Below are 288358 nucleotides of genomic sequence, written 5' to 3' on the forward strand. Positions count from 1 at the left end.
ATGATAAAAGTGTTAATATTCATGATATATAGGTACAGCAAAATTAAAAGATTTACTGATAGACCAGACTTGTAGAGAGATAAAGAAACCAAAGATCAAGTAAAGAACACTTACAGAAAATCAGGTTTATCCAGGGATTGAAAACAATCATTTCAATGGAATAGTTTAAGTGTGAGTTGCCATACTAGATAGGCATGAAAATGGATGCAGGTTAACTGGTTAGGATACAGGAGTAAGCAGGTTTCATGATTTCGGCCCAACAGAACATGAAGGAAGGGAGATAAAGAGATACAAATTGTCAAAAATTTTAAGCAACCAGGTGGATAGATTCCCAAGATAGACACTGAGATCATCAAGAAAGATGACAATTGTGGTAGAGAAAAGGACACAAGCCAGATGCTAGACACAATGGGGGTTGGAGACACTGTGAGAGAAGAAATGCTTGAAAAGAGCCTAGAGAGAGAGGAATACCATTAGTGAGAGAATGGCCTATGGTATAGTAAAGTTCTCAAGATGACAGGCTTTTCATGGGGAAGGAGAATTATCTGGGTGCCGCAACCAGGGCAAGGCTATACACACCCTTCCTCACCAGATGTACATGGGTTGTTGGTGAATGGATAATCCCACTAAAGAGGACTCCAAGTCCTCAGATTTCAGTCAGAGAAAGAAAGGAAGGTATGCAAAGAACATGGTGTTGGAGCATTTGCTGATAACAGAAGAGATTTCAAGGGCATAGTGGAGAGCAGTGGACACTGAAGTGTTAGAGCAGTGTGAGGATAAATCCATTTGATCAGGTATGAGCTGAAAGACTTTGAGGTTACATGATGCAAATTCAATCTTTATGTATCTACTTCTGTAGTGACTTCTGTCATTATGTTTTATTAGTTATTATTCACAAGGGAATTAATAGATTCAGGACTAATAGAAATTGTACATATATTCTCAAACTGAAGCACTTATGGGTCCAGGTTTAAACACAACTTATGTCAACCATAACAGTCTTTGAAAATATAAAATTATATTGACTGAGTAGAAGATGCTTTTGATGATGAAATGTCAACAGTGTCCCAGGTGTTTTCAGTTGTAATAGTTTATAGCTATAATCTGAATTTTTAAATTTTAGCAAGCTTTCTTCCATGTTAAATTTCAGAAATATTTATTCAAAAGAAAAAGCTAGCCTATAAACATGGCTATTGATTCCAATGAAAGAATTATTTTAGATAATCAGCTAACCTAGTTTTTTAGATAATTCACTCCAAGAGATTGAAGTTTCCTGTTAGTTAAAAATTACTGAGTGACCAAGTAGAAACTTTACATTAATTAATAAATTCCTTATCCAAATGTGTGATTGCTATTTTTAAAAGAATTTTTCAATATTAATGTGAAAATACAGCTTTATTACTTTTTGAAAAGAAATATGCTGACCTATGTATTTCAATGGTATGATGTTCTATTTCAAAGCCACAACCAATACAATATTTTAAAGTAATTAGCCTCCAATTAAATAAATTTAAATTTAAAATAAATAAATAAAATAATTTTTTAAAAATAAAATAAAATAAAAAAAGCCAAAACTCATACTTAAGTAAGTTTACCCATAACAGACACTGAAACCCCTAACCCCACCCATGGCTGGTGTGGTGAGATATCACACAAAGGAAATGCTCAAACTAACTTGAGGGAAAAAAAAAAGTATATTAATACACTGACTTGACACTTAATGGGGGAAAGCTATAATTGCAACTTTGAGTAGGAAACGAGCAAACAGAAAAAACAGGCTAAGGGAATAAAATAGAACATTACTATCTCATGAAATGTCTTAGAATTTGAGTAGAGAAAATGAAAATTTTAAAATGCAAAAATATTTCTATATAGCACAATTTCTGATTTTAAAAAACATACTTATTTTTCTAATATCTAGTTTATAGTATCTTTTAAAAGATAACTCTCAATAAAATAAATTTTTAAACAATTGATTTTCAGATTGGAAAAAAAGTAATATAAGAGAAAGACACTACGTGGTTTCATTACCATCTGTTTCCTGATTTGTATTTCCTCATTTCATTCTGAATATTCAGAATGTGATCATCTTTACATTAGACAACATTAAAGGCATTGCATCTTTTAAATATCAAAATAGATTACTGTGTGTATGTGTCTACATTTATCCTCCCATGTGTGTGATTGTGAGATTGTACATGATGGCAAAATGAGAACTGTGAGTCATGATAGTCTTCAAAGCCCCTGTGTGGTCTGGTGACACAGCACTCCCCTCTCTTATGTGCAATGGAGAATACAGACTCCTTCCTCTCAGAGCAGGGTATTGTTACCTTCAACGCCCTGCGTCTCCTGTAGAGAGTAGGCCCAGACCTTGAAAGGCCTCACTACAGCTGGACTCTGCAATCCTGAACCTTGCCTCTCACACACACGGAACAGGGTCACAGAGACCTGCAGCTTCAGCACTGCCTTTGAAGAAGCTCCTGGGCTGTGCAATGAGCTCCTGACAAGCTCTCACACCCCTAACTCAGTTCTAGCACTTGCAATTGCCTCACTAGGAGCCACCTCCAAGGCCATCAAGGCCTCTTATCATCATCTACCACAGGCACCTAAAGAAGCCAGACACCTATCCAGCTCACTCCTCACTATATGGATCTTTTGTCTAATCATTTTTAAGCTTTGTGTCATCTTTAAGCCATATTTTTTTTAATTGAAGTATAGTTAATTTGCACTTATGTTATTTTTCAAATATACAACTAAGTAATCCAGCAGCTCAAATAGATTAATACCAAAAAAACAAATGAGCCAATCAAAAAATGGAAAGAAAACCTAAACAGATATTTCTCCATAGACATAGAGATAGCTAATAAGCATATGAAAAGATACTTGACATCGCTCATTATTAGAGAAATGCAAATAAAAACTACAATGATATATCATCTCCATCAGTCATAATAATCATATCAAAAAATCTATGAATGATAAATACTTGAGAGGATGTGGAGAAAAGGGAACCCTCCTACAATGTTGGTGATAATATAAATTGGTGCAGCCACTATGGAGAACACTACGGAGGTTCCTTAAAAAGCTAAAAATAGAACTACCATGTTATTGTTGTTGCTGTTCAGTTGCCCAGTTATGTCTGACTCTGCAACCCCATGGACTGCAGCATGCCAAGCCTCCCTGTCCCTCACCATCTCTCAAAGTTTGCCCAAGTTCATGTCCATTGCATTGCTGATGCCACCCAGCTATCTCATCCTCTGATGCTCTCTTCTCCTTCTGCCCTCAATCTTTCTCAGCATCAGGGGCTTTTCCACTGACTCAGCTGTTCACATCAGATGACCAAAAAACACTGCAACTTCAGCCTCAGTGCTACCATATGACCCAGCAATCCCACTCCTGGGCATGTATCAGGAGAAAACCATCATTTGAAAAGATATATACACCCCAATCCCTTGTAGCTCAGTTGATAAAGAATCTGACTGAAATGAAGGAGACTTGGGTTCAGTTCCTGAGTTGGGAAGATCCCTTGAAGAAGGAAATGGCTACCCCCTCCAGTATTCTTGCCTGGGGAATCCTATGGAGAGAGGAACCTGGCAGGCTACAGTCCATGGGGTCACAAAAGTCGGACATGACTTAGTGACTCAATCTCCATCCACCTCAATGTTCATTGCACCACTATTTACAATAGCCAACACATGGAAGTAACCTAAATGCCCATTGACAGAGGAATGGATGAAGAAGATATTGCACATATATACAATGGAATATTATCAGTCATAAGAAAAATGAAATAATGCTATTTGCAACAACATGGATCTAAATCTTCATCTTAACTTTGCAGAGATTGCCACACATAGTAAGTCAAAGACAAACATCATATGATGTCATTTATATGTGCAATCTGAAAAATGATACAAAAGAACTTACTTATAAAACAGAAATAGACTCATAAACACTTTTTTTTTTTTTTTACATAATCTCACGTGATGGCTGCTCTCTCTCCCTCCCCACTCACATCAGTTGTGACTGTTAGCAGGTGTCCTCCTTGTCCTCCTGTGACTTGCAGATAGTGCCCCATCCTCCTCCTTAAACATCTCAATTATTTGAAGATGGTGCTACTCATATTTCTTCCTGTAGTATCCACAGCTAACCCTCCTGGGGATTCCCTCTCATTCTAGTTTTTCAGCATTTGACACCTGGACTATCATATATTTTTCTCTGATACAATCCCAGTTTTACTGAGTTATTTCAACACCTGCATAGTTCACTTATCAGAGGAGGAGACCATCTTTACTCAAGATCTAAATTTCATCTTAACTGTCCAAATTACTCCCACTGTAGTATTCTACATACCATCAGATCAAATCAGTTGCTCAGTCCTGTCTGACTCTTTGCGACCCCATGAATCGCAGCACGCCAGGCCTCCCTGTCCATCATCAACTCCCGGAGTTCACTGAGACTCACGTCCATCGAGTCAGTGATGCCATCCAGCCATCTCATCCTCTGTCGTCCCCTTCTCCTCTTGCCCCCAATCCCTCCCAGCATCAGAGTCTTTTCCGATGAGTCAACTCTCCATACCTAATGACATTCCCTCAACAATCCTAATTTTAAGCATCATGTGGTACTTCCATTGACAGACTCATTCACTTTTTCAGCTCAGTCCTTTTAGTATATTAAGTCAATTCTCAAACCCCACAATCCATTCACCTACCAACTCTTCAATATCTTCTGGTCCTTTCATATATTCACTTTGTTACTTACCTGAATTAGATGGCATGGTCCATTTCTAAACTGACTTGTTGCATATACCTTCAAATCACTCATCTTTTTCCCTCCATTATTGCAGCCTGATTAAGACCCAGCTGTAGTTTAATTCAACATACAAGCTATTTCATATGAGCATATGAGTAACTACACATGGTTTGAGCATGCTACAATTTACTGCAGATTGAACTCACTTAAATTCATTTCATTAACTCCAAGGATACATCTATTATTGCATCTAAGTAATATACTCTATTTCCCTCCCATTTATGTGTATAGCTATTTTACATCTTTTCATCTCACTTTAGTTCTTATTTTGGGAATAAAAGCAAATGGAAGATACTTTCCAAATGATTCAACACTACATATTGAAAACATTTAAACTGATAAAAATATTCTACTCTTCCTCCTATTATAATTAGCTCTCATCCTAGCTAAGCCAAGTCCTACTATATCCCATCCCATAAGTGATATATTTTAAACTTCCTTTAGCCTCCACTCCATTACAGGAAATGACCATTTCTTTCCTTCCATTCTGGGCATAGTCAATATTTTTTTTTCTCACCACTCTATCAAACTGTTATTTTTAGGGAAATCATCATTTTCAATTTCCTTTTGCAAAAATCAACTCATTTTTCTCTAAATATTTGTAGTGACCTATTTTAAGATATTCTAGCATTGACTTAGCATTCTTATAGTACTTTATAGTGTCCATGAGGATGTTTATGACCTCAATTCACTGACTCCTACTTTTTAATTTTATATTCCTATCATTTAATTACCTTTCCTGGTGGCTCAGAGGTTAAAGTGTCTGCCTGCAATTACCCTTAAATATAAGAGTGCCCAAGGTCTCAGTGTGAAAACCTCTCATTTCCCGATACAGACCAATATCAAGATAATTTCATTTAGTTTCCTGGTTTTAAATGGCATTACTATATTTCTGGCTTTGAGATATATATATAAGAAGCCCAGAGTCTCCTCTAGGATGGACACTGACACCCCTGAATTCCCACCTCACACTTATTCTTGCCTTCATTAGGCATCACAGCTAACACCCAAACTCCACCCTTCCCAATTATGCTTCTCTTTTTTCATATTTTCTCATTTTAGGAAATTATATTCCAACCTTGCAATGGAACATAAAGCTTAGAGTTACTTAAGCTTCTTTTTATCTCTTGATTCACATCCAGTCCTTTATCAAAATACTGAATCTTATTTAGAAAAGTACTCCAAATTAGGTACTTAAAACCCTTATCATATGTCTTCCTGGTAGCAATGGTAGTCACCACCATCTCTAGTCTGTATTATATAGTAGTTTCCTAGCAGGTGTCCTAATTTCTTGCCTTGGATCATTCAAGACTATCCCAGTCTAGGAAAATGAGTCAAAATGATTTCTCTAAGCAGCATCTACCTATTTGAATGTAAGTTTCTTCTGGGAAGGGCAAGATGTCTGTTTTACATTTCTCTTTTGTACTGCTATAGAAGAGATTTTCAGTATGAAGAGAAACTCGTAAAGTTTTTTTTTTTTTTTATAAATAACTTCTTTCATTTTCTGCAATTACTGTAGCTCATAAACTCATTTTATTTTAAAATTATTAACACTTTCAATCAAAACATCCCTGAGTAACTTCAAAGAATAATCAAAGTTGTGTTCCACATGTCCAGTGACTCCTAAATGTCAATTATTAGTATTTATTTTGATCATGGTGTGCAACATGCAGGATCTTACTTCTCTGACCAAGGATCAAATCCAAACTCACATTTCCTCCAGTGGAGGTATGCAGTTTCAACCACCAGACTAACAAGGAAGTCTTTTTCCACCCTGTACCACCTGTGTTCCACCGATCCCAATTTGTAGAAACCAGTAAAAATCAACTACTTTCTATTATGGGTTGTTTGTGGGCAATGTAGCTATTTGTTTTTCAGTAGCTAAGTCATGTCTGACTTTGTGACCCCACAGACTACAACATGCCAGGCTTTCATGTCCTTGACTATCTCATGGAATTTGCTCAAATTCATGTCTATTAAGTCAGTGATACTATCTAACCATCTCATCCTCTGCCACCAACTTCTCCCTTTGCCATCACTGTTTCCCAGCATCAGGATCTTTTCCAGTGAGTTGGTTCTTCACATTAGGAGCCCAAAGTACTGGAGCTTAAGCTTCAGGATCAGTCCTTCCAATGAATAATAAGGGTTGATTATTGTTGACTATTGTTGATTATTGATGTAATCCTTTGGATCCTTGTGGTCCAAAGGGGTCTCGAAAGTCTTCTCCAACATCACAGTTTAAAAGGATCAATTTTTCTGTGCTTAGCCTTCTTTATGGTCCAACTCTCACATCCGTTTATGACTGTTGAAAAAGTCATAGCTTGGACTATATGGGCCTTTGTTGGCAAAGTAATGTCTCTGCTTGTTAATAAATAGGCTGTTTAGGTTTGTCATAGATTTTCTTCCAAGGAACAAGTGTCTTTTAATTTCATGGTTGCAGTCACCATCTGCTGTGATTTGGGAGCCCAAGAAAATAAAATCTGTCACTGCTTTCACTTTTTGCCCTTCTGTTTGCCATGATCTTTGTTTTTTGAATGTTGAGCTTTAAGCCAGCTTTTTCACTCTCCTCTTTCACCCTCATCAAGAGGCTTTTTAGTTCCTCTTCACTTTCTACCATCTGGGTGATGTCATCTGCATATCTGAGGTTATTGCTGTTTCTCCTGAAAATCTTGATCCCAGCTTGTGATCCATGCAGCCCAGCATTTCTCATGATGTAGTCTGCATATAAGTTAAATAAGCAGAATGACAATACACAGTCTTGTCTCACTCCTTTCCCAAGTTTGAACCAGTCTGTTGTTCCAAGTCCGGTTCTGTTTCTTCTTGACCTGTATACAGGTTTTTCAGGAGACAGGTAAGGTGGTCTGTTATCCCCATCTTTTTAAGAATTTTCCACAGTTTGTTGTGATATACACAAAGACTTAGCATAGTCAATGAAGCAGATGTTTTTCTGGAATTCTCTTGCTTTCCCTATGATCCAACGAATGTTTCCCTAGTGAGTTAAATGGTAAATTATCTGCCTACAGTGCAGGAGATTTGGGTTAGATCCCTGGGTTAGGAAGATCTCCTGGAGAAGGGAATGGCTACCAAATCCAGTATTCTTGTCTGGAGAATCCCATGGACAGAGGAGCCTGGTGGGTTACAGTCCATGGAGTTGCAAAGAATTGGACAGGACCTACTGGATTTGACTAGATGCCAATGGAGAAGGCAATGGCACCCCACTCCAGTACTCTTGCCTGGAAAATCCCATGGGTGGAGGAGCCTGGTAGGCTGCAGACCATGGGGTCGCAAAGAGTCGGACATGACTGAGTGACTTCACTTTCACTTTTCCCTTTCATGCATTGGAGAAGGAAATGGCAACCCATTCCAGTGTTCTTGCCTGGAGAATCCCAGGGACGGGGGAGCCTGGTGGGCTGCCATCTATGGAGTTGCACAGAGTTGGACACGACTGAGGTGATGCAGCAGCAGCAGCAGCAGCAGCAGATGCCAAATAAATTCCTATAACTAAGTTTCTAATATCTTTCTCAGGGAGGTAGTTTTATTTTCTCTCTAATCTAACTATAAGAATTAAGACCTAGTCCATATATTCAAGTGGAAACTGATAGTGCTTCTTTCTTCATTTTAGTACTTTCCCAACCCCCTGATTTTAGCCCAGTTTCATTACAGAAGAGTAAAATCTTCAGTTAGATGTGTGAATAAAGTAGGGGAAAAGTGTGGGAAAGTTTTCTGTTTTAATGCTGTTTGAGCTCAGTTCAGCATCTCTGGAGAATTTTGTAGAAATGCACCCCAAACTTCCTGAATTGGAGTCTCTAGGGTCAGGGAAAAATATTTGTGTTTAAACAGTCCTTCAGGAGATTCCAATGGAGCTAAAGTCTGATACAACTAGTGTGAGAATTACTGTTCAGAAACACATTCTTTCTAAAATAGCAATGCTTAGATACATTTTTAATTAAAAGCATTCAAGTCAAAGGGCTTTTATTTTTCTTATTATTTTAAGCAATTCTCTTAATCTCCTTTAAGACAATGAAAATAGTTCTCAAGACTATTTTTTTCATTATTTTAACTTCATATTTTATTAGTTTACACTGATTCTATCACCATTACTTCATCTGTCAGAGTTAGCAACTTTATCAGTGATGAGATTGAGCGTGCGAGAATTTGGGGGCTGAAAACTGTTTTTTGTTCCCTACATTCTTATTTATTTCTGAGACCCTGGTTTTCATTCACCATTCAAATTAGACTGTGTTATTTCTGCCTTTTTGAAAAAGTTGTATTTTTACTCTCCTGTCACTTTTATTATATTCTGCCCTCATTTTAATCATTAGTCTAATTTAACCAAAGGGGCAGACAATATTTTTAGTTAAGTACAATTCAGGCCAAGTACAATATATATTGTGATCAGTGTAAATTTTAAAGAATGTAGGCTATCTACACAATTAGAATACATATAGGGGCTCATATTAAATTCATGACTAAGTTTATTTCAGTTATTACAACTAGTTACTTAGTGATCTGTTGCATCCAATGTAAGGAAACCCAATTTGAATTTCTGTAACATTCATCTTATCTAAATCATGATTTTCAAAGCATTTAACAACAAGCTCCATTATTTTAAAATTTTATACATTAATTAATACGATTCCAATAAACTGAAGAATGACAATGTCTCTAGCTATCTGGCTTTCCATTTGATGATAAAGTTTAAAACAGCTTCTAGACAATTAGACTAAGTATAATAATAGGTTAATAAAGCATTATGTTTTTGATAAAAAATAAACACATACAAATGCATATTTGCCTCTATTTATATGAAAGTGAAAGTGTTACTCAGTCGTGTCCTATTCTTTGCGACCCCAGAACTGTAACCTGCCAGACTTCTCTGTCCATGGGATTTCCCAAGCAAGAATACTGTAGTGGGTAGCCATTCCTTTCTCCAGGGGATCTTCCCAATCCAAAGATCAAACCCAGCTCTCCTGCACTGCAGATAGATTCTTTACCACCTGAGTCACCAGAGAAACCCATATTTATATAATGCTATTCATATTTTTAAAAGTTGATTACTTCTCTAAGTTGACTCATGAATATACTAGCCCTATAATTCTCAAAACTAGAAATTTAAATTGAAAAGTCAATCTTGTTAAAGGGATAATGGTTAGATTTATTGGTAAATTAATATAAGATTGAATTTATAGTCAAATTTGACTTGATGGATTGGATCTTTAAGATCTTCATATGATGATGAGGTTTCTCTTTACTATCTTTTGAAAATGTTGGATTTAGTGGACCAGATTAGCCAGCTGCTACTGTGGGGACCAGTTCCTAAAGCATGAACAACTTCCACAGCACATGCCTTCTGCAGTATGCAGAGCTGCTCAGCACCAGACTCTTCCAATACACGGCAGCCAGCAGCACATAGTGGCCAGCAGCTGCCCCTGGAAAATCCCTTAGGTGGTTTTGCTGCAGAGTGCCTCTGGTGAGACACTTTCTTGTGAGCAGCTCTCCTCAGCATGCCCAAGGGTGGATTTCTGGCAAATTCCAATGGGCTAGTGTGTGTGTGTGTGTGTGTGTGTGTGTGTGTGTGTATGCATACTCAGTCGCTTCAGTTGTGTCCGACTCTTTGGGCCCCTATAGACTGTAGCCCACCAGGCTCCTCTGTCCATGGAATTCTCCAGACAAGAATACTGGAGTGGGTTACTATGCTCTTCTCCAGGGCATCTTCCCCACCCAGAGATCAAACCCATATCTCCTGTGGCTCCTGCATTGCAGGATGATTCTTTACTGCTGAGCCACCAGGGGAGCCCCTCCACTGGTGTGGCATCACATGAATTCTCTTCCAAGTCAGCATGCTCTAACACCATCTAGATCTCAGCTTTGAGGGATGAGAGCTCTTCCTTGGGTATCTGTTTAAGCCCCAAAGATAGTGGTGCTTCTTATATCTGCTCTGCCCCCGTGTTCTTTAGAGTTACTTCTTACTACCAATCCCATTTTCATTCTAACAGGATTGGAGTAACAATTCTTTATATTAAACTTCCACTGTTCAAATTTAAAAAAAAAAAGAAAGAAAATGTCAAATTTTAACAGCTTAGTATGTTTTTGAAACTTTGCATTTAGATTCCTTTGATGAAAATATTGTCCACTGCATATCTGTAAATGTGCATACATCTGTGACCTGTGTGCAAGTTACTTTTCAATGTATTTTTAATGTTTTCCTGTATTATAGCTTTCAATTTCTACTTTTATGAATATTCTAAAATTGTTGAGCCTGTTTACTGCCTTTCAGTAATGCCCAACAGATCTCACTTTAAGCAGCCAAATAAAAGTCAAACAAGTGTGTGAAGACTACAAATTGTACTTCTTAATGTGGGAAAGTATCTATAAAGCTATTTAAAATGGTCTAATATAATAGACCCAGATAACAAGGTCATTTCTGTTATTTACAAATCAGTGACTTTTAGCAAGTCTTTAGTAAAGAACTGTTTCCTAAAACTTTAACCTAAACATCCTAAAGGAAAACTTTCATCTGAAGTCTATGGATTGGAAGAAGAGATAACAGGCCTATAATTTCAAAATACAATAGTAACATTGTATGTGCACAGAAGAAATAATACTGTAGGTACTTAAATTGTCTCTTCCATGTGTTTTGTGTGTGTGTGTGTGTGTGTGTGTGTGTATGTATGTATGTGTGTTCAGTGGCCAAGTCATGTCTGGCTCTTTGGAATTCTATGGACTGTGGCATGCCACACCTCCTTGTCCCTCACCATCTCCCAGAGTTTGACCAAGTTCATGTCCATCGAATCAGTGATGACATCCACCCATCTCATGCTCTCTCATACCTGTCTCCTACTGCCTTCAATCTTTCCCAACATCAGGGTCTTTTCCAGGGTGTCGACTATTCTCATCAGTATCAGTCCTTCCAATGACTCTTCAAGGTTGATTTCCTCTAGAAGTGACTTGTTTGATATCATTGCTGCCCAAGAGACTCTGAGGAGACTTCTTGGCACTCTGCCTTGAAGGCATCAATTATTTGGCACTCTCCCTTCTTTATCATCAAAATTTCACATCCTTAAATGACTATTGGAAACATTACAGCCTTGACTATACAGACCTTTGTCAGCAAAGTAATGTCTTTGTTTTGTAATACACTGTCTATTTTTGTCAGAGATTTCCTGCCAAGAAGCTGTTGTCTTCTAATTTCATGGCTTCAGTCACCATCTGCAGTGAAATCTGACACAGCTTCCACCTTTTCCCCTTCTATTTGCCATGAAGTAATGGGATAGGATGCCATGATCTTAGTTTTTTCAATATTGAGTTTTAAATTGGTTTTTGCACTCTCTTCTTTGAGGCTCTTTAGTTCCTCTTCGTTTTCTGCCATTAGAATAGTATCATCTTCATATCTTAGGTTGCTGATATTTCTCCTAGCAATCTTGATTGTAAGCTTGCAACTCATCTGGCCCGGCATTTCATGTGATGTGCTCTTCATGTAAGTTAAATAAACATGGTGACAATATACAGCCTTGTGGTACTTCTATATCAATTTTGAACCAGTCAGTTATTCCATATAAGATTCTAACTGTTGCTTCTTGACAAGCACACAGGTTTCTCAGTAGACAGGTAAGACGGTCTTGTATTCCCATCTCTTTAAGAGTTTTCCGCTGTTTGTCATGATCCACAGAGTCAAAGATTTTAGCATAGTCAATGAAACAGAAGTACATGTTTTGTTTTGTTTTGTTTTCTGGAATTCCCTTGTTTTTTCTATGACACAGAAAATGTTGGCAATTTGACTTCTGTTTCCTCTGCCTTTTTTAAACCCAGCTTGAACATCTGGAAGTTATTAGTTCACATACTGCTAAAGCCTAGCCAGAAGAATTCTGAGCGTAATTTTACTAGCATGGGAGATGAGTGAAAATATCCGGTAGTTTGAACATGCTTTAATACTGCTTTCCTTGGGAATTGGGATGAATATTGACTTTTCCAGTCCTGTGACCACTTTTGGGTTTTTCAAATCTGTGGGCATATTGAGTGCAAAACTTTAATAGCAACATCTTTTAAGATTTTAAATAGCTCTGATAGGATTCCATCACTTCCACTAGCTTTATTGGCAGGAGTGCTTCCTAAAGCCCACTTGACTTCACAGTGCAGAATGTCTGACTCTGGGTGAGTGACTACACCATTTTAATTATCCAGGTCATTAAGATCTTTTTTGTACAGTTTTTCCTGTGTATTCTTGCCATCTCTTCTTGACGTCTTCTGCTTCTATTAGGTCTTTGCTGTTTCTATCCTTTGTTGTGCCCATCTTTGCATGAAATATTCTTTTGATATCTCCAATTTTCTTGAAGAGATCTCTAGTCTTTCCTTTTCTGTTGTTTTCTTCTATTTATTTGCATTGTTCATTGAAGAAAGCCTGCTTGTCTGTTTGCTATTCTCTGGAACTCTGCATTCTGTTGGGTATATATTTCACTTTCTCCCTTCGTTTTTACTTCTCTTCTTTCCTCAGCTGTTTGTAAAACCTCCTCAGAAAACCACTTTTGCCTTCTTGCATTTCCTTTTCTTTGTGATGGTTCTGTTCACTACCTCATATACAATATAATAAACCTCTGTCCATAGTTCTTGAAGCACTCTGTTTATTAGATCTAATCCCTTGAATCTGTTCATCACCTCAACTGTATAATCATAATTTGTTGTTGTTGTTGTTGCTGTTTTTCATCGTACCAGACTGGACAAGTGGTTTTACTGCTTCTTTAGTTTAAGCCTGAATTTTTATATAACCAGCTGATGATCTGAGCCACAGTCAACCCCATATCTTGTTTTTGCTGATGATATACAGCTTCTCCAATTTTAGCTATAAAGAATGTAATCCATCTGATTTCAATATTGACCATTTGGTGATGTTCATGTATAACAGCATGTCTTGTGCTGTCAAGAAAGGGTATTTTCTATGGCCGATGTGTTCTCTTGGCATAATTCTGTGCTCCAAGGCCAAACTTCCTTGTTACTCCATGTATTTCTTGACTTCCTACTTTTGCATTTCAATCCACTATGATGAAAAGGACATCTTTTGTTTTGATGTTAGTCCTAGGAGGTATTGTAGGTCTTCACAAAATTGATCAGCTTCAGCTTCTTCATTATAAGTGGTTGAGGTGTAGACTTGGATTACTGTGATGCTGACTAGTTTTCCTTGGAAATGAAGGAACATTCTGTCATTTTTGAGGTTCCAAGTACTGCATTTAGGACTCTTTTGAATATGACGGCTACTCCATTTCTTCTATGGAATTCTTGTTCACAGTAGTACATATAATGATCATCTGAATTAAATTCACTTATTTCTGTTCATTTTAGTTCACCAATTCCTAAGATGTCAATGTTTATTTTTGTCATCTCCTGCTTGACCACGTCCAATTTACCTTGATTCATAGAGCTAACATTCCAGGTTCCTACGCAATACTGTTCTTTACAGCATCAGATTTTACTTTCATCACTGGACATATCCACTAATATTCATCTATCCCCAAACCCTTATTATAAAACAAAATAGACATTTTTGACTTATGTCAAAATAATGGTTCAGAATTTCTCATTTATTTAAAACCAATTCCACAACAATTTAAAAACACATTAAGAGTTTTCTACTTTAATTGGAAATATTATAAGCCACTAAAATGTTAAGCTTAAAACATAACATTGTTTTATTTTTGTCAACAGGATTTAAAATTCATATATTTTTGTTTAAAAGTTCAGTTCAGTCACACAGTCGTGTCTGACTCTTTACAGCCCCATGGACTGCAGCATGCCAGGCCTCCCTGTACATCACCAACTCCTGGAGTTTACTCAAACTCATGTCCATTCTGTCAGTGATGCCATCCAACCATCTCATCTTCTGTCATCCCCTTCTCCCCCCACCTTCAATCTTTCCCAGCATCTAATTATTAATTATACATGCAATCAAAATCTTTTCTCATATTTCATCCTTATGGCATTAGTCTTGCAAGGAAAAGACTCCTGTGGTGTCTGAAGTTGCTTATGAAATTTGCTTGTAGCTATTGGTGAACACATACACATATAAAAGAAAATTGAAAATTATTTTTTTTAAATTGTATATATCTCAAATATAATGAAAGGATTCTTAAGTGGGGAGTAGAGTGGTGGACATTATTTTCATAAGTATGTAACAGAAGTTCTCAGTGCACCGATGTAGAAGATCCTATTTCCCAAAATACCCCAACATTATTTTCTATGTCACATACTCTTCTTACTATCTTATTTCAAAATTTTCCTAATTGAGGGTTGGGGCCTATAATTCCCCATTGAGTGTAAGCAAGCTACAACTATGGGGAAACAATGCTCTGTGGCTTTTAAGATTAGGTTTAAAAAGGCCATACAGTGTCTAGTTGTCTGAGGATGGTGAGAACCCAGCCATCATGCTAGGATAAAGCCAAGCCATACAGAGGAGTTATATTTATGGTTCTGGCTGATAGTTCTGGCTGAGGGCCTACTGAACAGCCAGGATCAACCACTGCACGTGTGGATAAGGCAGTTCTTAAGATATGAATATGAATTCATATTATTAATTCATATATGAATTTTACCAAAATGAAGTTAGTCATTTGTGGGAACTCCTAAATCACTTTCTGGTCTTAATTGAATATTAAATTGAAATGTTAAAATATATACAACAATATAAAATAACCAAATAATGAAGAAAATATTTTTAAATAACTAAAAATGAAAGCACAATGTTCATAGGGAGGATTCTGTCAGAATAATATAAAATGAAACTGACTTGTGTTTTTGAGGTTGTGGTTTATATTTAAAATGGGAAAAATGAACAAATCCAAGTTAAGTAGATTTTCTGATGTTCTTGAGTTTAAAAATTACAATACATTAATTAGAAATTTATTCATACTCTTCAAACAGTTTAGTAATGTTGAAATATATTTTAAAACCATTTCTTTGTTTGTTAGATTCATATTTATCTTTATAATATCAATGCATTGAGTACCATTCTGACATGGCTTTGTTCAACACTTGTTGACATCAGTTTCACAGTTTTGACTGAGGAATCCTTTTGGGCATTCCCAGATGCATGCTGAGTTTTAATTTTGACTAATTGCTCCTTTCCAACAAGACTGAGAAATACAAAATTCCAGTGACTTCTCACAGAATAGACTTTAAAAGATCACACACACACATACAGAAATAAAGAAACTATGAACATAGACATGTAGCAAAACTTAACAAAGAAAGTCTCTAGAGTTCACAAAATCTTCTTAAACACATTTATCATTATATAATTTATGCCTCATAGAATTCAGGCATTGCAAATAGATAATCCAATAACTTTAGCAAGTGTATACAGCTTTTGAGTCACCAGCAGGATCCTATTTTAGCTCATCTCCATTACCAAAACAGAGCTCTTTGTCTCCAACTCCAATTCCAGCCTCAGGCAACCATTAACCTGTCTCTACACATTCAATTTCTGCAACCATAGAAATAGAATGCTACTGTATATTGTCATTTGTGATTGGTTTCTTTTGCTTAGAATACAGTTTTTGAGGACTTTTCATGCATATATCAGCTCCAATACTTTGGCCATCTGATGTGAAGAGCCGACTCATTGGAAAAGACGCTGATGCTGGAAAAGATTGAGAGCAAGAGAAGAAGGGGACGACAGAGGTTGAGATGGTTGGACGGAATCATTGACTCAATGGACATGAGTTTGAGCAAACTTTGGGAGAGAGTGAAGGGAAGTCTGGTGTGCTGCAGTTCATGGAATCACCAAGAGAGTAGAGCACAACTGAGTGACTGAGCAACAATAGCATTATTCATTCAGAAGTTGGCAAACATTTGGGTTGTTTCCACTTTTAACATTTTTATTGAGATACAACTGACATAACATTATATTAGTCTCAGTTGTATAACATCATGATTCAGTATATGTATATATTGTGAGAGGATCACCACTGTAAGTCTAGTTAACATTCATCACTACACACAGTCACTGCTTTTTATTTTATATTTTTTCTCATGATGAGAACATTTAAGATCTATTCTCTTAGCAACTAACTTTTATGAGTTACTAATACATTCATGATTATTTGGGTGGATACATATATTTTTCATAGCTCTTGCATAGATATCTAGCAGTGAAATTGCTGATTTATATTGCAATTGTGGCTCAGCTGGTAAAGAATCCACCTGCAGTGTGAGAGACCTGGGCTCTAGCCCTGGGTTGGGAAGATGCCCTAGAGAAGAGAACGGCTACCAACTCCAGCATTCTGGCTTGGGGTAATGCCATAGACTGTATAGTCCATGGGGTCGCAAAGAGTTAGACATGACTGTGTGACTTTCACTTTCATTGTAATTTTATAAGTAACTTAAAAAAAAATTCTCAAATAGTACTGCAACGTAGATGTGCCATTTTACCTTAACACCAGCAATGTACGGAATTCCTATTGCTTCACATTCTTACCAACATTTAATACTGTCCGTTTTCTTACACCTATTCTAGTGGATGTGAAATAGTATCTCAATTCAATGTGTATTGCCATGAGAATAAAGATTTTGAATATTTTCTCATTTATTAGTCATTTGTATATATTTTATAATGACATTTCTCTTCATACATGTATAGCTTTTAAATTGTGCTATGAGTTTTCTTATTGAGTAGTGAGTACTCTTTTCATATTCTGAATACAGTTCTGTTATTATATGTGTGACTTGCAAATATGCTTTTCTTCTCTTGCATTGAGTTTTCATAAAAGTGAAAGTGTTAGTCTGTTAGTCACTAGGTCATGTCCCACACTTTGCAACCCCATGGACTGTAGCCTGCCAGGATCTTCACTGCATGGGATTTTCCAGGCAAGAATATTGGAGTGGGTTGCCATTACCTTCTCCAGTGGATCTTCCCTACCCAGGGACCCAATGCTGTTCTCCCTCATCACATGAAGAATATTTAAGTCTGAGCTATATACTCACATGCCGAGTGCTGTAGGTGCATCCATGTAGACCCCACAGACTTTTCTTATTCTCATTTAACAACTTTTGGATATGAAAAATTAAATCTAAATTAACATTTTTTCTTTCATTTTATTAAGTCCAATTTGCAACTTTTCTTTTATATATAATGGTTTTGTTATTATATCTAAACACTTTATCTAACCAATAGTGTAAAGATTTTTTTTCTTATGATTTATCAGAACTTTTTATCATTTTAACACATAATTTTGAGCTAAATTTCATTGAGTCTTCTTTTTGCATTAAGTTGATATAAGGACATAATCTATATATATGAAAAATGTGTTATTTAATATATATGTATCAATATGATGCATTACATGTTGGTATAATAGTCGAGATTTTTTAAACTATTCTTTTTGTATTTAATTGTTTTTTTCACTAATGTGAAAAATCAATTGATCATAAACATCAGTTGACTTCTGTCAATATAGAGTTCTCATTCTTTCTCACAAGCCTATGTAAATTTTGGTAGTCAGCAAACTTTGTCTTTTCTTTTTTTTTTCAATCCTGTATAAAGTTTCCTATAAGCTAGTCAATTTCTTCAGAAAATCTTGCTGGACTATTGACAGGGATGGCAATGAATCAATATTCTAAACTGGGAATAATTACCATCTCAACAATATGAAATTCCAATCAATGAATTCACAATATCTCGCTATTTGTTTAGATATTCTTTCTTTTCTTTTCCAATGTTATATCATTTTCAGTTAAATTCTTCCATTTATTTAGTTAAATTTATATGTAATTATTTTATCATGTTAATACTATTAGAAAATATTTTTTTTTACTTTTATATTCAAAATTTTGTTGGTGGTATGTTAAAATACAATTAATATTTGCATTTTGTCTTGTATCCTTGAAACTTTATAAACTCAGTCACTAGTCCGGTAGTTCTTTTCTGCATTTCTTAAGGATTTCTATATATGAGCTTATGACATCTGTTAATAAAGGTAGTTGTACTTCTTACTTTTCAATCTGTGTGTTTTTCATATTTCTTTTCTCTCTATCCAAGCCTGGAGAATCCTGTTCAACCTTGACGAGATAGTGAAAGTGGCTATCCCTGTCGTGTTCTTGTTCTAGAGGGAAAATATGCCAGTATCACTTCATTCAGTTCAGTTCAGTTCAGTCGCTCAGTCGTGTCCGAGTCTTTGCGACCCCATGAATCGCAGCACACCAGGCCTCCCTGTCCATCACCAACTCCCGGAGTTCACTCAGACTCATGTTGCTACCTACACAATGTTCTCAGATGTTTTATATTAGATTGAGAGAATTTTGTTCTCTTTCTAAGCTATTTTAGAGTTTTTATAATGAATGTGTGTTGGATTTTATTGATGGTTTTTGCCCTGGTTTTGTGTGGTTTGTTCTTCATTCTAGTGATACGGTGTATTACATTCATACTTTTTAGATGTTAAATCAGTTTTGCATTCCTGGAAAAAAAAAAAATTCCACTTTGTAATTTTTCCACTTTGTAACAAAAAACATGCTTTTTATGTTGTGCTCATATTTTGTTGAGGGTTTTCAGTGTATATTCCATAATGAATCTTTGTATTGTGTTTTTGCCTGCCATTTGTATAAGGGTAGTTCAGTTCAGTTCAGTTGCTCAGTCGTGTCCGACTCTTTGCAACCCCATGAATCACAACACACCAGGCCTCCCTGTCCATAACCAACTCCCAGAGTTCACTCAAACTCATGTCCATCGAGTCGGTGATGCCATCCAGCCATCTCATCCTCTGTCATCCCCTTCTCCTCCTGCCCCCAATCCCTCCCAGCATCAGAGTCTTTTCCAATGAGTCAACTCTTTGCATGAGGTGGCCGAAGTACTGGAGTTTCAGCTTCAGCATTCATTCCTTCCAAAGAACACCCAGGACTGATATCCTTTTGAATGGACTGGTTGGACCTCCTTGCAGTCCAAAGTACTCTCAAGAGTCTTCTTCAACACAACAGTTCAAAAGCAGCGATTCTTCAGCATTCAGCTTTCTTCACAGTACAACTCTCATATCCATACATGACCACTGGAAAAACCATAGACTTGAGTAGACAGACCTTTGTTGGCAAAGTAATGTCTCTGCTTTTGTATATGCTATCTAGGTTTGTCATAACTTTCCTTCCAAAGAGTAAGCGTCTTTTAATTTCATGGCTGCAATCACCATCTGCAGTGATTTTGGAGCTCTCCACCACCGCCAAAAAAAAAAGTCAGCCACTGTTTCCCCATCTATTTCCCATGAAGTGATAAGACCAGGTGTCATGATCTTAGTTTTCTGAAAGTTGAGCTTTAAGGCAACTTTTTCACTCTGCTCCTTCACTTTCATCAAGAAGCTTTTTAGTCCCTCTTCACTTTCTGCCATAAGGGTGGTGTCATCTGCATGTCTGAGGTTATTGATATTTTTCCCAGCAATCTCGATTCCAGCCTGTACTTCTTCCAGCCCAGCATTTCTCATGATGTACTCTGCATAGAAGTTAAATAAGCTGGGAGACATTATATAGGCTTGACATACTCCTTTTCCTATTTGGAACGAGTCTGTTGTTCCATGTCCAGTTCTAACTGTTGCTTCCTGACCTGCATATAGGTTTCTCAAGAGGCAGGTCAGGTAGTCTGGTATTCCCATCTCTTTCAGAATTTTCCACAGTTTATTGTGATCCACACAGTCAAAGGCTTTGGCGTAGTCAATAAAGCAGAAATATATTTTTTTCTGGAATTCTCTTGCTTTTTCCATGATCCAGAGGATGTTGGCAATTTGACCTCTTGTTCCTCTGCCTTTTCTAAAACCAGCTTGAACAACAGGAAGTTCACAGTTCATGTATTGCTGAAGCCTGGCTTGGAGGATTTTGAGCATTACTCTACTAGTGTGTGAGATGAGTGCAATTGTGCGGTATTTTGAGCATTCTTTGGCATTGCCTCTCTTTGGAATTGGAATGAAAACTGATCTTTTCCAGTCCTGTGGCCACTGCTGAGTTTTCCAAATTTGCTGGCATATTGAGTGCAGCAGTTACAGCATCATCTTTCAGGGTTTGAAATAGCTTAATTGGAATTCCATCACCTTCACTAGCTTTGTTCGTAGTGATGCTTTCTAAGGCCCAGTTGACTTCACATTCCAGCATGTCTGGCTCTAGGTGAGTGATCATACCATCGTGATTATCTTGGTCATGAAGATCTTTTTTGTACAGTTCTTCTGTGTATTCTTACCACCTCTTCTTGCCTCATAACATGTGTTCAAAAGTCTCCCTTTCTCTTCTACTTTTTGTACATTTTGAAAGGATTTTTATTAACTATTTGGCAAGTTGGCATCCATTTTCTATTTCCTCTTGAGACAATTTTAGTAATTTACATCTTTCCAAATTCACCCATTTCATTTAAATAGTCTAATTTCTTGGCCTCATGGTGCTCATAGTATCTCCTTATAATGCTTTTAATTTTTAATCATAATTATTTATGTCTCCATGTTAAATTATGATTTTGTTAATATTTGCCTTACCTTGTTTATTTCTTGGTCAGTCCAGCTGAAGCCACGTCAGTTTTATTTTTCTAAAAAGAAAAAAAGTGTTTTTTCCCCATCATTTTTTTCTTATCAGTTTTAATGATTTTTGCATAAATCTTATTGTTTCACTATTTTGTGTGTTTTAGGTTCAGTTGCTCTTCTTTCTCCAGTTATTTAAAGTAGAAACTTTAATATTGATTTAAGATTATTTTTTCTTTTTTAATGTAGGGATTTAGAATGATAGATGTCCTTGCAAACATTTACCTGTACTTTGCAAAATTTCATGTGCTGTGTATATCTGTATTCAATTTTAGTTTCTTCTTGACTCAGGTTATTTTATAAATATGTTTTATTTCCAAATATTTAGAGTTTTCTCATAATTTTTTTTGGTAGTCAACTTCTTTTTTAATTCAGTTAAGATCGGAGTGTGTATATCATATGATTTTTTTCCTTCAGATTTATTTTTACTGGTTTTGTGTCCACAATAATTTATATTGTGTATTGTCCATGATCATGTTTATATTGTATAATGGCTATCAATAGCAGAGTTGTGTCTGCATACTGGACATTGGATGCAACATGAGTGAGCACTCCCTAAAGCCTGTGCCTTAGGAAAGGCAACTGCCTTCCTCTAGTGCCTACCCTAAGATCATGCAAAAAGAACAAATAATGTAGCCATGGTAAGGCCCAAGTCTGGCAGTTTAACTGTAAATTTCATGAAACTGGATAAACAAACACCTGTTTCATTGCAAAGTTGAGATGCCTTTGTTGGATTCCTTGTGGCACATTATTATTAAGCACCTCCTAGTGGCAATAACGGAGAAGGCAATGGCAACCCACTCCAGTACTCTTGCCTGGAAAATCCCATGGACAGAGGAGTCTGGTAGGCTGCAATCCATGGGGTCGCTAAGAGTCAGGCATGACTGAGTAACTTTACTTTCACTTTTCACTTTCATGAATTGGAGAAGGAAATGGCAACCCACTCCAGTATTCTTGCCTGGAGAATCCCAGGGACAGAGGAGCCTAGTAGGCTGCCTTCTATGGGGTCGCACAGAGTTGGACATGGCTGAAGTGGTGTAGCAGTAGCAGTGGCAATAAAAGGTACCTGCAGTACTGGCCTGACATCCTTTGCCATAACTGTTTAACCTGGTATTTCAAAAGCAAAAATTATTCTTTTATTTCCTATTGGGTAATGGGTAATGAATGAGTCTTTAGATAATTCACACTTGCTTGGAAGAGATGAATAGAGAAACATTTGAAGTCCTATTAAAAAGGACATAACTTGTCTCCAGAAATTTTCTACTGAAATTTTAAAAATTAATACTTCAAGTTCTCAACTTTGTCAACCAGATATTATATAACCCAAGGCCAACAATTATATAACATATTCATTGAAAAAAAATTTTTTATAAAATCCATTAATTATTATGTGAACAAGAGTATCAAGAAACAGCCACAAAAAGTTGTTATTTAGCAACAGTATAGAAACCAAAAGAAAAAAAAAAAAAGGCAACCAAAGCAAAACCTCACTTAGAAGATATGATATCAATTAATTGATCATTGATTTGAAGTTTGAATTCTGTGCTCAACTCTGAAATATAAAGGCATAAAGCAGCATAAAATGCTGAATGACCACACTATTGACATTATTATAATAAAATAACTCAATTTCTAATTTCAGGGCAGTAGTACCTGAGTAATTATTTTGATTGCAAGAACAAGAATGAATATAAATTCCTCGATGTTGTAATGTATGAACATATTATCTTATTAATAATTATAAGGAATGACAGATGATTACATTTAAGACATCAATTTTAATTAACATTATGGTAAGATTTTGTTTGAATGATACTCCCTCTTATGTGTGTATTTTAGAAAATCTTTAAGACAAACTTAGAATTTATAAAATGTCATTATTATCTAGTTTTATAATTGAATTTTAACTTAAAAAACTAAGTTTACCAGATGTTAAGCAACTTACAACATGTCACACAGTCACTTAGTTAATGGTGGATAAGTAATAAAAATGGATGCATTCTACCTAACCCTATTATACTTAACCACAATATACACCTACTAGATTAGTTCTGTAAATACAGATAAAGGGCATGAAGGCACAGAACCAAAAGTGGCCAGAAGTGTTGAGGAGGGAGTCAACCAGATTATCAGCTGAAATCTCACTAGAAACAGCCACGATTTGGGAGTCAATGTGGTGGAGACAGTAAGTCAAACTATTATTCCAAAGGTTTCCTATAATCTAAAGCCATCTTCACCTGCTGTATGTGCTCTAGCCAATGAGATTCCAGCAGAAATTCGAGGTATTCAGTTCAGGTCAAAGCCTTTCCATCTCTCACCTTTCCTGTATGGGCCACCTGGAAGCCATGTGTGCCAGCTGGTACACCTAAAATGTTTCATGAGGTTGAATCCCTGAGTCTCTACTTGGAAAAATTTATCAAGAGATGGGAATATCAGACCACCTGACCTGACTCTTGAGAAATCTGTATGCAGGTCAGGAAGCAACAGTTAGAACTGGACATGGAACAACAGACTGGCTCCAAATAGGAAAAGGAGTATGTCAAGGCTGTATATTGTCACCCTGCTTATTTAACTTCTATGCAGAGTACATCATGAGAAATGCTGGGCTGGAAGAAGCACAAGCTGGAATCAAGATTGCCAGGAGAAATATCAATAACCTCAGATATGCAGACGACACCACCCTTATGGCAGAAAATGAAGAAAAACTTACAGAGCCTTTTGATGAAAGTGAAAGAGCAGAGTGAAAAAGTTGGCTTAAAGCTCAACATTCAAAAAACTAAGATCATGGCTTTTGATCCCATCACTTCATGGCAAATAGATGGGGAAAAAGTGGAAAAAGTGGCTGACTTTATTTTTTGGGATCTTGAAAGGACTTGAGATACATGCTTATTCAACTGCTATAGCAGAAAAGGTTGGAAAACAGAGTTTGTAGAATATTTCAGTTGCTATTTACTGCTTTTGGTAATATGGTAAATACATTAAAAAGATAGATATACTATAGATTGTCTGCACATAAGTATAATAATAGATATATTGAAAATATTGGGGACCACTATTAAGAAAAAAAATAAACTATGACTATTTATGGGCACGCATTGTTAGAGCCTAGAATAAATGGGTTCTCTTTCTGTTTCTTCAATGTATTAAAGTGTTTTCATGAGTTTCCATGTGAAAATAAACCCCTTTAAATCTAACTATGGAGCATTAAAAAAAACCTGTTCAATGAAAAAAAAATTTTTGGAGGGTAGATGCAAAAGCAGGTGATGTATATTTTCATTTTAGATTGATGAAAATATACATATAACCATGCACATATAACACACATAACCAAAATAATTTAAACTAGGATATTAAGAAGAAATCCTATTAAATTAATCTAAAGTATATTTTATTTAATGCCAATGATAAGGGGTTTCTAAAAGCAAACTAGTTTCTGCTATTCTAATAAGGTGCATATATCCAAAAAAATCACAATATGTGGAAGATCGTTTTATACTGCTATGCTTTATTATTACTTCATTAAGTTCCTTTGGTCAATCCTCTAATGAAGTGTTGAAAATTTCTAAAGTAACTCTGGAGAAAATAATGCACAGCAGTTAGTTGAACATTTTATTCACGTTAATTCATTTTAGTCTACTTTCATGCAAGAATAAAGCTATTATACTCTAAGGATAGGCAACACAAAGACATAACTAAATAGAAGAATAATTTTCCTTTCATTCTTATGGGAAGCAAAAGAAATGCTTGCTAGGAGCTCTGCTCAAGAACAAGAAAAGTGAAATAAACAGTAAATAAGAGAACTGAAGAAAGATAGCTAACTTGTTGACTTATGTTTGATTACAGCTTTAAAACTTTGTCACAGGGAAGGATTGCTTGAAAATAAGAAAGGATATTTGATGCAAACATTTAATATTCATACATGTTGAAAGTCTATTGAAAGATGATATTTAAGTGTTTCAGATAAATATAAAATAGATTTAAGTTATTCACTTTATGCATGCTTTAAAAATACCATTTAAATACTCTTTTTCTCATGTTATTAACTCAGTTTCAACCATGTATTGCATGACATTTTAAGAGTTATTAGCCTTGTTAAATTCCTGAAATGTGCCTCTCACTACTCTGAACTTCTACTCAAATCCCCACAACAAGGATTGAACCCACAACAATGAGCTGAATCTTTAACATTTTCCTTTATAGCAAGTATCTGTATTATTTTGCTCTAAAAATCTAGAAAGTAATTATTTTACACTTTGAGGTCTATGACATTTCTTGAAACACGGTACTTCTGTTTCATGGAAAAAGCTATATGTAAATGCCTGAGAATGGTTGTGTTCTTTGCTTGAATTTCCTTGATAAAAACAGACAGTTTTTAAAATACACTTTATTAGTTATTATTATAGAAATTTTGTGATACAAACATTGCCATTATGCTTATTTATTATAGACTAAATGTTTATGCCCCCAACATTCAAATTTATATGCTGATACCTTACCCTAATGGGCTTCCCAGGTGGTACAGTGATGAATCCACCTGCCAATGCAGGACACTCAGGAGATATGAATTTGATGCCTGGGTAGAGAAGATGTCCTGGAGGAAGAAATGACAGCCCATGGACAGCGGAGCCTGGTGGGCTCCATAGGATCCCCATAGCTTCACAAAAAGTCAGACACAACTGAGCACACACACACACAATGCTACCTTAACGTGATACTATTAAGAGGTAGGGTCTTGGAACGCAATTGGGATTAGATGTGCTCATGACAACGGAGACCTCAAGAGTGTGGTTAGTGATTTATAAAATTCACAGAGAATTTTATTCCTCTCTCTGTTGTGCACCATGTGAGGATATCAAGAAGAGTTGGCAGTCTGCAAACTGGAAGAGGACCTTCACCAGAACTCACCATGTCCATACACTGATCTTGGACTTTCAGTCTCCAGAACTGTGAGAAATAAATTCCTGTTGTGTTTAACTACCCAGTCTATGGTATTTTTGTTAGAGCAGGCTGAACTGACTGAGGCATCCATTATTGGTGAGGTAACTGAGGCACAGGGAAGGTAGTCAGTAAATACACCTATTCCTGTGTCATTCATCAGAAACTGAGTAGTGTCTTTAGGAAGCACAAAGTGCAAGACTGCATTAGAGAAGGACACAAAGATACATGAGTCATGCCAAGAACAAAATAAGTCACACAGGAACAAAGGGATGAGTGCTAAGTCACTTCAGTCATGTCTGCCTCTTTGTGAAAATGTGAACTGTAGCCCACCAGGCTCCTCTGTTCATTGGAATTCTCTAGGCAAGAATATTGGGGTAGGCTGCTATTCCCTTCTCCAGGGTAGCATCCCAACCCAGGGATCAAACCCACATTTCTGATATCTCCTGAATTGGCAGATGGATTCTTTACCACTAGTGCTACCTGGGAAGCCCTTAAAATAAATAGTCTCCCAATCCAACTAGTCCATTGTGAAGGAGATCAGCCCTGGGATTTCTTTGGAGGGAATGATGCTGAAGTTGAAACTCCAGTACTTTGGCCACCTCATGCGAAGAGTTGACTCATTGGAAAAGACTCTGATGCTGGGAGGGATTGTGGGCAGGAGGAGAAGGGGATGACAGAGGATGAGATGGCTGGATGGCATCACTGACTCGATGGATCTGAGTCTGAGTGAACTCCAGGAGTTGGTGATGGACAGGGAGGCCTGGTGTGCTGTGATTCATGGGATCGCAAAGAGTCGTACACAACTGAGTGACTGAACTGAACTGAATTTTCAACTTTGAAGTAGCAGGAAATAGAAATTAGGATGGTGTCTAAAATGCTGTGTTAGTGTGTGTGGAGACTGTTGTTGTTGTTGAGTCTCGATGTCATGCCTGTTTGTGACCCCATGGACTATTGTCCACGAGGCTCCTCTGTCCATGGAATTTTCCAGGCAAGAATACTGGAATGGGTTGCTATTTCCTTCTCCAGGGAATCTTCCCGAACCTTAAAGGTTCAAACAGGAATCTGTTTAATCTCTGAACTCACCTCAACATGCAAATCCCAGATACATGATACTGGTTGCTTAGGGCTCGTGCACTGGGATGACCCAGAGGGATGGTATGGGGAGGGAGGAGGGAGGGGGGTTCAGGATGGAGAACACGTGTATACCTGTTGTGGATTCATGTTGATGTATGGCAAAACCAATACAATATTGTAAAGTAATTAACCTCCAAATAAAATAAATAAATTTATATAAAAAAAAACTTACACATTTCTCAAAGAAACTGATAAAACAGAGAAGTAAAATCACAGTTGTGAAAAGTCACTATTTCAAAAGAAGACTTGAAAAATAGGGTGATTTATTCACCCTTATATGGAGCAGAGATACTGCTAGAAGGAGAATGCAATAAAAATCTACAATTTATGATTCATAGATCAAAATTAGTTGTTTTAAAAAATTAAAAATTAAAGCCAATCTTTTAGTAATTCTTATCAAGAACTGGTATCTCCTGCATTGGCAATTAAATTGGTTACCACTGAGGTACCTGAGAAGCTGTGTAGAGGGTGTGCATGCACACATGCTGAGTCACTTCAGTTGTGTCCAACTCTTTGTGACCCTGTAGACCATAACCCACCAGGCTTCTCTGTCCATAGGATTCTCTAGACAGGAATATTGCAGTGAGTTGCCATGTCCTCCTCCTGGGGATCTTACCAACCTCGGTTTCAAACTTGCTTCTTAGAACCCAAATCATATTCTGTATTTGTTGTCCAGGCACTAAGTCTTGTCTGAATCTTTGCAGGCCCATTTGTTGTTCAGTCATTCAGTCATGTCCAAATCTTTGCAATCCCTTGGACTGGAACATGCCTGGCTTCCCTGTCCTTCACTGTCTCCTGTAGCTTGCTCAAACTCATATCAATTGAGCCAATGGTGCCATCCAGCCATTTTGTATTCTGTCATCTGCTTTTCCTTCTGCCTTCAAACTTCCCAGCATCAGGGTTTTTTCTAATGAATTGACTCTTTGTGTCAGGTAACCAATGTATTGGAACTTCAGCTTCAGGATCAGTCCTTCTGGTGAATATTCAGGATTGATTTCCTTTAAGATGGTCTGGTTTGATATCCTTGCTCAAACTCATGTCCAGTGAATTGTTGATGCCATCCAACCATCCCATCCTCTGTTTCCCACTTCTGCCCCCTGCCCTCAATCTTTCCCAGAAACAGAATTTAGGTGTGCATTGAAAAGAGGGACATAGTTCATATGTTCTAGTGTGCAGTCTTAGGTTTGGATGCAGCAGACTAAGTACTATACACCAGCCAAAGTTTTTACTTAATATGTGCAAGTTTTCTTAGTAAAGAAATTGTATTTCTAGTTAGAGAACTACTTTCTTATTATTATTATAAATTTATTTATTTTAATTGGAGGCTAACTACTTTTGAGCAGCACCAAGTTGACACTAACAAAAAGAAAAGGGAAAACAATCTGCCATTTATTCTAAAACTGTCAACCTCAAGCTCACAATGTGGATCTTCAATTAGATAGGAAAGTAAAGCCTCTACATATCTATTTTCACTTTCCTGTTTAATCAAAGCCTTAAATTTTCGAACAGGGATCTGCTTAATTTCTGAAAGTACCTCAATATGCAAATCCCAAACAAACTTACATGTTTCTCAAAGAAACTGAGAAAACAGAGAAATTAAATCACAGTTGTGAAAAATCAGTATTTCAGAAGAATACTTGAAAAATAAAATAGGGTGATTTCTTCACCCTTTTATGGAGCAGATATGCTGCTAAAAGGAGAATAGAATAAAAATCTGCAATTCCTGATTTACAACTAAAAAATGAGATTTTTTTCAAAAATAAAAGTTAAACTCAATCTTTTCATAATTCTTATTAAGTGAGAGAATAGATCTGCTTGAGATTAAGGGCATTGAAATGGTGATTTATATATGCATATTTGATTATATGCAATGAAAGTATTATGAAGTATAATAAAACAACAATTTTATGCTAGGAAAAACTAAAAAATAATGTACCAAAATTATCACAGATAAATGCAGAATGGATGAATATACTAATACATAAAGTCACTCAGCCATGTCTGAAACTTTGTGACCCCAAGTACTATACAGTCCATCAAATTCTCCAGGACAGAACACTGGAGTGAGGAGCCATTCCTTTCTCCAGGGGATCTTCCCAACCTAGGGATCAAACCCAGATTTCCCACATTGCAGGCAGGTTCTTTACCAGTGGAGCCACCAGGGAAGCAAATATACTAATAAAATAACATAAATATAAAGAAAAAGCATAACTATAAAAATAGTTATATAATTATCTAAAAGTACACATATCCTGAATTTTCTGAATTTTTGAAGTCTGTGAAAATTGCAAAATAAGATTCATTATGCCATAGAACAACCACATTCAAAGAAAAAAAAAGTCATATGACAATTGAACTTTTCTAGTAGCCACTTTAAAAAATATAACAAAATAAATGAAATTAGTTTTAATAATAGTTTATCCCTATAGATCCCAAGTACAATTATTTCAATCATCACTAATATAAGATACTATTAACATTATATTTTAAATTTTTATATGAGCTTTGTAGTTAAATTGAGAAACATGTCTTTTGCACTTATCACAGTTAAGTGGCTGGTTGGCTCTGTCTGGATAGCACATTTCTGGAGCACAGAAAATAATATGAATGTTCCAGTTTCATTTCAGAAAATTATTCTGAAATTGAAGGCAAATAGCCTATGTCGCATCCAGTTCCATGCTTAAGGATGAAAGGCTTTTGAATGAAATACGATAAATTAAACTACATTATTACTGAAAAGTAGTAATAAAACATAATCAAGTTAGGTCTATTTAAGATTAAAATTCTGCTTCAATGACTACACTAAAGCATTGGACTGTGTGGGTCACAAAAAACTGTAAAAAAAATTCTTAAAGAAATGGGACTACCAGATCACCTTACCTGTCTTCTGAGAAATCTGTATGCAGGCCAGGAAACAACAATTAGAATTGGATATGAAAGAATGGAGCGGTTCAAAATTCGGGAAGGAGTATCTCAGGCTGTATATTGTCATCTTGCTTATTTAACACCCTGCAAAACACTAAACTGGATGAAGCACAAGCTGGAATAAAGTTTGCTGGGAGAAATATCAATAGCATTATATATGCAAATAACACCACCCTTACGGCAGAAACCTAAGAGGAACTAATGAGCCTCTTGAAGAAGGTGAAAGATGAGAGCGAAACAGCTGGCTTAAAACTCAACATTCAAAAAATTAAGAACATGGCATGTGGTCCCATTACTTCATAGCAAATAGATGGGAAACAATGGAAACAGTGATAGAACTTTTTTTCTTGGGCTTCAAAATCACTGTGCATGGTAACTGCTGCTGCTGCCGCTGCTGCTACTAAGTCACTTCAGTTGTGTCCAACTCTGTGTGACCCATAGAGGGCAGCCCACCAGGCTCCGCCGTCCCTGGCCAAGAAATAAAAAGACACTTGGTCCTTGGAAGAAAAGCTATGACCAACCTAGATAGCATATTAAAAAGCAGAGGCATCACTTTGCTGACAAAGCAAAGTGTTCCTCTAGTCAAAGTGGTGATACTAATGATAAAGAACCTGCCTGCCAATGCAGGAGACATAAGAAACTCAGGTCTGATTCTTGGGTTAGGATGATCCCCTGGAGGAGGACATGGCAACCCACTCCAATATTCTTGTCTGGAGAATTGCATGGACAGAGGAGACTGGCAGGCTACAGTTCATAGGGTAGAAAGAGTTGGACATGACTGGAAGGACTTAGCCCATATCACATGATTTTTCCAGTACTCATGTATGGATGTGAGAGTTAGACATAACAAAGGCTGAGCACCGAAGAATTGATGCTTCTGAACTGTGGTGCTAGAGAAGACTCTTGAGTGTCCCTTGAATAGCAAGGTGAGCCAATCAGTGAGTCCTAAAGGAAATCAATACTGAATATTCACTGGAAGGACTGATGCTGAAGCTGAAGCTCCAATATTTTGACCACCTGATATGAAGTGCTGACTCACTGGAAAAAACTCTGATGTTGGCAAAGATTGAAGGCAAGAAGAGAAGGGGATGACAGAGGATGAAATGGTTGGATGGCATCACTGATTCAATAGACATGAGTTTGAGAAAACTCTGGGAGACTGTGACACACAGGGAAGCCTGGTATGCTGCAGTTCATGTGGTTGCAAAGAATCGGACATGACTAAGTGACTGAACAATAACAATGAATATAATGTCACACCAATAGAATTAGGATCCTGTAAATTTGAGGGACAATAAACTTAAATGGTTCTAAAATGGTCATCTCAAAATTTTTGATGAAGTAATTTTATATTTACATGCACACAGTCACACACAGGAACACACAGACACAATTTCCTAACCCCTATCTCCTATTCCATATCTTGTAAAAATAAGCATCAATCCAATCGGTTTGTTTATTTAAATGTGAAAGGTAGAGCAATAAAATATCTGAAAAGTAAGATATTTTTTGCATGATGATGCAAATCATTAAAATTTCTTTAAGAAGAACATCTATTAATTGAAAGACATTAGAGATTGAAAACTAAATAAGAGAATGGAACAAAACATTTCTAACATTTATAACCACCAAATGCTGAGTATATCAGAAACTCCTAATGAATAAAAATATACAAAGAATATATGTGTATTCATATATTATGCTTATACTGTAAAAACTCTCTATATACATAGAACAACTCAATAATAAAGGAAAAAGGACAAATAGTTTCTTTACAATGATATATCAAATTACCAACTATTATTAGTAAAAAGAAATAAAATCTAAACCAGTAATGAAATTCTATTATGTACATGCCAGAGGGAGTGTTACAAAAATGGGTTACATGCAGAGTGATGTTTGTTCGTAGACTATATGTGTGTGTGTGTGTGTGTGTTGTAGTAGTAGTAGATATACATGTATATACACTTATATGAATATAAAATATATATATATATATATATATATATATATATATATATGGCATGTCAGATCTTAATTCCTCAATCAGGGACCAAACCTGTGCCCCGTGAAGTGGAAGTCGATTCTTAACCACTTGATCACCAGGGAAGTCCCTATATATTATTATAAAGGATTGATAAGAGACAGTGCAGGAACATTTATAACAGAATCATTCATAAGTCTCAAACTATAAATGGTCTAAATGATGACCATCCTCATTAGAATAGATATATAATTGCATTCTGTTTATACAGTTAAAACACTCGGTCATACATTTATCTAAACTGTCACAAACAACATGAAGAAACAGAAGAGAGAATGTAATGCAAAAGGCTAAACAGAAGAGAGAACGTAGTGCAAAACCACATGCATATAAGGATCAAATGAAAGGAAACAAAGCTAAAGTATAAAAATTCAGGAGAGTGTTTGTCTTTGGGAGTTGAGGGTGGGGAATAATTAGTAAAAGGGGCATGAACACACGTCCTGGATTGCTGGGAATGTTTTCTTTCTTTATCTATGTCCTAGTTATGTGGGACTTTAGATATTTTGTGAGACCTTAGTCTGTGTAACATTAAATACAATTTGAAAATATGTACACTGAAAGCATGCACAAAATTAAAAGGAAAATAAATGATTAAAAATAACTTTCATTATGTGTGACAGGAAGATGTTCTTCCTTGTTTCTAGTTTGCTTGTGTCACTGGTAATAAAATGTTAGTCGAGCTCAAAATCACCTGGAGGTTTGTGCAAACATTGCTGGGCCTTGTTTCCAAAGCGTGTGATTCAGTGTGTCTGCATTTGGTGTCCAAAATTGACATTTTTTTGTTTCCAATTACTCCCCAGGTAATGCTGATGATTCTCATGCTGGACTGCACATTGTAAAGCATTGGTGTTGCTACTGTCTTTGAAATAAACTTTCCTCCATCCTTAGTCACCTAACTGAATCACCCTTGTGGGATCTTCTCAACCCAGGGATTGAACCCTGGTCTCCCACATTGGCGGGCAGATTTTTACCATCTGAGCTACTTGGGAAGCCCTGCATTCATCCAGACCCAGTTTAACATGAATTAGGTTTCCCTTGCCCTTTATATGACCCCCACCTCCTATGTTCCATAGTACTTTCCTTGGAGATTTATCTATCCATTTTATTTTTGCATCTAGATTTTTAATTTCTCCATGATATAGCAACAAACCTGTTGAGGTCCTTTAATGGACTGAAACCTGGTGGTCCGGAGTCAACTGATAAGAAAGTAAAGGAGAGAGAAAGAAGCTGATATTACTTGGTTTATGCAGAAAGCCAATAAAGCATGGGGCTTGTTCTGTTCACAAAGGCCTCAGGTGCCCTGTCAATGGGGTGAAGGTGGAGAGGATCTTAGAAGCCCGGGCAGGAAAATGAACTCAGAGAGCCTCTGTGCTCCAGGGGATGAGCCTGAAAAAGAGAGAGAGAGAGAGAGAGAGAGAGACAGAGACAGAGAGAGCGAGAAAGAGAAAGACACGGGGACCTGAGCTCTGATGGAGCAAAGGTGTTTTAATGAACATGGTGTGGGCATATATACTGTTTTACAAGGTAGTTATTCTCAGCAAAGATAAAGATTAAAATTCCAGACTTACAAAACATAGGTGATCCGTATTAAAGAGAGAGAGAGAGAGTTGTAAACAATCACTTTTACTGTATGGTTCACAAGAAGGAAGAGGGTACTTATCACTGTATAGAAAAACTAATGAGGGAAATGCCTTGATTCCTCAGCCTCTGGGAGAGGCTTGCCTCTCCTCTTAATTCCTGAGTATTCAGGAATTAATAAGAAACAGAGAATTCCTGACAGATCCAAAACAGCACACAGGAAGCCTTCTGTTAAATGCTTCCTGACACATATCTTAGTGTTTATTTTCTTTTTTTTTTTTTTCCTTTAGTGTTTATTTTAATCTCAAAAATGATTCTTGCTTTGTCTATTGAATAAGTAAATCTCATTGATTTCATAATTTTATTTGTGGCTTAAATTTTTTCTTTTGGGTTCTTGGGCTTCTTGTCTTCAGTTCTATCCTTTTCAGTCAAATGTTGTCTTCAGTTCTATCTTTTTCAGTCAAATGTATACTCAGATTTCTTAGGAACCCCTTCCTCCTCTCTCCTTAATATGTAGTGAATTGATGATACTTGTCCCTAGCAACTTTCTGCCTTACTCAGATGGAGATTGCAAAGGGTTTTTTACTATATATAAAATCCTGCCCTGGCAGAGGGCGCTATTTCTCTCAATAAATTGCCAGGAAATTAACAATCCATTCCTTCCCTTTCATTAGCCCCCCAGCAATCATATTTGCATTTTTCTTTTCTCCTTTTTTCATCTAATCTTGCTCTTAAGATTCCTCTCAATATCTCAAATTATATATATTTTTTCTTTATTCTAGCTTTTATTGGGCTTCCCTGGTGGTCATTGGTAAATAATCTACATGACAATGCAAGATCAGATCAGATCGGATCAGATCAGTCACTCAGTCGTGTCCGACTCTTCGCGATCCCATGAATCGCAGCACGCCAGCCCTCCCTGTCCATCACCAACTCCCAGAGTTCACTCAGACTCATGTCCATTGAGTCAGTGATGCCATCCACCATCTCATCCTCTGTCGTCCCCTTCTCCTCCTGCCCCCAATCCCTCCCAGCATCAGAGTCTTTTCCAATGAGTCAACTCTTCGCGTGAGGTGGCCAAAGTACTGGAGTTTCAGCTTTAGCATCATTCCTTCCAAAGAAATCCCAGGGCTTATCTTCTTCAGAATGGACTGGTTGGATCTCCTTGCAGTCCAAGGGACTCTCAAGAGTCTTCTCCAACACCACAGTTCAAAAGCATCAGTTCTTCGGCGCTCAGCCTTCTTCACAGTCCAACTCTCACATCCATACATGATCACAGGAAAAACCATAGCCTTGACTAGACGAACCTTTGTTGGCAAAGCAATGTCTCTGCTTTTGAATATGCTATCTAGGTTGGTCATAACTTTCCTTTCAAGGAGTAATTTCTTTTAATTTCATGGCTGCAGTCACCATCTGTAGTGATTTTGGAGCCCAGAAAAATAAAGTCTGACACTGTTTCCACTGTTTCCCCATCTATTTCCCATGAAGTGATGGGACTGGATGCCATGATACATGTGTTCAATCACTGGGTTGGGAAGAACCTCTGGAGAAGGAAATGGCAACCCACTCTAGTATTCTTGCCTGGGAAATCCCATGGACAGAGGAGACTGGTGAGCTAAGTCCATGGGGTCTCAAAAGTGTTGGAAGCTACTTATTGACTAACAAAGCTAGCCTTTGCACTATAGCATTTCCATAGAAAATAACTAATTATACTGTATTCTTTATCCTATACTTTCAGAACCAATGCCTCCTTTGCCATGTCCTTTCCCATCTTCTTTCTGGGCCACCAAAACCTGTTTTTAGTATATACTATTATATAAACACAGTCATCCTCTTGCACTTGAAAAATATTATGCTTTCTATGTTTAATGAAAAGTCTTTGCTTTATGTGTATATACATATATTATATATGTTTATGGATCAGTATATAATTACATTTTTAGAGGAGAAACACTAAGGAATATATCTCAGCTTTATAAATGCTTTGCAATTTTGTTTCTATCACAGAAGTATTCAGATATTTTGGTATTCAGATGATGTGTTATATATTAATTTGGCTGTGTATAGGTAATGGGTCTATCACATTTTTATGAATATTGCAGAAAGGTCTTCAGTTCCACTTACATTTAGAAGGTATTATCAATAAGGGGAAGGGACACTTTGTCTGCCTTTCCAACTTTGAATGCTTATAAACTCCTCTACATTTTCTGCTCAAATATAATTCATTCCAGGAAGATAAGCCATAAATAAAGTTATCATTTTTTCCTTTGGTTTCTCTATATCTAAGAATGTTTTTCCTAAATGTTTATAACTAACAAAAATGAATGGCTAATGTCATTAAATGTGCATTTCAGTTACAAAGCTCTTTCTGACCAGTTGTCTTGGTCAGTTGCAAAGTCTTTAGTTGAATACATTTGTTTGATTAGTAAGATATCTTTTCTTGTTATATTTTGTTTCAAAAAGATAGGAAGCCACTCTTTTTATGACTTATGACTAAAAAGATCACATTTAAAAACAAAACAAAAATTAAATTACAAACTAATTATGCCCTATATATGTTCTCTATAAGCACTGAGAACAAGTTACATACATTTACAAATAAAATTTTGAAATATGGCTTAAGGTTCAAAACTGTGTCCTCTGTATTGAAACAATAACTAAAATTTACTCATATTAAGGAATACCAAAAATCAAGAGAACCATGAGAGCAAAGAGACTGAGTAGGTAATTTAAGTGTTTATTTTTCTGTAACTGTTGAGGGTAATATTTCTGCCTTATAACAGAAGATAGCTCACTACAAGTCTATGTGATTTAGACAGGAACAAAAGTTAGTGTTAAAATCAATGTGGTTTGCTTTGATTTCTTCTCATGTGGCTTTCCTTTTTCCATAAAAAAAGTTTTTTTAAATGAACAGAGGCCAAAAAATTTTTATAAAATACCAGTATTTTGCTTTTTATAAAATGCTAGCTTCGATGGACAGGTGTTTGCAGTTCTTAGTTAGGGACTGTACTTTTACTTCTTTTTCAGTCTTCACCAAAATCTATTCATGGATATGGCCGGTCATCACAGCAACAATTGGAACACTTGAGGCTTTAAGACAATACAGTTTTCTTTGTGGAATACTGATGGCAGAGATGTAAGGTACTTATTTAATAGCTGTATTTACAAAACCAATTGCATACAAACTAGAGATTATAATACATAAATGTTTAGATAAATTAAACAGAAGTCCCATTATTATTATTACTATTGCTATTTTAACTTTTCCCTCATATTAAAATGCATTGCTGTTTATTTGACTGGTTACTAGATAAAATACAGAAATAACCTTGCATTTGGTGACTCACCTATAGACGTGGGCTTTCCAGGTGGCACTAGTGGTATAGAACCCACCTGCAAATACAGGGACATAAGAAATGTGAGCCCTGTCCTTGAGTCGGGAAGATTCCCTGGAGTAGAGCATAGAAACCCACCAGTATCCTTGCCTGGACCCCATGGGCAGAGGAGTCTGGCGGGCTTCAGTCCATAGGGCTGCAAAAACTTGGATATGACTGAAGTGATTTAACATGCACACATGCATGCATAGAAGTAAATCTATAGTTAAATAAATTATATTATATTTTTAACATTAAAATGACATGCAAAAAAAAAAAATGATTGCCCAAATGTGGATCATTGAAGAAGAAAATGGATACCTACTTCAGTATTTTTGTCTGAACTATTTCAAGGACAGAGGAGCCTGACATGCTACAGTCCATGGAACAGCAAAGAGTCAGACACGACTAAGCAACTAAGACTAATGTGGATCACAGGCAATACAATGAAATGCCTGTAGATAGAACAGGTCAACTCTTCCATGCTATACTCATGGAGACATGTTTCAGTGAGAAGACTAGTCTGTTGTCACCTCTAGTTCTCATTCCTTTTCTTAATTTTTAATGATATCCATCCTAACAGGCCTAAGGTAGTATCTCACTGTGGTTTTGATTTGGATTCCCCTAATGACTAGAGACATTGAGCATCTTTTTTATTCATGTGTTAGTTATGTGCATGTCTTAACTTGGGAATCCCAGGTGGCTCAGTGGTAAAAAATCAACCTGTCAATGAAAGAGACACAAGACACATAGTTTCTATCTCTGAGCCAGGAAGATACCTTGGATTATAAAATGTCAACTCACTTCAGTATTCTTGACTTGAAAATTCCATGGACAGGGAAGCATGGTAGGCTACAGTGCATAGGATCACAAAGAGTGGGACATGACTGAGACATGACTGAATGGCTGAGCACCCATGCATGGATTTCTTCTTTGGAGAAATATCAGTTCAGGTCCTTTGCTCACCTTTTCACTGGATTATTATTTTTTGACTATGAACTGTAGAAGGTTTTATATATATGTGTATATATATATATATATGTATACACACATATATACACACACACACACACACATATATATATATATATATATATATATATATATATATATATGGGTCTGCAGATAATCTCTCCCATTCCATAGCTTGCCTTTTCATTTCACTGATGGTTACCTTTTGTGTGAAGCTTTTCAGTGCATATAGTTCACTTGTATAGTTTTGCTTTTGTTGTCTCCACTTTTTAAATTGTCCTATTTCTGTCACTATCAAAACTGATTTTATGAAGGAATTGCAGGAAGCAAGGAAAATATAATAAATAACTTGGAATTTCTTCATCATATATAATTCTTTTTTTTGGTTTTATTTATTTGTTATTATTTTTACTTTACAATATTATATTGGTTTAGAAAGACAGTAACGATAACCCTGTATGTGAGAGAGAAAAAGAGACACAGATGTATAGAACAGTCTTTTGAACTCTGTGGGAGAGGGAGAGGGTGGGATGATTTGGGAGAATGGCATTGAAACATGTATAATATCATTTAAGAAAGAAATCACCAGTCCAGGTTCAATGCATCATATATACTTCTATAATATATTTTTAGAAACATGCAAAAATTTAGAGTACATATTATAATGCAACAATTTGTTTTAGGAGTTTAAGTATAAATTAATGTTTTAAGTCTTTTCTTACTAATTTATGTAATTTAATATAAAATCTAATTATTAATTTTTATTAATTATATATATTGAAAGTTCTACTTGGTGACTTTGTTTAAATTTTGGTGTTTTAGTTATTAGAAGTGTTTAATATTAATCTAGTCAAGTTCAGTTCAGTTGCTCAGTCATGTCCAACTCTTTGTGACCCCATGGACTGCAGTATTCCAGGCTTCTCTGTCCATCACCAACTCCTGGAGCTTACTCAAACTCAAGTATATCAATGTTTTCTTCCAGGTTTAATATCTTGAATGTGAATGTTATTTTTGTGTATGTGCTTGTGTTTTTGTTTGTGTGTTAGAAAAAGTATTCACCATAGTGAAATCATAATCTTCTGCTCTATTTTTAAATTTTGGCTTCTTTTTCCTCTTTAAATGGTGTGGGGACAACCTGTGTTCTGATGCTACCTTTGTAATGGATCTCGACATCTACTAGGTCATGTGAACCCATTTCTCATTGGGGAGCATCACAGCCATCACCTGGCTGACCAAAGTTTGCAATCATCTTATCAAATTTCTTGGTATAGTCCTTTGGGATATTGATTCAAATTACACTGAAATTATAGATCAAATTGACAATTAAGATAGTCTCCTTGTTCATAAATATGCTATATCTCTTAATATATTCAGACTGTTTAACTGCTTTAAGATGTAGATATTCTTGCCTGCCTTGTATGTCTAATTGTAGATTTGTTCCATATTTAATATATATATATATATATATTTTGCTCATATAACAAAACATTTATTAATTGTATGTTCTAACAACACATTAACAGTGTATAGAATAATACTGACTGATACATAATAAGATTATAGCATCTTCCCTTACTCTTACAGAGTAAACTACTTTATCCAATTTATATTTTTTATATTTTTAGGTTTGTTTGTATTCATCATGCAAAATACACCTTCTTGATTCTTACATACTTCTTGTGGTGTCTTATCCTGTATTCCTGAGTATATATTCTGAAAGCCCTTATTTAAAGGTGGAATGATCTTTCTTATTTTTTTTTCATTTTTCTGATAATGTCTCCCTCCCTCTCTTATTCTTTTTTTTTTAAAGATAGATTTTCAGAGTAAACAATTCTGAATTTGGAGTAATTTTCTCTCATCACACTGATAATCTTATCCCACAGTCTTCTAGCTTTCACTCTTACAGTTGAAATGACAGATGTCATACAAATTTCTTTATGTCTTCTATTATTACCAGATCCTCTTTCCTTCCTTTTCTTTTGAATTTATCTGCTATACTTCCTTTGTACTTGAAAAGGCACAAGGATCTGAGTCAAACTTGGATATATCTCAGTTGTGTTATTTATAGTTAACCTTAGATAATTCCTTTCATGGGAACAATAAACAAAACTGCTATTGAACTTTCATCTATTATAAGGATTATTGCAGATATTTTCACTTAAATATCATATATATGTCTATATATATATATGAATTATTATACATACCATAAGTGAATTAATTAACTTCAATCAGTAAAAATTTCAAAACTGAGGTTTTTTTTTTTTTCCTTTTAATATTTGTCTTGCAAAGGAACGATACCAATGAAGGGAAATTGTGTATTCATCACTCTCCATACACCAAATATTATATTTTTCTTTTAGAAACATGGCTAAATATATAGATTAGCCTCCTTATATATTCCCCACAAATCTACATAATTCACTATTTTCAAACTACATAGAGTTTGAAAAATTGAGATTTCATTAATATGAGAATGGAAAATATGACAATCACAAATTTCATGAGAATTATTGCAAAGAAATCAAAAGTAGCTTTGTGGGACTTTTTGTGGTAATCATTTCACAATAAATACATGCATTGATTCATTATGCCGTGCAGCTGAAACTAATATAATTTTGTATGTTAATTAACTCCAAAAATGTATTAAAAGAACAAGCAAAAGCAGTGTGATTGAAAGAAATTTGCTATAAACTTCCTATAAAAAAAAGGATCTGAATTCATACCCAGTTGAATGCAGAATTCCAGAGAATAGCACAGAGAGATAAAAAAAAAAAAAAAAAAACTTTCTTAAGTGAGCAATACAAAGAAACAGGCGATAACAATATAATGGGAAAGACTAGAGATCTGTTCAAGAAATTAGGAGATAGCAATGGATAGGTCAATTAATTGATAAAGAATCCACCTGCAATGCAGGACACCCCAGTTCGATTTTGGGTTGGTAATATCTGCTGGTGAAGGGATAGACTAACCAATTCAGTATTTCTGGACTTCCCTTGTGATTCAGCTGGTAAAGAATCTGCCCACAATTTGGGAGACCTGGGTTCAATCCCTGGGTGGGGAAGATAAGCCTTTCCTGGAGAAAGGAAAGGCTACCTATTCCAGTATTCTGGCCTGGAGAATTCCATGGACTATATAGTCCATGGGGTTGCAAATTGTCGGACATGACTGAGTAACTTTCAAGGGAATATTTCATGCAAAGATAGGAACAATAAAGGGCAGAAATGGCAGGGACCTAATAGAAGCACAAGAGATGAAGATGAGGTAGAAAAACACACAGAAAACTAAATTAAAAACAAATGATTTTATCATCTATATAATCACGATGGTGTGGTCACTCACCTAGAGCCAGACATTGTGGAGCATGAAGACAAAAGGACCTTAAAAACATCACTATGAACAAGGATGGTGGAGGTGATGAAATTTCAGCTATTTTACATCCTAAAAGATGATGCTATTAAAGTGCTATACTCAATATGACAAAGAATTGGAAAACTCAACAATAGCCATAGTACTGGAAAAGGTCAGTTTTCATTTCAATCACAAAGAAGTGCAATGCCAAAGAATATTCAAACTACTGTACAATTGCACTCATTTCACAAGCTAGCAAGGTAATGCTCAAAATCCTTCAAGCTAGGCTTAAACAGTATATGAACCAAGACCTTTCAGAGAGGTAAAAGCTGGATTTAGAAAAGGCAAAGAAAACAAAGATCAAAATCCAAACCTCCATTGGGTCATAGAAAACCAATATGTATGGCTGAGACCTTCACTATTCACCTGAATCTATCACAACATTGTTAATTTGCTATGCTGCTGCTGCTAAATCGCTTCAGTCGTGTCCGACTCTGTGTGACCCCATAGATGGCAGCCTACCAGGCTCCCTGTCAATACAAAATGGCTGTGGTGTAAAAAATAATAATAATAAAAAATATTTATAAAAAAGCGGGCAGGAGGAGAAGGAGATGACAGAGGAAGAGATGGATGGCATCACTGACTCGATGGACGTGAGTCTGAGTGAACTCCAGGAGTTGGTGATGTACAGGGAGGCCTGGCGTGCTGAGATTCATGGGGTCGCAGAGAGTCGAACACGACTGAGCAACTGATCTGATCTGATCTGATATAAAAGTCTATTTCTTCTTCATTGAATATGCTAGAGCCTTTGACTGTGTTCAGTTCAGTTGCTTAATTGTGTGCAATGCTTTGGGACCCCATGGACTGAGGCATGCCAGGCTTCTCTGTCCATCACCAACTCCTGGAACTTGCTCAGACTCATTTCCATCGAGTCAATGATGTCGTCCATCTCTTCCTCTGTCATCACTTTCTCCTCCTGCCTTCAATCTGTCTCAAAATCAGGTTCTTTTCTAGTCAGTGAGCTCTTTGCATCAGGTGGTCAAAGTATTGGAGATTCAGCTTCAGGATCAGTCATTCCAAGATATATTCAGGACTGAATTCTTTTATGATTGACTGGTTTGGTCTCCTTGCAGTCCAAGGGAATCTCAAGAGTCTCTTCCAACACCACAGTTCAAGAGCATCAATTCTTCAGCTCTTTTTAAGATCCAAAACTCACATCCATACATGACTACTGGAAAAACTATAGCTTTGACTAGATGGCCTTTTATTGGCAAAGTAATATCTCTGCTTTTTAATATGCTGTCCAGGTTGGTCATAGTTTTTCTTTCAAGGAGCAGACATCTTTAAATTTAAATCACTGCACCATCTGCAGTGATTTTGGAATCAAAAAAAAATAAAGCCTGTCACTGTTTCTGTGGTTTCCCCATCTATTTGCCATTGAAGTGATGGGATTGGATGCCATGATCATAGTTTTTTGAATGTTCAGTTTTAAACCAGCTTTTTCACTCTCCTCTTTCACATTCATCAAAAGGCTATTTATTCCCCTTTTTGCTTTCTGCCATTAACATGGTGTCCTCTACATATCTGAGGTTGTTGGTGTTTCTGCCAGTAATCATGATTCTAGCTTGTGCTTCATCCAGCCTGGTTTTTGTATGACATACTCTGCATATACATTAAATAAGCAGGGTGACAATATACAGCCTTGACCTTCTCCTTTCCCAATTCTCAAATCAGTCAATTGTTCCATGTACAGCTCTAACCGTTCCTTCTTGACCTGCATACAGGTTTCTCAAGAGACTGGTAAGGTAGTCTGATATTCCCATTTCTTTAAGAATTGTCCATGGATTTTTGTGATCCATACAGCCAAAGGCTTTAGTGTAGTCAAGGAAACATAAGTAGATGTTTCTCTGGAATTCTTTTGCTCTTTCTATGATCCAACAGATGTTGGCAATTTGATCTCTGGTTCCTCTGCCTTTTCTAAATCTGGCTTGAATATCTGGAAATTCTCAGTTCATGAACTACTGAAGCCTAGCTTGGAGAATTTTGAGGATTATTTTGGTAGTGTGTGATGTGAGTGTAATTTGACTGTGCAGATTAAAACAAATTGTGGAAAATTCTTAAAATGAGGGTAATACCAGGCCACCTTACCTGCCTCCTGAAGAACTGGTATGCAGGTCAAGAAGCAATGGTTAGAACTATAGATGGAACAATGGACTGGTTCATACTTTGAAAGGAGTGCATCAGGGCTGCTTATTGTCACCCTGTTTATTTAACTTATATGCAGATTACATTATGAAAAATGTCTGGCTGTGTGAATCACAAGCAGGAATCAAGATTGCTGGGAGAAATATCAACCTCAGATATGGAGATGATACACTTTAATGACAGAAAGTGAAGAGGAAGTAAAGAGCCTCTTGCTTCAAAAAACAAAAATCATGGCATCCAGTCTCATTACTTCGTGGCAGATAAATGGGGAAAAAAGGATACAGTGACAGATTTTAATTTCTTGTGCTTCAAAATCACTGCAACCATGAATTTAAAAGATGCTTAGTACTTGGAAGAAAAGGTAGGACAAACCTCACTTCAGTTCCATCACTCAGTCGTGTCTGACTCTTTGTGACCCCGTGGAGTGCAGCACACCAGGCTTCCATGTCCATCAACAAATCCCAGAGCTTACTCAAACTCATGTCCACTGAGTCTGTGATGGCATCCAACCAACTCATCCTCTGTCGTCCCCTTTTCCTCCTGCCTTCAATCTTTCCCAGTATCAGGGCCTTTTCAATGAGTTAGTTCATTGCAACAGGTGGCCAAACTATTGGAGCTTCAGTTTCAGCATCAGTCCTTCCAGTGATATTCAGGACCGATTTCCTTTAGGATTGACTGGTTTGATTTCCTTGCATTCCAAGGAACTCTCAAGAGTCTTCTGCTGCTGTTAAGTCACTTCAGTCGTGTCTGACTCTGTGTGAACCCATAGAAGGCAGCCCACTAGGCTCCTCTGTCCCTAGGATTCTCCAGGCAAGAGTACTGGAGTGGGTTGCCATTGCCTTCTCCGAAAGAGTCTTCTACAACACCACAATTAAGAAGCATCAATTCTTTGGTGCTCAGCTTTCTTGGTAATACAACTCTCACATCCATACATGACTAATGGAAAAAAACATAGCTTTGACTAGATGGACTTTGTTGGCAAAGTAATGTCTTAGTTTTTTAATATGCTGTCTAGCTTGGTCATACCTTTCCTTCCAAGGAGCAAGTGCCTTTTAATTTAATGGCTGCAGTCACTATCTGCAGTGATTTTGGACACCTCTCCAAAAAAGTAAAAATAAAATAAAATAAAGTCTCTCACTGTTTCCATTCTTTCCCCATCTATTTGCCATGAAGAGATAAGAGTATGAGCAGTACTTTTCCCCATGAAGAGTATGAAAAGGCAAAAAGATAGGACACTGAAAGATGAACTCCCCAGGTCGGTAGGTGATCAGTATGCTACTGGAGATCAGTGGAGAAATAACTCCAGAAAGAATGAAGGGATGGAGTCAAAGCAAAAACAACACCCAGTAGTGGATGTGACTGGTGATGGAAGCAAGATATGATGATATAAAGAGCAGTATTGCATAGGAACCTGGAATGTTAGGTCCATGAATCAAGGCAAACTGCAAGTGGTCAAGAAGGAGATGACAAGAGTGAACATCGACATTCTAGGAATCAGTGAATTTAAAAAGGACTGGATTGGATAATTTAACTCAGATGACCATTATATATAGTATTGTGAGCAAGAATCCCTTAGAAGAAATGGAGTAGCCATCATAGTCAACAAAAGAGTTCTAAATTCAGTACTTGGATGCAATCTCAAAAATGACAGAAGGATCTCTGTTTGTTTCCAAGGCAAACTATTCAATATCTCAGTAATCCAAGTTTATGCCCCTACCAGTAATGATGAAAAAGCTGAAGTTGAACGGTTCTATGAAGACCTACAAGACCTTCTAAATCTAACACCCAAAAAAAGATGTACTTTTCATTGTAGGGGACTGGAATGCAAAAGTAGGAAGTCAAGAAACACCTAAAGTAACAGGCAAATTTGGCTTTGGAGTACAGAATGAAGCAGGGCAAAGTCTAGTAGAGTTCTGCCAAGAGAATGCACTGGTCATAGCAAATACCTTCTTCCAACAACACAAGAGAAGACTATACACACAGACATCACTAGATGGTCAACACCGAAATCAGATTGATTATAGTATTTGCAGCCAAAGATGGAGAAGCTCTATACAGTCAGCAAAAATAAGATGGGGAGCTGACTGTGGCTCAGATCATGAACTCCTTATTGCCAAATTCAGACTGAAATTGTAAAAGTAGGGAAAACCTCTAGACTATTCAAATATGACCTAAATCAAATCCCTAATGATTATACAGTGAAAGTGAGAAATAGATTTAAGGGACTACATCTGATAGACAGATTGCCTCATGAAGTATGGACAGATATTTCTGACATTATACAGGAGAAAAGGAGCAAGAATCCCAAGAAAAAGAAATGCAAAAAAGCAAAATGGCAAATCTAGAAATTTGGACTAAGGTTGGAGATCAGTTACATTTGCTTTATACTTTGCATGGGCCATAAAAGGTTCCTGTAGATGCTTTTTCTCGTGGAATATGATTAGGGACGTTTTGGACCCTTGGCATGAGGCTGTTAGACAACCTGTGGGAGAGGCTGCAGCGGTGAATGGTGGGTCTCCGCCTTTTGCATAGATTATGTTTTCTGCCACTGATGAAGAATAGGAGGGAGACCGTGCTCCACCTCCTGAGGAAGGAGAGGGCTTGCAGGACACTGCGGCCGAGTGTCCTAGTGAGCCCCCTCCCCCTCTATGCAAACCTTTAAAAATTTATTCACCACTTTCTGATTTAAGGCAATCGCTGCCACCTCCGTCTGCTCCTTCCGAGGCCCAAATGTTCCCCACTTTACCCCAAAGCCTCCCAAAACATTGCCTGAGGCTGAGGAGGATGAAGACTTTTCTGAAACAAAGGAGCTTTTGAGGCAGACGTGTGAACAATATGTAGAGCGTGCTCCTTGCAATAAACCCCCTCAGGGAGGCTCACCCAGGCTAGAAGGGAGGCAGAACAACAGGGACACTTGAAATTTTCTATGGTCTTTCCAGTAGCCTTTATCAAAATGGAAGGAAATGACGAGGAAGAAGGAATATGGGAACCAATCCCATATAAGCTCCTGAAAGAACTTAAACAAGCCTGTCATGATTATGGGTCTACCTCCCCCTATACACTCACTCTACTAGATGCCTTAGCTGGAAGATGGATGACGCCGTATGATTGGAGAGCAGTTGCAAGGGCTTGTCTTCCTGGAGGAGAGTACCTCCTGTGGTTGGCAGAGTATTATAAGTTGGCTAGACTGCAGTCAGCGGAAAACAAAACCTCTAGTGACGCAAAGCTCAGGGCAATGGGATCTGCGACATTAAGAGGAGATGAAGAATACGAATCTAACATAGCCCAAGCAAGGTTGTCTAAAGCAGCACTTAATCAGATTATGTCCACAGGTGTCTTGGCATGGAAATCTCTGGCCCCTTCCAATGGAAAATTATCTACTCTGAGTAATATCAAACAGGGACCAGATGAGAAATATGAAGATTTTGTGGCCAGATTGAAAACTGCTGTAAAGAGAACAATTAAGAGTACTGAGCCAGCAGAGATAGTTCTTAAACGATTGGCTTATGAGAATGCTAAATCTATACAGACCTGTCAGGAAGTAGGAACTTCCTTTATGCAGGGGGTAGACTTAACCGCCTCTTTGAGGGGAGAAACGGCTGTACAAGTAATTCAGGGAATGAGAAAAAATGTTAATCGTAATAGAAACGATTTTACAAATAAAAGGTGTTTCTCTTGTGGCCAAATGGGGCATTTTTGCCTGCAATGTCCTGCCAAGCAGGGACAACAGGCTGTGCCAATACAGACTAATACCAACCCCCCAAAGGCACTTTGCCCCCAATGCCAGAAAGGGTATCATTGGGCAAAAGACTGCAGATCTGAATTTCATAAGGATGGGACTATGCTCACCCCCCAAGTACAGAAAAGTAATTTTTCCCAGTTTCAGGGAAACGGGCAGCAGGGGCAGCCCCAGCCCCAGACAACAATAGGGGCAGTTGTGTTGAATCCCTTTATTCCCTTTGTCCCATCTCAGAACTCTTCAGAGCAACCCCAGGTAGTGAGGACTGGACCTCAGTTCCACCACTGCAACAATATAAACCCCCGACATACTGGTTACTCCAAATCCAACAGGAATGGCTGGTGCCCTGCCTGAGGGCATTGTACTACCTGTGCTAGGGCATAGCTCGCTTTCCCCTCAAGGAATTTCGGTGATGCCTGGTATAGTGGATTCTGATTATACTGGGGAAATTAAAGTTTTGATCTCCCCACCTACTAAAACTGTGCAAACTAATAAAGGTAAAAGAATAGCACAGCTTTTGCTTTTACCTTATTATCAGACAGGAAAAACTTTGACTTCTCAAGCTAGGGGCCCCAGAGGATTTGGATCTAGTGATCTAGCTTTTTGGGTACAGGAAATAACAGCTTCTAGACCTTTAAAAGATCTTTTAATTCAAGGAAATAAAATGTCAGGGCTGTTAGATACTGGTGCAGATATCTCTTGCCTTGCTGGAAAAGATTGGTCCTTATCCTGGCTGACACGCTTGACCAGTGCCTGCTTGGTAGGAATAGGGTCAGTGCCCTCAGTTGCTAAGAGCTCAGAAATTTTGACATGGTCAGATGGGAAGTGGGCATAAGGCACCTTTTGTCCATATGTGGTTCCTTCACTACCCTTTTCTTTATGGGGGAGAGACATATTATCTCAGATGGGAATGCTTTTATATAGCCCAGATGAAAAGGTTACTAATCAAATGTGGCAAATGAGGTATAATCCTGATAAGGAGCTTGGTCAAGATCAGCAGGGAATTGTTTCTCCATTAAAGGTGGTTCCTAACAAGGATAGAGAAAGTTTGGGATATTCAAATTTATACTAGAGGCTGTTCCTCCTGCTGCCGACCCTATTACCTGGACATCTGATGATCTGGTATGGGTGGAGCAATGGCCCTTAACAGCTGAAAAGTTACAGGCATCTGAGGGTTTAGTTATGGAACAACTGACAGCCGGCCACATAGAGCCTTCAAATAGCCCCTGGAATATTCCTGTTTTTGTTATTAAGAAAAAATCAGGAAAATGGAGAGTGTTACAAGATTTGAGAGCTATAAACACAACTATGGAAGACATGGGGGCCTTCCAGATGGGCCTCCCTTCCCCAGTGTCTGTGCCTTTTCAGTATAATGTGATAGTTATAGATCTACAGGATTATTTCATTACCATTCCCCTGGCTGTCCAGGATTGTAAACGGTTTGCTTTCAGTCTCCCTTCAGCTAATTTTAAACAACCCTATCAGATCAGATCAGATCAGATCAGATCAGTCGCTCAGTCGTGTCCGACTCTTTGCGACCCCATGAATCGCAGCACGCCAGCCCTCCCTGTCCATCACCAACTCCCGGAGTTCACCCAGACTCACATCCATCGAGTCAGTGATACCATCCAGCCATCTCATCCTCTGTCGTCCCCTTCTCGTCTTGCCCCTAATCCCTCCCAGCATCAGAGTCTTTTCCAATGAGTCAACTCTTCGCATGAGGTGGCCAAAGTACTGGAGTTTCAGCTTCAGCATCATTCCTTCCAAAGAAATCCCAGGGCTGATCTCCTTCAGAATGGACTGGATGGATCTCCTTGCTGGATCTCTCAAGAGTCTTCTCTAACACCACAGTTCAAAAGCATCAATTCTTGGTGCTGAGCCTTCTTCACAGTCCAACTCTCACATCAATACATGACCACAGGAAAAACCATAGCCTTGACTAGACAACCTTTGTTGGCAAAGTAATGTCTCTGCTTTTGAATATGCTATCTAGGTTGGTCATAACCTTCCTTCCAAGGAGTAAGCGTCTTTTAATTTCATGGCTGCAGTCAGGTTTCAATGGAAGGTTTTGCCTCAGGGAATGAAAAATAGACAGCCCCCCATTGTGTCAGAAATTTGTAAACCAAGCTGTGCAAAATGTTAGAGGAAAGTATAAAGATCTATATTTGATACATTATATGGATGATATTTTGGAAGCTCATAAGGACAGAGCCTTGTTGCAACAAATCTTATCTGAATTGATTGAGGCCTTGGAAGACTGGGGTTTAAAGATAGCTCCAGATAAGATCCAAGTAAATCCTCCTTTTTCTTATTTAGGGAGAGTATTAAACAACCATACCATGAGTCATGCCCCTTTGCAGCTGCAGAGAGATCGTTTACTAACTTTAAATAATTTCCAGAAATTATTAGAAGATATTAATTGGATATGCCCACATTTAAAACTGACTACTGCAGATTTAAAGCCTCTGTTTGATTGCTTAAAAGGCGATCCTGATCCCAGTTCTAAGAGAAAATTGACTAGTGAGGCAGAGCCGGCTCTTGTTAAAGTGGATGAGGCTTTGAATGATCGGTTAATTAGGATTAATATTACCAGAGGATGGGATTTAATTTTTCTTACCACAGAGCATACACCTACAGGACGCTTGTGGCAAGAAGGCCCATTGGAATGGCTCCATCTACCAGTGACTCCAAGAAAAATAGTTTTATCTTATCCCATCTTGATGGCACAATTAATTATAAAAGGTAGAAAAAGAAGTGTGGAACTTTTTGAAAAAAAAAAAAGTAACAAATATAGTGATTCCATTCAATAAGAATCAACTGCAATTTCTTTTACAAAATAGTTATGATTGGCAAGTGGCCTTGATAGATTTCAGTGGTCAAATTTTGTTTCGTTTGCCCTCAAGCCCCCTTTTGCATTTTTTAAAAACACATCCAGTGATTTTTCCAAAGAAATTTTCTGTTCAACCTTTGGAAGGTGCAATTTTCAGTTTCACAGATGGCTCCTCTAATGGTAAAGCAGTCACAGTTATTAATGGAAAATCTCATGTTCAGATAACTGAAGAGACATCTGCCCAGAGGGCTGAGTTACGACCAGTTATTTGGGCTTTTCAACATTTAAGAGACCACACCTTCAATCTTCTGACTGACTCCCGATATATTGTAGGGTTATTTCCTGATATTGAGAATGGTAATATTCCAGGAAACAAAACTACCATCTTCTCCTTGTTATCTGATTTTCAGAAGGAGATTAAACATAGAGATAAGAAATATTTTGTGGGACATATTAGCACCCATTCTGGCTTGCCTGGCCCTTTGCATAAAGGAAATGCTTTGGCAGATGCATTAACTAAAATAATTGCTTTAAAGTTACAAGAAAAGATTGACAAGGCCAAAAATTCTCACAAAATTCATCATCAACTTGCAGCTGGTTTAAGGTATGAATTTCATATCCCTAGGGAAGCAGCTAGACAAATAGTTAAGTTATGTCCAAATTGTCCAACATTTAATCCATCTCCACCTTTAGGAGTTAATCCCCGAGGCCTTAGGCCTAATGCTCTCTGGCAAATGGACGTAAGTCATATCCCGCCTTTGGAAAACTATCCTTTGTGCATGTTACCGTAGATACGTTTTCTCAGGATATCATAGCCTGTGCTACATTGGGTGAAACAGCAAGAGATGTAATTCAGCACTTGTTTCAATGCTTTTCCCAAATAGAACTCCCCAAACAGATAAAAACATAATGCCCCAGCTTATACTGCTGCTTTTAAGAGATTTTTGTCAACAATTTTCCATAGTACATTCAACAGGAATACCTTATAATCCCCAAGGTCAAGCCATAGTGGGAAGTGTGCACCAAACTTTAAACAATCAGATAGCTAAATTAAGGCAGGGAGAATTTAAGTATTCTTCTCCACATCATGTTTTACACCATGCTTTGTTTGTAATTAATCATTTAAACGTGGACACACAGGGGCAGACTGCAATGATGAGACACTGGGCGCCTGAAGGGGCTAGGACTTGGCCCATGGTTAAGTGGAAAGACTTTGCAGGAGAATGGAGAGGGCCAGATGTGTTGCTAACTTGTGGGAGAGGGTATGCTTGTGTGTTTCTACAGGATTCCACTTCTCCTGTTTGGATTCCTGACAGACTGATTCGACACCTCCAGTCCCATGAGACCTCCAGGATCACAAAGACCCCGGGGTCACTGAAATCTCTGGGATCCTGGAGCCCAGGACCAAGGAAAGATGGGGAGACCAGAAGCTCGTCAAGTCCAGACCTGAGGAAGCCAAGGAAAAGACAAAGGACGAGTGACTTCACCTGAGGCTTCACCGCTAGTACATTGCTTCAGGCACCTGGCTCTTCAGGAGAGACAAGCTGATCAAGTTCAACTATATTTTGCTCCACCTCATCGTCATCATCGTACTCAAGCAACCACCTCCAGCATGATACCAACTTGGGGCCAGCTAAAACATCTCACTCAGCGGGCTGAAGAATTAATAGAAAGGGGCAGATATGAGGCCACTCCTATGGTAATGTTTGTGGCTATGCTTGCTGTGTTGGCTTGTCAGCCGAGGCCCTTCAGTGCAGAAAAAGTTCATTGGGCCTATTTGCCTAATCCACCTTCTTTCCAGTCTGTTGATTGGATGAATGAGCCCATTCGTGTTTTTGTTAATGATACTCATCTTTTGGGCAGGGTTTCCATCTATCCTTCCATCTATCTTCCAGCACTCCCTTCAATTTTTCAGGCGTTTCCGTTTATCCACCTATTTGCTTTGTCATACTTTCCTCTTTACAAGGATCAGCTCCGGTTTTGAATGGATTCGTTAGCACTTCCTTGAAAGGCATGCTTACTGATTCTCGACAAAGCAATGGCAAGAGAGACTTTTGGTCTTTACAACTGCTGATGCCAGGGGCGCAAGAAAGACTATTTGATGCCTTAAAAAAGGCAGCTCCTTATTTAAAGGACTATCTGAGCTGTGCACTCCCCACTTCAGAATCTAATGAACAAGGACTACAGGCCTGGGAAAACATAAGCAGAATTTCTGGCTTTCCTCGTTGGAAAGAATGCATGTACACCATAAAATTATCTATTCCCATTGCTGCCACCAGACATTTTCTGACCAGATGGGGGTATCCCTATCTTTTGAATCAATGATGTGGCTTTATTTATGTAGAACCTTATAGATCCACATGGAATAATTCATTTCTCACTATGCCTTTAGTAATTACTAGGTGGCATGCTAATGGATGGGTTCCTCCTTTAGTGAGCTTTGGTGGAACAGGTCCCATGTAGCCTGAGTTATGGAAAGCATTGGCTGCTATGGCACCTGTGATTTTACATAGACCTTTAAATGAACAAAGATATATTGTACGGGCCTGTGTACATTCTCCCTATGCCTTTTTGTTGGCCAGAAATCTGAGTGATTTGGAAGTTTCTGAAGGAGAAACTGTTTACAATGTTATATGTGTGAATTGTTTTATATCAAACTGTGTTGATGGGAATAATTACAATAATTATAAGGCTGTGATGACTGTAAAGCAACCACCATATTTGATGGTTCCTGTAAAATTAGAGGGACAATGGTTTGATGATTATGCATTGAAAGTTTTATATGAATGTAGTGGCTTAATTTCTCAACCTAAGAGATTCATTGCAGCTCTGGTTGTGGGAATAACTGCTTTGATTACCATAATTGCATCAGTCACGGTTTCCGCTGTTGCCCTGTCAAAAGAAGTGCGTATGGCCTCATTTGTTGATCAGATCAGATCAGATCAGATCAGTCGCTCAGTCGTGTCCGACTCTTGGTGACCCCATGAATCGCAGCGCTGTCCAAAAATGTCTCCTAGCTCTTACTACACAGGAAATTATAGATAAGAAAATAGAAAATGAGGTCAATGCTTTAGAAGAAGCAGTTCTGCTTATGGGGCAAGAAATTACAAACTTAAAAATTAAATTGTCTTTAAGGTGCCATGCTGAATTTAAATGGATGTGTGTTACCCCTCTACAAGTGAATGAGTCCATGCACTCTTGGGAACACATCAGGAATCATATTTTAGGCGTCTGGAATCATTCAGATATTAGTATTGATATTTCTAAGTTACATGAGGATATTCAGAATATGAAGCAGGTGGAGTCTGACTTTTCCTCTCAATGGCTTTCTAATTACATCTTTGAAAATCTGGAGGGGTATCTTTCCCATGGATCCTTTTCTACAATAATGATTAATGTGGCCATGTGCTTATGCCTGTTAGTTCTGATTTGTGTAATAGCCCCATGCCTTTTCAGAATACTCAACCAAAGTGTTTCTGCTCTATCTACTGAGTTTCATACCTATGCTCTAAAAAATTAAAAAGGGGGAGATGTTGGGAGCCACGTTAGGCATTACTGAAAAAATGGAGGCACAGCCCCAACTCCCTCTCCTTGTCCTGCAGGCACGGACCTGGGATGAAAGAGTTAGGCGTTATGATTCTGACTTGTTCTTTCCTCTCCGCAGCTGAGTTGACTGAAAAGAATATTAAGGTGCTTACTGTTCTTGAGAGGAGCATGAGAAGGCACAAAGCCTTCTGCAGCTGTGCTCAGAAAATAATTCATAAAGTTAATCATTGACATTTGTTCAAGGACTTGATGAGGACATAGGCTGCAGATTGAGGCCATGGGAGGGATTGCTATCTGAAGCCTATTTGTGAGGAAAGTGTTTATGGCAAAGGAGTTTGCTGAATTTAGGGCTTCAGTTCAGTTCAGTTCAGTTCAGTTGCTCAGTCGTGTCCAACTCTTCGAAACCCCATGAATCGCAGCACGTCAGGCCTCCCTGTCCATCACCAACTCCTGGAGTTCACTCAGACTCAATAATTAAAATAGTTAGAAGCTAAAGATTTATGGAATGTTGTAAAGTTAGCATATTTTACTATAGCTTATAGAGGTTAGGAATTTTAGAGATACTATAGCTAGAAGGCTTTTTAAGAGATAGTGAGCTCAGGATGTTAGGGACAAACAGGATTTAGAAAGATAAGAAATAAACTGAGGAATGTAGCATGAGTTACAATGTAATCACAAGTTAACTATAGGACACATAAGAGGAAGTAGATAATAGATGGTAAAGCTGATTCCCAGAGAATCGCTGAAGCAGGAACTCTGTTTGAAGAGCAACAGTGATTTATGAAGATAATAAATCTGGGTGAGGGGGAACTGAAAATGTCAAACCTCTGACCTAATGCTTTTGTAAAAGTATAAAAGAAAATCTTAAACTTTAAATAAATAGGCAATCCAAGAAAACTGAGAGGCTGTCTTGTTACTTGCCGACACCATTCCTCCCTTCAGGTTGAATACCTGGCTGCTGGAGCTGAACTCTGGCAATGGCTGTCTGGGGAGGCCTTACAATAGCTGTGAAAAGAAGAGAAGCAAAAAGCAAAGGATAAAAGGAGAGATATACCCATTTTAAATGGTGAGTTCCAAAGAATAGCAGGGAGAGAGAGGAAAACCTTCCTCAGGGATCAGTGCAAAAAAAATCGAGGAAAACAATAGAATGGGAAAGACTAGAGATCTCTTCAAGAAAATTAGAGATACCAAGGGAACATTTCATGCAAAGATGGGCTCAATAAAGGACAGAAATGATATGGACCGAACAGAAGCAGAAGATATTAAGAAGAGGTGGCAAGAATGCACAGAAGAACTGTACAAAAAAGATCTTCATGACCCAGATAATCACAATGGTGTGATCACTCACCTAGAGCCAGACATCCTGGAATGTGAAGTCAAGTGGGACTTAGGAAGCATCACTACAAACAAAGCTCGTGGAGGTGATGGAATTCCAGTTAAGCTATTTCAAATACTAAAAGATGATGCTGTGAAAGTGTTGGCACTCAGAACGCCAGCAACTTTGGAAAACTCAGCAGTGGCCATAGGACTGGAAAAGTTCCAATCCCTTTTCCAGTTTTCATTCCAATCCTTATGAAAGGCAATTCCAAAGAATGCTCTAACTACCACACATTTGCACTCATCTCACACTGTAGTAAAGTAATGCTCAAAATTTTCCAAGACAGGCTTCAAGAATATGTGAACTGTGAACTTCCAGATGTTCAGGCTGGTTTTAGAAAAGGTAGAGGAACCAGAGATCAAATTGTCAACATCTGCTGCATCATAGAAAAAGCAAGAGAGTTCCAGAAATATGTTTATTTCTGCTTTATTCACTATGTCAAAGCCTTTGACTGTGTGGATCACAATAAACTGTAGAAAATTCTGAAAGACATGGGAATACCAGACCACTAGACATGTCTCTTGAAAAATCTGTATGCAGGTCAGGAAGCAACAGTTAGAACTGGACATGGAACAACAACAGACTGGTTCCAAATAGGAAAAGAAGTATGTTAAGGCTGTTTATTGTCACCGTGCTTATTTAACTTATATGCAGAGTACATCCTGAGAAACATTGGGCTGGATGAAGCACAAGCTGGAATCATGATTGCCGGGAGAGAGAACAATAATCTTAGATATGCAGATGACACCACCCTTATGGCAGAAAGTGAAGAACTAAAGAGCCACTTGATGAAAGTGAAAGAGGAGAATGAAAAATTTAAGCTAAAGCTCAATATTCAGAAAACAAAGATCATGGCATCCAGTCCCATCACTTCATCACAAATGGATGGAAAAACAGTGGAAACAGAGGAAGACTTCATATTTGGGGGCTCCAAAATCACTGCAGATGGTAATTGCAGCCATGAAATTAAAAGATGCTTACTTCTTGGGTGACAAGTTATGACCAACGTATCAGTTCAGTTCAGTCATTCAGTCGTGTCTGACTCTTTGTGACCCCATGAATCGCAGCACGCCAGGCCTCGCTGTCCATCACCAACTCCCGGAGTTCACTCAGACTCACGCCCATCGAGTCAGTGATGCCATCCAGTCATCTCATCCTCTGTCATCCCCTTCTCCTCCCCAATCCCTCCCAACATCAGAGTCTTTTCCAATGAGTCAACCCTTCGCATGAGGTGGCCAAAGTACTAGAGTTTCAGCTTCAGCATCATTCCCTCCAAAGAAATCCCAGGGCTGATCTTCAGAATGGACTGGTTGGATCTCCTTGCAGTCCAAGGGACTCTCAAGAGTCTTCTCCAACACCACAGTTCAAAAGCATCAATTCTTCAGTGCTCAGCCTTCTTCACAGTCCAACTATCACATCCATACATGACCACAGGAAAAACCATAGCCTTGACTAGATGGACCTTTGTTGGCAAAATAATGTCTCTGATTTTGAATATGCTATCTAGGTTGGTCACAACTTTCCTTCCAAGGAGTAAGCGTCTTTTAATTTCATGGCTGCTGTTACCATCTGCAGTGATTTTGGAGCCCCTAAAAATAAAGTCTGACACTGTTTCCACTGTTTCCCCATCTATTCCTCATGACGTGATGGGACCAGATGCCATGATCTTTGTTTTCTGAATGTTGAGCTTTAAGCCAACTTTTTCACTCTCCACTTTCACTTTCATCAAGAGGCTTTTTAGTTCCTCTTCACTTTCTGCCATAAGGGTGGTGTCATCTGCATATCTGAGGTTATTGATATTTCTCCTGGCAATGTTGATTCCAGCTTATGTTTCTTCCAGTCCAGTGTTTCTCATGATGTACTCTGCATATAAGTTAAATAAGTAGGTTGACAATATACAGCCTCGATGTACTCCTTTTCCTATTTGGAACCAGTCAGTTGCAGATATGTGACTTTGCCAACAAAGGTCCATCTAGTCAAGGCTATGCTTTTTGCAGTAGTCATATATGGATGTTAGAGTTGGACTATAAAGTTGAACATGAAGAATTGATGCTTTTAAACTATGATGTTGTAGAAGATTGTTGAGAGTCCCTTTGACTGCAAGGAGATCCAACTAGTCCATCCTAAAGGAAATCAGTCCTGAATATTCATTGGAAGGACTGATGTTAAAGTAAAACTCCAATACTTTGGCCCCCTGAAGTGAAGAACTGACTCATTTGAAAAGACCCTGATGCTGGGAAAGATTGAAGGCGGGATGAGAAGGGAACAACAGATGACGAGATGGTTGGATGGCATCACTGACTCAATGGACATGAGTTTGAGTAAACTACAGGAGTTGGTGATGGACAGGGAGGCCTAGCGTGCTACAGTCCATGGGGTTGCAAAGATTTGGAAACAACTGAGGGACTGAACTGAACTGATGACACCAGATGCCATGATCTTAGTTTACTGAATGTTGAGTTTTAAGCCAACTTTTTCACTCTCTTTCACTTTCAAGAAGAGGCTCTTTAGTTCTTCACTTTCTGCCATAAAGTTTGAGTCATCTGCATATCTGAGGTTATTGATATTTCTCCCAGCGATCTTCATTCCAGCTTGTGCTTCATCTAGCTTGGCATTTTGCATGATGCACCCTAAATATAAGTTAAATAAAGAGGTAACAATATACAGCCTTTGTGTACTCCTTTCCGGACTTGGAACCAGTATGTTGTTCCACGTCCTTTTCTAACTGCTGCTACTTGACCTGCATACACGCTTTTCAGAAGATGGGTATGGTGGTCTGTTATTTCCATCTTTAAGAATTTTCGACAGTTTGTTGTGACCCATACAGTCAAAGGCTTTTACATATTCAATAAAGCAAATTAGATGTTTCTCTGGAACTCTTTTGTTTGTTCAGTGATCACACGGATGTTGACAATTTGATCTCTGGTTCCTCTGCCTTTTCTAAATCCAGCTTGAATATCTGGAAATTCATGGTTCACATACTGTTAAAACCTGTCTTGAAGGATTTTGAGCATTACTTTACTAGCGTATGAGATGAATTGTGTGATGATTTGAACATTCTTTGGCATTGCCTTTCTTTGGAATTTGAATGAAAACTGACGTTTTCCAGTCCTATGGCCACTTCTGAATTTTCCAAATTTGCTGGCATATGAAGTGCAGCACTTTCACAGCATCAGCTTTTAGGATTTAAAATAGCTAAACTGGAATTCCATCACCTCCACTAGCTTTTTCATAGTGATTCTTCCTAAGACCCACTTGACTTCACATTCCAGGATATCTGGGTCTAGGCGAGTGATCATGACTTTTCAGGACCAATTTCCTTTAGGATTAACTGGTTTGATCTCCTTGCAGTCTTGCAGTCCTAGGGACTCTCAAGAGTATTCTCCAACACCATAGTTCAAAACCATCAATTTTTTTGAAGGGATACATTGCTTATATTTTATTTTGTTATTCTTGTAGATTTTTATATTACTCCCTCATCTTCAACACATTTGCGTGTCTTCTTACATCGTTAAAATGTATGTGTTAGCAGTCTCCTTTCTTCAGGCTTCAAAACCAGACCTCCTCTTGCTTCTGCCGTCTGCCCACTGATTGGCAAGTTTGGTCCACAGGCTTGTGCTGTTATCCCCTTAATAGGGATTTTGATTGGTGTTGTGGTGACCAAAATCTGCCCTGGACATTGAGTGGGGCCTCCCTTTTGTTCTGTGATTGTTGTTTCCCTGTCAGGGCAGAGTCTGCTCCCTATCTTTTGGTGTAGAGACTCTGGATTTGTTTCTGAGCTATGTTTCTGATCTGAAGTGCAAGGTAGGCAAGATTAGAGTACTCCCACTGGGACAGAAGCCACTGAATATATCTCTTCTGAAGTTGTTCACCTGTGAGTGTTTTCTGTTGTATCCCCTTTCATCCACTGTGCAGGCTCACGAAGTATAATGTTGTTGGCACTTCTCTTGGCCCCACCTTAACTGTGGGTATGCCAGTATTCGGTTCTGGTGACCCTTATGTGTTGTTTTCACTCAGCCACCAGTTCAGGCCACTGAGGGCAAGTCCCAGGACTTCATTAGACTTGTAATAGTTGTTGTGCACCTATGTGAGCTATAGAGGTAGCCTCTAAGACCAGGCCCATCTCGGCTACAAAAGCACTTGTCTTCTCAGATATTTCACAAGTACTGAATTTAGGAAGCCATCAGTGGAGGTGTAATTCTGCAGTTTGCAGAGCCATGAGGAGAGATATCACCCCTTCTTCCTTACTCAGATGGCTGCTGGGGCTCAGCTGTGGTTTCAGCCATTCCCCTGGGCAGATTTCCTATTCATGGAAGCCATCTATGCCCTCCTTGGATGGCAGGGTCAGTCCTGGGGACCACTGTCAGAATTGCTTGTGACTAAATTTGACCACTCCCACCCATGTCAGCACGGGTGAGGCTTGGCATCTGCCTGTAGTTCTAGAAGAGGTGATCAGAGGTGCTCTGGAGCCCAAGATGGTGGTGGTGACTTGCACCCATCCCCAGAGCTCATATACTTGATGTCTGTTGTCTGGGGAACGTTCACAGGGATAGAAGATATTATGATGGTCCTCTTATCACACACTTTTTAATAATGGTGCCTCACCTGCTTGGTGGGCCCAGGCTTCTTCCTAGAAAACCCTCAGGAATTACATCCTCATTTGCTTGGACCCAACTTCTTCAGGCAGTTTCAGCATCTGATTCTGGTCCTCTTCCTGGGTCAGGGCTTTGGAGTTAAGCTTTAGCACCCTACACCCACCCTCATCTACAGAGGAAGGTCTCAGGTTAAAGAAGGCAGGGTGGCAGTGCCAACCCACTGTGCTGACTACTCTCCATTTTGCCTTCCACAGATCAGTTTCTGCTTTCTCCATTTAAGCTTTGAAGCTCCCCCTCTGTCCAGTCTAATTTCTCTGTCAGTGAAGAGCTTTCTGAAGGTGCAGGAAACTTTCCTCTTTCACAGCTCCCTCCCCAGTGTGCACGCCCTGTCCTAATTCCTTCTTTTTCTTTTTCCTCTTATTCTACCTGGTTACATGGAGGCTTTCTTTTCTCTCAGGTTTCTGAGGTCTTCTGCTGACACTCAGTACCTGTTCTGTGTAAATCATTCCACTTGTAGATGTATTTTCAATGTTTCTGTGGAAGGTGGTGAACTCTGCTTCCTACCCCTCTACCATTTTGATCACTACCCCTAAAGATTGGCATTTATATGATAACATCATTGATAATAGCAAAATCAAAGAAATGAAGGTATAAATGTTAGAATAGCTAAATAAATATATTGACATAATAGAACATTAAGTAGCCATTAAGTATTAAAATTAAAACAAACACTTGCATAGTGTTCATTATGTGTCAGCCACAGCTACATGTGTACATAAAAATCTACATTCATTTAAATCTCAAATTTTTTCAACAAAGGAGTCATTGTCATCAAGCTCATTTTCTAGAAACACTGAGGTTAAATAACTACTCAAGGACATAGGTAGACCTGGACTGTATGGAAAATTCATTTCCCTTTCTCCCTGTCCTCCTTCTTTACCTGTTATGAGGCAAGATGGTGAACTGACTATCTCATAGACACAAAATCATTCTTTGCCTTAAACTCCACCCCTTCTTGTAGGCCTTCATTGACATGAACACAGTTATACACAATACAGAAAGTCTTGCATCATTATTGCAAACTCAGAATCACTGAAGCATTTTGGTAAATATAATGCAAGTGGGAAGGAATTGCTGTAAAGATATCTAAACCTGTCAAATCCATCAGAGACACCTTACTGCATTTCTAATAAATTCCCCTCCTGAGGCAACAAGATGGAATTATGGACTATAAATAAAGAATGCTCTGACACAGACTTCTGGCAACTGTTAATTGGGAGAGAAATGACCGGAAGCCAGAGAATTGGTGTGCATGCAGGGCATGCTGATTGGAATCCACTTTGAACAGTCACCAGAACTCAACACAGTAGATGGCAGCATATACGGCCAGTTTTGTTTTGTTTTGTTTTGTTTTTACACTTCTACTGGGTTAACAAAGTTAAAAATAAAAATCCAATGATGCAGGGTTACTTGGTGGATTTTTCAGCTGCAAGGGAAATGAAGCTGTGCATGGTTGGATGGCATCAGAGACTCAATGGACATGAGTTTGAGCAAACTCCAAGAGATAGTGAAAAACAGGGAAGCCTCACATGCTGCAGTGCATGAGGTCACAGACAGTCAAATAAGACTTAGTGACTAAAAAACAATAGAGAGATAGCTACTGAAATCTGATCTTTACCACAGTAGTTCCAATGTCCATAAAGATACATATCAGATAATAAAATATATTCTCTAAGATGGTAACTTCCCTGACCACAGACTCACTCCTCAATCTGCTAATTTACTTCTGAATAAATTACAGACATAATTTATTTAGTTTGCAACCTAAAAAGACAATACAGACCCTTGAATAAGGGAAGCCAAAGGAAATAATTGGCATTCTCATGATGAATACCAAGGGGAAAGAATTCTGAGTTCCCAGAAAATAGGTAAAAATACTTTGTAGCTGAGGAAAAACATCCTGGAAAATACATGAAGAAAATACCACTTGATAGACAAACAAAAAATAATTTTAATGATTGCATGAAAATATTAGTTGATATTTTATAATAATATTTTGGAAGAGTTCTATCATGTGTACATGGATTGCTGCTTTGATCCTGTGCTGTGTCAAGTGGTAGTATTACAATTATTATAAATTAGGAAATTGAAACATAAGGAAGTTATTTACTTAAATTGGCACGGCTATAAATTATTAAACAGCCTCGTGTCAGACACAGGGATCCACCTGTATGTCCTGTGTTTAACCAGAGATCTTACTACTTTTTGTCTTGCACCTCCTCCAAGTTACTGACTTAGCTTTTGCTGCTCAGAGTCAAAATTCTTGAATTTTCTACCTCCATTGCCTCTACTCTGGATTTTTTTTCTGCAATTCCAGCTGCAAACAAGATCACTAACAATCATCATACTGAAGAATCCAATGACTTGTTCAGTATTTTTGAAATTGACTTACCAGAAAGCAACAATTAAAGTGTGGATTGCTCCTTATTTTGTTAATTGTGAACAATTAACATGAGCTGTACTATATGAAATGTTTTATACATTCAATGCAATATTATTCAGTACATGCACTGTGTTTTATAACAAACCATTATAATTTATTCATCTTGAAAAATTGAAATTTTATAGACTTTGGTGAAAAACTATTTTAAGCTCTCTGCAGAATTTGGAAGCCATGCTTCTACACTCTGTTTCTTTGAATTTGACAATTTTAGATATTTCACATAAGTGGAATCATGCAATATGTGTCATTCTGTGACTGGTTTATTTTACTTAGCATAATTTCTTCTAGTTTCATCTGCATTCCTATATACGGAAGGATTTCCTTCTTTTCAAAAGTTGAATAATATTCCACTAAATGTGTATACCATATTTTCTGTATCCATCTATTCGGCAATGGGGATTTAGGCCAAAATCCATATCTTTATGGAAAAATTTCCATATCTTTATTTTTGTGAACCACCTTTGGGATCCTGTGTTAATTATTTTGGCAATAGGCTGAGAAGTAGGACTGCTAGATCATTTAGTTGTTCTATTTTTAATATTTTGAGGGTTCTCCATACTATGTTCTATTACAGCTGTGCCATTTTACATTCTCGTCAACAATGTACACGTTTTCCAATTTCTCCATATTCTCTCCAACACTCTAATCTTCTGTTCCTTTAACAATAGCCATCCTAATAAGTGTGGTGTGATATCTCACTCTTTTGATCTGCATTTTTTTGAAATTGAACACTTTTTCAAATATCTCTTAGCTTCTTTGGGAAAATGTCTACTCAAGAATTTTGTTCACTTTTCAGTTGAAGTATGTATTTATTTTCTCTACTGAGTTACAGAAGTTCTTTACATATTATGTATATAAACACCTTATTAGATATATTGTTAGCAAATATATTCTCTCATCCCATAGGCTGACTTTCAATTTCATTGATTATTTCTGCAGATACTTTTAGTTTAATCTATTTTTACTTGTCTATAATTGGGTTTGTTCCCTGTGTTTTGGTGTTATATCTAGGGAGTATTTGCCAAGACCAATGTCAAAAAGGTACTTCTGTTTTCTTCCAGGAGACTTATAGATTTAAGTCTTATGTTTAAGGCTTTATTCCATTTTAAGTTGATTTTTGAATATTATATAAGGGCCCAGTTTTGTTATTTTTAATGTGGAGATCTAGTTTTCCCAATACCCATTGTTGAGGAGACTATACTTCCCTCATTATGTATTTTTTGTTCCCTTGTTGAAGTTTAGTTGACTGCATATATGTGGGTTTATTTTGAGTTTCTCTATTTTTTCCCATTTATCTATAACCTTAAGCTAATACTTTAGTTTTGGTTACTGTAGTTTCACAATGCATTTGGAAATCAAGAAATGTGATGCCTCCAGCTTTGAACTCTGTTGATATTTCCTTGGCTTTTCAGAATTATTTTGTGGTTTGGTATATATTTTGGGCTGTCTTTAAATATCTGTAAAAACTATCAATGTGATTTTGGTGGGGATTACACTGAATATATAAGTTTCTTCAGTTCGTATGGATATTTTAATATATTAAGTCTTCCAGTACATGAATACGCAGTTCTATATCCTTTAACTTCTTTCTTCAGTTTTCAAGATGCAAATATTTCACCTCTTTGGTTAAGTTTATTTCTAAGTATTTCACTATTTTTGATGCTATTTTAAATAAGATGATTTGTTTAGTTTCCTTCTCAGAAACTTAATTGTCTGGCATAGTAACAGCTTTTTGCATATTAATGACATAGTTTATAACTTTACTGAATTAATTTATTTATTGTAACACATTTTTTGTGGGAAATTTTCTACACATAAAATCATGCTGTCTGAAAACAAGGATATATTTATTCCTTTCCAATTTGGAACCCTACTTATTTTTCTTCTCCAATCTTTCGGCTAGAACTTCTAGCATTATGTTGCATAACAGGTGAGAGGGGGCATTTTTTATGTTATTATTGATTTTTGAGTAGCTTTTACTTTTCTTCACTGAACATGTTAAGTTTGGGCTTGACATATATCCTTTAGCATATTGAGATATATCCCTTGTATACCTATTTTATTAAGAGTTTGTATGATAAAAGAGTGTTGAATTAAGCAAATACTTTTCTTTTGCAGCTATTGAGATAATCATGGGTTTTTATCCTTCATTCTATTGATATTAATATTGTATATCACTTGAATTGATTTGTATTTGTTGAATCAAGCTTGCATCAAAGGATAAATCACACTTGACTATGATGTACTATTCTGTTGAATTTCATTGACTAGATTTTGCTGAAAACTTCTGCATATATTTTCATCAGAAATATTGCAATATCCTTTACTTGTAGTATCTTTGCCTGTCTTTTGTATATGGATAATACTGCCCTTTTGTAATGGGTTGGGAACTGTTCCTTCCTCTTCAACTTTCTGAAGGAGTTTGCAAAATCTTGGTAATAATTCTTTAAATATTTGATAGGATTAACCAGTGAAGCCATATGGACCTAGGATTTCTTTGTTTGGAGGAGTTTTTTTTTAGTACTTATTCAATCTCTACTAGCTATTACTTTGTTTAGAACTTCTACTTCTTCATGATTCAGTCATTTTGGTTATATGTTTCTATAAATTAAGCCATTAATTTAAGGTTATCCAGCTTTTCACTCCTATGATATCAGCTGTAGTGTTTTCTCTTTCTAATTTTGCTTGCCTTCTGTATTTTTTATTGGTCTAACTAAGATTGGCCAATTTTATCTTTTAGAAAACCAATTCTCATTTTAATTTTTCACTATCTTTCTTTTGTTCATTTTTGCTCTAATTTTTTCTTTCTTTCCTTTCATATTTTTGGCATAATTTATTCTTCTACTTCAATGAGACAAAAAGTCAGATTATTTATGATTTTTTTTACATTTTTGACATATTACCAATATAATCTTCCCTTTTAGTGGTGTCTCTGATATATCCCATAAGTTTCAATATGTTGTGCTTTCATTTTCAAATTTCTCAAGACATTTTTTTATTTTCCTTTAATTTTTTTTCTCTGATCCATTGGTTGATCAGGAGCATGATGCTTTAGTATTGACATATTTGTGACTTTTTTTTTTTTTAAATTAAGACTTGTTTTGTGACCTAATATGAGATCCCTCCTGGGAAAAGATCTATTTGTTCTTGGGAGAATAATGTGTGTATCCCTGTTTTAAGGTGGAAAGCTCTGTATATATCTTAAATTAATAGGCCCATTTGTGATGTGACATTGTTAAAGACCACTGTTTCCTTATTGATTTTCTATCTGGTTTTCTATGTATTTTTGAAAGTGGGGTCTTGAAGTATCTTAATATTATATCCCCGTTCATTTTTTTCCTTCAGCTTTATCAGCTTGCCTTACATATTTAGGTGCTCTGATGTCTGATTGTCCTCCTGAATTGTAATTTCCATCATTATGCAATGTCTTCCTGTGTCTCTTGTAACAAGTTTTTACTTAAAGTCTATTTTGTCTGATATAAGTAATGTTATTCTTACTCTCTTGTTTAATTTTAGTATGAAATGTCTTTTTTCCATCTCTTTGCTTTCAGCCTGTGTGTTTATTTAAATCTAAAATAGTTCAGTTCAGTCACTCAGTCGTGTCTGACTCTTTGAGATTCCATGGACTGAAGCATGCCAGGCTTCCCTGTCTCTTGTAAATAGCATATTTACTATTAGCTTTATTTTTAGTGATTCAATCATTCAATTTATTTGATTCAGTTCAGTTCAGTCGCTCAGTCATGTCCAACTCTTTGCGACCCCATGAAGAGCAGCATGCCAGGCCTCCCTGTCCATCACCAATTCCTGGAGTCTACCCAAACTCATGTCCATCGAGTCAGTGATGCCATCTAACCATCTCATCCTCTGTCATCTCCTTCTCCTCCTGCCCCCAATCCCTCCTAGCATCAGAGTCTTTTCCAATGAGTCAACTCTTCGCATGAGGTGGTCAAAGTACTGGAGTTTCAACTTCAGCATCATTCCTTCCAAAGAACACCCAGGACTGATCTCCTTCAGAATGGACTGGTTGGATCTCCTTGCAGTCCAAGGGACTCTCAAGAGTCTTCTCCAACACCACAGTTCAAAAGCATCAATTCTTCGGCACTCAGCTTTCTTCACGGTCCAACTCTCACATCCATACATGACCACTGGAAAAACCATAGCCTTGACTAGACAGACCTTTGTTGGCAAAGTAATGTCTAATGTCTCTGCTTTTGAATATGCTATCTAGGTTGGTCATAAGAAGCTCAATTTATATGCATTTTGTGTATCCTTTCTGTCTGGCTACCATGAAGCTTTCCTTAACATCATCTAGATATAACAGTCTATACCTATGCCTTTCAAGCTGTATAGTAAAATTAAAAGAAGTTTACACACATCAATATTATAGTAGTCTGTATTTGTCTATATATTTACCTTTATCAGTACTTTCATGTTTTTTATGCCTTTTTTTTTTTTTTTTTTTCGCTATTTACCAACTTAAAATTCCGTTTAGTTTTCTTTAAAGCAGTTCTAGGGGTGATGAACTCCCTCAGCTTTTGTCTAATTTTTTTTTTTTTTCCTGTTCTTCATTTTTAGAGGTCAGTTTTCCCAGATACTATTCTTCATTCACAGTTTTTTTTTTTCCCCCTTTTAGTTTTTTGAGTATATCATTTCACCTTCTTCCAGCCTACAAGATTTGTGCTAAGAAATGCATTGATAGTCTTATGTGAACCTCCTTTGTGCATGGTAAAAGATTTTTCTCTTGTTTTCAAAATTCACTCTTTGACTTTTGACAATTTGGTTATAACGTATCTCAGTGTAGATTTCTGTGTTGTTTTTGCAGCCCTTTGGGCTTATGAATCTGGTGTCTGGTTCCTTTCCCAAATTTAGAGAGTTTAGGGCCACTAATTTTTTTTTTAAACCTCTTGCACTTCTGGGACCCCCTTAGTGTGTATGTCTATTCATTTGAGGTTTTTCATAAGCCCCTTAGTTTTACTTTACTCATTTCATTCTGTTTTTCTTTTTGCTCTATGACTGAATAATTTCAAATCAATGTGTTCAAATTTCATGATTCCTTCCTCTGTTCAACTAAGTCAAATACTGAAGCTCTTTATTGATTGTATTCAATTCCAGAATTTAGGTATTCATTAATGTTTATACCTTCTACCTCTTTGCTTATAGTCTCATTTTCATCTACCATTTTTCTGATTTTGCTTAATTGTGCATTTTTTTTAAAGTTTCTCTAAGCTTCTTGAAGATGCTTATTTTGAATTACTTTTCAGGCAATTCATGAATCTTCATTTTTTTTTTTTTTTGGTTGTGTTTTATTCCCTTTTTCTGCATGTCAATATAAGAAACATGTCTTATCTACATATTTGTAGAAGCGACACTTCTCCCAGTCCTTATAAATAGGCTTTGACAGGAAATAGACTTCACCAATTACTCCAGCTAGAGATTCTGGCAAACTCTTAATCTTTTTTTTTTTTTTTTTTTTTTTAATGAATATGCATGCTGTACTCCAGTATTCTTGCCTGGAGGATGAACGGATAGAGGCCTGACAGGCTATAATTCAGTTTATGGGGTCACAAAGAATTGGACAAGACTGAGCAACTAACATACAGATGCTCCACTTGTCTCCCTCCTTTTAGGGTTATGAGCCTTCCTCCATTTTTGTGGAGCTGCAGTGACTATAGTAAGCACCACCACTGTTCCTGAGGAGAGTTTGTTGTAAGGGAAAGGTCATAGGATGAAGGCTCCATTAGAAGTCAAGGGCTAAAGTGATCTCTATGGTGTTGAGCTGTGCCAACTTGACAGAGGTGATCCAATAGGTAAAGTGAAATAGTGTTTCTTTCATGTTCCATTTGGTTGTTATCAGTTTTGAGCTCATCAGCATACTACAACCTGTTAACTTGACTTTGGAGGTCTCATAACACTATTTTCATCCATATGTTGCTTTTAAAACAGTGTTTTTATTGAGGGACAAGGGCTGGGACTTTCCATTCTGCCATCTCTCTGAGGTCACTCCCCAAGTCCTATGTTTTAAACACTCCTTCACCTTAACTTCCTAAATTCACTGTCTAGCTCTTACACTATTCCTTCTCAGCACCTTAATATCAGTATCTCAATGTCCCATACTTCATTTTCACTTTAATTTTTGTTACCCCTCCATATTCTGTGATAAAAACAGTTTTATCCTACTTAAGTTTACTCCTTGAGTGATACTACCATATCCTAGGAAGGCAGCAGCTAATATGCATATGATAATTATGACAAAAGATGAATAATATATTTTTATGATATTGACTACAGTGTTTCTCTTCTGAGTAGATTTTTCTTCAATTATTTCAAAATTCTTATATTTTTTGAATATATTCAGTCATTAAAAATGACAATAATGTATTATTGGTGGAAATATTCTCAAGTGGTAAGAAAAAAAAAATTGATCAGGCTCTTTTCTTGACTACATGCTGATTGATAAATAAATATTATTGTAATATCAGGATTAGATTATATCCAAATACTCATTAATATGGTCATTTTTATGAAATATGAAGTCAAAGTTAGCTTGGAAACATTGAACTAGTAATTTCAATAATAGTGCCTAACTTTCTAACTTTCAAATGCATGAAGAAACAACTACAAAATTGAATATATTTCAAACATTTTATGAACTTGTCTAAATTTTCAAAGTGCAGATAAAAGCCATTCTTAATGTTTACACTTAACAATATTAACCTAATATCTCTGGTAGTTGTTTTCATTGTATTTTTTTAAAATGTGGAATACAGTAAAGAAAAAGCCCTCAGCAGATTCCTTCTGAAAAACAAGAAAACATCCAATAATTATGGCGTACTCCAAATCCACTTAATTAAAATCTTTAGCTCTATGAAACTAAGCAGATAAGTATTACTCAGATTTGTAAAGGGAACTTTAAAGGAATATTGCAGCATTTTCATGGTTAATAGTAAGCTTTTCATAAGACAGTATCGATATAACAATTTCATGAGTAGGCTTTTTTCCCCTGAGTTAGTTATTAATATCCAAAGCATGACATTTTTTTGTGCCAGGTGCTTTTCTAGGCACTGGAGATAGAAAAATGAATAAAACAGATAAACTTATTCCTTCCATAAGGACTGATTTTTTTTTCCATGGATTGAAGAAAATAATAAATACATACAGAAATACTTATTATTATTACAATCTACATCAAGTTAATTGGTGACAGTGAGGGAAAATAAGCAAAAGAAAGGATAAAGTGTGTTCAGGTCGGGCCACACAGTTTATTTTAAAATAATATGCTCAGGAAATGCCACTCTGCATATCAACAAGGTGACAATAAGAATACAAATTCATAAGAGAAGTGTTGAAATGAGAGGTGAGGTTGAAGGCAGGGGCCAGGCCACTTAGGACGTCATCAGACATCCTTAGGGCTAGGGTTATAGCAGCTGCTAAGCAGAAGGGCTTAGCAGACTAACATGATCTGACTCACGTGTAAAGAGAATCATTCTTGTTGCTGTTGAAGGTGAAGGCAGAGAAAGAGTGATTCATTAGAAGAACACGTCTGTAAAAAAAAATGATGGCAAGAAAACAGTAACAATGCTAGTGAGAAGTGGTCGGATTTTAACTGTATTTTGTTGGCAGGCGCAACAGGATTTTCAGAGGGATACAGTTCAAACAGAAGAGGGAAGTCAAGGATAACTGCAAGGCTTTTTTTTTTTTTTTTGCTTAAACTAACTAGAAGAATGTACTGGTGATAATTAATGTAGGAGTTGGGAAAGGACTGCACGATGCTTGGGGACGTGTTGAATTTAGGACATGACATGCTGATGGGCATTCGAGGAGACATATCAAGTTGGCAGTGAGATACTAAAGTTTGGGGTGCATTGGAAAATCTGGATATTAACATTTTCTTTATAGGCAATTCTTTTTAGTGCTATGAAATTGTGACTTAGAGGATGTTTGAGGTTGGAATCCCAGAAATAATTAAATCATGTCCAAATTCATTATAATAGAGATGAAAATAGTAACAGCTAGTCTGGGTCAGTAACTGTGAAACATCTTAAAATGTGGGTCAGCCTACGGGCTCTTAGGGATAGATTTATTAAATTTTCTAAAGACAAGAAAATAGAACTATTTCAAAAGTTGTTAATGAGATCATGACTTTATAAGGGTATTTTCTAATAAAAACTAGTACCAGAGGGAACTTCAAAATGACTTCTAAATTTTGAATACACACTTAGTTTCTACTTAAAATAGATTTGGTTTTGTCTCTTCAATTTACTTCATTTACTTTTAATCCTTGCTTTGGCCCAGAGGAAACTATTATGAGTTGAAGTGACATGCTTTGTTTTAATTTGACAATGAAACTTGAAATATGAATTACAGTTCATCTTCAGATCATTCTGATAACTTACACAGACTTCTATTTCCTACAGTTTTAGACACATGTCCTCTTGAAAGTCAAGACTTTCAATGTAAATCCAGCTGATCTAATCATCAGTTCAGTTATTCCTCTATAAACCTGCCCTTTTGACTGAATAGCTCTTGAGTAGAAAATAAATAGGGCCAAGTGGTTAGGGAGTAGCATGGAGGATTAAATGACAAGACTCCTTGGGAGCTAAGCTTTGCTAAAGTTGTTGGGCCTTCTTGAGAACAAGAACCATTATCCATAGGAAGCAGGAAGCATTGTGTATTATTTGTAGAAAGGGTAATGTTAAAAATAAAATAAAACATTTATAATGACTGCTTTCCAAAATTTGTGTACATTTTATATAACGTAAAGTAGCTTAAAGGTAAAGAATCCACCTGCAAGTTCAGGAGACACAGGAGACACGAGTTCAATCCCTGGGTTGGGAGTACCCCCTGGAGGAGGAAACAGCAATGCACTCCAGTATTCTTGCCTGGTGAATCCCATGAACAGAAGAGCCTGACAGCGTTACAGCCCATGGAATCACAAAGGCTAAGACTATGTAAAGAAGCAAGCTGTCTTAAGAAGCAAAGTGTCGTGTACCACTTTAGAGAGGCTGTGTGATGCAGCCTGAATCTGTCCCCTCCTCCTCCTTTTGCTGGACAATGCACAACATGTGCTACTGCTTACTTCATCTGAAATCTCCCATTTTACAGTGGAAACTATATCAATGTTTTAAGAGTTTATTTATAGTCTTATTTCTCTGTGAAGAGCTACTTACCTTATTCCAATCAAAATCTTCTTTTTATTTTCTGAACTATTATTACTCAATTATCTCTAGCTTTCAAGTCATGCTTAATATTTATAGTACACATGCTTCTTAAGGGATAAAAGGCTAATATTCTGCAATGTTTGTTTTTTTCATTGTTGCTGAGTCGGGTTGAATAATGAATGAATGAATACATTGGCATCACATATGAACCTGAGGTCCCTAAATTTTATGTTTAGGTAGCTGAGGTTTTCTCCCTTATTTAAGGGAAAGAAATCAAAGACAAATTATTTCATTGGCTGAGTATGCCACAGAGCTATAAAGCAAGAAAAATTATCAATATTCCTGAAATTTTGCCTATACAATAAAATGCTACTCTTGTGCTACAGTAAATAGAAATACAAATGTAATCATCTTTATTTATGAAAGTAAAGGTTTAATGATATTTAAAGGTAGTTTTGATAAGTCAAAGATTGTAATGCTTTATATTTTAGTATTTGTTCTTTCTTAGATTTATTTTCACTGCTTCCCTAAGTTTGGCTTTATATATCTGAGTACAAAGTATTTATTATTTAAAAGGAGAAATCCTTTATTATAGGCTTCCTAGGCGGCTGAGTGGTAAAGAATTCTCCTCCCAATGTGAAAGATGCAGATTGATCCCAGGGTCAGGAAGATCCCCTGGAAAATGAAATAAGGCTTCCCTGGTGGCTCAGCTGGCAAAGAATCTGTCTGCAATGTAGGCAATTGAAGGAATTGACCCTGGTTCAATTCCTGAATTGGGAAGATCCCCTGGAGAAGGGATAGGCTACCCACTCCAGTATTCTTGGTCTTCCCTGTTGGTTCAGTTGATAAATAATTTGCCTGCAATTAGGGAGACCTGATTTTGATCCATAGGTTGGGAAAATTCCATGGAGAAGGACATGGAAACCCACTCCAGTATTCTTGTCTGGAGAACCCCCTTGGACAGAAGAGCCTGGCAGGCTACAGTTCATGAGGTCACAGAGTTGGACATGACTGAATGGCTAACCATAGCACACAGCAACCCACTCCAGTATTCTTGCCTGGGAATTCCAATTGACAGAGGAGCCTGGAGGGCTGCAGTCCATGGGGTTGCAAAAGAGTTGCAGACAACTGAGTACCTTTGGATCCCTTATCATAGGCTAAAGATCAGGAAATTTTAAGTCAACAATTATGTAAACATTTTCACAGTTGTTGGTAAAATGACTAAGAAGTGTAGAAGAAGGGAGAGATTAGATTCTTACTGAATGGAAAACTGGATAAACAGAATATAGAGCCATTGTATACTATTTCTCATAACTGATGTGTATCTACAATTCTATAGTAAAAATATTAATTAAAATTTTCACACTAACTATAGAATTTTATTTTAAAAAGATTCCTTTATATCTAAGAATATAAGAACAGTCTAGTAGCAAACCAGTTACTAATATAATTTGTCATGTTAGTAGAATAAAGAAACAAAATCACAGAAATATTCAATTCAGGAAGGAAAAAAAAGATGCTTAATAAAATTCCACAAACTATTGATATAAAATATCAGAACATTAGGAAAGAAAGGGAGATTTCTAAATCTGATGATGGTTATTTACTAACAACCAACGTCATGTCTTGTTTAATGGTGAAGCATTACAAACATTTTCTTTAAAAATCCAGAGCAAGAGAAGGAAGATTGTAATCTCTGCATCAATTCAACTGCATCCTGAGGGACTCAGACAGAACAATATGATGAGGAAAAAAAAAACAAAGAGAACAAATGATGTTATTATTGTTTATTCAGTCCTTCCCAGCAGTTTTCGTCTCAGAGGATACACAAATTGATAAAAGATTCAGATCAACATCTTGCTCAATTGTAATCTATTTGTGACCCTGTGGCGTTCCACTGCTACTGGAGGGAAACCCTGTGCATGCATGTGCTAATTTGCTTCAGTTGTGTCTGACTGTGCCATTCTATGGACTGAAGTCTGTCAGGCTTCTCTGTCCATGGGATTCTCCAAGCAAGAACAGTGAAGTGGGTCGCTGGTGCCCTCCTCCAGAGGATCTTCCTGACCCAGCAATCAAACTGGTGTCTAACATATCATAAATGTGCTTTGAAAAAGACAGTATTTTGGAAGAAAGTGTTCAGCAAGTTTGCCAAATAAAATATCAATATAAAAACAGATATATTATTAATGCAATTTTAACAAACAATTTTGGGGGAAAAATGTTCAAGACTTTTGTGGCAAAATTGTAAAATCTTTCTTACAGGTTAAAATGTTATTTAAATAAATTCAGAAGTATATATGGATATAATACTTAATATTTTATAGAAATTATTCTCCCAAAATCAATCTATAAATTTGATGAAGTTCTAATAAAAAAAAAAAAAAAACCCTACAAATTGATGCTCAAAGGCAGAATCAAGAACAGCCAACTTTGTATCAAACAAGAAGGGAGGCAGATCTTATCAGATATTTAGTTATATACTTTATAAATCTGTAGTAATTAAGAGAGTATAGTATTGAAGGTCGGTTGCTTAAAAGGTCAAGACAGAATAGAAAGCCCATTTATAAGAAGACAATGTAACACTTGTTTTCCTTTTTCTCTTCTTCATCTATATTACATTAAAATATTTTGAAGTGTAAAATTAAATCATTTTTGAGGATGTTTTTGTTCAATTTATACACTCCTGCTGTTTCACTAAAGTAGCATTTAATAGGAAAAAAAATAGTAAACTACTATCCTGATAACTTCAATTATGAATATTCTGAGTGTCATCAATTACTTATAGGGGTAAAATAGGAAAATATTGAATAGTGTTATGTATTGATGATATGGGCTTTAAGCTGTTTTGTGTTAGGTCATTCTCAATGCATGCATAAACATTAAACTCAGATGACAGTTGAAGGATGTAGAGGAAATATAATTTATTAAGTTTGAATTTGTTCATAGATGGTTTCTTTTATCTTGATTACCACAAGCACAATGTGAAGTTGACAAGAAAATAGACTATTTTAAATTGGTTATTGTATGACATTTAAGTATAAACTTTATTTAATCTGTAAAAGAGTATATTAACATGCTACTGTAGTTGATAGATTAAAGAGCAGTTAATGTATGCTTTTATAAGATAATTCAATGAGATTTCTTTCCTGAAAAGTCACATGAACAGAAGAGCCTGCTGGGCTGCAGTCCCTGAGGTTGCAAAAATTGGGACATGACTGAGCACACACCACACACACACACACCACACACACACACATACCCTCTTAACAAAATATAATATAGTATTAGTAGCTATAGCTACTGTGTTTTATAGTAGATCTCTAGAAGTTATCTTTCTTGAATAATTGGCTTAAAATTCATCATTCATAAAACTAAGATCATGGCATCCAGTCGCATCACATCATGGCAAATAAATGGGGAAATATTAGAAACAGTGGCAGATTTTATTTTGGGGGACTCAAAAATCACTGTGGACAGTGACTGCAGCCATGAAATTAAAAGAGGCTTGCTCATGGAAGGAAAGCTATGACAAATCTAGATAGCTTATTAAAAAGCAGAGACATCACATTCCTGACAAAGGTCCATCTAGTCAAGGATATGGTCTTTCCAGTAGTCATGTGTGGATGTCAGTTGGGCCATAAGAAGGCTGAGTTCTGAAGAATAGATGCTTTAAAACTGTGATGCTGGACAAAATTCTTGAGAGTCACTTGGACTGCAAGAATATCAAACCAGTCCATCTTAAAGGAAATCAACCCTGAATATTTACTTAAAAGACTGTTATTGAAGCTGAAACTCCAATATTTTGGCCATCTGATGTGAAGAGTCAACTAACTGGAAAAGACTCTGATGCTGGAAAAGATTGAGGGCAGGAAAAGGGGGGCAACATGATGAAATGGTTAGATAGCATCACTAACTTATTGGGCATGAATTTAAACAAACTCTGTGAGATAGTGAAAAAAAAAGAAGCCTGACATGCTGCAGTCCATGGAGTTGCTAAGAGTTGGACATGACTTAAGGACTGAACAACCACGGAGGGATCTCTATCTCTAAAGTGCCACCATATATTGTAGCTATCAGCAGTTTGTTAACCAGAAGAAAAAAGAGGCGGGTGTTTCAGGCACAAGGAACAGCATTGTGAAAATTAAAAAGCAATAGTATTTTTAGAATAATAATGAGCCATTCAATATGAATAAAGCACCTAGTTGCTTGTAAAATTCAAAGGAAAGAATGAATGATTACAGAAAAGCTTAAAATAAGAATGAGATTACAGTTCCAGTGGTCTTTTAAGCAATTGCTCAGATTTGCATTTCACTCTATGTAAGTTATTCCTAACAGTCCTCAGTGGAACGGAGTGTTCTGTGGAAACAGATTTTCAAGTGAAATAGGATTGAAATAAATTTTGCCAGATTCAATACCATATTGCTAGTGTAACCCATCTTGGAGTTAATCCATGGTAGCATTTAACACATCCTAGTATATAAACAACTTGGGAGCCCTTCAGTGAAGAAAAAAAAAAGATTTTTACATATAATTTTCTCAGTTCATTCGCTCAGTCATGTCCAACTCTTTGCAATCCCATGCCAGGCTTCCCTGTCCATCATCAGCTCCTAGAGCCTACTCAGGAAATGAAAAATTCTCCAGTTGGAATGCTTATTATGTATAATATCAAGAAGAATTCCATGTTATAAAGTTAGGCACATACGATTTATAGGATGTGCATTCTTATGATATCTGTTACTTTATGGCTCAAGTATGATTTTCCCTGTAATGAACCTCCTCCACAAACATCTTCATCAAGCTTATACATAAAGCTATAAACTCTGCTTGTCCTCACATTATAACTGGAAGCAGTTTGAAATATGTCATAAAGTGTCTTTTAAAAATGTCTTCTTTAACAGGGGTCCCCAAACTCTGGGATTTAATGCCTGATGATATGATATTAATATAAATAAAGTCCATAGCAAATGTAATGCTTTTAAATCATCCCCAAACCATCTCCAACCATCTAGTCCATGGAAAAGTTGTCTTCCATAAAACCATTCCCTGGTGCCAAAAACGTTGGGTACCACATATAGGATTTTATATTTTGTCTTTATTTCACTGGGAAGAAAACTGCCTAAGGAACATTTTGCATTCATCTATGCAGCCCAGTGTGTAGGAAAGTATTTAAATATCATAGGAACTAAACAGAAACTTTTGAAGGAATGACAATATTCATTAATAAACTCACTAACAACTTGGTTTCTCACATTTTCTGAGCCAAGCAGCAACAATAAAAGTGTCCTTTATTGATTGTATTTTGAAACATACTATTTGTATTTGTTAGTGTCAATGCTTAATACTTACATAGCATAACATGAATATCATAATTTATCTATTGCCAGTTACTTCTATTCAGCATTTTTTAAACTAAAATATAGTTGATTTAAAATGTTTTCTTACTATCTGGTGATATTAAAATAATTATAGTTGTATATCCTCAGATTCTTTTCCATTTTATTTCTAGATAGCGAATAGTTCCCTGTGCTATAAAGTGGGAATTGTTGTTTATTCATTTTATATGTAGTAGCTTATATCTACTAACCCCAAAGTACTAATTTATCCCTTGTTCTATATCTATTACAGTTTTGTAAATAAGTTCACTTTAGCAGAAGTTAGATTCCACATATAATTAATGTCATATATTTGGCTTTCTCTGTCTGACTCACTTCAGTTAGTATGATAATATCTATATTGATCTTGCCACACTTCTCATTATTTTTTTAAGACTGAGTAATATTTATTTATATTTGTGTGTGTGTATATATATATATATATATATATATATATATATCACATTTTCTTTATCCATTCATCTGTTTTTGTACATTTAGGTAGCTGCCATGTCTTGGCTATTGAAAATAGCTTCAGCAGGTTTTTTTTTTTTTTTTTTTAATCATCTTCAACATTCACATTTTTGTAAGGAACTTAAGTTTTATACATTTTGACACTATAATGAATATGTATATAATTCTATTTTAGAAAGTCCATGAACCAAGTTTTCTAAGTCTCTCAAATTCCTATTTGAAAATACACTCTGATAAAATCATATTGAAAGAACCATGAGTCCCATGAAATGGCATCACAAAACCTTTCCAAGATTTACAAAAATGAGCTAAAGAAATCCAGTGTTTCAAGCATTCTCTGTGCTGGCATACAGCTGCAGATCACAACTTTGTACATTATAGTACTCTTCACATGTTTTCAAAGATTAAATTTCTATAATTATAATGCATTATATTCTGAGAAGCAATGTTTCATTTTCTTGTGCACTAGTCACTTCAGTCATGTAGGACTCTGTGCAACCCAACGAACTGTAACTTGGCTCTTCTATCCATGGGAGTCTCTTGGCAAGAATACTGGAGTGGGTTGCCATGCTCTTCTCCAGGGGATCTTCCTGACTCAGGGATCAAATCCTTGATTCTTATGTCTCTTGAATTGGCAAGCAGTGTTCTTTGCCACTAGTGCCACTTGGGAAGCACATATCATTTTCTTAACACCATTTAAATGTGGTGTCTGTGAAATAAGGTAAAGTTAGTAAAATCAATTAAAAAAAAAAAAAACTGTAAAACTAGAGGGAAATAAACAGGCATCAAGCCAAAAATCTTTTGTTGTAAAGAAATGTGTCCTAAGACCTGGAAAATTAAATGGTTCCCTGGTGGCTTAGATGGTAAAGCGTCTGTCTACAAAGCAGGAGACCCAGTTTCAGTCCCTGGGTCAGGAAGATATCCTAGCGAAGGCAATGGCAACTCACTCCACTATTTTTACCTGGAAAATCCCATGGATGGAGGAGACTGGTAGACTATAGTCCATGGGGTCGCAAAGAGTCGGACACGACTGAGTGACTTCACTTTCACTTTTGCTAGAGCATTCAGGAATTGTTGTCATCCAGTCACTCAGTCATGTTCAACTCTATGAAACTCCATGAACAACAGCAAGCCAGTCTTCCCTGTCCTTCACCATCTCGCGGAGGTTGCTCAAACTCATGTCCATAGAGTCAGTGAAGGCATCCAATCATCTCATTCTCTGTCATCCCCTTCTCCTCCTGCCTTCAATCTTTCCCAGAATCAGGGACTTTTCTAATGAGTTGGCTGTTTGCATAAGCTTGCCAAAGTATGGAACTCCAACTTCAGTATCAGTCTTTCCAAAGAAAATTCAGGATTGATTTCCATTAGGATTGACTGGTTTGATCTCCTTGCAGTTCATGAGATTCTCAAGGGTTTTCTCCAACATCACAGTTCAAAAGTATCAATTCCTCAGTGCTCAGCTTTCTTTATGGTCCAACTCTCATCCATACATGACTGTTGGAAAATCACAGCTTTGACTAGCCTTTGTCAGCAAAGTAATGTCTCTGCTTTTTTAATATGCTGTGTAGGTTGGTCATAGCTTTTCTTCCAAGAAGCTGATGTCTTTTAATTTCATGGCTGTAGTCACCATCTGCAGATTTTTGAGCTGAAAAAAATAAAGCCTGTCACTGTTTCCATTTTTTTCCCCATCTACTTGCCATGAAGTGATGGGGCCAGAATCCATGATTTTTGTTTTTTGGATGTTGAGTTTTAAGCCAGCATTTTCACTCTCCTCTCATCTTCATAAAGAGGCTCTTTAGTTCTTCTTTGCTTTATGTCATAAGGATGATAACATCTGTATGTCTGAGTTTACTGATATTTCCCACTGCAATCTTGATTTCAGCTTGTCCTTCTTGAGGCCTGGCATTTCTCATGATGAAATCTGCATACAATTTAAATAAACAGGGTGACAATATACAGCCTTGATGTACTCCTTTCCCAATTTGGAAGCAGTCCATTGTTCCATGCCCAGTTGCTTCTTGACCAGCATGCAAGTTTTTCAGGAGGCAGATAAGGTAATCTGATATCCCCATCTCTTTAAGAATTTTCCACTTTCTGTTGTGATCCACACAGTCAAAGACTTTAAAATAATCAACAAGGCAGGACTACTGTTCCCTTTCTTCTGTTCAAGCATACCTGGGAGCAGCCTAGCAAGGTCACTGCACAGGTGACACATACTGCTGTTAAATTTGCTTGCTTGAAAACCTATCCAAAATTTCCTCAGATAAGTGTTCACTGAGATATTTCTTTTGTTATATGACATGATACACATTAAAAAAATATGTATTTTGAAAATATTTTACTTTGTTTTATATTTATCACGTATTACATAGATCTTAAAATATTTATTTAAAAAAGTCTTATATTGAAGTATATTAATTAACAATGTTGTGTTAGTTTCAGGTGTACAGCAATATGTTTTAGTTGTACATATACATGCTTCTATTATTTTTCAAGTTATTTTCCCATTTAGGTTATTACAGAATGTTCAGCAAAATTCCTTTCAAATGCTACTCTTTTGTAACTGAAATACCCTAGCTGCGTTTATTATGTCTGATAAGAATTTTAAACTTTTTTTTTTTAATTTTTGCTTGTTCATCAGTTAGATAGAATGTTGTTCTCATAAGACCATCAGGGATACAAACTCTCCTGTTTGCCACTATATTTCTGTTACCAGTGCTGAGATAAATGTGATAGGAACTCAGTGCATACCAACAAAATGAATGAATGGATGACTAGTAATTTATATACACATTGTGATAATTTGCAGACATAAATCTTTTTTTTCTTAAAACTATTAATAGCATTGTGTTTTCTTCTTAATCCTACAAAACTCTAATTTGCCCAATTGTTATAGTCCATTTTTATGGACCTACTAACTCAGCATTTCTCAGGGTGAATCTTGAAACACTTGGGACACTGGTCTGTATCTAACCATCTATACCTTCCTGTTCATGGTCAGATCATTCAGATTACACTGATTACACTAAATTAATGTAGTGCACCTGCAGATTACCCTAAATCAGCAGTTCTACTGATTTAGACTACAAGGTTGGGAATAAAGGGGTACAGAATTTTGAAAAAAAAATTCTGATTCATTCTAAAGATTGAGAACCCACGTTTTTTTGTTTTGTTTTGTTTTGTTTTAGTTCACCCATGATGGAGTTATTTATGATTTTACGTTGATATAAATTATTGTTTGCATTAATTCTGAAAATAAGAATAATTATGTTTCTTAGTACAAATAATATTAACATAAGTGAAAGTTAAATGGCAAAGTTTGAAGTTAGTTTTCAAGTTAGTGCCTGGAAATTTTCTCCTCACATTCATAGGATAAGATATTTCTAGTAGTTAATCTAAGCTACAGGGAATAAGTAACAATAGCAATAGCGATTATAGCTTTTAAAATATTCATTAAAGGATAGTTCAAAGGTTAAAAGTAAGAGGTACTGTGACTGGGCTTAAAACTTAAAGAAGGCAGCTTTTTGAGAACATCACTAATTCTATGAATATAACAGAACATTGCTATTCAAGCCCTTTTCTTTAGATGTATATATTCCTATCATACATTTGTGTCATCATGATTCAATATGTTCTTCATATAGCTTTTCTGTTGATTTCAGATCCCACTTTTAAAGTTTATTTAGAATAAATCTTCCTATCTTTATTATTATTATTATTTATTTTATTTTATTTTTTTTTTACTAACGATGCCAGAATAGAAGGTCATGAGCTCATCTTCTCCTGGAGAACACCAAAATCGCAACTAGCTGCTGAACAACCATCGACAGGGGAATGTTGAATCCCATCAAAAAATGGTACCTTGTGACCAAGGGCAGAGAAGAAACCTGAACAAGATGGTAGGAGGGGCAAAAGCACATTTTAAGTAAACCTTATACCTGTTGGAGACACTCAGAGGGTGCAAACAAAACCTTTTGTGCACAAGGACCCAAGGAAAGGAGCAGTGACACCCACAAGAGTCTGATCCAGACCTGCCTTTGAGTGTTTGAGTGTCTCCTGTGGAGACACAGGTCAGCAGTAGCCTGCTGTGGGGACAGGGTTTCTGGCTGCAGAAACCTGGAAGGCAAAGTGTGTAGTATAGTCCTCTTGGAGGAGGTCACCATTAGCCCCACCACTGAGCCACCAAGCAGACCACCTTGAAACAGGTGGAAGCAGAACACCTGGAAAACAATTATACCAAAGAAATTCTTGCACTGTTGCTAAAGTTCTAGAGCCCAAAACAGATTTACCAATTTGAAACCTGGCAAAAAACTGAGAATTCCCAGGGAACTCGATTTTGAAGGCTACTGGAATTTGATTACAGAAATTCCACAGGACTTAGAAACAGACTCTTGGAGGGCACAAACCAAACCGTGTATGTTCCAAGACCCAGGAGAAAGGAGCAGGGACCCCATAGGAGACTGAGCCAGACTTGCCTGAGTATCCAGGAGTCTCAAGAGGAAGTATGGGTCAACAGTGGCCTGCTGTGGGTTCAGGGGCACCAAATACAACAGTACTGGGAACCACACTGGGATGGCATCAGTTCTTTTGAAGGAAGTCTCCATTACTACCATTATCCCTACCATAGTTTGGCCTTGGGCCAAAACACAGGGAGGAAACATAGCTGCAGCTATCAGCAAAAAACTGGACTAAATATTTACTTTGCAAGGCCCTACCCACTAGAATGAGACCCAGTTTCCCCCCAGCTAGTCACTCTCATCAGGAAGCTTCCACAAGCCTCTTGTCCTCATCCATCAGAGGGCAGAGAGAATGAAAACCACAATTATATAAAACTAAGCAAACTGATCATATGGATCAGAGCCTTGTCGAAGACAATGAAACTCTGAGCCATGGCCTGTAGGGCCATCCAAGAGGGACAAGTCATGGTGATGAGTTCTGATAAAACCTGGTCCACTGGAGAAGGGAATGGCAAACCACTTCAGCATTCTTGCCTCAAGAAACCCATGAACAGTATGAAATGGTATATCAGTTCAGTTCAGTCGCTCCCCGTCCATCACCAACTCCCAGAGTTCACTCAGATTCCCATCCATCGAGTCAGTGATGTCATCCAGCCATCTCATCCTCTGTCATTCCCTTCTCCTCCTGACCCCAATACCTCCCAGCATGAGAGTTGTTTCCAATGAGTCAACTCTTCGCATGAGGTGGCCAAAGTATTGGAGTTTCAGCTTTAGCATCATTCCTTCCAAAGAAATCCCAGGGCTGATCTCCTTCAGAATGGACTGGTTGGATCTCCTTGCAGTCCAATGGACTCTCAAGAGTCTTCTCCAACACCACAGTTCAAAAACATCAATTCTTTGGCACTCAGCATTCTTCACAGTCCAATTCTCACGTCCATACATGACCACAGGAAAAACCTTAGCCTTGACTAGACGGACCTTTGTTGGCAAAGTAATGTCTCTGCTTTTGAATATGCTATCTAGGTTGGTCATAACTTTCCTTCTAAGGAGTAAGCGTCTTTTAATTTCATGGCTGCAGTCACCATCTGCAGTGATTTTGGAGCCCCCAAAAATAAAGTCTGACACAGTTTCCACTGTTTCCCCATCTATTTCCCATGAAATGATGGGACTGGATCCCATGATCTTCGTTTTTTGAATGTTGAGCTTTAGGCCAACTTTTTCACTCTCCACTTTCACTTTCATCAAGAAGCTTTTTAGTTCCTCTTCACTTTCTGCCATATGGGTGGTGTCATCTGCATATCTGAGGTTATTGATATTTCTCCCGGCAACCTTGATTCTAGCTTGTGTTCCTTCCAGTCCAGCATTTCTCATGATGTACTCTGCGTATAAGTTAAATAAGCAGCATGACAATATACAGCCTTGACATACTCCTTTTCCTATTTGGAACTAGTCTGTTGTTCCATGTCCAGTTCTAACTGTTGCTTCCTTACCTGCATACAGATTTCTCAAGAGGCAGGTCAGGTGATCTGGTATTCTCTTCTCTTGAAGAATTTTCTGCAGTTTATTGTGATCCACAGAGTCAAAGGCTTTGGCATAGTCAATAAAGCAGAAATAGATGTTTTTCTGTAACTCCCTTGCTTTTTCAAGAATCCAGAGGATGTTGGCAATTTGATCTCTGGTTCCTCTGCCTTTTCTCAAACCAGCTTGAGCATCAGGAAGTTCACGGTTCACGTATTGCTGAAGCCTGGCTTGGAGAATTTTGAGCAGTACTTTACTAGCACGTGAGATGAGTGCAATTGTGTGGTAGTTTGAGCATTGTTTGGCATTGCCTTTCTTTGGGATTGGAATGAAAACTGACCTTTTCCAGTCCTGTGTCCCCTGCTGAGTTTTCCAAATTTGCTGGTGTGATCACTGACCTAGAGCCAGACTTCCTGGAATGTGAAGTCAAGTGGGCCTTAGAAAGCATCACTAAGAACAAAGCTAGTGGAGGTGATGGAATTCCAGTTGAGTTATTTCAAATCCTGAAAGATGATGCTGTGAAAGTGCTGCACTCAATATGCCAGCAAATTTGGAAATGGCATATATATGACACTAAAAGATGAATTCCCCAGATGGGTATTTTCCCAATATATTACTGGAGAAGAGCAGAGAAATAGCTCCGAAAGAATGAAAAGTCTGGGCAAAAGCAGAAACAAAAACCAGTTGCAGATGTGTGTGGTGGTGAAAGTAAAGTCCGATGCTGTAAAGAACAATATTGCACAGTAACATGGAATGTTAGGTCCATGAATCAAGATAAACTGGAAATGGTCAAACAAGAGATGGCAAGAGTGAACATTTACATTGTAAGAATCAGTGAACTAAAATGTATCAATGGTGAGCTTAATTCAGATGATCACTACATCTACTAATGTGGGCAAAAATCCCTTAGAAGAAATGTGGTAACTCTAATAGTCAGCAAAGGAGTTTGAAATGCAGTACTTGTGTGCAATCTCAAAAACAACAGAAAGAGCCCTGTAGGTTCAAACAATTCAATATCACAGAAATCCAAGTCTACACCCCAACCACTAATGCTGAAGAAGCTTATGTTGACTGGTTTATGATGATCTACAAGACTTTCTAGAACTATGCCCCAAAAAGATGTACTTTTCATCATAGGGTACTAGGATTCAAAAGTTGGAAGTCAAGATATACCTTAAGTAACAGTCAAGTTTGGCATTGGAGTACAAAATGAAGCAGGGCAAAGGCTAACAGAGTTTTGCCAAGAGAACACACTGATCATAGCAAACACCCTCTTCCAACAACATAAGAGACCACTCTATATAAGGACATCACCAGATGGTCAATACTGAAATCAGATTGATTATATTTTTTGCAGCAGAAGCTTTATACAGGCTGGATGAAGCTCAAGCTGGAAACAAGATTTCTGGGAGAAATATTAATAATATCAGGTATGCAGTTGACACCACTCTTATGGAAGAAAGCAAAGAGGAATTAAAGAGCCTCTTGATGAAGATGAAAGAGGAGAGTGAAAAAGCTCACTTAAAAGTCAACATTCAGAAAATGAAGTTCAGGGCATCAGGTCCCATCACTCAATGCAAATAGATGGGAAAACAGTGGAAACAGTGACAGACTATATTTCCTGGGGCTCCCAAATCACCACAGATGGTGACTGCAGCCATGAAATTAAAAGATTCTTGTTCCTTGGAAGAAAAGCTATGACCAATCTGGAAAGTTTGTTAAAAAACAGAGACATTACTTTGCCAACAGAGTCCATCTATTCAAAGCTATGGTTTGTCCAGTAGTCATGTATGGATGTGAGAATTGAGCCATAAAGAAAGCTGAATGCAGAAGAATTGATACTTTTGAACTGCGTGTTGGAGAAGATTCTTGAGAGTCCCTTGAACTGCAAGGAGATCCAACCAGTCAATCCTAAAGGAAATCAGTCCTGAATATTCACTGGAAGGACTGATGCTGAAGTTGAAGCTCCAATCCTTTGGCCACCTGATGCAAAGAGCTGACTCATTATAAAAGACCCTGAATATGGTAAAGATTGAAGTCTGGAGAAAAAGGGAACAATAGAGGGTGAGATGGCTGGATAGCATCAGAGTTTGAGTAAGCTCTGGGAGATTGTGAAGGACAGGGAAGCCTGGTGTGGTACAGTCCATGGGTTCACAAAAATTTGGACACTGAACGATGACCTTAAATTTTGGCTTTGTGCATTTAAAAGGCATTATCTAGTTTTGATTTTAAATAGTATAGGATGTGTCTCAGAATAAAGTCATCTAGTTTGAGGATAATTTAACTGATATTTTCATTCCTCCTCCTTCACAAGAAGGTATATTTTGAGAAAAGAACACACACAAGCGAAGTTTATTTTGCCACAGCTACTCACAAGAAGACAGCAGGATACTATGGAGTTTAGTGGAATAGACAGTTTCCAGAGAGGCTGAATTTCAACAACTCTCAGACACAAAAAACTACCTCTGGGCTTCCTTGATGGTCATGTGGTGAAGATTCTGCACTTCTGATGCAGGGGGCTTGGATTGGATAATCCTTCATGCCACATGGTGTACCCCTTCTGCTCACTCTCCAAAAAAACTAAAAAGCTACTTGACTTTGAGCACATTGCCATTTATGATGAGTTTGTTTTTCAATCTATAAGAAAGAGAATAATAGTAGCGTCATAGTAATATTTAAGAAGAAGGCAATGGCAACCTACTCCAGTACTCTTGCCTGGAGAATTCCATGGATGGAGGAGCCTGGTAGGCTGTGGCCCATGGGGTTGCACGGAGTTGGACAAGACTGAGCGACTTCAATTTGACTTTTCAGTCTCATACATTGGAGAAGGAAATGGCAACCTACTCCATTGTTCCTGCCTGGGGAATCCCAGGGACAGCAGAGCCTGGTGGGCTGTCTTCTATGGGGTTGCACAGAGTTGGACACGATTGAAAGGACTTAGCAGCAGCAGCAGTAATGTTTGATGCACATATTTCAAGAAGCACACATCTGACTGTTTCTGATATTAAAAGTAACATTTGACATGGTATAATGGAAATCTCGGAGAAGGCAATGGCACCCCACTCCAGTACTCTTGCCTGGAAAATCCCATGGATGGAGGAGCCTGGAAGGCTGCAGTCCATGGGGTCGCTGAGGGTCAGACATGACTGAGCGACTTCACTTTCACTTTTCACTTTCATGTGTTGGAGAAGGAAATGGCAACCCACTCCAGTGTTCTTTCCAGGAGAATCCCAGGAACGGGGCATCCTGGTGGGCTGCCGTCTATGGGGTCGCACAGAGTCGGACACAACTGAAGTGACTCAGCAGCAATGGAAATCTTAAAAAATACCCCCTGCATATTGAGGAACATATTCTGGTAAGCCTGGGATTTTCTATGTGAGGAATTTCTACTCTAGTCAAGGTTAATATTTTAGCATAAATATTATTAGTTGCAAACATAAAGCTTTTTGCTACTGAACCTATCAGAACATTTTTCACATTCCATTTGTTGCATAAATAATTGATACCATATAAAAGTATTAAAGAATATAAACTATTTGGTCATTGAGACGCTAGAAGCAGGATTGATATATATTGGGTTGACCAAAATGTTCCTTCAAGTTTTTCCATAACATTTTATAGAAAACCCAAGTGGATTTTTGCCCCACCCAATATGTGTATTCCTCTTTTTATCAATAATATGTTGAATTATCTCTTTCTTTTCCTGCCTTCTCTGATGTGTTTCCTGTCTACACTTAGGCCTTATCTTATTTTTGCGCTTAACAACTCAAATATCCACATATGTTGTGGATATCACTTGTCTATTAGTCTGACCAAGGACCTCAAGAAAAAATCAGATTTAGCAATTGAAAATGAATTGAATTTCTGCCAAGTTCATAAATTAAAACTGTCTTTCAAAATGCTTGGTTATATTTTGTTGCTTATGTTTTGTTAATTATTTGTGTTTAAGTTTATTTGACTTTTCCTAATTTAAGAATCTAGGGATCTATTTATAGCTATCCATCATGTTTTAATATATCTCATAACCTTTGGAAGGTGGAAAATGATCAATTTCATTAATTTTATGTACTGCTGCTTTTGCAGCTAAGTCGCTTCAGTAGTGTCCGACTATGTACGACCCCATAGAAGGCAGCCCACCAGGCTCCCCAGTACCTGGGATTATCCAGGCAAGAACACTTAAGTGGGTTACCATTTCCTTTTCCAATGCATGAAAGTGAAAGTGAAGTCTCTCAGTCGTGTCCGACTCTTAGCGACCCCATGGACTACAGCCCACCAGGCTCCTCGGTCCATGGGATTTTCCAGACAATATTACTGGAGTGGGTTGCCATTGCCTCCTCTGAATTTTATGTACTAATCATATGAAAAATATCTAAGGTTTGCTTTCCATTAACCCATAGTTTAATAAAAAAAGTTACGGATGTAAAATAATATTCATTTATTACATATAACTCTAGAGATCCTAATAATTTTATAAAGAGGAGAAAAAAATATTATAAATATACCTGCATCACTCATTATTTACAATACCATAAAATTCAATTTGCCTATTAATTTTATTTTTTTAACTTGCTAAGTTGTAAGCTCTTATTTTCATTAAATGCTTTTCTTCTTGGTATGAATTTAGACTCATTTAAAGTGATTTATGATTAAGAAACATTTTTAGTTGCATTGTGTGTGTGTGCTCAGTCATGTCCAACTGTTTGCAATTCTATGGACTATAGTCCCCCACGCCTGAGGAGGCCAGTGGCTGGGAGGAGCTACCCCATGCCCCCATGCCCGAGGCCAGGGATGGCGGCCGGGAGGACCAACCCCACATCCAAGGAGCAGTGGCTGCTAGGGCACAGGAGGGACTAGAGGAGATATTCCACGTTGAAGGTCAGGAAGGGCAGTGTAGAAGAGATACCCCTCGACCAAGGTAAGGAGCAGCGGCTGCACTTTGCTAGAGCAGCCGTGAAGAGATACCCCACGCCGAAGGTAAGAGATCCCAAGTAAGACGGTAGGTGTTGCAAGAGGGCATCAGAGGGCAGACACACTGAAACCATACTCATAGGAAACTAGTCAATCTAATCACATTAGGACCACAGCCTTGTCTAACTCAACAAAACTAAGCCATGCCCCTGGGGCAACCCAAGATGAGTGGGTCATGGTGGAGAGATCTGACAGAATGTGGTTCACTAGAGAAGGGAATGGCAAACCACTTCAGTATTCGTGCCTTGAGAACCCCATGAACAGTATGAAAAGGCAAACAGATAGAATACTGAAAGAGGAACTCCCCAAGTCAGTAGGTGCCCACTATGCTACTGGAGATCAGTGGAGAAATAACTCCAGAAAGAATGAAGGGATGGAGCCAAAGCAAAAACAATGCCCAGCTGTGGGTGTGACTGGTAATAGAAGCAAGGTCCGATGCTGTAAAGAGCAATATTGCATAGGAACCTGGAATGCCAGGTCCAGGAATCAAGGCAAATTGAAAGTGGCCAAACAAGAGATGGCAAAAGTGAATGTCGACATTTTAGGAATCAGCAAACTAAAATGGACTGGAATGGGTGAATTTAACTCAGATGACCATTATATCTACTTCTGCAGACAGGAATCCCTCAGAAGAAATGGAGTAGCCATCATGGTCAACAAAAGAGTCTGAAATTCAGTAATTGGATGCAATCTCAAAAACGACAGAATAATCTCTGTTCGTTTCCAAGGCAAACCATTCACTATCATAGTAATCCAAGTCTATGCCCCAACCAGCAATGCTGAAGAAGCTGAAGTTGAACGGTTCTATGAAGACCTACAAGACCTTTTAGAACTAACACCCAAAAAAGATATCCTTTTCATTATAGGGGACTGGAATGCAAAAGTAGGAAGTCAAGAAACACCTGGAGTAACAGGCGAATTTGGCCTTGGAATATGGAATGAAGCAGGGCAAAGACTAATAGAGTTTTGCCAAGAAAATGCACTGGTAATAGCAAACACCCTCTTCCAACAACACAAGAGAAGACTCTATACATGGACATCACCAGATGGTCTACACTGAAATCAGATTGATTTTGTTCTTTGCAGCCAAAGATGGAGAAGCTCTATACATTCAAAAAAAAAAAAAAAGACCGAGAGCTGACTGTGGCTCAGATCATGAACTCCTTATTACCAAATTCAGACTTAAATTGAAGAAAGTAGGGAAAACCACTTGACCATTCAGGTATGACCTAAATCAAATCCCTTATGATTATACAGTGGAATTGAGAAATAGATTTAAGGGCCTAGATCTGATAGATAGAGTGCCTGATGAACTATGGAATGAGTTTTGTGACATTGTACAGGAGACAGGGATCAAGACCATTCCCATGGAAAAGACATGCAAAAAAGTGAAACGGCTGTCTGGAGAGGCCTTACAAATAGCTGTGAAAAGAAGAGAAGTGAAAAACAAAGGAGAAAAGGAAAGATCTAAGCATCTGAATGCAGAGTTCCAAAGAAAAGCAAGAAGAGATAAGAAAGCCTTCTTCAGCGATCAATGCAAAGACATAGAGGAAAACAACAGAATGGGAAACACTAGAGATCTCGTCAAGAAAATTAGAGATACCAAGGGAACATTTCATGCAAAGATGGACTCGATAAAGGACAGAAATGGGACGGACCTGACAGAAGCAGAAGAAATTAAGAAGAGGTGACAAGAATACACAGAAGAACTGTAAAAAAAAGATCTTCATGACACAGATAATCACGATGGTGTGATCACTGACCTAGAGCCAGACATCCTGGACTGTGAAGACAAGTGGGCCTTAGAAAGCAAAACTACGAACAAAGCTAGTGGAGGTGATGGAATTCGAGTTAAGCTATTCCAAATCCTGAAAGATGATGCTGTGAAAGTGCTGCACTCAATATGCCAGCAAATTTGGAAAACTCAGCATGGCCACAGGACTGGAAAAGGTCAGTTTTCATTCCAATCCCAAAGAAAGGCAATGCCAAAGAATGCTCAAACTACTTCACAATTGCACTCATCTCACATGCTAGTAAAGTAATGCTCAAAATTCTCCAAGCCAGGCTTCAGCAATACGTGAACCGTGAACTTCCTGATGTTCAAGCTGGTTTGAGAAAAGGCAGAGAAACCAGAGATCAAATTGCCAACACCCGCTGGATCATGTAAAAAACAAGAGAGTTCCAGAAAAGCATCTATTTCTGCTTGATTGACTATGCCAAAGCCTTTGACTGTGTGGATCACAATAAACTGCAGAAAATTCTGAAAGAGATCGGAATACCAGACCACCTGACCTGCCTCTTGAGAAATCTGTACGCAGGTCAGGAAGAAACAGTTAGAACTGGACATGGAACAACAGAGTGGTTCCAAATAGGAAAAGGACTACATCAAGGCTGTATATTGTCACCATGCTTATTTAACTTCTATGCAGAGTACATCATGAGATACGCTGGGCTGGAAGGAACACGAGCTGGAATCAAGATTGCCGGGAGAAATATCAATAACCTCAGATATGCAGATGACACCACCCTTATGGCAGAAAGTGAAGAGGAATTAAAAAGCCTCTTGATGAAAGTGAAAGTGGAGAGTGAAAAAGTTGGCTTAAAGCTCAACATTCAGAAAATGAAGATCATGGCATCCAGTCCCATCATTTCATGGGAAATAGATGGGGAAACAGTGGAAACAGTATCTGACTTTATTGTAGGGGGCTCCAAATTCACTGCAAATTGTGGCTGGAGACATGCAATTAAAAGATGCTTCCTCCTTGGAAGGAAAGTTATGACCAACCTAGACAGCATATTCAAAAGCAGAGACATTATTTTGCCAACAAAGGTCCGTCTAGTCAAGGCTACGGTTTTTCCTGTGGTCATGTATGGATGTGAGAGTTGGACTGTGAAGAATGCTGAGTGCCGAAGAATTGATGCTTTTGAACTGTGGTGTTGGAGAAGACTCTTGAGAGTCCTTTGGACTGCAAGGAGATCCAACCAGTCCATTCTGAAGGAGATCAGCCCTGGGATTTCTTTGGAAGGAATGATGCGAAAGCTGAAACTCCCGTACTTTGGCCACCTCATGCGAAGAGTTGACTCATTGGAAAAGCCTGATGCTGGGAGCGATTGGGGTGAGGAGGAGAAGGGGAGGACAGAGGATGAGATGGCTGGATGGCATCACTGACTGGATGGGCGTGAGTCTGAGTGAACTCCGGGAGTTGGTGATGGACAGGGAGGCCTGGAGTACTGCAATTCATTGGATCTCAAAGAGTCGGAAATGACAGAGCGACTCTACTGAACTGAATTGAACCCATAATTTTTAGCATCCTAACTGAACTGAACCCATAATTTAGGGGGAATTAAAATTTGACCCCAAAGTTGTAGAGTTTGAAAATCTTCAGACAGTATAAAAAACATAGTTTTAACCTGCAACAATTTTGAATCAGTCATGAAGCTCTTTCTCTTGTTATTCCAAGCAATTAACTGACCAATTAATCACCTGATTTATCACACGGATATCAAATTTATTCTTCCTCTTTTTTAAAAAATGTGTTAAGATACATGAAATAACTTGTAAACACTGGAAGGAAAACATTTAGATCAACATTTTAGAAGAATAGTAATAAACTTTAGTCAAGTTATTAATTTTTTATCAAAATATCTTTCAAGTATTATGCCTATTTAACACTTCTTTAAGTAAACTTTCATCTCTTAGTTTGTTTAAAGTACACTGACTTCAAGAAGAAAATTGTCAGAATCAAAAACATTTCCTAGAGGTCTGAATGCTTGAATACACACACACACACACACACACACACACACACACACACACACACATACTTTTATTTGGAACCCTCCTCTGTTTTCATGACTTTTATTCATTGCTGTGTAGACAGAGTTAAACTCAATATAATGCAGAGAGGTGTGTTAGCTGTTAGCTTCATGGTGATTAATGGCAAGACAAGGTATCAGGCATCAAAGAGTTGAAAAGCTATTAACTTAAGAGAAAGCTGAAAATCCAAGAGGGGAATAAGTCACATTAACAAAAGGCAATGGAAAAGCAAGACATTGCTCTTTATTGCATTTTGATATATTCCTGAATCCATGCAAAATTTTCAAAAGACATTTTATACTAGTGTTCAATCCAGATCAGTTCAGTCACTCAGTCATTTCTGACTCTTTTTAAACCCTTGGACTGCAGCACACCAGGACTCCCTGTCCATCACCGACTGCTGAAGCTTTCTCAAACTCATGTCCATCCAATCGGTGATGCCATCCAACAATGTCATTCTCTGTCATCCCCTTCTCCTCTTGCCGTCAATCTTTCCCAGCCTCAGGGGCTTTTCCAATGAGTCAGCAATTTGCATCAGGTGGCCAAAGTATTGGAGCTTCAGCATCAGTCCTTCTAATGAACATACAGGACTGATTTCCTTTAGGATGGACTGGTTGGATCTCCTTGCATGCTAAGGGACTCTCAAGAGTCTTCTCCAACACCACAGTTCAAAAACATCAATTCTTCAGCACTCAGTTTTCTTTATGGTCCAACTCTCACATCCATTTATGACTACTGGAAAAACCATAGCTTTGACAAGATGGACCTTTCTTGGCAAAATAATGTCTCTGTTTTTTGAAATGCTGTCTAGGTTGGTTGTAGCTTTTCTCCCAAGGAGCAAGTTTTTTTTTAATATCATGGCTGCATTCACCATTTGCTGTGATTTTGGAGCCCCAGGAAATAAAGTCTGTCATGATTTCCATTGTTTCCCCATTTATTTGCCACTAAGTGATGGGACCAAATACCGTGATTTTCATTTTTTGAAGGTTGAGTTTTAAGCCAGCTTTTTCACGCTCCTCTTTCACTTTCAGCAAAAGGCTCTTTAGTTTTTCTTTCCTTTCTGACATAAGAGTGGGGTTATCTGCATATCTGAAGTTATTGATATTTCTCCTGGCAATCTTGACTCTTGCCTGTGTTTCATCCCGCCCAACATTTCACATGATGTAATCTGCATATAAGTTAAATAAACAGGGTGACAACATACAGCCTTGATATACACATTTCCCAATTTGGAACCAATATGTTGTTCCATCTTCAGTTCTAAAGGTTACTTCTTGACCTGCATACAGATGTCTCAGGAGGCAGTTAAGGTGGTCTGGTATTTTTGTATCTTAAAGAATGTTTCAGTTTTTGTAAGCCATACAGTCAAAGGCTTTGGTGTAGTAAATAAATCAGATGTACATGTTTTTCTGGAATTCCTTTGCTTTTTGTATGATCCAACGGATATTGGCAATTTGATGTCTGGTTCCTCTGCCTTTTCTAAATCCAGTTTGAATACCTGTAAGTTCTCAGTTCATGTACTGTTGAAGGCTGACTTGGATAATTTTGAGCATTACTTTGCTAGCACGTGAGATGAGTGCAACTGTGTTGTAGTTTGAACATTCTTTGGAATTGCCTTCTGTTGGGACTGGAATGAACACTGAACATTTTTGTTACAAGATGCTTGAATAGAAGGACTTGCACTCATATTCTCCTTTGAGAATTTCAAAATTGCAACTTGCTGCTGAAAAACCATCAACAGGAGAATGTTGGATCCCACCAAAAAAAGATGCCCCACATCCATGGCAAAGAAAAAGTCTGAACATAACAGTAGGGGGCAAAACCATGTTTAGAATCAAACCTTACACTCACCAGAGACACTCAGAGGGCTCAAACCAAACCTTCTATACACCAGGATCCAGAGACCTGACAGAGACTGAGCCAGACCTGCCTTTGAGTATTTGAGTGTCTCCTGAGGAGGCGTGGGTCATCAGTGACCTGCCATGGGGACAAGTGCTCTGGCTGCATCAGACCTGGGTCATACACTGTGTGTCATAAGCCCTCTTAGAGGAGGTCATCACTGGCCCCACCACAGAGCGACCAAGCAAATGACCCACAAACTGCAGAGTAATTATACCAAAGAAATTCTCACACTGTTAAGAAAGTTCTAGGATCCACAACAGATTTTCCAATCTGGGGATTTGACAAAGATACTGAGAACTTTGACTTTGGAGGCCAGTAGGATTTGATTACAGAATTTCCACAGTACTGGTGAAACAGACACTTGGAAGACATAAATAAAACTTTTGCAGACCAGAAGCCAGAAGAAAGTACAGTGTTCCCACGAGAGATTAAGCCACACTTTCCTGTGAGTGTCCAGGAGTCTCCAGGGGAGGTGTGGGTTCACAGTGGCCTACTGAAGGGACAGGGGCCCTGAATAGAACAGTGCATGCACAAGTCTTCTTAAAGGATGTCTGCTATAACCTTTATTACTCCTACCATAGCTTGACCTCAGACCAAACAACAGGGAGGGAACACAGTTCCACCCATCAACAGAAAATTGGATTAAAGATTTACTGAGCATGGCCCCGCCCATCAGAACAAGACCCAGTTTCCCCCACAGTCACTCTTTTCCCATCAGGAAGTTTCCATAAGCCTTTTATCCTTATCCTTCAGAGGGCAGACAGAATGAAAAACACAATCACAGAAAACTAATCAAATTGATCACATGGACCACAGCCTTGTCTAACTCCATGAAACTATGAGCCATGCCATGTAGGGCCATCCAAGATGAATAGGTCATAGTGAAGAGTTCTGATAAAACATGGTCCACTAGGGAAGGGAATGGCAAACCACTTCATATTCTTGCCTTGAGAACCCCATGAACAGCATGAAAAGTAGTGTTCATGTGGTCTAAATCTAAACTTGCCCATACAGTAGAACAAGAAACAAATGTATCATTACAGAAAAATAAAAGAATATATATATATAGTAAACAAATTCTGTATATATTTGAATACAGAAAAATGCAAGAACTTAGTTTTTCAAGATTTATATGTTTCAAAAATTTAAACTTTAGAAGAAAAGCCTGATAAAAAAAGACATACACAAAATTCTATGTATAAGCCTCAAATAATATTTGTTACTAGTTATTAACTCGATGATCCTGTAATTGTCCTAGGTCATTAAATAATATAACCTATATCAATCCTTACAGCATATTCACTAGGTACATGTTTGTTTTATGTTGTGAACACTTTATGAATTTTGTACATTGAAATTTCAAAACAAGCAGTTTTTTGAAAGTTGCACAAAAGTTTCATCACAGTTTAAATCAGTAGTGTTATTTATTGGCCTGATTTCAATATTGTAGTGTCTCAGGGAATAGGGAGACCCAGGGAAAGAGGGGGGAATTGTTGGGGACAGCCTGTGGGTGGAACAGTCAAGACACAGACAAGCATTATCTATTGAGTTCTCCCTCTTATATGGGTATGGCTCGTGGTGCCCTAAAACTACAGCAGTAATATCAAAGATTACTGATAAGAGATCATCATAGAAAATATGATAATATTGAAAAAATTTGAAATATGGTGTTAACTACCAAAATATTACACAGAGACACAAGGTAAGCACATGCTTTTGCAACAATAATGCTAATACACTTGTTTGATCTAGGGTTGCCACATGCCTTTAATTTAAAAAAAATTAAAAAAAAAAGAAAGAAGGCAGTATTTGTGAGTTGCAATAAACAAAATATAATAAAGCAAAGCATGATTGTAATGAAACATGATGGACACATGGAACATTTTGCTAATAAAACAACAAGTGGATTGAAATTGGAAAAAGTGAGTTTGTTATCTAGCTTCATGATGACAGAGAGTGGGGGAAGAGAAAAGCACTTCAGGAAGGGAAAATGGCATACTAACTCCCACGTTAAAGGAAATAGCATGTTCATTTTGTCTGGGCTGTAAAGTTTGTGAATCAATGGCAGAGTTAAGCTTACAAATGTGTGGTCAGGTCAGATGTTCCATGAAGTTCCCTTTAGCAGAGGCATTACTGGCTTATTGCACAATTCTTTGTTGTTGATGACAATTTTGGAGGAGGACCTTTAACATCACTGGTCTCCATCAATTAAATTCCAGAAGCTAGTCCTTGTAACAGGGCAAACCAATCTCTTTCCCTACCTGCCCACACCTTTCCAGATGCATCTTATGAGAACTGTAATCCCCCATAGCTACACACCCCATGTCACTGAGGGCTGCTGTAGAGTGTTGAGGCAGTTGGATAATATTCAATGGAAAATGAGGATAAAGATTTTAGGTGACAAAACTGACCATGGATCACATCACACTTCATGTTTGCACTGTACTTTATAATACTGAAAGAAAATTACACATTTATGTGATGTTGTTTGGTTGCTCAGTCAAGTCTGACTCTGTAACCCCATGGTCTATAGTACACCAGGCTTCCCTGTCCTTCACTCTCTCTCAAAATTTGCTCAAACTCATGTCCATTGAGTTGGTGTTGCCATCCAACCATCTCATCCTAATAGTTTAAATTGTAAAAATAAAACAAATCATCCCTAAGGTGTGAAATGTTTTATCAATATTCATTGAGAATCCAGTCCTAGGATATGCTGGTTTTCAGTTTGTGACAGCTCAGCACTGACTCATCGCTGTTTCATTGACATGAGTCTGTGTCAAGGCACCTATTTATTTTATTAACACTTCTTCTTCATGATCCTCAAAGATAAATGTGACAGGTTATTTTATTCATCTACACTCATATATACATACATACACACTCATACACTCACACACACAAATATAGCTTTGAAGAATATAATTCTAATTATTGTAGTGATTTTTGGGAAGTTTTCTTACTAATTTGGCAGTTGCAATTGCAATATTTTTAGTTACCACATTATAACAACAAATAACAACTTAAGCCCTGGGGAGAATAAAAATGGTCAAAACAAAGTTGTCTGCATTTCAGCCAAATTATTTAATACAATTATGTTCTGTCCACAACATATAATTACATAATCTGCTCCATGATCATCATGTTTGTATCTTCCATATTGTGACATGTGAATGTGTGCACAGTTCTTAAGGTGTATTATCAGCAATGGAACTATGATTACATCAGGTAGGCAGGTTAGAAAATCTGCTCCTGTTTTTCCTTCAGTATCTGGTAAAAAGGGTTTTATTTCCCTGACTATCTGAAGAAGAGCAAATCTGACTTATTGCTACTCTCTCCACTCTGCCATTTCTATTTCTCATCAGCATGTGACTGGAAATCATATAGTATATTATCTGGAACCAATAGAGCAAGACTTGAGAGTTAGAAACAAAGATTCTGATTAAATGTTAGGTTTCACCTTAGGAAACTAACACTCACATTAGTATGCACCAGTTAATGTGTTCCCAGTGCATTTGCTTCCCATCATAAGCTATGTCCTAAGAACAAAAATAACCTCTTCCAATAGATTCTTAGGACCATCTGCTCCACTTTGCCTTATGAGACTTCCGTTGTTTGCTTTTACTAAAGCATGGTTTCAACAATGTTCTCCGTGATCTATTGTCTTCCTGCTGTCTAGTCTGGCTTTCTTCCTATAAGGAAATTGAGAATTGTCTCCAGCTCCCTACAGCTTGAAAGTCAAAGTGATAGCCAATTATGTGACTTTAGCCTTATGGGAGCATATGGAATTTGTGGAGAATTTTTTTTAATTAAAATCTTTGAGCTGTTAACTCATAAAAGAAAATAATTCTTACGGGATTTTTCTGAAATGTTTATAGTCAAAAATACATTCATTTTAGCAACGTTCTCAAACTATATTTTTGAATTGTCACGTATACAATTTAACACAAGAAAGAAACTGAAAATAAAGTTGGTATTACCTATTGTCTACAGGTATTAACAATTGAAAATGGAAAACTACTAGTAGCTGATTTGAATTTCATTCTCTTCAGATTCAACTGTGAGGTAAAACGATGAGAAATAAAACTTGGCTAAATCAAACAAACAGAAAACATTTTCAGAATCTTGTTTGAAAGCAAAGTCAAGAAAAACAAGGTTTTCAAAAAAACAGATTCTGTGTATTCCTTTTCTTCCTCTCCTCAGAACAAGTCTTTTCTTCCTCAGTTCTCTCTTCCCTCATTTCCTGTCCTTCCATTCTTCCCTTTTCTGCTTTGAAGTAATTTTCTTTCTTAGTTAGCCAACTCAACTTTTTATCTTCCTTGTTTTCTTACAACCTTTCTGGGACCTTTTCCTCATTTTAGATGATAATTAGCACTTGGTAATTGAAATTTTAAAAGCTGAGTATTATAAGCACATTAGCACATCACAGATTTCTGTGATCATAGGCAGAATTCAAAATAGTTTAGTGTATAAAATAGAAGATGCTAAGGACTCTGCTGTATTTTGAGGAAAGTGTGCAAAACAGAATATGGGTCTACACTTTATGCTTATTTTATATTCACAATGCATGTCTAATTCTGCCATTCTTACACAGTTTGAAAACAAACCCAGCTTTCATTGGTTTCTGGCTAGTGTGACTACTGCTGTCAGAATCCTGGCCTCGCAGCTCCTTCAAAGGCACCACAGATATTAGAATTTTTATTCCAGATTCCTCTGTCTTTGCTCCATAGTTATTTATAGAAAATTAAATAGGACTAAGTATAAAAACAGCCCTAAATCTAGGGGGAACAATAGGTCATTCTTAGGAAGCCGTATTTCACGTAACATTTTTTTTTCCAGTAAAATTACATTTATAAAATATGACTGATATATGTGGAAAGCAAGAGGGAAGGAAGGAAGTGCACAGGAAAGAGAGGTGGAGCATCACTTAGTGGGCAGACCTTTCTGCTGACCCTGTGATGCATGCAGCAAGAGATGTACCATCAGAGTGATGCTACCTGGAGTGGGACGGGCTAGACCTTCCTGCTCCTTCATCTAGCAGCAGTATGTGTCTGTTCTGGAAAGGGGAATGATCTTGTGGAGGCAACTCCTGAACTGTGGCAATAAGACCCTCCAAGAGGAATGTGGGCTCTGGGTGCTACATCTGCACACTCAGACCCCAAAAGTACCTCACATTTCTGGACTTCTGCTAAAGAATTTTTTTTTTTAAACATGACATTGTCTTAGTTCATCATTGTTATGAAAATTGTTGATATACTCAAATGTACAGTACTATGCTGTTTTCTGTTTTATTCAAAATATACTTGGGCCTCACTATAAGTGTTTTTCCTGGGTCAGTTACTGTTGTATATACCTGAATTCTGTTGTAATTTTATTTTGAATGTGTTTGCTTCCCCTTCTTTTGGAAATGCTTATAAATATAACTACTAGCAAAAGTAGTTTTTATTATTTATTTTTGGGTGTTTTCTATATTAACTTAAAAAATAAACACAGATGAGTGGTATACTCATCTCTAAGTATGGGGGATAAGAAAACTTCCAATTTTGATGCAAACTAAAGAAAGATAGTAGAAGAAGCTAATATTTGTAGTATTTACTAGCAGCACAATTTAAATATTTGAGAATAAATCATAGAATGTATTTACTTTGTTTACATACACACCACACACAAACATTTTAACTATGTTTTAATAACATTTAAAATAATTTAAATACTTATTACTTCAACCAAATTGGTTAATCTGCACCCCCAGTAATAATTCAGATATCTCTTTTGCAATATTTAATAATTTTCTTCCACAATAAATGATTAATGAATATTTGAATAATTTACCACAGTCTTTAGAATTATAGAAATATACAAAGTTGTCATATTTTTACCTCAGAAATCCTATTTTTGTCATTAGCTTAAAAAATGTGTTCATGTACAGTAAACAAAGGTTCAGTTCAGTTCAGTTCAGTTGCTCAGTCGTGTCCGACTCTTTGCAACCCCATGAATCGCAGCACACCAGGCCTCCCTGTCCATCACCATCTCCTGGAGTTCACTCAAATTCACGTCCATAGAGTCAGTGATGCCATCCAGCCATCTCATCCTCTGTCGTCCCCTTCTCCTCCTGCCCCCAATTCCTCCCAGCATCAGAGTCTTTTCCAATGAGTCAACTCTTTGCATGAGGTGGCCAAAGTATTGGAGTTTCAGATTTAGCCTCATTCCTTCCAAAAAACACCTAGGGCTGATCTCCTTTAGAACAGACTGGTTGGAAAGTTTTAGCAAACATATAATTGTTTGAGTGTTAAAGCTACTGTGGGTTTTTTAATTCCTGCCTCCACAGTGAGAAAATTCTCCTAATTAGCACTGCTTCCAAAATGTAGTTACTGACCTCTATCTTTTCCTTTTTTTAAGTGCCTATTTTAACATTTTCACTTTCATAAAGAGTGACGATTCCAAATTAATTTGTATGTTAGTTAAAATTCACCCAAAGTTGTGCTATCAATGAACAATTTATTTATAACTGTACACTTTAAATGATTTTACATTCTTGCTCTGTTACATATTTAACAGGAAAATGAATATATTTTCTTAATTTGAAGAAAATATTTAAACATTTTTTAAAGATTTGCATATAGATACATTGGAATCCTTAATAAGATATAGTAAAAATAAAGAGGATATGTCACAAATTGATAATGATGATATCTAGTAAGTATAAAAGGAATGTTAACTCATTAACAACAACTATAAACAAACAGCAGAGTGTTAGAAACTCTTCCAATAATAAGACTATCACATTCTAAAATGTAAGAAATATGTTTATCATTTTCATTATAAAGCAATAGTTTTATTATTACCTAATGAAAAAATATTTCAAAGAACAGAAGGACAGAAAAGATGACTTTTTACTAAATTATTCTAAATTAAATAAGGTGCTCTAATATTGAGCCAACTTTATCTGCTTGAAATAATTAAGCTTGTTGGTGTATATCAGATTTGTTTATTGAAGTCACTAAGGTAAGATTAACTACATTATAGCTTGTAATGTATTGCCTCACTCAAGATAATAATATGTAATTAGTTGAATTAACTGGGTTTTCCAGTCTGTATTCCTAATGTTAAAGATGCTGCATAATTGTAACTGGCATCTGTCTACAGTCAAAATGCCATTTGGAAGATTAGCAGAATTCTAGTGGAATTAGTGGACAATGGCCCAGACTGAGGGCTGAAATGAAGTGTTGCAGTGATGAGCTTTCTGTGGATTATCCAGTGTCAGGGAATTATATGTTTCAAAAAAGAAATAGCATTCAAGTCAATGATATGTGGACATGGCCATATGATAAATCATTATGAGTGTTTCTGTTAGATACTTAGACCCATATGAGTAATCAGGGATCTAAAAATTAATAACCATTTGTTAACATATCAACAAACCTTAATAATGGCAATCCGAAAAGGAACCTTTGAAATAAAAATTTGAAGAATGTCCAGTCACAGACAAGAACCACAGATCTCTAAACATAAATTAAGCTGTGAGGTGGAAGGAAATCTTAATAGTTATACTAACTGAGATAGATGGGCAAATAGTGGCTGACTTAATTTTTTCAGCTCCAAGATCACTGCAGATGGTGATTGCAGCCATGATGTTAAAAGATGCTTACTCCTTGGAAGGAAAGCTATGACCAACCTAGACAGCATATTAAAAAGCAGAGACATTACTTTGTTAACAAAGGTTCGTCTAGTCAAGGCTATGGTTTTTCCAGTGGTCATGTATCGATGTGAGAGTTGGCCTGAGCACAGAAGAATTGATGCTTTTGAACTGTGGTATTGGAGAAGACTCTTGAGAGTCCCTTGGACTGCAAGGAAATCCAACCAGTCCATCCTAAGGGAAATCGGTCCTGGGTGTTCATTGGAAGGACTGATGTTGAAACTGAAACTCCAGTATTTTGGCCACCTGATCAAAGATCTGACTCATTTGAAAAGACCCTGATGTTGGGAAAGATTGAAGGCAAGAGAAGTGGATGACAGAGGATGAGATGGTTGTTGGCATCACTGACTCAATGGACAATACTTTGGGTAGACTCCGGTAGTTGGTGATGGACAGGGAGGCCTGGCGTGCTGCGGTTCACAGGGTCGCAAAGAGTCAGACACGACTGAGCAACTGAACTGAACTGACCTGAACTGAGATAGGTTATATGCACATTTATATTTATTTTCAGGTACATAGTGTAACTGCAGTCTGCTCCCATATAAACTAACAAAGTGAATAACAAATTTTCAAAGACATATGTGTGGGGAAAAAATCTGTATTCGATTTCACCTTCACACATAGTGTGTATTTAGATATTCTAGCAAACTACACTACCAATATCACTGTTTCTAGAGTAACTGACCAGGAAGTTTACACAGACTTTTGCATTATATCCCCAAATCTATGAAGAATATCAGTATTCTCATTTTGTGAATGTAGAAACTTAGGTAGATCTTGTCTTAGAACTCAAGTGTTTTTGATTTCAAAACTGCTGTGACATTTGTTTATTTTTCCACTATTTCTGGTTCTCCCGAGCACATGAGGATAGATACTGAAACTTTTTTACCTCCTGGAGGTTACATATAGTTTGTGATTGGTTTCAGCAAAAAAAAAAAAAATTGCATAGATGAGATCTATGTTACCTAAGGATGAAAGCAGTTAATTGCTAGTAGAAGCCTCCAGGCACTCTTTCAGTGTAACAGCAAACTTGGTTTATATGGAAATGCCAGGCTGCACTGTCTCACCTTGGTGGTTGCCTTGGACTGTCAGCTAAGCTTGTCGTTGTGTTTTTATGAGTAGAATACGTTTTTCTTTCTCGAAGTCATTGAAGTTGTTCATTTGGTTACCCTGGCCTAACATCTTATTCTGATGAATTAAAAAAAGAAAAAAAAATTCACATTTACATTGACATGTGTGTTACAATGGCAGTGAACCAAGTTGAAAGTTATGGTAGAAAACTAACATTTCACCTACAAATTTAACTTAAGCATATTTATATATTTCTAATTGGAACTAGGTTTGCCCAACTTTGGGAAATATTCTGAAATATCAGTCAAGACATTGTGGAAATAATCAAAGCATCTATCTCAGCAAGTTCAAAGGGAACTCATCACTTCACTCTACCCTCAACCTTGGAGCAATCATCATCAAATCATCACAGTGGGAAACCTTGGAGCAATCCTTCTCTTTAACCCTTCTGCATCCTCACCTTGAGAACAAACTACACAGTAAATGGTGCTGATTCTTAGCATCATGATTACAATACATCTTACTTGTATTATGGCCACCTTCCCATTGGCAATGCTAGCTCAGGACTGTATTTTGAGATTTTAATAATCAGTTTTACTGTGACCTGCCAAACTTTGTTAATTAAAATAAAATTCAAATCTGATCATGCAGAAAATATGTCCTCAGTACCAGTTATGGCATCCATGAACTTTTCTACCATGCATCTTTTTGTCTTCTCTAACACCAACCTGTGAATTGGTCTAGGGCAGAGACCATGGATTTATCTTTTCACCTCAATTCTCAACCTACCCTTCTCTCCCACCCAAACTTCCCACTCTTGTCCTCTACTTGGTCACCGGCCTAACCCCAATGAACATTCTTGGGAATCCTGGCTGGCAAATGAAAGCAATAAGATTAAAAAAAAAAAAAAAAAACTTAAAAATAGACTAATTGATGCTGATCTGAATAAGGCACCCCCACAAATGATTCCAGATCTCTTTGAATAATCTTCCAATTCCCATGTATCACTCCAAAACTGAAGAGATGTCATGTGTGCTTGTTAAAAGAACTGCTCAGAAATGAGATTTCTGTTAAGTCCAAGGTTTGCATAAATTTGAGTTATCCCCAGTATAACCTGTAATTTTACACTTGTCCACAAAACACACGTTTTTATTTTATATGATTTTTGAAAATAGTTTGGGTAGATAAAGAATATTATTTTTATTACCCATTATAAATATAGTTTGCCAGGCACTGATGCTGAATTGAAGTTTCAAGTTAAAATCTATTGCCAGAGCTATTTTAAATCTAAATATCATCTAAAATGTGTACTTACTCATATTTCCTTAAATATGTATATAAATTAAAACTGTAATAATAGAGAAATTTGTCAAGTCATATCTCTATAATGAGAAGAATTTACTTGCAAAAATAATCTAAACTAAAAAATTTAAAAATAAAGAAACAAAATTTTAAGAGAGCTGATATTTGAGAAGATATGTCTGTAAAAATTGCCTTCCTATATTTTTCTATTAAAAAAAATCAGAGGAAAATTCTTTCTGCTATGATAGAATTATAGACAGTTGTCCAGACCTAATAAAACAATTCTTGCTAAATGAACTTTGCCAAAATTAATTGATCAAGACTATACTTACCGGTTTGAAAAGCCATTTGTAACAGCATATGAAACAGTGAGAAATGTGCTGAGTGCATATGTCACAGAGATGGGGGATTGAAAATTAATATTTTCACTTACTAGAAAAGATGAAGTAGTTGACATTCTTACGACTTTTTTCTTTTTTAATCTTGGTGCTGTTGTTCAGTCACTCAGTCATGTCTGACTCTTTGCGACCCCATGGACTGCAGCACACCAGACTTCCTTGTCCTTCACCATCTCCCGGAATTGGCTCAAACTTATGTCTATTGAATTGCTGATGCCATCCAATCGTCTCATCCTCTGTAATCCCCTTCTGCTCCTGCTTTCAATCTTTCCCAGCATCAGGGTGTTTTCCAATGAGTTGGCTCTTCGTATCAGGTGGCAAAGTATTGGAGCTTCAGTTTCAGCATCAGTCCTTCCAATGACTATTTGGGGTTGATTTCCTTTAGAATTGACTGGTCTGATCTTCTTGCTGTCCAAGGGACTTTCAGGAGTCTTCTCCAGCACCACAGTTTGAAGGCATCAGTTCTTCGGTGCTCAGCCTTTTTTTATTGTCCAGCTCTCACATTTGTACGTGACTACTGGAAAAAAGCTTCCTGGTGGCTCAGACGGTAAAGCGTCTACCTGCAGTGCAGGAGACCTGGGTTCGATTCCTGGGTTGGGAAGATCCCCTGGAGAAGGAAATGGCAATCTACTCCAGCACTATTGCCTGGAAAATCCCATGGATGGAGGAGCATGATAGGCTACAGTCCATGGGGTCACAAAGAGTCGGACACGACTGAGCGACTTCACTTTCACTTTCCCTTTCACTGGAAAAAACATAACTTTGACTATATGGACCTTTGTTTGCAAAGTAATATCTCTAATTTGAATATGCTGTGTAGGTTTGTTATAACTTTTCTTCCAAGGAGCAAGTGTCTTTTAATTTCATGGCTGCAATCACCATCTGCAGTGATTTGGAGCTCAAGAAAATAAAATCTGTCACTGTTGCTATTTTATTTTGTATTGAGTTATAGCAAAGTAACAATGTTGTGATAGTTTCAGGTGAAATGCAAAAAGACTCAGCCATACATGTACATTTATCCATTCTTTGTTAAACTTCCCTCCTAAGCAGGCTTCAGCATAACATTGAGCAGAGTTCCATGTGCTATACAGTAGGTCCTGGACGTCCATCCATATTAATTACAATAGTGTGTACATGCCCATCCCAAACTCCCTAACAATCCCTTCCTCCCATCCTGCCCCCTGGCAAACATAAGCTCATGTTTATGTTTCTGTTTTGTAAGTTTATTGTATAATTTCATTTTAGATTCCACAAATAAGAGATGCCATATGTTATTTCTCCTTCTCTGTCTGACTTCATTCACTATGACACTCTCTAGTTCCATTCATGTTGCTACAAATGGCAGTATTTGATTCTTGCTTGTGGTTGAGTAATATTCCATTGTAAATACAGACCATATCTTCTTTATCCATTCCTCTCTCAATGAACATTTAGGTTGCTTTCATATTGTGGCTATTGTAAATAGTGCTGCAATGAATGTTGGGGTACACGTAGCCACTCAAATCATGCTTTTCTCTGGATATATGCCAAGGAGTAGAATTTCAAAATCATATGATACCTCCCTTTTGGTTTTTAAGAAATCTCTATACTGTTCTCCATAGCGACTGTACCAATTTACATTCCCACCAACAGTGGAGGCTTCCTTTCTCTCCACACACTTTCCAACATTTATTATTTGTAGATTTTTTGATAATAGCAATTCTGGCTGGTGTGAGATCTTTCATGGTAGTTTTGATTTGCATTTCTCTAATAATTAGTGATGTGAATATCTTTTCATGTGCCACTGACCATTTATATGTATTCTTCAAAGAATGTCTATCTAGGTTTTCTGCCCTTTTTTTTTTTTTTTTTGAGTGGATTGTTTCTTTTTTCCTTTTGATGCTGTTAAGCAATTGCTTGTAAATTTTTGAGACTAATTCCTAATTGGTCAAATCATTTGCAAATATTTTCTCCCAGTGGGTTGTCTTTTCATTTTATTGATGGTTTCCTTTGCTGTGCAAAAGCTTTTGAGTTCAAATAGGTCCCATTTTTTATTTTTTATTTCATTTCCATTATTCTGGGAGACAGATCAAAAGAGATTTACATCAGACAGTGTTCCGCCTATATATTCCTCTAGGTGTTTCATAGTATCCAGTCTCATATTTAGGTCTTTAATCCATTTCGAGCTTATGTTTGTGTATGGAATTAAAGAATGATCTAATTTCATCTTTTTTTTTTTTTTTTAACATGTAGCTGTGCAGTATTCCTACCACCATATCTTGAAGAGACTGTCTTTGCAGCGTTGAGTACACAAGACTTCTTTGTCTTGGATTAATTGTCCATAGGTGCATGGACTTATTTCTGGGTTTTCTATTCTGTTCCACTGATCTATATTTCTGTTTTTGTGCTAGTACTCTACAATTTTGATGACTGTAGCTTTGTAGTATAGTCTAAAGTCAGGGAGTCTGATTCCTCCAGCTCCACTTTTCTTTCTTAGATTGTTTTGGCTATTCAGGGTCTTTTGTGTCTGCATACAAAATTTGGAATTTTTTATTCCAGTTCTGTGAAAAATGTCATTGGTAATTTAATAAGAATTGCATTTGAATATGTAGATTGCCTTGGGTAGTAGAGTCATTTTGACAATGTTGATTTATCCAATCTAGCAACATGGTATCTTTCCATCTGTTGATGTCTTCTTTGATTTTTTTCATCAGCAACTTATAGTTTTCATTGTACAGGTTTTTCTTTTGTCTCTTTAGGTAGGTTTATCCCTAGGTATTTTACTATTTTTGATGCAACAATAAATGGAATTGCTTCTTGAATTTTTCTCTTTGATATTTTCTGGTTAGTGTATAAAAATGCAATATATTTCTGTGTATTAATTTTGTAAGCTGCAACTTTAACAAATCCATTGATGTGTTCTAGTAGTTTTCTGGTAGCACCTTTAGTAGAACTGTGGTGGTAGAGAAGGGTATTTAGAATCCCTTGGACTGCAAGGAGATCCAACTAGTCATTCCTAAAGGAAATTAGTCCAGAGTATTCACTGTAAGGACTGATGCTGAAGCTAAAACTCCAATACTTTGATCACCTGATGTGAAGAACTGACTCCTTGGGAAAGACCCTGATACTGGGAAAGATTGAAGGCAGGAGGATAAAGGGATGACAGAGGATGGGATGGTTGAATGGTATCACCAATCGATGGACATGAGTTTGAGCAATCTCTGGGAGTTAGTGATGGACAGGGAAGCCTGGTGTGCTGCAGTCCAGGGAGTTGCAGAGTCAGACACGACTGAGTAACTAAACTGAACTGATGTATAGTATCATGTCATCCTTTAACAATGACAGTTTAGCTTCTTCTTTTCCAGTTTGGATTCTCTTTATTCTTTTCCTTCTTTGATTGCTATAACTAGAACTTCCAAAACAATGTTTAGTAAAAGCAGTGAGAGTGGATATGATTTTCTTGTTCCTGATCTTGGAATGCTTTCAACTTTTTACCATTGAGTATGATGCTAGCTGTAGTTTTGTCATATGTGGCTTTTATTATGTTGAAGTAAGGTTATTGTATGCCCACTTTCTGGAGAGTTTGTTTAAAAAAAATTGGTGCTAAATTTTGTCAAAAGCTGTTTCTGCATCTACTGAGATAATCATATGTCTCTAATTCTTCAGTTTGTTGATGTGGTTTTTTCAGTAGTCATGTATGGATGTGAGAGTTGGACTATTAGAGAAAGCTGAGTGCCAAAGAATTGATGCTTTTGAACTGCGGTGTTGGAGAAGACTCTTAAGAGTCCCTTGGACTGCAGGAGATCCAACGAGTCCATCCTTAAGGAGATCAATCTTGAGTGTTCATTGAAAGAACTGATGTTGAAGCTGAAACTCCGATACTTTGGCCACCTGATGTGAATAGCTGACTCATTTGAAAAGACCTGGATGCTGGGAAAGACTGAAGTCAAGAGGAGAAGGGGATGACAGAGGATGAGATGGTTGGATGGCATCACCAATTCAATGGACATCCATTTGGGTACACTCCAGGAGTTGGTGATGGACAGGGAGGCCTGGTGTGCTCTGGTCCATGGGGTCACGATGAGTCAGACACGACTGAGTGACTGAACTGAACTGAACTTGTTGATGTGGTATGTCACATATATGTTTGCTGATTTGTAGATGTTGAAAAATCCTTGTATCCATGGGATAAATCTCACTTGATCATGCAGACTGCTAGATTTTGTTGAGGATTTTTGCATCTATGTTCATCAGTGATCACTCAGTTCAGTCAGTCATTTCAGTCACTCAGTCGTGTCCGAGGCTTTGCAACCCCATGAATCGCACCATGCCAGGCCTTCCTGTCCATCACCAACTCCTGGAGTTTACTCAAACTCATGTCCATCGAGGCGGTGATGTCATACAACCATCTCATCCTCTGTCATCCCCTTCTCCTTTGAACCCAATCCCTCACAGCATCAGGATCTTTTCAAATGAGTCAACACTTCGCATGAGGTGGCCAAAGTATTGGAGTTTCAGCTTTAGCATCAGTCATTCCAATGAACACCCAGGACTGATCTCCTTTAGAATGGATTAGTTGGATCTCCTTGTAGTCCAAGAGTCTTATCAAACACCACAGTTCAAAAGCATCAATTATTTGGCGCTCAACTTTCTTCATGGTCCAACTCTCACACCCATACATGACCACAGGAAAAACCATAGCCTTGACCAGACAGATCTTTGTTGGCAAAGTAATGTCTCTGCTTTTCAATATGCTATCTAGGTTGGTCATAACTTTCCTTCCAAGGAGTAAGCGTCTTTTAATTTCATGGCTGCAATCACCATCTGCAGTGATTTTGGAGCCCAGAAAAATAAAGTCTGACACTGTTTCCACTGTTTCCCCATCTATTTCCCATGAAGTGATAGGACCAGATGCCATGATCTTCGTTTTCTGAATGTTGAGCTTTAAGCCAACTTTTTCACTCTCCTCTTTGACTTTCATCAAGAGGCTTTTTAGTTCCTCTTCACTTTCTGCCATAAGGGTGGTGTCATCTGCATATCTGAGGTTATTGATATTTCTCCCAGCAATCTTGATTCCAGCTTGTGCTTCTTCCAGCCTAGCGTTTCTCATGATGTACTCTACAAAGAAGTTAAATAAGCAGGGTGACAATATACAGCCTTGATGTATTCCTTTTCCTATTTGGAACCAGTCTGTTGTTCCATGTCCAGTTCTAACTGTTGCTTCCTGACCTGCATACAAGTTTCTCAAGAGGCAGGTCAGATGGTCTGATATTTCCATCTCTCTCAGAATTTTCCACAGTTTATTGTGACACACACAATCAAAGGCTTTTGTATAGTCAATAAAGCAGATATAGATATTTTTCTAGAACTGTCTTGCTTTTTCAATAATCCAGCAGATGTTGGCAATTTTATCTCTGGTTCCTCTATGTTTTCGAACACCAGCTTGAACATCTGGAAGTTCACGGTTCATGTATGGCTGAAGCCTGGCTTGGAGAATTTTGAGCATTACTTTACTAGCGTGTGAGATGACTGCAATAGTGTGGTAGTTTGAGCATTCTTTGGCATTGCCTTTCTTTGGGATTGGAATGAAAACTGACCTTTTCCAGTTCTGTGGCCATGCTGAGTTTTCCAAATTTGCTGGCATATGAGTGCAGCACTTTCACAGCATCACCTTTCAGGATTTAGAATAGCTCAACTGGAATTCCATCACCTCTACTAGCTTTGTTCATAGTGATGCTTTCTAAGGCCCACTTGACTTCACATTCCAGGATGTCTGGCTCTAGGTGAGTGATCACACCATCTTGATTATCTGGGTCATGAAGATCTTTTTTTTTGTACAGTTCTTCTGTGTATTCTTGCCACCTCTTCTTAATATCTTCTGCTTCTGTTAGATCCATACCATTTCTGTCCTTTATTGAGACCGTATTTGCATAAAATATTCCCTTGGTATCTCTAATTTTCTTGAAGAGATCTCTAGTCTTTCCTGTTTTGTTGTTTTCTCTATGTCTTTGCATTGATTGCTGAGGAAGGCTTTCTTATCTCTCCTTGCTATTCTTTGGAACTCTGTATTCATATGCTTATATTTTTCCTTTTCTCCTTTGCTTTTCATTCTCTTCTTTTCACAGCTATTTGTAAGGCTTCTTCAAACAATCATTTTCCTTGTGCATTTCTTTTCCATGGGGATGGTCTTGATCCCTGTCTCCTGTACAATGTCACAAACCTCCATCCATAGTTCATCAGGCACTCTATCTATCAGATCTAGGCCCTTAAATCTATTTCTCACTTCTTCTGTATAATCATAAGGGATTTGGTTTAGGTCATACCTGAATGGTCTAGTTGGTTTTCCCTGCTTTCTTCAATTTAAGTCTGAATTTGGCAATAAGGAGTTCGTGATCTGAGCCAGTCAGTGCCCGGTCTTGTTTATGCTGACTGTATAGAACTTCTCCATCTTTGGCTGCAAAGAATATAATCAATCTGATTTTGGTGTTGATCATGTGGTGATATCCATGTGTAGAGTCTTCCCTTGTGTTGTTGGAAGAGTGTGTTTGCTATGACCAGTGCATTCTCTTGGCAACACTCTATTAGCCTTTGCCCTGCTTCATTCCATATTCCAAATTTGCCTGTTACTCCAGGTGTTTCTTGACTTCCTACTTTTGCTTTCCAGTCCCCTATAATTAAAATTACATCTTTTTTAAGTGTTAGTTCTAAAAGGTCTTGTAGATCTTTATAGAACCATTCAACTTCAGGTTCTTCAGCGTTACTGGTTGGGGTATAGGCTTGGATTACCGTGATATTGAATGGTTTGCCTTGGAAATGAACAGAGATCATTCTGTCGTTTCTGAGACTGCATCCAAGTACTGCATTTTGGACTCTTTTGTTGGCCATGATGGCTACTCCATTTCTTCTAAGGGATTCCTGAATGCAGTAGTACATATAATGGTCATCAGAGTTAAATTCACCCATTCCAGTCCATTTTAGTTTGCTGATTCCCAGAATGTCAATGTTCACTCTTGCCATCTCCTGTTTGGCCACTTCCAATTTGCCTTGATTCATGGACCTAACTAACATTCCAGGTTCGTATGCAATATTGCTCTTTACAGCATTGAAACTTGCTTCTATCACTGGTCACATCCACAACTGGGCATTTTTCTTGCTTTGGCTCCACCTCTTCATTCTTTCTGAAGTTATTTCTCCACTGATTTCCAGTAGCATATTGGGCACTTACCAACCTGGGGAGATCCTCTTTCAGTATCCTATCATTTTTCCTTTTCATACTGTTCATAGTGTTCTCAAGGCAAGAATACTGAATTGGATTGCCATTCCCTTCTCCAGTGGACCACATTCTGTGTGACCTCTCCACCATGACCCTCCCTTCTTGGCTGGCCCCACTTGGCATAGCTTAGTTTCATTGAGTTAGACAAGGCTGTGGTCCATGTGATCAACTTGGTTAGTTTTCTGTGGTTTCATTTCATTGTGTCTGCCCTCTGTTGCCCTCTTACAACACCTACTGTCTTACTTGGGTTTCTCTGATACTGGCATGTAATTGTCTCTCAATCTCTCTCTCTCTTTCTCTCTCTCTTTTTTTTTTTTTGTTGTTGTTGCGTTTTTGTCTGGTTTTGGTATCAGGGCAATGGTGGCCTTATAAAATGATTTTGGAAGCTTTTCTTCCTCTGCAACTTTTTGCAACAGTTTCAGAAGAATAAACATTAACTCTTCTCTTAATGATTGGTAAAGTTTGCCTGTTAAGATGTCAGATCCTGGGCTTTTGTTTTTGTAAGGTTTTAATTACAGTTTCAATGTTAGTGCTTCTTATTGTTCTGTTCATATTTTCTATGTCTTTCTAGTTTGGTCTTATGAGAGTGTCCCTTTCTAAGAATTTATGAATTTCTTCCAGGTTGTCCATTTATTGGCATACAGCTGGTCATAATAATCTCTAATAATCCTTGTTATTTCTGTTGAGTCAGTTGTAACTTTTCATTTTTTTTATTTCTAATTTTATTTATTTGAGTCCTCTCCTTTTTTTTTTTTTTAAGGCTAAGTAAAGGTCTATTAATTTTGTTTATCTTTTTTTAAAAAACAGCTTTTAATTTCATTGATCTTTGCAATTGCTTTCTTTGTCTGAATGCCACTTATTTCTGCTCTGATCTTTATGATCTCCTTCCTTCAACTAACATTAGATTTTGTTTGTTCTTTCTCTAGTTGTTTTGGATGTAAGATTGGGCTGTTTACTGGAGGTTGTTCTTGTTCTTTGAGAAAAAGATTGTAGTGTTATAAACTTACCTCTTAGAGCTGCTTTTGCTGCATCCCATATGTTTTGGACTGTTGTGTCTTCATTTTTGTTTGTCTCTAGGTAATTTTTTTTTAATTTATTCTGTAATCTACTGGTAGTTTAATAGCATGTTGCTTAGTCTCCATATTTTTGTATGTATTAGAGTTTTTTTTTTTTTTAAATTGCAACTTATTTCTAATGTCATAGTGTTATGATCAGATAAGATGTTTGGTATGATTCCAATTTTCCTAAATATACTAAGGCTTATACATTGTGACACAGCATGTAGTCAGTTCAGGAGAATATTCGAAGTGCACTTAAGAAGAATGTGTAGTCTGCAGCTTTTGGATGGAATGCTCTAAAAATATCAGTTAAGTTCAACTCATCTAATGTGTCATTTAAGGCCTCAGTTTTCTTATTACTTTCTGTCTGGATGATATGTCCATTGATGAAAATGGTGTGTTAAATTCCACCATGAAGTTGTGTCAGTTTCTCCCTTTATGGTTTTTAGTATTTGACTTACATATTGAAGTGTTCCTAAGTTGGGTGCATATACATTTATAATTATATCTTCTTGTATTGAACCTCAACCATTTTCTAGTGTCCTTCTTTGTCTTTTATAATAGTAAACATTTGGACTATTTTGTCTGATATGAGTATTGTAACTTGAGCTTTCTTTTGATTTCCATTTGAGTGGAATACTTTCTCCCATCCCCTTACTTTCAGTCTGTGAGTGTCCCTAGGTCAGAGGTGAGCCTCTTGTAGACGGCATATATACGGATTTTGTTTTTTGTATCTACCCAGCTAGTCTGTGACTTGGTTGGTGCATTTAGTCCATTTACATTTAAGATAATTATCAATATGTAAGATCCTATTACAATGATCTTAATTGATTTGGGTTTATTTACTCTAGGTCTTTTCCTTCTCCTACGTTTCCTGCCTAGAGAAGTCCCTTTAGCATTTGTTGTAAAGCTGGTTTATTGGTGATGAACTCTCTTAACTTTCACTTGTCTGGAAAGCTTTTTGTTTCTCCATCAAATCTGAATGATAGTCTTGCTGGGTATTCATGGTTGTAGATTTTTCTCATTCATCACATTGAATATATTATGCCATTCCCTTCTGGTTTGTAGAGTTTCTGTGAGAAATCAGCTGATAATCTTATGGTAGTTCTCTTGTATGTTGTTTGCCTTTTTTCTCTTGTTGCTTTTAATCTTATATCTTTATCTGTATTTTTTGTCAGTTTGATTACTATGTGTCTGGTGTGTTCCTCCTTTGGTTAATCCTTCCTGGGACTCTCTGTGTTTCCTGAACTTGTTTGATTATTTCCTTTCCCATGTTAGGGAAGCTTTCAGCTCTTATCTCTTCAGATATTTTCTTGGATCCTTTCTCTCTCTCTTCTCCTTCTGGGACCCCTATAATGTGAAAGTTGGTGTGTTTAATGCTGTCCCAGATGTCTCTTAGGCTGCCTTCATTTCCTTTAATTCCTTTTTTCTCTATTATGTTTTGCTGCAGTGGTTTCCACCGTTATGTCTTCTAAGTCTCTTATCTGTCCTTCTGCCTCAGTTATTCCATTATTGATTCTTTCTAGTGTATTGTTCATCTCTGTTTATTTGTTCTTTAGTTCCTCTAGGTATTTGGTAAATATTTCTTGCATCTTCTTCATTCATTTTCTGAGATCCCAGATCATCTTTACTATGGTTATTCTGAATTCTTCTTCTTGGAGGTTGCCTATCTTCACTTCATTTAATTGCTTTTCTGCGTTCCTTCACCTGGGTCACAATCCTATGTTTGTTTGTTTTCCCTTTTGATTAGCTTTTTCTCATTGTGTTTTTCATTCTGGAGGCTGCAGGATTTTAGTTCTTATTTCTTTTGTCTGTCCTCAGGTGGATGAGACTAAGAGGCTTGGGCAAGCTTCCTGATGGGAGGGACTGGTTATAGAGAAAACTTGGTCTTGTTCTCTTGTTCAGTAAATTTGTAATATAATTGTCTGCTGACAGATGGGGCTACATTCCCTCCTTGTTTTTGGCCTGAGGAGACTCAGTCTTGGAGTCTACAGGATCTAAAGGCTATTGATGACCCCTAAGAGGGCTTATGCCAAGGGATACCTCCCAGGATGTCTGCTGTCTGTGCCCCTATCCCTGCACTGAGCCAGTGTTAACTCACACCTCTGTAAGTGACCCTCTAAAACTCACAGGTAGTTCTGGCTCAGTCTTCTGTGGAGTCATTGCTCATTTTCTGTGGGTCCTGGTGTGCACAAGGTTTTGTTTGTGCCCTCCAAGGCTGGAGTCTCTATTTCTCCCAGTCCTTTGGAAGTCCTGTAATCCAATCCTGCTGGACTTCAAAGTCAGAGTTCTTAGGGATTCCATGCCCCTTTGCCAGATATCCAGACTGGGAAGCCTAATCCAGAGTTTATAACCTTTAGAACTTCTTTGATATTACTGTTCTCCAGATTATGGATCACCCACCCAACAGTTATGGGATTTGATTTCATCATGATTGCATCCCTCCTACCATTTCATTGTGGCTTCTTTTTGGCCCTTTGGTGTAGGTATCTTTTTTTGTGAGTTTCAGCATCCTCCTGTTGATGGTTGCTAAACAGGTAGTTGTGATTGTGATGCTTTCAGAGAAGAAAAGTGCATGCCCTTCTATTCTACCACATTGAAACAATCTCCTTAGTGATGTTTTAAGGACCAGTGATATTAATTCAAAGTAATCACTCTCATTATCTTTATGTTATCTTGCATTGGGGGGCAAGTTGAATTTAGAGAACTTAATTATTTACATGTGAAACAAAATGACTTAAGAAGCAGTTATAGTAGCTTTCAGCATCAATATTAAAAGCAATGTAAATTATTAAGATAAGGATGTATATAATATTCAGTTCAGTTCAGTCGCTCAGTCATGTCCGACTCTTCACGACCCCATGAATTGCAGCACGCCAGGCCTCCCTGTCCATCACTACTTCCCGGAGTTCACTCAGGATCACGTCCATCGAGTCAGCGATGCCATCCAGCCATCTCATGCTCTGTCGTCCCCTTCTCCTCCTGCCCCCAATCCCTCCCAGCATCAGAGTCTTTTCCAATGAGTCAACTCTTCGCATGAGGTGGCCAAAGTACTGGAGTTTCAGCTTTAGCATCATTGCTTCCAAAGAAATCCCAGGGCTGATCTCCTTCAGAATGGACTGGTTGGATCTCCTTGCAGTCCAAGGGACTCTCAAGAGTCTTCTCCAACACCACAGTTCAAAAGCATCAACTCTTCGGCGCTCAGCCTTTTTCACAGTCCAACTCTCACATCCATACATGACCACAGGAAAAACCATAGCCTTGACGAGACGGACCTTTGTTGGCAAAGTAATGTCTCTGCTTTTGAATATGCTATCTAGGTTGGTCATAACTTTCCTTCCAAGGAGTAAGCGTCTTTTAATTTCATGGCTGCTGTCACCATCTGCAGTGATATTGGAGCCCCCCAAAATAAAGTCTGACACTGTTTCCACTGTTTCCCCATCTATTTACCATGAAGTGATGGGACCGGATCCCATGATCTTTGTTTTCTGAATGTTGAGCTTTAAGCCAACTTTTTCACTCTCCTCTTTCACTTTCATCAAGAGGAGTTCCTCTTCACTTTCTGCCATAAGGGTGGTGTCATCTGCATATTTGAGGTTATTGATATTTCTCCCAGCAATCTTGATTCCAGCTTGTGTTTCTTCCAGTCCAGTGTTTCTCATGATGTACTCGGCATAGAAGTTAAATAAGCAGGGTAACAATATATGGCCTTGACGTACTCCTTTTCCTATTTGGAACCAGTCTGTTGTTCCATGTCCAGTTCTAACTGTTGCTTCCTGACCTACATACAGATTTCTCAAGAGGCAGGTCAGATGGTCTGATATTCCCATCTCTTTCAGAATTTTCCACAGTTTATTGTAATCTACACAGTCAAAGGCATTGGCGTAGTCAATAAAGGAGAAATAGATGTTTCTCTGGAACTCTCTTGATTTTTCCATGATCCAGAGGATGTTGGCAATTTGATCTCTGGTTTCTCTGCCTTTTCTAAAACCAGCTTGAAAATGAGAAGGTCACGTATTGCTGAAGCCTGGCTTGGAGAATTTTGAGCATTACTTTACTAGCATGTGAGATGACATAATCAAATATACTAAACCTTTAAATTTAATGTAAAGGAATAAGAAAGTGAAATACTATTATACAGCTTTTTCAAATATGATAGGTAAGAAGTGCCTGACACAGGGTGGATGGTTAATAAATATTTGTTAAATGAACGAGGAATAAAAAGCCCTCATTTTATACTCTCAAAGATTTCAAGATCTCAAAGATCTTTATACATATACAGCTTGATTTTTAAGAAAACTATGAAGTAGTCAAATAAAAAATGATAATAATCTTATAGTTATTATTTATCAATAGTATAATAAATTTCTCATTTCTAGGGAGTAGTCAGCCAGTTACCTCTCCCTTAAATTCTTCCTCAGTGGTATTCCAAAAAGGAAACAAAGGAAAGAGGAAAGAATGAAGGAAAAAGGAAAGAAAAGAATGAAGGAAGGGAGGAAGAAGGAAGGAAGACAGAAAAGAAATCCAGTTAGTCAGAAAGAGAAAAGAAAATACCCATGGACTATTGTGTCTACTAAACTTCAAGCTCATCAAATGTTACTTCCCTAGAGATAAACACATCTTTGCAAATTAAGATCTAACTTAAATCCACAAAAGAAAGCAATAGACAAAGACTTATAAGTACAAAACATACATAAGTACTTGTTATAATACAAACTGTTACAATTTTTTAAATGCTGAATTAAAATATGAATGTCATCATACCTACAAAGATATTAAAGCCTCTAGGTCTTTCATCTTGATTTTTGCTTTTCCACTGTTTGTGTACTATATGGTACAGAAAGTGAGGAAAATTCTCTACAATTTTGATACTGATTATCTCATCTCCCCAGTCCTGGAAATGTGTGCACTATCACCAGGTCATTTGGAAATACTTACAGTGTTAATAGGAAAAAGGAGATTAAATACCTATTATCTTGATTTACTCAGAGTATGGCGACCCATATCCAAAACCTGGTTTCAGTGTACCAAGATTTTCCTTTGGCCACTTCTTTATCAAGTGCACAAAAATGTATTTTGGTGATATTTAGTGATGTTTTGGCCTGAATAAGCAATGCATTACTCAAATGACACAAGGGTTATCAAATTAATTTATAATATATATCAATAGATACACACACGCACACAAACACACATACATAATGACTTCCAAATCCTTAAACTATACCATTAAATCGACAAACTTTTCCATTAACACAATACAGTCATTATTTATCAAACTATCAATAATACTGTCTTCAAATATGAGAACCAAATTGTATTTCTATATCAAACATTAAGAGAGAAGTTACCAAAAAAACATTTTCATTTTTTTATCTTCAACTTTTACTTTCTCAAACATTAGTAAAATGTTACATTTTTCTACAGAAGGTATATTGCATGAGTCATATGATTGATTGAATCATACCATGTACTGGAACATTAGAGCTCTGTTTCCTTCTGTCAGCCAAACTTGGTTCCTGTACATTAATTCTTCACAGCAAGCTGGGACAATTAGCTCAAAAGCCCACCAGTGCCAAACTTTATTTTTTTAACACATCCAGGAACACATCCAATTGCTTTTCATGTATCCCCAATAACTTAGCAAATTAGAGCCTCCCTGAATTACACACATAGCAATGCTGTACCTGGCATTTGCTAACCACAGATAAGATGTACCTGACTACAAAAGACCCCAACTCCAAGTGGCTGCCCTTTGTAGTTCCATACCTTGGAGACTGCCAGGTGTGCTGCTGAGGGACATTAGCCAATTTTGTGAGGGCTCTCCCGACATTTGCTGTTCCCCAGGAGACTTTCACCCTCTTTGCTCTCTGGATGATGACTCTGAGTTCTTGCCTCTAAGAAAAAAAAAAAAAAACCTGATGTAAGGGAAGACTCTTCTCACTTGTAATATTAATCTAACCCACATAAAACTCTATGTTCCTACCACCTAGTGATCCTGTTTTTTTTTGATTAGCCATAATATTTTTGAACTCACCACCCCTTCTAAAGTTTCAAAGCATTTAAAAAAATAAATAAATCTGACTTTTAAGATATCTGAACTACAATGAGTTATCACTGCTCCCTTATTAAAATGGCTGAAAGGAAAAAAAGAAATAAATAAAGGCAAATTACAACATGTGTGTTATTGGAAATGCAAAATAACAAGTACTCATACATTATTGGTTGGAAGCAGGAATACAGAATAGGCACTTTGGAAAACAGTTTAGTACATACTTATAAAGTTAAACATGCACAACTATATAACATAGCAATGTTATTCTTAAGTATTTAGCTTAGGGAAGGAAATTTTTATTTTTCACAAATAATAAAATAATAAAAAATGAAATGAATTTTGATTACTCTAGAGATTGGAACGTAAGTTCGATATGTGAATGTGTATGGAAGCTTTATCCATAATCATAAAAATGCAAATAACTCAGATGTCCTTAAATGAATGGATACATAAACTTTGGTATATCTATATAATTGAATGCTGTTGTTGTTTAGTCATTGAGTTGTGTCTGACTCTTTTGCAATGGGCTGTAGATTTCCCAGGTAAGAATACTGGAGTGGGTTGGATTGCTATTTTCTTCTCTGTGTTATCTTCCCAATCCATAGATTGAATCCACATAACCTGCTTTGGAAGGTGGATTCTTACCACATGGATACAGCTCAGCAATAATAAAGGAATGTGAACTCTGACTTCATGCAGTAATTGGAGAGATCTCTAAGATAGCTGAGGGAAAGAACCCAGTCTCTAAAGCATATGTAATGCATGATTCTCTTGACAATACAGACTATAATGACAAAGAATTGATCAGTGGTTGACAGGGCCCAGGATGGGAAGAAATGTAACTAAAAAGGAATAGCCCAAAAGAGGTCTGGGGGTTGATGTATCCTAATTGCAGTTGTTAATACACAAGTCTATGTTTTTGTTGTTGTTGTTGTTTAGTTGCTAAGTGGTGTACAATTCTTGCTACCTCATGGACTGTAGTTTACCATGCTCCTTTGGCCATGGAATGTCTCAGATAAGAATACTGGAGGGTGTTGCCATTTCTTTCTCCAAGGGATCTTCCTGACTCAGGGATCAAATCTGTTTATCCTCCATTAGCAGGTGTATTCTTTACTGCTGAGTCACCAAGGAAGCCCATAAAAATCTATGATGTGTTAAAATTCATAGAAATGAAAAGCACATCTAACAAATTTTACTGTATACTACTTCAAAATAACAACTAAAAGATATTTGAATGAATAAGGATGGAAAGTAGTAGTATTAAATTATATATATATATAATATATATTTTATCCTTGAATTGTGTATTTTCCTACTCCTTTATAGAAACAAGGACTTCCCTGGTAGTTCAGAAGGTAAAGGATCCCCCCTTAAGAGGGGAATGGCAACCCACTCCAGTATTCTTCCCTGGAGAATTGGATGGACAAACCATGTGGTCCCAAAGAGTTGGACGCAACTGAATAGTAGCACTCTTACTTTTATATAGAAACAACTTCTGCATAAGTCAGCTGTTGAAATAACCCATTATTATCATCATCATTGTATTTTATTTCATGCTATTTACCTTAAGTTTTATAACAGTTTTTATGTTTATAATTTAATGTAGTCTCTCACTGAAATTAAAACTATTATCTCACAAGACATTTTAAATCATAGTTTGTATGGCTTACATTTTAAACTATGCATGCTTCTCTATTATTATTATCATATGCTGCAAATAAGTCAAATTTTAAAATAGGTATACTTTCTGATCTCATTATTAATAGTAAATTTTGCTGAAAGTTTTTATGATCCAATAAAGCTTTTTCTTGATTTACAAATGTTCAAAACAATATTTTTTCATGGAAAATTTTATTGTCCTCTGAATTACAATAAGATTCCCTACTTTTGCCTCAGCACTACTGCATTCCACTTTCATCACAGTAGTCAGAATCAACCTTCTGAACATCAGACCATGTTTCTCTTCTCAAAACGCTTCAAGGGCTCCCTAGGTCAGGGTCAAAATCAAAGTGCTTCAGATGTGCTCTGAGATTCTGACTCATTTACTTATAGCTTATGTTTCTATTTGTATCCACGAGAATGTAATATCTATAGGAGCAGAAATATTGATCTGTTTTATTTACTATCTTCAAGTGCTTGAAATAGTACTTAGCAAGCAGGTAGCCAGGAAATACTTGCTCAATAAAGGAGGAAAATAGAGATACTCATTTGTGCATAAGACTTTTCTATGGGATATAAACTAAAATTGGTTATTATCATACATAGAGTAAAACAGTTTACAAAATTAATTTGCTTTCTTTAAAAATGTGTCAAAATATTCCCAAAAAACTGTGATTAAATATCAGTTAAGCTCAGTTCAATCACTAAATTGTGTCCAACTCTTTGTGACCACATGGACTGCAGCAAGTCAGACTACCCTGTCCATCACCAACTCCCGGGGCTTGCTCAAACTCATGTCCATCGAGTCGGTTATGCCATCCAACCATCTCATCCTTTGTCGTCCACTTTCCTCCTGCCTTCCATCTTTCCCAATATCAGGATCTTTTCCAATGAGTCATTTCTGTGCACCAGAGGAGCAAAATATTGGTTTCCATTTCAGCATCAGTCCTTCCAATGAATATTCAGGAATGATTTCCTTTAGAATTGACTGGTTTGATCACCTTGCAATCCAAGAGTCTCTAAAGTGTCTTCTCCAACAGCACAATTAAAAAGCATCAATTCTTCCGTGCTCAGGTTTCTTTATAGTCCAACTCTCACATCCATACATGACTATTGGAAAAATCATAGTTTTGACTAGATGGACATTTGTTGGCAAAGTATGTGTCTGCTTTTTAATACACTGTCTAGGTTGGTTATAGCTTTTATTCCAAGGAGCAAGCATCTTTTAATTTCATGGTTGCAGTCACCATCTGCAGTAATTTTGGAGCCCCCCAAAATAAAGTCTGTCATTCACTATTTCCATTGTTTCCCCATCTATTTGCCATGAAGTGATAGGAACATGTGCCATGATCTTTCTTTTTTTTTTTAATGCTGAGTTTTAAGCCAGCTTTTTTACTCTACTTTTTATCAAGAGGCTTTTCATCAAGAGGCTCTTTAGTTCTTCTTTGCTTTCTGCCATAAGGGTGAAAGATTTGCTATTCTGTCATCAGTCTATCTGAGGTTATTTATATATCTCCCAGCAATTTGATTCCAGCTTATGCTTCATCTAGGCCAGCATTTCACATGATGTATTCTGCATATAAGTTAATAAGCAGGATGATAATATACAGCCTTGGTGTACTCCTTTCCTGATTTGGAACCAATCTGTTGTTCCATGTCCAGTTCTAACTTTGCTTCTTGACCTGCATACAGATTCCTCAGGATGCAGGTAAAGTTGTCTGGTGTTCTCATGTCTTGAAATATTTTCCAGAGTTTTTAGTGATCCACATAGTCAAAGGCTTTGGTGTAATCAATAAAACAGAAGTAAATGTTTTTCTAGAACTTTTTGGCTTTTTTGATGATCCAAATGATGTTGGCAATTTTTTTTAAATTTTATTTTATTTTCAAACTTTACATAATTGTATTAGTTTTGCCAAATATCAAAATGAATCCATCACAGGTATACATGTGTTCCCCATCCTGAACCCTCCTCCCTCCTCCCTCTCCATACCCTCCCTCTGGGTCGTCCCAGTGCACTAGCCCCAAGCATCCAGTATTGTGCATCGAACCTGGACTGGCATCTCATTTCTTACATGATATTTTACATGTTTCAATGCCATTCTCCCAAATCTTCCCACCCTCTCCCTCTCCCACAGAGTCCATAAGACTGTTCTATACATCAGTGTCTCTTTTGCTGTCTCGTACACAGGGTTATTGTTACCATCTTTCTAAATTCCATATATATGCGTTAGTATACTGTATTGATGTTTTTCCTTCTGGCTTACTTCACTCTGTATAATAGGCTCCAGTTTCATCCACCTCATTAGAACTGATTCAAATGAATTCTTTTTAATGGCTGAGTAATACTGCATTGTGTATATGTACCACAGCTTTCTTATCCATTCATCTGCTGATGGACATCTAGGTTGCTTCCATGTCCTGGCTATTATAAACAGTGCTGCGATGAACATTGGGGTACACGTGTCTCTTTCCCTTCTGGTTTCCTCAGTGTGTATGCCCAGCAGTGGGATTGCTGGATCATAAGGCCATTCTATTTCCAGTTTTTTAAGGAATCTCCACACTGTTCTCCATAGTGACTGTGCTAGTTTGCATTTCCACCAACAGTGTAAGAGGGTTCCCTTTTCTCCACACCCTCTCCAGCATTTATTATTTGTAGACTTTTGGATCATAGCCATTCTGACTGGTGTGAAATGGTACATCATAGTGGTTTTGATTTGCATTTCTCTGATAATGAGTGATGTTGAGCATCTTTTCATGTGTTTGTTAGCCATCTGTATGTCTTCTTTGGAGAAATGTCTATTTAGTTCTTTGGCCCATTTTTTGATTGGGTCATTTACTTTTCTGGAGTTGAGCTGTAAAAGTTGCTTGTATATTTTTGAGATTAGTTGTTTGTCAGTTGCTTCATTTGCCATTATTTTCTCCCATTCTGAAGGCTGTCTTTTCACCTTGCTAGTAGTTTCCTTTGATGTGCAGAAGCTTTTAAGGTTAATTAGGTCCCATTTGTTTATTTTTTGCTTTTATTTCCAATATTCTTGGAGGTGGGTCATAGAGGATCCTGCTGCGATGTATGTCAGAGAGTGTTTTGCCTAGGTACTCCTCTAGGAGTTTTATAGTTTCTGGTCTTACATTGAGATCTTTAATCCATTTTGAGTTTATTTTTGTGTATGGTGTTAGAAAGTGGTCTAGTTTCATTCTTCTACAAGTGGTTGACCAGATTTCCCAGCACCACTTGTTAAAGAGATTGTCTTTAATCCATTGTATATTCTTGCCTCCTTTGTCAAAGATAAGGTGTCCATATGTGCGTGGATTTATCTCTGGGCTTTCTATTTGGTTCCATTGATCTATATTTTTGTCTTTGTGCCAGTACCATACTGTCTTGATAACTGTGTCTTTGTAGTAGAGCCTGAAGTCAAGTAGGTTGATTCCTCCAGTTCCATTCTTCTTTCTCAAGATCGCTTTGGCTATTCAAGGTTTTTTATATTTCCATACAAATTGTGAAAGTATTTGTTCTAGCTCTGTGAAGAATACTGTTGGTAGCTTGATAGGGATTGCATTGAATCTATAAATTGCTTTGGGTAGTATACTCATTTTCACTATATTGATTCTTCCAATCCATGAACATGGTATATTTCTCCATCTATTAGTGTCTTCTTTGATTTCTTTCACCAGTGTTTTATAGTTTTCTATATACAGGTCTTTAGTTTCTTTAGGTAGATATATTCCTAAGTATTTTATTCTTTCCGTTGCAATGGTGAATGGAATTGTTTCCTTAATTTCTCTTTCTGTTTTCTCATTATTAGTGTATAGGAATGCAAGGGATTTCTGTGTGTTGATTTTATATCCTGCAACTTTACTATAGTCATTGATTAGTTCTAGTATTTTTCTGGTGGAGTCTTAAGGGTTTTCTATGTAGAGGATCATGTCGTCTTCAAATAGTGAGAGTTTTACTTCTTCTTTTCCAATTTGGATTCCTTTTATTTCTTTTTCTGCTCTGATTGCTGTGGCCAAAACTTCCAAAACTATGTTGAATAGTAATGGTGAAAGTGGGCACCCTTGTCTTGTTCCTGACTTTAGAGGAAATGCTTTCAGTTTTTCACCATTGAGGATAATGTTTGCTGTGGGCTTGTCATATATAGCTTTTATTATGTTGAGGTATGTTCGTTCTATTCCTGCTTTCTGGAGAGTTTTTATCATAAATGGGTGTTTAATTTTGTCAAAGGCTTTCTCTGCATCTATTGAGATAATCATATGGTTTTTATTTTTCAATTTGTTAATGTGGTGTATTACATTGATTGATTTGCGGATATTGAAGAATCCTTGCATCCCTGGGATAAAGCCCACTTGGTCATGGTGTATGATCTTTTTAATGTGTTGTTGGATTCTGATTGCTAGAATTTTGTTAAGGATTTTTGCATCTATGTTCACCAGTGATATTGGCCTGTAGTTTTCTTTTTTTGTGGGATCTTTGTCAGGTTTTGGTATTAGGGTGATGGTGGCCTCATAAAATGAGTTTGGAAGTTTACCTTCCTCTGCAATTTTCTGGAAGAGTTTGAGCAGGATAGGTGTTAGCTCTTCTCTAAATTTTTCGTAGAATTCAGCTGTGAAGCTGTCTGGACCTGGGCTTTTGTTTGCTGGAAGATTTTTGATTACAGTTTCAATTTCCGTGCTTGTGATGGGTCTGTTAAGATTTTCTATTTCTTCCTGGTCGAGTTTTGGAAAGTTGTACTTTTCTAAGAATTTGTCCATTTCTTCCATGTTGTCCATTTTATTGGCATATAATTGTTGATAGTAGTCTTTTATGATCCTTTGTATTTCTGTGTTGTCTGTTGTGATCTCTCCATTTTCATTTCTAATTTTATTGATTTGATTTTTCTCCCTTTGTTTCTTGATGAGTCTGGCTAATGGTTTGTCAATTTTATTTATCCTTTCAAAGAACTAGCTTTTGGTTTTGTTGATTTTTGCTAGGTCTCTTTTGTTTCTTTTGCGTTTATTTCCGCTCTAATTTTTAAGATTTCTTTCCTTCTGCTAACCCTGGGGTTCTTCATTTCTTCCTTTTCTAGTTGCTTTAGGTGTAGAGTTAGGTTATTTATTTAACTTTTTTCTTGTTTCTTGAGGTGTGCCTGTATTGCTATGAACTTTCCCCTTAGGACTGCTTTTACCGTGTCCCACGGGTTTTGGGTTGTTGTGTTTTCATTTTCATTCGTTTCTATGCAAATTTTGATTTCTTTTTTGATTTCTTCTGTGATTTGTTGGTTATTCAGCAGCATGTTGTTCAGCCTCCGTATGTTGGAATTTTTAATAGTTTTTCTCCTGTAATTGATATCTAATCTTACTGCATTGTGGTCAGAAAAGATGCTTGGAATGATTTCTATTTTTTTGAATTTACCAAGGCTAGCTTTATAGCCCAGGATGTGATCTATCCTGGAGAAGGTTCCATGTGCGCTTGAGAAAAAGGTGAAATTCATTGTTTTGGGATGAAATGTCCTATAGATATCAATTAGGTCTAACTGGTCTATTGTATCATTTAAAGTCTGTGTTTCCTTGTTAATTTTCTGTTTAGTTGATCTATCCATAGGTGTGAGTGGGGTATTAAAGTCTCCCACTATTATTGTGTTATTGTTAATTTCTCCTTTCATACTTGTTAGCATTTGTCTTACATACTGCAGTGCTCCCGTGTTGGGTGCATATATATTTATAATTGTTATGTCTTCTTGGATTGATCCTTTGATCATTATGTATTGACCTTCTTTGTCTCTTTTCACAGCCTTTGTTTTAAAGTCTATTTTATCTGATATGAGTATTACTACTCCTGCTTTCTTTTGGTCCCTATTTGCATGGAAAATCTTTTTCCAGCCCTTCACTTTCAGTCTGTATGTGTCCCCTGTTTTGAGGTGGGTCTCTTGTAGACAACATATGTAGGGGTCTTGTTTTTGTATCCATTCAGCCAGTCTTTGTCTTTTGGTTGGGGCATTCAACCCATTTACATTTAAGGTAATTACTGATAAGTATGATCCCGTTGCCATTTACTTTATTGTTTTGGGTTCGAACTTATACACCATTTTTGTGTTTCCTGTCTAGAGAATATCCTTTAGTATTTGTTGGAGAGCTGGTTTGGTGGTGCAGAATTCTCTCAGCTTTTGCTTGTCTGAAAAGCTTTTGATTTCTCCTTCATACTTGAATGAAATCCTTGCTGGGTACAATAATCTGGGCTGTAAGTTATTTTCTTTCATCATTTTAAGTATGTCTTGCCATTCCCTCCTGGCTTGAAGAGTTTCTATTGAAAGATCAGCTGTTATCCTTATGGGAATTCCCTTGTGTGTTATTTGTTGTTTTTCCCTTGCTGCTTTTAATATTTGTTCTTTGTGTTTGATCTTTGTTAATTTGATTAATATGTGTCTTGGGGTGTTTCGCCTTGGGTTTATCCTGTTTGGGATTCTCTGGGTTTCTTGGATTTGGGTGATTATTTCCTTCCGCATTTTAGGGAAGTTTTCAACTATTATCTCCTCAAGTATTTTCTCATGGTCTTTCTTTTTGTCTTCTTCTTCTGGAACCCCTATGATTCGAATGTTGTAGCGTTTAATATTGTCCTGGAGGTCTCTGAGATTGTCCTCATTTCTTTTAATTCGTTTTTCTTTTATCCTCTCTGATTCATTTATTTCTACCATTCTATCTTCTAATTCACTAATCCTATCTTCTGCCTCTGTTATTCTACTATTTGTTGCCTCCAGAGTGTTTTTAATTTCATTTATTGCATTTTTCATTATATATTGACTCTTTTTTATTTCTTCTAGGTCCTTGTTAAACCTTTCTTGCATCTTCTCAATCCTTGTCTCCAGGCTATTTATCTATGATTCCATTTTAGTTTCAAGATTTTGGATCAATTTCACTATCATTATTCGGAATTCTTTATCAGGTAGATTCCCTATCTCTTCCTCTTTTGTTTGGTTTGGTGGGCATTTATCCTGTTCCTTTATCTGCTGGGTATTCCTCTGTCTCTTCATCTTGTTTAAATTGCTGATTTCGGGGTGTCCTTTCTGTATTCTGGCAGTTTGTGGAGTTCTCTTTATTGTGGCTTTTCCTCGCTGTGTGTGGGTTTGTACAGGTGGCTTGTCAAGGTTTCCTGGTTAGGGAAGCTTGTGTCGGTGTTCTGGTGGGTGGAGCTGTATTTCTTCTCTCTGGAGTGCAATGAAATGTCCAGTAATGAGTTATGAGATGTCTATGGTTTTGGGGTGACTTTGGGCAGCTTATATCTTGAAGCTCAGGGCTGTGCTCCTTTGTTGCTGGAGAATTTGCTTGGTATGTCTTGCCCTGGAACTTGTTGGCCCTTGTGTGGTGCTTGGTTTCAGTGTCAGTATGGAGGCATTTGATAAGCTCCTGTCAATTAATGTTCCTTGGAGTCAGGAGTTCCCTGGAGTCAGGGTTTGGACTTAAGCCTCCTGCTTCCAGTTATCGGTCTTATTTTTACAGTAGTTTCAAAACTTCTCCTTCTATACAGCACCATTGATAAAACATCTACGTTAAAGATGAAAAGTTTCTCTACTGTGAGGGTCACTCAGAGAGGTTCACAGCATTACATGGAGAAGAGAAGAGGGAGGAGGGAGTTAGAGGTGACCCAAATGAGATGAGGTGGAATCAATAGTGGAGAGAGTGGGCTAGCCAGTAGTCACTTCCTTATGTGCACTCCACAACTGGACCACTCAGAGATGTTCACAGAGTTATACAGAGAAGAGAAGAAGAAGGAAGGAGACAGAGGTGGCCAGAGGGATAAAAGGGGGGAATGAAAAGGAAGGAGACAGATCCAGCCAGTAATCAGTTCCCAAGTGTTCTCCACCGTCTGGAACACACATAAACTCACAGAGTTGGGTAGAGTATAGAGGGGTTAGGGAGGAGACACAGGCGACCTGGTGGAGAAAAAGGAGAGTCCAAAGGGAGAGAGAGCAGTCAAGCCAGTAATCTCACTCTCTAGTGAAAAATGGGTCCTGAAGATTGGGTTCTTAAAGGTACAAAATTGGTAACAAATACCAAAAAGCATAAAATAAAAATCTAGAGTAGAGTTTGGAATTTCAAAAATTCGATGTTAAAGAAAAGAAGAAGGAAAAGAAAGAGAGAAAAAAGGAGCAAAGTAAAACAAACAAGGTCGTGAAAATTATAAAGAAAATACAGGTACAAAATTGATAACTAATACCAAAAAGGAAAAATTAAAAATCTAGAGTACAGTTTGGAATTTCAAAAATACAATGTTAAAAAAAGGAAGAAGAAACATAAAGAGAGAAAACAAACAAACAAACAAAACAAACAATGTCGCAAAAATTATAAAGAAAATACAGGTACAAAATTAATATTAAATACCAAAAAACATAAATTAAAAATCTAGAGTAGAGTTTGGAATTTCAGATATACAATGTTATATAAAAGAAGAAGAGAAAGAAACAGAAAAAAAAAGTCACAGAAATTATAAAAAAACCTGTAGGTACAAAATTGATAACATATACCAAAAAAGCTAAAATTAAAAAACTAGAGTAGAGTTTGGAATTTCAAAAATACAATGTTAAAAAAAGAAGAGAAAAAAAAAAAGGTCAAAAGTATAAAAATATATATATATATATACATATATATATATATATATATATATATATATATGAAGTTTGCTGAAGAAAGAAAAAAATAGGGTCTTTTGTTTTTGCAAAGTAATAGGTTATAAAAGTGAAAATTAAAGGAACAATAGACGACTTAAAATTTTTTTTTAATTAAAAAAAAGAAAGAAAGAATGATCGTAAAAATAGTAAAAATATATCTAGGACTTTCTCTGGTTTTGTGAGTATTGTGGGTTCAGTTCATTTTTGGCTAGTTCCTTGGTCCGACTTATATTTCTCAAGATCTATAGTCCACTTCCTATGTAGTCCGTAGTAACCACGGGGTTTTAATCTATTGCCTGTAGCTTCCAAGGCGTTTCCCTCTGTTATAACTTCTTCTGTTTGCTGGTCTCTTCAGTGTCTGGCTTCTGCCCTGACACAAAGGGGACGGTGGGGGAAACTTTTTTTTTTTCTTTTTTAGGCTCACTTGTTCAGTCGCGCTGTGGGGAGGGAGGGAGGGATGCTGCAAACAAATAACACTGGAGTGCTCTCGCAGTGCCTCAGCCACACTGGGTCTGCCCCCGCTCATGGTGCGTGTAGCCTCCCTGCCTACACTGCTCGGGCTCTAGGTTGTTCCACCGGGAACAATCCGAGGCCGGCCCTGGGCTGCATGCACCTCCCAGGTCCAAGCCGCTCGGGTCCAGGCACTCGGGTAGTCCTCAGAGATGCAGACTCAGTTGGGCCTGCGTTTTGTGCTCTTCCCAGGTCCGAGCAGCTCTGGTGATGAGGTGTTTGGCAAGCGCCAATGCTGCGACTTATCGCCTCCCCACCACTCGGTTATCTGGGTGTAAAACCGGCGCACCTTCTCAGGCAGATGTTGACCGTCCAGACCCCCAAGAAGTTTTTGTTAGCAAAGAAGCCTGCTTACTGTTTTATAGATAATGTCTCTCTGGGGCTGCGATTGCCCCCTTCTGGCTCTGGCTGCCTGTCACCAGAGGGGGAAGGTCCACAGCCGGCTATCTCTGTTCAGTCCTTTGTTCCGTGCGCGGGCCTGGTGGTGTCTTAGGTTGGGGCTGGCTTTTCACGTGGTAGATATCCCACAGTCTGGTTTGCTAGCCCAAATTATTTCGCTCAGATAGTGCTCAGGGTATTCAGGCCAGATTCTTACTCTAAGCGATGCAGCCGGCGCCGCGCCTCCCTGCCCAGCCCCCGCTTGCTAATGGCGTGTGCAGGCGTCTGCGCTGCTTCTCCGCTGGGGGAGTTACCATAGGGCTTGCAATCTGCGAGTTTTAATTGTTTATTTTTTCTCCCTGTTATGTTGCCCTCTGTGCTTCCAAAGCTCAGCACAGATTCATCAGTGAGAAAGTTTCCTGGTATTTGGAAACTTCTCTCTTTTTAAGACTCCCTTCCCGGGATGGAACTCCGTCCCTCCCTCTTTTGTCTCTTTTTTTGTCTTTTATATTTTTTCCTACCTCCTTTCGAAGAGTTGGGTTGCTTTTCTGGGTGCCTGATGTCCTCTGCCGGCATTCAGAAGTTGTTTTTTGGAATTTACTCGGCGTTTAAATGCTCTTTTGATGAATTTGTGGGGGAGAAAGTGTTCTCCCCGTCCTACTCTTCCGCCATCTTGGCTCCTCCCCCTGATGTTGGCAATTTGATCTCTAGTTCCTCTGTCTATCCTTAATCCAGCTTGAACATCTGGAAGTGCACAGTTCATGTACTTCTGAAGCCTGTCTTGGAGAATTTTGAGCATTACTTTACTAGCATGTGAGATGAGTGCAATTATGCAGTTAGTCTGAGTATTCTTTGGCATTGCCTTCCTTTGGTATTGGAATGAAAACTGACCTTTTCCAGTCCTGTGTCCACAGCTGAGTTTTCCAAATTTGCTAGCATATTGAGTGCAGCACTTTCATGGCATCATCTTTTAGGACTTGAAATAACTCAACTGGAATTCTATCCATTCCACTAGTTTTGTTTGTAGTGATGCTTCATAAGGGCCACTTGACTTCACATTCCAGGATCTGGCTCTAGGTGAATGATCACACCAACAGGATTATCTGGGTCATGAAGATCTTTTTTTTTTGTACAGTTGTTCTGTGTATTCTTGTCATGTCTTCTTAATATCTTCTGCTTCTTTTAAGTCCATACAATTTCCGTCCTTTATTATGTCAATTTTTGCATTAAATATTCCCTTGGTATCTCTAATTTTCTTGAAGAGATCTCTAGTCTTTCCCATTCTACTGTTTTCCTCTATTTCTTTGCAGTGATCACTGATCACTGAGGAAGGCTTTCTTATCTCTCCTTGGTATTCTCTAGAACTCTGCACTCAAATGGGTATCTTTCCTTTTCTCCTTTGCCTTTAAATTATCTTCTTTTCTGAGCTATTTGTAAGACCTATTCAGACAACCATTTTGTCTTTTTCATTTCTTTTTCTTGGGGACGGTCTTGATCACCTTCTCCTGTACAATGTCATGAACCTCTGTCCGTTGTTCTTTGAGTACTTTGTCTTTCAGATCTAATCCCTTGAATCTATTTGTCCCATCCACTGTATAATCATAAGGGATTTGAATTAGGTCATAACTGAAAGATCTAGTTGGTTTCCCTACTGTCTTCAATTTGCATCTGAATTTTGCATTAAGGAGTTCATGATCTGAGCCAAGATCCCGGTCTTGTTTCTGCTGACTGTATAGAGCTTCTCCATCTTTGGCTACAAAGAATATAATCACTCTGGTTATGTCCATGTGTAAGGTCTTGTCTTAACTTTCTGGAACAGGGTGTTTTCTATGACCTGTGCATTCTGTTGGCAACACTCTGTTAAACTCTGACCTGCTCCGTTTTGTACTCCAAAGCCAAAAATGCCTGTTACTCCAGGTATCTCTTGAATTCCTACTTTTGCATTCAAGTCCCCTGTAATAAAAAGGACATGTTTTGGGGATATTAGTTCTAGAAGATTTTGTAGGACTTCATAGAGCCATTCAATTTCAGCTTCCTCAGTGTTACTGTTTGGGACATAGATTTGGATTCCTGTGATATTGAATGGTTTACCTTGGAAATTAATAGAGATCATTCTGTGGGTTTTGAAATTGCATCCAATTACTGTATTTTGGACTCCTTTGTTGACTATGATGACTACTCTGTTTCTTCTAAGGGATTCTTACCCACAGTAGTAGATGAATGGTATCTGAGTTAAATTCACCCATTGCAGTCCATTTTAGTTCACTGATTCCTAAAATGTCAATGTTCACTCTTGCCATCTCCTATTTGACCACTTCCAATTGCCTTGATTCATGGACCTAACATTCCAGGTATGCAATATTGTTCTTTACAGCATCAGACTTTACTTCCATCACCAGTTCCATCCACAACTTGGTGCTTTTTTTTGTTTTGTCTTTGTCTCTTCATTCTTTCTGGAGTTATATCTCCACAGATCTCCTGTAGCATATTGGTCACCTATCAGCCTGGTGAGTTCATCTTTCTGTATACTGTATTTTAGCTTTTTAATGCAGTTCATGGGGTTCTCAAGGCAAGAATACTGAAGTCTCTTGCTATTCCCTTCTCCAGTGGATCACATTTTGTCAGAACTTTCCACCGTGACCCGTCCCTCTTGGGTGGCCCTACACAGCATGGCTCATAGTTTCATTGTGTTAGACAAGGCTGTGGTCCATATGCTCAGCCTGCTTAATTTTCTGTGATTTTGATTTTCATTCTGCCTGCCCTCTAACGGATAAGGATAAGAGGCTTATGGAAGCTTCCTGATGGGAGAAAAGACTGAGGGGGAAACTAGGTCTTGTTCTGATGAGTGGAACCAAGGTCACTAAACATTTAATCCAATTTTCTGTTGATGCTATGTTCACTCCCTGTTGTTTGACCTGAGGCCAAACTATGGTGGAGGTAATGAAGCTAATGGCAACCTCCTTCAAAATGTCCCATGGATTCACTGCTGCACTCAATGCCCCCAACCCTGCAGCAGGCCACCTTTGACCCATACCTTCATTAGAAATTCCTGGATACTCATGGGCAAATCTGGATCAGTCCTTTGTGGGGTCACTGCTTCTTTTTCTTGGGTCCTGGTGCACACAAAGTTCTGTTTGTCCCCTCCAAGAGTCTGTTTCCCCAGTCCTGTGTAAGTTCTGAAGACTTTATGGTGGGGTTAATGGTGACCTACTCCAAGAGACTTCCCTCATAGCTGTTAGTAAATCATCTGCCTGCAATGCAGGAAGCTCAGGTTCAATTCCTTGGTTGGGAAGATCCCCCCAGAGAAGGAAATGGCAACCCCATCCAGTATTCTTGCCTGGAGAATCACATGAACAGAGGAGCCTGGCAGGCTGCAGTCCACGGGATCACAAGAGTCGGGCATGACTTAGCAACTAAACCACCACCACTATCTCCAAGAAGACTTATGCCATACCCAGGTCTGCTTCACCCAGTACCTTCGCAGGAGACACTCAAACACAGTTCTGGCTCAGTCTCTGGGGGTAGGGGGTGGCGGTGGGGTCTCTGGGTCCTGGTGCATATAAAGTTTATTTAAGCCCTCTGAGGTTTTCTGGCGAGTAAGGGGTTTGATTCTAAACACAATTTTTCTCCCGCTATGGTCTTACTTACATCTTTGGCTGCAAAGAATATAATCAATCTGATTTCAGTGTTGACCATCTGGTGATGTCCATGTGTAGAGTATTCTCTTGTGTTGTTGGAAGAGGGTGTTTGCTACGACCAGTGCATTTTCTTGGCAAAACTCTATTAGTCTTTGCCCTGCTTCATTCCATATTCCAAGGCTAAAGGCAGGCACACTGAAAGCACACTCACAGAAAACTACTCAATGTAATCACACTAGGACCACAGCCTTATCTAACTCAATGAAACTAAGCCATGCCCCTGGGGCAACCCAAGATGGGCGGGTCATGGTGGAGAGATCTGACAGAATGTGGTCCACTGAGGAAAGGAATGGCAAACCACTTCAGTATTCGTGCCTTGAGAACCCCATGAACAGTATGAAAAGGCAAACAGATAGAATACTGAAAGAGGAACTCCCCAAGTCAGTAGGTGCCCACTATGCTACTGGAGATCAGTGGAGAAATAACTCCAGAAAGAATGAAGGGATGTAGCCAAAGCAAAAACAATACCCAGCTGTGAATGTGACTGGTTATAGAGGCAAGGTCTGAGGCTGTAAAAAGCAACATTGCATAGGAACCTGGAATGTCAGGTGCCGGGAGCCAGCGTAAGGAACTCTGCCCATGGCAAAGGTCATGAGGAAGGAGGCTCGGCATACGCAAAGGCAGGATCGAGCCTCAGGAATCTCCCTGGAAATTCTCGGAAGCTGGGGGTAGAAAGCATCTACCCCCAAAACCAGAGTCTGCCTACTTTCTGCTTTGTGCTCGCACCTACACCTCTGACTTTACAGGGGACTGTCCCCCACTACCTCTCTCTGAAAAAGAGTTAACTTACAGCTCCAGTTAATAAAGTTCCTGGGTATGATAGTGTTTCAACCTACAAACTCCTTTGGAAGTCCTCTAGCCTGCCTGAATAGGTTTTTCCGGCCACATGTGATTGCTCAGAGCCTCCCAACTGTGAGAGGCATGAGATGTTCTAAACTGTCTAAACACATATTCCTTTGAGCAGTTAAAAGATTGATTAGAAATTGTATTGGTGAAGGGTTTTTCACTTGATGGGCCAATGTTTGCTGCTAAGTCTCCATATCCCTTACCTGCTGTGTCCCTGGCAGTGTATTGATTAATATAATTGGTGTAAGTAGTAGCTTTAATGTTTGTAACCTTGGACCTTTGAGTTAATTTTTTTTTTTTTTCTTGTTATAGCCCACCATACCATTGCCCTGTAGGAATGTAACTTTATCTAATGCTTTTGGAGGGTGGTGCTTGACTAATCACCTTTAGAGAAAAATAAGTTTTCTGAAGAAAGGGTCTTAAAATGTTAACAGGCCTCTGGGCCAGAAGATGATGAAAATCACCTAAACTTTTCCATATGATAAGTTTTCAGGAAGAAAGCCTGGTTTACTGCATGACTCTACCCTTTCCCCATTATCCTCTGTGCATAACTTAAGGTATAAAAACTATTTTGGAAAATAAAGTGCAGGCCTTGTTCACCAAAACTTGGTCTCCCCATTTCGTTATTTCACTCACCTTCTGGCCTCTTTTCTCTACTAAATTTTCTCACTGAGCTATCCTTTTTCTATTACTCTTTATATCTTTAATTAACATTTAATAAGCTGTTGTTTCCTGATTGCTGAAGTCGTCTCCCCTTTGAATTCCCTGGATCCACTGGGGCTGGACCCTGGCAGTCAGGTCCATGAATCAAGGCAAATTGGAAGTGGTCAAACAAGAGATAGCAAGAGTGAATGTAGACAGTCTAGGAATCAGAGAACTAAAATGGACTGGAATGGGTGACTTTAACTCAGATGACCATTATATCTACTACTGCGGGCAGGAATCCCTCAGAAGAAATGGAGTAGCCATCATGGTCAACAAAAGAGTGAAATTCAGTACTTGGATGCAATCTCAAAAACGACAGAATGATCTCTGTTCGTTCCCAAAGCAAACCATTCAACATCATAGTAATCCAAGTCTATGCCCCAACCAGCAATGCTGAAGAAGCTGAACAGTTCTATGAAGACCTACAAGACCTTTTAGAACTAACACCCAAAAAAGATGTCCTTTTCATTATAGGGGACTGGAATGCAAAAGTAGGAAGTCAAGAAACACCTGGAGTAACAGGCACATTTGGCCTTGGAATACGGAATGAAGCAGGGCAAAGACTAATACAGTTTTGCCAGAAAATGCCCTGGTCATAGCAAACACCCTCTTCCAAGAACACAGGAGAAGACTATACACATGGACGTCACCAGATGGTCAACACCGAAATCAGATTGATTAAATTTTTGCAGCCAAAGATGGAGAAGCTCTATACAGTCAACAAAAATAAGACCAGAAGCTGACTGTGGCTCAGATCATGAACTCCTTATTACCAAATTCAGACTTAAATTGAAGAAAGTAGGGAAAACCACTAGACCATTCAGGTGTGACCTAAATCAAGTCCCTTATGATTATACAGTGGAAGTGAGAAATAGATTTAAGGGTCTAGATCTGATAGATAGAGTGCCTGATGAACTATGGAATGAGGTTCGTGACATTGAACAGGAGACAGGGATCAAGACCATCCCCATGGAAAAGAAATGCAAAAAATCAAAATGGCTATCTGGGGAGGCCTTACAAATAGCTGTGAAAAGAAGAGAAGTGAAAAGCAAAGGAGAAAAGGAAGGATATAAGCATCTGAATGCAAAGTTCCAAAGAATATCAAGAAGAGATAAGAAAGCCTTCCTCAGTGATCAATGCAAAGAAATAGAGGGAAATAACAGAATGGGAAACACTAGGGATCTCTTCAAGAAAATCAGAAATACGAAGGGAACATTGCATGCAAAGTGGGGCTTGATAAAGGACAGAAATGGTATGGACCTAACAGAAGCAGAAGATATTAAGAAGAGGTGGCAAGAATACACAGTAGAACTGTACAAAAAAGATCTTCAGGATCACACAATGGTGTGATCACTGACCTAGAGCCAGACATCCTGGAATGTAAAGTCAAGTGGGCCTTAGAAAGCATCACTATGAACAAAGCTAGTGGAAGTGATGGAATTCCAGTTGAGCTATTTCAAATCCTGAAAGATGATGCTGTGAAAGTGCTGCACTGAAAATGCCAGCAAATTTGGAAAACTCAGCAGTGGCCACAGGACTGGAAAAGGTCAATTTTCATTCCAATCCCAAAGAAAGGCAATGCCAAAGAATGTTCAAACTACTGCACAGTTTCACTCATCTCACATGCTAGTAAAGTAATGCTCAAAATTTTCCAAGCCAGGCTTCAGCAATACGTGAACCGTGAACTTCCTCATGTTCAAGCTGGTTTTAGAAAAGGCAGAGGAAACAGAGATCAAATTGCCAATAACCTCTGGATCATGGAAAAGGTAAGAGAGCTCCAGAAAAACATCTATTTTTGCTTTATTGACTATGCCAAAGCCTTTGACTGTGTGGATAGCAATAAACTGTGGAAAATTCTGAAAGAGATCGAAATACCAGACCACCTGACCTGCCTCTTGAGAAATCTGTATGCAAGTCAGGAAGCAACAGTTAGAACTGGACATGGAACAACAGACAGGTTCCAAATAGGAAAAGGAGTACATCAAGGCTGTGTATTGTCACCCTGCTTATTTAAATTCTATGCCAAGTACATCATGAGAAACGCTGGACTGGAAGAAACACAAGCTGGAATCAAGATTGCTGGAAGAAACATCAATAACCTCAGATATGCAGATGACACCACCCTGATGGCAGAAAGTGAAGAGGAACTAAAAAGCCTCTCGACGAAAGTGAAAGAGGAGAGTGAAAAAGTTGGCTTAAAGCTCAACATTCAGAAAATGAAGATCATGGCATCCGGTCCCATCACTTCATGGGAAATATATGGGGAAACAGTGGAAACAGTGTCTGACTTTATTTTTTGGGGCTCCAAAATCACTGCAGATGGTGATTGCAACCATGAAATTAAAAGACGCTTACTCCTTGGAAGGAAAGTTATGACCAACCTACATAGCATATTGAAAAGCAGAGACATTACTTTGCCAACAAAGGTCCATCTAGTCAAGGCTATGGTTTTTCTTGTCGTCATGTATGGATGTGAGAGTTGGACTGTGAAGAAGGCTGAGTGCTGAAGAATTGATGCTTTTGAACTGTGGTGTAGGTGAAGACTCCTGAGAGTCCCTTGGACTGCAAGGAGAGCCAACCAGTCCATTCTGAAGGAGATCAGCCCTGGGATTTCTTTGGAAGGAATGATGCTGAAGCTGAAACTCCCGTAATTTGGCCACCTCATGCGAAGAGTTGACTGATTGGAAAATCCTCATGCAGGGAGGGTTTGGCGGCAGGAGGAGAAGGGGACGACAGAGGATGAGATGGCTGGATGGCATCACTGACTCAATGGACGTGAATCTGAGTGAACTCCTGGAGTTGGTGATGGATAGGGAAGCCTGGCGTGCTGCAATTCATGGGGTTGTGAAGAGTCGGACACATTTAGCGTCTGAACCGAGCTGAACTGAACTGATGGTCTTATTGGGGCTTCTCCTTTGCCCTTTAGTGTGGGGCATCCTTTTTTTGGTGGGATCCAACATTCTCTTGCCTGGAAAATCCCATGGACAGAGGAACCTGATAGGCTGCAGTCCATGGGGTCGCACAGATTCGGATACAAATGAAGCGACTTAGCAGCAACAACATTCTCCAGTCGATTGTTGTTTAGCAGCGAGTTGTAATTTTGGTGTTCTCACATGAAATGATCAGCCCATGTCCTTCTACTCGACTGTCTCTCACAGTTGTAGTGATTAAATATCAAAAATAAAAAATAAAGTTAAAAAAAAATCTAAAGGATGAATGTGTTTGAAATATTGGAATATACTTAAAATTACCTCTAAGTGTATAATGTGTTTTTAAAATCTTAGTTTCCATGAAACCATGTTATTTCTTTCATTTTTATCCTTGAAAAAAATAGATTTTTTTCAAGTATCAGTTACATTTTCAACTTTTATAGCCTATTGGATTTTCATCAGTTCAGTTCTGTTGCTCAGTCATGTCCAACTCTTTGTGACCCCATGAACTGCAGCACGCCAGGACACCCTGTCGATTGATTACTAACTCCTGGAATTCACTCAAACTCATATCCATCAAGTCGGTGATGCCATCCAGCCATCTCATCCTCTGTCGTCCCCTTCTCCTTGTTCCCCCAATCCCTTCCAGGATCAGAGTCTTTTCCAATGAGTCAACTCTTCTCATGAGGTGGCCAAAGTACTGGAGTTTCAGCTTTAGCATCATTCCTTCCAAAGAAAACCCAGGAATGATCTCCTTTAGAATGGACTGGTTGGATCTCCTTGCAGTCCAAGGGATTCTCAAGAGTCTTCTCCAACACCACAGTTAAAAGCATCAATTATTTGGAGTTCGGCTTTCTTCACAGTCCAACTCTCACATTCATACATGACAACTGAAAAAACCATAGCCTTGACTAGATGGACCTTTGTTGGCAAAGTAATGTCTTTGCTTTTGAATAAGCTATCTAGGTTGGTCATAACTTTCCTTCCAAGGAGTAAGCGTCTTTTAATTTCATGGCTGCAGTCACCATCTGCAGTGATTTTGGAGCCCCCAAAAATAAAGTCTGACACTGTTTCTACTGTTTTCCTGTCTATTTCCCATGAAGTGATGAGACCAGATCCCATGATCTTCGTTTTCTGAATGTTGAGCTTTAAGCCAACTTTTTCACTCTCCACTTTCACTGTCATCAAGATGCTTTTTAGTTCCTCTTCACATTCTGCTTAAGGGTGGTATCATCTGCATATCTGAGGTTATTGATATTTCTCCCAGCAATCTTGATTCCAGATTGTGTTTCTTCCAGCCCATCATTTCTCATGATGTACTCTACATATAAGTTAAATAAACAGGGTGACAATATACAGCCTTGATGTACTCCTTTTCCTATTTGAAACCAGTCTGTTGTTCCTTGTCCAGTTCTAACTGTTGCTTCCTGACCTGCCTATAGTTTTCTCAAGAGGCAGGTCAAGTGGTCTGGTATTCCCATTTCTTTCAGAATTTTCCACAGTTTATTGTGATCCACACAGTCAAAGGCTTTGACATAGTCAATAAGGCAAAAATATATTTTTTTGGGGGGGAACTATTTTGCTTTATTGAGGATCCAGTGGATGTTGGCAACATGATCTCTGGTTCCTCTGCCTTTTCTAAAACCAGCTTGAACATCCGGAAGTTCAAGGTTCACTTATTGCTTAACCCTGGCTTAGAGAATTTTGAGCATTACTTTACTAGCGTGTGAGATGAGTGCAATTGATTTTCAGAAATTTATATAAATTGAAATGCAGCATAACTACACAAGTCAACTCCCCTTCAGTACACATCTCACTCAAAAGTGCATATATGCATTCATTTTAATTGAAATTTAGACACACATCCATGAATACTGACGCTTTGGATATATGTCACCAAAAAGAGTATTTTATACAGATTGTTGGGATTAGATAAAATATTACAGAGGATAGATTTCTAAAAATGTTTTCCTTGACTATATAATTTATGTAATATTTAATTTTATGGGCTACAAGACAGCAAATTGTATTGTCTGGCTTAAAGGATATCTTAGTTGTAACCAATTGTAAAATATTTCCAAATTGTTGTCAAATGTACCTGTGAAAATTGAAAATAAGACATAGTACAACTATATCCCAAGCCTGAATTTCTACAAACAACAAGGCTAATAAAACAGGAATAAATACAATTTGTCTTTATATCACATGAAAGAAGGCAGGGAGTCACAGATTTCTAGCTGTTAACATCTAAACTATCAGTCCAAAGTATATACTTGTTTGTTATATTTTAATATATCAGATGCTCAATCCCTTCCTTTCCCCAATCTTATTTTATTGATTCATAAACAACAACTCCCTAACATACTTTATGTAGTACCCTTCTCCAGGGTATCCTCCTGACACATGTCTTCCCTGGTGTTGCAAGTGGTAAGGAAACTGCCTGCAATGCGGGAAACCCAAGTTTGATCCCTGGCTCAGGAAGATCCTGTAGAGAACGGAAGGACTACCCACTCCAGTATTCTTGCCTGGAGAATTCCATGGACAGAGGAGTCTGGGGGGCTACACTTCATGGGATCACAAAGAGTCAGACACCACTGAGAGACCAGCACTTTCACTCCAGGAGATATGTAGAGACTTCAGAAAACTGGGAACTAAATGAAGAAAAAGACACACCACAAGAAGCAGTAACACTCACTAAACTTTATTAGATGGTGCTTGGCAGGGCTGCCTAGGAGGAAATCCTTCAAGTAAGGAGACCATACAGAGGCTTAAGGAAAGAGGCCAAGGTACAGAAGAGATGCAAGGTAAGGGAACTCTTGGAGAAAAGAGGGATTAGAGAGGGGGCTTGCTTTTCTAAGTGATGTCACTCAGTAGCACCATGATGTCACTCACGAGCACCTTTGGGTCAGAGAGCTCTGAAGACATATTGCCTTGGAGTTTTATAATTCTAAGGCCCTAACATTTCAATGGCCTGAAAATACTGGATATAATTTCTCAGGTTATAGATAGGTATATTTTAAGTGGCTAATAATCAGCTCATTTCAGATATATATATATATATATATATATATATATATATTGCTTTATTCAAATATTTTCCCATTTATTTATTTATACATTTTCAAGGTCTTTATCTTTTGAGTGTGTCCCTTATAAACAGCATATATCTTGGGTTTTTCTTTCTTTTTTTTTTTAAATACAATATGATGATAGCTGAAGAGTTTAGTTCATTTATATTATTGTGATTACTTACATTGTTGACTTTCCTGTCTTATTTGGGGCTTATTACTTACCCTTTTCATATCCTCTTGTTTCTAAAATAATTGGAATGGGAAAACTTCTGCTTGACCCCAACAAGATTTTTAGTAAACAGGTCTTGCTGCTGCTGCTAAGTCACTTCAGTCGTGTTCAACTCTGAGCGACCCAATGGACTGCACCCTACCAGGCTCCTCCATCCATGGGATTTTCCAGGCAAGAGCACAGGAGTGGGGTGCCATTGCCTTCTACAAAACAGGTCTTAGGCTGCAGTAAAAACATAAATAAGTTAGGGACCAATCCACACAGACATATTTTCCCTATCTATACAATAAAATATAAGAATTGTAAGGGATGTGTTAGTGTTATAATTATTTGCAGAGAAATTAAATTATTTATCCGAAGAAAATACATAGAATGGGCAGATTTAACACTCAATTAATGTAAGTTGAACAAGATTCAGTTCAGTTCAGTTCAGTCGCTCAGTCGTGTCAGACTCTTTGTGACCCCATGAATCACAGCACGCCATGCCTCCCTGACCATCACCAACTCCTGGAGTTCACTCAAACTCACGTCCATCGAGTCAGTGATGCCATCCACCCATCTCATCTTCTGTTGTCCCCTTCTCCTCCTGACCCCAGTCCCTCCCAGCATCAGAGTCTTTACCAATGAGTCATCTCTTTGCATAAGATGGCCAAAGTACTGGAGTTTCAGCTTTCGCATCATTCCTTCCAAAGAAACCCCAGGACTGATCTCCTTCAGAATGGACTGGTTGGATCTCCTTGCAGTCCAAGGGACTCTCAAGAGTCTTCTCCAACACCACAGTTCAAAAGCATCAGTTCTTCGGCGCTCAGCATTCTTCACAGTCCAACTCTCACATCCATACATGACCACAGGAAAAACCATAGCCTTGACTAGACGGACCTTTGTTGGCAAAGTAATGTCTCTGCTTTTGAATTTGAATACGCTATCTAGGTTGTCATAACTTTCCTTCCAAGGAGTAAGCGTCTTTTAATTTCATGGCTGCAGTCACCATCTGCAGTGATTTTCAGCCCCCCAAAATAAAATCTGACACTGTTTCCACTGTTTCCCTATCTATTTCCCATGAAGTGATGGGACCGGTTGCCATGATCTTCGTTTTCTGAATGTTGAACTTTAAGCCAACTTTTTCAGTCTCCACTTTCACTGTCATCAAAAGGCTTTTTAGTTCCTCTTCACTTTCTGCCATCAGGGTGGTGTCATCTGCATATCTGAGGTTGTTGATATTTCTCTGGATTAGAGGATACAAAATAAACATACACCATTCAGTCCATTCAGTGAAATTTCCTTACAAAAATGCTAACAAATTATAAAATATATTCAGAAATAAGGTATACCCTAAAGTAACAAAAATTATCTGACACATGACTAGTTTAAAAATATGCACAGATGTAAACATACAAGCTCCACATGATAAAAACTATAATAAAAGTATGAATAAATTTGAACAAATGAAGAAATATTCCACTTTATCAAACATCATGAATTAACACAACTTCTGTTCTCTACAAATTACTAATTTGGGTAACATAAAATTACATATTTTTGAAACTCTTTAAGTTATTTCAAAATATATAGTGATGTATAAAGATAAAGAAATGGGTAAATTATCATTAGAAAATAATAATAATATGTGGGGATAATTGTCCAAACAGAATTAAAATAAGCTACAAAATATGCAGTAGTAGAAATTGATGGATTGAGCATAGATTAATGAAAGGTGCCATGGGCAATGCCAACATGAGCTATATAGTTACCATATCTAAAAGTTAGAAGGGATTGTTAAACCTACATTGTTAATGTTATTCTTGAAAGCAAGTCACATTACTGGAACTTTGGGAACCTATACTTGCCCATGCCTCTCCCCCTAGTCTCCAGCAAGAAGCTCAGTGACTTTCTGTTGAATTTACACCAGAGAGGAAATAAAGGTGGATGAGGAAAGTATTAATAAAACCTGAGTCTGCTTGTGACATTTTAACCTTATAAGGGTCAGCTAGGAAGTAGTGTTTTCAAAAGCTTAAACAGTAAATCTTGGAAGAGACCTCCTCTCCTCCTGAACTCAACTCCCCCTAAAGCCCAGTTCCCTTATTAAATTTATGATTAATCTCACTATCCAAAGCTTTCTTTTCCCTCTGCCCTCTATCCTCTACTGAATACTAATTAACCAGAGTCAGTGGGATAAACTTGCTACTATAGATACCATGATTAATATTCAAACTCAGATTGCTTCTCCTGGGCAAGATAAACTCCCACATCTTTAGCCATGGGCCAGTTTTCCAGAGATTCTTAAACCAGAGACATTCTGACTCCAGGAACTACAATTAAGAAATGTCATAAAATGATGGTTAATCCCCACCTCTTTGTTCTTCCCCTCTGAAAGTCACCTAACTCAGAGAGCTAGTAAAAGTGGACCTGGGGCTTGTGCCCTACTCCCTAGCTTGATGCCTGTAATAACCCTATACTTTACTGCTGAGTTAAGGGACTTTCAAAGGGAAAGAACAAAATGGCTTTCTTGGGCAAGAATGAGGGAAGTTTTTCTATTTATAATTCAAGGTCCTACCTTAGTTAACCACCCAACTGGGCTAGCTAATGGATTTAGTTCAGGAAGTTTCTGTGCACTAAGGAAGAAGTCTAAGAGTGACATAGCATGATTTACAGGTTTTTAGGGTCATTTATTTTCCTGATGCCTAATCTGATTTTGCTTTTGAAAAGATGAATGTAACCATCACTCTTTGTTTAACTCCCTTATATTCCAGTTCCTCTTAAATTCTGAAAAGAACAAGAGAAAACATACACATCCATATACACATGATTACAATGTAGAGTAGGGGTTTCTCCAGTGGTTCAGTGGTAAAGAATCCTCTTGCAATGCAGGAGATGCAGGAGCTGTGGTTTCAATCCCTGGTTCTGGAAGATCCCCTGGAGAAGGAAATGGCAACCCACTCCAGTATTCTTGCCTGGAAAACCCTATGGACACAGGAGCCTGGTGGGCTACAGTCCATGGGGTTGCAAAGAGTCAGACACACCTTTGCAACTAAACTATCACCACTACAATGTAGAGTAATCCCCACTGGAACACTGGAGAGGGAGATTTTCAAAAGAACACTTTCAGTGTTCTCAGTGCTTGTCAAGTTGCAAGGAAAACAAACCACATTTCTTCCTTACAAAAATGCCTCATCCAGATCCCTGCAGCTCATCTTTAATGTCATTCACAGCTGTCAAAGCAATAGGACTATTCATGACATGGCATCAGGGATATTTTAGTATTTTAATATATTTGATATTGAATATCTGTGCTTTATTTGGAGACACAAAGCTATACGATTAATCATGGATACCTCTCTTTACTTCTATGATCAAATTTGTTTTTCTCTGAAAAAGAAGAAACAAAATAAAAAATCAGATTATCTTCTAGGGTGCCAGGTAGTTGTTCAGTCACTAAGTCATTTCTGACTCTTTCCAACCTCATGGACTGCAGCACGCCAGGCCTTCCTGTCACTCACCATCTCCTGGAGTTCACCCAATTTCATGTCCATTGAAAGTGATGCTATCCAACCATCTCATCCAGATAGTGTGTGTGTGTGTGTGTGTGTGGAGAGAAAGAGAGAGAGAGATGGTTGTTGTCCAGTCACCCAATTACCCAGTCATGTCTGACTCTTTTTGACCCCATGGACTGTAGCACAGCAGGCCTCCCTGTCCCTCAACATCTCCCCGGGATTGCCCAGGTTCATATTCATTGCATCGGTGAGGGCGTCCAGCCATCTCACCCTCTGAAACCCTCTTCTCCTTCTGCCCTCAATCTTTCCCAGGATCAGGGACTTTTCCACAGAGTCATCTGTTCACATCAAATGACCATAATACTGGAGCTTCAGCTACAGCATCAGTCCTTCCAGTGAATATTCAGGGTTGATCTCCCTTAACATTGACTGTTTTGATGTCTTTGCTGACCAAGGGATTTTCAGGCATCTTCTTCAGCACCACAGTTTGAAGGCATCAATTCTTTGGCATTCTGCCTTCTTTGTGGTCCAGCTTTCACAACCCTTCATGACCACTGGGAAGACCATAGCCCTGGCTATATGGGCCTTTGTCAGCAGAGTAATGGCTCTGCTTTTCAACATACTGTCTAGGTTTATCATTGCTTTCCTGCCAAGAAGCAATCATCTTCTGATTTCATGGCTGCAGTCACACTCCACAGTGATTTTGGAGCCCTAAAAGAGGCTCTACTGTCACTAATTTCACCCTTTCCCCTTCTACTTGCCATTCAGTATTGCAGCTGGATAGCATGAGCTTAGATTTTTTTTTTTAATATTTACTCTTAAGTGGCTCTTTCATTCATATATATATATATATATATATATATATGGACTTCCTTGTGGCTCAGATGGTAAAGCATCTGCTCACAATGTGGGAGACCTGGGTTTGATCCCTGGGTTAGGAAGATCCCCTGGAGGGGGTATTGAAATCCATGTCAATTTTCTTGTCTGGAGAATCCCCATGAAGAGGAGACTGGCAAGATTGGGGTCCCCCTATAGTCCATGGGGTCTCAGAGTTGGTCATGACTGAGTGACTGAGCACACACAAACACACACACATATATGTGTGCCATTAGATTTACACTTCAGATAATTATTTTCAGAGTAAGAATGTGATATTCACTCTATGAAAATATATTGTCTATCTAAAATTCAAATTTAACTTTACTTTTCTATTTTTATTTACTAAATCTGCCAACACTAATATTATATTCAAATTATGTAGGTCAATGAACTCCATTATTCATGATATTGAAAGCAATAGGTACCAAAATCTTTTGCTCACTCAACTAAATTGTATTAAAATGTATTAAAATAGTATAAAAATATAATACATGGTATTAAGCTGTATTGAAATAATAATAATTTAAGACATAGAAAATCTAATAGCTTTTTATTTCAGTGTAATTTTTCCTCACAAAATGTGAAAATGTGCCTAAAATATGTCTAATAACTGTAAATATTATAGGCATATATAATTTTCCACTTTACTTTTCAAAACACTTAAGAACAAGTGTATCCTTGTAGATATTGTCATAAAATATTTTAGGTCAGTGAATCTAAGAAAAATTGGATTAAAAGATCAAAGTATGAAAAATACACTCCTTTCCAAATTAACAGTCACATGTCCTTCCTGGGAAATTAGAATGTTATTCTTCCTTTTAAAATAATTCTTCTTATTTTTTATTTCTTTAAAATATTGGCTTTTTATTTCTCAAGTGGAAGCATGTTTTTCCTTAATACTTGTGAACACAATTAAACATAAGAAGAACAAAATATTTGAAATAATTCTGAGGAATTCAAACTTCAACAAATTGCTCACTATCCTTAAAGAACTTTCTTACTCAGCTATACATAGCCATCTCTTTTGCCAAGCATCTGTTAAGGAAATGATGTAAGTACATTTTGAAAGATATTAAATCTCTAGCTTTAGCCTAAGTTTAGAAATTGCCAGATTGCACTGACTTAAAATTCTATCAAAGAAAAATGCACAAGCTTCTTCCATGTGACATTAAAATTTTGCTTGTGATTTTTAAAATGATATGTATTAGAGACTGGATGCATAATAAAACTTTTCTCAGGAAATGGGTGTTTATAGATGACTTTGTGATGATACCATCTTCCCTTAAGTGTACCTGTTTTAAAAATCAGTGATAAGCAGCAGAAGGGTCTATGCAGAGGCTTAAATGCTATCTCCACTAAGCACAAAGGAGAAAAATCACTAGTATCATTAATCTTTAAAACCCTTACATCTCCCAATAGCTAGCTTCACTTCTGAGACATTTTTAAACTCATAAAAGTTGTCTGAGTTCTCTGTTTTTCTAACAAATGTAACAGGAGGCATGATGGGGACTATAATGTAGCAATGCTTTGAGAATTACATGTAAATAGTTGATAAAATATAGTTACTATAGTACCCAAGATAAAGTAAATAAAATTAATAGCTAACATTTTACTACTATTTAATATACATAAATTTAAAGTATTAGATTGACTTTAAAAATGTTAAAGCTTGATGTTTTGATGCAAACTATTTAATCTCCAAGCACATTCTAATATTTGTTTGCATTAAAAGCTAAATTCCTTTAAATATTAAAACCATTTTTTGTTAAAATTTTGTTTGCTAATCCAGAGACACACAAACCATTCAAAATTGCAAAGCAATCAAAGAGAGTGAATCACAAAACTCTATTAATAGTATTTGGAATATCATCCACAGGAATGTTAGAGGTACAAAGTATGCTGTCAAGAAGGAAAATTGTTCAGTTCAGTTCAGTCATTCAGTTGTGTCCAACACTTTTGCAACACCATGGACTGTAGCACCCCAGGCTTCCCTGTCCATCACCAACTCTGGGAGGTTACTTAAACTCATGTCATTTGAGTTGGTAATGCCATCCAACCAAATCTCATCCCTCGTCGTTCCTTCACCTCCTACCTTAAATCTTTCTCAGCATCAAGGTCTTTTCAAATGAGTCACTTCACATCAGGTGGCCAAAGTATTGGTTCCAGCCAAAATATGCAGTAGTAGAAATTGATGGATTGAGCATAGATTAATGAAAGGTGCCTATGGGCAATGCCAACATGAGCTATATAGTTACCATATCTAAAAGTTAGAAGGGATTGTTAAACCTACATTGTTAATGTTATTCTTGAAAGCAAGTCACATTACTGGAACTTTGGGAACCTATACTTGCCCATGCCTCTCCCCTAGTCTCCAGCAAGAAGCTCAGTGACTTTCTGTTGAATTTACACCAGAGAGGAAATAAAGGTGGATGAGGAAAGTATTAATAAAACCTGAGTCTGCTTGTGACATTTTAACCTTATATGGGTCAGCTAGGAAGTAGTGTTTTCAAAAGCTTAAACAGTAAATCTTGGAAGAGACCTCCTCTCCTCCTGAACTCAACTCCCTAAAGCCCAGTTCCTTATTAAATTTATGATTAATCTCACTATCCAAAGCTTTCTTTTCCCTCTGCCCTCTATCCTCTACTGAATACTAATTAACCAGAGTCAGTGGGATAAACTTGCTACTATAGATACCATGATTAATATTCAAACTCAGATTGCTTCTCCTGGGCAAGATAAACTCCCACATCTTTAGCCATGGGCCAGTTTTCCAGAGATTCTTAAACCAGAGACATTCTGACTCCAGGAACTACAATTAAGAAATGTCATAAAATGATGGTTAATCCCCACCTCTTTGTTCTTCCCCTCTGAAAGTCACCTAACTCAGAGAGCTAGTAAAAGTGGACCTGGGGCTTGTGCCCTACTCCCTAGCTTGATGCCTGTAATAACCCTATACTTTACTGCTGAGTTAAGGGACTTTCAAAGGGAAAGAACAAAATGGCTTTCTTTGGGCAAGAATGAGGGAAGTTTTTCTATTTATAATTCAAGGTCCTACCTTAGTTAACCACCCAACTGGGCTAGCTAATGGATTTAGTTCAGGAAGTTTCTGTGCACTAAGGAAGAAGTCTAAGAGTGACATAGCATGATTTACAGGTTTTTAAGGTCATTTATTTTCCTGATGCCTAATCTGATTTTGCTTTTGAAAAGATGAATGTAACCATCACTCTTTTGTTTAACTCCCTTATATTCCAGTTCCTCTTAAATTCTGAAAAGAACAAGAGAAAACATACACATCCATATACACATGATTACAATGTAGAGTAGGGGGTTTCTCCAGTGGTTCAGTGGTAAAGAATCCTCTTGCAATGCAGGAGATGCAGGAGCTGTGGTTTCAATCCTGGTTCTGGAAGATCCCTGAGAAGGAAATGGCAACCCACTCCAGTATTCTTGCCTGGAAAACCCTATGGACACAGGAGCCTGGTGGGCTACAGTCCATGGGGTTGCAAAGAGTCAGACACACCTTTGCAACTAAACTATCACCACTACAATGTAGAGTAATCCCCACTGGAACACTGGAGAGGGAGATTTTCAAAAGAACACTTTCAGTGTTCTCAGTGCTTGTCAAGTTGCAAGGAAAACAAACCACATTTCTTCCTTACAAAAATGCCTCATCCAGATCCCTGCAGCTCATCTTTAATGTCATTCACAGCTGTCAAAGCAATAGGACTATTCATGACATGGCATCAGGATATTTTAGTATTTTAATATATTTGATATTGAATATCTGTGCTTTATTTGGAGACACAAAGCTATACGATTAATCATGGATACCTCTCTTTACTTCTATGATCAAATTTGTTTTTCTCTGAAAAAGAAGAAACAAAATAAAAAATCAGATTATCTTCTAGGTGCCAGGTAGTTGTTCAGTCACTAAGTCATTTCTGACTCTTTCCAACCTCATGGACTGCAGCACGCCAGGCCTTCCTGTCACTCACCATCTCCTGGAGTTCACCCAATTTCATGTCCATTGAAAGTGATGCTATCCAACCATCTCATCCAGATAGTGTGTGTGTGTGTGTGTGTGTGGAGAGAAAGAGAGAGAGAGATGGTTGTTGTCCAGTCACCCAATTACCCAGTCATGTCTGACTCTTTTTGACCCCATGGACTGTAGCACAGCAGGCCCCTGTCCTCAACATCTCCCCGGGATTGCCCAGGTTCATATTCATTGCATCGGTGAGGGCGTCCAGCCATCTCACCCTCTGAAACCCTCTTCTCCTTCTGCCCTCAATCTTTCCCAGGATCAGGGACTTTTCCACAGAGTCATCTGTTCACATCAAATGACCATAATACTGGAGCTTCAGCTACAGCATCAGTCCTTCCAGTGAATATTCAGGGTTGATCTCCCTTAACATTGACTGTTTTGATGTCTTTGCTGACCAAGGGATTTTCAGGCATCTTCTTCAGCACCACAGTTTGAAGGCATCAATTCTTTGGCATTCTGCCTTCTTTGTGGTCCAGCTTTCACAACCCTTCATGACCACTGGGAAGACCATAGCCCTGGCTATATGGGCCTTTGTCAGCAGAGTAATGGCTCTGCTTTTCAACATACTGTCTAGGTTTATCATTGCTTTCCTGCCAAGAAGCAATCATCTTCTGATTTCATGGCTGCAGTCACACTCCACAGTGATTTTGGAGCCCTAAAAGAGGCTCTACTGTCACTAATTTCACCCTTTCCCCTTCTACTTGCCATTCAGTATTGCAGCTGGATAGCATGAGCTTAGATTTTTTTTTTTTTAATATTTACTCTTAAGTGGCCTCTTTCATTCATATATATATATATATATATATATATGGACTTCCTTTGTGGCTCAGATGGTAAAGCATCTGCTCACAATGTGGGAGACCTGGGTTTGATCCCTGGGTTAGGAAGATCCCCTGGAGGGGGTATTGAAATCCATGTCAATTTTCTTGTCTGGAGAATCCCCATGAAGAGGAGACTGGCAAGATTGGGGTCCCCCTATAGTCCATGGGGTCTCAGAGTTGGTCATGACTGAGTGACTGAGCACACACAAAACACACACATATATGTGTGCCATTAGATTTACACTTCAGATAATTATTTTCAGAGTAAGAATGTGATATTCACTCTATGAAAATATATTGTCTATCTAAAATTCAAATTTAACTTTACTTTTCTATTTTTATTTACTAAATCTGCCAACACTAATATTATATTCAAATTATGTAGGTCAATGAACTCCATTATTCATGATATTGAAAGCAATAGGTACCAAAAATCTTTTGCTCACTCAACTAAATTGTATTAAAATGTATTAAAATAGTATAAAAATATAATACATGGTATTAAGCTGTATTGAAATAATAATAATTTAAGACATAGAAAATCTAATAGCTTTTTATTTCAGTGTAATTTTTCCTCACAAAATGTGAAAATGTGCCTAAAATATGTCTAATAACTGTAAATATTATAGGCATATATAATTTTCCACTTTACTTTTCAAAACACTTAAGAACAAGTGTATCCTTGTAGATATTGTCATAAAATATTTTAGGTCAGTGAATCTAAGAAAAATTGGATTAAAAGATCAAAGTATGAAAAATACACTCCTTTCCAAATTAACAGTCACATGTCCTTCCTGGGAAATTAGAATGTTATTCTTCCTTTTAAAATAATTCTTCTTATTTTTATTTCTTTAAAATATTGGCTTTTTTTTATTTCTCAAGTGGAAGCATGTTTTTCCTTAATACTTGTGAACACAATTAAACATAAGAAGAACAAAATATTTGAAATAATTCTGAGGAATTCAAACTTCAACAAATTGCTCACTATCCTTAAAGAACTTTCTTACTCAGCTATACATAGCCATCTCTTTTGCCAAGCATCTGTTAAGGAAATGATGTAAGTACATTTTGAAAGATATTAAATCTCTAGCTTTAGCCTAAGTTTAGAAATTGCCAGATTGCACTGACTTAAAATTCTATCAAAGAAAAATGCACAAGCTTCTTCCATGTGACATTAAAATTTTGCTTGTGGATTTTTAAAATGATATGTATTAGAGACTGGATGCATAATAAAACTTTCTCAGGAAATGGGTGTTTATAGATGACTTTGTGATGATACCATCTTCCCTTAAGTGTACCTGTTTTAAAAATCAGTGATAAGCAGCAGAAGGGTCTATGCAGAGGCTTAAATGCTATCTCCACTAAGCACAAAGGAGAAAAATCACTAGTATCATTAATCTTTAAAACCCTTACATCTCCCAATAGCTAGCTTCACTTCTGAGACATTTTTAAACTCATAAAAGTTGTCTGAGTTCTCTGTTTCTCTAACAAATGTAACAGGAGGCATGATGGGGACTATAATGTAGCAATGCTTTGAGAATTACATGTAAATAGTTGATAAAATATAGTTACTATAGTACCCAAGATAAAGTAAATAAAATTAATAGCTAACATTTTACTACTATTTAATATACATAAATTTAAAGTATTAGATTGACTTTAAAAATGTTAAAGCTTGATGTTTTGATGCAAACTATTTAATCTCCAAGCACATTCTAATATTTGTTTGCATTAAAAGCTAAATTCCTTTAAATATTAAAACCATTTTTTTGTTAAAATTTTGTTTGCTAATCCAGAGACACACAAACCATTCAAAATTGCAAAGCAATCAAAGAGAGTGAATCACAAAACTCTATTAATAGTATTTGGAATATCATCCACAGGAATGTTAGAGGTACAAAGTATGCTGTCAAGAAGGAAAATTGTTCAGTTCAGTTCAGTCATTCAGTTGTGTCCAACACTTTGCAACACCATGGACTGTAGCACCCCAGGCTTCCCTGTCCATCACCAACTCTGGGAGGTTACTTAAACTCATGTCATTTGAGTTGGTAATGCCATCCAACCAAATCTCATCCCTCGTCGTTCCCTTCACCTCCTACCTTAAATCTTTCTCAGCATCAAGGTCTTTTCAAATGAGTCACTTCACATCAGGTGGCCAAAGTATTGGTTCCAGCTTCACCATCAGTCCTTCCAATGAATATTCAGGAATGATTTCCTTTAGAATGGACTGGTGGGATCTCCTTGAAGTCCAAGGGACTCTCAAGAGTCTTCTCCAACACCCTAGTTCAAAAGAATCAATTCTTCAGCACTCAGCTTTCTTTATAGTCCAACTCTCACATCCATACATGACTACTGGAAAAACCATAGCTTTGACTAGATGAACCTTTGTTGGCAAAGCAATGTCTCTGCTTTTTAATATACTGTCTAGGTTGGTCACAAGCTTTTCTTCCAAGAAGTAAGAGTGTTTTAATTTCATAGCTATAGTCATCATCTGCAGTGATTTTGGAGCCCCAAAAATAAAGTCTGTCACTGTTTCCTTTTTTTCCCCATCTATTTGCCATGAAGTGATGAGAATGAATTCCATAATCTTAGATTTCTGAATGTTGAGTTTTAGGCAACTTTTTCACTTTCCCCTTTTACTTTCATCAAGAGGCTCTTTAATTTTTCTTTGCTTTCTGCCGTAAGGGTGGTGCCATCAGCGTATCTGAGGTTATTGATATATCTCCTGACAATTTGATTCCAGCTTGTGCTTCATCCAGCTCCACATTTCACATGATGTACTCTGCATATAAGTTAAATAAGCAGGGTGACAGTATACAGCCTTGGCATACTCCATTCCCAAATTGGAACCAGTCTGTTTCATGTCCAGCTCTAACCTTTGCTTCTTGACCTGCATACAGATTCCTCAGAAGGCAGGTAAAGTGGTCTGGTGCTCCCATCTCTTGAAGAATTTTCTACAGATTGTTGTGATCCACATAGTCAAAGACTTTAGCGTAATCAAAAAGCAGAATTAAACGTTTTTCTGGAACTCTCTGGCCTTTTTGATGATCCAGAGGATGTTGGCGATTTGATGTCTGGTTCCTCTACCTTTCTTAAATCCAGTTTGAACATTTGGAAGTTCACAGTACACGTACTGTTGAAGCCTTACTTGGAGAATTTTGAGCACAATTTGCTAGTATGTGAGATGAGTCCAGTTGTGTGCTAGTTGGAATATTCTTTGACATTGCCTTTTTTGGGGATTGGAATGCAAACTTACCTTTTCCAGTTTTGTGGCCAGTGCTGAGTTTTCCAAAATTGCTGGCATATTGACTGCAGCACTTTAATAGCATCATATTTTAGGACTTGAAATAGCTCAAATGGAATTCCATCACCTCCACTAGCTTTGTTTGTAGTGATGTTTTCTAAAGCCCACCTGACTTTGCATTCCAGGATGTCTGGCTCTAGGTGAGTGATCACACCATCATGGTAATCTGGGTCATGAAGATCTTTTTTGTATAGTTCTTCCATATATATTTTGCCACCTCTTCTTTCGTTAGTTCCATACCATTTCTGTCCTCGATTGTGCCCACTAATCATTAAATACCACTAATCATTAAGGATTTTCTAATTACAACCAAAATAAGATTTGACCTCACATCTGTCAGGATGGCTATTATCCAAAAAGATACCAGATGTGGAGAAAAGGGAATTCTTATACACTGTTGGTGGAAATGTATATTGATGCAGCCAACATGGAAAACAGTACTGAGATCCCTCAGTATTTTGCTCAAAAATAAAATCCCAGATTTGGATGATACTTAAAAGAAGTAGAGTGCTAATCTGGACCTGGAATACAATTTTCCTTTTTCTTTTTTTTTCTTTTTCAAAGCTGGATATAATTTAGGTGTAGTAAACATAACCACCCTAAAAGAATACAATTATATTTGTAAGATCCACGTTTTCTTTTGAAAGGCAGCATGCTGTGATTATCACAAAAGAGATAATGTATAAATATTTTACAAATTGTATTTCCATACTTAAGAAGAACACATGCTATCATTAAAATTCCAGAAACACATTCTTATGAGAAAGTTTGCAGAACACATTTTTACTTAAAGCACATCCTACAAACTCAAGAATTTTAATGAGATTTTTGAATAATATGCCTTGAATTGTTTTGAATAACACTTTGTTGATCATGAATTACATTTTGGTCATGGTGGAGAGTTCTGACAAAACATGGTCCAATGGAGAAGGGAATGTCAAACCACTTCAGTATTCTTGCCTTGAGAACCTCATGAACAGTATGAAAGACAAAAAAAAAAAAAAAAAAATGACACCAAAAGATGAATTCCTAGATCAGTAGGTGACCAATAGGCTACTGGAGATCAGTGGAGAAATAACTTCAGAAAGATTGAAGAGAAGGGGTCAAAGCAAAAACAATACCCATGTGTAGATGTGACTGGTGATGGAAGTGAAGTCCAATGCTGTAAAAACAATATTGCCTAGGAACCAGGAATGTTAGGTCCACGAATCAAGGTAAAATGGAAGTGGTCAAACAGGAGAAGGTAAGAGTGAACATTGACATTTTAGAAATCAGTGAATTAACATAGACTTGAATGCGAAAATTTAATTCAGATGACCTTTATATCTACTACTGTGGGCTACTATTACTACATTATATCTACTCCATTAGAAGAAATGGAGTAGCCATCATAGTCAATAAATGAGTCCAAAATGCAGTACTTATGTGTAATCTCAAAAATGACAGAATGCTCTCTGTTAATTTCCAAGGCAAACCATTCAATGTAACAGTAATCCAAGTCTATGCTCCAACCACTTGTGGCAAAGACACTGAAGTTGAACAGTTCTATGAAGACCTATAAGACATCCTGGAATTAAAAATTAAAAAAATCATTTTCTTCATAGACGACTGGCATGTAAATGTAGGAAGTCAAGAGATACCTAGAGTAACAGGCAAGTTTGGCTTTGGAGTACAAAATGAAGCAGGGCAAAGGCTAACAGAGTTTTGCCAAGAGAATGCACTGGTCATAGCAAACACCATCTTCCAACAACATAAAAGCAGACTATACACATGGACATCACTAGATGGTCAATAACAAAATCAGATTGATTCTATTCTTTTCAGCCGAAGATGGAGAAGCTCTATACAGTCAACAAAAATAAGACTGGGAGCTAACTGTGGCTCAGATCATGAACTCCTTTTTGCCAAATTCAGAATTAAATTGAAGAAAGTAGGGAAAACCTACTTGGGTCATTCAGGTATGACCTAACTCAAATCCCTTACAATTATACAAAAGAAGTGACACATAGATTCAAGGGATTAGATATGATAGACAGAGTGCTTGAAGAATTATGGACAGAGGTTTGTCACATTGTACGGGAGAAAGTGATCAAGACCATCCCAAAGAAAAAGAAATGCAAAAAGGCAAAACAGTTGTCTGAAGAGGCCTTAAAAATAGCTCAGAAAAGAAGAGAAGATAAAGGCATTGGAGAAAAGGAAAGCTATACCCATTTGAAATTAGAGTTCCAAAGAAGAGCAAGGAGAGATAAGAAAGCCTTCCTCAGTGATCAACGCAAAGCAATAGAGAAAAACAGTAGAATGGTAAATAATAAAGATCTCTTCAAGAAAGTTGGTGATACCAAGGGAACATTTCATGCAAAGATGGCCAAATAAAGACTGAGACGTTATGGACGTAACAGAAGCACAAGATATTAAGAAGAGGTGACAAGAATACACAGAAGAACTATACAAAAAAGATCTTAATGACCCAGATAAACACGATGGGGTGATCACTCACTTAGAGCCAGACATCCTGGAGTCTGAAGTCAAGTGAGCCTTAGGAAGCATCACTATGAACAAAGTTAGTGGAGGTGATGGAATTCCAGCTGAGCTATTTCAAGTCCTAAAAATGATGCTGTGAAAGTGCTGCACTGAATACACCAGCAAATTTTAAAAACTCAGCAGTGGCCACAGGACTGGAAAAGATCAATTTTCATTCCAATCCCAAAGAAGGCAACACCAAGGGATGTTAAAACTATATCATAATTGCACTCATTCCAGAAGCTAACAAAATAATGCTCAAAATTCTCCAAGCTAGGATTCAAAGGTGTGTGAATGGAGAACTTCCAGATGTTCAAGCTGGATGTAGAAAAGGAAGACCAATCAGAGATCAAGTTTCCAACATCTGTTCAATCATACAAAAAGCAAAAGAGTTCCTGTAAAACATATACTACTGCTTTATTGACTATGCCATAGCCTTTGACTGTGTGGGTCACAAGACTATAGAAAATCCTTAAAGGCATGGGAAATCCAAACCATCTTACCTGCCTCCTGAGAAATCTGTATGCAGACTAAGAAGCAAGAGTTAGGGCAGAGGATCAACAAAAGACAGTTGAAGTTCATTACTGTCATTTTCTTCCACCATCCTCACAGGATATTGGGAGGACCAAAAACTGACTTAAGAATTTACTCTTGAGGGGGAACAAGATGGTGGAGAAGTATGCGGATGTGAAGTACATTTCTCTCCATGGTTACATGAGGAATATACCTTCAGACACAGAAGTGCCTGGAGAGCACCATCTGAGAGGGAACAGGAGTACTTGACCAGCGGAAATGAATGAATAGGACCATGCAAAACTCGGTAGGATGAAGGAACTAGGAGGGAAAAAAAAAAAAAAAAGAAGTATTAGAGTATTAGTAGGATTGGAACTGTCCTCAGCAGGTTGGGGAACTGAAGCAGGGATCCAAGCTCCAGACTGGGGCAACTGTATGAGTCAGAGGAGAAACATTTAAGGCTAAGAGTGAAACAACTGATCAGTGGCAACCTAAATGGAATGAGAATCAGACAGTCCTTGCTGCAGCCATAAATACCCTGGACAGGGATGCAGGTCCCCTGGAAGATGCAGCAGCTGGGAGCTGGAGTTTAGGGATCATGGAGCAATCTCAGGGCAAGAATTGCTGTTGACTGTGGAGAAACAGATTGAGGGGATGTGAGGGAGGAGATTATGATGGGAAATGCCTGTGGAGGAAAGCAGGGCAGCCATGGAAGCAAGGTAATGCTGCTGAGTCACATGTAGGGGGTGGAGCCATCACCATAGCCTTTCTCTCCCCACCAACCAGCATCAGCAGCTGAAACAATAGAGAGGCTGACCCATCACACACCTGAGGCACTGAACTACAGAGTAGACCCCAGCCAGGGGACCCCTCTATGTGCCTGATGTGCCAAACAACAGAGAGAGACCCCAGGCAAGGGATTCCTCTAAGTGCCTGAATGGTCAGAGCTACAAAGACTGGCCAAAGAAGCCTTCTGATCGCCAGCTACAAGAGCCTTAAAAAAAGACTCCGATAGGGCCATAACTCCTGTGGTGGAGGCAGTCCGTGTCCCTGCACACTTGGCGCCACTAGCATCCCCACAAGCCAAGTAGCTGTGCCACCTTCGTGCTCAACTCTCACTGGGACAGAATTGCCACAGACAAAAAAAACTCTTGCATCTATGCATGCAGGGCCACTTCAGTCATTTTCAACGCTTTGAGAGCCTGTAAGCTGTGGCCTTCCAGGCTTCTCTTTCAGGGAGGTTCTCCAGGCAAGAATACTGGAGTGTATTGGCCAATACTAGTTACCATACACTTCTAGAGCTCTACATTTCCTGCCACCTTAAGCAGCCAACTCCTCTGAGAATCAGACTGCCAGAAACCCTGCAACCCAAGCAGCTGCACTACCTCCACACCTGGCCCTCACAGGGGCAAACCCAAGCCCTCCAGGGAAACCTCAGGAGTAAACTCCAGTGGACAACCAACATGTAGAGGTATAAATAAAATCACAATTGAAATACAGGGGCAGTGTGGCTAAGGAAGAAGACCCAAAACCTTCCCACCTGCTGTATAAGCTGCAGATTAAATCCACATGATCAACTAGGCAGACTCTGTGTCTATGGAATATAAAAGGACACTGAGAGCTCCCACAAAAGAAAACACACTAGCTCTGATAGCTGTGGATACTGGAGACAAGAACACACAGGAGTAGGACCAGATTAGAATCTGAGCTTCCCCCACAGCAGGTCCAGAGTTCAGCACAGTGTTGGAGGGCCTCCTAGGGAGGTGTGGTGGACTGTGACAACCAGCGAGGGAAAAGACTCTGACAGCAGTGACCCAAGATAAACATTTATTATTCTTTGTTTTGACTTGTTTTGTAGATTCTTTTGGATTTTTTTTTTCACTCTTTCCACGACCACCACCCCTCATTGTAGTTGTTGATTTTATTGGCATTATGAAATTGAATTAAGCTTTTGAGCTTTTTTTCAATTTTTTCCTCTCAGTCACATATTTTGCAGTTGTTATATACCTCTGCATCTATGTTGGGCTTTTACAGTTCTGTGGAGTTTTCCTTTTTTTTTTATTCTTTTGTTTCTTCTTTTTTTCCCCATTCTTTTCCTCCTTTTTTCTTTTCTCTTTTTATAATTTTAATTTTTAATTTTTAGACCTTTTTTTTTTTTTTTTTTACACTTAGTCCTTAATTTGTCTTTCCTACTATTCTTTTCTCCTTGCAGTTAATTATTAATGTATATAAGTCTTCTTAACCTACCTTTATTTAACTTTGCATATCTATTCTTTCTTTCCTTTTCTCTCAACATATTTGTTAGTTTTGTTTTCGTTATTCTATTCCCCACTTGGCACCTTGCTTCAGTTTTGTTTTCCAGTTTGTGCTTTGGTAGGATTTTTTTTTTAACTAGTAAATATAACTTTTGATTTCCTTTAGTTTGCCAGGTCAATCTACTGTACTTTATTTTTGTTGGACTGTTTTGACTTTGCCTATAGGTGTATATGTATATGTGTATATTCCATTATTTTAATTATCATTTGCCTGATTTTGTAACTGCCATTTGGGGTACCTCTTTGGTTTCCCATTTTTGGGTATTTTTTTAATCTCACTTAAGGTCATAACAAACCACTTGTGAAATCTTCATTCCTGACCAGAGATCAAGTCCTGAGCCTTTGGAGTGGGAGCACTGACTCCAAGATCCTAGAGATGGTGAACCCTAGGGAGTATTAAATAGTGAGAACTCACAAAAAGGAAATCACCTGAATGCAAGACCTGGCATCACCCAATCACCAGTGGCACCTTGTGCATGAGGCTTCATCTAAACACCAAACAAAACAAAAATACAAACCCAATCATCTGCAAACATGATTAACGCCTCACTCAGCCTTGCCCATCAGAGGAAAAACAAACAAAAACTCAGCACAAATCTCACTGTATACGAAGCTTACACAAACCACTGGACTGAACTTAGGAGGGCAGAAACCACTCAGCACAAATCTCACTCTATTCGAAGCTTACACAAACCACTGGACTGAACTTAGGAGGGCAGAAACCAAAAGGAAGAAAGAATTCAACATTGAAGTCTGGGAAAAGGAGACCTCAAACACAATAAGTTAAAAAAATACTAATAAAAAGGCAGATAAATACTACAGAAATAAAAGAACAAATTAGAAACACAGAAGTTCAAATAAATGAAGAAGAAATAGGCAAACTACCTGAAAAAGAATTCAGAATAATAATATTAAAGATGATCAAGCATTCAAAACAAAATGGGGAAAATGCAAGAATCAATTAACAAAGACCTAGAAGAATGAAAGAATAAACATACAGTGACAAACAACACAATTCTTGAAATTAAAATATTCTAGAAGGAATCACTAAAATGTTACCTGAAGCTGAAGAACGAATCAGTGAGCTGGAAGATGATATGATGGAAATAACTTCTGAAGAGCAGAATAAAATAAAAAGAATGAAAAAAACTGGGGATAGCCTCAGAGACCTCTGGGACAATATCAAATGCAGCACATACAAGTTATAGGGATCCCAGAAGAAGAAGAGAAAATGAAAGGGTGTGAGAACATTTTTGAAGAGAGTATAGTTGAAAATTTCTCCAACGTGGAAAAGAAAATAGTCAATCAAGTCCAAGAGTCACAACGAGGCACAGGATAAACCCAAGGAGAAACATGCCAAGACACATATTAATCAAACAAAGAGTAAACACAACAAAAAAGATATTAAAAGCAGCAAAGGAAAAGCAACAATTAACATCCAAGGGAAACCCCATATGTTTAACAGCTGATCTTTCAGTAGATACTCTGCAGGGCAGAAGGAAATGGCAGACTATAGTTAAAGTACTGGAAGGGAAAAACCTACAGCCAAGATCACTGTATCCAGCAAGGATCTTATTCAAAACTGATGGAGAAATAAAAAGCTTTTCAGACAAGCAAAAGTTAAGAGAATTCAGTACCATCAAACCAGCTTTACAAGAAATGTAAAGGGACTTATATAGTCAAGAAATAGAAGAGAAGAAAAGAGATCTAAAAGTCAACCCCAAACAATTAAAAAACTGGAAATAAGAACATATATTTCAATAATTATTTTAAATATAAACGGATTAAATGCTCCAATCAAAAGACACAGACTGGCTGAATGAATACAAAAACAAGACCCATATATATGCTATCTATAAGAAATCCATATCAGACCTAAAGACACATATATACTGAAAGTGAGAGGATGGGAGAATACACTCCATGCAAATAGAAAGCAGAAGAAGGTAGAAGTAGCAACCCTCATGTCATACAAAATAGACCTAAAATAAAGAAAATTACAAGAGATAAGGAAGGACACTACATAATGATGAACGGATCAATCCAAGAGGAAAACATAGCAATTGTAAATATTTAGGCACCCAACATAGAAGAACCTCAATATATAAGAAAAGCAGTAACATACATAAAAGGAGAAATTGACAGTAACACAATAATAGTAGGACTTTAACACCCACTCACACCAATGGGCAGATCATCAAAACAAAACTAGTAAGGAAACATGTCTTAAATGATACATTAGATGAAATGGATCTCATTGATTTCTTCAGGACATTCCAACCAAATGCAAAAGAATATACCTTCTTCTCAAGTGCTCATGGGACATTCTCCAGCATACACCACATCCTGAGTCACAAATCAAACCACATCTTGGGTCACAAATCAAGCCAGTAAATTTAATAAAATTGAAATTGTATCAAGTAGCTTCTCCGACCACAACACTATGAGACTAGATATCAATTACAAGGAAAAAAAAAGTAAGAAACAAACACATGGAGATTAAACAACACATTCCTAAATAACCAATAGGTTACTGAAAAAAATAAAAAGGGGAAAAAATTCTAGAAACAAATGACAAGTGAAAACATGACAACTCAAAACCTATTGGATGAAGCAAAAGCAGTTCTCAGAGGGATATTTCTAGCAATGCAATCCTACCTCAAGAAACAAGAGAAATACTAATAAACAACTTAACTTTACATGTAAAATAACTGGGAAAAGTAGAACATAAAATAAATAAATAAATAAAATTAGTAAAAGGAAAAAAAGCCATAAAGATCCAAGCAGAAGTAAATGAAAAAGAATTGAAAGAAACAATAGTAAAGATTAGTAAAACTAAAACCTGGTTCTTTGAGAACATAAACAAAATTGACAAACGTTTAGATAGACTCATCAAGAAAAAGAGAAAGAAGAATCAAATCAACAAAATTAGAAATGAAAAAGGTGAGGTTACAACAGATAATGCAGAAATACAAAGGATCATAAGAGACTATTATGAACAACTATATGACAATAAAATGGACAACTTAGAAGAAATGGAGAGAGTCTTAGAAATGTTCAATCTTCCAAGTCTGAACCAGGAAGAAATAGAAATTATGAACAACTCAATTTCAAGCACTGAAATTGAAGTTCTGACAAAATATCTCCCCAAAAGCAAAAGCCCAGGACCAGATGGCTTCACAGGAGAATTCTATCAAATATTTAGAAAACAGCTAATGCCTATCCTTTTAAAAGTCTTTCAAAAAATTGCAGAGAAAGGAATGCTTCCAAACTCATTTTATAAGGCCACCATCATCCTGATACCAAAACCAGACAAAAACAACACACAAAAAAAGAAAACTACAGACCAGTATCACTGAGGAACATAGATGCAAAAATCCTCAACAAAATTTTAGCAAACGAAATTCACAGAGACATCAAAAATCTCATACATCATGATAAAGTTGAGTTTATTCTAGGGATGCAAGGATTCTTCAATATACACAAATCAATCAATGTGATACACCATATTAACAACTTGAAAGATTTTAAAAAATCTGATATTAATAGATGCAGAAAAATCCTTTGAAAAAATTCAGCACCCATTTATGATTAAAACTCTTCACAAAATGAGAATAGTAGGAAGCTAACTCAACATAGTAAAGACCATGTATGATAAGCCTACAAAAAACATTATTCTCGATGGTGAAAAACTAAAAGCGTTCCCCCTGAGATCAGAAAAAAGAAAATGGTGTTCACTTTCACCACTATTATTCAGCATAGTTCAGGAATTCCTTACTACAACAATCAGAGATGAAAAAGAAATAAAAGGAATCCAGATCAGAAAATAAGAAGTAAAGCTCTCATTGTGTTCAAATGCATGATACTGTACATAGAAACCCTAAAGATAGTACCAGAAAATTACTAGAGCTAATCAGTGAATTTAACAAAGTTGCAGGATACAAAATCAATACACAGAATCACTTGTATTTCTATATACTAACAATGGAAAATCAGAACGACAAATTAAGGAATCAATCCCATTCACCATTGCAACAAAAATAATTAATATCTAGGAATAAACTTACCTAAGGGGACAAAAGAACTGTCCACAGAAAATTATAAGACACTAGTGAAAGAAATCAATGATGACATAAACATAGGAGAGATATTCCACGTTACTAGGTAAGAAGAATCAATATTATAAAAATGATTATACTACCAAATGCAGTCTACAGATTTAATGTGATCCCTATTAGATTACCAATGACATTTTTCACATAACTAGATCAAAAAATTTCATAATTCAAATGGAAACACAAAAGACCCTGAATAGCCAAAGCAGTCTTGAGAAAGGAAAATAGAGCTGGAGGAATCAACCTTCCTGACATCAGATTATACTACAAACCTACAGTCATCAAGGTAGTATGGTACTGGCACAAAAATAGGTTTATAGACCAATGGAACAAGATAGAAAGCCCCAAAATAAACCCATGCACCTATGCATACCTTATTTTTAATAAAGGAGGCAAGAATATAAAATGGGGCAAAGACAGCCTTGTCAATAAATGGTGCTGGGAAAACTGGACAGCTACATGTAAAAGAATGAAATAAGAACACTTCCTAACACCATACACAAAGATAAATTCAAAATTAATTAAAGACCTAAATGAAAGACCAGAAACTATAAAACTCTTAGATGAAAACATAGGCAGAACATTCAATAACATAAAGCAAAGTAAGATCCTCTGTGATCCATCACATAGAATAATGGAAATAAAAATGAAGGTAAAGAAACGGGACCTGATTAAACTTAAAAGCTTTTGCACAGCAAAGGAAACTATAAGCAAGGTGAATAGACAACTCTGAGAGTGGGAGAAAGGAGTAGCAAATGAAATGACTGACAAAGGATTAATTTCCAAATTATACAAGCAGCTCATAAAACTCAATACCAGAAAAAACAAATAACCCAGTCAAAAAGTGGGGAAAATACCTAAACAGACCTTTCTCTAAACAAGTCATACAGATGACTAACAAACACATGAAAAGATACTGAATATCACTTATTATTAAAGAAATGCAAATCAAAACTACAATGAAATATCATCTCACACTAGTCAGAATGTCCATCACCAAAAAGTCTACAAAGAATAAATGCTGGAAAGGGTGTAGAGCAAAGGGACAGCTTTTACACTATTGTGGGAATGTAAATTATTACAGCCACTGTGGAAGACAGTATGGAGTTTCCTTAAAAAAACTAAGAATAAAACCACCATATGACTCAGCAAACCCACTCCTAGGCATATACCCTGAGGAAACCAAAAATGAAAAATACACATGTATCCCAGTTTTCATTGCAACACTATTTACAATAGCTAGAACATGGAAGCAACCCAGATGTTCTTCAAGAGATGAATGGATAAAGAAGTTGTGGTACATAGACACAATGGAATATTACTCAGAGATAAAAATTAATACATTTGAGTTAGTTTTAATGAGGTGGATGGACCTAGAACCTATTATACATAGTGAAGCAAATCAGAAAGAGAAAGATAAATACTATATCCTAATGCATATATACAAAATCTAGAAAAAGTGATACTGAAGAATTTATTTACAGGGCAGCAATGGAGAAACAGACATAAAAAATAGACTTATGGACATGGGGAGAGGGGAGGAGAAGATGAGATGTATGAAAAGAATAACATGGAAACTTACAGTACCATATGTAGAATAGATAGCCAATGGGAATTTGTTGTAGGGTTCAGGAAACTCAAAGAGGGGCTCTGCATCAACCTAGAGGGGTGGGATGAGGAGGGAGATGGGAGGGAGATTCAAAAGAGAGGCGATATATATATACCTATGGATGATTCATGTTGAGGTTTGACAGAAAACAACAAAAATGTGTAAAGCAATTATCCTTGAATTAAAAAAAAAAGTAAATTAAAAAAAAAAAAAAGAAGCAAGAGTTATTACTGTTTTGAAATTGGGAAAGGACTGTTTTGGAATTGGGAACAGTGGACTGTTTTGAAATTGGGAAAGGAGTATGTTAAGGCTGTATATTGTCACCCTGCTTATTTAACATATGCAGAGAACATCCTGTGAAATGCTGAGCTGGATGTATCACAAGTTAGAATTAAGATTGTCAGGAGAAATATCAATAATCTCAGATATGCAGATGAGACCACCCTTATGATAGAAAGCAAAGAGGAACTGAAGAGGCTCTTGATTATAGTGAAAGAGGAGAGTGAAAAACCTGGCTTAAAAGTCAACCTTCAGAAAACTAAGATCACGGCATCTGGTCTCATCACTTCATGGCAAATAGATGGTGAAATAATGGAAATAGTGAGAGAATATTTTCTTAGGCTCCAAAATCACTGCAGATAGTGACTACAGCCATGAAATTAAAAGACACTTGCTGCTTGGAAGAAAAGCTATGACCAACCTAGACAGCATATTAAAAATCAGAGGCATCACTTTGCCAACAAAGGTCCGTCTAGTCAAAACCATAGTTTTTCCGGTAGTCATATGTGGATGTGAGAGTTGGAGCATAAAGAAAGCTAAGCACTGAAGAACTGATGTTTTTGAATTGTAGTGTTGGAGAAGACTTGGAAAAAAGTTTGCAAGAAGACCAAACCTGTCAATCCTTAAGGAAATCAGTCCTGTATTGGAAGGACTAATGCTGAAGCTGAAGCTCGGATACTTTGGCCATCTCATGCAAAGAACTGACTCACTGGAACAGACCCTGATGCTGGGAAAGATTGAGGGCAGTGGAAGAAGGGGACGACAGAGGATGAAATGGTTGGATGGCATCACCAAGTCAATGGACATGAGTTTTAGCAAGCTTCTGGAGTTGGTGATGGGCAGGGAAGCCTGGCGTGCTGCAGTCCATGGGGTCGCAGAGTCGGACATGACTGAGCAACTGAACTGAGCTGACACCACTCATATATATAGCTCATAAAGAAGAAAAGCTTCTAAAAAAGAAAGCAGGTCAGTCTTGAGATAAATGCTGAATTTGAAGATTACACATGTATTTATACACCCTATAGAAGACTAGCATTCCCTCCACCAGTGGTTGGTAGCTTTGAAAAGGAGCAGAGAAAACATATGATCTGAATACAACAATATGCATGATAGGATATAGTAGATGTGTAACACCTGGGTTTTTATAGCTATGGAAGACAAAAAAGAAAAAAAAAGAAAAACATCTCACAGTGGAAACTAGCAATGTTCTAATAATGCCTTCTAGGTCCTAGGATTTTATATACTAGTTCTCACTCACACTTCAAAGCAACACTTTTTGTTTTCAACTACTGCACATGAAGAAACAAAAGTTCAGAAAAGTTAATTTTCCTGGTCTAGATTAATAAACAACAGATATGGAATAATTTCCAAAATCTAGAACTCAAAAAAACTATTTTTCTATTGAAACAAATAGCATCCACAGTGGGAAAAAAATAACTTAGACTCTAATACACAAATGTAGAATCATTTAAAAAGTGAAAGAATCAGAAGAAAAGTTTAGTATTACAGGATGGTGACAAGTTTTTGGCAACTTTGTGGGTGTGAGTTACTATAGCAAACATTTTGTTCTTCCTTGGAGCTGAAGAAGTAAAATAAAAATGAAGAGCTTAACATAGAGATAATAAAATTTGCTTGGGAAAGAAACATTAGAAACTAGGTTCTGGATCCATCAATTAATGATGAATAGCCAAGAAAACAATAAATTATAATGCTAACAGCAGAAGCACATTTAATGTGAGGTGGCATGAAGCTCAAAGAATGATTTTGTAAGATATGTCTAAAGCAATAAACAGTTGTCTGGTAAATGCAGTCTTTGGCTGGAAAGAAGATATAATGGCTTCATGCTGCGCATTCTGCGGTGGTTCAGTTCAGTTCAGTTCAGTCACTCAATCGTGTCTGACTCTTTGCGACCCCATGAATTGCAGCACACCAGGCCTCCCTGTCCATCACCAACTTCCAGAGTTCACTGAGACTCACGTGCATCGAGTCAGTGATGCCATCCAGCCATCTCATCCTCTGTCATCCCCTTCTCCTCTTCCCCCCAATCCCTCCCAGCATCAGAGTCTTTTCCAACTCTTTGCATGAGGTGGCCAAAGTACTAGAGTTTCAGCTTCAGCATCATTCTTTCCAAAGAAATCCCAGGGCTGATCTCCTTCAGAATAGACTGGTTGGATCTCCTTGCAGTCCAAGGGACTCTCAAGAGTCTTCTCCAACACCACAGTTCAAAAGCATCAATTCTTCAGCGCTCAGCCTTCTTCACAGTCCAAATCTAACATCCATACATGACCACAGGGAAAACTATAGCCTTGACTAGACGAACCTTTGTTGGCAAAATAATGTCTCTGCTTTTGAAAATGCTATCTAGGTTGGTCATAACTTTCCTTCCAAGGAGTAAACGTCTTTTAATTTCATGGCTGCAGTCACCATCTGCAGTGATTTTGGAGCCCAAAAAAATAAAGTCTGACACTGTTTCCACTGAATGTTCTCTGAATGTTGAGCTTTAAGCCAACTTTTCACTCTCCACTTTCACTTTCATCAAGAGGCTTTTGAGTTACTCTTCACTTTCTGCCACAAGGGTGGTGTCATCTGCATATCTGAGGTTATTCTGTGGTGGAGTGAGTGCCTTTTTATGTAGTGGGATGCAGAAGAGGAAGTCAGAGAAATACCTAGGTTTCACAGAATAAAAGAGAAAAAAAGTGTTCTGTTACTTCAAAAATGGCCACAACAATTTTTCCAACTGAACATGATCTTTAAGAACTTTCTCTATCCCTTCAGCTTGATTCAGCTTTTATAATATACATACACAAAGAATGTAGAGAGAATTATTTTATGTAACTTCTAAGGCTATGTCATAGGAGGTGATAAGGTTCATCCTTTTATCTGGAAGCTTGTCATGGAATCCTGGTATCATATTTTGAATGTTAATGACATTTGCAGATGGTAAGAGGTTACATATAAGTATTCCATTCAACAGCACATCTAAGATCACAGCTAAGAGCCAGTATCTTCTGTAAAATTCTAGCTATAAACTGTAAGCCATCTTCAGATGATTCTGGCATGCAGCCTGAGTCACTCCAAATGACAATTACCAGAGTAAAAACAAAATAAAACTGCTGATTCATGAACAAAAATAAATATTGTTATTGGTTAAAGCTACTAACTTTAGGATTATTTTGTTATACAGTAATAGATAGCCAGTAACAGTCCTGTAAGGCAACTAAAGATGTAAGAACATACGAATTAAAAGAGCAGAAAGGTCTGAAGGGAAAAATAGAGGAGGAAAATTTTTAAAAGGGACAAGGGCTCCTAATAACATTAAAAAAAAAAAAAAAAGAGAGAGAAAGAGGCTTCTATTTTGTCTGAGAATGAGAAGATATAGATCAAAGACAGCAGGAAGGAAATACACTTTAATTTTTTTATAAAATTTTATTAACATTTAAAACAAATGTTGCTGAGAAATCGAAAATCTATCATGGAAGAAGTAATCAACTCCCAGTCAGGTTCTGTCTACCAAACTGTCCAGTATATATTAAATATTTAGTGATTATTGTGTTTCTTTCCTCAAAGGGTAGCTGTGAGCATTGAGTGCCATGAGCACAGGTAAACACTGCTACTGCTGCTGCTAAGTCACTTCAGTTGTGTCCGACTCTGTGCGACCCTATAGACGGCGGCCCACCAGGCTCCCCCATCCCTGGGATTCTCCAGGCAAGAACACTGGAGTGGGTTGCCATTTCCTTCTCCAATGCATGAAAGGGAAAAGTGAAAGTGAAGTCACTCAGTCATGTCCGACTCTTCAAGACCCCATGGTCTGCAGCCTACCAGGCTCCTCTGTCCATGGGATTTTCCAGGCAAGAGTACTGCAGTGGGGTGCCATTGCCTTCTCCAACAGGTAAATACTAAAAACTTCAAAACACTAGACAGATGCAGTAAGAAGTTCTTGGATTTTGGTTATAAAACAACTGCTATCAAGAGAGATTAAAAAGCTTCTTTCTTTGATATTAATCAATACTTGTCATCTTCTATGTTTCCACCATTGGTCTATCAAACTTTTATGAGGGGTAAAATAGTTTCATTTGGGAATAATTTTATATTTAACTGATATATATAGCCAGAGAGTGAAACTTCTATGAGCAAATGCTGATAAGAATGCAGCAATATTTTTATGTTAACATCTAAGTTTTGCTCAGAATTTAACTGGATTTTTAAGTTATTGTTTTATCTCACCTCAAATTTAGATTTATAACATTTAGTTCATGCTCACACACAAACACACACACACACACCTCTGTATTATCATCTCTTGGTAAAATAATTTAATTTATTCAAGTATTGTGTCCTTAGCTCAGAAAATAACAAATAATTATAGCACATTATTGACCTGGTCATATGATTTCAGAAGGCAAAGAGTGATGTTTGTTCTGTAGTCCTCACCATCACAAAAGAAATTCTTCATTTTACAAGTATAATGCCTATTAAAAAATAATGAATTAAGAGACATTGTTTTCTGGGGGAAAATATTAAGATTGCACTCATGTAGGAGCTGTTGCTTTCCAAGTAGATGTGGTAGATTTAAAAAAGCTTCAGTTCCTGGCAATCATGCACCTGAAGTGAAACCTCAGTCCCTGAGCAACAAATGGTGGGCTCATGTGCCTTAATGCATGCTATTTCTATTCTGTTAGAAAACAGGATAAAGTCTATGAAAAGTGCTCCCTAAAAGATCTAAGCTGTAGTATATCTAGGATGTCAACTATAGCCATGAAAGTTGGTTATAAACAGGGACAGAGACAGACACTGCTGGAGTCAAATTTGATGTAGAAGTGATAGAAAATACTTTCTTTCCAAAATTACCCAGTTGATAGCTCATTAAAATGTGCATTTTAATTTATTGTCTCATACTCTTTTTAAAGTTTCTCTTTAGCTTGATGAAGAATTCCACTGAATGGATGCATAATTTGGTATCAAAATTTATTATTTGCAAATATTTGTTTTTAATCAATCACAGAGCATTTCTAAAACTGCTCTGGAATCTGGCAAGCATGAAGTGCATAGAACTGTTAGCCTGGGCATAATGAAGACTGTGCATAAAGTGGAATTTTTGATAATTGAAATAAAATCAGCATACTAAAAAAGATCAAGCATGACCATATCTATTAAAAGCAATGTTTGTAACAATACTTTAGAAATTCTTACACTGGGATTTAGAGGCAGTATCTGAAACTGTAATATTATTGAGCATGAAAGACAAAATATGATAACAAAATTATCTATAGATTAAAGGTAAATAATTTGGTAAGTTTCACTTTCTAGATTTTCATTTTCAAGATTTTTCACTAGCTAAAAACCGAAGTAATGTGCTCAAAAATGTTACTGTATATAAAAATAGATTTATAGCTTTTCCCCATAAAACACATTTTAAAATCCCAAGGTGGAGTGATTAGAGAGCTTCTCACTGGATTGCTGTAAATTGTCACACCTGTTTACTGTTTACAAAGGATTAGGACATGCAGACTTCAACAGAATTCAAGAACTCATTAAAACAACAACAACAAAAACAAAAAAAAAAAACTTGCACTGTACCAGCAGACATTACTTAATAGATGAAAAACATCAGTCATTTTCAGGTAGTCATAAATTTATTTTTATCAGTTAAACTGACAAATCAGAAGTGGAAAATTTATCACAATTACATAGACAGTGTTATTGCAATGTATATAACATCTGACACTAATGATAGCCAATTCAGTATTCTACAAAGGGAGGCACTGGTGCATTCAATATTACAATGCTAACAGTAGCTACGATATGTTTTTTTTTTTTTCACTTTAGAAGTAAACACACATGTGTGAAATAAACATTTTGAGCCAAAGATAAGCAAATATTCACATTATCTAAGTGACTGTTTGTAGCAAGAGCACACCTTTCTTTTTTAAGAAATGATGTTATTTCTTTCAATATTCCTTTTGGGGTCCTAATAAAACATGTAGAGAAAACTGTGTTCCTTTCCTTTCTATATACAGTAACAAAAGTGTACAATACTCAATTATAACCTGTCACTCCAGTTTGAAAATAAAGGTTGCTTCATACCTATCCTCAAGTACATTTGTCTGAAGAAAATCATAATACTTTGGAATTTCTTTAAGATTACAAACAACCATCTGTCTTTCACTTTCTAGATTATGAAACATTTACTTAATACCTTCTATTTGCTATAAGATGGGCCTATAATATGACTAGATCATGGGCTGCACTGCCAAGAAAGAAAATCAATAAATCAGTAGAAGGAGTAAAGGAAGTAATTTATGGAGAAATAAGGGGAAAAAAGGAAGATTTCATTATAAAAAAAAATGTGAGTAGCAGCAGAGAATTGTGTATATGTATGACTTCTTCATAATGTAACCACTAGAGCTATTAGATTAGAGCTTTTGAGTTGGTATAGAGAAATATTGAAAAATAAGTTTATAAAACTAGGTAGAAGACAATTGTATAAATACTCAAATGCTGGGGGAAAATCAGACTGGATTTAACTGCATTAGTAAAATAGAAAAAAAAAAAAAAACTGAATAAAGAATTGCTATGCCAAACAACAGACAAACTAACAACAGCTAAAATTAATTGACTGCTTATTACGAGTCTACCATTTTATTAAGTAGTTAACATGGACTTCCTGGTGTCTCAGATGGTAAAGAATCTGCCTGCAATGCAGGAGACCTAGGTTTTTTACCTGGGGCAGGAAAATCCCCTGGAGAAGAGAATGGCTACTCACTTCAGTATTCCTCCCTGGAGAATCCCATAGAACAGAGGAGCTTGGCAGGCTACAGTCCATGGGGTTCCAAAGAGTCTGACATGACTGAGTGACTAACAACAACAAAATAGCAGGGACTATTTCATTTAATTCAAGACAAACCCGTGAGATGAGTATTGATAATTATCAAAATGTTCCAGATCAACAATTAAAATTCGAAGAGCTTAAATATTATCTTAAAAGTCAAAGAGGAAGGGAGTTGTAGACATGGTCTTGGAACAAAGGGTGCTTAAGTCTAATGGCTATGCTCTATTAACCACACCTAGGCTGCATTTCGGGGAAGGAAATGGCAACCCACTCCAGTATTCTTGCCTGGAGAATCCCAGGGATGGGGGAGCCTGGTGGGCTGCCACCTATGGGGTCTCATAGAGTCAGACACGACTGAAGTGACTTAGCAGCAGCAGCAGGCTGCATTTCTGATCTCATTCATTATACACAGCAAGCAGAAACTGTGCTAAATTTTCCTCATTTTGTAGATGAAGTAACCAAAAATTAAATAGCTAAAATTTGTAATTCATTGCTCTAGAATCTAATGATCAGTTTTACATATTTTTCAAGTCCATCTCTCTGATATTTAATATTAATAAGAATTTAATTATAGAGTCTTTTGAGAAAGAAAATCACATTTTTTTACATATACACATGAAAAACACATTTTTAGAAGTATATTTAGAAAATTTAATTGGTTGTAGTAAGCAAAATTATTTGGACAGGACATAATATATTTATCATAACTCCTCAATTATATTTTGCTATGAGTTCAGCTTCTTGACAGTGCTCCATTTACAAAAGCTGGCTCATTTATAGTTGTAAATTTCATTTAGAAATAGCTAAAATGATGTATGAAGTGAAGTGGATCACACTGATGAAAATTGAACTATATTCCTAATTATATCTCAGTTCAGTTCAGTTCAGTTGCTCAGTGGTGTTCGACTCTTTGTGACCCCATGAATAGCAGCATGCCAGGCCTCCCTGTCCATCACCATCTCCCGGAGTTCACTCAAACTCACGTCCATTGAGTCGGTGATGCCATCCAGCCATCTAATCCTCTGTCGTCCCCTCTTCCTCCTGCCCCCAATCCCTTCCAACATCAGAGTCTTTTCCAAAGAGTCAACACTTCACATGAGGTGGCCAAAGTATTGGAATTTCAGCTTTAGCATCATTCCTTCCAAAGAACACCCAGACCTGATCTCCTTTAGAATAGACTAGTTGGATCTCCTTGCAGTCCAAGGGACTCTCAAGAGTCTTCTCCACCACCACAGTTCAAAAGCATCAATTCTTTGGCAGTCAGCTTTCTTCACAATCCAACTCTCACATCCATACATGAACACTGGAAAAACCATAGCCTTGACTAGACGGACCTTTGTTGGCAAAGTAATGTCTCTGCTTTTCAATATGCTATCTAGGTTAGTCATTTATCTACTTGATGGTTAAAATGACATGTATGTACCTGAAGGCCCTTGATTAAGGTCCCTGAAAAGTTACCTGCTTCATCATAAAGAGAGAAGAATTTTAGAGATTAAGAAACCTAACAAAACAAAACAAAAACATAAAAGCAAGAGCGCAGGGGGAAAATATTGACACTTGTAATTGTGGTACTACTGGAAGAGTTTTGTTTTATTATTATTATTGGCTCACAGAAAGCTGTAAAACTGAAAAACAAAATCACTGAAGCAAAAGGTATGCAAAGATCTTGAAGAGTAAATAAAATAACAGAATTAAAAAGCAACAGTACCCTAATATACAAATATACATATATGTGAGTGTATTTCTGTGTGCTTGTCTCTGTGCTTAGTTGGTCAATCATGTCCAACTCTTTGATACCCCATGGACTGTAGCATACTAGGTTCCTCTGTCCATGGGACTTTTCAGGCATGAATACAGGAATAGGTAGCCAGTCTCTTCCCCAGGGGATCTTCCCACCCAGAGATCAAACCTGGGTCTCCTCCATTGCAGGCAGATTTTTATCCTCTGAGCCACCATGGAACTGACTGTGACTGAGATCATGAACTCCTTATTGCCAAACTGAGACATAAGATGAAGAAATTAGGGAAAACCAATTGATCATTCAGGTATAACCTAAATCAAATCACTTACGATTATACAGTGGAAGTGGCAAATAGACTCAAGGGATTAGATCTGATAGAGCACCTGAAGAACTATGGACGGAGGTTCATGACACTGTACAGGAGGCAGTGATCAAGGCCATCCTCAAGAAAAGCAAATGCAAAAGGGCAAAATGGTTGTCTGAGGAGGCCATACAGATAGCTAAGAAAAGAAGCCAAAAGCAAAGGAGAAAAGGAAAGATATACCCATTTGAATTCAGTGTTCCAAAGAATAGAAAGGAGAAATAAGAAAGCCTTCCTCAGTGATCAATGCAAAGAAATAGAGGAAAACAATAGAATGGGAAATACTAGAGATCTCTTTAAGAAAATTAGAGATATCAAATGAAAATATCATGCAACACTGGACACCATAAAGGACAGAAATTGCATGGACCTAAACAATACACCAGCAAATTTGGAAAACTCAGCAGTGGCCATAGGACTGGAAAAGGTCAGTTTTCATTCCAGTCCTAAAGAAAGGCAATGCCAAAGAATGCTCAAACTCCTGCACAATTGCACTCATCTCACATCTGTAAAGTTATGCTCAAAATTCTCCAAGCCAGGCTTCAGCAATACGTGAACTGTGAACTTCCTGATGTTCAAGCTGGTTTTAGAAAAGGCAGAGGAACCAGAGACCAAACTGCCAACATCTGCTGGATCATTGAAAAAGCAAGAGAGTTCCAGAAAAACATCTATTTCTGCTTTATTGACTATGCCAAAGCCTTTGACTGTGTGGATCACAATGAACTGTGGAAATTTCTGAAAGAGATGGGAATACCAGACCACCTGACCTGCCGCTTGAGAAAGCTATATGCAGGTCAGGAAGCAACAGTTAGAACTGGACATGGAACAAAAGACTGGTTCCAAATAGGAAAAGGAGTATGTCAAGGCTGTATAATGTCACCCTGATTATTTAACTTCTATGTAGAGTACATCATGAGAAATGCTGGGCTGGAAGAAACACAAGCTGGAATCAAGACTGCTGGGAGAAATATCAATAACCTCAGATATGCAGATGACACCACCCTTATGGCAGAAAGTGAAGAGGAACTAAAAAGCCTCTTGATGAGAGTGAAAGAGGAGAGTGATAAAGTTGGCTTAAAGCTCAACATTCAGAAAACGAAGATCATGGTATCTGGTCCCATCACTTCATGGGAAATAGATGGGGAAACAGTGGAAACAGTGTCAGACTTTATTTTTGGGGGCTCCAAAATCACTGCAGATGGTGATTGCAGCCATGAAATTAAAAGACGCTTACTCCTTGGAAGGAAAGTTATGACCAACCTAGATAGCATATTCAAAAGCAGAGACATTATTTTGCCAACAAAGGTCCGTCTAGTCAAGGCTATGGTTTCTCCAGTGTTCATGTATGGATGTGAGAGTTGACCTGTGAAGAAAGCTGACTGCCAAAGAATTGATGCTTTTGAACTGTGGTGTTGGAGTAGACTCTTGAGAGTCCCTTGGACTGCAAGGAGATCCAACTAGTCTATTCTAAAGGAGATCAGCCCTGGGTGTTCTTTGGAAGGAATGATGCTGAAGCTGAAACTCCAGTACTTTGGCCACCTCATGCGAAGAGTTGACCCATTGGAAAAGACTCTGATGCTGGGAGGGATTAGGACAAGAGGAAAAGGGGACAACAGAGGATGACACGGCTGGATGGCATCACCGACTCGATGGACGTGAGTTTGAGTGAACTCCGGGAGATGGTGATGGACAGGGAGGCCTGGCGTGCTGCGATTCATGGGGTCGCAAAGAGTCGGACACGACTGAGTGACTGAACTGAACCGAACTGAATAGAAGCAGAAGATATTAAGAAGAGGTGGCAAGAATACATAAAAGAACTACACAAAAATATTTTCATGTCCCAGATAATCACGATGGTTCAATCGACTACCTAGAGCTGCTGCTGCTGCTAAGTCGCTTCAGTTATGTCCGACTCTGTGTGACCCCATAGACAGAGGCCCACCAGATTCCCTCATCCCTCGGATTCTCCATGCAAGAACACTGGAGGGGGTTGCCATTTCCTTCTCCAATGCGGGAAAGTGAAAAGTGAAAGGGAAGTCGTTCAGTCGTGTCTGACTCTTCGCGACCCCATGGACTGCAACCCACCAGGCTCCTCCATCCATGGGGTTTTCCAGGCAAGAGTACTGGAGTGGGGTGCCAAGACATCCTGGAATGTGAAACAAAGTTGTCCTTAGAAAGCATCACTATGAACAAAACCAATGGAAGTGATGGAATTCCAGTTTAAGTATTTCAAATCCTTAAAGATGTTGTTGTGAAATGCTGCACTCCCTATGCCAGAAAATTTGGAAAACTCAGCACTTGCCACAGGACTGGAAAAGGTTAGCTTTCTTTCAAATCCCAAAGAAAGGCAGTGCCAAGAATGTTCAAACTACTGCACATTTACACTCACTTCACATGATAGCAAAGAGATGCTCAAAATTCTCCAAGCCAGGCTTCAACAGTACATGTACCAAGAACTTCCAGATGTTCAAGCTGGATTTACATAAAGCAGAGGAACCTGACATCAAATTGCCAATACCTGCTGGATCATCAAAAGAGCAAGAATGTTTCAGAAAAACATCTGATTACTTACTACACCAAAACCTTTGACTGTGTGGATCACAACAAACTGTTTAAAATTCTTCAAGAGATGGGAATACCAGACCACCATACCTGCCTAGTGAGAAACCTGTATGCAGGTCAAGAAGCAACAGTTAGAACCGGACATGGAACAACAGACTGGTTCCAAATTGGGAAAGGAGTATGCCAAGGCTGTATATTGTCATCCTGCTTATTTAACTTATATGTAGAGTACATCATGTGAAATGCTGGGCTGGATGAAGCATAAGCAGGATGAAAGATTGCCAGGGGAAACACCAATAACCTCAGATGACACCACCGTTATGGCAGAAAGCAAAGAAGAACTAAAGACCCTCTTGATGAAAGTGAAAGAGGAGAGTGAAACAGTTAGCTTAAAAGTCAATACTCAGAAAACTAATATCATGACATCTGGTCCTGTCACTGCATGCCAAATAGATGGATAAACAGTGGAAACAATGCAAGAGAAAGTGAAGGTGAAGTCGCTCAGTCATGTCCCTACTTTTTGCAACCCTAGTGGAAACTGTGTCAGACTTTATTTTTGGGGGCTCCAAAATTATTGCAGATGGTGACTGAAGCCATGAAATCAAAAGATGCTTGCTCCTTTTAAGAAAAGCTATGACCAAATTAAATAGCATATTAAAAAGGAGACACATGTTTTGCTGACAAAGGTCTCTCTAGTCAAAGCTATGGTTTTTCCAGTAGTCATGTACAGATGTGAAAGTAGGACTATAAAGAAAGCTGAGTGCCAAAGAATTTATTCTTTTGCACTGTGGTGTTGGAAAAGACTCTTAAGAATCCCTTGGACTGCAAGGAGATCAAATCAGTCAATCCTCAAGGAAATCAGTCTTTAATATTCATTGGAAGGACCCATACTGAAGGTGAAATTCCAATACTTTGGCCACTTTATGTGAAGAACTGACTCATTGGAAAAGATCCTGATGCTGGAAAAGATTGAAGCCAGATGGAAAAGGGGATGACAGAGGATAAGATGGTTGAATGGCATCACTGAGTCGCTGGATGTGAATTTGAGCAAGTTCCTGGAGTTAGTGAAGGACAGGAAGCCAAGGTGCTGCAACCCAGGGGACGGTAAAAAGTCAGATACGACTGAGCGGCTGAACTGCACTGAGTCACCAAGAAACATAATAAATACATACATGTACATCTCAACAGGAATTAATCTGAAGAGCAGAGAAAAGAATGATTGAATTAAATGAACACAGCCAGAGTGAAAAGTAGGATAATACAGTGTCTGTCATATGTGCAATTATAGAAGGAAAGGAGATTTTGGCAATAAACATAATTTGAAATAATGGCTTAGAACTTTACAAACATGATGAAATCATTAACTTACAAATACGAAAAGCTTGGCAATCTCAAGGTAGAACAAATATAATAACTGTAAGCAGAGTACATTCAATATTGAAAATATTATATTATTAAATTATCAAGATGGTAAAAAAAAAAGGCATACATAAAAGAAAAAAAAATAGTGCAAATGATAACTGACATTTTTGAGAAACACTGAATGCCAATGTACAGGATTGACAAGTCAATGAAAACATGAGTACATTAAACCCAAAATAAGTAAAATAAGAAGAAATGAGAAAAATAGAAAATGATAGAATAAATTAATGAAGCCAATGTTTGGTACATTGAAAAGATCAACCGTATTTTAAAAATCTATGAATTTGATAAAAGAAAAATACAAATTATCAACATAGGCATTACTTCTGATTCCACAAATATTAAAAGAGCAATAAGATAATATTATGAACATTATGATCCAAACCCAACAAGCAATATGAAAAACTTCATTGAATAGCACAACCAACAAGGACTGGAAAATATTAATATGGCTGCATCTATTAAAAATAATTTAATTTTATACAAAATTTTCTAATAAATATGCTATGTGTTAAGTGATTTCATAAATGAGTGATATTACACATTTAGGCAGGCAAATAATAGCAAATGTATACATCAATTCAAACTGCAAGGTCCAACTTAACAATTATATTTCAAAGTTAAGGAATACTAGAAAATTATTCAGGTCAATACCCAACACGAATATAACAGAAATATAATAGAAAAAAAAAAGCTTATTAAAAAGTATTACCAACCGATTGTAGAGGATATAAAAAAAAAAATCATGTCCAAGTGAGATCATAGTCATGGACTGCAACGTTGGTTGCATATGAAAATCTGTAATTCATAAATTAACTGCAGTTGTTACAAAATCACAAAATCAATTGAGACATCATAAAATCATCTCAGTATGTGCAAGAAAAACATTTGACAAAATGTATTATCCAATCCTTATAAAAATTATCAACAATCTATAGAGTGAGGCTCTTTATTTGACATTTGTCTATGTAAAACATACAGTTAACATTAGACAATGATGAAATAGTAAATATTTTTAACAGCAAGACAAACAGGATACCCCCTTTGTTATTAAACACTATATCAGAGGGTCTAGCTAAGGCAATGAAATGAAATCAAAGGGTATAATATTAGAAAGGGATATAAAGATAACTTTATTTTCAGATAATAAAATTATTTAGATAGAAAATCCTAAGGAATCTGGGGGAATAACTGGAGATAATAAATGCATGAAGCACAAGCTGAAATCAAGGTTGCCAGGATAAATGGTAGTAAATTCAGATATGCAGATGACATCACCCTTAAGGCAGAAAGTGAAGAGGAACTAAAGAGGAACTAAACCTCTTGATGAAGGTAAAAGAGGAGATAAAAAAAAGCTGGCTTAAAACTAAACATTCAAAAACAGAAGAATTATACAAAAGAAATCTTAATGAACTAGATAACCTGAATGGTGTGATCACTCATCCAGGGCCAGACATCCTGAGTGTGAAGCCAAGTGGATCTTAGGAAGAATCACTACGAACAAAGTAGAGGTGATGGAATTCCAGCAGAGCTATATTAAATCCTAAAATATGATGCTGTTAAAATACTGCACTCAACATGCCAGTAAATTTGGAAAACTCAGCAGTGGTCACAGGACTGGAAAAGGTCAGTTTTCATTCCAATCCCAAAGAAAGGCAATGCCAAAGAATGTTCAAAGTACCACAAAATTTCATTTATTTCACATGCTAGCAAAGTGATACTCAATATTTTCCAAGTTTGGCTACAATAGTACATGAACCGAGAACTTCCAGATGTTCAACCTGGATTTAGAAAAGACAGAGGAACCAGAGATCAAATCTCCAACATCCATTGGATCATAGGAAAAGCAAGACAGTTCCAGAAAACACATCTACTGCTTCATTGACAATGCTAAATTTTTTGACTTTGTGGATCACAGCAAACTTTGGAAAATTCTTAAAGAGTTTGGAACACCAGATCTTACCTGACTCCTGAGAAAGCTGTACACAGGTCAAGAATCAACAGTTAGAACTGGACATGGAACAACGAACTAGCTCAAAATTAGGAAAGGAGTACATCAAGGCTGTATATTGTCATCCCTCTTATTTAGCTTATATGCAGAGTACATCATGTGAAATGCCAGGCCAGATGAAGCAAAAGCTGGAATCAAGATTGCCAAGAGAAATACCAATTACCTCAGTAAGCAGATGACACCATCCTTACAGAAGAAAGTGAAGAGCAACTGAGGAGCCTCTTGATGAAAGTGAAAGAGGAGAGTGAAAAAGCTGGCTTAAAACTCAGCATTAAAAAAGACTAAGATCATGGCATCTGGTCCCATCACTTCATGGAAAATAGATGGAGGAACAATGGAAAGAGTGACAGTGTTTTCTTAGACTCCAAAATCATTGCATATGGTGACTGCAGCCATGAAACCAAAAGAGGTTTGTTCCTTGGAAGAAAAACTCTGACCAAAAAAAAAAAGAAAAGAAAAGAAAAAACTCTGACCAACCTAGAACATATTAAAAATCAGAAACATTACTTTGCTTACAAATGTCCATTTGATCAAAGGTATGTGTTTTGCAGTAGTCATTTATGGAATGAGAGTTGGATCATAAAGAAAGATGAGCACCAAAGGACTGATGTTTTTGAACTGCCATATTGGAGAATACTCTAAAGAGTACCTTGGAATGAAAGATCAAGCCAGTTAATCCTAAAGGAAATCAGTCCTGAATATTCACTGGAAGGACTGATGCTGAAGTTGAAGTTCCAATATTTTGGCCACTTGATTGGAAGAGATGACTCATTAGAAATATCCCTGATGCTGGAAAGATTAAAGATGGGGACTATAGAGGAAGAGATGGTTGGATGGCATCACTGACTCAATGGACATGAGTTTGAGCATTTCTGGGAGATGTTGAAGGACAGAGAAGCCTGGCTTGCTGCAGTGCATGGGGTTGCAAATAGTCAGACAGGCCTGAGCTACTGAACAACAACAACATGTTTCAGAAGTTTAACCAAATTTATGCTTATTGAGAATTCAAACCCTTTTATTTGTAATCAATTTATACTTGCATTTTTTAACACAAAAATTAAAAAGAAGTCATGATCATCCTGATATCACATAATTATTAATAATTAACACTCATTAAATGAATAATATATACCACATACTTAGTTAACACACAAATTATCCTGAGACAATTTTCAGTGGAATGAGGAGCTCCTGTATGCATTGTTTGGCCAATCAGTCAAAAGGGAATTTATCTCAATGGAAGGACAAAAAAAAAAAAAAAACAGTAAGACAAAGAAGCTTCATCAGGCTGGAGTGGGGTAGCAAAGGAAAGTCTTTGGGTTAGCAACTGGATACAGAACCTTTAGTTATTTTAGTATTATATTATTGTGGATTATGCTGTGCTTAGAAGAACATGTCATCATCAGTGCCAATAATGATCACAGTGATTAGAGAATTTAAAAAAAAGTTACTACACAGTAAGGTTTTACAATGTAAATAGCAATCCAAATTACATAAAAGCCTTTCTAGTCAACAACTCAGAAAATAATAAGCATCATTAAGAGTGTAACTTGTCCAACTATTTGCCATAACTTTACCTCTCAGTTGTATGAATACTAAGCCATAGAGTTGATTGTGCCTGTAATGTGCCTATTGGGTCAAGTAACATGATTATTTATCTACTATACTGAACAAATTACACTTACGAGAGTAGGGCTAGTTCAATTCTCTCCTTGGCAGGGAGTTAGAGACAGGGTGGAATGGACTGAGATTAGTTTTCCAGCCTTTATCAGAATTAAGTTGCAAAATAGGATTAAAGTTCAATTTTGAAAATGAAAATAATTATATCTGATTTACCTCCTGCTAGCTTTCCTTTAAATGGACAAAATATTATTCTCATTCTACCCACTGGTAGAGATTTTGAAAATGAGGTAATTTTCTTTACCTTGGAAAATGTTCTGCCTCCCTCTGCTTGAAACTTCTAATGAAATGTTCTTAGTAATCTTCACTAATCAGATTGGTTATCTCTTAGAATGATACCTGTGGTTATCATGTCCTGAAAAATAATTATTTTTCCAGTGAAATGCCATGGCTTCCAAAAATTATTAATCTCGGCTATAGAGATCACAGCATGGCTTCCAAACAAACCTTCTTGAATCCCGAATCTAAAACTATTATTTGCAGCTGTAACTTAATCCTAAACCAAGACTGAGAGCTTATTCTCTGACAATCACTTGTTCCGACATCAAACAACTTTTGAAAAGTTTTGAAAATCAGGAACTGACCATAAGAATTTTAATACTTCCATTATTTAATAATGATACTTATTAGTTTTTTTTAGATAAACATTATGAAGTTATAAAATCAGGGAAAATAATTTTATAATAGATAAATATAAATCTTGTATAACATTTTCAAACTGAGAAAAGCAGAATTACAATGAAGAGTACATCTCATTTAATTTCACATTGAATTTTTACTTCTTAATTTCATTTTTATAGTGTTTGAAGTTATATAGTTTTACCTCATGGCTAATTATTATTTTCATACTCTTTCACAATATTGAGGTGTCTTAAAAATCACGATTTTTTTTCAAAAGTCTCACTAGTTTTAAAATAGGATTGTACTTATTTCTTTGCTGTCTTGATTTAAAATTGCATTAGATTTAAATGATTAAACTGCTCCCCTCATCATAGCTATAATATTCTAAAATATATTAACTCCAAAATTTTCAGTCTTCAGCGAAACTTAAGAGCAGTGAAATTTTGACACAAAGGATAATTTCTGTAATGCATGCATGCATGCTAAGTTGCTTCAGTTTAGTTCAGTTCAGTCGCTCAGTCGTGTCTGACTCTGCAACCCCATGAATTGCAGCACACCAGGCCTCACTGTCCGTCACCAACTCCTGGAGTTCACCCAAACTCATGCGCATCAAGTCCGTGATGCCATCCAGCCATCTCATCCTCTGTCATCCCCTTCTCCTACTGCCCCCATTCCCTTCCAGCTTCAGAGTCTTTTCCAATGAGTCAACTCTTCACATGAGGTGGCCAAAGTATTGGAGTTTCAACCTCAGCATCAGTCCTTCAAATGAACACCCAGGACTGGTCTCCTTTAGGATGGACTGGTTGGGTCTCCTTGCAGTCCAAGGGACTCTCAAGAGTCTTCTCCAACACCACAGTTCAAAAGCATCAATTCTTCAGCGCTCAGCTTTCTTCACAGTCCAACTCTGACATCCACACATGACCACTGGAAAAACCATAGCCTTGACTAGACAGACCTCTGTTTTTGAATATGCTATCTAGGTTGGTCATAACTTTCCTTCCAAGGAGTAAGCATCTTTTAATTTCAGTCATGTCAAATTCTTTGCAATCCTATGGACTGTACCCCACTAGACTCTTCTGTCCAGGGGATTCTTCAGACAAGAATACTGCAGTGGATTATCATGCCCTCTTGCAGCGAATCTTCCTAAACTAGGGATCAAACTTGAGTCTCATGTCTTCTGCATTGGTAGACTGGTTCTTTACCATTAGAACAACTTGGGACACCAATTTATGTAATAAGAATTGATTCATAAGTCATTGGAAATATAAAATTTATAACTTTTAATATAACTCTTTGGAACACTATAATCTCATTTTTTGTAAATTCTGCATCATATATCAAATAATATGTTTTAGTATGCAAAGATAAAAAAGAGTATATGTTTACACATAAAAGATTATACAAAGTCCCAAAAGACTTTTGAAGAAATTCATTAGGAAAGCATGTATAACTGAAAAGAGAGGTGGATGGATAGATAGATACATATGTGCATGCATAACACATACATTATAACTTAAAAGGGTGATATTTTCTGTACATTTTTGGCTAAGACTAGAAGTCACTGAATAATACAAAATATTCCAAAATGTTATGGTTATTAGGTCTTCTAAGAGAGTCACAGGTCATTTTGGCCATAATAACACAATGTTCATTGAGTATCATCATCATTGCACAGTAGCTCAGTCATATCCAGCACTCTGTGACCCCATGAACTGCAGCATGCCAGGCTTCCCTGTCCTTCCCCATGAGCTTTCTCAAACCAATGTCCATTGAATCAGTGATGCCATCCAACTATCTCGGGCTCTGTCATCCCCTTCTACTCCTGTCTTCAATCATTTCCAGCATCAGAGTCTTTTCTAACGAGTAGGCTCTTCCAATCAGATGGCCAAAGTATTTGAGCTTCAACTTCAGCATCAGTCTTTCCAATGAACATTCAGGATTGATTTTCATTAGAATTGACTGGTTTGATCTCCTTGTAGTCCAAGGAACCCTCAAGAGTCTTTTCCAACCCTACAGTTCAAAAACATCAGTTCTTCAGCACTCATTCATCATTGTGGACCAACTCTCACAAACATGTATGAATACTGGAAAACCCATAGCTTTGACTAGATGGACGTTTGTTGGCAAAGTAATGTCTCTGATTTGCTGTCTAGTTTTGTCATTTTCTCCCAAGGAGCAAACATCTTCTAATTTCATGGCTGCATCAGCAGTGGTTTTGGAGATGGAGAAAATTAAGTCCAACACTGTTTCCATTGTTTCCCCATCTATTTGCTATGAAGTAATGGGACCAGATGACATGATCTTAATTTTTTTGAATGTTGAGTTTTAAGCCAGATTTTTCACTCCCCTCTTTCACCTTCATTAAGAGGTTCTTTAGTTGCTATACAGCCTTGACAAATACCTTTCCAATTTGGCATTAGTCTGTTGTTCCAGGTCTGGTTCTAACTGTTGCTTCTTGACCTGCATACAGATTTCTCAGGAGACAGAAAAGTGAAAGTGAAAGTCGATCACTCATGTCTGACTTTTTGCAACCCTGTGGACTATACAGTCCATGGAATTCTCCAGGGCAGAATATTGAGTGGGTAGCTGTTCCCTTCTCCAGGGCATCATCCCAACTCAGTGATTAAGCCCAGGCCTCCTGAATTGTAGGCAGATTCTTTACCAACTGAGGCACCAGGGAAGCCCAAGAATACTAGAGTGGGTAGAGTATCCATTCCCGGCAGATCTTCCCTACCCAGAAATCAAACTGGGGTCTCCTGAATTGCAGGCAGATTCTTTACCAGCTAAACTACCAGGAAAGCCCATCTCTTTCCCATCCCTTTAATAATTTTCCACAGTTTGTTGTGATTCACACAGTCAAAGGCTTTCGTGTAGTGAATGAAGCAGAAGTAGATTTTTTTGTTTGTTTTTTTGGAATTCTCTTCTTTTTTCTATGATCAAACAGATGTTGGCAATTTGATCTCTGGTTCCTCTGCCTTTTATAAATCTCCATTGAACATCTAGATGTTCTTGGTTTACATACTGTTGAAGCCTAGCTTAGAGAATTTTGAGCATTACTCTGCTAGCAGGTAAGATGAGTGCAATTGTGCATTAGTTTGATCATTTTTTGACATAGCCTTTCATTGAAATTGGAATGAAAACTGACTTTTTCCAGTCCTGGGTTGACTGCTGAGTTTTCCAACTTTGCTGGCATGTTGAGTGCAGCACTTTCACAGCATCATCTTTTCGGACTTGAAATAGCTCAACTGGAATTCCATCACCTCCACTAGCTTTGTTCATAGTGATGCTTCCTAAGGCCCACTGGACTTCACACTCCAAAATGTCTGGTTCTAGTTGAGTGATCACATCATCGTGGTTATCTGGGTCATTAAGATTTTCTTTCTTTCTTTTTTTATATATAGTTTTCTGCATATTCTTGCCACCTCTTCTTAATATCTTCTGCTTCTGCTAGGTTCATGCCATTTCTTTCCTTTATTGAGCACATCTTTGCATGAAATGTTCTCCTGGTATCTCTAATTTTCTTGAAGAAATCTCTTTCTATTGTTTTCCTCTTTCTAGAGGAAGGCTTTCTTATCTCTCCTTGCTATTTTTTGGAACTCTGCATTCAGATGGGTATATCTTCCCTTTTGTCCTTTGCCTTTCACTTCTCTTCTTTTCTCAGTTATTTGTAAGGTCTCTTCAGACAACCATTTTGCCTTTTTGCACTTCTTTTTTTGGGTGATGGTTTTTATCACACCTCCTGTACAATGTTACAAACCTCTGTCAATAGTCTTTCAGGAACTCTTTCTGTCAGATCTAATCCCTTGATCTCTTTGTCATTAATACTGTAAAATCATAAGGGATTTGATTTAGGTTATATCTGAATGGCCTATTGGGTTTACCTAATTTCTTTAATTTAAGTCTGAATTTTTCAATAAGCGTTCATGATCTGAGCCACAATCAACTCCTGGTCTTGTTTTTGATGACTCTGTAGATTGTCTGTTTTCAGATGCAAAGAAAATAACCAATTTGATTTCAATGTAGACCATCTGGTGATGTCCATGTGTAGAGTCATTTCTTGTATTGTTGGAAGGACAACACAAAACTCTTTTGGCCTTTGCCTGCTTCATTTTGTACTCCAAGGCCAAACTTGCCTGTTACTCCTGGTATCTCTTGACTTCCTACTTTTGCATGCCAGTCCCCTATGACGAAATGGACTTTTTTTTTTTTTATATTAGTTCTAGAAGGTCTTGTAAGTCATCATAGAATCGTTCAACTTCAGCATCTTTGGCATTAGTGGTCGGGACATAGACGTGGATTACTGTGATATTGAATGTTGTGCCTTGGAAACAGACAGAGATCATTCTGTCATTTTAGAGATTGCACCCAAGTACTGCGTTTCAGACTCTTATGTAGGTGATGAGGACTATTCCATTTCTTCTAAGGGATTCTTGCCCACAGTAGTAGATATAATGGTCATCTGAGTTAAATTCACCCATTCCCATCCACTTTAGTTGACTGATTCCTGAAATGTTGATGTCCACTCTTGCCATCTCCTGCATGACCACTTCCAATTTATCTTGCTTCATTGACCTAACATTCCAGATTCCCATGCAACATTGTTCTTTACACCACTGGACTATATTTTCACCACCAGACACATCCTCAACTGTGTGTTGTTTCTGCTTGGCTCAGCCTCTTCATTCCCTCTGGAGCTATTTCTCAGCTCTTCTCCAGTAGTTTATTGGGCACATACCAACCTGAGAAATTCATCTCTCAGTGTCATATATTTTTGCCTTTTCATACTATTCTTGGGGTTCTCAAGGCAAGAATGCTGCAGTGGTTTGACATTCTCTTCACCAGTGCACTAGGTTTTGTCAGAACTGTCCACCATGATGTGTCTATCTTGGGTGGCCCTACAAGGCATGGCTCATAATTTCACTTAGTTAGCCAAGTCTGTGGGCTATATTGTTTCTGAGATATAAGTTTTCCCAAGTTATCAAATGACCATTTGTCCTGTATTTTTCTGACTAAATACTATCATTCACATTTGCATTTAAGTAAACAATTGTGCTTCATAAATCTCTACTTTGTATTTTAAATTCAGTCATGGCCTTTTATAGGATACCTAAATAGTATTTAACTTACCATGAGGAGAAACTTGAAAGTTAACTAGTCATAACTACATGTCTTTACTCAGTGCAAATAATCTGGGTCAGTGGAACCTCAGGAAATTATGGGTTATGTGTATATGTTTTACATGAAAGACAAACTGAGGCCAAACATTCCAGTCATGGAGTTTGTAGAGAATCTATATATCCTTGCTATAGAGGATGGTATAAAGGGGTTGGTAAATTACAGCTGTAAGCCAAATATGGTCTTCCACCTATTTTTGAAAATAAAATTTTATTGAAAATAATAAAATCAATTTATTTACATACTGCCTATGGATGATTTCACCTTGCAATAGCAGAATTGAGTTACTGTGATAATACCACATGTCTCAGAATATATAAAATATTTACTATCTTATTCATTACAAAAAAAAAAAAAGTTTGCAATCTCCAGGTCTAAGTATACAGTGATTTGTTTATTTTATGGTTTTCTGATGTTTATTTCTTATTTTACAATAAATAATTTAAATGAAGTAGTATACATTTTTCATAAAAAGCATGCTTCAAATTTATTTCCCTTTAAATTTGGTAATGAGTTTACTATGTCACTGTAATGATTCAGCACTGAGAATAGTGACATCACTGACTACATGAAGCCAGAAGACACATGCTTGCTTAAGTATCAGCATCTATTTAGATGTTAGGGATTATTTTTAAAAATCCCCTTACACTGATGAATTGGGTTCAGATGCAGGAGATATTCTTATATAACACTCTGTGAAGCGTGAATTTTCATTTAGATCAAATGACTATGCCAAAATTATTTTCCTCATTTTCTATTGGAAATTTGTCTGTACACACAAAAATTAAAGTGATTATTATAAATGTTTTGGCTCAGTAAACAGAATAAATAGGTACAAATTTAAAAGGTAGAAGACAGTACGCTTAAATCAGAGATTTCAAATAATCAGTTCATTTCAATGATAGTTTGATTTTTTCCTTTCATTTTATTGAGTTAAAATAAAGTTTTATAAATTTATTCTGTTGAAGGCAAGCAATCTGACAACGTTAAGAATGCTCTTGAAAATTCACTAAAAATATTCAAAGAAAAAGTTATGTGTGCTGTTTTACTGTGCTAAAAATTATATATATCTTTAAATTTATCATGAATATATATTGTTTGATCAAGTTGAGAAAAGGATGGAAAAGATATGTAGTTGGAATTTATTGTGATTCATTTGTAATTCATATTTTAAAAGCAAACCAGATGTGATGTTCACATAAGTAGAATATAATCTATAGTCGAAAATTTCACAAATAATTGAAAATATTCACAGGTAAACGGACAATTTTTTCTATAAAGCTGTTATTGAAAAAAATAAAATGACAAAATAAGCTTTCTCTTTCTGCTATCCATTAGCAATTTGATTTTAGAAATGTTTGAACTTGTGAAGAATGACTGAAAATAATACAGTATCTCAGGAAGGTTTTGGAATTTTAGTGAAGAATTTTGTAAATTTTTATTGCATCTCATTCAAAACCAGCTACATGTAATTGACAATAAAAACAATAAGTTAGGGACAAGGATAATTTTCTGAAAGTTTTAGTTAATTATTCTTATTTTCAAGGCATTAAAACTTGTCCCTCAACAATACAATGAAGACACTTAAGTTCAACAACTTCAAAACTGCTCGAGATTATAAATGTTATAATTGAGCTTTGTAATATCTACACCTGTGGGATACAACATTTGAAGGAGACCCTATGTTTCAAAGATTAATTTTGGCAGGATATAATGGAACTCAAACACAGCAACATCAGATTTTTCAAACATCCAAAAGAATCATATGTAGAGATCACTTATTTCATTAGGATTCTCTTTGAAAATGTTTGCAAAAAATAACTCTGAAAAGAATGAAAATATAGCTCCTATGGAAATACTTTATTGATGTATTTTAGGCAAAAATAAATAAAATTGAGAATATTTAACACTACCATATTTTCATTTGAGATTAACAGGAACCTCAACATGTGACTTCTCTGGTGGCACAGAGTGTTTGCATACAATGTGGGGAAAACTGGGTTCGATCCCTGAGTCAGAAAGATCCTCTGGAGAAGGAAATGGCAACCCACTCCAGTACTCTTGCCTGGGAAATCCCATGGATGGAAGAGCCTGGTAGGCTACACTCCGTGGAGTCACAGAGTCGGACACGACTGATCGACTTCACTTTCACCTTCACTTTCAACATGTGTTCAGTGAAAATGTGTTCAATTAAGAGAGCATAGAAGGGTCAATTGAAACTATTAACAAGTTCAAATTTATTAATCATAAATGCAGTTTTTAAGATGGTATAGGTAGAGTTCCAAAAAATTACAACTATAAGATCATATTGAAAAAAATACTCATTCTTCAGGGGAAAAAAAAAAGTATACATAGCTTGCTTATATCATTTGTAATATTTCAGAAAATCAATTTAAAATATGTTTTAAAATGTCCTTTAGATTTGCAGAGGACAAATTGCAATATTTTCTTTGGAAATTATATGATTAAAAGTAAATTTTGAATAAAGCTACTTTATATGTCTGTCTATTTAATGAAATCAATTTGCCAGAGAATAAAAAATATTTCAAATATATATGGAGGTCTTTTAGCTACCTCTTCTGTCAGAAAGGGGCTTCCATTGTGGCTCATATGGTAAAGAATTTGCCTGCAGTACAGGAGACCTGGGTTCAATCCTTGGGTTGGGAAGATCCTCTGGAGAAGGGAAAGAATACCCACTCCAGAATTCTGGCCTGGAGAATTCCGTGGACTGTATAGTTCATGGGGTCACAAAGAGTTGGACACAACTGAGCAAATTTCATTTTCACTTTCTGTCCAAAAAATACCATGTTTTGGAAGATGAATTATATGGTCTTCATACATCTGCAGGATGTGGTAAGATATTAAAAAACATCTTTCCGCTCATATCCTATCTCAAGAAAATAAATTACCTGAGAAAAAAGCCCTGCAAACATTTCTTTAAGACAGTTGTACTCACAGCATACCAAACCCTCTTATTATAGGCAATGACTGATACACAAGATGATAAATACCAAAATTAGATTGATTATATTATTTGCAGTCAAAGATAGAGAAGCTCTATACAATCAGCAAAGATAAGACCAGGAGTGGACTGTGGCTCAGACCTTGAATTTCTTATTGCCAAATGCAGAATTAAATTGAAGAAAGTAGGGAAAACCAATAGATCATTCAGGTATGACCAAAATCAAATCCCATATGATTGTACAGTGAAAGTGACAAATAGATTCAAGGAATTAGACCTGGTAGACAGAGTGCCTCAAGAACTATGGACTGAGGTTCCTGACATTGTACAGGGAGCAGTGATCATGACCATCCTCAAGAAAAAGAAATGCAAAAAGGAAAAAATCATTGTCTGAAGAGACTTTACAGATAACTGAGAAAAGAAGAGAAGTGAAAGGCAAAGGATAAAGAGAAAGATATACCCATCTGAATGCAGAGTTCCAAAGAATAGTGAGGAGAGATAAGAAAGGCTTCCTCAGTGATCAATGCAAAGAAATAGAAGAAAACAATAGAATGGGAAAGACTAGAGATCTCTTCAAGAAAACTAGAGATATCAAGGGAATATTTCATGCAAAAATGGGCACAATAAAGGGCAGAAATTATATGAACCTAACAGAAGCAGAAGACATTAAGAAGACGTGGCTAGAATACACAGAAGAACTACACAAAAAATATATTTATGACCAAGATAACCACGAATGTGTGATCACTCACCTAGAGCAAGACATCCCGGAATGTGAAGTCAAATGGGCCTTATGAAGCATCACTATGAACAGAGCTAGTGGAGGGGATAGAATGCCAGTTGAGCTATTTCAAATCTTAAAAGATGATGCTACAAAAGTGCTGCACTAAATATGCCCGCAAATCTGAAAAACTCAGCAGTGGACAGAGTACTGGAAAAGTCATTTTTCATTCCAACCCCAAAGAAAGATAATGCCAAAGAAATGTTCAAACTACCGTGCAATTGCACTCATCTCACATGCTAGCAAAGTAATGCTCAACATTCTCCTAGCCAGGCTTCAACAGTATGTGAACCATGAATTTCAAGATGTTCAAGGTAGATTTAGAAAAAGCAGAAGAATGAGAGATCAAATTGCCAACATTCATTAGATCATCGATAAAGCAAGAGAGTTCCAGAAAAGCATCTACTTCTGCTTTATTAATTACGCTGAAGTCTTTGTCTGTGTAGATCACAACAAACTGTGAAAAAATTCTTCAAAAGATGGGAATACCAGACCACCATACCTGCCTCATGAGAAATCTGTATGCAGGTAAAGGAGTAATAGTTAGAACTTGATATATAACAATGGACTGGTTCCAAATCTGGAAAGGAGTACATCAAGGCTGTATACTGTCACCCAGCTTATTTAACTTATATGCAGAGTACATCATGTGAAATGTCAGGCTAAATGATGCACAAGATGGAATAAAGATTGCCAGAAGAAATATCAATAACCTGAGATACAAAGATGACACCATCCTTATGGAAGAAAGCAAAGAGCCTCTTGATGAAAGTGAAAAAAGATAGTGAGAAACTTGGCTTAAAATTCAACACTCAGAAAACCAAAATCATGACATCTGGTCCCATCACTTTATGGCAAATAGATGGGGAAACAATGGAAACAGTGAGAGACTTCAGTTTTGGGGGCTCCAAAATCACTGAAGATGGTGAATATAGCCATGAAATTGAAAGGTGCTTGCTCATTGGAAGAAAAGCTATGACCAACCTAGACAGCATATTAAAAAGCAGAGACATTACTTTGCCAACAAAGTTCCATCTAGTCAAAGCTATGATTTTTCCAGTAGTCTTGTATGGATATGAGAGTTGGACTATAAAGTAAGCTGAGCACTGAAGAATTGATGCTTTTGAGCTGTGGTGCTGGAGAAGATTCTTGAATCCCTTGGACTGCAGGGAGATCCAACCAATCAATCCTAATGGAAATCCGACCTGAATTTTCATTGGAAGAACTCATGCTGAAGCTGATTTTCAATACTTTGTCCATCTGATGTGAACTGACTCATTTGAAAAGACCCTGATGCTGGGAATGTTTGAAAGCCAGAGGAGAAGGGGACAACAGAGGATAAGACGGTTGGATGGCATTACCGACTTGATGACATGAGTTTAATTAAGCTCCAGGAGTTGATGATGGACAAGGAAGCCTGGGGTGCTGCAGTCCACTGTGTTGTAAAGAGTTGGACACAACTGAGCAACTGAACTGAACTGAACTGATACACTCTCTAAACTTTCAAATCTATCTCAACTATGGTAGGTGGAAGGATGTGTAAGAGAAACATTTGGAGCTATCACTCCTGACAGTTTGAGAAACACATAACTTTTACTTTTACCAGGAAAGGATTCTTTAGGTATCTACACATGACAGGAGACACAGTTGACCCAAATAATTTTTAAATATACTGATGGTCAGGTATATTTCCCAGAATATGAAAACTATAGGAGAGATCAAAGATGAGATAAGAATGGTTTAAACACAATTTCATTGTCAAATATTTAATGAAAAGTTAAAAAAAAAGTACTATTGGTTTCAACAATAATTTTGTTTCACATCTTTAAATTCATTCAAGAAGGAATAAAACTTTTTTATTCTTTATGAAAGGGAAATTGCCAGAAATGACTTGTTATATAAGCAGAAATGTTAGATACAATTTTGCAAATATGTGCAAAATATACAGTATTTCTAAATCAATGTTTGTACCTAAGAATAAAATATTTTATGATAATAAGACTGTTTAACCTGTGTCCAGATTCTCCATATATTATGAAATATGTAGCAAAATAATTAATTGTTAACCAAATTGATCTCTTAATTTTATCCCTAAAAAGTCTGAGTATATAATCACTAAGCTTGTATTCATCAGTAATAATTGAAACATTTCAAGTTTAAGTTGAAATAAATGACTAAATTAATACTATTTGTGTGTATGTATATATACATACATGTGAATTTTTACCTGAAAATGGTTCCTCACATTCACAAAGGAAGATACTTGCAGTAATATTTCTATAGTTCCCATGGAAGCAGATATGTCATTGCCATTGGCCAATTATTTCTGAACAAGTTATGGTTATAAAGATAAAATAAAATCAATGTTTCAACAAGATTAAAATATTTACATTGCATTCATAGATTGTTTTCATTGGTCATAGATTTTTCCTAAATTCTTTCATTGTTAATATCATAACATTTTCAAAAAAAAGTAATATTAATTTAGAAATAGTGCCTCATGAAGATGGATTTAAGTGGAAACAAAATTAATTTCAGTAAATTTAATCTCTTTTTTTCTATCCTCTTACCACAAGACAGGGCTTCCCAAGTGACACTAGTAATAAAGAACCTACCAATGCAGGAAACATAAGAGACTCAGGTTCAATCACTGGGCTGGGAAGATCACCTGGAGGAGGACATGGCAGTCCACTCTAGTGTTCTTGCCTGAAGAATCCCATGGACAGAGGAGCCTGGTGGGCTACAGTCTATGGGATTGCAAAGATTTGGACACAACTGAGTATACACACACACACACCATATGACACTATTAAAAATACTTTGATGATTGTTGGTATTTGGGCTTTAGCTAATTTTTATGATAATCTGAATGTGTTAATTCAGATCACAGTAACACTTTATCTGAATTTAACAATTCAGTAAAAATTTATCTGAATGTGTTAATTATGTTTTGGGAATAGGTAACTACATGTAAGTCCCAGTTTTTCAACATACACTGGTAACATTGCAGTGGTAATATACAAAGTGACACATTCAAATGTTTGTTGTGTTTTAGCCCTACCATGTAGCCACAGTAATGACTCAAACAAGGAAAATACAAAGGTATTATAACATGTGAAGAAAAACTAGGGCATGAAGTTTCAGTCAAGCAAGAAAAAAATAACCACTAGAATTCTGCTCCACAGCATTACACTTCAAAATATTATGTCAAATAATAATATATTTTATACTTAAAATTTTGTTCTAAGAGGATGGATCTCAAACTGATTATTTCCATAGTAAAATCCAATCAATGAAATAAAGCCTAATCTAAAATTCTTTGGAAAAATAGAAAAAACTTCTTGGATTCTCAGAAGCTATGCACAAATTTTTAAATTTTCATTTTCTAGCTGCTATACAGTAATCCAAGTCTATGCCCCAACCAGTAACGCTGAAGAAGCTGAAGTTGAATGGTTCTATGAAAACTTACAAGATCTTTTAGAACAAATACCAATAAAAGATACCTTTTCATTAAGGGGAATGGAATGCAAAAGTAGGAAGTCAAGAAACACCTGGAGTAACAAGCAAATTTGGCCTTGGAGGACTGAAGGAAGCAGGACAAAGGCTCATAGAGTTTTGCCAAGAGAATGCACTGGTCATAGCAAACACCCTCTTCCAACAACACAAGAGAAGACTCTACACATGGACATCACCAGATGGTCAACACTGAAATCAGACTGATTGTACTCTTTGCAGCCAAAGAAGGAGAAGGTCTATAGAGTCAGCAAAAATGAAACCAGGAGCTGACTGTGGCTCAGATCATGAACTCCTTATTGTCAAATTCAGACTTAAATTGAAGAAAGTAGAGAAAACCACTAGATCATTCAGGTATAACATAAATCAAATCCATTATGATTATACAGTGGAAGTGAAAAATAGATTTAAGGGGCCTAGACCTGATAGATTCCCTGATGAACTATGGACAGAGGTTTGTAACATTATACAGGAGACAGGAATCAAGACCATCCCCATAGAAAAGAAATGCAAAAGAGCAAAATGTCTGTCTGGGGAGGCCTTATAGTTAGCTATGAAAAGAAGAGAAGAAAAAAGCAAAAGATAAAAGGAAAGATATAAGCATCTGAATGCAGAGTTTCAAAGAATGGCAAGGAGATATAAGAAAGCCTTCTCAGCAATCAGTGCAAAGACACAGAGGAAAACAACAGAATGGAAAAGACTAGAGATCTCTTAAAGAAAATTAGAGATGCCAAGGGAACATTTCATGCAAAGATGGGCTCGATAAAGGACAGAAATGGTACAGACCTGACAGAAGCAGAAGTTATTAAGAAGAGGTGGCAAGAATACACAGGAGACCTGTACAAAAAAGATCTTCACGACCCAGATAATCATGATGGTGTGATCACTCACCTAGAGCCAGATATCCTGGAATGTGAAGTTAAGTGGGCCTTAGAAGCCATCACTACAGACAAAGTTAGTGGAGGTGATGGAATTCCAGTTGAGCTATTTCAAACCCTGAAAGATGATGCTGTGAAAGTGCTGCATTCCATTTGCCAGAAAATTTGGAAAACTTGGCAGTGGCCACAGTACTGGAAAAGGTCAATTTTCATTCCAATCCCAAAGAAAGACAATGCCACAGAATGTTCAAACTACTGAACAATTTCACGCATCACACACGCTAGTAAAGGAATGCTCAAAATTCTCCAAGTCAGGCTTTAGCAATATGTAAAAGGTGAGCTTCCAGATGTTCAAGTCGGTTTTAGAAAAGGAAGAGGAACCAGAGATGAAATTGCCAACATCCACTGGATCCTCGAAAAAGCAAGAGAGTTCCAGATAAATATCTATTTCTGCTTTATTGACTATGCCAAAGACTTGTGTGGATCACAATAACTGTGCAGAATTCTGGAAGAGGTGGAAATACCAGACCACTTGACCTGCCTCTTGAGAAACCTGTATGCAGGTCAGGAAGCAACAGTTTGAACTCGACATCGAACAACAGACTGGTTCCAAATAGGGAAAGGAGTACTTCAAGGCTGTAAATTGTCACCCTGCATATTTAACTTATATGCAGAGTACATCATGAGAAACGCTGGGCTGGAAGAAGCACAAGCTGGAATCAAGATTGCCGGGAGAAATCTCAATAACCTCAGATATGCAGATGACACCACCCTTATGGCAGAAAGTGAAGAGGAACTAAAAAGCCTCTTGATGAAAGTGACAGAGGAGAGTGAAAAAGCTGGCTTAAAGATCAACATTCAGAAAACAAAGATCATGGCATCTGGTCTCATTACTTCATGGGAAATAGATGGGGAATTGTGGAAACAGTCAGACTTTATTTTGTGGGGCTCCAAAATCACTGCAGATGGTAATTGCTGCCGTGAAATTAAAAGACGCTTACTCCTTGGAAGGAAAATTATGATCAACCTAGATAGCACATTAAAACACGAGACATTACTTTGCCAACAAAGCTCCATCTAGTCAAGCCTATGGTTTTTCCAGTGGTCATGTATGGATGTGAGAGTTGGACTATGAAGAAAGCTGAGCGCCGAAGAACTCATGCTTTTGAACTGTGGTGTTGGAGAAGACTCCTGAGAGTCCCTTAGACTGCAAGGAGATCCAACCAGTCCATTCTGAAGGAGATCAGCCCTGGAATTACTTTGGAGGGAATGATGCTGAAGCTGAACTCCAGTACTTTGGCCACCTCATGTGAAGAATTGACTCATTGGAAAAGACTCTGATGCTGGGAGGGATTGGGTACAGGAGGAGAAGGGGAAAACAGTGGATGAGATGCTGGACGGCATCACCGAGATGATGGACATGAATTTGAGTGAACTCCGTGAGACGGTGATGGACAGGGAGGCCTGGCATGCTGCAATTCATGGGGTCGCAAAAAGTCGGACACGACTGAGCAACTGAAGTGAACTGATATCTTTTTCCAAATCCCAGTTGTACAAGCTATGTTTTGATATATCAAAAGCCCAAATATTGCATAGCATGTATCTATGCAATTAATTGCACAGAATTGCACATATCCTTCACGGAGGAATGTGTCTACAAAATTTCAGTTCAGTTCAATTCAGTTACTCAGTCAAGTCCTACTATTTGCGACCCCATGAATTGGAGCACGCTAGCCCTTCCTGTCTATCACCAACTCCCAGAGTTCATTCCAACTCACGTCCATCGAGTCAGTGATGCCATCCAGCCATCTCATCCTCTGTCGTCCCCTTCTCCTCCTGCCCCCAATCCCTCCCAGCATCAGAGTCTTTTCCAATGAGTCAACTCTTCGCGTGAGGTGGCCAAAGTACTGGAGTTTCAGCTTTAGCATCATTCCTTCCAAAGAAATCCCAGGGCTGATCTCCTTTAGAATGGACTGGTTGGATCTCCTTGCAGTCCAAGGGACTCTCAAGAGTCTTTTCCAACACCACAGTTCAAAAGCATCAGTTCTTCGGCGCTCAGCTTTTGTCATAGTCCAACTCTCACATGCATACATGACCAGAGGAAAAACCATAGCCTTGACTAGATGGACATTTGTTGGCAAATAATGTCTCTGCTTTTCAATATGCCATCTATTTTGGTTATAACTTTTCTTCCAAGAAGTAAGCGTCTTTTTAATTTCATGGATACAGTCACCATCTGCAGTGATTTTGGAGCCCCACAAAATAAAGTCTGATACTGTTTCCACTGTTTCCCCATCTATTTCCCATGAAGTGATGGGACCGGATGCCATGATCTTCGTTTTCTGAATGTTGAGCTTTAAAACAACTTTTTCACTCTCCTCTTTTACTTTCATCAAGAGGCTTTTTAGTTCCTCTTTGCTTTCTGCCATGAGGGTGGTGTTATCTACATTTCTGAGGTTATTGATATTTCTCCTGGCATTCTTGGTTCCAGCTTGTGCTTCTGCTTCCAGCCCAGCGTTTCTCATGATGTACTCTGCATAGAAGTTAAATAAGCAGGGTGACAATATACAGTCTTGACATACTCCTTTTCCTATTTGGAACCAGTTTGTTGTTCGATGTCAAGTTCTAACTGTTGTTTCCTGACCTGCATACAAATTTCTCAAGAGGCAGGTCAGGTGGTCTGGTATTTTGATCTCTTTCAGAATTTTCCACAGTTTATTGTGATCCACAAAATCAAAGTATTGGCATAGTCAATAAAGAAGAAATAGATGCTTTCCTGGAACTCTCTTGCTATTTCAATGATCCGGTAGCTGTTGGGAATTTCATCTCTGGTTTCTCTGCCTTTTCTAAAACGGGCTTGAACAACTGGAAGTTCACAGTTCATGTATTGCTGATGCCTGTCTTGGAGAATTTTGAGCATTACTTTACTAGCGTGTGAGATGAGTGGAATTGTGTGGTAGTTTGCACGTTCTTTGGCATTGCCTTTCTTTGGGATTGGAATAAAAACTGACCTTTTCCAGTCCTGTGGCCACTGCTGAGTTTTCCAAATTTGCTGACATATTGAGTGCAGCACTTTCACAGCATCGTCTTTCAGATTTTGAAATAGCTCAACTGGAATTCCATCACCTCCACTAGCTTTGTTCATAGTGATGATTTCTAAGGCCCACTTGACTTCACATTCCAGGATGTCTGGCTCTAGGTGAGTGATCACACCATAGTGATTATCTGGGTCGTGAAGATCTTATTTGTACAGTTCTTCTGTATATTCTTGCCACCTCTTCTTAATATCTTCTGCTTCTGTCAGGTCCGTACCATTTCTGTCCTTTATCGAGCCCATCTTTGCATGAAATATTCCCTGGGTATCTCTAATTTTCTTGAAGAGATCTATAGACTTTCCCATTCTGTTGTTTCCCTCTATTTCTTTACATTGATTGCTGAGGAAGGCTTTCTTAACTCTTCTTGCTATTCTTTGGAACTTTGCATTCAGATGCTTATATCTTTCCTTTTCTCCTTTTCTTTTTGCTTCTCTTGTTTTCACAGCTATAAGGCCTCCCCAGGCAGCCATTTTTCTTTTTTGCATTTATTTTCCATGGGCATGGTCTTGATCACTATCTCCTGTACAATGTCACAAACCTCAGTCCATAGTCCATCAGGCACTCTATCAGATCTAGTCCCTTAAATCTATTTCTCACTTGCACTGTATAATCATAAGGGATTTGATTTAGGTCATACTGAATGGTCTGGTGGTTTTCCCTACTTTCTTCAATTTAAGTCTGAATTTGGCAATAAGGAGTTCATGGTCTGAGCCACAGTCAGCTCCTGGTCTTGTTTTTGCTGACTGTATAGAGCTTCTCCATCTTTGGCTGCAAAGAATATAATCAGTCTGATTTCAGTGTTGATCGTCTTGTGATGTCCATGTGTGGAGTCTTCTCTTGTGTTCTTGGAAGAAGGTGTTCGCTATGACCACTGCATTTTCTTGGCAAAACTCTATTATTCTTTGCCCTGCTTCATTCCGTACTCCAAGGCCAAATTTTCCTGTTACTCCACGTGTTTCTTGACTTCCTACTTTTGCATTCCAGTCCCCTGTAATGAAAAGGACATCTTTTTGGGGAGTTAGTTCTAAAAGGTCTTGTAGGTCTTCATAGAACTGTTCAACTTCAGCTTCTTCAGCATTACTGGTTGGGGCATTGACTTGGATTACTGTGATATTAAATGGTTTGCCTTGGAAACGAACAGAGATCATTCTGTCATTTTTGAGATTGCATCCAAGTACTGCATTTCAAACTCTTTTGTTGTCCATGATGGCTACTCCATTTCTTCTGAAGGATTCCTGCCCGCAGTAGTAGATATAATGGTCATTGGAGTTAAATTCACCCATTCCAGTCCATTTTAGTTCTCTGATTCCTAGAATGTCGACGTTCACTCTTGTCATCTCTTGTTTGACCACTTCCAATTTACCTTGATTCATGGACCTGACGTTCCAGGTTCCTATGCAATATTGCTCTTTTCAGCATCAGACCTTGCTTCTATCATGAGTCATGTCCACAACTGGGTACTGTTTTTGCTTTGGTTCCATCCCTTCATACTTTCTGGAGTTATCTCTCCACTGATCTCCAGTAGCATAGTGGGCACCTACTGACCTGGGGAGTTCCTCTTTCAGTACCCTATCATTTTGCCTCTTCATACAGTTCATGGGGTTCTCAAGGCCAGAATACTGAAGTGGTTTGTCATTCCCTTCTCCAGTGGACCACATTCTGTCAGACCTCTCCACCATGACCCGCCCATCTTGGGTGGCCCCAAGGCATGGGTTAGTTTCATTGCATTAGACAAGGCTGTGGTCCTAGTGTGATTTTATTGACTAGTTTTCTGTGAGTATGGTTTCTGTGTGTCTGCCCTCTGTTGTCCTCTTGTAAAACCTACCATCTTATTTGGGTTTCTCTTACCTTGGACAAGGGGTATCTCCTCACTGCCACCCCTTCTGACCTTGAACATGGAATAACTCCTCTAGGTCCTCCTGTGCCCATGCAGCCACCGCTCCTTGGAGGTGGGGTTGCTCCTCCGGGCTGCCGCACTTAACCTCTGATGCAGGGTCGCTCCTCTCCACTGCTGCTCCTGAACTCGGACGTGGGGTAGCTCCTCTCAACTGTTCATGCACCATGGCAGCCTGGCACTCTTGGCCACTGCCCCTGACCTCGAATGTGGGGTAGCTGCCAACGCTAAATTTTCAGGGCCTAACAAAATTCCAATGGACAAATGTCCTTACAAAACCATTTCACATAAATTCGCAATAGCCCTGTCACCGAGTATAATGAAATTTTAATTTATCTTTTTTTTGGCTTTATTTTATTTTTTTAACTTTACAATATTGTATTGATTTTGCCATATATCAAAATGAATCCGCCACAGGTATACATGTGTTCCCCATCCTGAACCCTCCTCCCTCCTCCCTCCCCATACCATCCCTCTGGGTTGTCCCAGTGCACCAGCCCCAAGTATCCAGTGTTGTGCATCGAACCTGGACTGGTGACTCATTTCATATATGATATTATACATGTTTCAATGCCATTCTCCCAAATCATCCCACCCTCTCCCTCTTCCACAGAGTCCAAAAGACTGTTCTATACATCAGTGTCTCTTTTGCTGTCTCGTATACAGGGTTATTGTTACCATCTTTCTAAATTCCATATATATGCGTTAGTATACTGTATTGGTGTTTTTCTTTCTGGCTTACTTCACTCTGTATAATAGGCTCCAGTTTCATCCACCTCATTAGAACTGATTCAAATGTATTCTTTTTTAATGGCTGAGTAATACTCCATTGTGTATATGTACCACTGCTTTCTTATCCATTCATCTGCTGATGGACATCTAGGTTGCTTCCACGTCCTGGCTATTATAAACAGTGCTGTGATGAACACTGGGGTACAGGTGTCTCTTTCAATTCTGGTTTCCTCAGTGTGTATGCCCAGCAGTGGGATTGCTTGATCATAAGGCAGTTCTATTTCCAGTTTTTTAAGGAATATCCACACTGTTCTCCATAGTGGCTGTACTGGTTTGCATTTACACCAACAGTGTAAGAGGGTACCTTTTTCTCCACACCCTCTCCAGCACTTATTGCTTGTAGACTTTTGGATCGTAGCCGTTCTGACCAGTGTGGGATGGTACCTCATAGTGTTTTGATTTGCATTTCTCTGATAATGAGTGATGTTGAGCATCTTTTCATGTGTTTGTTAGCCATCTGTATGTCTTCTTTGGAGAAATGTCTATTTAGTTCTTTGGCCCATTTTTTGATTGGGTCATTTATTTTTCTGGAATTGAGCTGTAGGAGTTGCTTGTATATTTTTGAGATTAGTTGTTTGTCAGTTGCTTCATTTGCTATTATTTTCTCCCATTCTGAAGGCTGTCTTTTCACCTTGCTTATAGTTTCCTTTGTTGTGCAGAAGCTTTTAAGTTTAATTATGTCCCATTTGTTTATTTTTGCTTTTATTTCCAATGTTCTGGGAGGTGGCTCATAGAGGATCCTGCTGTGATGTATGTCGCAGAGTGTTTTGCCTATATTCTCCTCTAAGAGTTTTATAGTTTCTGGTCTTACGTTTAGATCTTTAATCCATTTTGAGTTTATTTTGGTGTATGGTGTTAGAAAGTATTCTAGTTTCATTCTTTTACAAGTAGTTGACCAGTTTTCCCAGCACTACTTGTTAAAGAGATTGTCTTTAATCCATTGTATACTCTTGCCTCATTTGTCAAAGATAAGGTGTCCATATGTGCATGGATTTATCTCTGGGCTTTCTATTTTGTTCCATTGATCTATATTTCTGTGTTTGTGCCTGTACCATACTGTCTTGACTGTGGCTTTGTAGTAGAGCCTGAAGTCAGGCAGGTTGATTCCTCCAGTTCCATTTTTCTTTCTCAAGATTGCTTTGGCTATTCGAGGTTTTTTGTATTTCCATACAAATTGTGAAATTATTTATTCTAGCTCTGTGAAGAATACTGTTGGTAGCTTGATAGGGATTGCATTGAATCTATAAATTGCTTTGGGTAGTATACTCATTTTCACTATACTGATTCTTCCAAAATACCCCATTCACACCTATGGATAGATCAACTAAACAGAAAATTCACAAGGAAACACAAACTTTAAATGATACAATAGACCAGTTAGACCTAATTGATATCTAAAGGACATTTCATCCCAAAACAATGAATTTCACCTTTTTCTCAAGCACACATGGAACCTTCTCCAGGATAGATCACATCCTGGGCCATAAATCTAGCCTTGGTAAATTCAGAAAAACTGAAATCATTCCAAGCATCTTTTCTGACCACAATGCAGTAAGATTAGATCTCAATTACAGAAGAAAAACTATTAAAAATTCCAACATATGGAGGCTGAACAACACACTGCTGAATAACCAACAAATCACAGAAGAAATCAAAAAAGTAATCAAAATTTGCATAGAAATGAATTAAAATGAAAACACAACAACCCAAAACTTGTGGGACACTGTAAAAGCGTTGTAAGGGGAAAATTCATAGCAATACAGGCATATCTCAAGAAACAAGAAAAAAGTCAAATAAATAACCTAACTGTACAGCTAAAGCAACTAGAAAAAGAAGAAATGAAGAGCCCCAGGGTTAGTAGAAGGAAAGAAATCTTAAAAATTAGAGCAGAAATAAATGCAAAAGAAACAAAAGAGACCATAGCAAAAATCAACAAAGCCAAAAGCTAGTTCTTTGAAAGGATAAATAAAATTGACAAACCATTAGCCAGATTCATCAAGAAACAAAGGGAGAAAAGTCAAATCAATAAAATTAGAAATGAAAATGGAGAGATCACAACAGACAACACAGAAATACAAAGGATCATAAGAGACTACTATCAGCAATTATATGCCAATAAAATGGACAACATGGAAGAAATGGAGAAATTCTTAGAAAAGTACAACTTTTCAAAACTGAATCAGGAAGAAATAGAAAATCTTAACAGACCCGTCACAAGCATGGAAACTGAAACTGTAATCAGAAATCTTCCAGCAACCAAAGCCCAGGTCCAGACAGCTTCACAGCTGAATTCTACCAAAAATTTAGAGAAAAGCTAACACCTATCCTACTCAAACTCTTCCAGAAAATTGCAGAGGAAGGTAAACTTCCAAACTCATTCTATGAGGGCACCACCACCCTAATACCAAAACCTGACAAAGATGCCACAAAAAAAGAAAACTACAGGCCAATATCACTGATCAACATAGATGCAAAAATCCCTAACAAAATTCTAGCAATCAGAATCCAACAATATATTAAAAAGATCATACACCATGACCAAGTGGGTTTTATCCCAGGGATGCAAGTATTCTTCAATAACTGCAAATCAATCAATGTAATACACCACATTAACAAATTGAAAAATAAAAAAAAACCATATGATTATCTCAATAGATGCAGAGAAAGCCTTTGACAAAATTCAACATCCACTTGTGATAAAAAACTCTCCAGAAAGCAGGAATATAAGGAACATCAGATCAGATCAGATCAGATCAGTCGCTCAGTCGTGTCTGACTCTTCGCGACCCCATGAATTGCAGCATGCCAGGCCTCCCTGTCCATCACCAACTCCCGGAGTTCACTGAGACTCACGTCCATCGAGTCAGTGATGCCATCCAGCCATCTCATTCTCTGTCGTCCCCTTCTCCTCTTGCCCCCAATCCCTCCTAGCATCAGAGTCTTTTCCAATGAGTCAACTCTTCGCATGAGGTGACCAAAGTACTGGAGTTTCAGCTTTAGCATCATTCCCCAGGGCTGATCTCCTTTAGAATGGACTGGTTGGATCTCCTTGCAGTCCAAGGGACTCTCGAGAGTCTTCTCCAACACCACAGTTCAAAAGCATCAATTCTTCGGCTCTTAGCCTTCTTCACAGTCCAACTCTCACATCCATACATGATCACAGGAAAAACCATAGCCTTGACTAGAAGAAACTTTGTTGGCAAAGTAATGTCTCTCAACATAATAAACGCTATATATGGAATTTTAATTTAATTTGTGAGAAGTTTTGCCCAGTTGTTGCTTTTCAGATTCCTTATAGACTGACATCCCTGTTCACTAATGCAGAACTCCTCATCCTTCATTTACCTCTAAGCAATCTCCAAAACAATGAAAATATAAGTCAATATGATTGTGTGCCAACATACTCCCATACATAACAGCTAAATACTAGTAGTATATTCAATAGTTCATTGTTTCAGTCCATGTGGTTGTAATGGGCTAAACTGTGACTCACCCACAACATTTTTATCTTGAAATCCTAGTGCTTTTAACCTGATAGTGCGACTTCCCTGAAGACAGGGTCTTTGGAGAGATAGTAAAGATTAAATGATGTGACCAGTTTCAATTCAGTTCAGTCGCTCAGTCATGTCCGACTCTTTGCAATCCCATGGACTGCAACATCCCAGGCCTCCCTGTCCGTCACCAACTCCCAGAATTTATTCAAACCCATGTCCATTGAGTCAGTTTAGGTCCTGATCAAAAACGACTGATGTTCTTATGAGAAGAGGATGCACAGTTACCACAGATGAAAGGAAGGTGAAGATACAGGGAGATGGCTGACAATGCACTAAAGAGAGGCCTCAAAGAAATCAGTCCTCTTGATAACTTGACTGGGACAACTTAGTCTCTAGAACTTTGGGAAAATAAACTTCTATTGTTGAAGCCCCTCACACTGTGGTTCTTTGTCATGGTAGTGCTAACCAAAAGCTACAGTAAACATTCTCAATTTCTTCCTATTCTCAAAAGGATACAGAATATTTCTAATATTCTAGTATTTTTATATCTTCTGGGACTTCAAATTGAAGTAATTTTTCATAACTAGAATATAATAATGATATATGCTCAGTGTTTTAAAAAATAATATTAGGTATTTTACATGTTTTAGTTATTCATATTATCTACCATTAAGTTACCAATAAATAAATAAATATTGGGAAATAATTCAATGCAATCACGATAAAAGTGTTGAAATAATATCCCATGATATATGATTGCATCTGTGCCAGTTAATATTATAATAGATGGTAGAGACTTTTCTGACCAAATATTCTCTAAAATTCTTTGGATGGGATAAAATGTTTGCTTTAGGAGCTTTCAATTAAATTACACTTTCATTCACCCTAAGTCAGAAACTTGAGTGTTTTTTTTTTTTTCTCACCTGTCTTTATTTTAATTATCTGCTATGCTTTGAGTCAGGGTAACTTACCTCTTTTATGACCACTGCCAGTAAAGTCAAATGGGAATTTGACCCCAGTTATACAGAGAGGATGTCCAGTGGCTATTTATGGGATTAAGCTCTGAAATAGACTCAGAACTTCCTCCCTAAGGAGTCTAAAATTACTTTTTTGAATCATTGGCTTAAGTGAGTTTTGGAACATAATGAGTTTTTCTATTACATTTTATGGTACAGTCCCCTCAAGTCTGGCTCCAATGGAGTCTTCCCAGGCACACAGAAGAGAAACCTTGTCAAATCCCTTCAAGTTTGCCCAACGAAATTGCAGTTATAGCCCTGAGTCTAGCCTGCTTCAACTACATAGGCTGCTCACCTGCATTCCCTTCTCCTGACCAAAATGTACTGTGGGTCTGTTACATATTTTCCCATCCTGTCATTGCCAACTATGTCAGGTTTGTTAGATGCCCTTTGTTAGATCCTTTCTCACCAAGGACCTCTATTAACTCTACATGCCAGGTATCTGGAACTGTCATTGAAAGATATCCTTTCACACATCCCCAAACATCAAATGTTCCCTATATTTTTTCAATGTTTCTCTTCCCTTTCCTTTGATGATTCAAATTCCCTAGTAAACTTTCAAGTAGCAATAGTCTATTTCCCTTAAATTCTCATATCAGCCTCAGATAGCCTAAGGTTACACTGTTTTTAAGTTGCCTTTCTGGCTTCATCCACTGACCAAATATCTTCCTTTGCAAACTTTCCTCATCAATGCCTCTCATTTAGCATATGAAAATTATTTAACATTTTTTTAAAGTTAATAATTATATCAAGCTCTCTCCCTCCTTGTTATTTTGATCTATCAATCACTTTATAGAGAGTCCTCCCAACACTATAGAGAATACTGCTTTGTGTTCACAATTATTTCTTCTTCTCTAACTCTCCCAAGCAGCTTCAATACTTTCCCCTCAACAAGGTAGATTTTTTTTTTTAATCATCCTCAACTCATTGATACCCTTCATTCTACACTATCATCCAGAACTGCTTTCCCCAAATACCATAACCTTGGGAATTTCATTTAAAAACTAAAACATATTATTCTGATAATTTTTAATGAAATATTAAGAGTGAATTTGGAGAATGATGTATAAACAGGTATTTCAGCATAAAACACATGTGTTTTAAAGAAATCTTCTTTAAATAGGCATATATTTTAAAGAATATTTGATAGGATTTTTATATTCTTGGAATTCAAATTTAGCCAATTCTAAAAATTTTACCAAATTCTTAAAAATGTAGCCTGCCTGTTGGTAAGTAACCATGTATGAATTCAGTCTATTTTACTATTATAATAAAGTAATGTTATTTTTAAAAATAATCTTACCTGTAAATAGTGGGTGATGGATGCATTCATACCCTTCTTATTTCATTTTTATGTTGTGTTATTGCCACTGCCATTATTTTTACATGATTTACAAGAACATTCATCCAACTCCTAGAAGTATTTCCCAGAGAATGCAGGCTGGCAATGACAGCTATACGTCTTGCTCCAAACTTCTGTAAGACATTGACCATGCCCAGAGCAAAGTTCTGAACTTGGATTCTCCTGGCACAATCGCTCTTTCACTGTCACATTTAGGGCAAGGCCCAGTTGACAAAGGGATGAACCATGACTGTGATAAAATAATGTGTTCTAACACTCAGCCACTAAGAATTAACAGTGTGCATTCCTTTTAGTTTGCAACCAAACTAAATCTGATCTTCAGATTTAAATCAACCATAACTGATCTTCAGTTGTGGTATTTTGCAGACAGTCAATGAATGATGCTTCAGAAATGTTCATTATTTCTGGATATTGAAGAGATGGTTCAGAAGAAATTACGAGGATATCTCCTATTTGAATTTGCAAAGGGCAAATCTAGTAAACAACTTGATTGCCAGAATTATTCATTTTAGTATTTACATCTCCAAGCCAGCAATCTCTGCCTGACATTCAGGCAGATGTCTTCTTTTAGTGTCCAATTTACCACATACATTAAGGGCCATGTATGCCATTCTTGCACCAAGTGCCTTTTGCATGTTGTTTTTACATGTGTAAACATGCTACAAAGAATCACCAGGCTCACAAGCATAATTAATTTGCTAGTCATTTTGAAAATTGTGCCTAGCAATCTATCATAAAGTGTAATAAAGAATTGCTGCAAAACACGCTTTTAATATTGATGGAAATTTCTAAGCAGAGACTTGATTCAGAGATTCTCTAGGAACTGGCCTCTTTTTGTAGTCCCAAAGTGCAAGCAGATTTGATGACTGAATTTTGATCAAGAAGAGTAGAGTTCAGCTATTTAAAATGCCCTTTAAAACAGAGAAAAAAAAAAGTTAATGAAGTTTTATTAACTTAATGATATAGAAAATTCTTACTTGCTTTCTGCAAAGACTGTGTCATCAGCAGCTAGGCAGCTTCTTTGTGAAACTAGGCCAGGAAGACTGTGGTCAGGATACATTGTATCTCTTCCTGCACTATATACTCACCTGCTTCTGAAACGTGTTGGTCTCATTAGACAATTAAACCAACAACTTACTGCAGTCTTTTATACCAAGTTTCAACATAACTGAAACACACTAGTCAAGACCTTTATTTTATGTGGTTTAATTAATTTATTTATTTTTTTCAGATACAAGTATCCCTCTCTGATTAGTTTTAGAAAAACTTCTTTAACAAACACCTAAAATAAAAATGGTTCAAGTATACTATTTATGTAATATTTTCTCACAAACATCAGGCTTAAGGCATCTGTTGGTGACCAATCATGTTCTTGTAATCCAGGAGGACGGAGTTTCCACATTTGTACAATATTCATGGAAAATTCTGTTATACACATGGCTAAACTCAGAATGAGTCTACATTCAACTTCTGAAGAAATGGCGGGAGAGTAGAAGGCAAAGAGAAAAGGAAGTATAAAATGGTACAATGAAGGGATGATGCACAGAAACAGTGTGCATCTCTTTCCCTGCTCAGCTTCACCATTCACTCCCACTGAGGAGGAAGGAGTTGGGGGTCAGGTCTGTTGTAAGGCACCATTACTGTCCAAGGGTAAGAAACCAAACAGGAAATTTGATATTTAATCAGATCAGATCAGATCAGTCGCTCAGTCGTGTCCGACTCTTTGCGACCCCATGAATCGCAGCACGCCAGGCCTCCCTGTCCATCACCAACTCCCGGAGTTCACTCAGACTCACGTCCATCGAGTCAGTGATGCCATCCAGCCATCTCATCCTCTGTCGTCCCCTTCTCCTCCTGCCCCCAATCCCTCCCAGCATCAGAGTATTTTCCAGTGAGTCAACTCTTCGCATGAGGTGGCCAAAGTACTGGAGTTTCAGCTTCAGCATCATTCCTTCCAAAGAAATCCCAGGGCCGATCTCCTTCAGAATGGACTGGTTGGATCTCCTTGCAGTCCAAGGGACTCTCAGGAGTCTTCTCCAACACCACAGTTCAAAAGCATCAATTCTTCAGCGCTCAGCCTTCTTCACAGTCCAACTCTCACATCCATACATGACCACAAGAAAAACGATAGCCTTGACTAGACAAACCTTTGTTGGCAAAGTAATGTCTCTGCTTTTGAATATGCTATCTTATAAGCTTATTTTAAAAAAATAGTAACTAACATTTATTGAGGGTTTTCTCTGGGCAAATCATTCTACTCCTTAAGAAACAGTTGCAATCCATTCTCACAAAAAAATTCAAATTCTGAAAAGAAAGATAAATAGTTTAATATAAATAATCTTTGGATCTATGTTATTTATTTTCTCTGTTTCTTAGACCATATGGATTTTCATTCCCTCCATTGTTATATAAATAAGAATACATTTAAAAGGTTAATTTAAATAAATTACTATAGTAGTATTGAATTAACAAGTTAGAATTAAAGACTGAATTAGATTATGTAAACATATAGAAGTTATTTAATAAATGGTGGTTTTATTATTGTCTAATTTTACTCAGTAATCAACATCCACATTTATCAGATTCAAAATACCAGCATTCTCTAGTATATAGAAACAATATTCTTTAAGTATTGTTAAAATAAATGATTTCATGCCATCATGTTGTTAATTTTTAGTTTATATCAAATATTTATGGTAAATCTAATATATTGATGAGTATTGTAGGTCATGTAGAAATTAAATCTGAATTATAAATTTTTATTTCTGTTTTTTAGTCACGAAGGCATGATTGACTCTTTTGTGACTCTATGGACTGTAGCCCCAGAATGCTCCTCTGTCCATGGGATTTCCGAGGCATGAATATTGGAATGGGTTGCCATTTTCTTCTCCAGGGGCTCTTCTCGACCCAGGGATCAAACCCAGGGATCTCCTGCCTTGGCAAGTAAATTATTTACCACTGAGTCACCTGGTAAGCCCCAAGTTATAAACTACTACTTTGTAAATTCAATTTTGTATATCATAAATCTATAAGATAAAATTCATATAATATACTATTGCTATCTTAAGATTTTTGTGGAAAGTGTTAAATTATAACTTAGAACTAAAAATTATATGTAATCATGTTCATTTAAAATATGTTAAATATAACTTCTGAATTTCAATAAATAATAATCATAAGGTTAAAAAGATACTTTAAACAAATATCCCAATCTACATGCAAGACAATATGCTGAGTTCTAGGTATTGGTCAGTGACCAAGTGGAGTTAGGTGTTGATGTAAAAACTGAGAATTTAGTGATAGACACAGATTAATGGGCAAGCAACATCATCAAGTTCCTATTGAAAGGATAGTCTAGAGCCCTCTAAAAAGATGCCACAGGGACATTTAGTAGGAAACAAGGATAAGCTGGACAATGAAGTTGAATCATTTAGTAAAATTGCCAAGGAAGGAGAACTCCAGGAGAAAACAGTTATCTGAAGATTTTGAAAATAGTGTGACACTGTATGCTTTCCAAGAAATGAGAAGTTTAGCTTCTAAAAGTAGAGGGAAAAGAACTTATAATAAAATATGCACTCTTAATTTATATAGAGATTATCTCAAGAAGGATCAGGCATTGTTAATAAAGAAGGTCACATTTTATCCAGGGGAATTGAAGAGCTTCTTGAGGATCTTATGTAGGAGATTAACAAAAGTAAGGACATTGGCTTAGTGGGAATGTGAAGAAGATATTTGTGGATACACCTGGGTGAGTTGAGAATTTGGGGAGGGGGCATAACACTGTAATCTAATGAAATAATAATGATGGTCTGATTAATGCAATGGCACTGGAAATATAACACCAGTGGACTCCAGAAATATGCAAATGCTAGGTCTTGATGCAAGTAATAAAATATGCAAGTAAGGTCTTGATGGCTGCTGACCCAAGGGGAGAAAAGGAAACCCAGGTGCAGGAACAAGATGATAAAGGAGAGGGTATGTCAGAATCACTTAAATGTATATTGAATTTGAAATGTGTCTGAGTAATTTTCCTATAGAATACCCAGATATCAATGGTATGTACAGATATGAGTGTAGTAGAGAATCTGGGCTGGGATCCAAATTTTATCATATTTATCACATATTTTTGAATTTCAATATGTATGTAAATGTTTTGTAAGATTGTTTTAAGATGGGAAAAACTTGATCTTATTTAAATCTTAAGGAAGGAATACCTATAGAGATAATAAAGCAGATGGAGTTGCAATGAATGCAGTACAGGGTAGGAGGAAAGAAGAAAGATCACTGTATATTGTTAGAGTTGTGGAAGGAAGTTGAATAATTTATCTTGTGGGATTTTCGCTTGTTTCTGTGAAAGAAGAGGTGGATGGAGGAGATGGTTATATTGTAGAAAAGAGAGGAATGGGCAAGGTTTGAAATAAGCAGTGAAGATATGTGAGATAATGTTAATTTAAAAGAAAAACAGAAGGATCCCTAGGCAATATTGAAAAACTTTTGTGGCTGTAAATCACAAACTTAACAGTAGTATCAGCCTGCACAGGTGCATTATTTTCCCAGTAGCCTAGTTTAAAAATATAATAAAAAATTAAGTAGTCAATGGGTTTAAACAAACACAGTCACCAGCAAATTACATTTGCACTGAAGCAGAATTAGATCTGTATGACAGTTTTTAGACTAGCTGCAGATGTGAGCTCATTTTACTGTGTGGCTAATCCTGTACTTCTCAGAATTCTCTGTGTCCCTAATTATTGTGCATTTATATTTTCTAAGAGAAAGTGACTTGATGTGTTCCATTTCCATCTTAAAAAAATTAAATAAAATGGCAAGCCACGGAGGGGGGAAAAAACTCTCTGAGGTCAGTTTGCATCTAAATATGCCAAAACTAAAATGCTTTGGGTTTTACTAGAAACAAAAATAGTATGAACATCACATACAGATGTATTTGAATAAAGAGCTGTGATTTGAACTCAAATTTGAACTCCATTCTTCATTTTAAAAGAACTCTTCAAATTCTGTCCAAAGTGGAAGCCAAGTGACATTCTGCTCACTTCTAAACACATGCACATGTTCATGGTGTATATAAGAGAGGCATCCGGGGATTATTTTCACCCCATTTGTGGTATTGCCATCTTATTAAAATCTTGAGCCAAGAAATCCAGAGTTATGAGGGAAGCATTCATAACATTGTGCATAATAACAACCTGAACATCACTCAGAACTGACACTACCAAAATAATATTTAAAAGGAAAAACAACTGAGTAATTTTAGAGAACGTGAGCTGAATCACTTTAGCAGAAGCTTTGTAGTTACATTACTCTAACAACAACAACAAAAAAAGCACAACTTAGAGTCAATAGTTAATAAAACATAGATAACATTTCTCCCATTCCAATGTACAAATTATCTTAAATGACCTTAAAATTAAGAAAATGTATTCAAACAAATAAACTGTACCTAAGCAAAGAATGATTTACATATAATGTGCCTATTACAGTGATCAGATTCTGATAAGCATTCAATAAAAGATAGCTGAGTGAGGATTAGAAATGTTTGTAACTCATTTGCATTGGTTTTGTTTAGTCCCCAAGTTGTCTCCAGGTCTTTTGCGATCCCTGAACTACAGCCCACCAGGCTCCTCTGTCCATGGATTTCCTATGCAGGAATACTGGAGTGGGTTGCTCTTTCCTTCTACAGGGAATTTTCCGGACCCAGGGTAGTGCCCAGGTCTCCTGCTTTACCACTGAGCCACCAGGGAAACCCTTGCTTGTTACATAATATCATGAACTGTGGAAACTTGTAATGAGTTTGTAATTGATTCTATGATAACTGACCATTTTTCTTTATTCACCCTATTATGAAGTATGATTCTATAATAGCTTTTTCTTTTAATACATTGCATGTTATACTTGATAAAACATATGCAAAAATAAAAATTATAAGTATAGACATCAAAATTCTAATGTTCTGTGCTTGACCTTTGGATAATCTACACCATATTTGAGATACCACACATTGGACTAAAACTGAGGGTAGGTGATGGGGGAAAATTAGTTTTAGAAATGTCAATAAAGCTACCAACAACACAGAGGATGAACATCCTAGGCAGGAGTCTAGAAGGAAGGTGGAAGAGTAAATTTTAAGGTCAGAGTTGAGATAGAAGCAAGGGAAAAGAAGAGACAACTAGTGTAGGAAGATAATTCAGAAAAACCTGATCGTGAACAAGACACCATAGTGAGAACAAGGACTTAGGTGAAAGATGACAGATAAAATCCTGAAGAACTATAATGTTCTAGAGATGGATGAAAGATGATAGTTCAAAATAACTACATGTTTCTAAGGAAAACAATGGAGGGAAACATCCTTTTTGTTTTTTACAAATTTAGTACTTACATGTGAACTATGACCTGTGTTTACTAAATTTGATGACTAAATATAGTTTAACTGATGTAATAAGAAGAGGAAAATTAGATGGTGGATTTAAAAAAGTTAAAAGAAAATTTCAATGTATTGATAGAAACCTATTTGATAAACAATTTGTCTATGAAAAAGGGAGACTGAATTTAAAAAAATCCAAAATTGAATTAAACTCTCATCAAACAAATGAGGAAATTCAGTGCAGGAATACTACAATTAAGGAGACCAAATAAATTTTATTTGCCATAATGCATTAATAGCTAGTATATAATATCTGAGTCCAAATGTAAACTGGAATGGAAAGAAAAATCCAAGTGTTTCACTTCTAAAGAATATCTATGATGCTTGATAACTCTCTGTGTATAAAATATAAAGGATAAAGGAGTCACCATCCTAAGAACTGTAATTTTAATTACTATAATGAATTCTATATTAACTTTTCTATGTATTGTGGTTGGTTAAACTGTATTAAACCAATTGATTTAATACATGACATTGTGAAAATGTAAATACATTATTGTTGACATCTCCCTAAAGAGTTAGAATTTTTTTTAGTAATATTAAACTCCTAATTTTAAAATATTACCTCAGTAAAGTTGCCATTTTCTAAAGGTTGAAATATTAATGTTAAATAGAAAATGATGGCATGATGGCACCATAGGTTTAACCAATGTGATTATTTGCTCTTAGGAAACAGACTAGGTTTGGTGAAATTAAAAATCAATTAATTATGCCTTATTTTATACTTCTTTCCTTCTCCATTTAACTAGGAATATTATCTTATTTTTCAATCTCTTTTTTAACTAAATGAAGCATTCTTTCCATTTTCTATACATTTCAGTTGCCATAAAAATTAAAAACTTTGAATTTTCATTGAAATACATTGCTAAAATATATGAGAAAGTAGTAGCTATATATGATGTATACCAAAAATATTTTGAGAATTGAAGCTAACATTACAATCCTTTCATGCTAAAATCCATTCATTTCTTAACCTAGAGAAAAATCCACATACATATGGACAAATTATCTTTGACAAAGGAGATAAAAATATACAATGGAGAAAAAAAAAAATCTCTTTAACAAGTGGTGCCAGGAAAACTGGTCAACAACATGTAAAAGAATGAAACTAGCAAACTTTCTCTGTTCAGTTCAGTTCAGTTGCTCAATCATGTCTGACTTTTTGAACCCATGAATTGCATCACACCAGGCCTCCCTGTTCATCACCAACTTCCAGACTTTACCCAAACCCATGTCCATTGAGTGGGTGATGCCATCCAGCTATCCCATCCTCTGTAGAACCCTTCTCCTCCTGCCCCCAATCTCTCCCAGCATCAGGATCTTTTCCAATGAGTCAGATCTCTGCATAAGGTGGGCAAAGGATTGGAGTTTCAGCTTCAGCATCAGTCTTTCCAATGAACACCCAGGACTGATCTTTAGGATGGACTGGTTGGATCTCCATGCAGTCCAAGGGACTCTCAAGAGTATTCTCCAATACCACAGTTCAAAAGCATCAATACTTTGGCACTCAGCTTTCTTCACAGTCCAACTCTCACATCCATACATGACCACTGGAAAAATCATAGCCTTGACTAGACGGACCTTTGTTCCCAAAGTAATGTCTCTGGTTTTTAATGTACTATCTAGGTTGGTCATAACTTTCCTTCCACGGAGTAAGCGTCTTTTAATTTCATGGCTGCAGTCACCATCTGCAGTGATTTTGGAGCCCCACAAAATAAAGTCTGACACTGTTTCCACATTTCCCCATCTATTTCCCATGAAGTGATGGGACCCGATGCCAGATCTTCATTTTCTGAATGAACTTTTCCACTCTCCACTTTCACTTTCATCAAGAGGCCTTTTAGTTCCTCTTCACTTTCTGCCGTAAGGGTGGTGTCATCTGCATATCTGACGTTATTGATATTTCTGCCGGCAATCTTGATTCCAGCTTGTGCTTCTTCCAGCCCAGCGTTTCTCATGATGTACTCTGCATATAAGTTAAATAAGCAGCATGACAATATACAGCCTTGACGTACTGCTTTTCCTATTTGGAACCAGTCTGTTGTCCCATGTCCAGTTCTAACTGTTCCTTCCTGACCTGCATTCAGGTTTCTCAAGAGGCAGGTCAGGTGGTTGGGTATTCCCATCTCTCAGAATTTTCCACAGTTTATTGTGATCCACACAGTCAAAGGCTTTGGCATAGTCAGTAAAGCAGAAATAGATGTTTTTTGGCAACTCTCTTGTTTTTTGTATCATCCAGCTGACATTGGCAATTTGATCTCTGGTTCCTCTGCTTTTTATAAAACCAGCTAGAACATCTGGAAGTTCATGGTTCATGTACTGCTGAAGCCTGGATTGGAGAATTTTGAGTATTACTTTACTAGTGTGTGAGATGAGTGCAATTTTGCAGTAGTTTGAGCATTCTTTGGCATTGCTTTTCTTTGGCATTGGCATGAAAACTGACCTTTTCCAGTACTGTGGCCACTGCCGAGTTTTCCAAATTTTCTGCCAATTGGAATGCAGCACTTTCATAGCATTATCTTTCAGTATTTGAAATAACTCAACTGGAATTCCATCACCTCCACTAGCTTTGTTCATGGTGTGTTTTCTAAGGCCCGCTGGACTTCACATTCCAGAATGTCTGGCTCTAGGTGAGTGATCACACCATCGTGATTATCTGGGTCATGAAGATCTTTTTTATACAGTTTTTCTGTGTATTTTTGCCACCTCTTCTTAATATTGTCTGCTTATGTTAGGTCCACACCATTTCTGTTGTTTATCAAGCCCATCTTTGCATGCAATGTTCCCTTGGTATCTCTAATTTTCTTGAAGAGATCTCTAGTCTTTCCCATTCTGTTGTTTTCCTCTATTTCTTTGCATTGGTCACTGAGGAAGGCTTTCTAATCTCTCCTTGCTATTCTTTGGAACTCTGCATTCAAATAGGAATATCTTTCCTTTTCTCCTTGCTTTTCACCTCCCTTCTTTTCACAGCTATTTGTAAGGCTTACTCAGACAACCATTTTGCTTTTTTGCATTTCTTTTCCATGGGGATGATCTTGATCCCTATCTCCTGTACAATGTCATGAACCTCTGTCCATATCTCATCAGGCAATCTGTCTATCAGATTTTGTCCCTTAAATCTGTTTATAACTTCCACTGTATAATCATAAGTGATATGATTTACCTGAACGTTCTAGTGGTTTTCCCTACTTTCTTCAATTTAAGCCTGAATTTGGCAATAAGGAGTTCATGATGTGAGCCACAGTCAGCTCCTGGTCTTGTTTTTGCTGACTGTATAAAGCTTCTTTATCTTTGGCTGCAAAGAATATAATCAATATGATTTCAGTATTGACCATCTGGTGATGTCCATGTGTTAGAAGAAACACTTTCTAACACCACAGATAAAAATAATCTCAAAATGAATTAAAGATCTAAATGTAAGACCGACATTATAAAACTATTAGAGGAAAACATAGGCAGAACACTGCCTGACATCAATCACAGCACGATCCTCTATGACCCACACCCCAGAGTAATGGAAATTAAAACAAAAATAAACAAATGGTACCTAATTAAGCTTAAAAGTTTTTTCACAATGAAGGGAACTATAAGCAAGATGAAAAGATAGCTTTCACAATGGGAGAAAATAATAGAAAATGAAGCAACTTACAAAGAATTAATCTCAAATGTATACAGTCAGTTCAATACCAGAAAAACAAACAATCTAATCAAAAAGTGTCCAAAAGAACTTAAAAGACAGTTCTCCATAGAAGACATACAGAGGGCTAGTAAGCACATGAAAAGATATTCAACATCACTCATTATTAGAGAAATGCAAATGAAAACCACAATAAAGTATCATCTCATACCAGTCAGAATGGCCAACCAAAAAGTCTCAAAACAATAAATGCTGGGGAGGGTGTGGATAAAAATGGAATCCTCTTACACTGCTGATGGGAATGCAAACTGGTACAGTCACTGTGGAGAACACTGTGAAGATTCCTTAAAATATTGAAAATAGAACTGCCATATGACCCAGCAATCCGACTCCTTGGCATACACACTGAGGAACCCAGAACTGAGAGACATATGTACCCCAGTGTTCATTGCAGCACTGTTTACAATAGCTAGGACATGGAAGCAACCTAGATGTCCATTAGTGGATGAATGGACAAGGAAGTAGTCATACATATACACAATGGAATATTATTCAGCTATAAAAAAGAGCGTGTTTTAGTCAGTTCTAATGAGGTGGACAAAACTGGAGCCTATTATTCAGAGTGAAGTCAGAAAGAGAAACACCAATACAGTATATTAACACATACATATGGAATTTAGAAAGACAGTAACAACAATCCTATATCCGAGGCAGCAAAAGAGACACAGATGTAAAGAACAGACTTTTGGACTACATGGGAGAAGGGGAGGATGGGATGAATTGAGAGAATAGTAATGAACCATGTGTAATTACCATATGTAAAAGAGATGACAAGTGCAAGTTCGATGCAGGAAGTAGGGCATTCAAAGCCAGGGCTCTGGGAACACCCAGAGGAATGGGGTGGGGACAGACGTGGGAGGGCGGTTCAGGATGGGGAGACATGTCTGCACCAGAGGGTGATTCATGTCGATGTATAGAAAACTCCATCATTATATTTTAAAGAAATTATCTTCCAATTAAAATAAATCATTAATTTAAAAAAATAAAAAAATAATATCCCTTTCTTGGCAATGTTGAATACTATAGAGTTTGTAGAGTTCCCTACAGTTTTTAGTACCCACTGCTGCTGCTGCTGCTGCTAAGTCGCTTCAGTCGTGTCCAATTCTGTGTGACCCCGTAGACGGCAGCCCATCAGGCTCCTCCATCCCTGGGATTCTCCAGGCAAGAACACTGGAGTGGGTTGCCATTTCCTTCTCCAATGCATGAAAGTGAAAAGTGAAAGTGAAGTCGCTCAGTCGTGTCCAAATCTTAGCTATCCCATGGACTACAGCCCACCAGACTCCTCTGTCCATGGGATTTTCCAGGCAAGAGTACTGGAGTGGGGTGCCATTGCCTTCTCCGTTTAGTACCCACTAGAGAGATATAATTATCCCATGTTGAAGTCTGAATAAATGATTTTTAAATGCAGTGATATATACTGGAAGTCCATATTCTTTGAAGATCTGAATGTCTAGACACATAAGGAAACTGGAAGTCTAGTGGACAATGTCACTGGCTTTGGCAGGGCCACAGATGTCCACTTCTAAATCATTTCAAATATAGACCAAAATATGTAAAGTCAAGAAAATCCTGTTTGTAATAGTATTATATGTTAAAATGAAACTTGTAAATTACTCTTTGAAAGTCAAAACATAAATATATAATTTGAGATGTTCATACTTAAACTGAAGGAAAAAAAAAGACCTGGTTTTATTTGCAATATGATTTATGTGAAAATAGAGCAAAAAAATACTGTCAGACAAACTCAAGATAACTTTTACTTACTAAAAGTTTTACAGAAGTTAAAGGAGACTAAACTGCAGTCAAGAAAGGAGAAAAGTAGGCACTGCAACAAAATTCATGTAAACTAGAAAATGTACTGAAAAGAAATTATGAAAGTGAAAAGGAAGAAATTAGACCACAAAGACACAGTGAAAAAAGACAAAATGCCATAGACAGCAGACTATTGTAAGGGACGCTAACATATCCAAAACCAAGTGCCATCTAATAAAGTGACAGAAGTATAGATAAATTATTTTGGGATATTCTTAAATTTTATTTTATAATTACTAAAGTTTAAAAAAATGAATAATTTAAGCTATAGAAATGATATTTCACGAGGCACTTAATGAAGTAAAAGTGGCACTCCACTCAAAATCATGACTTTTCTGTCCAATGCACCAAAGACTGTACATTCACCTCTTTAATCATTTTCTTCAAGAAATTATTTCTATGTTGCCAAATTATTTATATATGTATGTTTAATTTTTAAGTGGAAATTTTTTTTTAATCTTACAAGTTTCAGATATACAGAATTAGAGGAAGAGTGCAGTGTTTTGTATAAATACAACACCTAGTTTCTCCTAATTAAAAAATATATATATATATATATTTTTAATTGAAGGATAATTGCTTTACAAAATTGTGTTGGCTTCTGCCAAACAGCAACATGAATCAGCCGTAGGGATACATGTGTCCCCTTTCTCTTGAACCTTGCTTCTGCCAGCCTCCCCTCCCACCCCCTGGGTTGTTACAGATTCCAGGTTTGAGTTCCCTGAGTCATACAGCCAATTCCCACTGGCTGTCTACATTCAGTAATGTAAGTTTCCACATTACTCTATTTTTAACATCTCACATTAGTCAATTAACTTCAGCCCCTCCTGCAGCTGCTGCTGCTGCTAAGTCACTTCAGTCGTGTCCGACTCTGTGTGACCCTATAGACGGCAGCCCACCAGGCTCCTCCATCCCTACTTTATTCCAAAGTTCTCAGTTTTTAACCTCATGTTTTTTTGTTTTCCCTCCATGATCTTTTCCGGAGAAAACAATGGCAACCCACTCCAATACTTTTGTCTGGAAAATCCCATGCATGGAGGAGCCTGGTAGGCTGCAGTCCATGGGGTCACTGAGCATCAGACACAACTGAGCGACTTCACTTTCACGTTTTACTTTCATGCATTGTAGAAGGAAATGGCAACCCACTCCAGTGTTCTTGCCTGGAGAATCCCAGGATGGGAGAGCCTGGTGGGCTGTGGTCTATGGGGTCACACAGAGTCAGACACAACTGAAGCGACTTAGCAGCAGCAGCAGCATGATCTTTTCAGGCTCCCGAGTTACATAAGGTAATCACATTTCTTACTCTTCTCTTGGTTGTGATAGCTTCTCAGATTTGCCTTACTTTTGATGACCTTGATATTTTTCAAGAGAACCTGCCAAGTAGTTTGTAGACTTCCCCTCAATTGGGATTTGTATGATGTTTATTTCATGTCTAGACTGGAATAACATGTTTTTGGAAGAAGAATCACAGAGCTGAAGTGCCATTTTCATCACATTGTTTTGAAGGTAACTTGTGTCATTATGACTATTACTGTTTAGGTTAATCTTGGCTGTCTGGCTACAGCTAGTGTTTGTCAGGTTTCTCTGCCTAAAATTACTATTTTCCACCCCCACACCTCTGCCTTTTACTTCCATGCTGTATTTTTTAGAATGTGGTAAGACTGTTTGTGCTGAGCTACTGGGCTCAGTCATATCTGACTATTTGCCAGCCCATGGACTGTAGCCCCAAAGGCTCCTCTGTCCACGGGATTTTCCAGGTAAGAGTATTGAAGCAGCTTGTCATTTCCTTCTCCAGGGGATCTTCCAACCAAAGGACTGAACCCTGTCTCCTGGGTCTTCTGCAGTGGCAAGGCATGTTCTTTTTAGTTTTATTAAGGAAAAAAAAAAAAAACACACAGAAAAATAAAAACTGCCAAAATATTTTCCACAGTGGTGGCCCCATGCTTCATTCTGTCAGCAATGAATAAGAGTTCTCATTACTCTGCAGTCTTGCTAGCAGTTGGTATTTTTGCTGATTTTTTTCTGCTTTTAATTTTATTATTATCTGATATAATTTTACTAATATTTTACTAATATCTCTTCTAATTATTGTCTATTCTAATTTTTATCCACCTCCCCCTTTTTTTTTGCTTATGTTGGCTGATATTCTTCTTTTTCTAATGTCCTGAGGTGAAAATAAGTAACTGATTATAGGTTTTTTTTCTCCTTTCACTATATAAATTTAAATGCTACGATTTTTTCCCCCTGTTTTTGTTGCATCCCATAAATATTGATGAGTTCTATTTTCATTTAATTCAAAGTAATTTCTTAAAATTTTATTAAGACTTCTTTGATAAAAATGATGTTATATTTCTACATACTTGAATACTTTTCAACTATCTTTGTGATTATTGCATCCTAGTTCTATTCCACTTTATTTTGAGAACACACTTTGCAAGATTTCACTTTTAAAAATTTGTTTTTTTGTGTTTTTATGCCCTAGAATGTGGTATATTTTGTGAAATGTTGCATGTGTACTCAAAAAGGATGTGTCTTCAATTGTTAGGTGGGTTTTCTATCAATGACAATTAGATCAAACTGATTTATAGTGCTGAAAAGGTCATTGCTATCTTTATTAGGTTTCTGCCTCTTTGGCTAATCAATTTTTGACAGGGATATCCACTATAAAAGTGAAGTCACTATTTCTTCATTCAGTTTTATCAGTTATTACCAAAATACTTTGATATACATTATTAGGAATGTGCATTTTGGATTATTACATCTTCTGTGAGAATTTAATCTTTTCTTATTTAGTATCCCCTTTTTTTATTATCTAATACATTTATTTCTGATAATGGCCTTTGTTCTAAAAGCTTCTTTATTTGTAATTAAAATAGCCACCCCAGATTTCTTTTGATTAATCACAGTGTAATATAACTTCTTCTATCTCTTTAGTTTTACCTTTGTCTTTATATTACAGGGGACTTCTTGTAGACAACATCTAAATGATCCAATTTTTTTCTTCTGTCCTGAAAAACTCTCATTTTTGTAATTATATTTCCATCATTTTCAGAGGCTTCTTTTTATAAGTTGTCTGGTTTTAATTCGGTATTTTATATAACTCTCATTTCAACTTTTAGCATGTCAACTATACTTCTTGTAATAAACTATATTCCTTGTACCAATGTTTATAATCTACTTTTTTCACTGAATCCAGTTTCACCTTTATATAGCAGTATTCTCCAAGCCAGGCTTCAGCAATATGTGAACCATGAACTTCCTGATGTTCAAGCTGGTTTTAGAAAAGACAGAGAAACCAGAGATCAAATTGCCAACATCCGCTGGATCATGGAAAAAGCAAGAGAGTTCCAGAAAAACATCTATTTCTGCTTTATCGACTATGCCAAAGCCTTTGACTGTGTGGATCACAATAAACTGTGGAAAATTCTGAAAGAGATGGGAATACCAGAACACCTGATCCGCCTCTTGAGAAATTTGTATGCAGGTCAGGAAGGAACAGTTAGAACTGGAACAACAGACTGGTACCAAATAGGAAAAGGAGTTTGTCAAGGCTGTATATTGTCACCCTGTTTATTTAACTTATATGCAGAGTACATCATGAGAAACGCTGGACTGGAAGAAACACAAGCTGGAATCAAGATTGCCAGGAGAAATATCAATAACCTCAGATATGCAGATGACACCACCCTTATGGCAGAAAGTGAAGAGGAACTAAAAAGCCTCTTGATGAAAGTGAAAGTGGAGAGTGAAAAAGTTGGCTTAAAGCTCAACATTCAGAAAACGAAGATCATGGCATCTGGTCCCACCACCTCATGGGAAATAGATGGGAAAACAGTGGAAACAGTGTCAGACTTTATTTTGGGGGCTCCAAAATCACTGCAGATGGTGACTGCAGCCATGAAATTAAAAGACGCTTACTCCTTGGAAGGAAAGTTATGACCAACCTAGATGGCATATTCAAAAGCAGAGACATTACTTTGCCAACAAAGTTTCATCTAGTCAAGGCTATGCTTTTTCCTGTGGTCATGTGTGGATGAAGGCTGAGTGCTGAAGAATTGATGCTTTTGAACTGTGGTGTTGGAGAAGACTCTTGAGAGTCCCTTGGACTGTAAGGAGATCCAACCAGTCAATTCTGAAGGAGATCAGCCCTGGGATTTCTTTGGAAGGAATGATGCTAAAGCTGAAACTCCAGTACTTTGGTCACCCTATGCGAAGAGTTGACTCATTGGAACAGACTCTGATGCTGGGAGGGATTAGGGGCAGGAGGAGAAGGGGACGACGGAGGATGAGATGGCTGGATGGCATCACTGACTTGATGGACGTGAGTCTCAGTGAACTCCGGGAGTTGGTGATGGACAGGGAGGTCTGGCATGCTGCGATTCATGGGGTCACAAAGAGTCAGACACGACTGAGTGACTGATCTGATCTTATCTGATCTGATTCTTCATATGTGGGTTTCCCAGTTGACTCTAGTATTAAAGAACCTGTCTGCCAATGTCTGAGATATAAAGAGATGTGGGTTCAGTCCTTGGGTCTGGAAGATCCCCTGAAGGAGGGCACAGCAACCCACTCCAGTATTCTTGCCTGGAGAACCCCATGGACAAAGGAACTTGGCAGCTACAGTCCCATAGGGTTTCAAAGAGTCAGATACAACTGAAGTGACTTAGCATGCACACATTCTTCATTTGTAGCACCTGTACCTTTTAACAGAGTAGTTTTAAATTCTCTCTCCTGTCCTTGCAGCACTGCTGTCATTCACTTGACTTATCCATATCACCAGATATAGTGTTACTATTATTATTTTGAACAGACTTTTAAATCACTTTAGAAGAAGAAAAATGAAAGTTAAGTTTTACTTTATTTCTTGTCCTACTCCCTTTCTTAATGTAGATCTGAGTATCTGACCTAAAATATTTCACTCTCCCTAACAAAGTTCCTTTTAATATTCTTCTGTGGCAAGTCTACCTGTGTTGATTTCCCTCATTTATGTTGGTCTGAAAAATCAACAAGAATTTGGTTTTCTTTCTTCTGTATCTCTCACTTTTAAAATACAGTTTCACAGGGTATACAATTCTAGTTTAGAATGTTTTTCCCCTTAACTCTTTAAAAATATCACTGAACTCTCTTCTGGTTTGTGTGGTTTTCTTGAGAAAGTACTTCTTATACATTTTATTCTAAGGTAGGATGTTTTGCTTTATTAAAATTTCTCTATATCTTCTGTCATTTTAATATAGTGATGCCTAGGTAGAGGTATTTTGTTTTTGTTTATAGTATTTATATTGTTAGTGTGCTCTGAACTTCCTAAATATGTGGTTTATTGGCTGTCATCAATTTGGGGAAGATCTCAGTTATTATTTCCTCAAATATTTATTCAGTTCTACACTTTCTTCTCCTTTGATATTCCAAAACATATGCCAAAATTTTTGAAATTGTTCTATAGTTATTTGATATTCTAATTTTTTTTCTATTTATATTTAATTTGGGAAGTTCCTATTGATATATTTTAAGTGCATTGGTTTTTTCCTCAGCTTAAAAAAAGAACCCACACCCCTCACTGTGGAGAGGTCTGGGCTTAGTTCAAAAGGATTTCTGTTCCCGTCCTCCTGCCTGGGTCCCGGGGTTAATTCTGATTGTTCATATTAAGAATGCAGTGGTTCTTCTAGAGATACAACTCGTGAAAGCATGGGGACCCACATGAGACTGCAGTTCCTAGGAGTTTCTATTTTTCAAATGAGTCCATACTCAACCTTCAGCAATTCACTGAAATTCACATTTAAGTGTTCTTACCAATTTATGTCTCCAGTGGTTTCAGCTCTAAAGAAGACATCTTTGCTATGACTCTCACTATTCACCTATCTCTTCAGATTTCAGGGTGGCAGTTTGCCCTATAACTGCAGTTTCCTGGTGGATCCAAGAAACCTCACTAACTTCTAATTTGTTTACATTTATCTTGCTATAGGTATAGAAATATGCAATATGTCAAAGCTGTCACCCAAAGTCTATATTGAATTTTACTGATTTTTTCTTTTACTACTTTCAAATACATTAACATCTGTCCATTTTGCAAGTATTTTGTATACTTTTACCATGTGTAACTCTACTGAATAGTACTCCATCCCATGGATTTACCACAATTTGTGTATCCACTTTCCTGTCATTGAACATTGGCATTGTTTGCAGGTATTGTCTATTATAATATTATAAGTATTGCCTATTATAAGTAAAGCTGCTATAAACATTCAACTACAAGACTTCTGTGGATATGCATTTTTATTGGTCATATCTGAAGAACTTTTTAAGAAACTGTAAAACATTCTCCAAAGTTTTGTTTTGTTTTTTTACCATTATACATTACTGTCAACAGTTTTTGAGGTTTCAATTGTTCCAAGGACTGTCCAACATTTGGTATGGTCAGTCTTTTTCATTTTAGTTGTTCTAACATGTGTGTCACTGTAATTTAATTACTAATAATCTTGAGCATCTTTTCAATACTTATCTTCCATCTGTACATATTATTTGGCAGTTGTTCAAATCTTTTGCTTACTATTAAACATATTTGCTTGTATTCTTATTGAAATTTGACAACATTTTACATCATCTAGATACAAATACTCTGCTAAATATATGATGTGCAAATATTTTCTCCCAGTCTAAATTTTTACTCTCTGAAGGGGATCTTTGAAAAGCAGATCTTTACTATGATGATGTCCAATTTATCATTTTTCATCAAAGTGCTTGAGCTTAATATCAAACCCTTGTCAACATGATGAAATCTGATAAGTAATTCCATTTTTGTTTGCCTGTTTGTTTCTTCCCCATAGATTTCCATCTGGGACCTCAGCAATGTGAACTGACTTTGTTCCAGATTGAAGCCCAGCTGTCCTTCTGGAATATCCTATCTGAATTAAGCTGCCTATTCCTCCTGCCTTACTTCTCTGTGGGATCCTTATTTACTGGCTCCCATATACTGCTTTTCAGTGTGATCCTTCATTTTGGTGATTATTATTTTACAATAGGTCTCTCGGAAAGGGTGAGTAAGGGACATATATGTTAAAAGCTCAAAAATCAGAAAGTAGCATTAGATTTACTTTTCGATGTATATTTTTGGTAGAGCAAAGTGATAGACTGAAAATCATTTTCTTGCAGGAAAGACATTATTTCCCTTCATTTTTCTGATGGAAAGTACAAGAATATCTTTATTTCTAATCCTATGTATGAATTTTTTTTTCTTCATTTGTTTTAGTCTTGGCAAACACTCATCTCTGATACTCTAAATTTTTTAGTGATAAAATTTGAAGTCTGTCATTTATCATATGTACAAAAGCAAGGTGTGTGTGTGTGTGTGTGTGTGTGTGTGTGTGTATTTGGTTTGAAAGTAATATTACTCAAGTCAATTATTTCATGTATTTTTTTTTATTACATTGGGAAATGTGGTACAATATGCAATGATCCATATTGTCTCCATTTTTTCTCTCCCTTTCTTTGAAGCTGAACTTCAGAGCATTCTCTGACTGCACTTAAAATACTGTAAAGTTAATGTTTTTTTTTTTTTTTTATTAAGAGACATTTTCTTACCCATTCCTTAAGGATATGTTTTTAACTTCTTACACACAAAGATTACAATTGCATTTTGAAAGCCAGGCAATGAAATTGACAAACAGTAAATAGACTCTGTTTCTTTACTTTTTGCCATAAGAATATATTACATTACATTACATTAAAAAGCTGTAAGAAAATAACACATCTGCTTATTTTCCTACTAATGGTATATGATATTTTGATCTTCTAGAGAGAAATTTTCCTCTATTATGTGAATAATTTCAATTTAAATCAAATAAAAGTTTTAATTAAAACTAACTTTTTAATGTATGCTCATTACATGTATTTGTGAGTGTATGTATGTGTGTGAGAGAGTTGTAGTTGTGTCCTACATTCAGAAGACATTAGAAAGCGAAAGATGACCTGTGCTCCATGCATTGGAGAAGGAAATGGCAACCCACTCCAGTGTTCTTGCCTGGAGAATCCCAGGGGTGGGGGAGCCTGGTGGGCTGCGGTCTATGGGGTCACACAGGGTCGGACATGACTGAAGCGACTTAGCAGCAGCAGCAGCATCTCCTTATGATTAAGGTTGGTGTGCTGGAGAGGAAAGAATGTTACTCTCATTACAGAAAATCAGACTTTATTCAACTTTCTTTTACCTAGAATTAACAGCTTAACATTCTATTTGATTTTTTCATCTGCCATTTACATGCTTCTGTGTATACTTTATCACACAATCTCATAGGCAGAGTTCTCATAACTTGCCATGTAGCGAAAACAGCGTGCCTGAAACTATATCAAGCAAATTGTTTTCAGCTGTTACTTAGGTATCCAAGGTGGATATTATTGTTTTCAGACTGAAAATAAACAAAATTGGTGTCAGAAAGATCAAATAATTTATCCAAGATGATATAGTTTGAGATTGTCATTTTTGAAAAATTTATCCTTGACTTCCCCCTAACTCCTAAACATTTCTACCTATAGTTATCCAACCTGACAAATAAGTACATCTACAGATACAATCAGAAAATAAATATAATTCAGAGCAATTTTTTTAATTTTCTTTTTTTTAAACTTTACAAATTGTATTAGTTTTGCCAAATATCAAAATGAATCCGCCACAGGTATACATGTGTTCCCCACCCTGAACCCTCCTCCCTCCTCCCTCCCCATACCATCCCTCTGGGTCGTCCCAGTGCACTAGCCCCAAGTATCCAGTATCATGCATCAAACCTGGACTGGCAACTCGTTTCATACATGATATTATACATGTTTCAATGTCATTCTCCCAAATCTTCCCACCCTCTCCCTCTGCAACAGAGTCCATAAGACTGTTCTATACATCAATGTCTCTTTTGCTGTCTCGTACACAGTTATTGTTAGCATCTTTCTAAATTCCATATATATGCGTTAGTATACTGTATTGCTGTTTTTCTTTCTGGCTTACTTCACTCTGTATAATAGGCTCCAGTTTCATCCACCTCATTAGAACTGATTAATTGTAGAAATCTTAGCCAATAGTCTAAAGCTATATATATTATGCATTCTCTTTCATATTAAGTCTAAAGAATATTTATAGAAGGGCAACAGGAGAACAGGAGTAGAGGTCTTTCCTCATAGCTCAATTGGTAATGAATCTGCCTGCAATGCAGGATACCTGGGTTGGATCACTGGGTTGGGAAGATCTGGTGAAAAAGGAAATGGCAACCCACTCAGAAATGGGAACCCACTCAGTATTCTTGCCTGGAGAACCCCATGGACAGAGGAGCCTGGCAGGCTACAGCCCATGGAGTTACAAGTGTTGGACAGACTTAGTAACTAAACCACCACCACCAACAGGGGTAGAAAGATTGAAAATAGGAAAGAAAAAAAAAAAAAGGAAGGAAGGATAGGAGGGAGGAAAGAAGGAATGATTAAGGCATAAAGATGCTGGAACTATTAAATGAGATGATATATATTAAAATCCCTAGCACAGATGAGAAGCTTCTGTTAAATTTTGTAAGATATGACAGATAAGATCAACTCCATAATCTGCCTACAAACGTACAAAAATCTACATATAGATGTACGCATTACATATATGAAAGTACATATTTCATTTCTGTGTAAATAATCTACTTCTAAGCTATTTGGCCTGTAGTTTGACAAAGGTTCAATGCTAGTCCCCACAGTTATTAAGCCACTTTTAAATATGGTGATTTTAAGGTCCATAGAAAACATATATGCAAAGTACATCATTTGAAATGCTGGCTGGATGAAGCACAAGCTGGTATCAAGATTGTCAGGAGAAATATCGATAACCTCAGATATGCAGATGACACCACCATTATGGCAGAAAGTGAAGAAGAACTAAAGAGCCTCTTGATGAAAGTGAAAGAGGAGAGTGAAAAGGCTGGCTTAAAGCTCAACATTCAGAAAACTAAGATCATGGCATTTGGCCCCATCACTTCATGGCTAATAGATGGGGAAACAAAGGAAACAGTGACAGACTTTAAGTTGTCGGGCTCCAAAATCACTGCAGATGGTGACTATAGCCACAAAATTAGAAGATGCTTGCTTCTTGGAAAAAAAGGTATGACCAGCCTAGACAGCATATTAAAAATCAAAGACATTACTTTGCCAACAATGTCCATCTAGTCAAAGCTGTGGCTTTTCCAATAGTCATGTATGGATGTGAGAGTGGGATCATAAAGAAAGCTGAGCACCAAAGAATTGATGCTTTTTGAACTGTGGTGTTGGAGAAGACTCTTGAAAGTTCCTTGGGCTGCAAGGAGATCAAACCAGTCCATCCTAAAGGAAATCAGTCCTGAATATTAATTGGAAGAACCAATGCTGAAGCAGAAGCTCCAATACTTGGCCACCTGATGCAAAGAACTGACTCATTGGAAAAGACCCTGATGCTGGGAAAGATTGAAGGCAGGAGGAGAAGGGGATGATGGAAGATGAGATGGTTGGATGGCATCACCGACTCGATGGGCATGAGTTTGAGTAAGCTCCAGGAGTTAGTAATGGACAGGGAAGTTCGTCGTGCTGCAGTCCATGGGGTCACAAAGAGTTGGATCCGACTGAGCTACTGAATTGAACAACAACAAAAAGAGGAATTAGGGTATATAAGCAATTCTGAGAAGCCTCATTTAAGATTCATATTGATGAAATATACTGGCAGTATGAATGGTAATTTATTTTGCAAGAGAAAATGTGAAGAAAGAGAAAAATAGAAATTTCTGTATAGAGTGAAACAATATCTTAAATATGTCAGAGTTATCATTTGTTGAAGGCATGATCTGCATCAGGTTCTAAGCCAAGCATTTTATATGTTTACTCTTTTAATCTTCAACCTTAGAAATCAGTACAACTATTTACCTTTATTTTATATATAATGGCATGAAAATGTACAAGGATGTGTGCATGCATGTACAAGGATGTTGTGCACTGGAGTAAAGCAGGTGGGAGTGGGGAGAATCCAGTCTGATGAGGTCTGAATAGTGCAGGCAGAGGAAGGCTGTGCCTGATGAGCCAGACTCTGGTCCTCTCCGGCTCCTGACTGAGGATTACAGTATATGGTCAATAATATATGGTCAGATACAGTATATAAGTTGTTTCAGTCTTGTCCAATTCTTTGTGACCCTATAGACCGTATCCTCCCAAGCTCCTCTGTTTGTGGGATTCTCCAGGTGAAAATACTGCAGTGGGTTCTGTGCCCTCCTCCAAGGGATCTTCCCAACCCAGGGATCGAACCCACATCTCTTATATCTCTTGCATTGGTAGGTGGATTCTTTACCACTAGCACCACCTGAAAGACCTATGTACAAGGATACATGTTATCAGCCACTTTTCACTATAAATTCCTTTAAAAGTCTCTGCATCAAAAATAATTTTCTTAGAGGCAATATCGGAGAAGGCAATGGCACCCCACTCCAGTACTCTTGCTTGGCAAATCCCATGGACGGAGGAGCCTGGTAGGCTGTAGTCCACGGGTCGCTAGGAGTTGGACACAACTGAGTGACTTCACTTTCACTTTTCACTTTTATGCATTGGAGAAGGAAATGGCAACCCACTCCAGTGTTCTTGCCTGGAGAATCCCAGGGACAGGGGAGTCTGGTGGGCTGCTGTCTCTGGGGTTGCACAGAGTTGGACATGACTGGAGCAGCTTAGCAGCAGAGGCAATATATTGTAAATGAACAAGAGTTCATGAGAAAACAGTAGAACTAGATTCTGCTCCAGATACTGCTACTTATTAGTCAGAGAATTAGTTCCTTCACTGGGGCAAAAAAAAAAAAAAGTTTTGCCTTAATAAATGTTAATGTGCATTTCAGTTCAAAGACTGTGAACTTTCTCTGTGGCACTTTCTTTAAAATAATTAAAGATTTGATTTATGATGGTTAATTTATCTATTGACAGTAAGCATGTATAGGAAAGGTTGGCATGTGAGTTGTGCACTGGAGTAAAGCAGGTGGGAGTGGGGATAATCCAGTCTGATGAGGTCTGAATAGTCCAGGCAGACTCTGGTCCTCTCTGGTTCCTGACTGAGGATTACAGTATATGGTCCCTGATTCTCAGGGCTTGGGAGTCAGACTAAACACCAGCTTTCCCAGGTCTCCACTCCAGCTTTGCCTTACACACACACACATACATACATACATACATATAGATAGATAGATATGGATATACATATATCTATATCTATATCTATATATACACACACATATATGTAGAGAAAGAGAGAAAGAGTCAACTTTCCATCCCTCAAGATTCATGGGGAATTGGCTCCGTCCATGGGATTTTCCAGGCAAAAGAGTACTGGAGTGGGGTCTAGGAAAACCAAGGATACAAAAATCTGCATATGCTCAAGTTGCTTGTAGAAAAGAGTATATGTTCACATATAACTTATACATCCTTCCATACACTTCAAATCATCTCTGTGTTACAACGTAGATACAACGTATCTGCTATATAAATCAATGTAAATGACATGAAGATAATTGGTATTCAACATATTCAAATTTTGCTATTTGGAACATCCTGCAGTATGTGGATGCAATGCCCAGGGATAGGGAGGGTGGACTATGTGTTTGCGTGTGTGTGTATGTATGTACATATGAATGCATGTTTTGCTTCTCTGGAGAACCTTAACAAATATACCATTATTACTGACCATATTCAGCTTTTATGGAAAACAGCTCCATTATATTTAGTACTTTCAGTGTCTGTTATATGAACTGATGTCATAATTCATTTTGAACATTATTCTAAATCCCAGGTATTAGTGCAAAATTCTTTCTCTTAGAACTCACAAGTTGGTTTATGAACCAAAGGAAGCACTGTAGGTAGGAGTACTATATATCTAACATATAATATTTTTTCCTATTGTAAACCTAGAAAAAAAAGTTATACTTTGCTTTTTAATAGCTTGTTTGTATTCCATGAGACATAGTTATAATCAAAATAAGACAGTAGTAAAGTTTTTTCTAAATCTATTTTTCCCTTAAAATAGAAAAGTAATCCCATGTTTTAAAGAACTAAAATCAATCCTTCTTTACACAAGTTTGCCACTTAAAAATTTTTAACATTCAATTAACTTGGGTTTATATATGTTAATAAAGTTACATTTGAAACAATATATAAAATTGTTGAAAGTAAAAAAAAAATTTCTAAATAATATGCTATTTCCTCTTCAGGACAATAGCAATGTAGGCAACTTTAGGCTTTCTGTGAGTTTATTTAACCTGAAGAAAACTAATAAGCTAAAATGAAAGGGCTTAAAGGGAGGAACATTTGTAAATTAACAATTAAAATATAGTGACATCAAAGTAAAGTTTGACTGTTTTAACCAGTTATGTGTAAGTATAGGTAATTATAGCATGAATAAATACCAATGGAAATGTATCACAAGAACATACAAGTTGAAAGAGTAAGTTTGAGGCAAGATGGTTAAAATTTACTTAAAAAAAAAAAATACTTTCATGTTAAAAGAGTTTCCAGATTGTGTGGAAATGGTCCCTGCACTTAATGATCTTTTTGTTTAGATAAATAACAGAAAAAAAAAAAATAGGGGAAATTATATTGATCATCAACTATCAAACAATCTTTCTTAAAGTGCTTAAATTATCAAAACATCTATAAAAGATAAGACAACCCTATTTGATAGATGAATAAACTGAATCCCAAAGAAACATCCCCAGTGTCTCACAGCTGGGATTTAACAGTATAACTATGAATCTAAATACTTTTTTAAGGGCTGTTTTAAATATTGTTCTTCAGTAAACTAATTTGAAAAAAATATTTCACAAAATTAAGAAACATATGAAAACATGTATAATTACACATATGTGTATGTTTTCCACTTCAAATCTTCCAATTTTAACTCTGCTTTAAAATGACAGGGATATTTTTGTGTGTGTTGCCAATATGGAATAAGTTGGAAAACAAATGGTAAACTCTTAGTAGTAACTCTGTTGAAACATCACAGTGTCCTATGCACATTAAAAGGAAAATGTGCAGTGCTAAGTCGCTTCAGTCGTGTCCAACTCTCTGGGACCTTATGGACTGTAGCCTGCCAGGCTCCTTTGTCCACGGGATTCTCCAAGCAAGCATACAGGAATGGGTTGCTATGCCCTCCTTCAAGGGACCTTCCCAATCCAGGGATCAAACCTGAGTCTCTTACATCTCCTGCATTGGCAGGTTAGTTCTTTATCACTAGTGCCACCTGGAAAGCCCAAAAGGAAAATAGACATTTCCAAATCTATTTGCTCCATACAGTGAATATGCTACCTGTGTATATTGTGTTTATTTTGTTATTTTCTGATTTTTTAGGTCGTAAAATTTACTGTGGAAACATTTTAATCTTAGCATCTAAACTCCATGAGGACAAGGGTTTTCGTCTAATTTTGTTCATTGTTATATGCTCAAAGCTTGTTTCAGAAAAAAAATGTGGAAGAATTATAAATGAGAAAAAATGGTTATCATGTGTCCTGGGTAGCACATTTGAATATCTTTCATCATTATTTTTTCTCATTTCATTGAGCTGTTCTACTAAGGGATATCTTCCTCTTTCATTATTTTACAACTCTACAAATAATAGAATATGCATGTCATTGTAAATGATTTTGTGTGGAAATTGAATTTGTGTCCAGTGGAGACACAACTGATTATTATACTGTGGAATATGTATCAGTTTTGCATTAAGTTGTACATTCATTTCAAATTGCTGAATATGTGTGTGTATATGTGCATGTGTGCAGGTGCATATATACCTTGGATTCTCCTTTGAATCAGTTTTAGCATGCTAAAGGTTTGCTCATTAATTGGTGAGTTAAGTAAATCTTTAATTAGTAATCATTTTATATTTGAGTTATTTGTTTACTTTTTAAAACTAGTGTTTTTTTTTTTAATTAATATTTGAAATTGGCTGTTCAGTCACTCAGTCGTGTCTGACTCTCTGCAACACCTTGGGCTGCAGCACCCCAGGCTTCCCTGTCCTTCATGAACTCCCAGAGCTTGCCCAAACTCATATCCATTGAGTTGGTGATGTGATCCAACCATCTCGTGCTCTGTTGTCCCTTGCTCCTACTACCTTCAAACTTTCCCGGCATCAATCGGCTCTTCTCATCAGGTGGCCAAAGTATCAGAGCTTCAGCTTCAGCATCAGTACTTCCAAAGAATATTCAATGTTGATTCCCTTTAGAATTGATTGTCTTGATCACCTTGCAGCCCAAGGGACTTTCAAGAGTCTTCTCCAATACCACAGTTCAAAAGCGTCAATTCTTCAGCACTCAGCTTTCTTTATGATCCAACTCTCACATCCATACATGACTAATGGAAAACCAGAGCTTTGACTATATGGATCTTTTTTGTCAAAGTAATGTCTCTGCTTTTTAATACACTATCTAAGTTTGTTATAGCTTTTCTTCCAAGGAGCAAGTGCCTTTTAATTTCATGGCTTCAGTCACCATCTCCAGTGATTTTGAGCCCAAGAAAATCAAGTCTTTCACTGTTTTCCTTGTTTCCCCAATTATTTGCCATGAAGTGATGGGACCAGATGCCATGATTTTAGTTTTCTGAATGTTGAGTTTTAAGCCAGCTTTTTCACTCTCCTCTTTCACTTTCATCAAGAGGCTCTTTAGTTCCTCTTTGTTTTCTGCCCTAAGGGTGGTTCTTCATTCAACTGCATATCTGAGGTTACTGATAATTCTTTTGGCAATCTTGATTCCAGCTTGTGTTTCATCCAGCCAGCGTTTCTTATGATGTACTCTGCATATAAGTTAAATAAGCAGGGTGGCAATATACAGCCTTGACAATACTCCTTTCCCAATTTTGATCTAGTCCATGGTTCTGTGTCTTGTTCTAACTGTTGCCTCTTAACCTGCATACAGGTTTCATAGGAGGCAGGTTAGGTGGTCTGGTATTGCCATCTCTTTAAGAAATTAACAGAGTTTGTTGTGATCCACACTGTCAAAGGCTTAGCATAGTCACTGAAGCAGAAGTAGATGTTTCTCTGCAATTCTTTTCTTTTTCTATGATCCAGTGGATGTTGGCAAAAACCCAGCTTGAACATCTGGAAATTCTCAGTTCATATACTGTTGAAGCCTAACTTGGAGAATTTTGAGCATTACTCTGCTAGCATGTGAGATGAATGCAATCGTGCAGTAGTTTGAGCATTCTTTGGCACTGCCTTTCCTTTGGATTTGAATGAAAACCAACATATTCCAGTCCTGTGGCCAGTGCTTAGTTTTCAAAATTTGCTGGTATGTTGAGTGCAGCACTTTAACAGTACCATATTTTAGGTTTTTAATGGCTCCTCTGGAATTCCCTCACCTCCACTAGCTTTGTTCATTGTAATGCTTCCAAAGGCCCACTTGACCTAGAAATTCAGAATGTCTGGGTATAGGTGAGTGATCACAGCATCACGGATATCTGAGTCTTAAAATCTTTTTGGTATAGTTCTTCAGTGTATGCTTGCTGCCTCTTCTTAATATCCTCTGCTTCTGTTAGGTCCAAACTGTTTCTGTCCTTTATTGTACCCATCTTTGTATGAAATATTCCCTTGATATCTCTAATTTTCTTGAAGAGATCTGTAGTCTTTTCCAACACTTAAAACAGTGTATTTCATATAATAGATACTTAAATATTTATTGGTGAATGAGTTTATAAATAAATGAAATCTATTTATGAAACAAATGAGTTATGCATGGTTCAGTTTTTACTGACCTGAATTTCTAATTATCATAAATTTGGGCAGGTAACTCAGGTCATTTATAAAAACCATACAATAAATCAATACAGTTCTAAATCACATACAGAATTTTCTTCCTTAAGAAGAAATGCAAGCATATCACGAGTTACTTTTCAAAGAATTTTTCAAGTATATATAGAAATGCAAAATATATGCAATATATTCATGTATATGCTAAGATAAACTTATATGTGTATGTTACATTCACTACAGATACATTTGTGGCAGAATTTTAGAGCTTATTTTGTTTAATTTAAGTTTTGTGCCTGTTGATTATTGATTTCACTTTTCCCTCTCATGCCAGCCATTGACAACTACCATTTCCCCTTTGATACTATGAACTTGACTATTTTCAATACTTCACAGTAAGCAGAATCATGCAGTATGTTTCTTTCTGTGACTGGCCTATTTCACTTTGCATAATGTCCAAAATTTCCATACATACTATTGCTTATTGCAGAATAGTCTTCTTTTATAAGGCATATACTAAATTTGTATTCATCCATTACTGGTATATACCTATGTTCCCACCATTTTGGCTGATATAAATAGTGCTACAATTAACATGGTTGTACATATATATTTTCAAGATTCTGATTGATAAATACCCACAAATATATTGCTAGATCATAGAATAGTTTTGGAGAAGGGCATGGCAATCCACTTCAATATTCTTGCCTGGAAAATCCCTTTGACAGAGGAGACTGGTGGGCTGCAGTCCATAGGGTCACAAAGAGTCAGACACAACTGAAGCGACTTAACACACACACACACACACACACACACACACTCACACACTCTTCACCTTATGCATGCTGCTCTGTGTTGGCACATAGGTTGCTTGCCCTCTGGATCCTGTGTCCAAACCAGGAGCCTGAATCCACGGGTACCACCAGTTACTAACTGAAAGACAAGGAGACTAAATAGACTCCAGCCATCTGATTAAGAGCCACCAACATGACTTCTTCTGGTGGCTCAGATGGTAAAGAATCTACCTTCAATGCAGGAGGCCCAGGTTCAATCCTTGAAATCAGGAAGATCCCATGGAGAAGGAAATGACAGCCCACTTCAGTATTCTCTGGAGAAATCCGTGGACAGAGGAGCATGGTGGGCTACAGTCCATGGGGTCTCAAAGAGTTGGACACGGCTGAACAAATAACACTTTCACTTTCAGTTCATAGATGAACCAAATAATATGCAAATATTTTGCTTCATCGATATTATTTAGAACATCTTTATTTTTTATATCTTTAATTAACCTAAATTAATATAATCTGATATGAAGATGTAATTTCTGAGAACTTCCAGATGTTCAAGCTGGTTTTAGAAAAGGCAAAGGAACCAGAGATCAAATTGCCAACATCCGCTGGATCATCGAAAAAGAAAGAGAGTTCCAGAAAAAACATCTATTTCTGCTTTATTGACTATGCCAAAGCCTTTGACTGTGGGGATCACAATAAACTGTGGAAAATCCTGAAAGAGAAGGGACTACCAGATGACCTGACCTGCCTCTTGAGAAATCTGTATGCAGGTCAGTAAGTAACAGTTCAAACTGGACATAGAACAACAGACTGGTTCCTAATGGGAAAAGGCGTACATCAAGTCTGTATATTGTCACCCTGCTTATTTTAACTTTTATGCAGAGTACATCATGCGAAATGCCAGGCTGGATGAAGCACATGTTGGAATCAAGATTGCTGGAAGAAATATCAATAAACTGAGATATGCAGATGACGCTACCCTTATCGAAGAAAGTGAAGAAGAACTAAAAAGCCTCTTGATGAAAGTGAAAGAGGAGAGTGAAAAAGTTGGCTTAAAGCTCAACATGCAGAAAATTAAGATCATGGAATCTGGTCCCATCACTTCATGGCAAATAGATGAGGAAACAGTGGCATACTTTATTTTGGGGGGCTCCACAATCCCTGCACATGGTGACTGCAGCCATGAAATTAAAAGATACTTACTCCTGGGAAGGAAAGTTATGACCAACCTTGACAAGATATTAAAAAGCAGAGACATTACTTTGCCAGCAAAGGTCAGTCTAGTCAAGGCTATGGTTTTTCCAGTAGTCATGTATGGATGTGAGAGTTGAGCTAGAAAGAAAACTTAGAGCCAAAGCCATGATGCTTTTATACTGTGGTGTTGGAGAAGACTCTTGAGAATCCCCTGGACTGCAAGGAGATCCAACCAGTCCATCTTAAAGGAAATCAGCCCTGGGTGTTCATTGGAAGGACTGATGTTGAAGCTGAAACTCCAATACTTTGGCCACCTGATGTGAAGAACTGACTCATCTGCAAGGACCCTGAGGCTGGGAAAGATTGAAGGTGGAGGAGAAGGGGAAGACAGAGGAGATATGGTTGGATGGCATTACTGAGTCAATGGATATAGGTTTGAGTGAACTCTGGGAGTTGGTGATGGACAGGGAGGCCTGGGGTGCTGTAGTCAATGGGATTTCAAAGAGTTGGACAGGACTGAGGGATTGAACTGAGCTGAACAACCCATCAGCAGATAATTGGATTAAAATTTACTGAACAAGGCCCTGCTCACCAGAGAAAGACACAGTTTTTCCCACACCAATCCCTCCCAACAGGAAGCTTACACAAGCCTCTTAGCCTCCTCTGTTAGAGTTAGGACAGAAAAAGCAAGAAGAAACACAATCTCACAGGTACTGAAACAAAACCACATTACAGAAGGTTAATCAATATAAAAAAGCAGAAAGTTTTGTTCCAGATGAAAGGACAAGACATAACTCCAGAAAAACAACTAAATAAAGTGGCATCACTTCCAGAAAAAGAGTTCAGAATGATAATAGTGAATATGATTCAAGATCTTGGAAAAAGAATTAGGGCAAAAAATGAGTAGATGCAAGAAATGTTTACCAAAGACTTAGAAGAACTAAAGAACAAACCGAGATGAATAATACATTAGAAGGCATCCACAGTAGAATATCTGAGGCAGAAGAATGGATAAATGACTGGGAGAACAGAATGGTGGAATTCATTACCAGAGAACAGAATATAGAAAAAAATAATGAAAAGAAATGAAGACAGCCATTGAGACTTCTGGGATAATAATAAATGCACAAATATTTGCATTTTAGGGGTTACAGGAGAGGAGAGAGAGAAAGGAATTGAGGAAATATTTGAAGAAATAATAACTGAAAAATTCCCTAATGTTGGAAAGGAAATAATCAACCATGTCCAAGACACACAGAAAGTCCCAGGTAGGATAAACCCAAGGAACACACTGAGACACATAGATATCAAACTGGGAAAAATTAAAGACAGAGATAAAATATTAAAAGCAGCAAGGGAAAAACAACAAAAAACCATTCACAGGAACTCCCATCATGCTGTCACCTGATCTGTCCACAGAAACTCTACAGGCCAAAAGGGAATGGCATGATATATTTAAAGTGATGAAGATGCTACAACTGATAATGCAATACCCACTAAGGTTATCCTTCTGATTTAATGGAGAAATCAAAAGTTTCTGGACAAGCAAAAGAGAATTCAGCGTCACCAAGTCACCTTTACAAAAAATGCTAAAGGAACTTCTCTAGGCAGAGAGCAAGATAAGAAAAAGCCCTACCTACAGAAAATAAATCCCGAACAGTTAAGAACATGCTAATAGGATCATACATATCAATAATGACCTTAAATGTACCTGGATTAAATGCACCAACCAAAAGACAGACTGGCTGAGCAAAACATGTTCATGTCTGCTTGACTCCCCAAATTGTATGTAACTATTTTATATTGTTAAACTAATCATGTTCCCATTATGTCTTGCAATTGTAATTATCTTTTATTTTTTGACTGGCTATTCATTTTGAAAACTGATAAACATCTATTACTATTGTGATTATGCAACTATTACTCACTTAATACAATTGTTTCATGATTGGTCAACAGAAAAAATTATAGAATTCTATATCACCAAAACTACCATTTATTACAAAAACCTGTAATCACTTTTAAAAATCCCGATGTATATCAGAATTATCTTAGAATTTTTTGAAAAGTACAAATATCCATTTATTGTTTTGCTTTTTTTTTTCTTCCCAGCCACAGCTCCAGATACATTTCTAACAAGCATCCATGGTAAAGTCAACTGGACTATATGAGAGTCTTTTACTTTTACCTAGTTTATTTTACTTTTTCTATTTCATACTCAATGCTCCAATTTCGTTTAGTTTATGTTTTCTAATTTTTCCATCTCTTTTTTTTTTATGTTCTTTCTTAAGCCTTTATCAAGCATAGTAGAAAAGATTTTGTGTATATATATATATATATATATATATATAATGTGTATAATATATATAGTTTAGAAAACATAAATTTTTGCCTAATAAAAATTTTATGACATTTTGATTTGAATTATTTCACTTAGTATGAATAGAATGCTAGATTTCTAATTAAAAATAGGTATGTATCAACAAAGGTTTACTGTATAGCACAGGGAAATATAATCAATATTTTTAATAACCTATAATGGAAAATAATTTCAAAAATAATATAGGTCGATATGTGTAACTGAATCACACAGACATAAATATTTCTACTTTTTAAAATTTAGTAATGTTTATTGCTCAGACAGTAAAGAATCTTCCTCCAATGTAAGAGACCTAGGTTTGACCCCTGGGTTGGAAAGATCCCTGGAGGAGGGCATGGCAAGCCACTCCAGTATTATTTCCTGGAGAATCCCCATGGATAGAGGTGCCTGGTGGGCTACAGTCCATGAGGTTGCAGAATCAGACATGACTGAGTGACTAAGCACAGCACAGTATATATTATATGTTGTATAGTTGGATAGGGTGTCTGGTGGGCTACAGTCCATGGGGTCTCAAAGAGTTGGCCATGAATGAGTGACTAAGCACACATCTTTTTTCCTAGTTTTTCAAAATATTCTATGGATATCAAATAACAATGTATGAAATACAAAATTTTAAATACATTTGTGTAGGATATAAGATTAACATGAATTAATTCAATATAAATCTATTATATTTAATTTAATAACATCATTCAATATGCTCCTATTCTTATGTTTTCTGCACTTGATAAAATAGTGTCAGAGAAATGTTAATATGTCTCAGTAAGATTATATATTTTTTTCTTTTCCCTTATATTTCTTCTGACTTTTGTTTTTATGTATCTTTGTTGCTAAGGTGTCTAATGGTTTATGATGTCATCTTCTTTGTGAATTGTACCTTTTATCATTAAATATATTCACCTTTGTTTCATTTTTAAAACATAAATAAATTAGTTATTGATACAAAACAATAAATAAAGTGTCATAAAAGACAGATGACGGTATTTACACAAGCTGGAAGATCATCTGTATCAAATGCAGTGGGGAAGATAAATGAATATTATCAACTATGCTTTGCAAAATGGTGGCCATCACTGACCTTATGGATAATAATCTCTATGGCCTTGTTCAAGTAGACACTAACCTTCTATGGTTTTAAGTGCCTGTAAACTTTTGGTTTTGATCCTGTGTTGGACTAGATATAGGTGGATGAATTCTAAAAATGATTAAATATATGATAAGATGTTGAAGTCCTTTGCTGAGAAGGTGTATAACATAATGAAGCCACAGGGACCAGAAACCAAACATGGATTTGTATAAAATCTTAGCAGAGAAAGGTATAAATCTTTATTAAGGAAATAAATTGATTCCTTAGGGAGATACAACATGTTTGTGGGCAGAAAGACTCAACATTATTAGGTTATTGCTATGCTAAGTCACTTCAGTCGTGTCCGACTCTGTGCGACCCCATAGACGGCAGCCCACCAGGCTCCCCCGTCCCTGGGATTCTCCAGGCAAAAACGCTGGAGTGGGTTGCCATTTCCTTCTCCAATGCATGAAAGTGAAAGTGAAGTCGCTCAGTCGTGTCCGACTTTTAGCGACCCTATGGATTGCAGCCTAACAGGCTCCTCCGTCCATAGGATTTTCCAAGCAAGAGTACTGGAGTGGGGTGCCATTGCCTTCTTCTTCTCCATTAGGTTATTAAGTGTTGCTAAATTAATACATAAGTTTCAACACAATGTATTCAAAATCAAAAGAGCAACTGGATTTTTCTGACGGAGCCTGAAAATTGTATTCTAAATTCATATGACAAAACGAGTGAGCAGGAATTGTTAAACAGTTTTTTAAACTGAACATGGATATGGATATATATTACCACATATCAAAACACATGCTGTATAGAGTGTAATTCAACTAAACATATATATATATATATTCTAATTAAGATAAACTACACCTGTTAAACTTAAATATTTTAAGAAATATTTGCATAAATATTATGTATACACACATATACATATCTATGATTAAAGATTGGAGGGAAAAATCTGGGAGGATAAACATTAAACTGTTCAGAGCAGTCCTTCTGAAAACTCACTTACTGGGTCAGGGATCACATAGACAGGAAGCCTGGCTTATCTACAATATAATATGAATGTATTCACTCTTAGCTTACAAGTAAAAATTTCATTTGTAAAATAAAATGTAGGAGTTGAAGAAGCAAATATTATACATTAACAGATACTTTAACAGGACTTCCCTGAAGGAAAAAAAAAAAAAAAAAATATATATATATATGTTGAGCAGGAAGGATTTTTAGATATGCAAATTACTAGAGCCTGCATGAATATTTATGAGGGTGAGTCATTGGAGGGGCAGAGCTGAAGAAATAGAAGATAAATAATGGAGGAGACAAGATCCAGGAATACAAAGAGAGGCCAGACTTTGGTAGGAGCAGGAACCCTGCAGAAGCACTGATGCTGATAGACCTTCAGATTTTTGTTGAGAAGGGAATGATTAACAGAGAGGGGCTTTGGAGTCATATCCTGAGTCTGAATTTCCTGCTTTGACTCTTACTAGCTGTGTGACTCTGGGAAAATTACTTATGCCCATCTGTCAGTTTCCTCATTGGTTAAGTAGCAATAAAAATAGAATCTAATTTGAAGGCTAAGGAAAGTTATGAAAGATACTTTCAACAGTTCCTCGAACAATGTGTTTAGTGTCTGCTAAGTCACTTCAGTCATGTCCTTCTCTTTGCAACCCTATGGGCCATAGCCCACTAGGCTCCTCTGTCCATGGGATCCTCCAGGCAAAAATACTGGAGTGGATTACCATGTCCTCCTCCAGGGGATCTTCCCAACCCAGGAATCAAAGTGGCATCTCTTATGTCTCCTGTACTGGGGAATGGATTATTTACCACCAGTGCCATTTGGGAAGCCCAATGTGTTAAGTATGGTTGACTACTATTACAATCCTAGCTCCTCCCTAAGGATTATATAGTAAGGTTGTCAGATGATTGAAAATGTAAACATTTTTAAGAGAATTAAGAAAGCAAGAAAAGTGACTGAATAATAAAAGATAATAAGAATAATAAAATAATTTGATTGTTAGACAATTTTAAGGGCTCATTCAAGGCTGGAAATTGTGAATAGCTAGTTTAATAAATTGTCTAGAAATAGTATCTCCACCCGTGCACATGAAAAGATGATTTTTATAAGTATGCACTACAAATTTTATTTAGCATTTCCTCTGTATCAGGGTTTGTTGTTAAGCTCTTGACAAATATACCCTCATTTAATTCTCAAAATCAATTACTGTGTAAAAAGCAAACAACATCAGCTTTACCTCTACACCCTATAACTTCAGGGTATCCCCCCAAACTATGTGTTTAAGCAGTGGACTCACCATCATCCATTCCGACCATTATAGTATAGTTGTGGTCTATTTATGACCTAGCAAACATGGAAATCCTTCCAAAGTATAAAGAGAGTATATTGCCTTTTTGTTCAAACCCTCCTATGATCTCACCTAACAATCAAAGTTCCATACTGTAATAAGACAAGGTGCTAAATAATCAGGCATCCTGTGAAGTCTCTGACTTAAGACCTTTCTGATGTCTCTCACAGCCTCTAGACACATGAGAATCTTGCTACACCTTGAATATTGCAAGGGTATGCTCGAACCTCAGGGCCAGAAAATAGTTTTACAATTCTGGCTATATGTCTAATATAATTTAAAGGATAAGTGAAATAAATGGAAATTAATAAAGAGACAACTTATTAAAATTATTTCTCTTTCATCTAGATTACTCTCCATTTCATTTAAAGTGTTCATTATTCTATTGCACTACAAAATATATATTCTGCAAATTAGATTATGTCTAAATGGGAAATCCATATTTCTATTTGTCTACTTTTGTAGCTGGAACATTAAAAATAGTGGCAGGTTCATCACTTAGGAGTTTTAATATTTTCCAAAATTATTTGACATAAAAGACATCTCATGAGAAAAAAAAAATCTCTTAGAAATAACTTTGGGAAAGGCTACAGGAGAAAGAGTACTTTTCCCATTCTTTTCCCTATTTAGATTTGAAATTATGGTACTACATAATCTAAACGTTAGCTTCATTATCTTGTAAAATTTCCTAAAGAAATAAGCTTACAGAGCAGTGTTTATTCAGAGAAGATGCTACCAGCATGGGAAAAATTGACCAATCAATGACATTTAATTGAATCATATATATATATGATTGAATATATACATAATATATATATATATTATATATATATATATATATAGAGAGAGACATCTTCAGATGCTATAAAACTTTTGGCAAAAGTTACAGGTGTCAAACAGTACTTATTAAATTATTGATCCTTTAGGTACTTCACTAATCAAATCCAAATAGTTGATTGCATAATTAGGGGAGGAAAAAGGTGGCAAAGGAGCAAGTGGATGTGAAATATATTTCTCTCCACTGATACATCAGGAATAGACCTTAAAACACAGAAGTGCATGCAGAACATTAGCTGAGAGCAGGCAGGAGTACCTGATCACCAGAAAAGAATATATGGAGCCACACAAAACTTGGTAGAATGAAGGAAGTAGAGGGGAAGCGAGGAGAGTTAGTACGACTGGACCTGTCCTCAGTGGTTGGGGGAACTGAAGCAAGGGTCTGATTCCCACATCACAGCAATTATTTGGGAGAGAGGAGAAACATTTGAGGCTGACAGTGAAGCAGCTGGTCTGTGACAGTCTATATGAAATGAGAATCATACAGACAATCCTTGTCATAGTCCTCTATACCTTGGACAAGAACACAGGTCCCCTAGAAGGCTGGGAGTTGGAGCACAGGATTGTGGAGAAATCCCAGGGTGAGGTCTGCTGTTGACTGTGGGGGGACAGCCTAAGGGGAAGTGATGGATGAGATTGTAGTGGAGAATGCCTGTGGAGGAAAACCAGGCAGCCATGAAAGCAAACTGATACTGCTGAGTCATACATAGCAGGTGGAGGCATCACTATAGCCTCTCTCTCCCCGCATGCCAATACTGGCAGCTGAACAATAGAGAGGAGAGGCGGGTCCTTCAAGCACCTGATGCAGGAAACACCAGAGTAGGGCCCCAGCCAGGGGGCCCCTTTGTGTGCCTGACATGCCAAGCAACAGAGAAGCAGTTCAGCCAGGAGAACGCTCTAAGTGACTGAATGCGCAGAGTAACAGAGAAGGATTAGCCAAAGAGACCTTTTGATCGCCAACTGACAGAGCGTCAAAAAATGACTCTAATAGGGCCATAGATTCTGAGGTTGAGGCAGTCTGTGTCCCTTACCCTTGGTGCCACCAGAGTTTCTGCAACACAAGCAGCTACGCCACCTACACGCTTAATCCTCAGTGGGGCAGAGCTGCCACAGCCTAAAAAAAAAGCTCTAATAACCCCATATCTCCTGTGACAGTAGCTGCCAGGGCTCCTGAATTGTCTGCATAGCCAGGGTTCCTGTGATCCAAGCAACCGCACCTCCATCATCCCCACTGGGACAGAGCTGCCAGAGGCTAGAACTCTTTGCAACCCTGTTGACTGTGACCTGCAGGGTTCTCTGGAGAATTCTCTAGGCAGGAATACTGGAGTGAGTTGTCATACCCTTCTAGAGCACAATAGTTCCTGCTGCCTGAGCACCTCGTGCATCCAGGGCCCCTGTGACCCAAGCAGCTGCACCATCTCCGCACCTGGCCCTCACTGGGGCAACCAAAGTCCTCCAGCGCAGCCTCATGGGCAAAGCCCTGGGGACAACACAGAGGCAGAGGTGGGGATAAACCCACAATTGAAACCCAAGGGCAGTGTGGCTAAGAAAGAGGACCGAAAACCTTCCCACCATCTGTACAGGCTGCAGAATAAATCTACACAATCAACTAGACAGATTCTGTGTCTATGGAATATGTAAAAAGACAATGAGAGTTCTCAGTAAATAAAATGCATTGGTTCTGACAGCTGTGGACATTGGAGGCAAGAACACACAAGAATAGGACTTGACCAATTAGAGAACAGGCCATTGTTGGAGGGCATCCTAGGGAGGTGAGATGGACTGTGACTCACAGCTGTGGAAAGGATGCTGATAGCAGAGACTCAAGAAAAAGATATATTATTCTTACATTTTTACTTGTTCTGTAGTTGTTTCTGGATTTTCTTTTTCTTTCTTTCTTTTTTCCCCCTGTTTTCCCCTCTGTTGTGGTAGTTGTTGATTTTATTAGTATTATTAAATCTACTTAAATTTTTGAGAAATTTTTAAATCACAAATTTACTTCGGTTATATATGTCTGCCTCTCCATTAGCCTTTTGTGTTTCTATGGGGTTTTTTTTTTTTTTTCCCTTTTCTCGTTTCTTTCTTTTTACTTTTTTTTAATTTTAATTTTTAAAATTTATTGTTTTCTACACATCCATCGTGTCCTTTTCCTGTTATTATTTTCCCATTGCAGTTAAAGTTTAATACATATAAATCTTCTTTATCTACTTTGATCTAAGTTAGCATTCAATCCTTTCTCTCTTGTCTTTCTTTATTCACCATACTTGTTAGTTTGTTTTGTTTTCATTGTTTTATTCCCCAGTTGATGCTGCTGCTAAGTCACTTCAGTCGTGTCTGACTCTGTGCGACCCCGTAGATGGCAGCCCACCAGCCTTCCCCGTCCCTGGGATTCTCCAGGCAAGAACACTGGAGTGTGTTACCATTTCCTTCTCCAATGCATGAAAGTGAAAAGTCAAAGTGAAGTCGCTCAGTCGTGTCCAACTCTAGCGACCCCATGGACTGCAACCTACCAGGCTCCTCTATCCATGGGATTTTCTAGGCAAAAGTACTGGAGTGGGGTGCCCTTTCCTTCTCTGTTATTCCCCAGTTGACACCTTGTTTAGTTTTTATTTCAAGTTTGTTCTTTAGTTAGTTTTTTTCCTAACTGGTGGATATAATTTTTTATTTCCTTTGCTTCCTGGGTCAATTATACTGTACTTTATTTTTTATCTTTTTGAACTGTTTTATTTTCCTTATAGGTGTATGTTTATGTGTGTATATTTCATTATTTTAGTTATTATTTGCTTGATTTTTTAATTGCTGTTTGTCTGAGGTGAACCTTTTTTTCCTCCTTTTTGTTATTTGTTTTAATCCCATTTAATGGCATAAAAAAACACCTTCAGAATCTCTGTGCCTGACCAGAGATCAGGCCCTGAGTCTTTGGAGTGGGAGCACTGAATCCAAGACCCTAGACTACCACAGAACTTCTAACCTTAAAGAGTATCAAATAGTGAGAATTCCCACCTGACAAAACCTGACACCACCCAACTGTCAGTAGCGCCCTGTGAAGCACACATTATCCAATCAGTAAACAAGACAAAACTACAAACCCAATCATCATCAGATAGGATTTCCACTTCATTCAGCCCTGCCTATCAGAGGAAAAAAAAAAAAACACCTCATCTCCTTCTACCAGAATGCAAGCCCAGGTCATACCCTACATGAAACTAACACACACCACTGGACCAACCTTACAAGGGCAGAAACCAAAAGGAAGAAAAAATTCAGCCTCAAAGCCTGGGAAAAGAAGACCTCAAACACAGTAAGTTAAAATAATGATAATAATAATGAAAAGGCAGAAAAATACTGTGTAAATGAAAGAACAACCTAAAACTCACAGGTCCAAATAAATGAAGAGGAAATAGGCAAAAAACCTGAAAAATAATTTATAATAATGATAATAAAGATAAACTAGAATGGAGAAAATGTAAGAATCAATTAACAAGACTACAAGAAATAAGAAATAAACATACAGAGACAAATAACAAATTTAATTGCTGAAATTCAAAATACTCTGGAAGGAATCAATAGCATAATGCATGAGGCAGAAGAACAGATAAGTGAGCTAGAAGATAGAATGGTACAAATAACTAATGAAGAGAAGCATAAAGGAAAAAGACTGAAAAGGACTGAGGGAGACCTCTGGGACAATATCAAACACACTGATATTCGAATTATAGGGATCCCAGAAGAAGAAAAGAAAAAGAAAGAGTATAAGAACATTTTTGAAGAGATTATAGAGGAAAATTTCTCCAACATGGGAAAGGACAGAGTCAGTCAAGTGCAAGAAGCACAGAGTCCCATACAGGATAAACCAAGGAGAAACATGTCAAGACACATACAAATCAAACAAACAAAGATTAAACACAAAGAAAGAATATTGAAAGCAGCAAGTGAAAAGCAACAAGTAACATACAAGGAAAACTCTATATGTTCAACAGCTGATCTTTTAGAAGAAACTCTGCAGGCCAGAAGAGAATGGCAAGATATAGGGAACATGTGTATACCCGTGGCAGATTTATGTTGATGTATGGCAAAACCAATACAATATTGTAAAGTAATTAGCCTCCAGTTAAAATAAATACATTTAAATTAAAAAAAAAAAATAAAGTACTGAAAGGGAAAAATCTACAATGAAGATTATTCTACCCAGCAATGATCTCATTCAAAATTGATGGAGAAATAAAAAGCTTTTCAGACAAGCAAAAGTTAAGAGAATTCAGCACCACCAAACTAGCTTTCCCAACAAATATTAAAGAGACTTACATAGTCAGGAAATACAAGAGAAGAAAAAGATCTACAAAAAATAAATACCAAACAATTAAGGAAATGGCAATAGGATATATGTGTGTGTGTGTGTGTGTATATGTGTGTATATAGATATAGATATATAATTACTTTAAAATTAAATTGATTAAATGTTCCAGAAAAGACACAGACCAGCTGAATCAGTACAAAAACAAGACCCATATTCTTCCCTCATAGGTCAGTCAAGAATCTGCCTGAAGTGCAGGAGACCTGGGTGTGATTCCCTGGGTCTTGTGATTCCCAGGGAAGATGCCCTGGAGAAGGAAATGGCAACCCAGTCCAGTATCCTTGTCTGAAAATTCCTAGAACAGAGGAGTCTGGTGGGGGCAGTCCATGGGGTCACAAAGAATTAGGCACGACTGCGTGACTAACACTCAGTCACTCACAAGAACCCCACTTCAGACCTAAGTGCACATATAGACTGAAAGTGAGAGGATGGAAAATTATTCCATGCAAATGGAAAAAAAAAAAAAAAAAGATGGAGTAACAACCCTGATATCAGACAAAATAGATCTTATAGAATATTGCAAGCAACAAGGAAGGAAATTACCTAATGATCCAAGAATCAACCTAAAAGGAAGCCATAACAATTGTAAATATCTATGTACCAGATGTGGGAGCACCTCAAGACAAACACTAACAGACATAAAAGGAGAAATTGACAGTAACATAATAATAGTAAGACACTTTAACACCCCACTTACACCAAAGTACAGATCATCAAAACAGAAAATTAATAAGGTCTGCCACATTAGACCAGATTAATTGCTTTAATATCTTCAGGATATTCCATCCAAATGCAGAAGAATACACTTTCTTCTCAAGTGCACATGGAGTATTCTCCAGGATAGACCACATCTTGGGTCACAAATGAAAACTCAGTAAATTTAAGAAAATAAAAATTATATCAAGCATCTTTTCTGACTCCAACACTATCAGACTACATATAAATTAAAAGAAAAAAAAACACAATCATATGGAGATTAAACAATATGTTTCTAGATAATGAACAGGTTACTGAAGAAATCAAAAGGGAAATTAAAAGTTCCTAGAAACAAATGACAATGAAAACACGACAACTCAATACCTGTGGGATGCAGTAACACAGTTCTCAGAGGGAAGTTTATAGCAATGCAATCCTACCTCAAGAAACAAGGAAAACATCAAATAAACAACTTAACTTCACACCTAAAACAACTGCAAAAAGCACAACAGAAATGCAGAGTTAGCAGAAGAAAGAAATCATAAAGACCAAGGCAGAAATAAATGAAAAACAGATGAAAGGAAAAATAGTAAAGATTAACAAAATTAAAAGCCGGTCCTTTGAAAAGCTAAACAAAATTGACTAACGTTTAGCCAGACTTATCAAGAGAAAAAGAGAGAAGGATCTACACTGGTGAGTTCACTGTCACTTTCAGAGACTACTAACAAGTTCCCAGAAAGACTTATTTGCTCTCGATTTCAGCTGTTGTCGTCTTACTCCTGGGATATTTTTCTTATGTGGAACCGCCACCTATTTATGTCTTTCCACTAACTGGACAGGAATATGCATCCTGGTATATCTAGCCCCAGATATTTCTACTCCTCCTAACATCAGACTCTCCCTATCCCACTAACTCATAACAGACCCAGACAGGCAATTCAATTCATTTCTCTATTAGTTTAGGAATAGCGGCTGGGATTGGGACAGGGGCCACAGGACTCACAACCTCTTTAAATGAATATCAAAGCCTTTCTAAAGACTTCACTGGCAGCCTAGAAGAAATAGCTAACAGCCTTATCACAGTCCAAAACTAGCTAGATTCCCTGACAGCCGTGGCCTTCCAAAACATAAGAGGATTAGACCTCCTCACAGCAGAAAAATGAGGCCTATGTCTGTTTTTGGAGGAAGATTGCTACTTCTATACCAATAAATCAGGCGTTGCAAAGGAAGCAGCAAGAAATCTGACAAACAGTGCCTCAAGAATACATCAACACCTTAGTAATTCATAGGAAAACTGGTTAGGCAATTGGAATTGGATGCCCTGGGTCCTACCTTGTCTAGGCCCCCTTCTTCTACTTACCCTTATTCTAGCTCTCAGCCCATGTTTAATGCATCTTCTTTCAAAATTTCTTCAGAACTGCTTACAAGCCTTCACCAACCAAACTATCCACAAACTACTTCTAATTCACTCAGATTATCAAAAACTTCTACCCCACACAAATTCCCTTGACCCAGATTCCAGCTTTTTCTTATCTCATCCCCACGATGCCCCTGTCCTGCAGGAAGCAGGTACTGAAGATTGACCTTTGGCCCTTATCCTAAATCAAGAAGGCTGGAATGGCAGGGCTCACTTGGGGTCTCATTGTTAAGATGGCTCATTATGTTGACCTTGGAAACAAAGAATAAAATCACAGTGATCTTTGAGACTGACCAAATTGCCCAAATGACATTCTGTTTTCTCACTGGTGCCTACCTCCAAAGCTGTGAGACAGCCAGATTCCAGACCTCCAGCTATGTGACCACAGGACTCAGCTAGAGGCTAAAAATTAACCAGCCCTTCAGAGAATTTGTCATTGGCAGGGTATAAGGAAGACCCCCATCAGAACGGGAGATTGTGGATTCTCCTTAAGGATGAGTCACCCTCTCTTTTCCCTCTAATAAATTTCCTTTTTCTTGTCTGACTGCCCAGCTCCGTCTCTTTTCCTCTGCACTTGCCTTACACAAATAACTAAACAAAATCGTAAGTGCTTACTGGTGGATGATATTTAATATAAAAAAATGGAGTATTCTTTCATCATTTCTGGTTCTGTACCATAGGTTCTATTTAGCTAAACTAAAACTAAATTCTATAAACTAGTTTCACTGATTTAATTAGGTTTTCAATTATAAGATGTTTTTCAATTATTATTAGGGAAATATGAAAAATTAAAACTAGTCAAATCTTTTTACTGAGTTAAGTCATTTCATAGTAACTATAAAATTATGTAACCTCATCACAGTACCTTTTAAAAAGATAATATAACTTTTTAGTTTTATTTATTTATTTACTTATTTTTACTTTACAATAGTGTATTGGTTTTGCCATACATCAACATGCATCCACCATGGGTGTACACATGTTCCCCATCCTGAACCCCCTTCCCACCTCCCTCTCCATACCATCCTTCTGGGTCATCCTAGTGCACCAGCCCCAATCTTCCTGTATCCTGCATCTAACCTGGAGTGGCAATTTGTTTCTTATATGATATTATACATGTTTTAATGCCATTCTCCCAAATCATCCCCCCTTCCCTCTCCCATAGAGTCCAAAAGACCATTCTATACGTCTGTGTCTCTTTTGCTGTCTCGCATACAGGGTTGTCATTACCATCTTTCTAAATTCCATATATATGCGTTATTATATTGTATTGGTGTTTTTCTTTCTGGCTTACTTCACTCTGTATAATAGGCTCCAGTTTCATCCACCTCATTAGAAATGATCCAAATGCATTCTTTTTAATGGCTGAGTAGTACTCCATTGTGTATATGTACCACAGTTTTCTTATCCATCAGGTCCAAGTTGGTAGTGGTAGAATCATGGACAGTAGGTGGAACTGAGAGCCTGGAGTCAGACAGATACTATATATATATATATTTTTTTAATGAATTGAAAACAAAGGAACAGATGGCACAGTGGTGGTTGTAGAGCATAACAATTTTAAAACTAAAAAGTTTTTAATTTTAAATAAACAAATGGGATTTAATTAAAATTAAAAACTTTTTAGTTTTAAATTGTTATGCTCTACAACCACCACTGTGCCATCTGTTCCTTTGTTTTCAATTCATTTCAAAAAAAGGTAGTATCTGTCTGACTCCAGGCTCTCAGTTCCACCTACTGTCCATGATTCTACCACTACCAACTTGGATCTGATGATTCAAATCTTTGTTTTTCCTCATGAATCTAACTTTAATTTTCTACAACTGCTCTAAAGTATAGGCTTTCCTGAGTATTAAACAAACTTTGGGCAGCCCTGCCTCAGAATCATCTTCTGGACATATATACACAGTCAATCCTCTAAACTCTTCTAAAAGACAAATCCAATTTTACATCTGAGTAAGGAAGAACGTTGGTGTTCTATAGCAGATGTCCTTGCAGACCTTACAGTGATATCTGGACCCAATACTTCTATAAAAGGGAGGGAAATTATTAACTAAATGTAGTTGATAGAAGTAAATCCATATCACAGAATGACCAGGGAGAGAGTTGGGGATGCTGAGGGTCTCCATTATAAAATATTTAAAAATACATTCGCTTTAAATTTGTCATACTTTATCCCAGGGCTCAGATGGTAAAGTGTCTGCCTACTATGTGGGAGACCTGGGTCTGACACCTGGGTGGGGAAGATACCCTGGAGAAGGAAATGGTAAACCACTCCAGTACTCTTGCTTTGAAAATCCCATGGACAGAAGAGCCTGGTGGACTACAGTCCACGGGATTGCAGAGTCGGACACGACTGAGCCACTTCACTTCAATTCTTGATAAACAGCAGCCTGAGGCCACGTCCAGGCCTCCTCAGTTTTGGTTAAAGTTTTACCACAACCCACCACTTGTGCAGCTATTAATTGTAGTCTGTAGTTGTATTTGTGCTGCAAAGGCAACTATTAGTTCCTATGGACTCTGTATCCACCTTATTCCCGGCTGTCTTTATGAGCTGTGACCAGTGCAGTCTCTCCCTCAGGGCTCCACACAGAGAGGTGCTTGGGTTTGAAGTTTAACACTCTGTAATCACAGTTTTGAAGTTCTTAAAAATGATACCTTTGAATTAGGGTTTTGTGAAGTCTTTGGGACTATAAACAACACGGTGGGGCTTGTGTTTTAACTTATCCTGCCTCTCCTCCATGGGAGGATTCTCTGGACCACTGCTCCTGCCAAACCTGACTTCCCATCCCCTTCCTTCTTGTCCTTGTTCTCAGTGGCTGCCAGCCTGGCCGGAGAAATGACAGCATTGCCTTGGTCAGGGAGGTCCATGAGTGCAGTGGAGTCGGGCTCAGGCATAGTCTCCAGGAGTCTCAGGGAGGCTGGCAGCTCCCCAGTGCACTTGATAAGCAATGAGTCGGGGTTTTGAGCTTATGTATCAGCCAGGGAAGCTAGCAGTGTTGGGTCTGAAATCTTAGGGAGGGCGCTGACAGAGGGCCTCCTCTTAGAGAAGACTGATTTCCTCATCTCTGCTAGCAGAGGGCCAATATTCTCCTTTTGCACTGAAACCTAAATTATACTGCTGGGACTGTTTATCTTCTACGAGGGTCAGAAGTTTAGCTCTGACTCTACCATATCTTCCTGGCCAGGAACAACCTCAGTTCAGTTCAGTTCAGTCACTCAGTCATGTCCGACTCTTTGCAAGCTCATGAACTGCAGCACGCCAGGCTTCCCTGTCCATCACCAACTCCTGGAGTTCACCCAGACTCACGTCCATAGAGTCAGTGATGCCATCCAGCTATCTCATCCTCTGTCGTCCCCTTCTCCTCCTGCCCCCAATCCCTCCCAGCATCAGTCTTCTCCAATGAGTCCTCTTTGTATAAGGTGGCCAAAGTACTGGAGTTTCAGCTTCAGCATCATTCCTTCCAAAGAACACCCAGGACTGATCTCCTTTAGAATGGACTGGTTGGATCTCCTTGCAGTCCAAGGGACTCTCAAGAGTCTTCTCCAACACCACAGTTCAAAAGCATCAATTCTTCGGCACTCAGCTTTCTTCACAGTCCAACTCTCACATCCATACATGACTACTGGAAAAACCATCGCCTTGACTAGACGGACCTTTGTTGGCAAAGTAATGTCTCTGCTTTTTAATATGCTGTCTAGGTTGGTCATAATTTTCCTTCCAAGGAGTAAGCGTCTTTTAATTTCATGGCCGCAATCACCATCTCAGACAAGGGCAAATCTAGACATGTCTCCATCTCCTTGTCTTCCATGACCTCTTAAATGTGTCCCTGCTTCACTACTTTCTGTTGTCTTCAAAACGATTGTTTTTACACATCAGGAAACATTTCCAGTGGCCCTAAACAAGAGATCTGTTATTACTACTGGGCCTCTGTTAAATATAAATGTAAGAATTTAAACTTGTTCTCTTGCCATTATAACAGTTTTGAAAGCTGACATTTAAAAATTACTTAATAGTTATACTTGACATAAAAATATTAGCTTAATGAGTAAGGTTAGTTTAAGTAATTGTTAGTCGCTCAGTCACTCCTGACTCTTTGTGACCCCATGGACTGCAGCCCACCAGGCTTCTCTGTCTGTGAGATTTTCCAGGCAAGAATGCTGGAGTGGGTTGCCATTTCCTTCTTCAGGGGATCTTCCTGACCCAAGGATTGAACCCAGGTCTCCTGCACTGCAGGAAGATTCTTTATGGACTGAGCTACAAGTTTAGATAACTATTTTTAGGTGCAATTTTATTTTCAAACTTAACCTGTGCTACCAATGCACTAAGTTACATTTGAAGGCTTTCAGTCTTTCTCACCAGAGAAGGCAATGGCACCCCACTCCAGTACTCTTGTCTGGAAAATCCCTTGGACGGAGAAGCCTGGTAGGCGCCAGTCCATGGGGTCCCTAGGAGTCGGACACAACTGAGTGACTTCACTTTCACTTTTCACTTTCATGCATTGGAGAAGGAAATGGCAACCCACTCCAATGTTCTTGCCTAGATAATCCCAGGGATGGGGGAGCCTGATGGGCTGCCATCCATAGAGTCACACAGAGTCGGACACGACTGATGTGACTTAGCAGCAGCAGCAGCAGCCTTTCTCACCATGCTCTCTTCCGGGATATCTTGCCAACCCAGGGATCAAACCCACCTCTTTTAGGTCACCTGCACTATCAGGCAGGTTCTTTCCTATTAGTGCCACCTGGGAACAGAAGGCTAGAATCAAGGGAATGAGTAAGTGCCATATGAATTGGAACTTAACATCTTTGCCATGAAGAGTTCAAACATTTTTAGTTTAATTTACCCTCAAAATGATGATACTAATATAATATAATCCTTTTCTATCTTACCTAAGATAGAAAATGAAAGCAGTAAACATGATTACTAAATATTTATAGTCATGAAATGTAGGATAGTCAGGAGTTCTGGGTCCAGACTATTAATCAGAGGCAAAGGCCACTCAGCTGTAGGTGCCTATTTAAGAAAATAAAGCCAAATATTTGAGGGAGTTGCATTAATGAAAATATTTTAATTACATTTTTTATGGTTTTAAAGAAAACATTGATTTGAATCAGTACATTTGGAGATGGTAGTATTAAAAATTAAAATCTCATTAAAATTTGTCTAATGCAAACAATAGCAGATAAACTCATTGCTTTTAAGCTTCTATATGTCTACAGCTCTACTGAAGTCATCCTAACAGAAATTACTAGAAAAATATAAAGTCACATATATAGTCATATCTTTCCAAAATCGTGATCTGATACGTATCTTTTCACTAAAGAAATTAATGTGAAACAGTATATAGTAGCATGAAAGGGAGAGAGTATTCAAACACAGTTTAGAAATGCCACTGTAGGCAATAAAAGACCAGGAAAATATATTTCTCTGGGGTATAATCTATACATGATAATATTTTGCTCTATGAAGAGAAACTTTAAAACTGTATAGAATCATTAAAGCAAAGTGATTAATGGAAAGCCATCTAAAACAAAAATACAGACTAGGCAATCGTTGGTACTTCTGTTTAAACTGAGGTAAGAGAAGTCAGTGATTTATATCTTAGAATGATACTGAACAACTGATGGAAATCATATGAATGGCAAAAATATCTTACCTACTGCAATTTTTGCTTTGTCAATTTGATAAAAATAAGTAACCTAGTTTCTTCTTTTTTTAAATTTTATTTTATTTTTAAACTTTACAAAATTGTATTAGTTTTGCCAAATATCGAAATGAATCTGCCACAGGTATACATGTGTTCCCCATCCTGAACCCTCCTTACTCCTCCCTCCTCCCTCCCCATACCATCCCTCTGGGTTGTCCCAGTGCACCAGCCCCAAGCATCCAGTATCGTGCATCAAACCTGGACTGGCAACTCGTTTCATACATGATATTATACATGTTTCAATGCCATTCTCCCAAATCTTCCTACCCTCTCCCTCTCCAACAGAGTCCATAAGACTGTTCTATACATCAGTGTCTCTTTTGCTGTCTCGTACACCAGGTTATTGTTACCATCTTTCTAAATTCCATATATATGCATTAGTATACTGTATTGGTGTTTTTCTTTCTGGCTTACTTCACTCTGTATAATAGGCTCCAGTTTCATCCACCTCATTAGAACTGATTCAAATGTATTCTTTTTAATGGCTGAGTAATACTCCATTGTGTATATGTACCATAGTCTAGTTTCTTTAATAATTAGATTTGCATCCTTGAAATCTTGTTTTTAAAAGCAAATTTTTAAAAATTTAGCAAGAATCTCTCTAAAATATTATATAATACAATGGGCGTTTATAAGAAACTTCTGCTGAGTTATGTATAAGTGATTCCTGTCAATGAATTAGCACAGCCAGCATTCCCTCTTTCAAGAAACTGATAATCTCCAAATCTTAAACTGATGTTTCTATTTGGTTTATTCAAAGTAAACTGTTGCTAAATATCCATATAAATTATTCAGAATATGTAAAACCTTTGAAAGATATATGTTGATGGAGAGGTGTCATTCACTGGTTTTCCAGTGCTTCAGTATCTCCAGGGTGTTTAGTAAATATCTTTGTCACCTACCTAGTGTTACCTTGGCCTGTGTATCATTAGCCAAGGAGATGTTCCCATTTCTTTAGGCATCTTTCTCCAGCTCATTTGTTTGGATAAATGCCTTTCCTGTATGCTCCCTCTGCTACGACTTCCATAGCTTTGTCACATGTTGCCATATTTGCCTATTTATTCACCTGTCTTCCTTGGTAATTACTATGATTTCTTTGTTCTTTGTACCCTATTCACCATTTTATCTCTGGCACATGAGACAATATCTGGCCTATTGCTGATACTCAATTATTTGCTGGATAAATGAAATAAGTCTAATTAAGACAACAATATCCCACTGGAAATATTGTCAAGTGAATGATAGTTGTCTGTTTCATGATTTATAAAATTGTATAAAAGCTTAATGTGGAAGATAATTTCTAGCTAGGAGGAAGTAGAAGACATTAAAGTCAACTCTTTGAGAGCACCATGGTCAAACTCAGAAATATTCCAGTTTTGTGTGGTGTCAGTCCTGATCTCAGTAGATATTTCACATTAAAACTCTCTATTTGGCACACTTATGCATTAAAATGTTGTTTTCCACTCTGGCTTTGTCATTAAAATATTGAATTTCCTTTGTAACATTTCAAAAAAAATTAAAAGATTAAACTCAAGTTGCATCTAGTGTAATTATATTACAAAGACTGGTATGAAGTAAATTTCAGAGCACTAGCCCAAGAGAGTCATCAGACAATAAAATTTGATGGTTATAGTTACAATCAATCAAAAGTAATAAAAGTGATTTCTTACTGAATAGTAAAATTTATGCTTTCATTTATCTTTATGGTGCACCTAAAATGACCATGAAATAAACTAATCCATTCTACTTTACGGAATAAACTAAATTTATTTCACACACCATCACTAGTGATCCCACTTTAATAGATTTATAAATTGCCAAATAACATTCTTGACTGTGTATTCAGAAATAAATTTACCACCTAAGGTTTTATTTCTTCTTTTGTCTTGTCATGCTTAGCAATAGTTTAGATACTTTATCTGGCTCTATATTTTGTAAAACCTTTTATAATAGATAATTTATATTAATTAGCTATATAGTTCCCAATATCATAAAAATTTGACTTAAATTAATAATTTTTATACATTTAATTTTTACCTTAGTTGAAACTTACATTGAAAATTTTGTTAAAAGGAACTGAATTGTAACATAAAGGAATGAAATTTTGAATTTGTGCTGTGATTAATCCACAGAAGCTGGTTCAAATAATTTCCAGTCGGGTAACATTAATGTTTTAGTGTTATCATTCCCACTTTTATTAAATTAATAACTGCTTCATCGTTTTCCAATTTTTGTGAATCAAGTTAATTCTCTAGCTCGGATCTATGTGGTTCAGCAATGAAGAAAGGCAAGGCTACTAGACATCTTTCAAACTGAGATGTGCTCTGAGTGTGAAGAACACACAAAATTATGAAGACAGTAAAAATAAAGAGCAATGAGACATATCTCATTAATAATGAAATAAAACATTTTTAATATGTTGGATTACATCAAATACTTTATTAGAATTAATTTATCTAGTTTTACTTTTCTTAATGTGGCTACTAGAACTTTAAAATTACATACATGACTTGCATTTTTTGATTAATATAAAAGGAATATGATTATATTACTACTGGAAAATGCTGTTCATGATGTTCTAGCTTTGACACAATGGTACTTCTGCAATTTTTTTTTTTTTTTTTAATCTTTATTTTTCTATTTTTTCTGTATTTTTCATTAGAAAAAAAAGATTTTAATTTAAAAAATTTGAAGCCATTTTTGCTACATTGGTCTGAAGCTATAATACTTGGACAATTAAAGTCTGCATTATACTTCTATTAATATAAGAAATGGGGTTCTGGATTTTGTATATACACATGTGTTCATGTGTCCATGTGTGTGCATGTGAGATAATTTTGATGGTTTTTCATGTGTCAATTCTTTTATAGTGATATAATGAGATATTTCATTGTAATCAAGTGAGGTCCATTATTATTTCTATTTTGCAGACATAGAAAGAATCCTGAGTAATGTTGAATAACTTGTCCAAAGTGTATTTTTCTAAGGAAAAATTTGAGAAAATGCTTACATTGCAACATATGGTGTAAAACTATTTTCTAAAAATATTCTTATAATATTAGTTTATTGGGCATTATGCACTTCAATATTGTCAACATTTCTTTTTACCATCTTTAGCTTTATCAAATATTTCTTATTTTGATACAAATCACTGAGGCTACCACTGTACTGATTCATATTATATTATGTTTATGTATATGTATATGGATGTATATGTTAATGTTAATGCATGTAAGATTTTAAAGTGTTTTTAAATTTTTTTCAATATCCCGTAAGAAATTTTTAAAAGTCTTTATTGAAATATAGTTGAGTTAAAATGTTGTTAGTTTAAGGTGTTTAGCAAAGTGTTAGTGTTCCTCAATCAGTCTTGTCTGGCTCTTTGGCAACCCATGGACTGTAGCCCACAAGGCTTCACTGTCCATGGGATTTCCCAGGAAAGAATATTAGAGTGGGTTACCATATCCTCCTCCAAGGGATCTTCCTGACCCAGAAATTGAACCCAAGTTTCCTGCATTGCAGGGGGGTTCTTTACCATCTGAGCCATCAGGGCAGCCCATATAGCAAAAATATATGAATGTATTTGTTATATTATCCATATGTGATATATATATATATATATGATATATATGTGATGCACATATATGATATACATACATATCATATATATTTATTCATATTTTCCAGGTTTGTTTTCCATGTAGGTTATTATAGAAAATACAAAATTTAATAAAGTTTCCTGTGCTAATACGGGGCTGGATGAAGCACAAGCTGGAATCAAGATTGCCGGGAGAAATATCAATAACCTCAGATATGCAGATGACACCACCTTTATGGCAGAAAGCAAAGAACTAAAGATCCTCTTGATGAAACTGAAAGAGAAGAATGAAAAAGTTGCTTAAAACTCAACATTCAGAAAACCAAGGTCATGGCATCCCGTCCCATCACTTCATGGCAAATAGTTGGGAATGGAAACAGTGAGAGATTTTAATTTTTTGGTCTCCAAAGTCACTGCAGATGATGACTGCAGCCATGAAATTAGAAGATGTTTGCTCCCTGGAAGAAAAGTTATGAACAACCTAGACAGCATGTTAAAAAGCAGAGACATTACTTAGCCAACAAAGGTCTGTCTAGTTAAAGTTATGGTTTTTCCAGTAGTCACATATGGATCTGAGAGTTGGACTATAAAGAAAGCTGAGAGCCGAAGAATTGATGCTTTTGAACTTTGGTGTGGGAGAAGACTCTTGAGAGTCCTTTGGACTACAAGGAGATCCAACCAGTCCATCTTAAAGGAGAGAAATCCTGAGTATTCGTTGGAAGGACTGATGCTGAAGCTGAAACCCCAATACTTTGGCCAATACTGATGTGAAGAAATGACTCATTTGAAAAGACCGTGATGCTGGGGAAGACTGAAAGCAGGAGGAGAAGGAGAAGACAGAGAATGAGCTGGTTGATTGGCATCACCAATTCAAAAGGCTTGAGTTTGTGTAGGCCCTGGGAGTTGGTGATGGACGGGGAGGCCTGGCATGGGGTCGCAAAGAGTCTGACACGACTGAGTGACCAAACTGAACTGAACTTCCTTTGCTATATGGTAGGTCCTTATTAGGTATCTGTTTCACATACATTACTGTGTATATGTTAATCCTAGTCTCCTAATGTATCACTTCCCCCCACATTTTCCCTTTTCCCAATATGCTTAATTTTGAGGTCTGAGATTCTTTTTCTATTTTGTAAGTAAATTCATTTGTATAATTTTATTAGATTTTACATATAAGTGATATATGATATTTTCATTTTTCTAATTTACTTCATTTGTGATAATCTCTAGGTCCATCTATTTTGAGGCAAATTGCATAATGTCACTTTTAATGTCTGAGTAATATCCATTGTAAGTTCCACATCTTCTTTATCCAATCATCTGTTGATGCACATTTAGGTTGTTTCCAAACCTTGGATATTGTAGATAGTGCCACCATGATCATTAGGGTGCATGTATCTTTTTGAATTATTTTCTTCTCCAGATACATGCATAGGAGTGGGATTGCTGTATCATATGATATTTCTGTGTTTAGTTTTTTAAGGAACTTCCATACTGTTCCCCATAATGGTTGTAGCAAGAAATTTTAGGATGGTTTGAATAATGAAAGTAAAAAACAAACAGTGCATTTAGCTATAATGAAAGTTATGTGGTAATAATAAAAGTGTCATTTCTCTGGCTTCAGTATACCAAGACCTCTTTGGAATCAATTCAAAGATAGCTTAGTCATTAAAAATATTTGCATAGAACAGTTATTATGATAAATGTTGATGTTCCAAAGTATAACAAGAATAATCATAATATCAGGTTTAACACAAAGAAGAATGGGACAAAGTGAATCCCTTTCTACTGGACCACAAATGAGAAGTCTTTGCTATTGGATTCACACTTGCACACAATATTTCATCAAAAATGTTTGAGAAAGACCTATAGCATCAATGTTGTTTCCTGCTCAATCAGCATGGATTTCCCTGTTGGCAAGTTGGGCCAACTGTCAACTTAGATTGTCAACCATAGGGAGAGATCATTTATAACTGTTTAGACATTATCCTGTAAATTGTACTGTTAACAACGCTTCAGTCTATAATCCTAAATGTGTATAGGCAAACTAGTCATATATACCAATAGATCTTTAGTGCTACCAATTAACTGAAGAGGTTTCTTGATTCACTATTTTGTTCTCTCTCAGTTTCTTCTATCAGTTTATTTCTAAAGTCTCTCTAGTACATTCTCCTTCTATTTCATTTGTCACTGAATTCATACTCTCATTTTTTCTTACCCACTTATTGCTCCAGATGTTACCTTCTAGCAGTGTCCTGTTCATGTCTCTTGTTTTGCTTTTCTAAATAGATGATGGTATGTCTTAAGCAATTGTATTTTTTTATATTTTTAAGAAGTAATATAATAGCATTAAGGTGTTAATATTTATAATAATTTGTTAATATATACATTTCAAATATTTAAACAAATTTTACATAACATTTAAAAATATGTAAACAGCTATTTAAAATGTTTATGGAAGTTAGAGTTGCAAAAACAAAGACCTCTAACCTAATTCTATTTTAAATCTACTAAAATATATGTTTTTGTAACAATGAGAGTGCTGGTTCATACCACAAATCTTACTTAATTAGCATCAATAAACAGAATCTTATATAACATGTCATAGTTTTTCTTCAGAAAGTAACTTCCCAAATTCATTAAAATTATGCAAAATAGAATATTTTTACATAAATACTTCATATCATCCTAATTTTGTTACCTAATTTTACCTTTGTATTTTTTAAATAATTTTCTGATCCACATTAATCCTCCTAGAAAATATACAAGGAATAATTATATCCATCTTAAGGATGTATTTTTAGTGGAGACAAAGTTATCAGTTTAAAGTCTGGCCACTGTATTTCCAGTGGAAGAACTTATTTTTATTCAATAGGTGATTTCTTTGACATTTGTTATTTGTAAAAAATTCTCAGTGAACATAAAAAATGAACAGGGGATGTGTAAGTGAGCTAACAGGACAAAATGTTAAATGAGAATATAATAGCTGGTCAAAAAATCTCATAGCAGATTAAAAATGACCCCTTGAGGACCATAGCCAAGTAATTCAAAGAGGAAAAGATAATATATTTTAATTTTTATTTGTAACTTAATGCAATATATTTGTATTGTAATGTATTCTGTACTGTTACTTAAAATACTTACAACTGTGAATGGAGGATGAAAAGGATGTAATAGCTCAAAGAACTGAAACATTAGCAATAACTCAAATTAGTAGCTGCCCAAATCTGGGACTAAGAACACTATACTCACTCACATCCTCAAGGAAGACTATGTGGAGACATTTGACTAAGCCCCTTAATTTCTCCATATATATGAATTGAACTTAGAATTTACTTTGTTTTATATCTGAAAGGACAGATTGCCCTTAGCAGATATGATTTACACATAATCGCCTGACTGAAATGAGGGAGAATGAGTGCTCTGTTAATTAAGTTACTTTTATTTCTATAGTCGGTTGTAAAAGTTTCCTTTGGTAACTGTTAAAAATAAAATGTGTTGTGATTTTAACTGTCCTGTGCATGAAGTACAGTTTAAATACTTACTTTTGTAAAAATGTGTTATTAATTGGCTAAGACTGCCACGGCAATTATAGTATCTGTGGGTGGTTTGAAGCTGATGCTGATCATTGATGCTTCATCAAGTTTAATAAAATGATACTGCTTCCTTTGTCTGAATAAATTCTAAGCAAATGAGCCATGTATCATTACTATTTCAGCAATAGTTATGGAATTCTTACAATGTTAGTTCTGAAAGAATTAAATATCCTTTCATCCAACTCTTTTGTTTTACTGATGAGGAAAAAAAAAAAAAGATATAGTCTAGAGAATTTGAGTAACTTTTCCAAACATTTCTATAACAGGCCTCAGCTGATGAGAGGGACTTGAATTTATATCTCCAACTTCATGGGATGTTCCATACTCCATTCATAACAATATATTACCCAGTATTAGTGAAAAATATATCAGTAATCCATCACTAATTTTACCACTGGACACATTCAAACAAAATAATATTGTGTTGATCTCTCTTGAAAAATACACCATATCTCAGAAACTCAATATCATATCCAATAAATATTTATTAGTTCATTCATTGAATGCCTAGATAAGTTAGAGAGCATTAATAGAAGAAACATATTTGAAAATTATGAGTTATAATTTTTCATTACATTTAATGATCAAAATATTCATCTAAATTTTCATGTATGGTTCAAATTTCTTATAGAAAAATCACTTCATTTCAGTAATACTTCATAGACTACAATTTATTTTTGAAATATGCAAAAAAGATAAATTTCTTTTGTAAGAAAGATCATATGACATTTGTTTCTCAATCTGTTTTTTTTCACTTACCATAATGGCCTCAGTATTTCATCTCAAAAATTTAATTATGAAGCTATATTTTACTTTAGTTAATTTATTAGTTCTAACTTTCTTTTTTTCTTTTAATAGAGACTTTAAGGTTTTTTCTACATAAAATCATCTGCAAGTAGTGCAGTTTATGTCTTTCTTTCCAATTTGGATGTCATGTATTTCTTTTTCTTGCCTAATTGCTCTGACTAGGGCTTCCAATACTATGTTGAATGGAAGTGGTGAAAGTTTTATTATTATTTTCATAGAGAAGTCTTTTAACTTTTCACTATTATGTTTGATGTTAAGAGAGGGCTTGTCATATATGGCCTTTATTATGTTGAGACTTTTATTATGTTCCACCTATACTCACTTTGTTGAAGTTTTTTTTTTTTTTTTTTTAAGCATAAATGGATGTTGAGTTTTGTCAAATGCGTTTACTGCATCTATTGAGATAATTATCTTATCCTTTATATTGTTAATGTGTAGAACAGTGACTGGCATGCAGATGTTGAACCCTCTTTGAGCCTTGAAAAAAAATTCCCAAAATATAATGGTGTAGGATTTTTTAATATATTCTTAAACTTGGTTTGCTAGTATTTTGTTGAGAATGTTCGCATCTGTGTACAGCAGGAATGATGGCCTATAATTTTCTTGTGGCATCCCTGTCTGGTTTTGTTATAATGGTATTGCTGACCTCCTAGATTCATTCAGAAGAGTTCTGTCCTCTTCCATTTTTGAAAGGGTTTGAGAAAGAGTGGTATTAGCTCTTTTTTGACTGCTTGGTACACTTCATCAGTGAAGGCATCTGGTCCTGGACTTTTGCTTTTTAGGAGCTTTCTTATTATTGACTAGTAATAACTTTGTTCAGATTTTCTGTTGTATAATGATTTGGTCTTGGTAGATAATATGTTTCTAGGAATTCTCCATTCTTTTAGGATGTTCAGTTTGTTGGCACTTATTTATTTAAATCAGTCTCTTACAGACCTTTTATTTCTTTCCTAATTCCCTGTGGTGGAAAGTTGTTTATTTCAGACTTTTCTTGCTTCTTGAGACAGGCTTTTTTGTTTTTTGTTTTCTGTGAATGTCAGTCTTGGAATTCCTTTAGCTCATCCCACAAACTTAGGTATATTTCCATTGCCTTTTGTTTCAAGGTATTTTTTGCTTCTCTTTTTATTTCACTTTTTTACTTATTGGTTGTTCTGTAGTGTGCTATTTAATCCACACAGATTGAAAGTAAAGAGACCAATTTACTGAAAGCAAAGCAAGCCAATTTCCATTTGGTTTCCATTTGTGTGCAACACGTATTTCCATCCCTGTAGTTTCAGTCTGTGTGGATCCGTACATCTAAAGTAACTCTCTTACAGGTAGAATGTAGATGGGTCATTATTTTTTATCCTTCCAGACAATTTATATCTTTTGTTTGGATAATTTAGCAAATAGAATATGTAATAAATTAAAAATAAATAAATAAAGGGAACATAAGTACTTTAAATTGTAAATATTTCTTAAATATATGTGCATGAATTAGGCAATATTCCATTTAACTTTATAATTAGTATAAAAAGATAAGTAATAATTCCTAATAAAAATTATGTAACATTTTAAATAAGACCAGAGGATAGCAGCATGTCTTCCAATATGCTACTGAAGCATTGATTATTAAGTTTAATAGGATCATATATTTAAGTTTCCAGGAGACATTTTTTGTTTGATTTTGATTTTTAAATTTACTGTAGTTTCAGACTCAGTTAGTTATATATTAATGTCTAAATTTGGAACAACTTAAAATGAATTTTGTTCAGTAAAAAAGATAACCCATAGGCTTTATAAATTTCTATAGTAGTTTACTCATTTCTTATCTAACCTAGCCTCTTATTCTAATAAATGTTTGTAATAATTTCCATACACTTTTGGTGCCTCAAGTGATCATGGAATTACCTAACTTGTTCTCTAATTAATTAATTATTTAAATAAATTCTTTGATATGTAAGCATTTTAAATTCTTGAAAATTACATTGTGGAAAAATATAGATGACAACAACAATAAAAATATTGAACTAAATCTTTCAATGTAAAGATTGAGTGGCTGATTTCTATGTGGTTACATTTTCCTAACTGCTTTTGATTTACAAATGGCTCTTTTGTTTTTATTTTCTCATGTAAAGATTTTGAGGAATAATATTGTGCACATCAGACTATCTTTCCTAATTGTTGATCACATATATTAAGCAAGTGAAAATACTGAGTTGAATAAATAAAGACAAATAAATGAATGTAAAACATTGGAAATGGGTGTGAGTAAATAGGGAGTTTGGGAGAGACAAGAGGGTCAAGATTGGAGCACAGTTTCAAGTATTCTAAGGAGCAAATAGTATCCCAACTTCAATACATGATGTTTTAGATTCAAAAAGCTAGATGTTTTCCTTTAGGTAAAAAAGAGAAAAAGACTTGAGGATGCATTTTATTCTCCAACTCTTTATATACAGTTGAGATTTTTGAACAAATTTCCTACCAACTAAATAAAATGTGCAGTAAATAAGTAGGATCTGGACCTTTCTTAAGAGTGGCAATGAACAGGCATACTGCTTTATAAATGCTCTTTACAGAAAACATGCTAAATTATGCTTAGCAAATAGTTTTTCTATACTCCTCAATGATTTACTAGGGCCTTTTTTTGGAAACTCATCAGCAAGTCATTTTGAAGTTTTCACGCTGTGATTAACTGCTGTGCCACTTCTCCCCTCAAAATTCATGAAAAATGCACACTTACTACCTATTTCACCCATTGTATGAGTTTCAAAACTGATTTTATCGTGATCTCTCCTGCTGGGCTTATAGATTGCTTGAGCTGGGAGTGAGAACTCCTGCTGATACTGTCACAAAGCAATCTAGTCTGGTTCTTCTAAGTGCATCTGTTAAAACTGTCAAGTAATAGCCATTAACTTTGAAGATAAACAGAGATGGACTCTTTCCTCTAATATATCTAGAAAGAGAAACTGAAAAATAAGATCTCAAGTAATATAAAGAAGAGTTCTATTTGCTTTTTCCCTTTATATTCATATTATTGTTCAAATTGCCACTTGAAATTTAAGCCTCAGAAATAAATCAAAATCATTCTATTTTACTAATAATACTTAGACATATTAAATGTCTTTAATAAACTACAGGAAGGTAATTAAATAATTTTGCATTTATTTTTCCTTTTTTATGTATATTTTAAAATATTTTTTGGAGACTATATTTTAAAGACCCAATAATACATTTATAGTTGAGTCTTAATATTCACAATAGCATGTTCTATAAAATTGCTATAAATACTGAAATTTGCTGTTGGTACAGAGAGATAGGTAGATAGAAAGAGATATATGGAGATTGGTAACATTTATTATTTACATATAGTAGTAACAGATTATAGACTACAAATCCTAAAAAGAAGCCATCCTGTTAGATTCTATTTTTTTTAATTTTATTTTATTTTTAAACTTTACATAATTGTATTAGTTTTGCCAAATATCAAAATGAATCCGCCACAGGTATACATGTGTTCCCCATCCTAAACCCTCCTCCCTCCTCCCTCCCCATACCATCCCTCTGGGTCGTCCCAGTGCACTAGCCCCAAGCATCCAGTATCGTGCATCGAACCTGGACTGGCAACTCGTTTCTTACATGATATTTTACATGTTTCAATGTCATTCTCCCAAATCTTCCCACCCTCTCCCTCTCCGACAGAGTCCATAAGACTATTCTATACATCAGTGTCTCTGTTGCTGTCTCATACACCAGGTTATTGTTACCATCTTTCTAAATTCCATATATATGCGTTAGTATACTGTATTGATGTTTTTCCTTCTGGCTTACTTCACTCTGTATAATAGGCTCCAGTTTCATCCACCTCATTAGAACTGATTCAAATGTATTCTTTTTAATGGCTGAGTAATACTCCATTGTGTATATGTACCACTGCTTTCTTATCCATTCATCTGCTGATGGACAACTAGGTTGCTTCCATGTCCTGGCTATTATAAACAGGATTGGGATACACGTGTCTCTTTCCCTTCTTGTTTCCTCAGTGTGTATGCCCAGCAGTGGGATTGCTGGATCACAAGGCAGTTCTATTTCCAGTTTTTTAAGGAATCTCCACACTGTTCTCCATAGTGGCTGTACTAGTTTGCATTCCCACCAACAGTGTAAGAGGGTTCCCTTTTCTCCACACCCTCTCCAGCATTTATTACTTGTAGACTTTTGGATCGCAGCCATTCTGACTGGTGTGAAATGGTACCTCATAGTGGTTTTGATTTGCATTTCTCTGATAATGAGTGATGTTGAGCATCTTTTCATGTGTTTGTTATCCATCTGTATGTCTTCTTTGGAGAAATGTCTCTTTAGTTCTTAGGCCCATTTTTTGATTGGGTCGTTTATTTTTCTGGAGTTGAGCTGTACTACAAAGCCACAGTTATCAAGACAGTGTGGTACTGGCACAAAGACAGAAATATTGATCAATGGAATAAAATAGAAAGCCCAGAGATAAATCCACGCACATATGGACACCTTATCTTTGACAAAGGAGGCAAGAATATACACTGGATTAAAGACAATCTCTTTAACAAGTGGTGCTGGGAAATCTGGTCAACCACTTGTAAAAGAATGAAACTAGACCACTTTCTAACACCATACACAAAAATAAACTGAAAATGGATTAAAGATCTAAACATAAGACCAGAAACTATAAAACTCCTAGAGGAGAACATAGGCAAAACACTCTCTGACATACATCACAGCAGGATCCTCTATGACCCACCTCCCAGAATATTGGAAATAAAAGCAAAAATAAACAAATGGGACCTAATTAACCTTAAAAGCTTCTGCACATCAAAGGAAACTATTAGCAAGGTGAAAAGACAGCCTTCAGAATGGGAGAAAATAATAGCAAATGAAGCAACCGACAAACAACTAATCTCAAAAATATACAAGCATCCTGTTAGATTCTAATTTCCTTATTTTACAAAAGAGAAAATGAATTTCAGAAGTGCTAAGTAATTTCACTGAGAGTACACCACTGATCAGAGCTGAGGTTTGCATTCCTACCCTATCCAGCTGATTTCAACAGATCTTCTTATACTACATAGAGATGTCACCTCCCTCCTCCCTCCTCTGGTCATCTAGGTATAAGACCTAAAACAGGAAGGCAGAGCATCACCTTGTTCACTTTCAGCTGGGAATGTGCATGGTGGGCTGCTCAATTATTTTGTTGTTTTGTGCATGTCTGCCTTGTCAATGAAAGCACCGCAAATATTGATTTGGGATTTACATACAAACTTTAGCCAGTAGGTAGATTTACAAGAAATCCCCCCAAATTGTGGATCTATTGTAGTTTGTCTAGATGGTCCAAGAAAAGAAATATACACATACACACACTAACAGAGAAAAGCAGCAACCCTGAAATTTACTGTTTCTTTCCCTAGAATGTGAGTTACCTGAAGTCAGGTAAAATGCCACATGAATCATTGGATACAGTGGCTATCATCACAGTCATGACTAGATTGTCTGTAAGTCAGTTTAAATTTCTACAGTGTAAATAGTGTGTGTGTGTGTGTGTGTGTGTGTAAGAGAGAGAGAGAGAAAGAGAAAGATAGAGGGATATTGAATATAAAATCCAGTATTGTTTGAATAGCATTTAAAAAAACTCAAAGCAAAGCTTGTATTCCAAAAGTGATTTTTACAAGTGTTTTGACAATATTTACTTCTGTGAAATAGCAGTTTATTAATCAGCATGATAAATAGGAAAAATAATTTTGCTTTTGTAAGATAACTGGAATTTGAGACACATTAATAAAGGAATTACTCCATCAGCAAAACTGGCTTTTCATTGAATCTTTATATTTGTCCCTTACTTTTATATTTACCACTGGAGTGGAGTAATGGCACCCCACTCCAGTACTCTTGCTTGGAAAATCCCGTGGACGGAGGAGCCTGGTGGGCTGCAGCGACCCATGGGGTCGCTAAGAGTCGGACAGGACTGAGCGACTTCACTTTCACTTTAGATTTCCAACTGCTTTTATGAATAGCAACATTTTGTAATCCCTGCCTTTAGAATAGTGTTACTAACTGATGTCAAAATGGCTAAAAGGAGAAATGATAGGAATGTTTACTTTCACATTTGGACCACCAACTTCAAGATATTTATGTGGATATATATTCTCCCACTCTGACTTGCCTTTGGGTTTTAGTAGCAGTATCTTTTGAGGAGCAAAAGTTTCTTTTTTAATTTTTATGAAGTCATATATTTTTACATTTATGATTGTGGTGGCATATTTTAAAAATATTTGTCAAAATGTAAAAGATAAGAAACAATATCCTAGAAAATTATGAAAAGAGTTTATTGTAAAGGAAAAGAAGCTGGCTGAGGAACAAAAGTAAGTGAAAGATTTTATCATATGTGGGAAGAAACTGCATACACAGAGTAATTCTACACAGAATTGGAAAAAAAGACAATACTGAAAATAAGTATATGTAACTCTGTGTGTGTGTGTGTGTGTGTGTGTGTGTGTGTGAATGTTATGTATGTGTCTTATACCCATGCTGTAAGTAAGTAAATGCTAGTTGCTCACTTGGGTCTGACTCCTTGCAACCCTATGTACCGAAACCTGCCAGACTCCTCTGTCCATGGGGTTCTCCAGGCAAGAATACTGTAATGGGTTGTCATGCCTTCCTCCAGGGGATCTTTCTGACCCAGGGATCGAACCCACATCTCTTATGTCTCCTGTATTGGTAGTCATGTTCTTTACTGTCAGCGCCAACTGAGAAACCCTCAAATCTTATTTGACTACATATATAAGACCAAGAAAACAAAGGTAATGATTTGGACAGACAAAATTAATAAACCTATCATCAAATATCTCTTATAATATCTAAGAAAAAAAGGCAGTTGTGGTAAAGACTATCATACTGATACACTTTGAAACTCTTTAATGATGCTAAAGTGTCAACTTTATACTTAATGTTATAAATTCTGAAATTTTGCTTTCTAATGATTAGCTGCTAGCATTAGAAATAAAATATTATTTGTATATTAATTTCATTTACTACATGTAAGTTATTTTATAGACTCATCTTGATTTTTAAGTAAACAATCATTACAGGTGCAAATAAACAATTTTATTCCATCATTTTCTAATGTTATATCTTTATTAATATTTTTTTCTTTTTGCATTAGACAGGAAACCCTATATAACATTGAATAAAAGTTGTGCCAATAGATATTCTTCCATTTACCTCTATCTTAATTGGAAAGCATTCATTAATTCTTCACTGAATGCAATATTAACTAAAGTTTGGTTCTGTCACCAATTATTAATCTAGTTCCACCTAAGTATCTTAAGTAATTTCTGGATATATCAAATTGTTTCCAGTAGCTCAGCTGTGCCTCAGAACAAATTTCAGTACTAGATATAGGAATAGAAAAATCCACTATCCACTGAAGTAAAATCCAAAGTGCTTGGCATTCAATCAAAAATTACCAATCTTGCAAAGAAAGAGCAAAATTATACTCAAAGTAAGGGTGAAAGTAATGTATTGAAAACAAACAAGAACAGATACAAGCAGTAAAAGTAACAGTTAAGAATACTAAAAAGAGTTTATAATTACACATTGTTTAGTCTCTGAATCATGTCTGACTTTTGTAACCCCACGGGCTGTAGCCCACCAGGCTCCTCTGCCCATGGGATTTTCCAGGCAACAATAATGAAGTCACTTGTCATTTCTTTCTCCATAAAACTACACTACATATGATTCAAAAGGCTAAAGGAAAGATTGAACAGTGAGATGACTACAGTGAGGCAAGTGAAGTATTCAGAGTGAGAAATTTAAGAAGGCACCCATTTGGAGGTTCAAGCAAGAGCAGTGCCAGCACTTGAGTGGGAGTCCCACTTTAAATTTTGTCCTCTTGATGCCTCACTCTGTGGGTATCTATTGACTCTGATGTGTCTGAGATGGTCTCCTTAATTGTTATGCTGTTGCCATTAAATGTTTTACTCACAAGTGAAAACATTGTATGGTAGGGGTTTTATTATGCAGAAATAAAAATTATGACAGCAATTGCTTGTGAGATCGAGTGGAGCTTTTTGTGTTACTTTTCTAAAATCAATTCCATAGTCAACAGTGTACATCTTCTTTCATGTTTGGTATCTATTAAGAAGATTGTGATAGAAAATATTCTGTTGAACATGTTACTCACTAGATTTTCTGACTTCCTTTTGTGCAGGAAGTCACAGGATAGAAGTAACGTGAGAAGTCAGAAAGGACAGAGACCATATTATTGAATTCCTCAGTCTCAAGGGGTAGAGAAGTTAGATATCATCAACTTCTCCAGGTCTTAGACTTGTAGTTGCAGATGATAATCAAGAATGGAAGATGCAGTCTGACAAGCAGTGACCACATACAAGATCTAACAAAGTATGTGACACAGCACTCAATACTAGTGGAGATACTTGGTATGGATAGGCTTTGGGACTTATTAGAGGCAGAACTAAACTACTGCACAATTGCACTCATCTCACACGCTAGTAAAGTAATGTTCAAAATTCTCCAAGACAGGCTTCAGCAATATGTTAACTGTGAACTTCCAGATGTTTAAGCTGGTTTTAGAAAAGGCAGAGGAGCCAGAGATCAAATTGCCAACATCCGCTGGATCATCAAAAATGCAAGAGAGTGCCAAAAAGACATATATTTCTGCTTTATTGACTATGCCAAAGCCTTTGATTGTGTGGATCACAATAAACTGTGGAAAATTCTGAAAGAGATGGCCTGCCTCTTGAGAAATCTGTATGCAGGTCAGGAAGCAACAGTTAGAACTGGACATGGAACAAAAGACCGGTTCCAAATAGGAACAGGAATACGTCAAGGCTGTATATTGTCACCCTGCTTATTTAACTTATATGCAGAGTACATCATGAGAAACGCTGGGCTGGAAGAAGCACAAGCTGGAATCAAGATTGCTGGAAGAAATATCAATAACCTCAGATATGCAGATGACACCACCTTTATGGCAAAAGTGAAGAGGAACTAAAAAGCCTCTTGATGAAAGTCAAAGAGGAGAGTGAAAAAGCTGGCTTAAAGCTCAACATTCAGAAAAGGAAGATCATGGCACCTGGTCCCATCACTTCATGGGGAATAGATGGGGAAACAGTGGAAACAGTGTCAGACTTTATATTTTTGGGCTCCAAAATCACTGCATATGGTGATTTCAGCCATGAAATTAAAAGATGCTTACTCCTGGGGAGGAAAATTATGACCAACCTAGATAGCATATTCAAAAGACATTACTTTGCTAACAAAGGCCCGTCTAGTGAAGGCTATGGTTTTTCCATTGGTCATATATGGATGTGAGAGTTGGACTGTGAAGAAAGCTGAGTGCCAAAGAATTGATGCTTTTGAACTGTGGTGTTGGAGAAGACTCTTGAGTGTCCCTTGGACTGCAAGGAGATCCAGCCAGTCCATTCTAAAGGAGATGAGTCCTGGGATTTCTTTGGAAGGAATGATGCTAAAGCTGAAACTCCAGTACTTTGGCCACCTCATGTGAAGAGTTGGCTCATTGGAAAATACTGTGATGCTGGAAGGGATTGGGGGCAGGAGGAGAAGGGGACGACAGAAGATGAGATGTCTATGGCATCACCGACTCGATGGACATGAGTTTGAGTGAACATTGGGAGCTGGTGATGGACAGGGAGGCCTGGCATGCTGCAGTTCATGGGGTCGCAAAGAGTCAGACACGACTGAGAGACTGAACTGAACTGAAGCCACACTACATCTCCAGATAATTAACAGAATTAGCTGTAATTAAAAGTGAAACAACACTGCAATGTATAGACATGGGGTATCTTCAAGAAGCAGAGAAATGAAGTACATGTGTAGAACACAATGCAAAAAATAAGTCACTACCACTCTCTTAAATGAGTACTTTAAGGGGCATATATGTAGAGCCTTTAATAAAACACCTTTATGTTTTAAAATAAACAGGAAAATAGTTATGAAAGTTACAAAATTGAATATTTTATAAAGGGAGATAACCAAATGAATTTATCAGTGTGTTATCACTTACTGAAAAAACAAACAAACAAACTGGTATTTCTTCAACTATGAACTTTATTAATGAAGATAGAAAATGACATTGTTTCAAATACCTATTTATTGGGGTTATTAAACTTTTTGTACAGTAAGTCCCTTACATAACAACCATCAAATTGCAAACGTTCAAAAATGCAAGTGGTCATTTATATATCTAATCATGTAAACTAGTTAATGACTCTGGCATACATTGTCATAGGTGTGCATCCTCTACAATTTGTTGTACTTTTGTTACAAGCTGGAGCTACATTTGCAAGAAGATAACTTAATTGAACTCCCTGCTCTGCAACATAAGTTTATTAATGAATACCTGATGGGACTGGTGGCCCAGAGAGAGGCCAAAGAGAGATAAGAGGAAGAAGAAACTGAAAAACTGAAGAGATTCATGATGCAGGAAATGGCAAGGAGATTTCTTTATTTGAGGAGAAACTTAGTTTTTGAGGTATAGGACCTGAATGTAGAATAGTATGTGAAGGTTACAGAATGCAATCCAGTGCTACTATGTCATCTATGATGAGAAAAAAGGAAAAAAAAAAAAAAAAAGAGCTTATACCCAGAGATGGGAATAGCAGACCACTTGACCTGCCTCTTGAGAAATCTGTATGCAGGTCAGGAAGCAACAGTTCAAAATGGACATGGAACAGACTGGTTCCAAATAGGAAAAGGAGTATATCAAGGCTGTATATTGCCACCCTGCTTTTTTAACTTATAAGCAGAGTACATCATGAGAAAGGCTGGGCTGGAAAAACCACAAGCTGGAATCAAGATTGTCGATAGAAATATCAATAACCTCAGATATGCAGATGACAACACCCTTATGGCAGAAAATGAAGAAGAACTAAAGAGCTTCTTGATGAAAGTGAAAAAAGAGAGTGAAAAAGTTGGCTTAAAGCTCAACATTCAGAAAACTAAGATCATGGCATCCAGTCCCATCACTTCATGACAAACAGGGAAACAGTGGCAGACTTTATTTTTCCAAAATCACTGCAGATGGAGGCTGCAGCCAGGAAATTAAAAGACACTTACTTTTTGGAAGAAAAGTTATGACCAACCTAGACAGCATCTTAAAAACCAGAAACATTACTTTGTCAACAAAGGTCCATCTAGTTAAAGCTATGGTTTTTCCAGTGGTCATGTATGGATGTGAGCGTTGGACGGTGAAGAAATCTGACCACTGAAGAACTGATTCTCTTGAACTGTGGTGTTGGAGAAGATTCTTGAAAGTCTCTTGGACTGCAAGAAGATCCAACCAGTCCATCCTAAAGGAGATTAGTCCTGGGTGTTCATTGGAAGGACTGATGTTGACACTGAAACTCCAATATTTTGGTCACCTTATGGAAAGAGCTGACTCATTTGAAAAGACCCTGATGCTAGGAAAGATTGAGGGCAGGAGGAGAAGGGGACAACAGAGGATGAAATGGTTGGATAGCATCACCGACTCAATGGACATGAATTTAGGTAAACTCAGGAGTTGGTGATGGACAGGGAGGTCTGCCATGCTGCAGTCCATGTTGTTGCAAAGAGTCAGACATAACTGATCGACTGACCCGAACTGAATTGAACCCTGATATCACTGGATGATGTTTTCGAAAGGATACATAGAGTTGAATTCAGCAAGGATTTAATTTCTGGCAAACCTTCAGATCTACCATCTCCCACCTCCTCTGCCTACCCCAAACAGTAATTGCCAGTTGTTTTTAGGTACTACTGTACTTCTTATGGTGGGATTATCCAGTGGCTCAGCTGTAAAGCATCTGCGTGAAATGCAGGAGATGTGGCAAGAGATGCAGTAAGAGATTTAGGTTGGATCCCTGTGTTGGGAAGATCCCCTTCAGAAGGAAATCACAACACATTCTAATATTCCTGCCTGGAAAAATCTCATGGACAGAGGGGCCTGGTAGACAACAATTCATGGGGTAGCAAATAATTGGACATGATTTCGTGACTAAACAACCACAATTTTTCATGGTATTGTACTATGGTACTATTTTTAAACAGTACATGGTACTGTTTTTAAGATTAATAATATTTTTCATCTTTTGTGTTTATCTATTATTTGTGTGAAAACTATCATAAACTTATTACAGTACAGTACCAAGCAACTGACTGTGTTTGTTATGTACCTAGGTTAGCTTTGTTGGACTTACAAATCGGGCTTATGAATATGGTCTGGGAATGGAACTTATTTGTATGTAGAGGATTTACTGTATTTTAGAGAGGAAAATAAAATTTGCATTTGTAACACTGCCTCCTTTGCTGTGATGGTCTATCTCTACCTCAGCTATCCCAATTAGTGTTTTTAGGGCTTCAAATATACAAAAATGTCATACTTTACATGGATTAGGTCAATGGCATCTATTCAGAATTAATACCAAGTTAAAGTTTCATAATGCAACTTAATATGTTTATTGTGTGATATCCTTATTTCAAGGTAGAAGCAAATGTATAGTAGATTTTGTATATGCATATATATTGCATCCAACCAGTCCATTCTGAAGGAGATAAGCCCTGGGGTTTCTTTGGAAGGAATGATGCTAAAGCTGGAACTCCAGTACTTTGGCCACCTCATGCGAAGAGTTGACTCATTGGAAAAGACTCTGATGCTGGGAGGGATAGGGGGCAGGAGGAGAAGGGGACGACAGAAGATGAGATGGCTATGGCATCATCAACTCAATAGACATGAGTTTGAGTGAACATTGGGAGTTGGTGATGGACAGGGAGTCCTGGAGTGCTGCGATTCATGGGGTCTCAAAGAGTTGGACACGACTGAGCGACTGATCTGATCTGATCTGATATTTTAAGAAAAGCTTTAAACTATTTTCTTTTAATTTCAGCAAGAACTCACAGATAGCAATTGTTTTCTTCCATATCAAGTACAATATTTCATAATTGAAAAAATTGTTCTACTTTTTCACTCCCTTTAGAAGTGTAAAATTTCCTCACTATGGAGTACTCATTCTTTCTAATGTGAGCATTTTAATAAATACAGAGCAAATCCAATGATAATAACATTCTTAATAAAAATCTCTATTTGGTCATCAATATTTTAAGTTCTATATCTCATTATGTAAAAAGGCCTATGTTATGGGATTAAACTAATAAGATACTTAACAGATGAGATAGTATTCTTCTTAAGGTATATTATGAAAATTTACACTGAGAGCTTTTATTAAAAATAATGTTAATTTGAATATCATTTAAAACACTATTTTATTCAGATAATAGATTTGTGTCCTCAGTTTAGTCTTTATGTGTAATATTTTAAATAATACAATGAATTATTTAAATATCATAAAGATAGTGTGTGCCTAGATTATGTTTATATTATGAATGTCCAATAACTACATAGTGATATCTCCTCACAAGTTTAAATCCTCATCCACAAAAAGGAAAATGTGAATTTGTTGTATAGCATTTTATGGAGAATACAAGTTTGGCGGAATAAGAATATACATATATATATATTTTAATAATAATCTCTATTTACTAAAATAAAATTGTAGCTAAAGAAAATATATTAGGATGATGGCACTGTGGCTCATTTTTATTAAATTTTACATACTGACAATACTTTATGTTTTGATGATCCATGATCTGTAATACTGAAAATAATAATAGCTTAAATACAGAAAGAAAATATTTTTTAAATGAATATCTTTCATAAATTAAGATATCTTCACATTCTCAGATTAATCAGCATTCTAGAAATGTGGACTTCAGTAGACTAATTAGCTATTGAAAAAAAACCATGCCAGAGGATCCACATAAAATTGATAATTTTTTTTTCACAATGAATGATCACGTCCTGAAGATTTCATTGTACTTATTTATAGAGTCCTGATAAATCCTTCAATTCTTATCTGAAAATATGCTCTTAATATATGACTACTGACTACATTTACCTACCATTATATTGATTGAGTGCTCATAAAACAATGTAGAAGATTTGACTTGATTAGTGCACCCTAAGGATTAATTGATATTTCTCCCAGCAATCTTGATTCCAGGTTGTGCTTCTTCCAGCCCAGCATTTTTCATGATTACTCTGCATATAAGTTAAATAAGCAGGGTGACAATATACAGCCTTGACGTACTCCTTTTCCTATTTGGAACCAGTCTGTTGTTCCATGTCCAGTTCGAACTGTAGCTGCCTGACCTACATATAGATTTCTCAAGAGGCAGGTCAGGTGGTCTGGTATTCCCACCTCTTTCAGAATTTTCCACCGTTTATTGAGATCCACACAGTCAAAGGCTTTGGCATAGTCAATGCAGATGACACCACCCTTATGGCAGAAAGTGAAGAGGAACTCAAAAGCCTCTTCATGAAATTGAAAGAAGAGAGTGAAAAAGTTGGCTTAAAGCTAAACATTCAGAAAAAGAAGATCATGGCATCTGGTCCCATCACTTCATGGGAAATAGATGGGGAAACACTGTCAGACTTTATTTTTTTCAGCTCCAAAATCACTGCAGATGGTGACTGCAGCCATGAAATTAAAAGACGCCTACTCCTTGAAAGAAAAGTTATGACCAACCTAGATAGCATATTGAAAAGCAGAAACATTACTTTGACAACAAAGGTCCATCTAGTCAAGGCTATGTTTTTTCCAGTGGTCATGTATCGATGTGAGAGTCGGACTGTGAAGAAAGCTGAGTGCCAAAGAATTGATGCTTTTGAACTGTGGTGTTGGAGAAGACTCCTGAGAGGCCCTTGGACTGCAAGGAGATCCAACCAGTCCATTCTAAAGGAGATCAACCTTGGGTGTTCTTTGGAAGGAATGATGCTAAAGCTGAAACTCCAGTACTTTGGCCACCTCATGCAAAGAGTTGACTCATTGGAAAAGACTCTGATGCTGGGAGGGATTTGGGGCAGGAGGAAAAGGGGACAACAGAGGATGAGTTGGCTTGATGGCATCACCGACTCAAAGGACGTGAGTTTGAGTAAACTCGGGAGTTGGTGACGGACAGGGAGACCTCGTGTGCTGCTGTTCATGGGGTTGCAAAGAGTCGGACATGACTGAGCAACTGAACTGAACTGAACTGATAGTTACTTTTCTGCTATCTTCTGTTAAACTTTAATAAAGTATTTAAAAACTTATGCTGATGAAATATTGCAATTTTCTAATTTTGTCTCAAAGCATTTATTTTTATCAGAAACAATATTTATTTTTTCTTCCAGGTTTATTGTTATATAATTGACATACAGCACTGTATGAATTGAAGGGGAAGTACAGCATAATATTTGAATAACATTTTGTATTTTCATTGCAGATGGAAGAATTCCTTTCAATATTTCTTATTAGGCAGGTCTAGTGTTGATGACATTTTACAGGAGACTGGAATCAAGACCATCCCCAAGAAAAAGAAATGCAAAAAATGAAAATGGCTGTCTGAGGACGCCTTACAAATAGCTGTGAAAAGAAGAGAAGCCAAAAGCAAAGGAGAAAAGGAAAGATATACCCATTTGAATGGAGAGTTCCAAAGAATAGGAAGGAGAGATAAGAAAGTTTTCCTCAGGGATCAGTGCAAAGAAATAGAGGAAAATAATAGAATCGGAAAAATGAGATCTTTCTGATCTTTCAGTCGACTGAGCCACTGAACTGAACTGAACTGAAGTGTTGATTAGTCTTTTAGTTATGGTTGCCTGGTAAAGTATTTATTTGTCCTTCATATCTAAAAGAAAACTTTGCTAGATAGAGTACTCTTGACTGACAGGTTTTATCTTTCAGCATGTAAGAATGTCATTTCACTATCTTGGCCTGTAGAGTTTCTGCTGAGATTTCAACCCATAGCATAACCTCCTCTATATGCTAATATCCTTTTTCCTCTCAGTTCAGTCACTCAGTCATGTCCAATTCTGCGATCCCATGGACTGTAGCATGCCAGGTCTCACTGTCCATCACCAACTCTCAGAGCTTGCTCTAACTCATGTCCATTGTGTTGGTGATGCCTTCCAACCATCTCATCCTCTGTCGTCCCCTTCTCCTGCCTTCAATTTTTCCCAGCATCACGGTCACGTCCAATGAATCAGTTTTTCTCATCAGGTGGCCAAGAACTGGTGTTTCAGCATCACTCCCTCTAATGAATATCTAGGACTGATTTCCTTTAGGATTGACTGGTTTGATCTTCTTGCAGTCCAAGGGACTCTCAAAAATCTTCTCCAACACCACAGTACAAAAGCATCAGTTCTTCAGCACTCAGCACTCTTTATCGTCCAGCTGTCACATCCATACATGACTACTGAAAAAACAATAGCTTTCACTATACAGACCTTTGCTGGCAAAGTAATGTCTGCTTTAATATCCTCTCGAGGTTTGTTGTACCCTGATAGCTCAATTGCTAAAGAATCTGCCTGCAGTGCAGGAAGCCCTGGTTGCATTCCTGGTCAGGAAGATCCACTGGAGAAGACATGGACTACCAACTCCAGTATTTTTGGACTTCCCTTGTGGCTCTGCTGGTAAAGAATCTGCCTGCAATGAGGAAAACCTGGGTTCAGTCCCTGGGTTGGGAAGATCCCCTGGAGAATGGAATGGCTACCCACTTCAGTGTTCTGGCCTGGAGAATTACATGACTGTATAGTCCATAGGGTCTCAAAGAGCCGGATATGACTGAGCGACTTTCACTTGCACTGGGTTGGTCATAAGTTTTCTTCCAAGGAGCAAGTGTCTTTTAAGTTTATGGCTGCAGTTACCATCTGCAGTGATTTTGGAGCCCAAGAAAATAGTGTCACTGTTTCCATTGTTTCCCCATCTATTTGCCACGAAGTAATGGGACCATATGTCATGATCTTATTTTTTTTGAACGTTGAGATTTTCCTCTCCAGTTGCCTTAAAAGTCTTCCTTTGTCATTGACTTAATATGTCTTAGCATTTTAAGGTGTCACAGAGAAGATCGTTTTGCTTTGAGATATTTAAAGTTTCTCTTAAATTCAGGGACTTGCATACCGAATTTTGTCTGCAGATTTGTGATGTTCTCAGTTTTTTCATCTTTCTTTCTTTTTGTAATAAGCTCTCTGCTCTCTTCTCCCTCTCCTCTCCTTCTACAATACACATTATCTTAATGGTACCCTTCCTAAAAGAGTTTAATAAGTCTCATACGATTTCCTTATTTTTTATATCTCATTCTTCTCTCCTCTTCTACCTCATCTTTACTAGATGTTTACCCTTCAGCTCTCTAATTCACTCTTCCATATGTTCTACTATGTTTCAAGTGTTTTCTAATGTATTATTTGTCTTGTTAACCTCAAGAATTTGTTGTGAATTTGTTGTTCACCTCCAGAATTGTTTACTTTATTTTTGAAGATTTAATCTCTCTGGTAAAGTATTTAATTCTTTCATGAATTTTGTTTTTGAGATCATTGAATTGCCTTTCTCGGTTTTCTTAGAGCTCACTGAATTTCTTCCAGAGACTTATTTTGAATTTTCTATCAGTTAGATTGTAATATTCCATGATTTTAAATTTAGTTTTGGAGCTCTGTCATTTTCTTTTTTGTGGTACCATGTTACTGTGATTCTTCATGGTGGTTGATGAGTTGTTCCTCTGCTGGCATGTTTATAATGAACATATTTCTTTTGATTCTGAAGATTCAACATATTAGAAATTAGAGGACATTCTTTCTCTTTTCTGCAGGTGGTGAGATAGCAGAAATATTTAGTTTCTAGCATAAGCTACCTCTGGCTTAATATTTGAGAGTCCTTACATTCCACCCTTCACTGCCTGCCAGAGGTGCTACGTCATGCCCTAGTTATCACTGTTTGTGCCTCAGGAGTCATTGGTGCCTTGCTGCTGCCACCATCCGAGGCACTAGGATTGTGGGGTTTTCCCTTCAGTCCATGATCCCCTGAGTTATAAGACCCAGTTCTCGGAGTGGGGGAATGAAGAGGGTAAAGAAAAACCATGGTCACAAGGTAGTCTCTGCTGTTTCTAGTGCTGTAAGGTTTGCAGGCTTTGCTGACAGGGTGAAGGGATGGGAAACTGGAATGTGAGTTCCTCAGTTGTTGATAAAAACGGTCCCAGGCTCCACTGCAGCTGCTGCTGCCCGTTTACTTGTGGTGGTGGATGCCACCATTGCTAGGAGGCCAGAACTGGCTGCACTTCCTCCACTACTAACTCTATCTTATCTGGGGTTACAGTTTTAGTTACTGCTGCGGCAAGAGGGAGAGGAGTAGAGGCACCACCTCAGCTATTTCTTTGTTTCTACTTCCTCAACGTGTTCCAGGCCATCCATATTTACAAACAGTGAAGTGTGGAATTCTCCAGGTCTTGATGTGGTCCAGATGCGCCTTTCTTGCACTGTGCATGTTTTGCTGGTTGTAGACTGAAGAGGAGAGACAAAAGGAACACCTCAATATAACTTGATGCTGACCTCACCTGCCCTAACTCATTTTAATTTATAAACTATTCTAAAAATATCTAAAGACAGCATGATGAAATTTAAAAACTAATTACTTATAAATACTGATGCAAATGCTGAACAAAATATAAATCAAACAAAATAAAGTATAAGATCATGAAGTAGGTTTATGTTAATACTACCAACTTGGATTAACACTGAAAAATGTTTTTTTATTTCTTGATATTTTAGCTTTCATGATACATTTTATTTGCAAACTTCCAAAGAATTAAATTTCCATGCTTAAAAATATCAACCCTATGTATCAAGATTTAGAAAGTTGCTTTTATAATATGTAATCTATAAATGGAGATGTAATCTTTTCATTGAGCAATGGGCTCAGAGGTTATAGCATCTGCCTCCCATGCGGAAGACTAGGGCTCTATCCCTGGGTCGGGAAGATCCCCTGGAGAAGGAAATGGCAACCCACTCCAGGATTTTTGCCTGGAGAATCCCATGGACAGAGGAGCCTGGTAGTCTACAGTCTGTGCGGTCACAAAGAGTCAGACACGACTGAGTGATTTCACTTTATCTCCAAGAATCTCATAGGAGTATCCCTTTTAATTGTGAAAAAAATTAAAATAGTAACATTGATAACATTAAATTAGGAATAATACAAGAGAAACTGCTACCATCATTTCAATTCAAAGTCTTATTTTATCATCAATCCAGTTATAAAGAGAATGAGAAAAAAGAAGTTTTGAGAGCCATCAAGAAAGCAAGTAGTTAACACTCTGTATACCAAATACCAAGAAAGACAATATATTATTATTAAAATAATTTAGCTAGCATTCTTAATGACAATTCAATATGCTCAGACCAATTGCTTTTCTAAACCTTAAGAATGACTGAATAGTGAAATTTTTCAAATACTCTTGAGAAGAACGTGGAAATACAAATATGTGCACAACTTTTATAAACAACAAAAAATGGTAAACAGTAAAGAAGGTTTAAATCAATGAAAACATGTATGTGTTAGTCATTCAATTGTGTCTGATTCTTTGAGACCCCATGGACTGTAGCCCACCAGGCTCCTCTATCCATGGAATTTTCCAGGCAAGTATACTGGAGTGGATTGCCATTTCCTTTTCTAGGGAATCTTCCCAATCCAGGGATTGAACCCAGGTCTCCCTCATTGCAGGCAGACTCTTCACCAACTTAGCCCCAGGGAAGTACTAATAGACGGAAAAGCTTAATGTATTGAACACTATCCATAAATTGATATGTAGAATTCCAATGAAACTTTTAATAGGCATCCTGTAGAATTTGAAAATCTTATCATGAAATACATATAAAGAAAAACAGTGTCCAAAGTCAAAAATAGGAAAATAATATTTTTTTAAAAGAACATTACCTAAGATGAACCGGGGAAATTTACCCTAGCAAATATCAAAGTAATGTCACTCCAGGGTTGTTTTTTGTTTTTAATAACTAATGGGACAGCATATAGGGCTCTGCCATTGAACAAATATGGCAACACAGGTCAGTAAGAAAGCTGTCAGTTCAGTTCAGTCACTCAGTTGTGTCCAACTCTTTGCGACCCCATGGACTGCAGCACGCCAGGCTTCCCTGTCCATCACCAACTCCCAGAGCTTACTCAAACTCATGTCCATAGAGTCAGTGCTGCCATCCAACCACCTCATCCTCTATCATCCCCTTCTCATGCATTAAATCTTGTCCAGCATCAGGACCTTTTCGAATGAATCAGCTCTTTCCATAAAGTGGCAAAAGTATTGGAGTTTCAGCTTCAGCATCAGTCCTTCCTATGAATATTCGGGACTGATTTTCTTTAGGATGGACTGGTTTGATCTTGCAGTCCAAGGGACTCTCAAGAGTCTTCTCCAATACCACAGTTAAAAAGCATCGATTCTTCAGTGCTCAGTTTTCTTTATGGTCCAACTCTCACATCCATACATGACTACTGGAAAAATAAAACTGTAGACTATTCAATAAAATATTCTGGGACAACAATATATCCACACATATGAAAAATGATATAGAAAACTCTCACATTCAATTTTTGGTAAATTAAATGCATCATGTAAAATGTAATATGTCACACATCTTTTAAAATCTATATCTTGTTTTAAACAGAAACATATTTTTTAAAAAACACAATAATAAAAGAAATATCTTTAAGTATCAGTATTTAAAAATTATGACAACCAAAACATGGGAAAATAACCATTTTTTTTTTCCCACAGACGATATAAAGAGTAGCTAACAGATATGTGATAAAATATTCGATATCATCAGTCATCAGGGAAATGCAAATCAAAACCATGATTTGATATTATCTCACTTCTCTTAGAATGGCCATCATCAAAAAGACAAGCTATGATAAATGTTGAAGAGGATGTAAAGAAAAAAGGAAAATCTCATGCAGTGTTAGTGGGAATGTAAATTGATTTTCCCACTAATGGAGAACAGTATGGAGGATTCTCAAAGCATAAATAGAACTACCATATGACCTAGCACGGAGAAGGCAATGGCACCCCACTCCAGTACTCTTGCTTGAAAAATCCCATGGACGGAGGAGCCTGGTAGACTGCAGTCCATGGGGTCGCTAGGAGTCGGACACGACTGTGTAACTTTCAAGTAGACAACCTGAGCGACTTCACTTTCACTTTTCACTTTGATGCATTGGAGAAGGAAATGGCAAGCTACTCCAGTGTTCTTGCCTGGAGAATCCCAGGGACGGGAAGCCTGGTGGGCTGCCGTCTCTGGGGTCGCACAGAGTCGGATACGACTGAAGCGACTTAGCAGCAGCAGCAGCATGACCTAGCAACTCCTCTTCTGAGTGTTTCTCTGATGAAAATGAGAACATTTAAAAAGATGTGTATGCCCCAATGTTCAGTGCAGAATTATTTATAATAGCCAAGATATGGCGGTAACCTGTGTCCATAAACAGATGAACAGATAAAGAAGGTGTGGTATATACAAATATTGTTGATTTTTGAATGGGGCAGTGGTTAGGGGTGCCAACTTCTCAGCAGTCAAAAATCTCCATATAACTAACAATCTTCCCTACTTATTCACTATCCCATCATGTCCACAGTTCCACATCCAAATACTAAACTAACCATAGATTTTGTGGTACTCTAGTATTTATTAAAAAAAAAAAAAAAAGAAAAAAGTAAATGGATTCATACAATTCAAACCCATGTTGTTCATGTCAACTGTGCAATAGAATATTAATAAGCTTTAAAAAGTAATGGAATCTTTCCACTTGTGACAACAAGGATGGAACTAGAATCAGGACAATGATATAGATCAGGAACAGGAAAAGACAAACATTGTATGTTTTCACTTATATATGGAATCTAAAACAAACAAAAGACATATAAATATAAAAAAAGCAGAAAGAAAAACACAAATACAAAGAACAAAGTAGTAGTTGCCAAAGGGGATGTGGTGGTCAAAATAGGTGAAGGAGATTAGAGGTATAAAATCACCTGTAAAATAAATAAGTCACAGGGATATAGTATGCAGCATGAATATGGAGTCAATAGTACTGTAAGATATTAACATGATGTGTAATATATAAAAATATTTAATCACTGTGTTGTATATCTATAAATAATATAATGTTCTAGTCAAATATACTTCAAGATATTAAATTTAAAAAATGGACCCAGGGGGATGGTACAGGGAGGGAAGAGGGAGGAGGGTTCAGGATGGGGAACACGTGTATACCTGTGGCGCATTCATGTTGATATATGGCAAAACCAATACAATATTGTAAAGTTAAAAAATAAAAAAAAAAGCAAAAACAAAATCATGGCACAGCTAAAGAAAATTAAATGGCATCATAACTTGTAGGAGATACCTTTTACTCAATTTGACTAGTGGAGAAGAGGGAGAATATATTATATTTACTTTTACTTACTTAGATACATGTGTGGAAAATAAAGAAATATAAAATGTTTATTTTTTCCCTATTACTCTTAAGTTTTATAAAAAAAAACTGTATAGAAAATATTTGACAAAGTATATAAATAAAGAGTTTCAAATATAGTACCCATAAAAAATGAAAATTTTCATTTTTTGTCCAGGTGTTCTTACCTGTTATTCTGGTAGATGCTAATAAGATGATGAACAATTTATTTCAATGAACTAAGGAGAGAAGCTTTTGCGAGACCTTGAGATCTGATCTGTGTTCTCCTTGTACATGTATAATTTAATGATTATTTTACTATAGGCATTGAGGATCAAGAAATTTAACTGAAGTCCAAGTATTTAATTTGGCTTTTCTAACGATGAAACCTCATAAATTTTAGTGTAAATATATAATTAATCTATTTGATCTTCTTGCATATTGTCTGTGCTTGTAGATAAAGAGACATCAAGTTTGCAGCATGTCCTATTTTCCTTTGGTAACGCAGCATTTAGCTGGGTGATTAAAGCTACTTTTGTTTCTGCATGTCTAGTTCAAATAATGCTCCAAAGCTATGTTAGAATAAGTTCAGTACAGTAAACTTATATCTTCAGTTTCTCTTGACTTAAGTGGATTACATTTTCATCAAATATGGCAGGCTTCTAATAACGACAAACTCAACATTGACTAATCAGAAGTTTTTGGTCACTATTCTGTTGATTATATCATGTGTGTGTATACTAAATCACTACACTCTTGTCCTACAATTTGAAACTCTATGAACTGTAGCCTGCCAGGCTCCTCTGTCCATGGGATACTCTAAGCAATAATACCA

General features: G+C 37.1%; 1 protein-coding gene across 1 annotated transcript; it reads right to left on the reverse strand.

The window, feature by feature from the left end:
* Nucleotides 1-12010: 12010 nt before the first annotated feature.
* On the reverse strand, nt 12011-208390 carry EYS (eyes shut homolog). Its single transcript, XM_070377128.1, is given in 9 exon segments — nt 12011-12334; nt 15750-15972; nt 173655-173658; nt 193868-193977; nt 207621-207675; nt 207678-207911; nt 207914-207989; nt 207991-208224; nt 208226-208390. Coding segments are annotated over 9 exon segments (1425 nt in total).
* Between the last annotated feature and the right edge of the window lie 79968 nt (nt 208391-288358).

Source organism: Bos mutus, chromosome 9 (genome assembly GCF_027580195.1).
Source record: "Bos mutus isolate GX-2022 chromosome 9, NWIPB_WYAK_1.1, whole genome shotgun sequence".
Taxonomy (NCBI): domain Eukaryota; kingdom Metazoa; phylum Chordata; class Mammalia; order Artiodactyla; family Bovidae; genus Bos; species Bos mutus.